This window comes from Anastrepha obliqua, chromosome 5 (assembly GCF_027943255.1).
Source record: "Anastrepha obliqua isolate idAnaObli1 chromosome 5, idAnaObli1_1.0, whole genome shotgun sequence".
In the NCBI taxonomy this organism is placed as follows: Eukaryota; Metazoa; Arthropoda; class Insecta; order Diptera; family Tephritidae; genus Anastrepha; species Anastrepha obliqua.
This window is the reverse complement of record NC_072896.1, coordinates 75,926,788-76,155,896: the sequence shown is the minus strand read 5'-3', so window position 1 is coordinate 76,155,896 and position 229,109 is coordinate 75,926,788. Positions and strand designations below refer to the sequence as shown.

At 34.3% G+C, this 229,109-nt stretch overlaps 4 protein-coding genes, 1 long non-coding RNA gene and 1 other non-coding gene across 8 annotated transcripts; 2 read left to right on the top strand and 4 right to left on the bottom strand.

The window, feature by feature from the left end:
• Positions 1 to 1,071: 1,071 nt before the first annotated feature.
• On the top strand, positions 1,072 to 1,143 carry Trnap-ugg (transfer RNA proline (anticodon UGG)). Its single transcript has one exon. It is a non-coding gene; the product is annotated as a tRNA-Pro (tRNA).
• Positions 1,144 to 3,982: 2,839 nt separating this feature from the next.
• LOC129248234 (uncharacterized) lies at positions 3,983 to 5,889 on the bottom strand. The gene is made up of 2 exons (XR_008582608.1): positions 5,834 to 5,889; positions 3,983 to 5,590 (listed from the first exon to the last, which is right to left on the bottom strand). It is a non-coding gene; the product is annotated as an uncharacterized LOC129248234 (long non-coding RNA).
• Positions 5,890 to 6,403: 514 nt separating this feature from the next.
• On the bottom strand, positions 6,404 to 35,616 carry LOC129249115 (solute carrier organic anion transporter family member 74D). Its single transcript, XM_054888766.1, has 9 exons — positions 35,438 to 35,616; positions 16,365 to 16,617; positions 15,437 to 15,687; positions 14,909 to 15,167; positions 11,149 to 11,472; positions 10,730 to 11,081; positions 10,533 to 10,671; positions 7,640 to 8,225; positions 6,404 to 7,528 (listed from the first exon to the last, which is right to left on the bottom strand). Exons 2-9 carry the CDS (start codon positions 16,573 to 16,575, stop codon positions 7,380 to 7,382), a joined length of 2,271 nt encoding a protein of 756 aa, XP_054744741.1. The 5' UTR covers positions 16,576 to 16,617; positions 35,438 to 35,616; the 3' UTR covers positions 6,404 to 7,379.
• A 5,860-nt stretch (positions 35,617 to 41,476) lies between these two features.
• On the bottom strand, positions 41,477 to 47,882 carry LOC129248293 (V-type proton ATPase subunit S1-like). Its single transcript, XM_054887784.1, has 4 exons — positions 47,739 to 47,882; positions 47,568 to 47,670; positions 44,757 to 44,997; positions 41,477 to 42,256 (listed from the first exon to the last, which is right to left on the bottom strand). Exons 1-4 carry the CDS (start codon positions 47,825 to 47,827, stop codon positions 41,604 to 41,606), a joined length of 1,086 nt encoding a protein of 361 aa, XP_054743759.1. The 5' UTR covers positions 47,828 to 47,882; the 3' UTR covers positions 41,477 to 41,603.
• An 8,032-nt stretch (positions 47,883 to 55,914) lies between these two features.
• Positions 55,915 to 67,267, top strand: LOC129247735 (solute carrier organic anion transporter family member 1A5). Its single transcript, XM_054887012.1, has 7 exons — positions 55,915 to 56,190; positions 57,648 to 57,836; positions 62,952 to 63,108; positions 63,166 to 63,915; positions 64,004 to 64,262; positions 65,946 to 66,234; positions 66,297 to 67,267. The coding sequence occupies exons 1-7, from the start codon at positions 56,052 to 56,054 to the stop codon at positions 67,142 to 67,144; spliced, it is 2,631 nt and encodes an 876-aa protein (XP_054742987.1). The 5' UTR covers positions 55,915 to 56,051; the 3' UTR covers positions 67,145 to 67,267.
• Positions 67,268 to 75,674: 8,407 nt separating this feature from the next.
• On the bottom strand, positions 75,675 to 228,796 carry LOC129248014 (protein bunched, class 1/class 3/D/E isoforms-like). 3 transcript variants are annotated; one of them, XM_054887415.1, is made up of 3 exons: positions 228,417 to 228,796; positions 158,829 to 158,880; positions 75,675 to 79,341 (listed from the first exon to the last, which is right to left on the bottom strand). In XM_054887415.1, exons 1-3 carry the CDS (start codon positions 228,575 to 228,577, stop codon positions 78,862 to 78,864), a joined length of 693 nt encoding a protein of 230 aa, XP_054743390.1. In that variant the 5' UTR covers positions 228,578 to 228,796; the 3' UTR covers positions 75,675 to 78,861. The 3 variants fall into 3 exon arrangements, with proteins under 3 accessions (XP_054743390.1, XP_054743391.1, XP_054743392.1); XM_054887416.1 differs by lacking the exon at positions 228,417 to 228,796 and adding an exon at positions 187,075 to 189,263; XM_054887417.1 differs by lacking the exons at positions 158,829 to 158,880; positions 228,417 to 228,796 and adding an exon at positions 88,982 to 90,174.
• Between the last annotated feature and the right edge of the window lie 313 nt (positions 228,797 to 229,109).

Here is a 229,109-nt window from a genome sequence, read left to right as displayed (position 1 = left end):
GTGACTAGGGTCTCGAGATAGAGACCAAAACGTGGAGCCTAGAATGTGTTTGTATAATATGGATATCAGATGGAAGCTGTTGGTGAATGCTTTAGTACAGAGTATTTTTCATGCCGCTCCGTGACTAGGGTCTCGAGATAGAGACCAACACGTGGAGCCTAGAATGTGTTTGTACAATATGGATATCAAATGGAAGCTGTGGGTGAATGCTTTAGTACAGAGTATTTTTCATGCCGCTCCGTGACTAGGGTCTCGAGATAGAGACCAACACGTGGACCCTAGAATGTGTTTGTACAATATGGATATCAAATTGAAGCTGTTGGTGAATAATGTTATCGAAGCAACTATTTTAATTGGCAAATTCAAGAATGAAGGCGTTCTAATACCGAGAATTCCAATGATTCCACCTGAATTGCCATTTGAATTCAAGCGTTTGCAACTGCCCATTCGTTTAGCATTTGCAATAACTATCAATAAATCACAAGGGCAAACTTTAGAAATATGCGGGATGAATTTAGAAGAACCAGTATTCACCCATGGTCAACTATACGTTGGCTGTTCACGTGTTGGGAAGCCAACAGCATTATATATTTACTCAAAAACAAATAGAAAAACAAAAAATATTGTTTATGCCAAAGCGCTTGAATAAAGAATAAAGAAATAAATAATATGAAAACCATATCTTTTCTGTTCTAAACCATATCTATTCTATTTTAGTGTGCCCAGCGAAGCGGGCGGGGTTTGCTAGTTTCATATAAATAAATAAACAAATAGTTTTACTTATTTTTTTTCGCTAGGTTCAATACTTAAGATCGTTTTCTATTTAGTTTCTAATATTAATTGTTTAACATTTTATTTAATTTTTTGATATGTAAACATTTCGCTCGCTTATTTATCGATGTATTATTAAATAGACAAAATTTCAATAAAGACGAATATAAAAAAGAACAAAAAGAAAAAAAAAATTGAAAGAAACTTCATATTCATATACAAAACTCGCTCTGGGAAGAAACTCTCTGCTTGGCCGCTACTACAAATACAAAATAATGTGGAAATTAGTTTAAACTAAGCGGCTCAATGGTCTAGGGGTATGATTCTCGCTTTGGGTGCGAGAGGTCCCGGGTTCAAATCCCGGTTGAGCCCGAACTGATATTTTTAGTTAGAATAATACTAGCTTTAACCCGCGGCCCCGCTCGCGTAGGAGTAGTTTTGAGGGATTTAGGATATTTATTATTTTTTATTAATAACAATAATACTACAATACCCGGCATCCGTTGATATGCCTCGTTGAATAAAATGAAACCAACCAATCAGAAAAATATCAAGCAAAATTATTTTTATTAATTTGCTATCTCAAACCGTTTTTGAACTTTGCATTTGGGTCATAGTTGAACAACTTATGTGGATTATGAAGTCTAGAGTGTGCTATAAAAGTGGAAATAGGAAAAGCTAAGATTTTTTAGATTAAATTTAAGCAAATATTCGATTATTAGTGATGAATGAGAGTGGTGGCGTGGCCTGGGTGCTGTGGGAAGGGAGTTCCATCATAAAAACATGCCTATAACCTTCATTGGGTGAAAATATGAATGTATACAAATTTTTACGTCATTTGGTGTTGTCGTTTCTATAGTATAGAAGATAGAAGCTTAAAATTTAATAAAAAAAAAAATTAAAAAAGGGGGAAACATTTTAAAAATATACAAAAAAAAAAAACAAATGGTAAAAATCCGGTCTAATCCGAGAGTTTTCTTCAAAGGCGAATCCATATCATGTGAAGTAACTAGAGCAAAAAATAAAAAAGAAAAACAACATTTACATATTTACATGTATTTTGGTTTAGCAATTTGTTGATTTGAATGCCAAAATTTCAAAGGGAACATAAAGATACAAATAGCAATAACAAAAAGCCAGATACTTTGGCATTCAATCAAGAAACAAAAAAAAAAAAAATGCGGCTTTAGTAACTTCACATTTTACAGCGCGATTTGGGAGTTTAGAAAGGAAAAGCGTGAAGAAGCGAGAGCTTGAAATAGAAAACGAGGAGCTTGAGATGCTTGCCTGGAGCTAAAATGCTCGAAAACTGTACCAGAAAGTTTGAGGGACTACAACAACTTTCAAGACCGGGGCGCTTTTCTGTAAGCACAAAGACGGTGTCTTAGTGACTGACGTTCTGAGCCTACTTAAGTCGCGGAGGGAACACTTTTCAAACCTTCTGAATGGTGATAGAAGACTCTTCAATCGTTCACGACGGGACTATTGTTTCCTCAGCACGAGAAATAGTTGCGTATATGACGCGATGCTTAAATTTAGCATCACCTCCAAACCAAAACGACTGTGCAAAATGCCGGTGAACAGTACCAGCAGTTCTGTCGGTATTGGTAAAGACCTCTCCGAGCCGCTTGGTATCAAACAGGGTTTCAGACAGCACGATTCTCTGTCATATAATTGCGTGTGCATGCCGATGACAGTTATAACAATCGCGCCGTTAGTTTTGCCTTTTCCAAGTTGGATAAAGAAAACTGTTGTTATTCGCCAATCAGTCGGCGCACTCGGGTATTGCCACCCATGTCATTGTTGGAAATCATAATTTTGAAGTAGTAAAAAGCTTCATTTATTTAGGAATCAACATAAACTTCGATAATAATGTCAGCCCTGAAACTCAACGGAGAATCTTTCTTGAGTAGTAGAATTTTCTTTCGATGAGCAAAAATCATTCTTTGTAAGTCTCTCATCATGTTCGTCCTATTTTATAAGGCAGAAATCTAGGCGATTGCTCGCGAGAAGATTTTTGGACTTTTGCACGTTGGCGATGGCGAATATCGCCAACGATGGAACAATGAGGATAAGCTTTGCGGTAACATAAGCACAGTGTTGCAAATAAAGATTCAGCAGTTTGTTTTTCAAAATATGCTCCTTAGAAGTCAATACTATTAGAATTATATTTTTAATAGAACCATCTGTTTATTAGAACCAAGAATTATATATACAAAAACCGAAGTGAAAATAATATTACAAGCATTAAGTTGCATTTACATAAAGGTTGTTCAATGTTTAATCACAACAAATACACTTCTGCACTCGCTTAAACAAATTTTCAAAGCACTTTTGCCTCTCAGAAAACCTCCAGAACTAACTGTTTAAAGGCTTCAACAGCTTCTTCTTGCGTTGAAAAATGTTGACCTCGCACTTTATTTTTGGTGTTCGGGAACAAAAAGAAATCATTATGAGCTATATTAGACGGATGACCTATTAATTCGATCTTTTGAGTGCTCAAAAACTCTCGTGAGAGCTCGCAATGTTTTGGTAAAGGATGGTTCGTCTTGGGCGGTTGGTTTTCCTAAATTATCCGAAAATTTCTGACAACTTTTATTGCATTAAGCTTGTCTTGGAACACCCACACTGTCGATTATTCTTTTGTTTCTGGTTCATATGCATAGATCCAAGATTCGTCACCTGCCACACTGTCATAGATGTGCTTTAGGCCGCCGCGGCTGAATTTCTTCAACATATCTTTACATCAATCGACATGAGTCTTTTTTTGGGCATAAGTCAAAGTAAGTTGTTCAATGCACTTCTGTTTCAATAGTCCACGTCGAAAATCATAATATTTCATCGCACGCAAATTTTCACCAAGTTAATTCCATATTTTGGGCGAGATGAATTTTTCAACTCACTGAAAAAAGAACAAATCAAGCAAATCAATACCAAACTTTTCGATAAAAATATCAAATTACAGCTCATCACACATAGTGTTGCAAAGGCGCAAAATATAAAAGGCAAACCTCGTACAAGCGCTCCTGCTCTGAAGTGGACACGGACTTGACTTCCCTTGGTGAGTTCGATTGAGGTCGGTTAGCACGATGAAGAAACGACTGGCGCGCTTTGTTAAACTCGCTTTAGCTGTTAACGCACTAATCAAGAAGCGTACACGGCGAGCTTCGTAAGATCTACGGGCTATGGTTCCAATATGAAAACGCTAATCTTCAATTTTATCCTAAAATATTTTATTTTTGATTTAGTAAAAAATATCCAGGCTTCGGCAAAGTCACTCATGTACATGCGTGTGTTGTTTATGTGCTTATGTCTTCCATAAAAATGATAATTACAATTTTTTTCGTATAATACATATATACAAAGATATAAAATACTTTAATTACATTTTACAATTTACCCTTTTTAATATTGAAGCAAATTGTTCGAAATATTATTGTATAATATTGTATAATATAATATGATAAAGTAAAATTACATGGTAAATTACTGTGATTTGTAACTGCAAAGATAATAAAAAATATCGGTTACATATATGTATACATCTACCCACTTATGTATATATGTATATGTACGAGTGCACATAGGAAGTAGGCAAAATGTTAATGATACACTTAATAAATTCATGAATTACATATTTCCTCGTACTGTAGTTAAGGCACAGCACATCCACATATTCACTGATCTGGGTGATGTTTACTTTATTTAAGGCAATTTTTTGGAGCATACTCCTATGGCATAACTTCAGTTTAGTATCCACATCGTTAACGAAAGGTTCGATCCAACTTTTTTGACATTTTACAAGAGCAGCAAAATATATGTAAAACTCGAACAGAACAGCACTTTTAATATTAGTATTTGAAGTGGAGGCTAAAAAGGTTTTGAAGCACTTACCTCATTTTTAGGAAATAAAGGTTAATCTGCAGGGGCTAAATCTAGACTATAGGGAGGACGGTTGAGTGTTTTAGGGCCACATTTTTGTGGGCGAACTACTGTAATTGAATTCTTGTAAGTGGGCGCGTTGTCTAGAGAAAGAAACACATCTTGGGTCAATATCTGCTTCGTTTTTATGTAATTCCCTGCAACATTTAAATCTTTTTTATGATTAACTAATAGTGTTTTAGTTTCTACGGAAAAATGTTGCCTTTCTACGGTATAAAAATTGTGCAATGTTGCACTCAATGCTGTAAAAGGGCACGTTACATACACGAGTATGTATCTATCTTTGTTTTGCACACGCATTTCTTAATATTAATGTTTCCAGTAGTCAGTCGATTTTCAGAGCAACTGACACCCATGACAAAACTTTACTGAATGTAGACTGTTGTTTATTTATCTGTAAGACATTCAAGTATTTCAATTTAAATTTAACTGTAAGTGGAGCGCAACGTAACTAAAATTAAAATAAACTTTGAGAAAAATATAGGAGTAGTCAGAAACATGCAGCGAATTAATAGCAGAAATTAGAGGGACAGATAAATGGTTAAAGTTTAATTGTAATATTCATTAAATAAACTTAATGTAATCGTGTGGGTCTCCTTTACCCCATTGTAGTTACTCCTACCGATCACAGCCTTGACAGATTCGGGAATTGAATTCCAGAGCCTCACAGCATTAATAAAGCGCAGCCTTGATGAGGACAAGTAGGAATATTTGGATACAATCAGAGTTTGATGTTAATCTTAATTTTTCGAATGATTTTCTGCCATGAAAAAGCTCCTCATAAAATATCTGCCGTTCGGAGTCGGCTTAAAACTTTAGGTCCCTTCATGTGTGGAACAACATCAAGATATCAATATCGTGGGCGATGCTATGACTACTTTTCTGCGCCTGCTGATATAGTAGGTGTTGATAACAAAAATCTGATGAACTACATCAGCAGCATAATGAGGTTAACACAACCGCGGACTAGTCACCGTTCGTAGTCTACAAACACTCACCACTCCCCATCCCTTCCCTTCCTCCCCCCTCTTTGTCCTCCAATGGTATCACAAAGGACGAACCAAACTATCTCGTCCAAGTGGGCCCTACCCTCTGGGCAACCATTACAACCTAACCTAACCTAACATGCCGGGCAACTGCGATTATTTCTGTGATTTTATCGACAGTTTCTTTAAGGGGTAACACCACTGTACACGCGTAAAATAAATACGATTTTTAAAGATTTTTTTTGTATAGCAGGAAAGGGGAAACAATCACTCTGATTTGGGAAGTTGTTACTTATATACTAAAATACAAAACTACAAAGTTTGATCGAAAAATTTTACAAAATGGCGGCATTGGAGACATTTTTGTAATGTGGTTTCTCTTGAAGGAGCTCCGCGGCACGCAGCATAGAGGGTGCAAATTTTAATCTGGAACAAAGAAACATTTTTTTTTCTTAATCTAGATAAGAATAGCTAGAGAAACACGTAGGGGATTTAAAAAATATTTATTTTTGTGGAATTAGCAAGCATTTGAAGGAAAAAACTCTATTTTGGACTAAAAAAACGGCACTTAAATAATTCTAACAATCGTTTAAATTAATCTATCGAAAATCCCCTACGCTCTTCTCTTAAGAAGGTTATTATACAGACGTAGTGAAAAACCTGATTAAAAATATTTAAAATTGTTTGAGTTATGCTCCGTGCCAATTTCAGAAAACGTGTTTTGAGAAAAACGCGTTTAAAGTTTGGAAATTTGGAGAAGTCGTTAGGTAGCAGTCACTAACGCTTGGTTAAAAGCTTAAAATATTTATGAAATAGACTTCGGTAACGTATACAACTTTTTGTTCTGTATTTTAAAAGGTTCAAAGAATTTTTTAAGCTTATAAAAAAAAAATCAATTTTTTGAAATTTCTACAGTGGTGTTACCCCTTAAGATTAAAAATGCCTGAATGGAATCGACGAAACTAAAATTGCACGTAATTAGCTGTTACAGACTCGGCACCATAAACACCATTCACAATTTCAGCGGCCTGACTTGCATTTTCGCCTTTATCAATGAAAAATTGTAAAATGCACCGAATTTTCTCTTTGTTAACTTCCATTGTTAACACCCTGTAACTCACAACTGAATGGAGCAAACAAAAAAACAGCAAAAGAGTTTTTAGTGTGAAATGTCACCTTGACAACGAGCTTAAACTTTAAATTATTTGATTGATACTTGACGAGGTATCGATCACTACAGCCATCTATCGAAGAAATAATGGATTGTTCTTTTTCCCCGAGTAGTGATTTTTTTCTTTTTCCCCATGTAGTGCTAATCACAAACACCCACCTCCTCCCTCCTTTCCCCACATTTACTAATATATGTAAACTCATTATATTTGGCTTACATACTATATTACTGTTTTTTTAGAGCTTTAATTTAGTCTAAGCTACTAGAAATTGTGAAAAAATTTGATTTGAAAAAATTGCCGGTTAAAAACCATTTGTGAATTTTGGTAACGAAATGTATGCAATACATATGACAAACTGTACATGTCTTGCATACTAAATTCAGTAAGTTTAAGAGTTCCGTTATTTCTCTTTGAATTCCTCAATTTAAAACATAGTACTTTAACTTAAAATATGTCAATGGACTTAAAAATGTACAAAAGGTGAGACGTCAATTGCTGCACATACAGATTATGACTTATGTGCCAATAGTGGAGTAAGTGGTTTGTCTTTTCGACGCATTTCTTCAAGATGCTGGGTCTCCTTTTCACCATATAAATCGAGATGTCTGCCATGGTACCAGACCAAAATGTCAAAGACTATACCGATTGATGTAAGCGCTGGAATGGAAAAATTCAAAACAGTTACACATATAAAAGTAATACATACATATGTACATACATAAGTACTTGTTTTGTTTACATAAGCAAATGAAATTCAAGTGGACTTACACAAAGCCAATATATTCACGTAGTAGCGGAATTTTGTCTGTTCATATAGCTGACAATTTCCCCTGCCATTACAAGTTTCCGTCCAAACTAAGCACGTCGAATCAATTATACGCCCAAAAATAATCGGACCAGGTATAAGTGCTAACAAGCTGATCATCATTAAAGAGAGCCCCTGAGCGAAGGATTTATCTTGGGTCGATACAGAGCGATAATTAACCAATAAATTGCCAATCCGTCCAGATGAGCCGAACCAATTCACGATCATCGAGGCAATTGTGAAACTGTAAAAGGCCACAGAACAACCTTTTAAGCATACTCCAGGTGTGAGTATTTCGGAGAGCGTGTCTATGGAGCGTCGTGTGCGTGAAACGCTGCTATTGGTGGTTGTTGATGATGTAATCGGATTGCTAAAATAGGGTATGTTTGTGGGAAGTGGTGGCGCTCCTGTTGTAGATTCTGACTGCATTTGTTTTAGTAGTCGTTCTGGAGTGCTTAGGCTGGTAAGAAAACTAGGTGTAGTAGCCGTGTGTGAGGGCGTAATGGTAAAATCATCGATTGCTTCAACGCAGGAACAATTTGAAAAAATCTGCAGAGAAAATTTTTAATAGGAAAAAAAATGTATGTGTATTATTGGGGGCTCGAATTACAGTATTTTTTTTCTCGCATTATTGCTATCCTTCGCAGTAATGTAATTATTTTTAAAAACGTCGAAGAAGTATAAACAACTATGCTCGAGAAATTTCTGTGATGGTAAGTAAAGAGGAATGCAATGAAAGTAAATATTTGTAATATTGCAAAAGAGCTCTGATCGAAGTTTAATGAAGCCAATAAAAAAGCAAAAAACGATCAGTGTTTTGTAACTTGGATACTCGCAAAAGTTGGACAGAGTGTATTGAATTACCAGTGGCCAACTTATACAGACGTTACTAAAGGGTGATTAATTTGGAGATATCGGAATTTAAATTAAAATAAAACAACGAAAATTCAAATTGATTAGGCAATCTTTATTATTTTTGTGTAGAACCATTCATGGGATTTATTTTTTGAAGATAATTCCCTTCAAATGTTGGTCGCAAATGTGCCGTAATTCGGCCATCCGTAAACACCAATTGTTTAATGACTCGCTGGAGGACTTCGGTCGGTGTCACGGGAATAACTTTAGTAATGTTGGCTTCCAGTGCCTACATCGAGACTGGTATATCCACAAAGTATTTAGAATTTACATACCCCCACAAATAAAAGGTCAAAGACTATTTCGTGTTTTTTTTATTTATTTTTAAGTAAAATTGTTGCATTGGATTTAATTTTACATATTTCCAAGTTAATTATTTATTTTTATTGGTCACTGATTATTCATCACATTTTTTATCATCAGTTCATAGCATAAATCTGATGCACTAACTGCAAAATTGCGCCATATTGAATCCGCCATATTGGATCCGCCATTTTGAATTTCAAGAAGTGCCACTTTGCTTTCGAAAGTAAACATAATTACCTACATTTTAAGCCCTCATAGACCTCTTTTCGTCAAAATCTATTCTGGGGGCAGGGGGTCTCACGTTCAGAAAGAATGCCCCATATATATATATTAATTTTGAGAAGAAAAGAAGAAAGCCGTAAAAAATCGAATTTCTATTCTGAACAAACAATGCTATACTCGTATATCTGGTGGCATATACAATTTGTCAAAGCAGTTTGAAAGCAGCTGAAAACATCTCTGGCGATACCTATCGATGGAAATCACAATGTACAGAATTGAAAGGTGTGGCCCATATCAATCCGTTAATCCGCTCTCAGCAAATTTGAAGAATCAGTTGACTCGCTGTCTTAATAACGAATATGAACGCGGTTTGTATACAACAGAGGTCGGCAACAACTGAGATTGTGTTGGTGATATACGAAGGAATCAACACAACCAACATGCAAGTTACTTCTTACCGTCTGATTGGAAGAGCGTAGAAACGCATGTGAAATGAGCGGACACAATTAGTCTGCGAAGTCTCCTATGACGTGCTACTCCCACAATTTTGCTTGGTATGGTCAACTCTTGTATCCTATCATTCTTGGGTGACAACTAATGAAGTTTGTAGTAGGGAGGGTAAGGCCTCATTTTACATGCTTCGTACAACTTCCCATAAATTTTAAGCTGTCTGTAAACGAAAATTTGTAAATATTTTAAAGAATTATTCGTTATTGCGTCAGCAAATTATTAACAAATATTATTTTGTGTACTTATTTACCATCTTTAATGTGCAGGTGTTATTGATGCTACGAAATACTATTGATATGAGGATGCTTTCTTTTGAGAAGAAGTAGAAAGTGTAATATTGCCTTTGCGCGAGGGAAACAAATCTATATGTAACCTTTCGCACCCTATCAATAGCAAATCGTTCACGAAAAAAATTATCAGCAAGAGTTGCCAATAAGAGTCGATGTGGATAATAATAATGACAGTCCACTCTTCAGATGCAAGTGTGAGCCATAGAAACAAGAACGCCCCCATCAGAGAGCGCTAGATGTCACATCGGTGTAGTTGCATGAAAGAGATGTGAAAATGCCAACAGTATCCCAGAAGAAGAATAAATTACGTAAACAACTCATGAATAAATTGAGCAAGTCCGACGTCATACACGCATCAGTTCTGTGAAGTTCGCTGAGAGCAAAGTAGCGGTACCACCACCAAATTAGCAAGAGCCGTGGGTTCTACTGGATAATTACTTACCGAATAAATTTTTAGGTGTGTAAATGTCATATGAATGTACTTATATAACAATGTGAGATCTGTTTTTTAACCAAAGAAACCTTTGATTTTTAATTCAAAGAACTTTTAACCTCTCGGATATCCTGCTTCAATATTGCCCTCCTATAGGAAAAAAAAAATTCTTGAACTCACCCTTATTTTTGGATCCCATGATTTACACCCCGCATGGCATGCGGAGAAAAATGTTGTATCACTAGCCTCATGGCAGACTGGTGAATATGGCACAGAATTACAGGAACAATTGTTATTACACTGAGTGGTGAAGTTATAGCTGGAAAATAAAATGTTAATTTAGTGAATCATTGCGCACAAATTTTTGTTTAACCTACTTTCCACCGCCCTCCAAGGAAATTGAATCGCCACAATACATGAAAATATATGATGTTTGTCCTAAAATGTACACAAAGCCCACTATGACATTCCACATGAGCACCTTACTCGGTGATGGCCGTTTTTTTGATATAATAAGACCAGATCCAATTAGACCAATCACCATCCCAATGATCGATATTGGACCAACAATTACCGTGGCGGTTTGTGCGGTTTTATGAAACTGGACTTCCATATATTTAGACAAGAATGTCATGTAGCCAGCAGCGCCCAGAATGTAGAACACACCCGATATTATATTGTATATCAGCAATTTATTGCGCAAGAGACGCATCAAAGCCTTAGGAAAGTCTTAACGTTGAGTGAATAGAGAGTTTATTATCATAGATATCATTGTAGAATCATTATCAAGTCGCACCTTTGAGTTGTGGAAAATCAGCATCGACTGGTGCAGCGGCATTTGCATCCAAAGCAGCGTTTAGAGAGAGTGTACTGCCCAACGGTATGCCCTCTTCTTTTTTGAGCTCCTCTAAACGCATCATACGCGGCAAGTGTGAGTTGTAATGCTCGGACTTCATTTTAGGTAACTGTTTGGGGAAGAGTCCAATTAAACCGGAGAATAGAACCATCAGTGTGCCTAAAATCATCCAGCCAAACCACCAGGCGCCCAACCAGCGTGGATCCTTGTTATCAATGATAGGCGTTTTGGATGGATCGATGTACATATTCAACGATATGTAGCCTGGAATTAAGAAATAATCGATAAATGGAGAAACGTAAAGCCACAAGAGGTTGCCCTCAAGGTGGCGTACTCTCTCCTCTTCTGTGGACTCTAGTCATAGATGAACTTCTCCACAAACTGAATAACCTAGGATTTCACACTCAGGGTTACGCTGATGACCTAGTAGTTTATGTATTAGGCTGGCATGAGGAAACCATTTCGGATCGCATGCAGTAAGCCCTTACAATAATAAACAAATGGTGCACGGAAAAAGGGCTCTCCATCAACCCATCCAAAACAACACTTGTACCGTTTACTAGGAGAAGGAACATAAATCTCAAATGTCCGACCCTTAATAGAACAACACTTGAACTCTCGACAGAAGCGAACTATCTTGGCGTTAGTCTTGACAAAACGCTTACGTGGAACTCCCATATTGAGAGAGTTACTTAAAAAGCCACAAGGGCATTCTTTGCCTGTACAAGGCTTTTTGGTAAGACATGGGGACTAAGCCCTAGAATGACCTTCTGGACATTCAACACAGTTGTAAAACCCATAGTCACTTATGCATCCTTAGCATGGTGGCCCAAGGTCAAGCAAAGAAAGGCGGCAAACGAATTAAGCAAACTGCATCGCCTGGTATGTGTTGGTATTACAGGGGCTATGAAAACGTGTCCCTCGGATGCATTGGGTGTGCTCCTGAACATACCACCGCTTCCAATTCTAATCGAAAGGGAAGTTCGCTCGAGTGCCTTAAGATTAAAAGGTATACCTGAACTTAAAAGTGGGGATATGAAAGGACATTTAAAGATCTTAGAAGACTTCCTACATAGTCCCATTCTTCATAGGGATGATATACTATAACCCAAACCAATACTCTTCAGGAACTTCCAAGTTATAATCAATGAACAAACAGACTGGAGAACTAACTCTATCACTTTCAAACCTGGCTCCCAGCTATGGTTTACTGATGGGTCCAAATTGGAAAATGGTAGAACAGGGGCAGGAATCAATGGGCCCAAATTCAAAAAATCGATTCCGATGGGATCCTACCCAACAATATTCCAGGCAGAAATACATGCCATTGAAATATGTGTGAGAGAAGGAAAATGAGAGGTACTCACATCTACATACTTTCAGATAGCCAAGCGGCTTTAAAAGCCCTTCTATCAACAACCATCACCTCTAAATTGGTAAACGATTGCCTAAACCTTCTAAACACGTTAGGAAACCTCAACACAGTAACACTATGTTGGATTCCGGGACATGAAGGACATGAGGGAAATGAAATGGCTGACGACCTTGCAAAACAAGGAGCAAATATGCAACTTACTGGTCCTGAGCCTTTCTGTGGACTGACAAAAGGCCACATTAATGGATTCCTTAGGAAATGAGAGGAAAGAAAACTTGCCGCACACTGGCTAAACTGTGCCAGTCAGCGTCAAGCCAAACTATTCCTAAGTCCCAACAAAGGAATATCTGACAAACTTCCCTCACTAAACAGAGTAGATCTGCATCTTTTAACCGGGTACCTTACAGGTCACTGCAGCCTGAGGTACCATCTAAACAATATTGGTCTATCCGAGACCAATGTCTGCCGCCTTTGCGAAATGGACATAGAAAGCTCAGAACATGTGCTTTGTGAATGTCCTGCGTTGGGCAGACAAAGACTTCACCACCTTGGTGGTATCGTAGTATCTCCATGCAATCTTTGGAACAACAAACCCAAAACTGTGCTAAAATTTCTAAAAAGCCTAAAACTCTAGGGTTACAAAATAGGCCTTTCACAATAGATCAGCTCTGGTCGCAGTGCGTAATGGCCTTCTAATAATAATAATGGAGAAACGTAAACTTGGTCCATGACAATTAATTTTTAAAGCAGAAATAAATTTGAAAATTGGCTTTTGCCCAACAAAACGATATCGGTTTCAGAATTTTTCTTTTGCCAAATAAATGTCCTATATTTATATACGTATGTCCGAAGTTGCTTAATTAATTAAACTGCCTGAATTGGCATGCGGCATTATAGCATTTAAATTTTTGTTTAACACAAAATTCTTAGAGCTGTTTAATTTTGGCATTACTATCGGTCTGACTAAAAATTTCACTTCATGTAGAACTTGCCCCAGTGCTGTCCTGAATGTCGTTTTGCACTTACTTCCTATTGATTTTTACGTTATTTCCATCGCTGCTGAAAGTGCAATCAGGCTAAAGGAGGTTGGCCTCTGGAGGCAATTTCTCAAGGGAAATGGTAGCATTTTTGGGCAGTTAATAAACTGAAGTTTGAGGGGAATTTTTCCAAGTAGGAAGGATTGGAACCAGGGGAAAATCTCTAGCGAAGCTGGTACCTCTGTCTTCACTGCCGGTTCCAAGATGAAATTGGGAGTCGGAGCAGGAGTTTCTCTAAATCATCCAATTTATGAATTTCCCTAAAATTGCCGAATACTGCTAGTGTTTTTGAAGCAAAAGTCTTTGCGATCCTGTAGACATGCAAAATGCTTAGGGAATGTACGAGCGGGGGAGATATTAACATTTTTCCCTATAGCCAAGGCCCCAACGCGATCAAGGCCCCAACTGGGGGAGTGTCAGTGTAATTCTTCAACCATTTCATCTACCTACCTACTTAAAATATTTTTTAATGAATTTTATTAAATCAAATATGTTCCACTTCAATAGCTGATCCTTTGACATTATCTAAATAGAGTCTATAGGTGCTGGTTCTTGCTTTGCTTCGAAAGCTATTATTTTTTGCCGTTTATTCTGACGATGTACGAAGTCATCAATTGGCCATAGACGCTTTCAAAGTAGAGCGAGCAAAGCCAATAAAGCAGTTTTGCACTGGGCCAACACCTTATCCCCATAATTTCTAGGAAATAAGAATCTATAGGTTTTCTAAGCGAAGAATTCGTTTAAATGCATTTCGCTGACCTCTATTGAAGACAATTTTACTCCATTAAATTTTTATTATTTTAATTGAGTAGTTTGCTTAAGTCTTATTAATTGTTGATCGTAGAGTAGATCAGAGTCAATTATTTGGCTTGCCCCGATAGACTATCGGCGGCCGCCGTAGCCGAATGGGTTGGTGTGTGATTACCATTCGGAATTCCTAGAGAGAACGTCGGTTCGAATCCCTGTGAGTCCCCAAAATTAAGAAAAACATTTTTGTAATAGCGGTCGCCCCTCGGCAGGCAATGGCAAACCTCCGAGTGTATTTCTGCCATGAAAAAGCTTCTCATAAAAATATCTGCCGTTCGTAGTCGGCTTGAAACAGTAGGTCCCTCCATTTGTGGAACAACATCAAGACACAACACACCATAAATAGGAGGAGGAGCTCGGCCAAACACCCAAAAAGGGTGTACGCGCCAATTATATATATATGCACAAATGCATTTTGAAATGAGGTATTCGCGCAAAATGTATGTAATTTTTATTGTAATGTATCATAATTGCAACTTACCCAAAAAGAAGCCAACAACTGGTCCAATCATTCTCAGCGACATGGCCATAGCCAACATAAGTGGCGTATTAGACTTTTTCGTATTATCATCAAGATAGGTTTGACCCAGCGAATAGTACAGAGTGTTGCCAATACCGAGCACAAATTGCGACAGGAAAATCAAGATCAACGGCACAATGGACAAAAGTGACTCACATTCTTGAGATGATTTCGTTAGACCGCACAATTCTTGAGAATTGTGAATAGAGGTAGACGAGTTCTACAATAGAAATTGTTTATGAATTAGCAAACAATGGTGTGTCGGTAAATAAAGTTGTGTGCAAATATTACATATAGGTAAAAATTTGATGTGTAGAAAAATGTAACAATGTGTGTTTAGTGCACTACTATCATTTGGGCAATTTAAATTGAACTCAATTATTGCGTATTACATACACACCTACGTAAGAACACGCTCATATGATGACGCAAATATATGCAACTAGTCAGATTAGTATGAAATGAAATGTACTAAATTTGTTCACCTACAACCAATGAGAATGCACTTGTCACATTTTCCACTAGGGTCGACGAGTGCTCTTGTAAATATTCAACGGTTAGATGTAGCGCATCGTCACCGGCACCATAAATGAAATGTGGCAACGCTAAAATATAACAGGATAGACCGCAAAATACAATGCCCCAAGCAATCCAACGTGGGCGATTTCGTTGACCTCCAATGTAGCTGAGAATGAGTGACAGTAGGATTTGTGATATTTCATTGCCGCTCAAAATAATGCCTATTGAAAGGAGGTAGAAGAGTAGAGAAAAAGTAAACAGAAACGGTTTGCAAATAAAATAATAAAATATGGATGTGTAGAATGTGTTATATAAAGAGATGATAAAATGAGATTTTAATTGCCTTTGTGTTTTTTTTTTGTATTCTTAAAATAGTAGCGGCAATTAAAGTTAGTCTACAATTTTATGCAATCACGTTACGTTACTCGGGGGCAGTTGGACTTTCAACTTAAGGCAGCTTGATGTTTTGTATTATATTTACATTTAAAAGTAACTTACCTTTCGTTAATAATTAAAAACACACGAATATGAGCATTTCCGCAGAAAGTTACTCCGCGACTAAAAACTCAAATGTGAAAAAATAAACAATTTTTTCTAACATTATTTAAAAAAATTCAAAATTTTTATAATACAATTTAAATAAGTCAAACGTACAGAACAGTGGAAACTGTACATACATATGTATTAAAATTTTCTATGCAATTAATCTCATTACACGTGGGCGAACTTAATAAAGTTACTCATACGTCCCGTACAACCGTATTGATTTGGTTCATTGAACCACAAATCATTAATAGAAAAGTATTATTTTCCGCTGCGCCATTAAATATAAAGTATACGTACAAAAATTTAAATTTAATTTTTTTAAATTCCCGTCTTAATATTTCTCTTCACTTACCTGTTGTCTGACTTGGAATTTTAAAACGTTTTTCGATTGTGGTTAACGTAACGACAAAATACATGTAGGACATGGCTTGAATCGTGCCCAATAATCCATAGACGCCCATAAATGATTTTGTTGTTGCAAAACGTTGCATCCAAGCCGGATGCCATTTGGCTAAGCCACACAAGTGGTCACCAGGTCGTTGACGCATACGCACTTCCGGCATTATTGACGCTCACCGTAAGCGAGTAATGCTAATGAAATGAAACTGTAAAGCGAATAGCGATTAACGAAAATATTTACACGGTAATATTTATATATTACTGTACTATGTTATATGTACTCGTATGTATTATATGAGCTGCATATAGCACCATATTAAAATACGATTTTAAAAATTTTTTTTGAATGGGAATATAATATAATATTTGTATATACATATGTACAATAGATATTAAGATATATTAGCTATCTGCGTTCTCATTTATTTTTAATAAATGTTTATATAAACACATATGATTTCCTTATACAAAACGTATACATATAAAGTAAATATAAAAATACATTTTTTTGATCGTAATTTCTAGAAAAATTCTCGATATACAGTTTTATATAGCCCATTAAATGTTGTTATAATAAAGTGAGAAATTCAAGTGCCGCAAAAATCATGTTGACTTTTGACAATTTTTTTTTTATTAAAACTAAATGAGAAAAAAGTAAATTGTTAAAACTTGTCAGCAGAGTAGTTGCTTTTATTTACCCTTAATTAAAATTATTTGCTTACTATTTACTGTATATATAGTAGTTATTGCATAGTATATAAGAAAGTTGTGTAAAATACAGGGGTCGAATCATCACATCACCGAACGACCTACTCGTACCTGAAAAATTCTTATTTCGTACCATGACATATGTGAACGAGTGCTGAACATACTCGTTTGATCGAACTGTCATTCGAACACCGACAGCCGTCCGTAAACAATAAAATTCAACCAAAGATGTAAGTAAATTGTAAATATATTTTATTAAATATGGTTTTTGTAATAAATTTATGATAGGACGAATTTTAATAAACTCAACTCTACCTAAAAATATGTCATAGTGGAGTATATGACCAACAAAGACTGCGATTAGAAGCGACAACCTTAGTTCTAAGTATCTATTAAGTGGTGAATTTTTGATTTTATAAGTTGTTTTGGATTTTGTTTCACTTACTTTTGCATTCTTTACTAAATATTTAAGCATTTATGACTGAGGAAACATTTTTATGTGATAAATGCAAGTGGCCATTAATGAAGTATGTGATAAAAATAAATAAAAAATGAATTTGCATGAGTATTATATTTTTATTTCACCTTAAGTATGATGCAAAGGCTTTGAATTTCACTTATATAATTAAAATATTTTAAAAACTATTTACAAGAAAGGAAAATTCATTAAGGAATATCTTGTTAGGTCTCTTATTGTTAGGCCGTTTCAGAGATTTGTAAGGGAAACTTTGTAATGAATAACTAACCATGTACATATTAACGCTGTGTTCGGGAGTGCCAAACGATTGCTTTTTTCTTTTAACTGCCTCCGCACTATTTTTCCACCTCCATCACTTTCACTAGAATTCATATATGAAAACAAGGTCGGATCCATGGATATATTTTAATTGTATTTACTAAATTGGACAATAGTTTTAGCAGTTGCAAGTCATGGTGACCTAAAAATACGATCCAAAGCATTGTGGACTCAAGACTAACCTTCTGGGCCTAAATAAAGCACGCAGCAAAGAAAGCCGCTAATATGGCATCCCTACTCAGTAGACTGATGGCAAGCATAGGGGGTTCAACCCAAGCGAAACGGGAAATAATGATGGCTACCACGTTCTCCGTTCTCTTGTACGGAGCGGAACTGTGGGCAAATGGGCACCGATGCAAGCTCTTAACATTGGTACAACGAACGGCAGCCCTGAGAGTTGTGCCCCCCTACTGCACAATATCAGGGCTTGCTGTTCAAGTAATAAGCGGTTCAATACTGATAGACTTATTAGCTTTTGAGAGGAACAAGTTGTGGGCTTTAAAGAAGCAGCGCGCGAACTAAGGAATGAAACGCTAAGGCTATGGCAAGACCGCTGGATTAATGAAGCACGCGGCAAATGAACGGCTAGACTTATAAAAGAAATACCTGTTCAAAATAGGGAAAAGCGAACACCCAACATATATATACGGGGATGCCGCCGAAGATCACGCTGAGCACACATTCTTCCAATGCAGGTGTTGGGAACAAAAACGCGGAACGCTGGAGAATGCAGTCGGTCACATTTCGTTTTTGCTTGTTTACTCCACTCGAGAGCATAGGGCCTCGACAAGGGAGATCATCAGTGGTTTCGCGGAAAGAATTATCCGTATAAAAAAGCGGGACCTGGACACAGGCACATGATGATGTAATGAGTAAGATGGAACGTCACTCTGAAGTAATACGAAAGTGGTTCCACATTCACTTTTACCTGCATCCTAAAATAATATTAATTTAGATTTAGATTTAATCTTATTCTTAATTGTTTTCTTAGGTTGGGGAATATCAATATTAAAGCATACGAGGTGTGTTCAAAAAGTATCGAGAATTTTGTGTATTTTCAAAAATCATTTGTTTATTCATTAATATCTATTTTGTCGCCTTGAAAGTAATCCCCATGAGATATTATGCACATGTGCCAACGTTTTTTCCAATCTTCGAAGCACTTCAAAAACATTTTTTTTGTCTTGTTCAGCGCCTCCTTCGATGCCGTCTTTATCTCGTCAATCGTAGCATAGCGTCATCCTTTCTTGGGCCTCTTCAGTTTCGGGAGCAAGAAAAAGTCACAGGGGGCCAGATCTAGGGAATGCGGTGGCTGTGGCATCATTAATGTGTTGTTTTTGTCCAAAAAGTCGCGCACAAGCAACGATGTGTGAGCAGGGGCGTTATCGTGATGCAAGAGCCAATTTTTGTTCTTCCACAAATCCGGGCGTTTGTGGCGGAAATTTATGCAAATTACGCATAACTTGCAGGTGATATTCCTTATTGACCGTTTTATCCGGTGGCAAGAACTTCTGATGCACAACGCCCCTGCAATCGAAGAAAACGGTAAGCAAAACTTTTACAATCGATATGTCTACATCCTCATCAACTTCTCTAACGGTGATTCGATGATTGGCCAATACCATTTTCTTCACTTCATTAATTTTTTGGTCTGTTGTTGAAGTGCTCGGGCGTCCGGCACGCTTTTCGTCGTTCACATCTTCTCGGCCTTCTGAGAACATTTTGTACCACCGATAAACATTGTTTTGGCCCAAAGAAGCTTCTCCGTATAACACAGTCAACATTCGGAATGCATCTGCGCACTTAAATTCGTTTTTCACACAACATTTAAAATTTTTTTACTGCTGTTTTGAATTAATTTTTGCGCTTAAACTAGATTTGAATTCGATAACTTTTCTCCCTTCAGCATCAAAATACCTTTCGAATTATATATAATGCTTTGTATCTCAAAATTGTACAGGTAGTTTAGCCGTAAAAGGGATATAAACAACACTTATTTGCCATTTATATATGAGCTATGAGAGGCGCCTCGTCCGCTTTTCTAATATCTAATGTTCTTTGCCGTAAGTACGCCAAAGGTACACTCAAAAAAGGGGTCTTAATATTCTAGTGCGGCGTATTTATAGGTATAATAATATACAGTCAGCGTCAAAAGAAAGTGTACACCACATATTGACAAGTTCTGACTATTTATTTGTTAATTCTTTAATTTCAATTATATTTCTATAAAAATATAGTTTATAATTCAACAAAAACCATATAACGCAAAGTTTCAAACTTTCAAACTTTTTAATCAAAATTTCCGGAATAATTGCAAGTATGCAGTTTTGTAGTCCATTAAATTTTGGGAAAAGTGCAAGTGGATAAAAATGTACGCTGATTTTTTACAATTTTTTCTACTGAGGGCTTGGGTGTTTTCCTTCATATAAAGAATGCTTGAATGCTTTTTCCTGATGTAACGTTTTTCTTTTATGTAGGCGCAGATACGCATGCGCGTAAAATACCTGCATTGCTATTACTAAGACAATCCAGCGTCCTAAGAAAATACATATGTACATATTTACATACCTACTGACTATACAAATTGATTCGCTATGCACATTTTTCTCAAACATTTTTCCTGATAAAGATTTATTATATTTTAATGTAAGGGTCGGATCATTGAAATCTATTTGTATTTGAATATTTCATTCAAGCGATTTTAGCAAGGACATCTCGAATATTAGAAACATACAGACGCCGGCATTTCACGAAAGATTTTATTGATTACATAGTTTGGCGACGTCGCCAATATTTCGTAGGCGCCACCAGTCGTCTTGCCTGTGACGTCTGTCTATGTTTTAACTATAAATTGTTATTCTTCTTAAGTATTTCTAAACCGGTTTTCGGTCTGAGCCGTGACTAGAAAAACTTGTTCTCCCTTAAGCTGGCCATAAACAGCGCGCGATTCCCAGCGATTTGTGCCTAGTCTGTAGCACACACACACCATCATTTCGTTGCAATCATCGTCCTGTTGACATGCGAACCAAAGAAGCGGATAACGCAGTTTCTATTGCAGTTATTTAAATTAGCATTAAGAAAAAAAACAAAAAAAAAAGGAAAACTTATTTTGAATAATTGACTTTTTATTTGCCATAACGATGACTCATTTTTGAAACACTCTTAAATGCTTCTCAAGTTTTTTTTATTAACGCTTGCCATTTTTTCGCTTACTCTTATCTTGACGACGGTCAGTAAAAAAATGAGAAAATCCACAAACTGCGCCACAAAAAAGCAACAAACCCCAGGTAAATGAAAATCTCCAATTACTTTGTATTTGTACCCGCACTTCATTATACACAAGGGATTTTCCTCCAACTGCAACAAATCGCTGGGAATTTTACACTGTTTGTGGCCAGCTTTAACCCTATCCTTATAATTCATAATTCCATCTTCTTCGGTACCTTAGGGTGCATTTATGTAGGAGTTGCGATAATAGCGAACATAGCGAGCCGCTGTTATCGGAGCGCATAACACCATAGATCTTGCCAATGATAGTCCTCTCGAATGCTAATATTACCTTATTGTTGTTATTTTACATCGTGAGAGATTGTTGTGAGACATACGGCATTGTAAGCATAATTTATGCTGTTTCTGTATGCAGGCTTATACCTGTATGTGTAATTTTTAAGAGTAATGGATTTGTGTGTTGTTCGGAGGTACTTTGTTTTTTCACCGCTGGCGGTTCTGACGGTGAGATAAATGATGCATCGCGTACGCTGTGCGGCAACGTACTTTCGCGATAGAGAGCAGGTATTGCACTTTCTAACGTCAGTTTGAAGTATTCGTATGAAAATTAAACGCTCATCCTAATTTGATTTCAAATCGCTTGAAGTGGATCTTTTCAATTTTGACAAAGTTACTCCCTTCAGCGTTCTAGCTTAGCAGCTGATCTATCAAATTCATCGCCAGCGAAACAGTTATCGCTGAGATATTCTTTACGCGAACATTTCATCCCATAAGATTTCAATTGAAAACAGTCTTTTGAATAAAGTACTTCTGCGCTCTCTTAAGTTAAAAGTGGTATTAAATAAATAAATAATTATAATTTTCTGTATCACAAAAAATAGTTCACACAACATCACACAGTGGGCGGATGTTGATAAAAAATAGTTTTTCGTTGGAACTTCTCACTTTTTATTAATTCGATCTAAAGAAAAATCTCTGGATTTATAGAATTTAAAAGGTCTTTCAGTTTAATTCGTAGTTTCATACTTTTTAAGGCTTCTAAACTATAACATTTATATAAAGTTAAAAGATACTAAAAAGGCCTCATCCAAATATTTATTTAAATTTTTTGGGGCAGGAAGTTTTCTGTCAAATCTAACTATAAAAAGTTAAGAAAAATTAAAAAAGGACAACTTTATCTAAATATACAAGGTGCAAGAATGGAAGTTGACTTGCGTTAGTTTTGAGAAAATATCTTTTTGTGGTTCGCCGTTATGTGAATAGTTAAGGAAACATTTTTTTTCATCATCTTAGAAAATTCCCTTAAATTCTTCTCAGAATATTAACTTAAATTTAAATCGTTGTATTTTTTGATGTATTTGTAGCAACATTATAAAAAAAGGTTATCTTTAGCTTTATGTTATCCATTTTTTTTAACTAATGAAACAAATTAATAATCTCGAGCTCAGGACCCGAATTTTGTTCAGCAATGAGACCCATTTTTTGACTTAATGGCTACGTCAATGGGCAAAATTGCCGTATTCGGGCCGAAGAGCAACCCGAAGCCATTCAAGAACAGCAAGTACATCCACAGGAGGAATCATCGGCCCATATTTCTTAAAAGACAAAGCTGACGCCATTGTAAGAGCGCTATTTGTCATACAGCCATACAGCCCGTGAAACAATGGATTTACTGCATCGTCGTTTCGGTGATCAATTTATCTCTCGCCTCGGACCAGTGGATTGGCCACCAAGATCGAGTGATATCAAACCTTTGGATTTTCATTTATGTAAAGTAAAAAAGCTTTGTGGATAAACCAGCTTCGATTGAGCCATTGGAGGCCAACATTACTAAAGTTATTTACGAGATACCGACCGAAGCCTTCCAGCCAGTCATTTAAAATTGATGTTTACGGATGACCGAATTACAGCGCAATTACGGCCAACATTTGAAAGGGTTTATCTTTAAAAAATAAATGTCATGAGTGGTTCTACACAAAAAAATAAAGATTGCCCAATCAATTTGAATTTTCATTGTTTTTTTTGTTTTAATTTAAAATCCGATACCTCTAAATTGATCATCCTTTGTATACAGGCTTACCGAGAAAGTCGTCCTAGATACTTGGTTTAGTTATATAACAAAAAAAATTAACCGTTTTCGAGATATTTGATTTTAAGCATTTTTTTTAAAACAATCTTTATTTACTTGTAAGTCCAGTATTTTTAAATGTTAGTGTTCACTAACCTGCTACCTTTTGCCTATTCTTAGAGATGAGCGGCCTCCACAAGTGAGTTCTCACTGTAGATGAATTGCAGCAGCTGAGTAATCGCTAACGTCTTATGGTCGTGCTCAACGTCAGTTACAAATTCAAATATGTCAACGAAATGAAGAGTTAATGAAGGCTCTTTCGAACGAGGATATCAACCAGCCAGTCATGCCCATTTTCCCTTTTGATAAACCAAAGAAAGCTCTTAAATGTTTTGCTCCATTTACTTACTCTATTCATATTTATTTATCCTTATGTGAAATGTTTAAAAACACGCAGGTTTCTCGCAGGTGTTAAGCACCTTAAGCATGAGTTGGAATTAATATTTTTTGCAAATTTATGGCATTCAGCTATCGTATGAGATTAGGCAACCAATGTGGATTACTTCTATCAAGCTTTTAATAAGATTGCCGAATTATTTTTAGACAAATATAGTCTGGTTCGAAAGATATTTACTCTTAGATTAGATAAAGTTTGCTCAGTGCTGCTAAAAATTTACGAAAGATTTTATATACCAATACTCTTATACACAAGAGTGGAAACCAAAACAATATTTTAAATTATAGAACAATGTCGAATTTGAATTAGCTATAAAGGATAAATTAGAATATATTTTGCAGTCATAAGTGTAATTAGCTCTTTTCAACATGGATTCTTTGCACGTCGGTCTACTGTTACCAATTTTTTCCTTATTGTTTTTGTTTTTTTTTTTGGTAAGGAGGTTTAAATCAAAATGTCAGAAACATTACCAAAGTAGTATGTGGGGCGTGTTTCCAATACCAGTATAACATTCCTCCTTGGCTGATTTCCACCCTGCAACCGCGTTAGTATTTCTTCAAAGTGGAGACGCATTTATGTCTATTGACACAACAAACTCCTTCGTCCAGGTTCCACTCCTGTGAGTGTATGGGTACTTTCCGCCATCGATAGTATCCTCTCCTCCCACTTCGTTCATAAGCGACTGTGGAGGAAATGAAACATCGGAAAATAAGCAAAAGTCCGGCACTATATATCTTCTGTTTGATACTATAGTGAGTGTTTGACTCAAGCATCTGTATCTGCCGTCAGTCAGTTCATCTCGAATACCAAGCTGTTTGTTCTACTGTTGTTATTGTTGCTATTGTTTCAGGACTTTTCTCTCCCCGTCAATGGACGAGCATATATCCAAAACAAATCTTTTGGGAGACGGCGGATGCTCTAATGCTTTTAGGTGATAAGCGATATCGTCATGCTTCCTATTCATCTTCCTTTGGTATAAGTTTGTACGTCCACCGGCCTTTGGTTGACTCTTCCCATCTTCTTTGCCATTCGGCCATCGTTCGCGCTTTTTCTGCGACTTTTTCCACTATTGTTAGTTTTACTATATGCACTCCATATAGACGATACAGCTCCATGGATGTCAACTGGTATCTTTCTGGCAGGAGCCCCCTTGCCCAATACAGTTTCTTAAGCGCATGAAGTGTATAGTGCGCTGCGTCTATGGGTACGAATCACCTCACGCATATGGCAATGATTGGTCTTAGCTAATTCTAATGACAAGCTTCGCTTACAGGAAGATATTGATAACATTTTGCAGTTGCAGTGCAACAAAAACCGGTTATTCTCTAATGGTAAGAAATACCCAAAACTCGTCGGGAAGCTTCCCTGACGCATGGAAGCTCACGTCCATTACACCTTTCTTTAAGAGTGCTAATAATGAATAGCGTTGGAAATTATAGGTCTGTTTCCAAGCCATCGACTATTTGCAACATTTTTGAGCACGCGGCCAATGTAGATTGAGCTTTGCGGTTAAATCTTTAATTTGCCCGAATCAGCATGGGTTTGTTGAAAGGAAGTCTACAGTATCTAAACTGGGGTTTTTAGTGAATACTGCTTTGATTCTTTCTCGGCTGATTTCCAGGTCGACGGTATTTACACTGACTTTTTGAAGGCCTTCGACAAAGTCTTTCATAGTGTCTTAATTAAAAAATTAGCTTGTTTTGTCTTTCATTCTGCTTTTCTGCAATAAATAAACTCATATTTGTGTAAAGACGTTGCATTGTAACAATTAAATGTTATTTCATCTACCCCCTTTGTTGCCACCTCTGATGTTTCGCTTTTATTTGTGCTATTTATTCATGATATCAAAATGTGTTTTTCATCAGTTAAATTTTTACTTTGTGCTGATGGCCTTAAGATCTTCTCAGTGATCAAGACTCAATGCTATTAATTGATAGACTTTACTTGTGGGGCCAGAAATCGCAACTTTCACTGCACTTATCGAAGTGCTTACAACTGTCCTACTCGAAAAGATTTAACATTGTGCGTATTAAATACAGTATCTCGGCTTGTGTCCTTTAGTGTCCTAATCAACTCAAAATCATATAGTAGAACTGTAATAATCAGATATATTCAATCTATAAAATTACATCTACTGCTAAATTACACTGGTTTACAGCCAAAATGCACCAGAGACGCCGTTATGAAATTCCTATGTAAAATCACCGTCTGATTCCGAAAATCAAGGTTATTTTTTATTCTATGGTAACGTTTTTGAGATATTTACGAATTACCGTTATTTCAAAAAAAAAAAAATTCGGCTCACTTAATCATATATATCTCGAAAACGAATTGAGCGATTCCAAAACCGTTGAAAGCTTTTAAAAGGTAATAAAATTTGCTATAAACTGTGTGTAAAACACTTTTTGCTAGGCCCTGCAGATTTAAAGATAACGAGCTATCATAACGGATTTTTTTAATTTTTTTTGTAAAAATATAAAAAAATTTGTACTTTGAGAGAAAGGATCTCGAAAACTTTTTACTTTTTCGTATATTTTTTGTTTTCACTCTAAGCTCCGTTTTATTACAAAAAAAATAAACTTTGATTAAACAAAATCGATGAACTAATACAAAAGTTACAAGCATTCAAGTAAATATATCCATTTAATACTTAAGTACCCTACAAATAATATCATATGTACATATGATTCTGTCTTAACTCTATGATCTTATTTTATAATTGAAAAAGTTATGTGTCTTGTTTTGACGCTTATTTATAGAAGGATCGGTTTCTCTTATGAGAAACCAACAGTAATCACCCATCATAGCGACATCCCAGAATCCTTGATACCTACTTTCAATCATTTGCATTTGCTGGTGAAACCTTTCGCCATGCTCATCACTTTCGTCGCCAAGATTTTGCGGGAAAAAATTTAAATGGGAGTGCAGAAAATGAATTTTTAAAGACATATTTACTCCTGAAAGAAAATTAAAAAGGGAATTAGATAAATACATAAGTGACACATTAGCATATAATTTTCTTAGGCTGGATTAATCTTCCAATTCAGAACAAATTTTGGTGGTTCTTGTTTGTTCGGAGCAGGGCAATAAATTCAGATTAAGGGCTATATGTTCTCATGTAAATTTAAAAATTTGCTTTCAAACTTTTTGTTTAGTTTTAAAGTTAACTGAGAAAATGGTCTTATATGTGTTTTTTATTTACCCATTTCCGCATAGTTTTTGATTAAATCGTTTACTATCAGCTCGAAGTTAGGACTTTTGTGTTTGCCTAAAAAAGAAGTAACGACCTTTTCAAAAGAGTCCCACGCCGCTGCCTCCACTGGTGACAATAATTCTTTGAAATGGGTATTGGCCATTATTTTCCTTATTTGCGGCCCCACAAAAATCCCTTCCTTTATTTTTGCTTCTGAAATCTGTGGAAAGATTGTTTTCAAATAATGAAAAGCTTCGCCTTCTTTGTCCAAAGCCTTGACAAAGTTTTTGATAAGGCCGAGCTTGATGTGGAGCGGAGGAAGAATTATTTTTTCCTTCTTTATAAGTGGTGAGTATTTTATGTTATCCACCCCAACTTGAAACTCGATTCGTTCTGGCCAATCCTTTATGATGTAGTGGTCTTGACGTGCCCGGCTATCCCATTTGCATAGAAAGCAACAGTATTTTGTGTATCCAGATTGTAGACCACATAGCATTCCAACGACTTTTAGATCGGCACATATTTTCCAATCATGTTCTTCGTATTTATAGTAATTAATTTAAGCAATTTTTGCATTGTCTCATATGTTTCCTTCGTATTTACTGCATGCGCGATCGGGATAGATGGCTTTTGGTTGCCAATATGCAATAATACGGCCTTTAAACTTAATTTATTGGCGTCTATGAACAATCGCCACTCTTTTGAATCATATGGTTCACCAAACTGTTTAAATAGACCAGCAATGTTTTTGCAATAACAAATACTGTCCTTCTTCGTATAGTACTGGGAGAATTGTTCGTGACGAGTCCTATAATATGTTACCTTAACATCGGATGAAACAAATTTAAATTGTTGCATACGAGAGGCGTGTAGTTCGGCCTTTTCTTTTGACAATTCCAAATCCCTTATCCAATCATTGAGTTGTGCTTGTGACAAAGGGTTTCTTTCGTTTTCCGTTTGCAATTCAGTACAACATGATGCCGCGTAATCAGATACTGCTGTTGACAATGAAACTGGAGCCGGAACTAAAGTTAAATTTGATGCTGGCAATCTAGCTTCCGTTGAATTTAGTTCTGGTAATGACACTGTAGATACGCTCGCATAGGTTACTTTTCTTGACTTTCCAACCCCAAATACTTTTGTAGTACAAATATAGCAGTCCGTTGAATGGCAAGTTGGTTCCCTCCACTTCATTGGTGTAATAAATTTCATATGTCGTCTAAATAGATAGTTTAAGAAACTTGTCAGATATGCATTAAAAGAGAGCAAACTCCTAATTTTTATGATGTACCTTTTGGTTCCGGTTTCCGAAAATATCAATTCGACTCGACATGTGGTGCACACAGTATTCGGTGTCCATGGTTTTTCATTGTTTCTAGGCTCAATTCCATAACACTTATGGTATGCAAATTTCAAAGGATTTGAAAACACACGTCGCATCCTTTTAACGATAAACTCCCCGCAGATGAAACAGAACATATCTGGATCATTTTTACACTCAAATTCTCGCGCCCTTTTATTCATATTATATTTTTAAGCAAATGACGGATTATAAACTGCAATTAAAAAATGAACAGTATCCGGCGATCCTTGCAGAAATTATGAAGGAACGAGGCACATGTACTATTATTTATACTTACATAGATCACCTACCTATACAAAAAGGTTCCCTAGTTATACATAGAAAACACTACCTGCCTTAAACATATGATCTTGCTTGAAATGTGTCTGTGCTTGAGATAACGACACTAACAATTTTTTGTATCTAATAACCCTTCCAAAATCTACCTGAAACTAACTGATCTGCGAATACTAACACATATTACCAGTAGGGTACTTAACACGTTCCCTGTCCGCTGAGCCCCATATGGTTCAGGAAACGTGCGCCTGATAAGCACTGATACGTTCCTGAGCCATATGTGTGTCAGCATAGAAAAAATTCCCTGAACCACATGTGTTTCATGAACATGCAGAAGCAAAAATGGACCATATGTGTTTCAGGTAGAAATACCCTACATCCGTTTTTTTTTTTAGTTATTATTATTACTAAAGCTATCCTATGACTACAGAAAAAACCTTGTTGGACTTGACGGTCAATTTTGCATTTTTGTATTGGGACAGGGAACGTGTTAAGTATTAAATGGATATATTTACTTGAATGCTTGTAACTTTTGTATTAGTTCATCGATTTTGTTTAATCAAAGTTTATTTTTTTTGTAATAAAACGGAGCTTAGAGTGAAAACAAAAAATATACGAAAAAGTAAAAAGTTTTCGAGATCCTTTCTCTCAAAGTACAAATTTTTTTATATTTTTACAAAAAAAATTAAAAAAATCCGTTATGATAGCTCGTTATCTTTAAATCTGCAGGGCCTAGCAAAAAGTGTTTTACACACAGTTTATAGCAAATTTTATTACTTTTTAAAAGCTTTCAACGGTTTTGGAATCGCTCAATTCGTTTTCGAGATATATATGATTAAGTGAGCCGAATTTTTTTTTTTTTTGAAATAACGGTAATTCGTAAATATCTCAAAAACGTTACCATAGAATAAAAAATAACCTTGATTTTCGGAATCAGACGGTGATTTTACATAGGAATTTCATAACGGCGTCTCTGGTGCAGAAAAAAAGCTGAAATTTGTGATCCAGTGTTATTGAAGTACAATTTTAGTGTTACTTAAATTCTCGTAATTTAAGCATATAATTGTCAATAGTCTGCAAGTTGTTACATAAGACTTAAGGGGTAACACCACTGTAGAAATTTCAAAAAATTGATTTTTTTTTTATAAGCTTTAAAAATTCTTTGAACCTTTTAAAATACAGAACAAAAAGTTTTATACGTTACCGAAGTTTATTTCATAAATATTTTAAGCATTTAACCAAGCGTTAGTGACTGCTACCTAACGACTTCTCCAAATTTCCAAACTTTAAACGCGTTTTTCTCAAAACACGTTTTCTGAAATTGGCACGCAGCATAACTCAAACAATTTTAAATATTTTTAATCAGGTTTTTCACTACGTCTGTATAATAACCTTCTTAAGAGAAGAGCGTAGGGGATTTTCGATAGATTAATTTAAACGATTGTTATAATTATTTAAGTGCCGTTTTTTTAGTCCAAAATAGAGTTTTTTCCTTCAAATGCTTGCTAATTCCACAAAAATAAATTTTTTTTAAATCCCTTACGTGTTTCTCTAGCTATTCTTATCTAGATTAAGAAAAAAAATGTTTCTTTGTTCCAGAATAAAATTTGCACCCTCTGTGCTGCGTGCCGCGGAGCTCCTTCAAGAGATGCCGCCATTTTGTAAAATTTTTCGATCAAACTTTGTAGTTTTGTATTTTAGTATATAAGTAATAACTTCCCAAATCAGAGTGATTGTTTCCCCTTTCCTTCTATACAAAAAAATTCTTTAAAAATCGTGTTTATTTTACGCGTGTACAGTGGTGTTACCCCTTAAGTAAATAAATAAATAAATAAACATCATTAGCATATTTCTTTTAATGCTTCTCTTAAATACTTTCAGCATAATAATTTGTATTACAATATATAAATTTATATCGCAGAAATTATGCCTTAAATGAATCACTAAAGCGCTTTTAGAATTTAATAACCTTTTAATAAAATATAATTTCTTGGATATTTCATTGCATGGAGATTTTTTCAAACGAGAGTCATATAAAACCATTGGACATTTTATTTAAAATTACCTATTTTTATTATTAATTTTAGGCATATTCTATCTGAATTGTAATCTTAGTCGGTAAGGGTGTAATACTCCATATATTTGAAATAAATAAATAAATAAAACTATTCTACATTCTTCGTTTTAAAACTAAATCATAAATTTTTAATAAATAGATACAAGTACCTATAAGTAATCTATTCCCTTGATCACTGCTAAGCTTTTTTATTATTTTGAAATTTAAAAAAATTTAATAATCATATTTGTGTAGTAATACTGAACGATATTCTCAATCTAGGTCGATGTTTTACGATGTCAGTAGGTGAGTTGCAGAAATAGCAATGGAAGTTAGCAATAATTATTTTCTTCTTATCGATTCATAACTTTTTTCTTAGCTGGTCTCAAACGCTAACTGCTTTTTGCTGTATCATGGAAAATACTTATTTATAGGCAGCAATCCTTAAACTTCTTCTAACACTTTTATAAGGGTGTACATATGTATGTATGAGCAGGTAACTGTTGATAAGGTATGTATTTATCTAACTACTGTATACATATCTGAGTACCTGAGTAAAACTGGTTCAGCTCGAATAAATAATCTTAAGATTACATGGTTATGCTACTTTTGATTGACATGATATGTATTTTATACTGGTTGACGTTTAGTTTCGTTCTTCCTATAGTTTATTTGAGTTAATATTTTCGCATACTAAAGAATTCCATATGTTTCTGGTATCTTCATTCGGAGACCGGTGGTACTCAATACGCTTAAGTGTTTTGTAGTAAAACATATTGAAGTGGAGAGCCAAACAAATTTACATACTTATTATAAATAAAACGATTTTTTCAAGAATGAGGAAGTTTTTCAGGAATACATTGAAACAGCATTGATATATTTAATTTTGATTGCATTTGAATTTAATTTTTGTTCCTAGTAAGCTCCCTTTAGAATCTAGAGGAAAGAACAACAGTAAAACGCCTAGAAAGTATTCAAACGGGTGCTTGTCTCTGCATAAGCGGGGCACTAACGACTACGCCCACGGCAGCGATGAATGTCATGCTGCACTTATTACCGATTGAGACCTACAGTAAACAGCTGTCGGTGAAATCGGCACTTAGGTTAAGAGAATCTTCTAACTCAGCCAATAACAGAAGAGGTCACGCAAGAATACTAGACGAATACCGCATCCTAAATCAAACGACAGACTTTTGTAGCTCAGTGGAGTTGCATTAAAACACATCCTTTACCACAACTTTCCCAAAGAGAGAAGATTGGGACAATGGGGTAATGGACAATAGAAGCGGAATCAACATCTATACTGATGGTTCCAAGCTAAATGATCAAGTAGGCGGAGGCCTTCATTCTGAAGGAATGAATGCCAACATCTCATTTTGGTTACCGGATCACTGCAGTGTATAATATTTCAAGCTGAAATATTGGCTATCAGGCAAGGCCTGCTAGCCCTAAATAAAAGTGTCCTTACAACAAGAGATATAAACATATATTCAGATACCCAATCGGCCCTGAAAGCTTTAAAATCGCCTAATATTAACTCGAAAACAGTAAAAGAATGTATCGACGTTTTGACAGAACTATCACAGTACTTTGTAATGAACCTGCTCTGGGTGGCGGGTCATAGAGACATAGAAGGCAACTGCAAAGTAGATGAACTAGCGAGATTGGGTACCACATTGCCGATCCAACCAGACAAAGCGAACATACCTATACCTTTAGCAACTTGAAAGATGCTTATAGATAAACACCCTATTAGTGCTGCCAACAGGCTATGGTCTCAGTCCCTGACCGGTGAAATTAGTAGAATGACGTGGTCGGAATGGAACATGGGCCGCGCAAATCGACTGTTGAAACTAAACAGGAAAAACATGAGAAATTTTCTTGGGGTCCTAACAGAGCATTGTCTGATTGGCAGGCATGCCAGTAGACTGGGAGCGCCTTATAACGACTATTGCTAAAGCTGTAACGACATCGAAGAAGAAGAGACTATAGAACACTTGCTATGCGGGTGCATGGCTCTGGATAGAAGAAGGTTAAATATTTTAGGAAAAAAAATCCCTGAATAACTTGGCAGAAGTAGCCAATATAAAAATAACAAGTCTTGTTAGATATATTGAAGCCACAGGTTGGTTCAATGAGGACAATGTAGAGTGAGGAGAGGGAACAGAACTGATGGTATCACAATGGGCCTACAGCAGGCCTAGGTGTGTCAACCGACAACCACTATACCTACCTACCTAAGCTCCCTCTTCGGGCAACTATTCAACCTGACTTAATAAGAAATATTCATTGATGCCATCATAATTTCTAAACTTTGCCTTATATGGATCTTGTTAAAGTATGAACTAGAATTTTATAAAAAAAAAATATTGAAATTACAAAACAAATATATAAATAGTCAAAATTTATCTACAGGTATATGTGGTGTACAATATCTTTTGACGCTGACAGTACATGTACACTCGTCCATATATATATAAATATATACATACATATATGCGGCCGCCGTAGCCGAAAGGGTTGCTACGTGACTACCATTCGCAATTCACAGAGAGAACGTAGGTTCGAATCTCGGTGAAACACCAAAATTAAGAAAAACATTTTTCTAATAGCGGTTGCCCCTCGGCAGGCAATGGCAAACCTCCGATTGTATTTCTGCCATGAAAAAGCTCCTCATAAAAATATCTACCGTTCGGAGTCGGCATAAAACTGTAGGTCCCTCCATTTGTGGAACAACATCAAGACGCACACCACAAATAGGAGGAGGAGCTCGGCCAAACACCCAAAAAAAGGTGTACGCGCCAATTATATATATATATATACTACATACGTAAGTGTTTATCTCAAAACTGTCGTAAAATAAATATAGTGTCGAAATTTCGCAGAACGTTATAATAATTTTTTTTTTAATTCTACCACATGCATACAGGGAATCAAAAAGCGTTTTGGCACATTGATTTTTGTACAATATTCGCAGTGTTTTTCATGCTATATTTTTTCGTTTTCTTTTTGGGAAAAAAATATGGTTTTTAGTATAATAAACGCCGTATTAACTGAAGCCTCAAAATCTGATCAAAATTAAAAAAAGTTATGACATTTGCAGAAGAATTTTGGTAATTATACAGTTTATGGAGCACATGGAAATATTTACCAAAAAAGTCAAGTCAAGTACCAATCGATGCGTATTGGTGACACAATTAAAAATCTACAGAAGTAAACTGATTTGATTTCTCTGTTCAAAAGTGGTTACCAAAAAAAAGCTTTTATAATGTTGCTATTTTCAATCACTAAATACACGAAAGTGAAAACATTTGGGCGTTAAACTGAACTTTTTTGATCAATTTTTCCATGTGTGCCATAAACTGTATAATTACCAAAATACTTTTTTGGTATGCAATTTTGTAGCTCATCTGCTTCTGGTATAACAAAGTGCTAGTTTGAAATTACCGAAAGTTCCCGTTGATTTTTAATAATTTTTCTTCTGGCGGTCTCCGCATTTTCTGCTAGTGTTGTATACAAGAATCTGTACAAGAGTGAATATTTATTAAATATCAAGAAAACTTCAAGTTCAAATGAGCTATAACACTGCATAGCAAAAAAAAATTAAAAATTCTGAGTGTTCATGAATTTGTTGAAAATTTTTTAATTTTTTTTCTATGTTTCACACAGTTCAAAACTTTAAAATATGTTGTCTTTGTTGTGCTATGAACTAAATTTTTATATACTCATAAATATATTTGTAAGCATTTATTTTCTATTACCTATGCAATAAGAAGAAACACTAGTTTTTAATAAATAAATAAATATTTATATACAAAAGTAACGAAAAACTTGGCATGAAGACCAATGCGAATATGGCAAAAAAAGCACCGTGCTAATTTTTTTTGACTCACTGTATGTGTGCATCATATCCCTTATATACACCAACTGCTTGACTGGCTTTGCCTTCTGTAACGGGAATTCGATTGTGTGCAGCAATTATCCCAAAATATGTAAATATTAATTTGTGAATTTTAATTTTTGTTTTTTGTTTATAACTGATAACTGTTTCTCTTGTATTTAATTGTAATTTAAGGCAATGACTGACTTCTTTCTATCATTTGTGACCCACGTACATACATACATATATGCATAAATGTAATTGCACGAACATGCACTTGTTCACATATCACACAGAACTGCGCGGTTTTTGACTTTGTTGCTATCGAGCGTTGAAATACTCGCACATTGGTTCCGTTTTTTTATTTAATCTGCGTTCAGTCTTTTCCATTATTTATTTTTTTCTTATTTTAATACGATTTTATTGTAACTAATTGTGATTTAAATTTACTCAATCAAACATATTTTACTTCATCCATTTCCTATTAGGTTACTAATTTAAGTAAGGCATACTAAACTGTTGGATTTTTTTCCTTTCAATGTGGTCAGTTTTCAGTAGCTTCAATTCTTATATAAATTTATACTGCGTTATATCTTAATATCACTGCTTTCATTTCAATTTTATAAATAACTTATAATTTAAGTCAAGTACTATTTGTCGCACCTTATGCCCTTATGCGTGTCACTATCTCGTGATTGAGTAAATTTTTTTCGCGAAATTGAGAAACGTTTTACACCGTCCACATTCACTCATTAACTAAAATTTTAACGTAGAATTTTTAATTGAAAGTGCAGAATAGCACAATAAGTTGTAAAATTCCTACTCAATACATAATTTGTGCTTATTATCAAATATTTATTGTTTTTTATCGGCTGCTTTTAATCTTATCATCAAATTAGGCTTTTACTCGTATTATAGAGAGTTCAATTGAAATTTATAAGTAAGCATGAGCACTTTTACGTGAACATATGTATATGTACATGTGGATGTACATTACTTACAGCAAATATTTAGTTAATGTTTTAAAATACTTAAAGAATTTTCGCCATGTAATTTTTTGTAATTCCAATTACATATGTACACATATTGCTTAAATATAATATACAAGTATTATAGTTTTGTCTTTATTAAAATTTCTCTTCCCAAAGTTAACTAGCAGACAGTTCAGATAGTTAATGTCTGTTTGGCGCGCCAAACCACACTGATTTCTACAACTGGACATCATTCAAATTGGCGGCTTGGTTCGCGCTCAATTTACAAGTGTAATGATCGAGTTAAAAATGAAAATAATCAAGCTTGTTCCCATTATTATGATTACAATAATGAAATAAGTTATGAGCATTATAATGATCTGAGTGTGTACTTGTGTATGTGTGTGCCGGCGGCATTGCCAAGAACGATTGTGTTGTCCTATCATTCGTTCAAATTCATATCGTCGCTTTGTTGTTTTTTTTATATCAGTTTTCTCTGCTAGCAGCTACGTCACAATTTTCTGCACATGCAGCCAGAACGGAAGAGAAAGCAAAAGTAGTTTTGATTACACACACCGATTTACTTATTAGCGTGATCGTAGGCGGAACACAAATACATTTGTATATACAGAAGCACTATGTTAAGTGATATGAGAGCGGAACTGTTCTTCAATGTCGAGAGAACTGTTATATCTGTGAGCATTCACATGCACGTTCTACTGTTATAAATCTGGTTCTCAGTTATAAGTGTAGGTTTTTGTTTTAATTGATACAAATTAAAATACATTTTAATTCTCAACTATTAGTACATACGTCGATTAATGTGGATTAGTTGCTTTCCTTCTTCCTTGAAGCGTTGCTGCGAATAAAATTAAATATTTCTGTGCAGTTAAATCTAATTTCTTAACTATTTTCTATTTGTTAAAAAATAGTTTCTCATACAAACTGCCCGCGACAAATGAGAGCAGACCAAAATATGGGCCAGCTAGTACTAGTTCTCTTTTTTCTTAAGTTAATTATTCTTATTTTTTACAAATGTGTAAAAAATTTATATAAAGGCAAGTTTGGAACTTTATGCAAGAGTTACAAAAATTTCGCAAACTTTTTGTTCCAAATCCACAGTTTTTAATTCGAGATTTTAGAAATATCCTGATATGAATTTTTATGCATTATAAATTTACTGCATTGCAAATAGCAGTGATCAGCGGAATTTTACTGATGATGAAATTTAATTTGAATTACCAGTAAAATTTTATTGATTACTGAAAAAATTGCAGTAAAAATAATTTTTTACTGATCACTGAAAAAAATTGCATTACCAGTAAACTTTTACTGATTACTGAAAAAATTGCAGTCTGATTTTCATAGCTTATAAAATTTTATTATAATAAGGTGTAAGTTTGAAGTTGCTTTTATTTAAGCTTTTTTCCTCGTTAACGTTGTTGCGCTTTTTCTTCCCATAACAAATGCATGACTGCCCCCCCAATCTGAAAAGGTCAGCTTGAACAGTAAAATATTTACTAATAACGGAGCAGATTTGTAAATCATTGGCAAACATTAGCTGTAAAAAACAGGATCCAATGTCATTTATGAATAATATGAAGCAAAAAGGGTGCAATGTACTACCTTGTGGAGCGGAATATGGTGTAATAATATGAATTGTGCCAGCCAGTTTGATGCATTAGGTTCTGAAATAAGTTCGTAGCGTATTCACCGAAGACTTTTATTTAAAAAAAAAGACAATAACTATATCAACAAGTTAATCAATTATATATTCGCCGTTGCTTTTTACAACCTCTTCCCAACTCCCGACCAATTTGTTCATCCCGTTCCGCCAAAAATCGCCTTGTTGAGCCAGTTTTTAAGGACCTCCTAGTTATCGTAGGTAACGCCCTTCATATGGCTTGACAGGGAGCGGAAAAGATGGTAATCAGTGGGTGCAAGGTCTGGGGAATACGGCGGGTGCAGAAGGACTTCCTATTCGAGCTCTTGGAGTACGGCTTTGAACAACTTTGAACTTTGAACGGCTTTGACTTTTGCAACATGGGACCTGGCGTTGTCGTGAAGGAGTATGGTTTGACCATGCCGATCAGGTCTTTTCAGTCCAATAGCCTCATTCACGCACTGTAGCTGGGCAGTGTAGAACTCCTTCCCAGTGCACCATGCCCTCCTAGTCCCATCAAACACATATCATGATTTTCTTTGGATGAAGATCCGGCTTGACTATCGGCTTCGATGTACCTTCTGGAGCCACCCACTCCTTTCTTTGCTTCATATTGATGTATAGACATCATTTCGCATCTCCCGTGACGATTTGGCACAAAAAGTGCTGTTGTTTTATGGTGGGCGAGATGCTGAGAAGCAATTTAAAGGCGATTTTTTCCCCGAAAATATTATTATTGATGTATTTGTATTCATTTTTTCCGAAACTCGCTTTGGTTAAAGGTTTTGTTCAAATATGATTTACTGAGCGGATTACATAGTTTTTGAAGAATGAGGCACAATGAAAAAAATGTTTTGTAACTGCCAAGACTGCGTACTGAAAAAGAATGCCATTGTTACTCAGAAAACTTTATATCATAACACTACAGCCACCATCTGCGAGTATATTCTCTACAACGTGGGAGCTCAGAGTTAAAATATTATATAGCAGTTTTTTAAGAGCTTGAGAAATTAAAATGATGATACAAAATTAAATAGTGTTGGAATGAACTTTTTTTTGTTATATCTGTAGATAATTTTATTATTTATTTTTTGAATATGATATCCGGCTAATATCCGCCGCGGCTACGAGTTACATTTTTCATGAAAACTTGCCAAGCTTTAGAGAACAGAAATGTCAACACAGTTTGCCGTTCTCAGCTGTCAAACCATAGTTAGCGATATCGATAGTTTTCCGTTAGTTATAAAAACATAGGTAGCTAAAAAACACCCTATACAAGTAAATTTGAAATTTACTTTACTAAGTCCTGCCACAAGTTCTGTTACAAGTTAAGTCCGTTATGGATATGAAATTATAATATTGTACTTTTTTTAATGAAGTTGGTTTTATTTAATCACGTAAATATTAAAGAAAAAATTATAAATGTTCATTTGAAATGTTCACCATTTGCCTTTACATAAATCTTCAAACAATTAGGCCATTCAGCTATTGCAGCACGCACGGTTGCCATGAATATTGACGTCGCTGCTCACTGTTGCCATGAATATTGACGTCGCTGCATACTGTAGTTCAATGGATTCAAATCTGGACTTCCAGACGGCCAATCTTTTGCGGCCACCACTACTGGGTGGTTTCTGCTGGAAGATCCAATGCTCTCCATTGAAGAGAGTACTATCAAACTGCTTCACCATGCCTTCCAAAAGATCCTTTTGGTACACTTTTGTCCCGGTCTTCAACTCTTTTTTGCAGAAATGTAGAGATGTAACACATTTACAAGTCTCTTCCACCTAACCATTACGGAGGTTGGATGGTGGCCACGCTGAACCATTGGAACAACGATTTGTTTGGTGTTTGGCAAAGGGTAAGTATTCATTCGATAGAACTCTTTCTGCTCTACAAAACTATGTTAATTGTATTTTTGAGTTATTTAATTTTTTATTAATTTTGAAGCTTAGATATGGAATACTCAGGAGACAAAAATTAACATTTTCCACTCTTCGATTTATGCTCTTCTCTGCGTGCTCTTTTCATTGAGGTCAAAAAACTGTCCACGCAGCCCGGGACCTTTGCGATGTGTATGGAGAAGGTGTCTTAGGCGAGCCTACAGCACGGAAATAGTTTGCAAAGTTCAAAAATGGGGACTTCGACCTCGATGACACGTCCTGCAGCGGAAGGTCTTCTGAATTCGACGAAGAACGTCTCAAATCACTTTTGAAGGAGAACGGTCACCAACCCAGTCATGAATCGGCGGAAAAAATGAGCTGCGATTCTAGAACGATTCTCAATCACCTTTTGTACCGAATAGTCACGGGAGATGGGAAATGATGTCTATTGTCTATATCTTCTTTGACAGCAGGCCAAGCGATTTTTGGCGGAACGGCATGAACTGATTGATGGAGAGGTGGGAAGAGGTTGTAAACAGCAACGGCGAATATATAATTGATTAACTTATTGATATCAATTATTATAATTGATATATGTTTAAATAAAAGTTTTCGGTAAAACGCTACGAACTTATTCTCTTCCCTATTACGAAGAAGGTATGTTTCTAGTTCTTTCAATCTATATACCTATATAAAAGAAAGTCATGTTAGTTACACTTTTTATAACTCGAGAACGACTGCACCGATTTGGCTGAAAATTGGTGGAAAAGTAGCTTAGAACCAGGAGACGGACATAGGATACTTTTTATCCCATTCGAACGCGTTTCCGTGAAGTCACTATAAAGTGTGGTATAACAAAAACGTATCTGATATGGAATAGCAAAACGCAAATGACAGCTAAACGTAATTTTGTCTATGGTTAAGTAGAAAATTTGATAATATAAATTTTGTCAGAAATATATAATCACAGTAATTTGTATTCTCTTTGAATCATCATTATCAATGCCGCGACCAAGACGATCGAATCTTTTCCGACAAAGCCGTAATGCAAGAAGGATTCGAAACATTGCGAATGAAACGACTGAAGAAGCACAAGGAATTGAACGTAAAGAGCGCCGCGTTAGTATGGCTCGACTTCGTGCTTCTCAATCACAAGCCCGTGAAACGGCTCGGTTGGCAATGCGAAATCGTCGAGCGAATAACAGAGATCAACAAGTAGATAATTTTCGATGCACAAGAAGAGAACTATCAAGTGCTGATTTGAATCGAGCAGCGTTTCGATATGATTGCAACACTGATTACTGCTTGCATCCTAGCGTTTGCATTGGGCCAATGAACGTTGTTTGCGAGTATTGTGGCGTATTGAAGTTTTCCGGAGAAACGCCCGGATTGTGCTGCCTTAGTGGAAGAGTGAAATTGCCATTATTAACTTTTTTGGAGACGCAATGATTTTACTGTCTGGTGACTTCTGCCAAACACTGCCAGTAATTCCAAGCTCAACGGCTGCTGACGAAATAAACGCTTGCCTCAAATCATCGAATCTATGGCGCTATGTAAAGAAACTTCAGCTGACAACAAACATGAGAGTTGCATTACTTAATGATACATCTAATGAAGATTTCTCTGAGCATTTATTGACTATCGGTAATGGTCGAGTACCTGTCGACGAATCGAGCGGATTGATTTCATTTCCTCAGAATTCCTGTAACTTTGTTTCATCGAAAGACGAACTTATCAATAAAGTATTCCCAAACATCATTAATAACTACAAAAATAATGAATGGTTGAGTGAGCGAGCAATTTTAGCGGCTAAGAATAAAGATGTAACTACATAATTCAAAATGATATCATTGGAACAATGCGTTCATTCAAGTCCATTAACTGTACTCGTATAACAAATAAAGATGAAGCCACCAACTATCCAATTGAATTTTTAAACTCCTTGGATGTGCCTGGCTTACCACCGCACAATATACGCCTAAAAGTTGGCTCCGTAGTAATCATGCTTCGAAACATAAGCCCAATAAAACTTTGCAACGGTACGCGTTTGGTGGTAAATAAATTGATGAACAATGTGATTTACGCGACGATACTCAAAGGAAAATTCGAAGGTGAAGAAGTTCTCTTTCCGAGGATCCCGATGATCCCAATCGATCTTCCGTTTGAGTTTAAAATACTTCAATTTCCGATCCGTCTTACATTCGCCATGACCATTAACAAATCACAAGGCCAATCCTTGAAAGTTTGTGGTCTGAATCTAGAAAATCAATGTTTCTCACATGGTTATATGTGGCATGTTCACGGGTCGGAAAACCATCTGCGTTGTTTGTTCTTGCACCTGATAATAAAACAAAAAATGTCGTGTATCACAAGGTGCTTAACTGAAGAGTGCAATCTATTAAAGCTTCATTGAAATACTTGGTTAATAAAAAATTTACTTAATAAAATCAAAAATCTTATTTTTTATTGCCTCTAGGGCGGAACAAAATTCGCCGGGTCAGCTAGTATTTAAATAAGTAAAAGTTGATTTTTTGTGATTTTAAATTGTATTTTACATAAATTATTAACAATTCATTCAAATTATGTTTTTAAATTATTCAAGTTAACTATTCACACACACGTACATAGACGTACAGTTTTTAAGTTCTTTTCACTCGTTTGCTACATTGATTTGTAAAGTAGGTCCTCCTTCGGTTTCAAATGCGGTTGGTGACTGCACGCTCAGCAACATACTAATACCCACTGACAAAATAGCCAAGAGTATTGCAGTAACAAAAAGTCCTGATATTATTGCAGGCGAGACGAATCCTTCACAAGTCCAGGCGTCTTTAAACTTAAAGTCCCCAGTACGCTCAGAATGATGTTCACTATCATATTGAATTTGTACTCTGGTAAGTATAAGCTTTTTCTTCTCATTTTCTAGTGTTATTTTTCCACATGAAAATGAATGAGTTTGTGGGGCATAAAGATCAGAAACGTAATAAATAGTATCTTTAAATTTGAATGAGTGTATCTCGAAATATCCATTGCTAAGGAATAAATTGAATCCCAATGCTAATCTTGAATCATTTGTTTGAAGTTCAACTCTTAGCCGAGGGTCTTCGCCTGTTACTTTCATATTCTGTATTTCAATTTCATGTAAGCCATCTGTGTCTCGAAGTGCGAGTTGAGTGAAGTAAAACGAAATCATTTTGGCTTGGAAGAGGGTGCCGCTTAGTTCACTTGATTGTTCATGGGTTCCTAAGAAAGCATAGGCAATCTCATCACATTCTATTGAAGCTGTTACCGATCTAATTGCCTTATCTGTAAAACAAGAACTCATATGTAAATAATGTTAGTAAATAGTGTCCATAAAAATACCAAGCACAATGGAATTGGTAAAAAAGTAAATCTCGCTTCATGTAATATGACATATTCTAGAAAAACTGTATGTTTCTTAAAGTTAGTTCGTTCGAAATAAGTTAAAAATTTATTATTTTAGATTTTTTTAAGAGGGCTGTGTAGTATATTGTGCGTCCAATAATGAAAAAAGTAAAATAATAATGAAAATGGCTTTAGTTTTTTTCAAAATAGTCTCCTTAGAAGTCAATACACTCCTGTAATCGCTTGAACCAATTTTTAAAGCACTTTAACCACTTAGATGCCTCCAAAACAAGCTGTTGTTTTTGATGTTCGGGAACAAAACGTAATCATTAGTTGCCAAATCAGGGCTGTAAGGTGGATGACTCTTCAATGCAATTTTTTTAGAGCCAACAACTCCCTTGTGTGAGCCGATACGTGAGAAATCGCATTGGCTTGGTAAAGAATGATTCGTCTTCGGCGGTTTCTTTTCTTTAAAGTGTAAAGAGTAGTTTTGGCTTTTAAAGTGTAACTTGATTTCGTTTTTTGGTCTAGCACATGTATCCCCACATACTCTTCATGCCCGTGGTATGTTAAGGAAGTCTGCTCAGCAAAAGGAAAGAGGAGAGGAAATAAGACTGACTTCTATTGCTGCCAATCTGAAATAGCCAACAACGAAGTTACTGATATCATTAGAAAGGCGAATTGTTTGCATTTATACTTTAATTCTAAATAAAACCCTTTGCCTCCATCCAAATATTTATGGGGCAACATGAAAAATCTTAGCATACAATGAAAAGTGAAATCAAATTGTATTATTGATCCTGTGATACTAAACGAGTTCTTCGTTGGTGTCTGTAAAACTGTTAAGCTCTCACCGTTACCTAATGCCACTCTGATGTATTCTGGCCCGGAAAAAGAATTTCACTTGGAAGGAGTAAGTGTAATTAAGAATAATAAAGAAGATTGCATGTCTTTGAAATTTATAAAATTTATCTAATCATAGGGTGTGTGCGAACCTCCGAGTGTTTTCTGTCATGAAAAAGTTAGTCATAAAAACCATTTGCCATTCGGAGTCGGCTTAAAACTGTAGGTTTCTCCATTTGTGGAACAACATCAAGACGTACACCACAAATAGGAAGAGGAGCTTTGGAAAACACCTAACAGAAGTGTAAAAGCAAATTATTTATTTTATTTATTTATTATCATTTTAAGTTCTCAAGCTCTTAAAAAACACCCTATATATCTTGCATTTGAAAATTTCAATATCTATTGTTCAACCAAATAACTTTAAATAAAATATTAATTCTCGTATATACCAGGAGTGTTCAAAAAACAAAGCGAACTGTCAAATTTCGCGGGCTACGTATATTCGACTTTCGATGATTATTTCTTTTTATATTAGTACACGCGTCTCGAAGATATGTTCACGGTGTTAGCAACATAGCTTGTTTGTTGGTAAGAGGCATAAATAAGATAAGTGTTTTGCGCGTTCGGCGATTTTCTGCTATCGAAAAAAATTGATCAAAGAAGCTGCATTAAAATTTGTGTAAAAAATGTCCCCAGCATATCAACAACCGATACAAATGTTGAGAAAGAGAAGAAAATTGTTATGGAGAATCGTCGAATCACAATTAGAGAAGTTGTACCGAGATATCGGTTGGCTCATGCCATGCAATCTTTTCGGAAATTTTGGACTCGAAACGTGTGGCAGCGAAGTTCGTTCCAAAATTGTTGAATTTTGACCAAAAACAATGTCGCATGAACATCGCTCAGGAATTGTTGAATGATGTCAACGATGATCCAGAGAAGCTTAAAAGGGTCATAACTGGTGACGAATCATGGGTACATGGTTATGACATTGAAACCAAAGCCCAATCGTCCCAATGCAATAGTCTAGGAGAGACAATACCAAAAATACGAAAAAAACACACGGCATTGTGGAAAAAAATGCATGACTTTTACATCATGATAATGCACCTGCTCACTGAACTTTGCTTACCAAAAAGTGCATACCAGAACTGCTTCGAGGATTGGAAAAAAAATGCTGGCATAAGTGTATTATATCCGAGGAGACTACTTTGAAGGAGATGAAATAGAAATTCATGAATAAATAAATATTTTTTGAGAAAAATGAAAATTCACCTTATTTTTTGAACACACCTCGTACATAGATTTTTTATTTTATATAAGAAGAAATTTTGTGTTGAAATAAATAGTAAACTTATTTTGTAAGTTTCAATATTTATGCATAGCGCGTTTACATATTTCTTAAGTGAGCATAAACAATTTTCTCCTCAAAATTAAGTGAACAATTCTCGTTTGGTATTTGCTGATTTTGGACTTTCTGAAGCAATTGACGTTTTTTTTGTGCGATTCATTATATGCCAAACAAAAAAAGGTTTGGTTTTAATTGTTTCTGTTTATTTCTTTGGAGAATAATAAAATTCAAATCACAACTTACCGCAACTTCGCATTGGAGAAGCCTCTCCTCTAAATGAATCTAACGAAATCATATACAATTTGCCAGCTTCACACACTATTGGAGCCACGAGCCTCCCATCGGGTGGCATGCTATACTCGCCTACAGGATCTAATGAATGAAGAGCTTCGTCGGCTCTCTCCACATTGGCGTAGAAAAACGCAGGCGATTGCTGGCTCAGATACGTGAAACAATTCTCGCAACGGAAATGTTTTAGCGATAACTTTAAAAGAGATTCCAAATGAAAAACAAATAAGTAATGCTAGATGGACCTTTTATATGTTGCTGGTAAAAATATTATTTTCTTTCGCTGACTCCAAACTTAGATTTCCATGCAAATTAGATGCACATAAGTCTATTATCATAGAAAAATCTACAAGCTAGTAAATATGTTAGATACTTGTAGAACTTCGCATATGAGGCACATTATAAGTATTATTGGTTTGGGGAATAACTTCATAGCGTTTTTATATATTCTTTTTCTCTTATTTCTTTTATTTAATAACGATTGGTGTGCTGTTTGACAAAGGGAAAGTATTCATTCGATAGAATTCTTTCTCCACAAAACTATATTATGTTAATTGTATTTTTGAGTTTTTTAATTTTTTATTAATTTTGAAGTTTAGAAATGGAATACTCAGGCGGCAAAAATGAAAAATTAGGAGCCTGGGTGTCTCACGAGCTCAAGGAAGAAAATAAAGAAAGTCGTCCCCAAATTGCTTGTCAGTATTTCGCCCGCCAACGAGCAACACGCTGTCATAAACACCACTTTTTGTACCGAATCGTCGCCGGAGATGAGAAATGAAATAAAAGGAGTAGGTGACTCCACGAGATACACTAAAGTCGAGAGTCAAGCCAGATTTGTATCTAAAAAAGATCATGATATGTCTTCGATGGGACTGGGAGGGCATGGTACATTGGGAAATGCTCGAAAGGAATACTAGGGTGAGCAAGGAGCTTTACATTGCCCAGCTACACCGCGTGAATGAGGCTATTCGACTGGAAAAACCTGATTGATATGGTCAAATTATACTCCTTCATGACAACGCCAGGCCCATGTTGAACAAGTCGTCACATTCGCACTCCAAAAGCTCGAATAGGAGGTCCTTCAGCATCCGCCGTATTCTCCAGACCTTGCAACGACCGATTACCATCTTTTCTGCTCCCTCCCGATAATTAGGAGGACTTTAAAAACTGGCTCAACAACTTCTTGGACACCAGACCAGGCGATTTTTGGCGGAACGGCGTGAACAAATTGGTCGAGAGTTGGGAAGAGGTTGTAAACAGCAATGGCGAATATATAATTGATTTACTTATTGATATAATTATTATTGTTTGTTTAAATAAAAGTGTTTGGTACAAACGCTACGAGCTTATTCTCCAACACAGAACCAGAAACTGTTACAAAGTAAAAGTATTTGATCACAAGCAAATCTAAGGATTTATTTTTGAGTGATTCCACGAGGCTATTTCTTTGGTATTCTAGTTTTACTTTTTCCAATCATTAATTAATCCATGGCCGTCATAATTTCTGAATCAAATTTATAATAGTATTGATTCACAATATATTGTATAAGTTTCCAGTTGTTTCATAAGCTTTTATATCATGATACATATACCTGTATATAATATCATGACACATATTGTAGCATGATGTACATGGTTTGATTGAAAAGTAATGAGCCTTATTTTTTTAAGCAGTTTTATTAAACCTTTTGGCTTACACAACTAATATTCTTCAAAATAGGACCCTTCAGCGTCAATACACCGCTGGTAGCGGTCCTTCCACTGCAGGAAACATTTTTTAAACTCATCCGCCGGAATCGCGTTCAATTCGGCTGTCACAGTTTTTTGGATCGCCTCAATGGAGTCGAAACGCCCCCCCGCCCCCCCCTTCAGTTTTCTTTTCAGGCGCGGTAACAAGAAGAAGTCCTGAGGGGGCAGGTCTGGGCTGTAGGGAGGGTGGAGAAGCACCGGTACCCCCATCTTGGCCAATGCAGGGGTGCAGAGGAAGGCGGTCTGTTTGCGTCGTCGAAGGCCTTCCAGATCGTTGTTCGTCTTCGACGTCCTCCCGGCGTTCCTTGACCACTTGTGCCACCGTTTTGCCTGAGCACTTGACAGAGATTAGTCCCGGTAAGCCTCCTTGAGTAGCCCAATGGTTTCGGTACTCGTTTTGTTTAGCTTTACGCAAAATTTGATCGAGTAACGTTGCTCCAACGATCGCTGCATTTTCGCCACTGCAAAATCCTAACACACTTTTAAAACAGCTTTCACTCGCAGAGCACCGCTGTTGCCAGCGAACTGGGACCGGTTTCTAGTGGAAGGCGAAGGTCCAACGATCATTTTCTCCCGCCAGCCGATAAGCTTGATCGCTTGGCAGACGCTCCGCGCGGGAAGGCTGATTACTTTTCAATCAAACCCTGTATCATAATACAGGTAAAATAGTGTGATTAATTTTACCTGCGCCTATTCACTTATGTATGTATCTATTTTAATACATTGTGCAAACCGTCTCCACATATGTTATCCATTGGTATATGTTTCAACTTTTTTCTCTGACTATAAATACTAAAAAAAGGTACGACAAACAAATTTTGATAAAAAAATACAAAGCTAGCCAACATTTCTTTGGTGCATATTAGTATATTGTAAGTCAAGTAACTATATTATTGGAACCCCAATCGGATGTTCATACGCGAAGGAATCAGTAACTTTTGAGAGCATAAATAATATTCACATGCTTTTCTATGAAACATTTTTATCTTATCTAAAACAGCCATGTTAAGAGTTTACCTTATAGTATGTGAAGGCAACGAGCATTTTATCTTCAAGTATTTTTTTTATTTCTTCAAGGAATTCCGGGTGCTTTATTCTAGGAAACACTGATCTGGGAGTGCTACGAGTATACAGGGAAAATAAAATTCAAATAATATTCATTGGCTAACTTTTATTTAAGAAACTTACACCTCAGTATGCCAAAACAGCACTGGCGTACAATGCCCCAGAGATAATATCATAGAGAATAGAAGGGTTATCGTAAAACTGCGCGACATTTGGAAGAATATGCTCAGATTAATGAATATTCAATTGCGTTTTAGAGAATGTATAAATAGGTATGAGAAAACATTTGAAAATAAAAACAGAGGAAATGTTGTCAAAAACTTCAATTCAGCAAAATGAACAAGTCTAGTGGGTGAAAAAATCGTTTCGAATGAAATCGATTTTTAATTAAACTAAAAAGAAATCTATTGAACATATTGTATTTGTAGACCTCGCAGTCATTTGTACTTCTATTCAATTTTTAAAATTTGCGTACTATAAAGTTTCATTTACTGCAACGGCCATCACTCAGGCCGCAAGTACGAGGTGTGTTCAAAAAGTATCGCGAATTTTGTGTTTTCTCAAAAATTATTTATTTATTCATTAATATCTATTTTGTCCCCCTCAAAGTAGTCCCCATGAGATATATGCACTTGTGCCAACGTTTTTTCCAATCTTCGAAGCACTTCAAAAAATCATTTTTTTATCTTGTTCAGCTCCTTCTTCGATGCCGTCTTTATCTCCTCAATCTCCCTTTCATGGGCCTCTTCAGTTTCGGGAATAAGAAAAAGTCACAGGGGACCAGATCTGGGAAATACGGTGGCTGTGGCATCATTAGTGTGTTGTTTTTGGCCAAAAAGTCTGCAAAAGCAACGATGTGTGAGCAGGGGCGTTATCGTGATGCAAGAGCCAATTTTTGTTCTTCCAGAAATCCGGTCGTTTCTGGCGGATTGCTTTGCGCAAATTGCGTATAACTTGCAGGTAATATTCCTTATTGAGCAAAAAATCATTTTGTTTTATCTTGTTCAGCTCCTCCTTCGATGCCGTCTTTATCTCCTCAATCGCCCTTTTATGAGCCTCTTTCGGGAATAAGAAAAAGTCACAGGGGACCAGATCTGGGGAATACGGTGGTGTGGCATCATCTGATGTACAACTCCCATGCAATCGAAGAAAACGGTAAGCAAAACTTTTACATTCGACTGAACTTGGCGCACTTTTTCCGGTCTTGGTTCGTCCGGCAGCTTCAATTGGGATGATTGAGCTTTGGTTTCCACGTCATAACCATAAGACCACGATTCGTCACCAGTTATGACCCTCTGGAGCATATTTGGGTCGTCGCGGACAGAGTCCAACATCTCATTAGTTGCGATGCTGCTTTTGGTCGAAATTGAGCAGTTTTAAGTACGAATTTTGCGGCGACCCGTCTCATGCCCAAATCAATGAAAAAAATAGAATGGCACGAGCCAATCGATATGTCTAGGTCCTAAGCAACTTCTCTAACTGTGATTCGACGATTGGCCAATAGCATGTTCTTCCTTCATCAATTTTTTCTGTTGGTCTGTTGATGAAGTGCTTGGGCGTCCAGCACGCTTTTCGTCGTTCACATCTTCTCGGCCTTCTGAGAACATTTTGTACCACCGATAAACGTTGCTTTGGTCCAAAGTAGCTTCTCCGTATGACACAGTCAACATTCGGAATGCATCCGGGCTCTTAATTTCGTTTTTCACACAACATTTGATACAGGTTCTTTGATTCATCTTTTTGAATAGGTAAAAATCGAGGACGAGTCGGAACACGTCCAAGCAAAGCAGCTGTCAACAATTAACTGAACATTAAAAATGGCCGAACTCGTCGGCATAAGTGAGAGATATGTTTTAAAATAACGAAATTCGAATATTCGTAACCTGCGAAAATTCAAAATTCGCGATACTTTCTGAACACACCTCGTGTGTACACATTTAGCGAATAACTGTTCTCTCTATACTACTCATGTAAGGGTATACATATGAAAGTCATTTTGGCTTGTCCCGCTTACCTGCTCAAAATCAATCTCTTTTGTCTTTAGTTTTAAGAATACGAGGGCTACTATTTATACAAGGTGGTGCAAAATTAATAATTTAACCAGTCCCATTTCCAATGCATTTTTTAAATTGTGAGGGTACATTTATATTTTTACCATATTTCCCAAGGATGCCTCAATTCACGGTATGCGACATGACGATCTTGCTTAGTCATTTCATTTGATATTTGCTGGCACAACAACTGATTTGTTCCAGGAATTCATTGTGAAGAGAAAATTCATTGCGCCATTTTCCAATTTAAATATCAGATGGCGCCTGATAGCACTAGACCTGACAACCAAGACCAGAAATATAAAGAAACGCAAAATTAAAGACTCTGTCGGAAGATTTATAATTTTTGCAAATGGTGTCAGTCGCCCATCACATTTGGCACTTGTGAAGTAGAAAGCTGCAGTATAAAGGGTGTTTTTTTTAGAGGTTAGGTTTTCAAGTTGGCACTACTTTTTTCGTAGATGGTCTTTTTGACAGTCAAGTGACAGCTGCACTTGATTTATGCTCAGCTTGGTTTGCCATTTCATAATGAATAGACTTACACCTGAACAACGTTTGCAAATCGTGCAAATTTATTACGAAAATAATGGTTCGGTTCGCGCGGTTCGAAAATAATGGTTTTTGTTCAGCGATGAAGCTCACTTTTGGTTGAATGGGTATGTCAATAAGCAAAATTGTCGCATTTGGAGTGAACATAATCCACAAGCCATTGCTGAGACGCCGTTACATCCTCAAAAAGTCACTGTTTGGTGTGCTCTATGGGCAGAGGGAATCATTGGTCCATATTTCTTTAAAAATGAAGCCGGCCATAATGTTACAGTCAATGGAGAGCGCTATAGAGCCATGATTAATGACTTTTTCGTGTCTGAATTGGACGATGTTGATGTGGACGACCTTTGGTTCCAACAAGACGGCGCTACATGCCATACAGCCAACGCAACAATCGATTTATTGAAGGAAAGTTTTGGTGAGCGCATTATCTCGCGCCGTGGACCTGTGGCGTGGCCTCCAAGATCGTGCGATATAACACCGGTGGACTATTTCTTGTGGGGCTATGTGAAGTCGCTTGTCTACGCAGATAAGCCCGAGACGATTGACGTCTTGGAAGAGAATATTCGGCGCGTTATTGCTGACATAAGGCCCCAATTGCTGCAAAAAGTGGTCGAAAAGTGGGCCTCTCGGCTGGAATTTATTCGAGCCTGCCGCGGCGGCCACTTGCCCGAAATCATTTGGCAAACCCTTATCTTTATAATAAAGATAAATTCTTGGCCATAACATTAAATTATATACGTTTTATTTCATCTTGAAAACCTAACCTCTAAAAAAAACACCCTTTACAAACAGATAAGCAATGGAGCGCGTAAAGTTCAACATTTCCACCACTCAAATCATTCTTTATTTCTGATTTAGTAAACAAATTTTTGAAAGACAAAATCAGATGTTTCAAACCATTGGGTAAAACGAATGCGAAAGTGTATTGATTATCATGGAGAAAATGTTGAAAAACAATAAAATCCTTTTCACCACCAATGTTCATTTTTCCATTGTTAGGCAAAAATGTAAATAGAAATCCTCGTAAAGAATGGAAATGAGTCTGGTAGCACTAACAGTTTTGCATTTGAATAAAAGTAATACATACGTAGATGAGCTATGCGGATACATAGGGTATTTTTAAGGGCGAGGAAAATAGACAGGCCACATGGAACTTTCAAGAAATAAAGGGGTGATCTAGAATAAGTGAATTTAATGAGTTTTAGTATATTTAAATGCGAAAATAATGAACAATTATTATAATAAAAGTTGAAGTCTTCTCTCCCTATTAGTATTTTATTTATTGAAGTTGAACATGAATTTCAACCATTTCTTTCAACTTCTCCGATATTTTATGTTCTCACCGCAGGATTCCATATTCTGTTCTAGGTCACTGTTGGAAAAGCGAACTATTTTTGCTACGAGAATTTAAGCAGTTTAATAAAACCTCAAATAGGTTAGATATTAAATTGTCTGCGCCAAGATTTCCCTGTAAGTCCGGGATTGATTATTTTTTCTTAGATGAAGGTCTTAAATATTCACTTTTTAATCTTACAAATGAATCATACATTCCTTATCGAAGAATGTTATAATTTTTGCAAATAGCATCGAACAACAATCATATTTGTAAACTCGTCACAATTATTTCGCAAGAGCGTGAGTTTTTTTGACCTATTATCAGTCGGTGGTGTTGGCGCAGCGTCGATTTCCTAATCGTGTCGCGCCAACTGGGCAAATTTCCGGCACTTTACTGTTGGACTCGTAGAGACTGAAACTACACGACACCTTGCAGGGCGTGGTCGCTACTGCACTGGTCACTCGGCCGAGAATATCGCGGTTGTAGCTTGCACATGTTCCCGTACACAGCGCAAACAGTTAATGCCTGCTAGCTGTCGCGTGGGGTGTATATTACTGTCAATCTCAATCTCATCAATGGGTCGAAAATTGTCATGAGCCACTAAAGAGATTACGTCAATAAGCAAAATCTTAGTTTTTGAGCCACTGAAAATCCGCGTGTGATGCACGAAGAGCCTTTACATCCATTCAAAGCCAATGGCTGGTGCGCTGTTTCCCCGCGAGGAGTGGTTGGGTCGGATTTGTTTCGAGAACGTCATACGACAATATGGTCAGTGTTACCGGCGAACGCTACCGGGCTATGATAAACGACTTCTTACTGCCACAATAAGATGAGCGGGATGTGGTTTCAACAAGACGGTACAATCGCACACACAGCACGACACCAATGGAAAATGTAAAAGAGGGGTTTCCTGGTTGCCTAATTTTGGAGCAACTTGAAGTCGCGGGTTTATGCCAATAACCCTCGGCCAATCGCGCCCTTAACCAGAATATTTTTATAGGAATGTGAAAAGTTATCACTTGACGGATATCATTTTTCCACTTAACAGAAAAAAAGTAAAGGTCCAAATAAAGATTTCAATCGCTCAAAAACATGTTTCTTTATTTACAATAGTAAAACAAAAGCGAAATCCCCACCTTGAAAAATATTCCAAACATAGAATTCCCAAACTTAAAATCTCCAAACTCAAAATACCCAAATTTAAATCATCAAGGTTTATGTATAAGTATGTAAGTATGTAAAAAGATAATAAGTGTCTTCACACCGAGTTGGCACTCAGTCGGTCGGTGTTCGGTAATTTTTCCGTATATTTCTTTGTGTACAGTTATTTTATTTTCGGCTTACCGATTACTAACCTACATTGGTGGCAAGCTTGATAATTTTTTTAGTAGTTGGTAAACTGCAATTAACATAAAATGTGCCATTATCTATATTACTGCTTTCTTTTACTTGTCATTGCTTATTTGTAAAAATATTCAAAAAATCAAATGCAAAGAAGTCATTGAAAAGTCTGAATTGTGAAAATAATTTTTTGTGCAATGAAAAATAAAATTCGTTTAAATTTTCCTTTGTTTCAAATTTTCTTAACTTGACTTATTCGCTTAAGGTCTCATGTCTCCGTAAATTTTTCTCTGATTTACTTGAAATTTCGACACAGCTTTAGGAAGTCTTATGCTTTTGGATAAAGTGAAATACAAAAATGTCATATTTAAGAAATAAATCCACAAACTCCGTTTAAAGTTTTCTTTGCTTCGAGTTTCTCTAACTAGACTATTTGGGTTAAAGCCTCATAGCTCGGTGAGTTTTTCTATGAGTTCCTATTTATTTACCAGCTGTGTTCTCTAGTTATACCTATTCTCCCGGTCGGCTTTTTCTGTTGGAAAGTTTGGTAATATCATATGAAAGATAAATTGAAGATGACAAAGACGACATTTGGTTCAAAATGGTACGGTGCTACGGTGCTACGAACCAGACAGCTAACCATGTATTCGATATTTTGCGTACTGTCCTCGAAAATCGCATTACATGGTGTCGAAAATGTACCGAAAAGTTGAGTCATGTTAATGGTTTATTGCAAAGCTAGTCGCTATGATTATTTCAGAAAAAAATTTAATTTTCCAATTGTCCCATATTTTTCTATATTCCGTTAATGGGTACGTGAATTAATAAAAATTATCAATAAAATTTTAATTATGGCTGGGTTTTAAAATGACAGCGTGATACAGTTTTTAATTCACGACTTTTTACTAAGAGTCTTCCACTTTAAACCATTAAAACAAGATTCTTTTATGGAAACTATTTTAAAAACTAGATGTCTTTGTAGCCTTTTAATCGAATACCTCAAAAGCGGTCTTGATAAAAATAAATTATAAATAATTGGCGCCTACACTTCAGTTAGGTGATTGACCAAGCTCCTCCTCCTATTTGTGGTGTGCGTCTTGGTGTTATTCCACAGTTTTAAGCCGACTCCGAACGGCAAATGGTTTTTATGAGGAGCTTTTTCATGACAGAAAACACTCGGAGGTTTGCCATTGCCTGCCGAGGGGCGACCGTTATTAGAAAAAAAACATTTCTATAATTTTGCTGTTTCATGCACGAAGATACGATCCTCCGTACTCCCGAACGGTGGTCACGCACCAACCCAAAATATTATTTTTTTCGAAAACTTGTAAATTCACATCGAAAGTAATATCATAAAAAATATGTGTGCAAAATATCAGGGAGATCGGTCAACAACTTTTCGTGTACGTGTATCGTGTACGCCAATTCGAAAAAAATAGTTTTGAGAAAAACGCGTCTTAAGTATGAATACATAACTACAGGTATACCTCTCCCAGCGCTCGAACGCAAAGAATAGAGTCGTCACGGTTGACGATCTATAATATAAGAAATACTTGAATTTACGTTCTAAAATTTTTTTGACATATTCTTAAAGGATTATAGTAACATTGTTTTTTCGAAATTTTGCTGGTATCTGTCCCCTTAAGGGGATACATACGTTCAGCAGCGCCAAAAATGCACTAAAAGAAAACTGTTTAGAAGGGATAACAATAGAAATTAATATAGAAAAATTTTATACATTGCTTATTAGTACTTAAACTTTATGAAAAAATTATCTTAAGTTCTCTTTACAAAAATCAGTATATACGATGGATCTGTAAAAAGTAAAAAACATCTTGTAAAATAAAGTTGTAATTATAGTTTGTCGAGCCGAATTTTTGAATTTACGGCACTTAAAAAAAGTAAACTTTCAAGGACAGCTACCTGTGTGCATCAAACTCTCGTCGGGCAGTTACATTTTCTACTATAACTTTTTATCTATGTCAAATTTTTACAATCGACTTCCACAGATATACGCTTAAAACTATAAAGAATAATAATGTGTAAAAAATTGACTTGTTGAAAAGTCTGAACGTACATATGTAGCCCCTTAAAACGTTTTATTAGGCTATAAATAGTACTCGTAAAACGGCTCCGATTCACCGTTTGACTGATTTCTGCACAGGACTTGCCCTCATTGTGCATATGAAAAATTATTTTTCTATCAGCTTCTGTTGTGTCTACTTGTTTCCGACCCATGATGTATTAATAACGCGAAAGCAAGGCTCGAAATGACCAAACAAGTTGAGTTTCGAATGATCATATTCATAACGGGAATTATTCGAAAGCATAGTTTGCTTTGTTAGAAAAATTAAATCAGTTAAAATTTTAAATTCATGCTTTGCGTGAAAAATTTTGTGCCTTGAAAATATGATGAATCGTACAATTTTCGTTAAAATCTTATTTATGGACTAAAGTTTTATTAAGTTTATATTAACAATAAATTTGTGTATTTTTCTTAGAATACCATTTTTAATTACATTAATTTTTTCTCAAGATACAGCTTATCGAATGAAAGATTAGTTGTTGTGGGAATAATTTTGTCCGTGTGTGTATATCCTTTAAATCAAGTTTTGTGTGCTGGAAATTCATTGCGACTGTTGATCAGTGTAATGTTTGGTGTCCATTCCTCCTTCGCTGTTTAGCACAACTCAGATACTTTCCAACACTGTTGCGCTGCTTGAAAAAGTCTCATACACAACCTGTTGCATTGCTATACATTACATATCTACAAATGAGTTTCGCAATAAAGTGTTGTATGTAGATATGGAATAGAAGTGTAAAAGAGGTATCGCTTATCAAATGCTGATAAAACTATACGGCTGAATACTTATCTGAAAATTACTTTGCGGCGATAAAGAATGAAGAATGTAGAGTAATGGCAAGGTGATTCCACTTGCACGAAAACGGGCGCATTAGTCATTGATCGGCTTCGAATAACGACGAAAGTTTTAAAACAAATATACAGCGCCTCATTGGTTTAATATAATTTTTTGTATTAAATATCAGTAGTTATGAGCTGCAGTGTCGATCGAAATTAAATATATATGTATCTATATGCATCAGTATTGTCTAAAATGCGAATACCGAATATATAAAATAAAAGAAACAGTGTAAATGAAAAGATTAGAAAAAGAATATTTAGCTCATGCATTATTTTATATTCGACCAATTGTAGATGCTTTCAAAATGACGGCGGGCACTCGTAGTTCAGACTTATCGCAAATAGCCGTGAATGCCAACAACATACCAAATGGTTAGTAATTTTAGTAGACCAATAATTAATGAAACATGCGAAATGGAGTTGTGAAATGTGAAATTTACGCGCTTAACACGCATAAGTTACTCGTAGAAACGGTCAATTCGACTCCACATTAAAAAATCAAGTTTAAGCAGGAAAGTAAGAGAAGCCTGTGCATTTAAAGAAAACAAATCAAAATATGATGAAAATATGAAAACAAAATCAAAAAATATGCATTTTTCACAAATGAAGCGATGCTGTTATCAAATTGTCACAAAGGACTGCTGCGTGTTAAAAAAAATTGTTTTAAGTTGTTTGTAAAGTATAGTACATATGTATGTACATCGGGTGTTTTTTAAGAGCTTGAGAACTTAAAATGATAATAAATAAATGAAACAAATAATTGGCGCTTACACTTGTGTTAGGTGTTTGGCCGAGCTCCTCCTCCTATTTGTGGCGTGCGGCTTGATGTTGTTCCAATTTTAAGCAGACTCCGAACGGCAAATAGTTTTTATGAGGAGCTTTTTCATGACAGAAATACACTTGTCATTGGCGGCCGTGGGGCGACCGCAATTAGAAAGAACTTTTTCTATCAGTTTGCTGTTTCATGCACGTAGTTGATAAAACAAAAATATAACAAAACATAAATATTGTTAGTTCGAATTTTTTATTATTATAATCTGTTAGATAATTTCATGGCATTTATGTTTTGAATATGTTCTCCGGCATATGTAGACGCGGCACGAGTTGCAAGGTCCATTCGATCAGTCCAATTTTTGACTACTTTTTCTAATACGGGGGTATGGGCGTATAGCGTCAATGGTGGCTTGAAAATTGGGTTCCAATTCTTCAAAAGGTTCTAGTTTGTCAGCATAAGCCAATGACTTAACATAGCCCCATAAAAAAGTAAACCAGAGGCGTTAAGTCGCACAAACGAGGGTGGGCAGTGAACAGCACCACTTCTCGAAATAAAGTTGCCACTAAATTGATTTTGCAATAAATCGATTGTTAAGCGCGTTACATGGCAAGTTGCTCCGTCTTGTTGGAAACAAATGTTGTGGATGTTTAGTTGATTAATTTTGCGAAACAAAAACTCAATCAGCTCGATAGCGCTCGCCATTCATCGTAACGGTAGGTCCTTCCTCTTTTCGAAAGAAATAAGGACCGATGATGCCACCAGTGTTCTATGAACGTCGCGAACGAATTTATTTTTTTCAAAGTAAATTTCCACAACTTCCAAGCTTTGTACTGACATTAAACTATTTTTGATGACTTGCAAAACATTACTGATTAAATCTTAACACAGTTTGCCATTTTCAGCTGCCAGACCATAGATATCGTTCCTGATAGTTCTCATGTAGCTCAAAAGACACCCGATACAGATAGTGTATATGTGTTCATATGTACATATATACCGTATACAGTTGTATCTAGTACAAGGTGGTATAAAAAGTATTTTCCTCTCATTACAGATAGTGTTGACTGCGGTGTAAAACTATTTGGTTGCTGTAATGGCCCAAAGTGCCTCAAATTGGCCCGATTACGCACCTTTGTTATTGTATTGGCCTGCGCAGGTGTGGTGCAGGGAGTATGCGAAACTTACTTCCGCATATCGGCAAAGGAAGCAGCACTGGAGTACGAATATAATCCTATACTGGTTGGTAAGTGTTTTTGAGCGGAAAGTGTCAAGTGCTCGTCACTCTTCTTAACCTTCATTATTGGTGGTTATTCGCCTGTTTGAAAGAACAATTGTACACAATTTCATCCTCAATTCTTTGGAAATAGTTGTTGTAGTGTGCCTTAATAGCACCACTCGAAGTCTCTATGCTAAATTTATTTCCACAGTATTCATCCTCTTCTATGGGTTTTACTTGCATTTTACATATAACCCTCAAAAATATGTATGTACATTAGGGCAGGTCGATTTAAAAATCGCTCATAGCTCTGTGAAAATCGTATTCTAGGGATCAAAATAAGAAACTTTGCCGAAGGAACCATACCTCTAAAACGAATTCTGATGTCCCCCATTTCAAAATATAACCATTTTTGGCCTTTACATGAAAAAATCAGCTAAATGGTTATGTTTTTTCTTTATTTTTATTTATTTATAATAATATTTATTATTTATTTATAATAATATCTATTTTTTCTCTTAAGAAATTTATTTAGTCAGAACATATGTAAATGAAAAAATTAATTTAAGTGAGTTATAGAAAATAAACTAAAAAGTTCGACCCAAATTGGGGGACATCAGAATTCGTTTTAGAGGTATGGTTCCTTCGGCAAAGTTTATTATTTTGATCCCTAGAATATGATTTTCACAGAGCAATGGGCGATTTTTTTGCCTCCCCACAAATCGACCCGGCCTACATTGTACATACATACATATGTATGTATAATAGGAATTTACAGTTTTTAAAATAGCAATTTGGAGCGCGTTCGATGCCATACATACAAACACATTTATTTAGTGTCGTTGTTATCAAATTATAAACAAAAGTCGTAATAATAAAGCGAATATATCGTATCTATTCAGGGCTTTCGTTATCAATGAACAGCATACAGTCATCGATTTGTTTTATGATCGCAATGTAAAAAACTTATTCATGTGCAAATATATGCAGACGAGTATAGGCGATGCGTAATCGTAATTAAGTGGTCAAGTGCTAATATTTCCTTCCGCCACACCTAGTGAAATTCGTTTAGTAGCCATTTTCTTTAAATTTATTAAGTTTTGCATCAGAAATAGTAAACGGGCCTGGTACTTATAATAGAGAAATAATTTATGCCTTAAAAATATCGAGATCCGAAAGTAATTCGTGTTAGATAGTTAGAACTTTTTTCATGGCAGAAATGCACTCAGGACATTTTTAGGTGCTCTAGAGGGTCGGCCGATGTTAAAAAAACTTTATCTATTTATTAGTATATGTTTTATATCTCCGTTGTAACTACTTTGGGATAGAATGTATTTCGATAAACCTTAGAATGTGTATACATACGTACATATTTATGTGTGCAACTCGTAAATAAATATTGACAAGAAATACGACCATAGAGACTTAGATTTAATTTATATCTAGATTTATTTTATGTAACTTATTTTAATTATATGTATACATATACGTATATCAGGTCAGTCCATAAGTTCGTGCTTATTTTACCCATAATTTCACTTTTGTACGGTTACGCATACAAAAAATTATTAGCGGAATATAACGGAACTATTTATATTTTCTTTGATATATTGTGCATTCAACAAGTGATTTTAGTCGCGTATAGAAGCACGTGTTGCTAAAAATTAAAATGGAATCTTCGAACGCGTATAAGAGGCATATTTTGTGTTTTTTTTTATAAAAGTGGTAAAAATGCAACAACTGCTGCTGCAGAAATAATCACTGTGCACGGAGAGGATACCGTGAGTGTAAGGACTGCGCAAAAGTAGTTTTCAAAATTCCGAGTGGTAACTGCGACGTGGTTTATGCCCCGCGCGCTGGTCGTCCTGAAGTCTTTAACTCCGACGCGTTGCTCGAACTCGTGGAAGCTGAGCCAAATTTGACAGTCGATATGATAGCCCAGAAGTTAAATTCATCGCATCGAACAGTTCACAGGCACCTGGATCAGTTGGGAAAGGTTTCAAAGCTGGGAAAATGGGTTACGCATAGACTTTCCGTCGCCAACCTTCAGCAGAGAGTGAATGTGTGTTCTCAGCTGCTGCAACGGCTTGAAAATGAAAGTTTTTTGAACCGTATCGTCACTGGTGATGAAAAATGGTTCTTTTATAATAATCCTGTTTGCAAACGCCACTGGTTAGATAAAGATGAAACACCAGAACCGACCCCTAGAGATAGCCTTCACCCCAAGAATATTCTCCTGTCTATTTGGTTGGATGTCGCCGGTATTGTTTATTATGAACTTCTGGAACCAAACCAGACGATAACTGCTGATTACCATATTCCCAAAAAAATCGACCGTCTTTACTGAATAGTTTTGTTTCACCACGACAACGCAAGACCTCATACCGCAAGGCAAACATTAGGCAAGCTGAACGAGCTCGGTTGGGAGCGAATGCCGCATCTACCAAACTCTCCGGATATTGCACCTTGTGATTATCACCTTTTCCGTGGACTTCAATCTCATATGACTAACAAGAACTACTCCTCAAAAGAAGCTATAAAAAGGGATATTGAAGCGTATTTTGGCTCCAAGGACAAACAAATTTTTGAGCAGGGAATTAAAAATTTGCCTAAACGTTGGGAAGACATTATAAATAATGAAGGAAAATATATTAATGATAAATAAATACTTTAAACATCTTTTTTATTAATTTTAAAACCACCTTTAAAAAACGCACGAACTTATGGACTGACCTGATATAAAGGGTGGTTAAGTTTCAAGGGCCTGTGTTGATTTTGAATAAAATACAATTTTTTTAGGAAATTATTGTCATTTTTCTTTATTATGATAATATTGGTATGGCTCAATTACGTATAGAACAAAATATTGGCCAAATGACCGCCGCGGGCTCGGCGGTACACCTTCATCCGATGATCTAAATTTTCGATGACGCTGAGGCATAATTGAGGTTCTATGCCGTTAATGTGCCCAATTACCTCATCCTTTAGCTCTTGAATTGTTGCTGGCTTATCAACGTACACCTTTTCTTTCAAATAACCCTAAAGGAAGAAGTCCAACGGTGTCAAATCACATGTTCTTGGCGGCCAATCGACATCGCCGCGACGTGAGATTATTCGGCCATCAAATTTTTCGCGCAAAAGAGCACCGTCCTGTTGAAACTACATATCGTCCACATCCATATCTTCCAATTCGGGCCATAAAAAGTTCGTTATCATCACACCATAGCGAACACTATTCACAGTAACTGCCTGACCGGCCTCATTTTGGAAAAAATTTTGTTATTTTGTACCCTCCTCATATGAACGTGTGTGAAGTTTCATTTCAATCTGTCAATTCTTTCTTTGTTTACAAGCCATTTAGTATCGACGTGTCACATTTTCTACAACGAGAAAAATCAAATATCGTGCAGTAACTGAACTTTAATTTTTGGAAGGTTTAAAAGCAAAGGAAATTTATGAACGAATGTTTAAAGCGTATAAGAAGTTTTCGCCATCAATTAGTAGTGTTAGAGTGTTCAGCCTTATTGCCGCACTGCGCGCGATATATCTTGTCTGCAGTTTTACCTGAAGTAAGTTTAATATAATGCTTTCGGTGGTGTGGATCACATCGCACCAGTTATAAGAACAGATGCTAGACTTTGAACCGTGTTAATTCTTTGGATATTCGTACCCTTCTCAAGGACATTGTATCATTCTTGGTTCCAACTGCCATTTCTTCCCAATTAGCCTTCCGCAGGAGTACAACGGCGTCATAGCTTGGCGTCATAGCTTTGTGTACTAGTAAAAGTTCAAGATATTTTGCCCTTCCTGTTACTTTAAGTGGTTTTCCCATCAGGAATATTTGTTTAAGGGCAGGTGTTTTATGTTTTCCTTCATATAACCCTCGATGTCGTGAAAGGCAGCGAGGGTGTATTCCTAATAGTGAAGTGATTTCTCAACTGTGCCAACTAGCACATAGAGCGACTGATTTACCTTTGCTGTATGCATGTTGGGAAGGTGATAGCTTTTCCCCGAAAGACTTCCGTATGTTTTAAAACTTCTCCTGAAAATGCTTGCAACAATTTTGAAAATACTCAATTTAAAAACTATATATGTAAAGGGTCCGCCATATAACTTTACGGAATTAAAAATGCTATAAAAAAGAAACTACTCATTATTTTTCCAAACTGTTTTTTTTTTATTTTGAAGTACAATCCTTCCGGTTAATGATGGAACACAACTTCATTCATATGGCTGCCTCGGCTAGCCATGCACCATCCCATACGATCGGTCCAATTTTTCAACACATTTTCGATTGTATGCGGCTGTATTTCAGCTATGACATCGCATATGTTGGTCTTCAGTGCATCAATTGTTGCTGGTGGTGCTCTAGGCCACAGCAGCAATATTTTCGGGTATACGCACGGTTTTTGGTCGGTCACGCGTTGGTTTGTCAAAAAGCAACCCAGTTTCTCTTACTTTTTTCGCAAAGTAACGCACATACGCTTCATTCGGTGCTTTTCTTCTTCCCATTGCCGTACGTAATTTTCGTACACATTCTGCAACATTACCATGATTTTCAAAGTAATGTCGCAATATTTCCCAGCGTTCTTTGAGCGTATACACAACCATTTTCGTTCAGCGGAAGAATAAAACTAGTTTTCTGTCAAATCAGATGACAGCTAAGTGTTACCATTCTTCAAATAATACCTAGTTCAAATCCGTAACGGTAGATGGCGGGCCCTGTATATATGAAAGATAGACAATTTAATTCCTTTTATTTGATATATCAGCGGTTTTCATTGGTTATCGCATTCTTCGAGTATTCGAAATTTTTCTTATCAACGTTTTTTTTTTTTACCTGCAATAGTTATTCTGCAATATTTCGAAAACTATATGGCATGTGGCCTTTCGGACTCAGCGACCGATTTTAAAAAGGAATTTGATGATTTGATTTTAGGGTAAAACAGTCTTTAATTATTTGTAAACCGGTGCTATTACTCTGTTCGTCCGAAAAACGTCGGGTATTTCACTTTGCGTGAACTATAGATTTATAGTGATGTTCTCTTTTAGAATATTTTTTTTTTATTTTTTTAATTTTCGCATTTATTTTAATTTGTTTCATAGACATTAAATTGGCGACAATTAATTTTATACTTCCAGAATGGCTTATCGTTAGCAGCGGCATTATACAAGCTTTGTTTGCTTTGGGCTTCGCACACTTCGCCTTTAAAATGCATCCCATAAGGTGGTTATCAGGCACGATCATCGCACAATCGATCGTCTGTGTCATAGCTGCCATACCAGCTATAATAAGCTTGTGAGTAATATCTATTTCTATTTTTTCTATCCTGTTTCATTTCCCCTTAAATTTTAGCTCCGATAGTGCAGCAACAACTACCAGCAGCACTAGCTTAACTCTTTGCACCATTGCACCATATCAGCAGACGATCCTTACTGTGCAACAGGCCCAGCTTAGTACACTTATACTGCTTTTCGTTCTTCAATTCGCTCTGGGCTTTGGCAGTTTGGCTTTCTACACAATCGGTGTCACATATTTAGATGATAACTCGCAGTCGATTGACAGTCCCGCCGTGATAGCGACAGCATTGGCCGGACGCATCTTCGGCTTACAAGTTGGTTCATTTCTTGTGATGGGCGTTGGTTTAACAACGCTTGGTTGGTGGTTGGGTTGGATTATTGTGGCACCATTAGTACTAATAAGTGGCATATTGGTGGGCCTCTTTCCGAAACGACTACCTAAAACGGTGATACACCAAGCGGCTCAACGCATTATCGAAGAGACGCATACACGCACATTTGGAAGTCAATTTTCCACCTTCATTGATGATGTGGGCTTTTGGCCTTCTATGAAACGCTTAGTCACCAACAAATTATTGATGTGCAATCTATTGGGCATAATGTTCATTATGTCGGCATATGTTAACTTTGAATTGCAAGAGGAGTCATATTTGCAATCGAGGTTCTTTTTGCCCTACAGCGAGGACGATGGACTATTACAGGAATGGGAGGCTCGATTTGTGGCGTACTTCTTGCGGCCACCAGTTGCAGCAGTGGGGATGGTGGTGCTGGGACTAATTATTGCGAAACTTAAGCTGTCAGGCAGGTAGGGAAATTTTTAATTAATTTCATTTGTTCAAACGAGCTAATAACTTAAGCAATAAAATGTATTAATTTTTTTTGGATTCTTATAGGGCCATAAGTGGAGTTAATGTAATGTTGGGTATACATTTATTAGCTATATTCATTGGGAATATTTTCATTAAATGTGATGTTGGTGGTATCGCTGGTGTTAGTCAAGGCAAAGTGCTTCAGCCTTTTTGTTCCAGGCAGTGTACCGGCATCTGTCAGGCGACTACTTTCCAACCCATTTGTCCTGAAAACTCCACAGTCACGTACTTTTCAGCCTGCTATGCTGGATGCTCACTTACTACGACCATCAATAATGTGCAGGTGAGAATAATACCTCTACTTGGCGGAATCATAAAATCGAATGTAAAGGCAGAATTTTGTCTTAGTCGAGTGAAACGAAAGCAATTCAAAAATAAATAATTAGCGAGTACACTTCTGTTAGGTGTTTGGCCGAGCTCCTCCTCCTATTTGGGGTGTGCGTCTTGATGTTGTTCCACAAACGGAGGGACCTACAGTTTCAAGTCGATTCCAAACGGCAGATATTTTTATGAGGAGCTTTTTCATGGAAGAAGTACACTCGGAGGTTTGCCAATGCCTGCTGAGGAGCAACCGCTATTAGAAAAATGTTAGAGTTATCATAATAGATCCATTTTTCATCCCCAGTCACGATGCAATGCAGAAAACCGATTCTTTTTTGTCGTTCCCTCTCCTTCAATTGATGTGGCACCCTGTTACCCGCTTTCTGGACCATTCCCATCGCGTGCAAACGTTTACCGACGGTTGATCTGTCAACATCCAACTCTTTAGACATATCATCAAGGGTTCGGTATGCGTCTTCCTTCAATATTTGTTGTAGTTGAGTATCTTCGAATTTTTTGGTGTCATTTCGCGACCTTCATCACTAACGCCGAAATTGCCACTTTGCAAGCGTCGAAACCACTCTTTACAAGTTCTATTTGATGGGGCGTAATTACAGTAAATATTGATCAATCTACGGTACGTTTCAGCTGACTTTTCTTTAAAAGATAATACTGCAGCAAGAGTTCCCGCAAATGCTGTTTTCCCGGGACGAACGTAGACATTTTCGACGCCAGATAAAAAAGATCTTTACGCTTCAAACAAATGTCAACTACTGCGATATAGACATCACATATACCTACACCTTCAAATCACCAGTATATTATCAGTATCAGAAGCGACACTTATTTTATGTGGGCGGAAACTTATTCCCACACCCAATATTTTCATGGCCGTCGACCGCGTGCCACCGAAGAAGCTGTTTGCATCTATTAAGTAAAATTTTTTTCAAGCATGTTGTCAAAAGATGGGCCACGGAAGGCTTTCATGTGCAGATCATCTCTAAGTAGTGTTGACATGGATTTGGTCAATACATTCATTTCCATGGACATGATTTTCTGCTTTATAAGGGGCTTTCTGCGAATTCTTTATCACACGGATTTTATGCTGCACTGGTTCGAACCACGCGAGAACGGATACCTCTTTTTTCTGTTTGTTACATCAGACATTTGGGAAAAACGATTGAACGTGCGGTAAACAAACATTCTCGAAATATTAAGTTTTTTTAGCAATTCGTAAATCTCACTTGCACTTTTACCACACTTTTGTAATGCAATCACTGCAATGCGATTTTCCTTAGCTCCCAGCTCTATTTTTAACAAGCGCACTTTGCCACGAATGTAATTTATGGGTATATGATTTAGTTTAAGTTTGCACTTCTGGCGGCGTTTTCTAATAACTGTCCACAAATTTTTAAACTCTTTTAATACTCCCACATCAGTAAAAGGTCACATGAAACTAAGACGTCTTTGCCAAGTTAAGCCTTCAATGAATTATTCCAAGCTATTTATTTGTTTTTTTTTTTTAATATGTGCGATTTTTGCCATACCAAAGAACCGCATTATTGCTTCTGTCAATTTTTCATAGTTCCTAATGCGTGAATTGTACTAATTTTTATAATTCCTGTCCCTTTTTATCCTTTTACAGATCTATGAAGGTTGCACCTGCTCATCGAACTCCAACGCGGAGCCGCAGGGAAATCTGCGTGCAACAGAGGGTGCTTGTAGTTTGGCGAACTGTCAACGCATGTTGATCGGCTTTCAGGTACTAAGCTTGTGTGCCGCCGCTGTTTTGGGCGCCAGCATCATTGGAAAAGTAATCATAACTTTGCGCAGCGTGTTGCCGCAAGACAAAGCTTTAGCTTTGGCAACACAAATTACGCTCTTCGGCTTATTCGCCTATATACCAGTGCACGTCGCTTATGATATGGTCACAAGTGAGAGACATGCAGTCCTCGAATATAAAAAAATATATTCTAATAAATTATTTCCTTTTCAGGATCCACCTGCCTATACTGGACATCCGAGTACAAAATTTGCTTGTTGCGCGAAACGCCAAAACATGGCAACATCTTAAATATCATCACAGCTTGTCTAATTTTACTTGGCATTATATTCGACATACTTGTATACCTTTTCGCAAAAGATCTTAATGTATATAACTGTAAAGCAATCGATCCGAATTATTCACCTTCACTTTACTCCCCCGTTCCACGTGAGGATCCTCACACTGCTGGTGTTCAGTATGCTGTTGGTGGAAGTCCTTCCACTACAGTCACAAGTGATTCGCCAATGCGACGCCATGACTCAGAACAAACACGTCCAGCACCTAAATCTGAAGGCATCTCCGTCTTCCGCAACCCCAGTTCACTGACCAATTCTTCAGCGGGCGAAAATAGTGTACAAGAGAATAATAATAATAACACGGGAATTACTTATGCGCAAGTTGTCTTTCCCCCAGACAAACATAAAGCTGATGATGGCACCACCAGTCCCAAACGTATGGCTGTAAGAGCTGATGTACCGCTACATCATTTGTCAGCGCAGGATGTTCGTGCGCAACTTGGAAATCTGAAATCATTTAACAGCGAAATTTTGGTGGATAGTAATGAAGCTGATAACCAGAAGAAGGGGCAAAGTGCTGAAGAGAAAACACCGTTGGTAGTAAATATTCCTGCGGCAAATGAGGTTGTCGCGAAGGAACCGGTGACGCCGGTAGCAGGCGTTAAAGTTCTTCCGCCAGTGGCTCCAAAGCCGAAGAAAATGGCAACAACGCCTATAGAAACAGATTTGAACAAAATTGAAGAGGTGCCAGCTAGACCTTTGAGTCCGGAGACGGATTTATAGATAAACTTACATACTTACAAATGCACTTACCATTCACACATTAATTAGTATTTACTGCAGGAAAAATATCTTCAAAACAGTTTCACGATTAGTGCTAAGTTTACATTAATTTTTTGTAAGAAAATCGACAAATAAAATTAAGATTTAAGAGTTAAAAGCAACAGAGTGTCAATTTTTTTAATTTGCAGAATTGTTTTATATAAAATTTTCAGTCTAGGTTGCTGTTCTCACTATCGGGCAATTCTTCTTCTTCTTGATTGGCCGCTTAAACGATTTTGGCCGAGTTGAACAAAGCGCGCCAATCGTTTCTTTCTCGTGCTAACCAGCGCCAGTTAGACGCAGCAAGTGAAGCTAAGTCCTTCTCCACCTGATCTTTTCATGCATGCCAAAACATGTTTCAGAAATCAATTCCGCAACATGTTGCTTGATAATTGTTGACTCATGTCGGTGTATGTTTAGCGTACATATACATGTTGACTGCGAACGTACGTGTGCAGAGATAATAAATTGCCTAGAAGTAGATAACAAAAAGTCGCGTCTACGGGACAGTGGGTTTATTCTTTTTGATGTATTGCGGAAAATAGCGATAACTGTGCCAAATCTAACCATATTTTAAAAGTAAGAGTATCAAACTAAAATGAATAAAAGGGGCCAAGTGCTGAATAGCTTTATAAGCTATTGGTTGAGCAAGTGGGTTTAGTATTTCGGTAAAAAGTGTATGTTTAATAAACCAATAAAGCAAAAACCAAACTTGCCGCCACAGTTTTAGGCAATTTAAGCCTGCACGTGGCCTACTTACCTGTTTTAAATTAATTTCCTTTTAGGGTCAAATTTAAATTTGATTGAAGAAAAAGAAAAAGTAATTTAATTCAATATCTGAGTTTCATTACTAAATGTAAATAAAAAAATATTAAATAATAAAAAAATGCAATGTATTTACGTTTATTTCTATATTTATTTCTTTAAGTAGTATAAATTCTGAACATAAACTTTTGGTAACGTTTCGAATATAAAGCTTTGCGGAAGGAGCTATAGAAGTTACTATACTTATTTGGTCTCACGTCGTAGGGGCATTTGCTGCATCTCGTTTCTTCGGCAGTGGGGGTTCATCCACTTTGAGGCGACGTTTAAGACTAGTTAAATCCATTTCATTCTTCAACTCGTGTATGAATGCTATCGCGTTTTCGCAGTGTAGAAGTTCGTGACAGTGTAGAAGTTTCGTGTATTTCAATGTGGGCCACTTGACCGTTGAAAAGAAAAGATCAAATGCGGAAAGCTCATTCGAAACACGAGAGGAAAAGAAAATGGTAGGTCCTAAAATAAAACGAAGCAAAGTAACGGGACAGCAAACAAAATAGTCGGAACACAAAATACCATAAATATTTGATGCGTTGCAAAGCCTACGGCTCGCGCTTGTTTCTGGGTCTAATTCGAATGCGATCGGCCTATCCCGGGACCATGATATTACATTTTCTTGAAATTCAATTTCAATTCTTCTTTCTGTCTAACTCAAATCCCAAACGCTGATTTGATCTTCAGGTAAGTTACCTTCTGCTTCGACGTTAGCGATTTCCTCTGCAGTCGCTTCATATAAAACGACGTCGGATTCAACACCTTTTCTGAGGATAATATCACCATATTCATACGTTTTCTCAAACAATTTCGGAATATGCATGTCTTGAGGGCGCGACATTTTCTCAATACAAATACCACGTGAACGTTCTCCATACGGCTAATGCACGAGCATCAGCTGTCTGTTAGTTGGCTAAATGATAGTCCAGAGTACGTATTGTTTATAAGCGCGCGGAAGCATTTTGCCTCGAGTAAACGGCCAGTAATGGATTTCAAACGTAATAGTGTGATTGCATTATATTTGGCTAGAAAATCACAACCAGCGATTGTTCGTGGGCTCGAGCACCTTAAAGTAAATAAAGTTTTTGTAATTGCATTGCAATGATACTGGTAACATCACGAAACACCATGAAGGTGGTCATCAAAAAACTACAAAGTCACGTGAAGTGGTTCAAAAAGTGAAGAAGCGACTTGAGCGAAATCCTCGACAAAGTGCCAATCAAATGGCGAAAGAACTGAAAATAACTGACCTTAGCATCCACCGCATTTTGAAAAATGATCTCAAAGTCAAGCATTACAAGATCCAAAAGGCGCATGATCTCACACCAAATCTCCAACAAGTCAGACTTGAGAGAGCGAAGGAGTTGCTCCGCTTGGCCGAAAGCGGTCAATTTCTGAACATTGTGTTTTCTGACGAGAAAATTTTTCAAATTGAGCAACTCGTAAACTTCCAAAACGAAAGGGTTTATTTGAACGATCGTTCATACGAGAATTTGGGTCATCGAATGGCCACCAGGAGGCAGCACCCACCACAGGTAATGGTTTGGGCCGCTGTAACCGCAGATGGGCGCTCTCCAATCTTTTTCATGGAGCCTGGCGTCAAGGTAAATACGAAATATTATCGGGAAAGTATTCTGGAGGTTGCTTTGAAGCCGTGGGCAGACAAACATTTCGGTGGCAGACCATGGAAGTTTCAACAGGACTCGGCACCGTCTCACAAAGCTCGGGTTGAACCAAGAATGGCTAAAAAACAACGTTCCGAACTTCATAACGTACACACAATGGCTCTCAAATTCACCAGACGCGAATCCGATGGATTATTCTTTGTGGGCCATTTTGGAGAGCAAGTTCCGAACTAAAAGATTCACCAGTCTCGAGGCGCTGAAAGAAGCCATTCTCCGCGAATGGACCAAAATACCTACAAGTCACATTCGGGCAGCTTTGGATTCGTTTCTGGACCGTCTCAAGGCGATAGTCAAGGCAAAAGGTGGTCATATCGAGCAAAAGTAAACTGATTCTTAGTTTTGTATTATTTTCACACGTTTTTTACTTTGAATTGAATAAAAGTAAATTTCCCAACTAAATTTATGGCCTGTTTAATTGGTTACAATTCGAGCGCCGGACCCTGTATTTAAAATAAACAAATATAATTCTTGGGATTAGTTTATAATTTGGATTTTCATTGATTATAACTTCTTGAAGCCATCGAGGCATCGATTTGATGAGGTTTTTTATAATATTTTGATCATCCGACAATAATCACATTTCTAAGGGTTTCATCGCTATAAAACTGTGCTCCATTTTTGAAAATTGATTCAGAAAGTATTGCCCATACATTGTCGATGGGGCTGAGATTAGGGTTACGAGTATTATCTAAAAAAGTACACTATATTTTTTATGGATATAAAATACTATATATAGACGTTTTGCCTTTTTTACTAATGACTGCCCAAATCATGACAGAACATCCTCCAATATTTCCTCCTTTTTCTATCGTTTATCACGCCGAAAAGGTTGGTGCGTGACTACCATTGGGATGTGAGTTGGATCGAGTCTCCGTACATCAAATACCAAAATAATAGAACAACTTTTTCTAATAGCGGTCGCCCCTCGGCAGTCAATAGCAAACTTCCGAGTGTATTTCTGCCATGAAAAAGCTACTCATAAAAAATATCTGCCGTTCGGAGTCGGCTTGAAACTGTAGGTCCCTCCATTTGTGGACAACATCAAGACGCACGTCACAAATACGACGAGGATCTCGGTCAAACTCCTAATAGAAGTGTACGCGCCAATTATTTTTTTTAACGCAGTTTGGTAGTTTTTAGCATAAAATTACATATAACTCTATTTGTTCTTTTCTCAAAGATTTGAAAAATTTATCGCGTAAATGATGGTATTAACTTGCGATGAATTATTCTTGATTTGCCACCTTTTGTTCCCGAACATGAAAAATAAAATGCGAAGTCAATGTTTTTCAACGCCTAAAGAAGCTATTGAAACCTTTAAACAGCTGTTTTTGCAGGTATCCACTTCTGAGTGGCAAGAGTGTTTTTAAAATTGGTTCAAGCAAATCCAAAAATGTATTGACTTCCACAAAGAATATTTTCAAAAACAATAAAGTCCATTTTTATTATTATTTCAATGTGTTTTCATCATTGGACGCAAAATGTGAAAGGCAACCTTCGATTCTTGTAGTGGGTCGTGCAACGCTTTGCTTGTAAATCGTTTATTCTCATTTGAACTCGCTTTTATAAACAAATGAGGAAAAACTAGTTGTTCTGTTTTACTATTCTATTCCCTTGTATTTGAATAAATAATTACACAAAGACATTTACGGTTTTAAAGAAGCATATTTTCATACTTTATTTTTATTTAATTTTTGTTCTCTCCTCTTTTACACTATCATTATCATCATTATAATCATCATCACTATTATATCTCGATTTACAGCAACAAATTGCTGTGTACGCTACTTTCACATATATGTATATATTTTACAACTAATTATTTTCATTAATAAACAATTAAAAATATCATTTAAGCATTACAAGTCACATTTTAATAGATTAATCAGTTTTCAAGTTGTTTCATTACATTTTATTAAATATTAACATAGATCCAAGGTATTCATCATGCCATTCATACAATATTTGCTTTCTAATAATATATAAAATATAAATATATACTTTTCATTCATAGTGATAATACAAATATGTAAAATTTATATAAAACTATCAAACAAAAAAAAAAAAAATTACAATTAACTTTTGGACTTTATTTTTAAAATGACACAAAAATCATATTATTTTGTTTAGAAATTTTTTTCATAAACGAATACACTCATTTATATGACATCGATTAGGAAAAAGAAAACATTCAAAAACTAAACAAAAAAGTAACAAAGAGACTAGTTAAGAGTTTGTTTGCATTTTTTTATTAAAATTCGTTCATACTTTTAAACACCGCCTGCTGCTACAAACGCTGGCTCCGCTTGGTTGTCTGGCTGAGTGGGTGGTGGGAGGCGCTTATTGGCTCCCACATACTACTTCACTAGTAAATATTTAACTTATGCCACGCTATTAACGTGCGTTGCTGTAGCTTTCGTATTTTTATTTTTTAATTTAGCTTAGTTTTTGAATTCACAATAGTTGTTGGGCCTTTTCTTTTTTGGTTAATCATACAAGGATTTCTATTTACAATGAGGCATTTTGCTTGCATTTTCTTTTTATGCAACTAAAATAACTAATTGTTCATGGGTTGAACAAGTGCTGGAACATTTTTCTTTAAACATTAATATTTATTCATTCTTTTACAATCATTCTTCTGCAATCTTCTGCTTAGCATATATGGATGTATGTATGTATGTACGTATGTATAGTTTATGTGCTAGCTATAGATTTTTATTTGAAATTTTAATTACTATTTTTTTTTTTATTCACATTTTTGCTTATTTCATAGTCGTCTGTTAGAAGTATTTCATAGTATATTGTAGTTGTTGCAAATTGTCTTTCATCTTTCTTGCTTTATTTGATTATTCGTAAAATATGTACAAAAAATATTTGTATTGTAGGTATTTAGATAAAAAAAATAGAGTTTGGGTTCTATTTGACTGCTACTGGCGTTTCTGGCATTTTTAGCATTTTTATTAAAAAGTTAGCATTTATTTAGCGTATAAGCATTTGATGAGTGGCAAAGATTCCGGTGATCAAAATTTATATAATTATCTCAAATTTTTGCGAATAAAATGCTGTGGTCTGTTTTAGAAAAAATTGGTAGATAAAAAAGGTGAATGGACAAATTTGGTGAATAAAAACAAAAGAAAATTATGAATGGAAAAAGTTGATAAATGGAAAAAATTGATAAATGCAAGAAAATTGATAAATGGAAAAATATTGGAAAAATATTAAAAATCAATAAATAGAAAAAATAAAGAAAATTCAAAGCAGCAAAGAAAAAAGATTACAACAAAACAAACATAATTTCAGGGCATAACTGACTTGTTTACTCTTATAGGTGGTTGGCTAAAATGAAATGAAAATTTAAAGCTCTTATTTAAAAAAAAAATTAACTTAAAATGCTTTATGAATAAAATTTAAATATTTACTATAAATTTGATTTTCACATTTAATTAATTACAGCCAACCAAACGCTTTATTGGATAGCTCAAATTGTTGTACATAAGCAGTAAATGAAACAATTTTACTCATTAAGGATATTATTTCGAATAATGATATAATTTGAAAAAAAAAATTAAATATTAAAAAAAAATAAAATAATTAAAAAAAAAGTTTTAGCCAAAAAAATATTAAATTAAAAGAAAAATTTTTAATTAAAACAAATATTAAATGAAGAAAAAAAGTTTGTAAAAAGATATTAAATGAAAAAATATATATTATATTCAACTAAAAACAAAATGAAAAAAAATTAAAGAAAAAAATGTGTTAAAAAAAAGTTAACAAAAAAAATAGAATAAAGTAAATTAATAAAATTACTAAGAAAATAGTAAAAAAAAATTGAAAAAATATTTTGTTCTTTTAATATAAAAAATATTTAAATTAAAAAAAATATTAGATTAAAAAAAAATACAGTAAATTAAAAAAATATGTTAGAGAAAATATTATAAGAAAACAAATAATAAATTTGAAAAAATATTAAATTAAAAAAATTGAAGTAAAAAAGTAAAAGAAAATTTTAATTAAAAAAAAAGTTATATAAAAAAAATTTTACTAAAAAAAAATAAAATTAAGAAAATATTAATTAAAAAAAAAAAACAAAAAATAAATAAAAATATTCATTTAAAAAAATATTAAATTAAACAATATTTAAATAAAGAAAATTAATTCAAAACAGTTATTAAATTAAAAAAAAAAAAATTTTAATTAAAAAAATTGTTAGATTAATGAAAAAAAAATTAAATTAAAAAGAAAAAAACCATGAACCCTTTGGACTCGATATGTGATTCATGATTTGCTCCTCATATGATTTTTAATGCCGCAACTCGAGAGATGGCTCTCGCTCACCACTTAACTTTGTTTGGTGAGGAAATTCGTTGCGTAAACTATTTATATTCACACAACTATCATACAAAGAAAAATGACAAAAGCCTAATGTTTTAGAAATTTGCTTCGTAAAAATACATTAGATATTAAAGTATACAAGTTTTATGTGCTACTTTTTATGGTTACACACATTCATTTAAAGTTAGAGGTAAGAAATTTACCAAAAGTGCTTCAATTTGCTGGTTAGTCCGCGCGGAAACAGCAACGAGGACAAAGGGTTACCAAAAAACATATTAAGTTAAAAAAATATTACAATTAAAAAAAATATATTAAATTTAAAATAATATAATACTAAATTTAAAAAAATAATTAATTAAAAATATTAAATTAAAAAAAGAATTACATTAAAAAAACTTTAAATAAAAAATAAAAAAATTAAAAAAATATTAAATTTAACAAGAAATAACGTTTGTTTGAAAAACTGCTTCAACTCAAAATGGCATTAAAATTCTAAAAACCCGCCGCAGCCGCCGCCACAACTGCCGCGATTTTTAATGCCACTTCAAATTTCCATACATTCTTTACACGCTTGCAATTGAAAAGTGCAAACTCAACTTCTCTCTCTATCAATCTCGCCCGCTTCAGGTTTAAAAAATTAAAAAAAGAAGAACATGCGCCTTTTTCTGTTGTCATTTAATAACTTTCAGTGCCATTTATTTGCGTATATTACATATTGTTTCATTTGATTTGTTCTTAATATTTTTTATACGTACTAACTATAGAATAAATTAATATTTAAACTTATAAATTACAAATAAAGCAAAAATACTAAATTACAACAATCTTCTATGAAGTATCTGTTATTTTGTAGAAGGTATATGCAGTAGAGAGTTTGCACTCTGTGTACGTATGTGTGCATATCTACTGCTTTCTCACACCTTCAATCACAAACTTATTCAATGGAAATTAAAAAGAAGGTGCATAGGCGTTTAGCTACGGTTTATAAGCTTTTTGGACTTAACATTTTTTTGTTTACTCAATTGTAGGAAATTAGCAAAATCAGCGCTTTAGCGTTTGCATATATTATATATATATGTATATGTATTTATGTATCAATGGACAATTGATTTTGCTTCAGTCATGTGTGTGTATGTGTAATACACACAAATGCAGGCGAATCCTTAGACAATTAGAGTCTCCGCAGGATTCTGGGCGTTATCTAGCAGCCGTTTTTGCATTTTCTTACACATTCTCATCGTTATATATAACATGTATGTATACCTATTTTATGATTTAAAAGTCAACTTATAAACTGTAGCTGAACATAACTTGAGGTTATAAAGAGATAATAGTTGGATTGTGTGCATAGGCGGTGTAAGTGGTGTAAGCGCGATTGAGTACCTAAGATACATGCGTATGTGTGTGTGTGTGTGATAAATACATACAAAAATCTTACAACAGATTTGTATACAACATTATTTACTAGTATTAAGCATTTTAGGTTATGTACGCATGAATCGAAAGACAATAGAATTTTTATGACACACAAAAGTCTAAATAAAAATTGTGAAATTAAATTAAAACAGACCACAAGCAATTGTCAAATTTACATGGTTCTGGAAAAGTTGTGAAAATTTCAATGAAGTATGCAAAAGTTTATAATAAATATACAATTAAAATTAGTTGCCGCCAGCAACAGATAGACAGGCTTTTAGTTTATATGTGTATTTGTATATGTTTGTTGCATAAAAAAAGATTTACAGTATTTGCTTTGCATTAAGTTAAAAAATTGCCAACATTGAAAAGCAAGAAAGAAATGCAAACACTATACAATTATTGATATGTGCTAAAGTAAATGTCGGCACAGTGCCTTCAGCGCAATGTGGAGTTAATATTAATATTACAATCACGGCGTTTTGCTGGCATTACAGTTAGTACAATTTTATATGGATATTTATTTATATTTTGTTACATTTTTCAATGCGTTTTGTATTTGTTTTGTTTTTTAAGGGTGATTATTTGAAATATTTTACATGCTTTTGTTGTTGGCTCTTTTACCCTTTCACTTTGACAATTTCGATATATATTTACAATAACAATTTGCTTTTGCATATAGCGCAATTTTTGATTTTTTGGACAAAATAATGATAAAGTTGGCTTAGCGCAATATTTTAGTTTGGTTTAAAAAAATATGTATTTTTATATTGAATGTTTTTACAGTTTTTATCTTTTCTTTTGCAATTTAAGTGAATAATGTAAATTAGGGAAAATTTTGATCCAAAGTAACAAGTTGAGAAACATTTGCATACCAAAAATTACAGCAATACGCACACACAAAAATTTAAGAAATTTGTTTGAAGGCAAAATATGAAAAGGCATTGATATGAAAAGAGTGAAGTATGTAGTTGTAGTTAGAGTTTAAGTTTAAGTTCAATTTTAGTTGAGCTGATTTATGTTTTTTTTTTTCAAAAAATCTCTTGCTAGTTTCAAAGCTCTTCTTGCATTGATTATTAATGTAAAGTAAAATAAATTAAGTTAAAAATGTGAGGCACTTAAACACTGTGCTGCGCCTGCAAACCCCTCAGCTACGTATTTACAAGCAATACCAAAAATTTCCATTTTAAGTGGTTTCAGCTCAAACTAAAGTATGTTTTTTTTTGTATCAAACAAATTTTGCTACACGGCTTCATTTGTGTGTGCATATGCTTCTTTTTAGTATTTTTTGTTTTGCAAATTCATCATATTATTTATCTGCGGCTTTGCCCACTGCTGGTTTTGCGTTTTTCCTTACTCTCCCCATGCTAATATTTAATTCTTTTGTCTTTTGTTTTTTAACTTGAAATTCTTTTTATTTCAACTTCAAGTTTACGCTCTTCATGGTGTACATTTTCTATTTTTGCATTTTGGAGAGCAAACATTTTTGCAAATTTTGTATTTCTTATGCGGAAATTCTACTCGCTCACTTGCAAGTATGTTTTGCATGCAATTTGTATTTTTCTATGTGTATTTTTTGCAATGTTTTACAATCGTTCATTTTCCTGATGCATTTTCTTTACATAACATTTCGCTTAGCACTTATAGTTTATTTCAATCCTTCTTTTCAAAAACCATATTCTAATTTCTATTTTCTCAAATACATATGTTACATGCAATAGCTTTGTTGTTGTTGTTATTGTTATTAATAATATAATACAATATTTTGCTTTTGAGTTTCGATGAGTCACATCATTTTCTCATTCGCTCTGATTTGTAATCATTATTTGGCAAATTACAATTTTTATATAATTTTGCGCTATTCAAGTGTCAGTGAAAAGTTAAAACCTAAGGACAGAGAAATCTTTAAGACAGAAAAAAATGTATATATTTAACATTATGGCAAAGCGAAAACAAAAACGCTACAAATGATTTGAATATTGTTTCCTTCGCACAAGCACAGTTAGGTGTGCAACAATGCAACGCTTCAGTTCGGCTGATATTCAGCTTTCGATGCGTGCAGCCCTACAACATTTCTGGTTTATGTTTTGTTAGTACTTCCGTTTGCTTGTTGCCGTTCTTCTACTTGGTCTACTTCTTCTAAATTATCTCTTTTGCAAATGTCCAATTTTTGCATTTTCTCTATTTGTCCCCGCTGGTTGCACTCTTGCTGTACTTGTGGGTTTTTGTTTTAAAATTTATTTATTTTCTTCTTTCAATTTTATAATATAATACCTCTTTGTTGTGTTTGAAATGATAAAAAAAAATTGAGTTATATCACATTTTATATGATTATTCATCAGCTTTATCCTTGCAGTTTGTACGCATTGGGTCAACACGCTGCAGAGTGTTGAGTGCATGCGAATTTTACACGTATTTATACTCTGGGTGTAAGCCGCTAACGTAATGACCCTTGGTACATGCATGCGGCGGTGTACATCAAACAGCGTGTAAACTTGTGTGTCAACATTGATGTTGCGCCGTAATAACACAACATGTTGCCAGCAACATACAGTGCCGATGGGCGCAGCAACATAGCCACAAATTTAACGAACTGTTTGAAGCCGTTCAGGGTATGTGTGTTTTTTCACTTATTTATTTATTTATTTTTTGAAGTTGTTGAGTTGTTGATTTTTCGTGTGTGCGTGTACGTGTTGTTGTTTGCAGCGCGAACGTTTGAAAATAAATGTTTTTTCGGTTTTAGGTGAACGAGTATCTGCATTGTCTTTTCTGGTATAGTTTATAAAACTATAAAGCGCCAGTTGCGCGGCTTGTAATGTTTGCAGTTTTGAGAAAATCTTCATTTACATATAATCGAAAAATTCTTGTAACTTTCTTGTAAAAAAATATATATATGTGTATAAAATAATGCAACTTTAACAAAGCTGCTCTAAACCATAACAACGCTGGCGCTATTCCTCATTTCTCAAAAGCCGCAAACATTTTTAAAGCAAGTGCCTTTTGCATACATTTTTTTAATTTGTTTCATAGTAATGAAAATCTATTTTTTTTCTGTTCAACAAAAAATTCAAATTTGTGAATTTCTCTGTTGCACTATTTAACATTTACTTCAAACCCTCCTTCATTCTTAAAAAAAAAAAAAGATTCTCATTCGCGATACCTTTTTTGTTTTTATTTTTAATACTCGCCCCTTCGCGTTTCTTTAACGCTTAAACAACACAATCGCTTCCAACATTTCATACATTCGCGCGCACAGTTCCCAACCGCCTCGCACAGCAACTGCACAACACATTAATGCCATCAACATCCACCAACATCATTTTATATAACTCCAACTAGCCAAACTGGTGCTTCGAAAGTTTTTTGTTTTGCTTTTAACGCTACGCCTCGCTTTAACTAAGCTGCATCAACAAACGCTTCAGCATGTGGCGTTTAAGAGGAAGGCAATGGACCATTTGTGGTGGCCGCCGCATTTTCGGTGCCATTGCTGGCCGCTGCTGTTGCTGCTGCTGCCGTTGCTGTTGTCTCGGCCGCTGGACTGGCATCGTTGCTCTCGTTAGCTGCAGCAGTGGTTGGTGTGCCAGCCTGCTGTGGTTGCTGTTGCTGTTGCGGCTGCTGCTGTGGCGCTGCGGCAATCATATTGTTGGGCGTCGCTGTGGCATTTGCATTGCCTGCTGTGATCGCTGCTGTTGCTCCAGTACTGCCATTGCTATTGCTGGTGGTGTTGCTACCAGCGATCTGAAGTTGAGTCTGCATTTGCAGTTGTTGCAATGTCTCCTGCGACATATTCGCCTTCAGTATCGTATTCTCAACTTCAAGTTGATTGATCTTATCCATTAGCTCGGAAATTTTCTCCTTGAGTACTTCAACTTCCTCGCGAACAGCTATCATAAGATGGGATTTGACCAGATCCTGTGGAAAAGTGAGAGAAAAAGGAATGTATAGAATAAATTAGTGAGTGTCGAATTGCGTTAATATACTCCTACATACATTTTTATATATGAAACTATATATATATATAAATATTACTATACTATGTAAATATTATATATATAAATAAATAAATACGCGAGTCAATTCTTGAACAAATATTTAATTTTTCTATCATTTTATATGCTTACATATTAAATATGTCTGTAAGTATAACCTCAATAAATAACCAAAAGTTTGCCTACAAATTTCTCATAATTTTTTGACTTTAGTATTTTTGCCTTCTTCTCCCAAATCACACGTGCTTCATAATTTAAAAAATCAATATTTCCCAAATGAGGCGCGTGTAAACACAGCGACAACACAACAAACATTTCCACGAGGTAAATAAAAAATATTTGCCACAATATTTATGTGCTCATATATGTATGTATGTACCACTATTGATGTAGTGGTAGAATTTTGCAAGCCTCGCACAACTCTATCGTAAATATTTGCCTACAAATGTTAAATTTTGTTTTCCCAAGAAGCCACGAACGGAATTTGCTTTTCAGCTAATGTTTTCTCAGCGATAAGGAATGATAAGATAAGTACTAATTTTGGATAACATTAAAGTAGAAAAACAGTTGTGCTCAACCGGCAAAATGTTGAGCAATTTTGGCTATTTTTCTTTCGTTTTGTTGCTTTTTTCTTAAAAAAGTTAGCTCGTTATACATATAAGATATTCAAATTTTAAACTTTGCACAAACATTGTAAAAGTTCAAATATTTTCACCAAAATTTTCTTTTTTATTCAGAATTCATAGACAAAATTTGGAAACGCAGTTTTATAAAACCAATAAATGTTCGTGATTTTTAATGGGCGTGATGGGCTACAACCCTGCATACTCTAAATTTTGTTAAAAATTCTGATAAAAAAGTTTGAAATTTTAATTTTTTAAATTTTTTCCAAAGCAAAAGGCTGGATTTAAGTGGTTTTTGTAGGAAAATGAACTATATTTTTATAAAAAGTAAAGTTTTTTCCTTATTTGCAAAAAGTGTAAAACTTGGGTTTAATTGGTTCTTGTAGGAAAATAAACTATATTTTTATAAGAAAAAAAAATATATATAAATTATTAAAAAAATATAGTAAAACTGGTGCAAATGTTGCTGCCTGAATTACTTGAGCACAAAGATAGATGTACATATGTATATATGCATATTCTTCAAAAATATAAAAAAAAATTCCTAAAAAAAATGTTAAATTACGGACTAGCAATTTTTCAGTTAATTTTTTAACGCAAAGGATTTTAATCTCATACAATATTAAAATTATCCTGCCACGTTTGCAAAAACTTATTTATAGCTTTTTCTTTACATAATTTCTCAGTCTTTTCAGTATGCATGCACATGCATATATATGTATGTATGTATGCTAAATGAACTTTTTCATCACAATCCAGCTGCGCTGAGTATGAAAAACAAAAGAATCTCATAAATGCATAGAAGAAGATGCAGACAAGAATCACTTTCAAAACTATATTTATCTGATGTTGCTGCATGTATGTGCATATGCTTGTATGACGAGGGTGAACATTATTATTATTAGTTGCTAGAGCGCTGGCTTTGGGCGCATGGTGTTGCACGAGGGTGAATACAGAAGAATTTAATCGAAAATATAAATAAAAACTCGCGAAAAAAATCAATGAAAAAATAAGATAAAATAAAGTGGAACATAAAATATAAAAAATGTAAACAAAATTTAATCAAAATAAATCAGATAGTGGAAATAATTATAATTAAATAAAAGGTAAAAAAAATTAGAAAATAAAATAAAATGGAACATTAAATAAAAATAAAATTAAACAAAATTTAATTAAACAAAATTCGGTACCAAAAATAATTATACTTAAATAAGAGATAAATAAAAAATTAAAAAATAAAATAAAATGGAACATAAAATAAAATAAAAAATAAACAAAATTAAATTCGGCAGCAAAAACAATTATAAACAAATAAAAAATAATAAAATAAAAATAAATATAATTAAGTATAAAATAATTCATCATTTTAGCGACCTACATAACCACTACTTTTCCACATCTTTTCAGAAAATAGCATTTCTTCGTTTATTAGTGAACAATGCACATTTTTCTGTGCTAGAAAAATAGTAGGAAGTGGAAGTACAATATGAGCAGTAGCAAAATTCTTATTTAAAAATATTGAGAATGAAATGTTTTCTAAGCTATAAGCAACCAAAAAACAAGCGTTCAACAGCAATATATGAGGTTATCGTAGAAAAAAAAATATTGTGACGAGTTTTACAGAGAAGAAGAAAAAAATCAAAAAGGGGTTTCCAGTTATATTTCATATAGCGGCAACCAAGGTCGAATATATTTTAATGATTTTCCAAGAAAAATCAAATAAATTGCGGAAAAACCAGATGTAATAAAAATTATGTCGGCCTGCGCATATGGTCACTTTCCTGTGAGTAACAGCAGAGAGTTCAAACGTACAACGGCATATTACATTAAATACGGGAGCAAAAAAATAAATGAAAAATACTAACAAAAAATGAACGTCACGCCACCCAAAAAGTGATTCATTTGTGCTGGGATCGTAATGCTTAAACATCAGCGCTGTTCATTCACTGTCAGGCAACCAAAGACAACACCTTAGCATATATGTACATACATATGCAATCACGCAATAGTAGCGAACTACCGACAACAAGAACAGACAACGTTCTGTTAACAGGCCAACATTCAGCACTGCAACGTCAATAATATATTTGTATGTGTGCATGTAATTTCCTTGGAATACGTAAATATGTTGGCAAAAGTTATTGAAACACGTGGCACGTATCATTTAAACTCAGCTCCATGCCAAATAAACTAGAACACGAACGAAAAGTTCATAGTGTCTTTTACTGAAATTGTATTTTTGCTACACAGCAATCTGTTATTTTTTTGTATTTACGGTATGGACGGGTAGTGTGAGTACTCAAAATCGGACCAGTGGGACACTTAAAGCAATATGACAATCACTAAAGTGAGCTACAAGAAATGCGTGTAAGTTAGGGGAGTGAAAGCTGTGTGGGTGTTGTTCAAGAGAGACATGCATATATGCATGTATGCATATGTGCTCCTGCACATATAATAGTTGCGCTGCTACTTGATTACAGCACATAGTATTTGCACATGTGCCGATAATTATGAGAAAATTGTGCCGTAAACGAGGGTGGCATATTTGAAATCCACACGTAATAGACGTTAGTGTAGCACAGAGCAAAAAAAGTAGTGAAGGTGGGCAGAAACAAAAAATCAATTTGGTAGTGGTACTTTATGACTATGGGGAGGAAAAACAAAAGCTTAGCCCTAATTAAGACAATTACTTGTCTTCTAACAAGACAAACAGATAAAAAAGAAAGAGCACTAAAAATATGTGTCAATGGTCTTGTTGTTTTTTGTTTGTTTTTAAGTGGGTCAATATTAGCAGAAAAGAAAATATTATTGCTTGGATATTAAGTGCATGGTGGCCTTTCATGTTTCTAGAGAAAGAAAACAAATGAAAAATTATGAAATTTTAGCACACACAGCAGCTGGTTATGTCTGTAGCTAAAAAATAAACCAAAAAGTTGTAGATAATATAATTAGCTCCATTTTGTAAGAAGGCTGATAACACGGTGTGACCAAAAATTAACTTTTTTTAGTATTTAGGGAAAATTTTACTTGTTTTTAATTTATGAGAAAAATAAAATAAAAATAATTGCTGAGTAAATCGAAAACTATTTTTCCTCTATAAGGAAGAACGTCATAACCTTAAAAAATTGCTCAGATAGCACAAAAAAAAAAGTCTACAAAAAGCGAAAGTTTGATAGTTAACGGTATACCATATATTACTTTGCTGATAATACAGGTATTTTTCATATTATATTAATTCTCTTTTCTCTTACACATATGTACTTTACATACAATAACAAAAAGCTGCACTGGCTGCGTTTGCCTCGAATAGAACGCTGCTAAAAGTCAATGTGCGCTTAATGCGGTACATTCTCTTCTGCCATGATTTGTGCGAACAATTTTGGCATGACCGCATTTTATTTGCATAAATGTGTGGTATTTGCGAAAACAAAAAAATGAATAATAAACAAAATACTTGCACTCTTAACAGACAGTCCATTTTTTATTTCCCAAGGTCTGAGAATGTTTGTTGAAAGACATGTATGTATGTACGAGTACATAAAGCCAAATAAACACGTGCCGAACTTTATGAAATAGAAACTTAATTTTGTGGAATGTTGAGATATATGTATGTACATGTATGTGTGCATGTATTATTTAAATAAAAATAAATTTAGGCTGCATTCATAAAATTTGGGTATTTATTGATATGAGGTATACACCTCGAGTGTGGCAGATAATATCGAAAAACAGCATAATAATTTTGGCATTCAGTTTGTAAAGATGTAAGAGGCGTTAAAACATACTAAAAATGTTTTCCTAACAGCGCTTGATGCTTCGTAGGTGATGGCAAATAAAAACAAAACTTTACATAAAAAACCTGTATTTGCGAGATAACATCAAGTTGTACAATTTAAAAGAATTTATATTCTTTACACTTAATTCAAAGATAATAATTTCATGCTTCGATGGCGAACCTTAAACATTTTGGCTCACACCCAAAACTATTAATACCTGAGATAGTAGGGAACTATGTCTTCCATTATTGTGTCTGTCGAGAGATGAGAGACTAAATTTTTTATTTCAAAATCAAAATTTTGCATCACAAGAAAAAAATCAGCAACAGCTGAATTCGTGATTATTACCCGGTCAGGCAACATAGCACCAACAAATTTGACTAATTTTGTTTTGAAAACATCAAATAATTTTCTTAGCGAAAATGTTGGCGTTTGAGAGTTGACAATAATGCGAGTTGAAAATTTTTATAAAAACGCAATAGTCCGCCATAAATATAAAAATAAGCCTTTGGAATGATATACGTAATATTTGCGAAAGTCCACACAATTTTGAATGTATCGTAATCTGTTTGTTGTTAATTTTTATTTTAATTTGATATCTCAAACTCGCCAAATTCAAATGTTGTGCGCAGAACAACAAAATGATAATAAAAAGTTTTAAAGAAATTGATAAAAACAACACAAGTGACAAGTGAGAATGACGTGGCAAGGCCGTGGGATAGGTGCGTACTTAAATGGACTTTGTAAGATAAAATCGAGATGATTACTGCTGATAACAGCAGACAGTAAAAAATCTAGCATAAAAATGTTAATCAACAGCATTTATGCAGGCGGCTGAGTAAGTAATTGCCTATTTACTACAGAAAGGAGATCAAAGCACATCTGCATACATATGTATATACGTGTGCATTGCACGCAAATCTGAAAAAGTGTAGTTTGCATTTTAGATTTGCAAAGGAAAACTTTTAAAATGTAAACAAATACGTAAGACACTACAACACAAATTGCATTCTGCTATTTATTTTTTTTTCGCTCGAAAATCTACCAAATTTATGGTATTTTGCTACAAGGCGCCAGTGAGCCGAAGAAATCGCGTCTATAAAAAAATTTAGCACGCGCCAAAAAATGTACTTATACAAAAACAGGTTTTGCAAGATATGCCACAAATTACTATAGAAAGAGGAATTCGAAGTACAAGTGCTGCGCTTTTATCGTTTTTCTTTCAACTGGCAATCGCCAAAACAAAATAAAGTTATTTAAATATAATTGATAAGCTGCAGTCGTACAAAATAAAATCGTGCCAACTCAAAGGAAAATAAATAAACCAAAAAACCTGTTTACAAATATAAAACAGAATTAATAGTATACGATGACATATGTATACATACGCACATACATGTGAGTAATTGATGATAGTAGGCGCAAAAACCCTACAGAAAATAAGAAAAAATTGAGGTATAAAAAAATATGTGAGACAGAAAAAAAAACATTCAAATAAATGAAAAAATGAAGTCCAGATAAAAGGAGCAAAGCAAAAAATGTTAAAATGCGCGAGAAGTCGAACATATTTTGAATACAATATCAGTAAAAAGAGTGAAGAAAAAAAAAATAAATAAAAAAAAAAGTTGGAAATATGCTCATAACAATACTCAACTTGTTAATCAGGTAGTTAAAAGCGAGTAAAAAGCGAATTGGCGAATAAAAATGTTGAAATGGATATACATGGCTATACTTTTATGTACGTGTATATACAAGAGCAGCATAAGAAGTGCCAAAAATAGGTATGTAAGCAACTAATAAAGTTAAGAGCTAAACAAGTGTTGAGTTTATGGTAAGTATAGCTATTTGGCTTCTTACTTTAAATTTGCTGCATATTTTTTATTATTTTTTTTATAATACCTTTGCTTTGTTTTTTTATTTCAGATTCTTTGAAAGTAAATCTAGAAATACGACAACACAATTGAGTAGTGCTGGAATTTGATCAATATATGTAAGTGTACTGATATTATTAGAAAATGTATTATTGCTTCAAATACAATTTAAGTGCATATATTCGAGAGACAAAAATTTTTTACGAACAGTTAAAAAACTTTTTTGGAAGTACTAGTAATTTATCCGCTCAATGATATGTGCAGAGATATATTTTTTTTAAGTAGTTTTTCTTAAAAATGTCATCTACAAGTATATATTATCAAAGAAACAAATTTGCACTTTGTTATTTAATTTAGTGAATGAAAATTTATGCCCCATACAAAACTAATGCGGAAACTAAAAAAAAACACAACTGCCATTTTATTTGCCAAAAATTAAAGAATAAATCGCTACCTTTTTCAATTTGACTAATTATATTGGATAATAAAAAAAATTATTTTACTTGAAACTGTTAACTGTGCCTATTATTTTGACAACTGCGTGCTTGTGTAAGTAATTTTATGTCTTTTCGCTATTCAGGGAAAATATATATTAATTTTTAATTTGCTTTGCTTTCTAATGGCTTTTTGTTCTTTTTCTGACACATAAAATATTTGAGTACAACTCAAGTAAGTTAATATAAAGCACAGTAATACGAGTATTACAGCCGCCTAACAACAACTCAGCAATCACTTTCACAAGTCCTTAAAGTCAACTATGCACTTTTCTATTCTACACAGCGATCAACAATTAACTGGATTAATGTTTTTGTGTGGCATGAAAAATGAGTACAGTCTAGACAACATAGTGACGAAAAGATCAAACAAATTACAACAAATACAACGAGAATGGAGTCAATGCTAATGCCTAATAGACTTGGAGACAGTTAGGTGCAAAAGCTTTAAACTATTCATTTGTAGGCGTACTTGCGCGCAATAATTGCTGCTACACACCTATTTACTATCTACATACTCGTCTATTCAAGTAATAAAATGTACACAGCTGCTAAGGTGACAAGTGGATCTAAAGGCAATTCTAGATACAGCTGACTTAATAAGCCTAATGGCATAGGCTATACACACAGGCTATACTATTCCCCCACTAACATTGCTATAATTCACTTTGACCTTCGCGCACACACTTATTGCAAGCGAATCTGTCGCGCCGCGTCTTAACGCGCAAGCTCTTGGCGTGCGTGCGGGTGCATTTTTATTTTTATTTTTAATTTCTGTGGCATTGCCATCATTCTCGCCGACGACGCCGCCAGCGCTTGAGATTATCGACATCGGAGGCGATAGCGCGCAAATTGAGGACAGAGCCATGGTGATATTTTTGTGTTTGCCATTCACCCAGCGCGAACTGGTTGATTACATGCATGTATTTCCGATCTTTGGTATACATCAGCTTCGCCATTGCCCAGTCCCATATACGGTTGGGGCGCGATCAGTGTTTGGTTATCTGTCGAATGCATTTATATGCGTTACGCGCTTGTATAGCGAGAATTCTTGCACGCCGACGGCGACTACAATGACGTGGGAGTGGTTGGTTTTTGGCTCTCAGATAAATAACCCAGAAGAAGATGTCGCCTTTTAGCAGATAAATTTAACAAAGGAAATATGGCGAGTATTTCAGCTGTGTGCGTATTTATGTACGAGTATGCATGAATGCATTGGGCTTTGTGCGAAAGCGTGGGGCTGCAAGAGTTTTGGCCTAAGCGCTGGCCCAGATTTGTACTATACACGAAATTGTTTGCTGCCATTATTAGACGCTTGTTCTTTTATTTGGTGGCTGTAAGCAAAATTTACATTCAAATCTGTATAAAAATATTTTTATAAATTGTAAAACAGTCGAACATTCAATTTTGAAGTGAAATTAAAAAGTATTAATAATCAATCTTTTTCCACAAAAAATTGTCCCCTCTTTATCGAGTTTGTCAACTTTTGCGCAACATTGCTGCAGTGGCGTTTGTTTGTGTCAAAGCTGAATGCTTTTAAATCCCTGCATGCAATCAGTCATTTGGGTGACTCAGCTATCGATTGAAAATACGGCAATTGAAGCGATATACGACACGGGAAATGATAAAAAATTTTGTATTTGTGTCAAATTTGGAAAAAGAAAAAGTTGGTTGAAGCTCAGCAATTCATTTGTGAGAAAGCAATTTGAACAAATATTCGTTTAAAGCAAAGTGTTTTTTATAATCTGATTATTAAAAATCTACTAAAAAATGTGTAAATAATTCCATTTCAGAAATTTTAATGCAGTGCCAATTATCATTAAGATGAATGAAAAAATAATTATCAAGTAAAATATAATATTTTCAAAAGAAATTTTTTTTTAAGAGAAAATATTTTTCTGTATCGAGTTTTAGATATTTCAGAGAAGCAAAACTGCTGGAGTCAACGGTGCAACTGAATTTTTTTAAAGAAATATTACTCTCAAACTAATAATTTTCAGATCATGTAATTTTTTTTTATAAACATTTTTGTTGTTTAATAGGCTTTTTACACCCAAACTAATGATTTCAGGATATTGTAAAACTATTTTTTCTAATTTTTTTTAAGGTTTCTTGTTTAATAGGTATTTGCTGCTGAAATTCTACGTTTCACTGCATCTACTCTCATTTTAACCGAAATAAATCGATCTTCTTTATATGCATACATACATACATACATACATACAAATGTAACCATACTATGCTAGTGGCAAGTTAATTCCTTTCAGCTGAATCAATTCATATTGCAAGCGCTTCAAAAATTTTGTCATGAACTTTTTCTAGTGCGTATAAATATAAATATTTATTGTATATTTTCATGCAGAAATTTAGGTGGCTTTACAGTGAAAATATCTCGTATGAATTTCGGATTATGCATGAATACGATACTTTTCTGCGCTATTCTGATTATTTTCAATGCTCTATTTAAAAAAAAAAAATTATGCTCTATTTAAAAAGAAAATTATTGTATATTTTTATGCTCTATTCCGCAAAACATAAAAGTTAATTTTTATGCCCTCCAATATTGAAAAAATATGTATTTTTTTATTCTCTATCATGAAAATTAAAACATGAATTTCTAATATCCACTTTTTTATCGCCCAAAAAAATTAGTTTCTTCCAGAAAATTCGTTTTATAACTTTTTACTAAATACTCTGAGATATTTCTGCAATTTTTATCTCTTGCTACACAAAATCAAAATTTTTTCACTTTTTCTGCATACATACTTATTTCTTTCTATTCATAAAGCAGAAACTTACTTTTGCATTGGGTACCATTACATAGCAAGGGCTGTCTTGTCCCTTTTGCCAAATTTCGTATAGCCAGTTTTCAGGTTGACGCATCGACATGGTGCCCATCATTTTTTCTGAGTTGCGCGTGTTGCTTGTTTTACTTTTTACTTGACAAGTTTTTCCTTGTTATATGTATGCTTCTTTTTTGTCTTAGTAGCGGTACTCTCCGCCTAAAACTTTTTCATATGATTTAATTTGGGTGTGTGTGATATGTGTTTGAGTGTCGTCTCTTATCGCTTTTTTATGAGCGCTAGTTTCAGTTTCGAAATTATATAACAATTTCACAGCTTTAAAATTTTTTTCCTTAGTGAACTCTAAGAAATTACACGATTTTCTTGACGTAAAAAAGAGCTTTTTTTATTTATCACGTTTAGCAAATAATTTTGCTGCAAGTTATGCTCTGTTAATTTTCTTTATGTTTAATATAATCTCAGCAGATTTTTGGTGCTTAATTTCCTTTTACTTTTGTTTTTTAGAAAAGGCACAGTCTTTTATAATTAGCTTCTTTAAATTTATTTTTTATAAATTGATTTTCTTGCTTTGCTTCCTTTGTTATAAATTTTTTTATATTTTATTAGTTACTTTATCAGCAGATCTTTTAAGGGTGTTGTTGGTTTTACAAAAGTTCAGCAATAACTGAATTTCATTTCAATGTTCAATAAGTTGTATCTCTCTTTAGCCACTCGGCTATCTGGGCAGGCAACCTTTTTCAATGTACGCGATGTGTCGTCGGCGCCCGTAACGATAACGAGTTGTACTTGAACGAGTTGAAAAACGCACGATTGACAGAGCTTTTGCGTCACTTTTGTGTGTATTGGTGCGCGAATGTAAGCTTTTTGGTTTTGAGTATAAAATTTGTTCACTTTGAGTCTTTCTAATGAATTTGCTCTTGGAAGTTGGCTTTCATGCGCAAAATGTACAAAAGGTAGCTTAAAACTGTACTTAGAAATTTTGGAAAATACTTTTGGTATTTAATGTTGTGATTTTTCAGAATTAATATAATTCTTAAATTCAGTCTTTTGACTTAAACAATATTTTACTTTAAAAAAGTTGTATTATTTGATTCAAATTGCTGTAATTGCTTTCTTTTTAATTTCACTTTTTGTTGTTGCAGTAGAAGCGTACTTTTGTTTAGCTTCGTGTAAGTTGTTTTTGGTAGCAAGTTTATATGGCGACTGAACGTCTGCCGGTTAATGTCGACACCTTTATATTGTATGGCAAACACCCGATTATCGACTCAAATGCCACACTCAATCACTCATTTGGTTGGTTGGTGGTTGGTGCGCATGTTTGTCAGAGTAATTTGAGTTTCTGATATATGGTATGTAGCTCGTATTTCTATCGCTACCGCAACATGTGAACAACGAATGTCACAGCACACAGCCCGGTGCGACCAGGCCAAGCAGACCGACAAGTAGATACTTTCTGTGTATCTACAGATGAGAATGTGTGCATGCAGATAATGCAGGCATTTTTGTATCTGCAATCGATTTTTGTGCTTGTATTTGTGAGAGTATGCGCACATTTCGCACTCAAATTAGTAACTTGCGTACGCCTGAGTATGCATGGAGAACAAAAAATTGAGTGAGTTGCATAGAAAGCGGGTACTCAGACGAGCAGAAATGGGGTGAATACATACAGATTGGAATAAATGAAAAAGTATCTGCAAATATTTGATGTGCGTCTAAATAGTTGACTAAGTTTATGTTGTTTGCTACTTTTTGATAATAATTTATTGTGACTTTTTATGCACACAAACACGCACAGAGATGTTTTTCATTTGATAATAAGAATTGTGAGCAAAAAAGCGTGATAAAAATGAAAAAAAAAGTTTAGCAGTAATGAAATATAAGAAAAATAAGGAAATAAAATCGGCTACGATTGCTATCTAAGTCAAATAAATGCAAAGCTTCTATAGAGTCTTCCAATAAGAACGGATCGAAAATATTATTATCTCTTATTTGAAAGGCTCATTTTTGTATGCTATTATGTGCGACATCGTTTGTGGCTTTGCAGGGTGGGACGATTGGGCACCAGTGATTGATTCTTCCCTGATCGATGTCTATATGAATTGTTTTTCTGAATGTTCGTAATTTGTTTTCTATATAAGTATAGCTCATTGATTTTCTTCTATATAAAAAAATTGTTTTTACATACACAAAACTACAACACAAACAACAAAAAAAAATTATAAAAAATCAGTGGGACCTTTTAGCAACTTCAAACTTGCACTTTATTCACTAAAAATTAATGAACTGAAAAATTGCATACCAATTTTTTTCCAAAAATACTAATTTCTCTGCTCATATTATCGCTCCTAGAGCAAAATGGCAGATATTCTAATTTAAATTTACAAAATTTGGAATTATTTGGTGTTTGTTTAACAATTACCTAAACTTTTATAAAATATATATATATATATATATATATATGGAGATGATTTTTTATAGTTAAATCAAATAACGAGTTGAACACAAAAAATCTGGGCTTAATTCTAAAATCTTGAGTTTTAAAAAAATATTATGAATTTTAATAAATTTTTAGAATAAAAACAAAAAATTAGGATATATGGTCCACAACCAAATAAAAGCTTCTTAATATTGTGATTAGTTTTGCCTATATACTATATACATACATACGTATATAATCAACATTTCAAAAACAAGAAAATCAATGTAACAATTTTCAAAACTAATCACAATATTGAGGTGCTTGCATTTGGCGAATTTATTTAGATTCATAATATTTTTTAAAACTCACATTTTTTGTGTTTAACTTGTTATTTGGTTTAAGAGTAAAAATCATCTCCATGGCTAAACACTTTGCATCTTTTTCCACTTGATTCTATAATTGGCGCATACACCCTATATTTTCCCTTCAATTTGTTTCCCTTTCTTGATATTGACGCAAAGCTTTGTGGGCCTTAGGCACTCAGATATGAGTAAAGCGTTTGTTTGCCATTCATTCCCTGCAGAGAGGTGGCCGCTAAAGGTAAAACCGTTTTCCTGTCGAATCCGAGACCAACACAGAACTGACTTGACTACTTAACACAATAACGATATACGTCATTGTTTTGCAAAAGAACAATAAAAAAAAACAATGCAAAAGCGCAAAAAGAAACCAGTTAAAATACATAAAATAACAATAAAAGTGGAGCTATCATAAATCACGCTAAAGACAGATAAATGTATGTCTATATGTAAATGTAATGCGAGTTTGTATGTGTATACGTATTTATGTAGCTCTGCCAAGCAAAGCAAAGCGTCGTATATTACCTGAATAAATACTAACAACGACTGGCTCTTAAGGAACCCCTTTGCGAAATAATTATGGCGTCATAAGTGATGAAGTTGAAGTGATGACGGACATATTGAAAAATGTCGAAACAAATTTCAATTCAGCACCGATGATGCAATCTTTTAACTGCTAAACTCAAACCAGTATGTGAGGTAAACTCAAACAAGTATAGAAGAGCGATAAAAATTATATTGAATTTTGAAATAATAATGAAAATTAGTTCATAGTTCAGGCTTGAGCATAATTAGAAGTAAATTGGAAAAGTTTCGCAAAAATATTAATAATTTTTAGGTAAATTCAGGTAACAATAGTGTGGTTTTGCTAAAAAATTTTATAAAAAAGTTTTGTAAAAAAATGTTTCTTTTTCATTTGAAAAAAAAACCAACTTTATTTTATTCATTTATTATTTTTCATATTCGAAAAGTTATTGAAGTCCCACTATGATTACTGAGTATAGCTTAACCTATAGTATAAATGCAAAAGATAAGAAAAAATCTGGTTTTTTCAAAACAAAAAAAAAAAACTTTTTCAAAAATATGTTTTATCCAAAAAAATAAGTTTCAAATTTTATCTAAATAATAAGAAGAACCGAAAACATTTCACTTTAAAAAAATATATAAAAATTTTCAACATTGAATAAATCTCAAAGTTATTAAATTATTCCGGTTAACTTCTTATTATTCTCAATCCTACGAATGAACAAATCTTCAGAAAAATTTGCGAAAGATGTGAAAAATGTGAAAGTCAAAATGTTGACAAAGATATTTCACTTTAAAAAATTAGCAAAATTTTAAACCTTGATAAAATGGCAAATTTATTATTTTTTTTTTTTCAAAATATTTATTATTTTATATTTTATTATAGTCAAGCCGACAAATGAATATTCAGAAAAAATTATGACAACGCCCAAAAAGATTGAATAACTTCATATGGAATCGCTCTAATACATTTTTAATGCATATTTTTAGGGATGTAAGTAGTCTTGTTAGAAGAATTTCTTAGTATACTATATATGTACATATGTACATAGATATAAACCATTCCAAGCCTAAGTCTAGATATAAATCATTCTATTAAACAGAAGCGCTTTATAATCCTACAGTATTTTTTTATTCCATCAAGTTTTATTTTTTGTCTTTATTTTATTATCAACGATATAAACCCACAAATCCTGCAAAAGAGCTTTTAACAAAAACCACATACCAAAATGTGTATCTTCAAAGGTAACGAACTGTTCTTTACGACGCAAAAGGTTTACACGCGTAACAAACAAACTTGTTTAAATTTTTTGATTTTATCTTTTCGGAGTGGGGGGTGCCACGTTAACATTTTTTGCGCACTTGTTTGATGGCGGTAATTAGTTATATTAAGTAGCTCCATGCAACATGCCACATGCGTTACTACGCATTTAGACTTTGAGAGTTCAAAGGTTCACTTAAAATGAAAGAAAATTCAAAGTAAAGGGAAAAATGCGTTCATAGTTATAACTGAAACAGTTAAGTATTGAATCGAGAATAGTAAACTGAAGTCATCATTGTAATGAGTCATAAAAAATTACACATTTCTTTATTCTTTCGGAGCATGTGCGCGTGAATATGTAGCAATTATTGCGTTCCCATGAAAATATGTAACAATTTTGTCTATTATAGCAAAATGTACGGTAAAGTAAACGAAGTATTTGGACACCTTTATATCAATAAAAAGACGAACAAAAAATAATACAATCATTGCTATCTTCCTCTTGTCTTTAAAATGCAGATAATATAAATTGAACTATAAAGTAGGGCGAAAGAAAAACGCTGGATTCGTCATAAAAATAAATGCGAGTTGTATATGTAGATCATTTTTTGCAAGTTATTTACACAACCAAGTAAAAACATAGAACATCGCTGTGAGTTTTAGATAAATCATATTTTTATAAAGTAAGTGACACAACAAAGTGATAAGTTTTGATTATATTTTTCTTGTAAATTGATATTAATTATATTTCGTTTATAAAAAGAGGCTTCATTCTGCAAGGTGGCACAAAATTAATCACCCTATCGGAAGATTCATAATTTTTGAAATTGGCGTCATATTTGAAACTTGTGAACTAGAAAACTGCAGCATACAAACAGAGCAGCAATGGAGCACGTAAAGATGAAAATATATTTTTTTATTTAGTAATACATTTTTTTTATTTCAAAATATTTTTTTTTTACTTCGTAATATTTTTTTTTATTTCAAAATATTTTTGTTTTTATTTAGTACAATAATAAATTTTTTTTTTTTTATTTCATTAAAATGTTTTTGTATATAGTATTTGTATATAATATTTAAATTATTCATTTTTATTCAAAAATAAATTTTTTTTATTTCAGAATATTTTTTTTTTATTTCGTAAAAAAGTTATTCATAAATTTAAGCTTAAAACTTTATGCAAAATTTTGGAAAATTCGTCCAATTTCCTTTAAATTTTCACACTTTTTATTCAGAATTTTTATAAAAGTTTAGGGAATGCAGTTTTTATAGCCTATTTAATTCTAGTATAATAAACTGCAAGTTTGAAGTGGCTTAAAAAATGAAAAAAAATTATGCATTCGATATACGAAGTAAATGCGCAACAACATCACTACCAAAAATTAACTAGAATGTTTTTTTAATTCTGATTAAAAAGTATGCAATTTTAATGAGAATGTGTCCAATTTTTATAAATATTGTACAAAGTTTGAAACTAATTTATTTATTTTTTTTGTAAATTTGAAACTAATTTATTTATTAAATTTTTTTTTTGTAAACATAAATTTTTACTTTTATAAACAAATTTATTTAAATTAGAAACTAAATAAATAAATAACCAAAATTTGGCAATATGCAGTGTTATTATCATTTTCTTTATCCTAATACGTAAATACATACATATACAAGTACATATTCTACCGTTTGATGAACACATTTTTCGAATTTCTCTTTTGAAATATTATTGATTTCGCATGTACATACATGCATACATGTCGCTTATTTACTACATAGTGTCATAATCCAATGTGGGATGCCTAGTAAAATGAAAGCCTAAAAGCTCGACCTTTGGTTTTTTGAGTTACGGCACTATTGATCGATCACTTACAATATGCAGGCAAGGCGAATCAATACAAGGTGAGAGGTGATATTAATGGAGCAGCTGATTTGTTTTCGTTTCTTTAGCCTTTAATATTAGGATGTCAGCACAAAATTAACGAAAAGTGCTTCTCAAGTTTTAGATTCTTTCTTGTTTCACTATTTTTATTCAACATACGACTCTTAGCAATTAAATGGTATGTGGAAAATGACATCCTTTGAATGTTCACCATGAGCCACGTCTACAAGTAAAATCTGCCAAGCGGTCGATTCATGAATGCCTAATTTTTGACAACGTCGAGATATCAATGTTAAAAGTTGTTTAGCAATACTTTGCGCTACAGCAGCAACATTCTCAATAGAACGTCCAGTTCTTGGACTGTCAGTCCTTTTTCTTTCTTCGATAGAACCAGTTTCTTGACATTTTTTGACCAACCTTTGAATTGCCGACTCATTCTGTCGATTATTTCTATAAAACCAAGCTTAAAGATGGACTATTTTCGTAAAAAGCTTCATAAACAATTTTAACGCGTTGTTCTATCGTGTAAAATTGCGCATTTGTTTACTTGACAAATGTCAAAGATGACTTGAAAAAGGTACTGTGTAGACATTATTCATTACTGACATCTAGGCGTCACTTTTGAAAGACTCTTTATGTTTATCACTACTCTACTTTCTTTTGCTGTGACATTATGATGCATAAGTTGTTGTTTTAGTCTAGTGCTACCAATTCCATAAATTTAATTTCATTTGATAAAGAACAGAAAATCTGATTTTTATGACTAATAAAAATAGAATTGAAACAAACTTAAATCAAGTCAAATTAATTAAAAATTAAAAAAAAAGCTATAAAAATATTCAGCGCGACATAAATGTAAAACTAAGCTGCAAAATACTCTTTTTTCTTCCGTTCAATAGCAACAAGTCTTCTGGCTTGAAAGAAAGTAATTGACTAGGCAGACTGTGGCCGATTAACGACTTAATTCGGAATTAAGTGCAACTAATGCGGATTGACAACTAGACCTAATTCTCATAATTTAAGCGGATTAGAGGAATTTTGTATGGCAACATTGCCGAAAAATGACAGTTACAGTACATTGTGATTATAAAATAATGAAACTTTTTAAGAGAAGAACAAGAAAGACTCGATGCAATGCTAATGCATTAACACGTTCGAAATTACATTAATTGTTTCGATATTTCGGAGCAGTTTGAGAAATTACAATTTAATATTTTTTAAAATAAATAGTAATTTCTTAGTATCAGGGCAGCTAATGCTTGTATTTCTTGCCTGCAGTCCATCTAATATATTACTGACAAAACTATCCAATAAGCAAATCAGCTGTTCACTAATCTGTGTAACAACCGTCTGTCACACTACATTTTTAATCAGAGTTAACTGTGCCGGTAATCCCGATTAACGACACCGCCTGTCTAGGCAATAACATAAAACCGCGGCTCTGTGCTATGTAAACTGGTTCTTATCTTCTTAACCTTCCAACTGATTTCATTGAGCAAAGGAAGTAACAGTCTATACCTCGTTATCTGTGGCATTGTCTTTTAATGACACATAATTTTTCACACTTCAAAGAGAAGAAAATAAACATTTTCTACCGCTCGCCTTGCAATGCAATTAAGCGGGTGCATAATATTGGCAACAAGGAAGAAGAACTCAGCACACACATCTACAATCTTTACCTATAAACAAGCAAGCGCCCTGAAAATCAGTATGCATTATGTGTAAATAAAAAAACTAATGGGCATAATTACTATGAAAAATATGACACAATGAAGGAAGAAAAACATCCGCATTTACACATCCAACCAAGCAAGCATATAATATGAACTTAGAGCAAACAAACAGGCGCATAGCCACACGCCAACAGGGACCGACAAACCGATACAGCCAGCCAGACCAATCAATCATTAATGAGCACACTAAAAAGTATGTACACTTAAGTGATGAATACAAAACTAAATGCGCCACAGAAACATATGAATATTAAATTTTAAGTGACCACTGAAATTTATCTGTCTATACATATTCATTCCTGCACATACATACTCGTACATATGTCTGCATGTGTGTAAACGTATAATATAATAAATTACCTACATATAAAAAGTGCAGCTTGCATGCAATATGCATTTTGATTATTAAATGTGATTGTAAATATTTGAAAAAATTGTCGTTGATTTAGAGTACTTAACAAAGATAGGGCATAGCGGTGAGCGAGCGAGCGGGAAGAGCGAAACTGCAGCGGCGATGATAATGACAAGGAAAAATCGCACTTTATTGTTTTGAAAAACAAGTCAAGCGAAATGGTGTTTGAACTTTGTGCAACTAAGTAAGTATTTGCAAAAAAAAAAGGCATTATAGGAATGAATTAACTACATTCAAACTGCAATTAAATGACTTGCATGTATCGACGTTAATCGTAGTGTAGTCCCATTGCGCTGAAGAAATCATTACGACTATTTATTGCAGCATAGGCAGTAGGTGTACCAGTACATTAGGGCTGGAAAACCAACGGCTACTAATACTAACTACAAACTAACCTCATTTTTGCAAACGAAGCTCGTGAAAGTTTCTCTACAAAGACTAGTAGATAAAATAGTTAAAATTTCTTGTAAAGAAGAAAGCCTGCTTTTTATTTGAGACTGGAGCTGCTATGAGTAGTGCTAGAATGAAGGTATATTGGAAAACTAAATTTTTTAGCAATTTTATGCAGTCTCTTATTTGATACTGATGCTATGAGTGGTGATGGCGAATGAGGGAATTTCGGGGGGAAAAAATTAAATAGAATAAAAAAAATTAAATATAGATAATAATTTTTAAAATTAAAAATTAAATATTATAATTTTTTTGCTTAACCAAAGCGCTAACAGTTTTCTGAATAAAACTAAAATCCACGCATCATCAAATGATTAACATAATCGTGCGGAAGTAAGTGCAACCTAAATAATTTCACTTAGGACATTTATTTCCTCCAGCACTAGAAGAAGAGTCAGGATATATCAATAATTCTTTAATATTTTACATAATATTTAATTCTTTATTTCGTTTATACTTCGATTCAATTTTTAAAAGAAGGATGAGCACCACTAGGTGCAATCAAGAATATAAAATACCTCCGAATCGCGGATAGTCAACATTGACAAAGATGAAACAACGAGATGCCTGGAGACTCACAGTAATCAGAACGGGCTTTTGGCCTGTCCGGGAACAAGCAGCCAAGTAAAAAAGAGACTACCCAAGATATTTTATTCAAATGGTAAAATATAAGAAATTACAGTACTCTACACCTCCAACTTAAAAAATACAAAATATCTGTTTCATAAACATTCACTTTTAGGAAAGTATTTGCAGTAAAAGCGGCAATTATTATTGTGTTGAAAATTTTCCGCAACTGGATATGAATGTAATTATGAAATAACCATATTATTGGCACGTCAGGCAACAATTTGATAAGCAATTTGACAGACAACCAGTTAGCTAATGTGGCATGCCAAGAAACATTTACATATACACATGGCAGGCACATGCATCTGCGGCTGTTATGTATGCTAACTATGCACATACATATGTATGTGTATGAATATGGTTGGAGCATTCACGAAATGACACATGGCAGCTGACAGGCGAATAAAATTTGTGATTAAAATGCGAAACCAGGCACATTAGTTGTAGGCGAACAAACAAATGCATGTATTGCAAAATGCAAAATAGCAAACAGATCAAAATATAATACATTTGTAACTAAACAAAACAAAATAAAAAATACACTACAAAAAATGTGTTTACAAAGGCATAGCATCGGAAATATGGAAAATAATAAATTTGCACATACAAAATTTATATGTAGTAAATAAATAAACTACAGCAAATAAAAGCGATTATTTTGAGGGGGCCAGTAATAATTTTATTATTGTGCGCTTTTCGTTGCTTCATTACCAGTGTCAACAGTCACAACCCCCCTAAGACCAAAAAGCAAAATCATACAACATTGGCGAGTCCAAAGGCACTTTTTCTCTAACGATTTTATTACTTCAAATATTTTCAATTATAGAAAGATGTGCAAATGAGGAATAAGTTATCAGTATCAAAACAAAACAATAAAGGGGATAAAGGAAAAAACAAACCAAAAATAAAAACAGAAACAATAACGGGTGGCGCACACCGCAAGAAAAGTGAGGGAACTCGAAAATGAAATTGCAAAGCAATAGGGCGCACAGACGAAGGAATGGAAAATTACAGCGCATTTTCAAGCGCCAGCAGCGGCGATACGACAGAGTAGTTTAAATAAGTAGTACTTGGATGGAGTGGAGAGTACACAGGGAACACAGGGTGAACGTAGTGGCGAGTTGAGTGGCGCAAGCAAAGTGGTTTTTGAGCGAAGCAACGTCAGGCATGGTGTGAAATGTATAGAAATTTTCACGCACACGCCACATGTTCTGTGCAATATACGCGGAAACCGGCAAACACATATGCTTGCAAATGCTCACACACATACAATTTAGATACAGGCAAATACGGCATGTACTTACATACACATATACAAATTTTGTTAAAATCTCGCATTTGTATTGCTATTTAGAAGCGAGAAGGCGGCCGGCTGGCTCAAAGGCTCGTCGGCATTTAGCTTCCGCCACTTTATCAGACTGGAGAAGCGTCACTAAGATTGCTCACTGTGAATATATGTATGTATAGTAGATATGTATGTACATATATGTAGATTTGTATAGATGTGTATGGGTAGGCATGAGTCGTACTATGTCGGCCTCCCACAGCAAATGCGCAATGCGAAGTAAATACAGATACTTATGTATACGAAAAATAATAAATGAGTATAAGCAGATAAGTATAAGTATGTACATATGTACGTTTAAGTAGATATGTGAGTATGTAATATATGTAAATACATACATATATATGGCGAATTACTATGCACAGAAACAGAGAAAAAAATGCCAATATTGTTTGTAAACAAAGTCTTAAAAGGGCTTATGTGCGGAGTCGATTGAATATGAACAAGAAAAAAGCAAGAAAACTGCGAAAAAAAAAAAACAAATAGAAACCGCCAAAAACCATTACAAGCACAAGCTTTTCCGTGGCACTAATGCTAATATTGATTTGTTTACTAAAAGGAAACTGCCTGTTGAATAAGAATGAAAAAAATTGTGGATGCGCCGAAATGTGAAAATCATAACCAACTGTCGGCGGCGTTGGTCCTTCGCAAGGATGATAAATTACAAGGTTTGGCGAACCGAAGCGAAATTGTGAGAGTATGAGCAACTTCGGTTACCACGTTATCGGGTACTTGGCAGCAGAATTGTGCTCGCTCATTTCACACTCGTCCAATCAGTCATTCTTCAGACAGCAATGAAGTAACAGGGGCAGTGGCTGTGTTGATTATTTCTTATATCTCTCGCACAATCTCAGGTTTGTCGTGAACAAATAGTCGTCATGACCCCTGTTACGTCAGCCAATCAGCTGATTCCTTCAAATTCGCTAAGATCTGCTTAACGGTCTGACATCGGTTACTGCGCGAGTACAGAGGAAGAGATTTGTTTACATTAAAACAAATCGAAATATAGAAAAATTAAAAAAAGCGGGGTTCAAAAGATTGAATAAAATGCGATAATAAATTTATGAAAATATTGTAACCAATGAAGAATATCCGGTTAATGACGTAGTTCAAGCTTTACTGCAGGAGCTGCCAAAAGAAAACACAGAAGACGCAGATTTAGAACAGCTCGAAGCCACACTAAAAATCGAAGACGGAATGAATTATTTTAAGAAATTGAATAAAAAGCAATGTCTCAATCACAAGCGATTATAAATACACAAAAATATAATGAAATACACACATGATTGGCCTTATAAACCCTTCTAAACGGCAGACACATTTGAAGTTGTTTATTAGAAGCTTTTTCAAGGCAGAAATACGCTAGCAGGTTTGCCATTGACTGTGGAGTAGCAATCACTGGTAGAAAAAACGTATTCTTTCACTTGATGGTTCATTCAGTGAGCATCGAACTCGGCACCAACCGAATGGTAGTCATGTGCCAAGCACGCTCGCCTCAATAGTCGTTGTGCTAAGCAGACTAGGCCAATTGAGTGCTCTAGTAGGCCGTCTCAGCTGTTGATTGAGAGAAAAAATGTGTATCCCGTTGTCTCAATGCCAACCAAGAAAGCAGTGGAAAATTACAAGTGGTAGCACACCGGCAGTGGTGTTCGTGGTTACACTAATAGAGTGGCGTCGGCGATGTGGCGATGAATGCGCATTTTGTTGACTAACTTGACGGACTGACTTTGCTAGCAAGCAAATAAACAAATACTTTTATTGTTAGGACGATTTATTTGTTTGTTAAGTGTAAGCAATAAAAATGTTCTTACATACATACGTACATATATACACATATTAATATGTACATTTGTATGTAGACTGACGCCGAACTTAATTATTCAAGCAGTTGAAGGGTTTGCCTCAAGACGACTGAAAAATAAATCGCCTTGGATCCCGTGCCATTGGGATATTAGGCGAAACTGTATGACAGATGAGATTGCAAACCACTCAAGTTTCAGCTTTAGATTTCACTACAAAAAATATCTGTTTTTATATTTATTAAAAAGAAATATTATGGTTTTTGGACCCTGCGAATCTTGCAGACGGGATTGTATGAGTTCCATGAGTTCTTATTGTAAAATAAGTTCAGATTAGGAAATGCCAAGTGAAGTTCGTTTTGATTAGTTCAGCCTGTTGCTCTTAGGTCTAAACGTACCTCAACGTCAAACAATCCATCCCAACCATAGTTTAAAGTATAGATCTGAGAGCTCTGATAGGAGCAACTACAAGATGGCACAAAATTAATCCCCCTAACGGAGGATTTATAATCTTTGCAGTATATTACCAGTATAGTATAGTATAGCGGACGCCATAGACGAATGGTTTGGTGCGTGACTACCATTCGGAATTCACAGAGAGAACGTAGATAGGTTCCAATCTCGGTGAAATTCCAAAATGAAGGAAAACATTTTTCTAATAGCGGTCGCCCCTCGGCAGACAATGGCAAACCTCCGAGTGTATTTCTGCCATGAAAAAGCTCCTCATAAAAATATCTGCCGTTCGGAGTCGGCTTGAAATTGTAGATCCCTCCATTTGTGGAACAACATCAAGACGCACATCACAAATAGGAGGAGGAGCTCGGACAAACACCCTAAAAGGGTGCACGCGCCAAATATTTGTATATATATATATATTATATATATATAGTATATTAGCAAGCAATGGAGCGCATAAAGGTCACAAAAAGATTTTCATTACTCAAAATAATGTTTTTATTTGACAAAAAGTTATTCAAAAACCAAATTGGATGATAAATTTTGCGCCAGCTTGTGCAAGTAGGTACTAAAGCCTTCTAACAAAGATCTAATAAATAAATCGTTGCGAAAGTTTCGAAATGAAAATAAAAATAAAGAAAGCACACATCTTTGACTAGCCAGTTCTACTTACATGGCCACTGCTGTGCATTTGCATTTATTTTGCAATGCTTTGAACAACGTTGAAAATTTTCCACTGCATCATCACAAACACATACATACATGTATGTATGCATATATTGTGACATAAAGCTTTCTTCAATAAGATCAAAATTAGTTGCTTTAATGCGTTTCTTTTGTCATTTTAGATTAAATTTATGGGTTTGCTTTCGTTGAGTGCTAAAATAGAAATCGAATTATGCTTTGCCAAATTTGCTCGAATTTACCTATCTCACATGTAAGTATTTATTTCTGCAGTATAACTTGATTGAATTGCGAAAATATGTGGGCTTTAATGTAAATAAACAAAATGAAATAAATTCTAATTGGCCATTCTAGAAAATATTTCCGATAGTAGTAGAAATATTTATACTAGGCATATACGAGTATATCTAGGAAGCCATTGGTCTCATCCGGGTAGCTCAACTTAAAATAGTGACTAATAAAAGTGGATAGTAAACTTGGAGAGGGAAATTCAATTGTGAAACAAAGATTCTCTTCTATGTAATTGGCTGCCGATCGTAAATACTATAATTATCCAAATTTAAGTAAATCATACGTTTTAAATGAGAATTTATTCATATTCTTAATTAAGAATTTTGGATAGACGAGAACCTACATATGTATGTTTGTATGTATAATATGAATAGTGCATCTACCGTTTTTCAGTAGACTTTTAAGTAGTCGTTTGATTTATTTGATTTCCAAAAAAGTGCAAGTCAGACTCAGGAAACACGCTTAAAAGTAACCAGAAAAGCCAGAAAGTCCAAAAAAAATAATCTGTGTTTTTTATATATTTTAGAGTACCCGGGTACCTATTGTCGTAGGAAATTATTATTATATTTATTTTGGCGGCCGCCGTAGCCGAATGGGTTGGTGCGTGATTACTATTCGGAATTCGCAGAGAGAATGTTGGTTCGAATTTCGGTGAAACCAAAATTAATAAAAAACATTTTTCTAATAGCGGTCGCCCCTCGGCAGGCAATGGCAAACCTCCGAGTGTATTTCTGCCATGAAAAAGCTCCTCATAAAAATATCTGCCGTTCGGAGTCGGCTTGAAACTGTAGGTCCCTCCATTTGTGGAACAACATCAAGACGCACACCACAATTAGGAGGAGGAGCTCGGCCAAACACCCAAAAAGGGTGTACGCGCCAATTATATATATATATTTATAATATGAAGATATTTCTATATACATAAATAAATGCACTTATGGGCGAGTTTTATCAAGTCGTTATCGATATACATATATGGCCGACGTAGCTGAAGTGGTTGATGCCAAGGTTCGAAAGCTCCGGTATGATGATAGAAAATGATAGAAAACGTTTCTGTAATAGCCCTTCGACAGGCAATGGAAAACCTTCGAGTGTATTTCTACTATGAAATACCTTCTCATCAAAAAGGATTTGGCGTTCGGAGGGTCCTGCAGGTCCTTTCATTTTGTGGAACAACATCAGAGATGCACACCACAAATAGGAGGAGAAGCTCGGCCAAACACACAATAAAAGGTGTAGAAGTCGACCATATATGTATTTATAGACTTGCACGCATTTACGCAAAAGTGCGCGTGGCTCAACCCGTTTTTCAAGTTTTTACTTGTGCTATATTGATTCTTTTTTTTTTGGTTCACCCTTTGTGTCCAATGAAGCACAATTGCACGCTTCATTTATGTATAAGAGAGATATCAAATTTTTTTATTTTTAGTTATACATATTACAAATTTAAAATTTGAATTTTTTTTTTTCAAATTTCGAAATTTTTAATTTACAATTTTTTTTTTGTTACAAATATGTTGTTACATACAACCGTTATGTGATCGATGAAAAAAAATCGAACTTTTTTTTCAAATTTCGAAATTTTTAATCGCTATGTGCATAAAATTATAATACCCCTGGACTAATGTAAGTGCGCATGAGTGCAAAATATGTAAAGCTTCATAGATTATGGTAAAAAGATGGAAGAGACATCATAGATTATGGTAAAGAAGGAAAGAAAATTCTTTACAATTCTGATTTTATACTCGTATATGCTCGAACAATTGGACATACGTGTAGAATTTACTCTAAATAGAAATTTCAAACTAAAGATCTGCATACATACATATTTGTTATAACTGCCACACAGTTCATTGAACACATAAAAAAAGATAATATTTATTTTTATTTGGCATTAGCGCCACCACCGAAAAATAAAAAAATCAAAATACAAAGAAAAGAATGGCGCCATCGTGGACACCGAAGCAATCTTGCAGAGCTAATCTTTGGTAGATACAGAAGGCAATAATATCACGCCTTGTAGGTGTGATAAATAAATGAAATAAGCGATGAAAACTCAAATAAACTACCAGTCTCTTTAACCGTAGACGGCAAACCATAGACGACAAACAAACCGTAAAAGTATTGAGATATGATTAATTTACGACGAAGCGTGGCACGTTTTGGCATACATTTTTGAAGGCAAAATATTGCCAGCGTTTTATTTTTATTGAACTAAGTTTTTTCGAAATAGACAAGACGGGTACTATTTTTATTTACTTCGAAAGGCACGCGTTAATGAAATGATAAATCTTGAGATGCAATAAAAACCTTATTTTGTGGCTAGAAAGTCGTGTGTTTGCGGTTAATTATTGTACTCGTCTATTTTTTTTTAATTGCTCTGAACAGAGGCATGCATTTATCTATATAAGTACATATGTAAGTATGTATTTAGACCCACATGTGGGCATAGATCGGCTTAATCAAAACCAATTGACTGGGTGTGCATGAAGATAAATGATCGTGAGCTATCTTCTCCTGCATGTATACCTATGTTTGACATATTATATTTACACATATGTATGTATGTACTTCTTAAAAAAATTACTGATTAATATGAAAATTGCTGAAAGAAAAAATCGCAAAGAAAGCACATTGCAGCGGTTATTTATAAAGCTAATTATCGAGTGTTTACATTTAAATTGCAAAAATCAAGTATGGCAATTCGAATTGTTCGAAACGGGTCTAGCAATTGAGAATTTGAATTCAGCGGCTATAGGCAATAAACTGGTCGGGTGTATCAGCTTAAAAACTTTATTGCTTCGATTTCGAAGAAATTTGGTGAAGTAGATGAACTTTTATTACGCTCAATGTACAGTTGTTATCAAATGCTAATTTAATTTAATGCAATTCTGAACTTTTTATGTTGAAGTGTACGTTGATCTATTGCAAGATAAGAATTAAAAAAAGAGACAATTTTTTTTTTTTAACAAAATAAATGTTTCTTATAGGACCCCTTTCGTAGGTAGGTAGGTGAAATGGTTGAATTGCCGGTCTGGCACTTCTCAAGTAGCTCTAAACCGCCGTTTTGATACTATTATGGGGCCTACAACAGGAAGATATCTACTGCCAGCCAGAGCTTAGTCGTCTAGCTGCCAAGCCCGGACATTTACAGAGAAAGTGCTCTAAAGTCTCCTTCTCTGAAAGGTCCCAACAGCTTCTGTAATGGGGTTAAATGGTATCCTAAGCTTTTCCGCGTGTATGCGGAAGGACTTTCTGAGTCCTTCGTACCCTTTTCGTACTTTCTGATGAATTTCTGTTTTTTAAATTCGACAATTTGTTTTTGTGTTTTAATTTCGAAATTATCCAAAAAAGTTATGTTTTACAAATTTTTTGTGTTGATGGGCATCTACGTTGTTGATTGTTTGCAAGATCTAAATTCAGAAAATTTAAAAAATCTAAAGAAAAAGTTTGTAAAAAAAAAACGAGTGCAGACTTACGGTAGTAGGTGAGCAAGCAGCTAAAATGGGTATCCCTTACGATTCATACTGCCATAGTATGATAGTAATCAATCGGAAAAAAAGGAAACTATCTTCCTCTGTGAATGCCCTTCCCTATAGAAGGCGACCGCTTTTTTAGAACCCCGAAGAGCTGACTGGTACAGACATAAACAACCTTATAAGGTTCTCAATCATAGACTGGATATAGTCGTGTAGGAGTAACTCGTGTAACTTGTTGATAGCGACGATGTGGCAAGAAAATGGTGCGGAAAGGCTAATTGGAATCTTACTGAATCACCACTTAAACCAACCAACGTTCAACGTACAGTTGTTAGAAAATATAGAGCTATGTGTTGTAAATTTAAGTTGATCGATTGCAGGATAAAAATTCAATCATGAAATTTTGTGTCTCCACAAACAATTAGGTATTATTTGAAATGAAAAAAAAAAATAAATAAAAAAACAAAAAAAAAAAAAAAAAAACATAATTTTTTTTAATACTCCCCAAAATGCAAGCGTGTACTTTTTCATTTCAAATGATACCTAATTTTTTGAGGAAAAAAAATTTTTTTTATTTAACAAAAAAAATTTTTATTGAACTTTGTAACAGTTTAATCGCAAAGGTTAGGTTAGGTTAGCCTGGTTGGCAATAAGCCACGCATAGACCTTTTGGTCCCTAGCGATACCAGATGGAGACCGACCTCTATGAATCCCTAAAGTAGACATCATGTAGGATGTCAGCGCTTTTGGCGAATCTAAGTAGGTCTGGGAGATCCGCTTTTGAGGCGTCTTCCAGACCCTCAAACAGTGGGGCTCCCAGGCATCTTAGTCGCGTTTTTGATAATGCCGGACAAACGCACAGAAGGTGTTCTAAAGTCTCCTCAACATCCTCTGCATTTTCTGCATTTGTCCGTGTTAGCAATCCCTATCTTGTACGCATGTGCAGCCAATAGATTGTGACCTGTTGGCATACCTATGATAGTTCTGCATTCCTTTCGCGAGAGCGTAAGTACGAATTGAGTGAGTTTTTTGTCGTTAGTTCTACACATAACTTTTGCTGTTTTGCATGTGGTCAGGTTAGTCCACCTAGCTTTCACTTGCCTTTTCATGTGGTCGTCCATTTCATTGTATGTTGTGTTTAGCGGTCTCGGTATGTCGTTCTCTTGTTCAAATGGTAGTCTCACAGCACTTTCTGCTATCTCATCTACTATTTCGTTCCCTATAATGCCTTTGTGACCAGGTACCCAGTAGATATGCAGCCTACTGTTTTCGGCTAGCCTTTCTATGGCCTCCCTGCTCCTTCGAACATTTTTGGACTTAATACAATATGAGCTTATTGCTCTTATTGCTGCTTGACTATCCACGTATATATTAATTGTTGAGTTCTTTCTTATTCTAGTGTAGGCTAGCTCCGCGGCCTTCCCCACAGCAAAAACTTCCGCTTGGAAAATACTGCTGTGGTCTGGCAGCTTGATAGACTGCCTTATTCCTAGTTTAGAGCAGTAGATACCCGCTCCCACTCCGTCTGGAGTTTTCGAGCCGTCTGTATAGATGTGAAAGGTTCTATGGCCAGGCTTCATGCCTTTGTGCCATCCCTCCTCTTCAATTGTAGTGCGGAACCTTCTCTCCCAATTAAAGTACGGAGTCATGTAGTCTGTGCCACCTGAGCTCCACTTTCCTATTGAGCTGTGACCGAAGGTTCTGCAGATGAATACCCCCGCAGCCATTAGCCTCCTCGCGGATTTCGCTGCCAGGTTTTCCGCCATGAGGTCAATAGGTGGCATGCTGAGTATCATTTCCAGCGCCGCCGTTGGAGTGGTCTTCATCGCTCCTGTTATGCACAGAGCAGCGAGTCGTTGAATCCTTTCCAGCGGCATTAAGTATGTCAGTTTTTTTGTCGCAGTCCACCATACTAAGGCTCCGTACAGCAATATCGGTCTGACTATTGCTGTGTAGCACCAATGCATCAGGGAGGGTGATAGACCCCAAGTAACGCCCAGCATTCTTTTACATGCGTACAACGCATTACTGGCCTTTTTCACCCTCTCCTCAACGTTGTGCTTCCACAGCAATTTGCTGTCCAATATTACTCCGAGGTACCTTGCATAATCTTTGAGAAGTAATTCGTTGTTGCCTAGCTTCGGGAGGTTCCACGCCGGAACTTTGTACTTCCTGGTAAAAAGTACCATGTCCGTTTTTCCCGCGTTTATCCCTAGCCCTGCGTGAGATGCCCATTGGTGTATCGTTTTGAGAGTGTTGTTCATCACATTACTGATGGTGTCCAGGTACTTTCCTGTAACTACTATAGCTATGTCATCGGCATATGCCACTAGTTTAGGTGCCCCTCTGTCAAGTTTCTTAAGAATTTCATTTGCTACTAGTAGCCATAATAGCGGCGATAGTACCCCACCTTGCGGAGTACCTCTGCATGCATATTTGGTGACGGTCGCATCGTTCCACTCCGCTCTTATCTTTCTGCTAAAATCGCAAAACTCGGAATAAAACTCTATAGAATTATTTATTATTTTTCTTAGATCGACAATTATTTGACTTATAATGCAAAGCAAAAATATTTGCACATAAATGCAAATAAAAAAAAAACAACTAAATTTTAAACTCTTATAATTTAGCAACCCACTCATTATTTTCTAATTGCGAATTTGTGAAGAAATTATTAACTTTACAAGACCGTACAAGAACCAAAAGAAGTGAATCCAAAATTTTATTAAAAAGTCAATATTGCTGAGCTTTTACAGAAAATGTAAAAAAGTAGTTGCGGACAGAAGGTGTTAGCTTTGTTGTGACCCCCTATTCTTGAACAAAGTCTACGTAATATTAACTAGAAATCGCTAGCTAAATAAAAAACACCAATTGGTCAGAAAGGGTCAATTTAAGCATATGAAATGCAAAGGTTAATTAATTGCAAGTTTCCATGTAACTACAAGTACAATAACTACTTGAGTGCTCGGAAGGTTTGAATGCTAATGTAACACTTCGATTACAAATTACTTTCCGTTTATTGTATAGCAATACATGAATTTAGCATACTTATGGCGATAAGAATACACTGTAAAGATATGCAAGACTTAAACTTTATACAGTAAAACAAGGTGCTGCAAAAACATTTACACCTTGAAGCAACACGTGCAAAAATACCACAAAGTCGACAATTTGTTTGATTTGTTGTTCAACCCATTTTCTCCTCGCCCAAACAGCGAAAATTGAATTAGTCTAGCTAGCTAGAGCAATAATTTTCAATGAATCCTACAAGAGTTGCTAATACACGTGAAAGGAAAACATCTTACTGCCAATTGCAGCCATGCAACATTCGTCATTCACTTTCGTCAGCTCTCACTGGCAGCCAAGAAGCTGAAAATGGCAGGCAATATGCATAAGTAAACCAAACATAATGACTTTTGTGAAAATAACAAAAAAAAAACAATTTTTTTTTGATAAAAAACCGAGTAAAAGGTTCACTAAAACACAACATGTGAGAAATTTTTTAAAACTGTCAAAATACCTGACAGCATGACGGATTGTACCGGATTTTTCGGCACGTAAATAAATATTTGAGTTATATGTTTTCAGATTTTCGAAGTACTATTTTAAAACTATGACGTGATATGATGTTATTCAATCAATTTACGAATTATCAGCGGGTCAATAGTTTGTTTCCAATGGAAACGAACGAAGGTGCTGTGCGTCGTTAGGTGGGATACACGCCCACTAGCCTTCAAATGCGTAATTGCAAATGTGCGTTGACAGATATGTATGGATGTGTGTATGTGAGTGAGTTTTGCTGCAAACATTTGGTAACCTTAACCTAAAAAATTGCGCATAAAATATGTATAGCAAATTTGTCAGCAACATTCATGGTTGAATGAAAATCTTGATTTCACTTAAAACAAAATTCGTTGACGAATTAATAATATAGCACTAAGAATATTATCTAAGATTTAGCGGTGATTATGTGTTACAAGGTTATATAAGAAAGAGAAAAAGCGAAAGTAAAAACGTCTATGAGATATTTGCAAAATTGAAAAAAAAGACAAAAACAAGAAAATATAAAAGCAATAAAGCAGGTGGCTGCCAAATCAATGGAAAACTCTTTAGCACTGGCGAATTCAAAGCGAAAGTTAGTGCAAATTAAAACAAATATGTAAAAAAATAAATATTCTAAGAGAAAACCATTTTAAATATTATTTGTAATTATGTGTAATTATGCTGAAGAAGGGGGAAATCAAATTTTTTTTTATTTTTGAATAATTGTGCAAAATCAATTTTCAGGTAAAATTTTCATGAGATGATAAAATCCGCATTGTAGCGAAATAAGAAAAACCCATTTGAGATTTTGTTTTTTCACGTCAAAACTGAGTCAACATTCGATTAGTTCGATAATGTGTGCTATGTAATTTTCCCAGTAATTTTTAATTTTGCAAGCAGGAATTTATTAAGCTAAATACTGTTTTTTAGAAGAGTTTTGTTGGGCAGAAAAATTTGAACAAGTCAGCCATTTGACTAAGACATTTTGAGGAAATTTTTAAGGAGGAAACAAAAAATTTAAATAACTAAAAAAATTAAAAACACAAACAAAAAAATTAAAAAAAAACAGAAAAAAAATTATAAAATAAACAAAAAGAAATTTGAAAATCAAAAGAAAAAAGTCAAAAGCCAAACGACAAATACATTCATTTTCAAAATAATCTAAAAATACATAAAGTGCTGGACAAAGGTTTTCGGCATCGCATCATATAATAACTCAAAAGCATCGAATACCGGAATATTATTCAAAAATATATTTGCTTTAAAGTTCAATGAAAAACCATATTTTACGGAACAAATCAATGTATCTTATTAGATAAAAGTATTTAAATTAAATTTGAAATAATTAAAAATATTAAGGCACTACCGTTTTGGCTTTATAAAAATATTCGATAATTTGAAATACATGGGATAGATTGAGAGATTTCGGAGAAATCCGTTGAAAGAAACTAAATGTAACCCTCCTTAATTTCGTGTGACTTATAACAAAAAAAAAAAAAAATAGAAAAACGCATCGTTTAAATATATCGAGTGTAAAATGTCGCCAGATGGTAAAGACACGACTCCAGAATAAAGGAAAATTATTGAAAATTTATTTGGAAATATGGAAAAAACGTTAGTGGGATACCTAATAGTGTTTTGAAGCCAGAAAACATTCGTTCAAGACAAAATAAAGAGGTAAAAAGATGCCGCACATTTTTAAAATGCGCCAAAAAGCGGAAGGTCATCAAAGCTTTCACGCATCCATAAGCGCAGAATTATTAGTTCTGTAATAAAGATAAAAAATCCCCTTTCTCACACATTGCTGTAAATTTTTGGGAAATAGCCTTGAGGCTAGCTCATGAACCATACGGAGGATCCCGAGTGAGGCCTGTTGCAATGCTATAATATGCCGATTGAATTATTTAATAAGTTAAGTAAATAAAGAAACCCGCAGTTTTGGGATTGTGTACTATTTTTTGTAATGAAATTAAAGTCAACATTTAAAATTCTGGTTCTAAGGGACATTCATTGGGAGTCTCTTATCACCTTCCTAAACTACTGAGCAGTGGACGACGTGATCGGAGTCCACATGTCATCCATCGCAGACGAAGAGCTTCTGTTGCCTCGTGAGAGCGGCGTAACACCGCTGGTCGCTTAAAACGACATTCCTCGAGAGTCTGTTACCACCTCCTACACATCCAATCCCCGAATACCGTCATCGGAGTCCAACCACCACCTATCGCAGACGAAGAACTTCAGCTGTCTCGTAAGATCCGCATAACTTTGGCTCAATTATGTTCTGGGTATTGCAGTAAGTTAAACTCCTACTTATTCTTATTGAATCCGACATACTCAATATACATATATCCGGCATATGAAGGTACACCGTACGATACTATTCATATGCGCTCTTAAACCCACTCACCTAATACCACTCTCGTTCTGGATTCCGTGGAAACTGAATGTTTCCTGGGAAGAGCTGAAGAGAAGGATAAGAAAACTACTATAACTTCCAATAATCAATTAAAAGCTGTTGTCCTAGAAGAATGGCGAAAAATACTGAAAACTTAGTGCAATCTGCGGAAAATAGGCTCAAAGAGGTTATATAGTGCGACGGTGAAGTTGCAAACATTTGTGTCAGACGATCTCTTAGAACCAACCTCCGTATCTGGTGGACCTGGACAACTGGCTTTCAATGAACAACTCTTTGACCGAAGCAGATAAAAACTAATAAACATTGAAATACGACAGCGAATATGGAAGTGAATTGGCCATACACTGGGCAAGCGAGGGAAGGACATAGAGTAGAAAGGCAATGGAAAGGAGCTCACAAGCAGCAGGCCACAAGGGGCACCCTAAAGGCTCTTAATGACGGACTCTTGTGTACTCAAATTAACTCGAAAGCGAGAGACAATATTGGCAAATATTGGTTTCGGCAGCGCTCAAAGCCGGCGTGATACCTTCTAATAATAATAATTTTTATAGATGTCCATACGCATGCATAGGTGTTAATTGCCGAATAATTTTGTCCAGCCAGAAACTGAAGTACCCTGATATCTATCTTGTTTCAAATTTAAATTAAATATTAAAATAAATGAATAAAATATATAAACTTACGCCTTAATATATGGTCTTTAATTACCTTTTACAGTAATTAATGTTTATGGCAATTTATTCTTTTATTTTATACTTTTATATTAATATGATGTGATTTAGAAAACTTTTGACCATCACTGTACGAGTACGCATATTTAGTGTTAATATTTTTAATTTCTGAAATTATCACAATTTGCAGTATGTGCTCTGCGGTATGTGCAAATATGGAAAGGTGGCTGGCTGTCTTTTCGAAATCTTGAAAACGACATACTCGTATGCTATAAAGATATTAGCATATTAAAAATAGTCCAACCACCAATGTGTAGGTACCGTCATCCACCAACGCAAAAATATTCTGCGCTCAAAATAGACAGCCGTCCAAAAAGAAAAGATAACAAAATGGTACACGCCGCAATACAATAAATGGAAAAGAGCAGAACATAAAATGCAAATGAATTCCTCGTGGCTCAACGAAGTATTTTGTATGGCGCAATAGTATAAATGTATGATACGTCAAATGAACTTTAGAATTTTATAATAATAATCGCAGAGATTAAGTATCTAAGTTCATAAAAATTTTAGAAATTTTGTCGTGAGAGCTGTAGTATATGAAAATATGTATGTTTGGCGGGGAGTTTCTTTCTTTCTTTAAAATATAACAAAAGGAGATCAATGTGACTTGCAGCTGATGATAGACAGACAGTTCATCTTCCTGTAATTTACTTTATTGCCTTAGCGTCGGCACACACGCGGCATTTAGTCTTTAATTAGCAAGCGGTTGAAATTACAACAAAGAGCAATAAATTACTATACAAACGCTTTCCACAGCATTCGGCTTGACGCAATCGAGCAAAGTTTCTTCGGTTTCTTCGCATAAAGCAATCATCACCACGAATGTATGCATTTATTTGAATTACAAAGAACGCTGTGAAATGATCTAATGGCGAGCCATAATGTTGCTCTATGTATATATGTATGTATGTATGTTTTATATAGGATATTAATGTGTGTGATTTGAAAATACTTAAACTGTGTTAAGTCTTATAGTAATTCCCCACTTTTTGATTCTCTCTAGCAATTTTTGTAAATATCTACACTAATATTAACTAAACGTGAAGCAAACAACTGAATCTTGACTTGACAATTAACTTTGCACGCATAACTTTTTTAGTGTAAAAATAGATTACGTTGTAAAAATAGTAACGCGCGCTTTGTTGTTGGGTAAATTAATTTTAACGAAAATTGGCATGATTAAATAAGTGATAGGGTCACACATCATTAGCTGAAGTTTTAGTTGCTTAAAGCTTAAAATTCCACATTCGAACATGGCTTAAAAACTTATTCACCATGGGAGTAATTTAATTTACAAAAAACAATTTTGTGGCGATTAGAAATTAACTTTGAGCGCAGAAGCTTGGACGATGATAGTATCCGATGACGCGTTCTTTGGAGTGTAAAGAAAAAGATTCTGCAGAAGATTTTTGTACCTTTGCCCATTGGCTACGGCGAGTATCGTAGGCTGGACGGTGGAGCAGTAAGCTGTATGAGCTTTACGACGACATATGTAGATGTAGCGGGTTTTGTCGTTCGAAAGGATATAAACGCTCCGCCTCTGAACGTATTCAATGCGATATCAGCTGCTGGTAGCAAAGAAAAAGGAAGGCCTCCTATGCGTTGGAAAGTTCAGGTGGCTGGCGCCAGCTAGCACGAGAAAGAAACGACTGGCACGCTTTGTTAAACTCGGCCAAAATCGCGTAAGCTTGTTGAGTTTTTGAGATGAAAGCTAAATGGAGTTGGTTGAAACTAATAGGCGGCTAATTTTTCTACTTGGATCGCTGGAAGAAAATATGCTACTACATTTTAAATTTCGGAAATAAAGCAGTTTATTGAAAATTATAACGGTTTATTGAAAATCAACAAAAAGTTTTGATAAAGTTATATAAAATTATTAGTAAAAATCTGAATTGTGCAGTGAAGTTTCATTTCATGTTTTCCGGTTAAGTTTCTAATCCATTAAATTTTGGTATAATAAAGTGAAAGTGCCACATATTAATGCATTAGTTTTTATTTGAAATATTTATTTAATATATAGTAAATAAGATAGTGCGAAGAACAACGTGCATGGATAAATGTTTCACTATTTTTTTACAACTTTTTTTTAAATTTTTTTAATATTTTTTTTTATAAAAATATAGTTCATACTACAACAAAATTCATATAACGCAAAGTTTTAAACTTTTTGCAAAATTTATAAAAACTCAGCAAATTTGTAGTCAGAATTCTTAGAAAAATTCTTGGTACGCCGTTTTATAGCCCATTCAATTTTATATCAAAAATAATTTTGTATAAAAAGTTCAATTTGTAAGTGGTTCAATTTTCGCGTCGATTTTTGATATTTTTCTCGCTGAGTTGTTGCGCATTTCCTTCATATAACGAATGCACGCCATTTTTTGTGCAATTGGCAGCAAATGTGTAAAAAATTATGAAAAATCTATCAGGATATCCTATTAAGTATGGAGTACGACACCTTTCCGCGACTCCGCACGTTACCAAGAGTCCGAGAAAACCAATGTTCAATTATTGAGCAATGCTTACACTACAAAAGTGTAGCGATGCCAAATCGCACGATGCTGATGGCCTTCGCGAGAGACAAGTTTTGCCTTGGAGATTTGGTATTATTGGCCAAATAAGAAAAAACCGATTTGACAGGCGTCAACCAACATCAATCCATCCCTATTAGAAAGCCCAGAAAAGAAATGCATAAAAAATACTTATAACATTTAGGGGGCTTCTTTAAAGCTTTTGAAAGTTGTAGGCCACATTCGAGGCACTGATAAATGCGTACATATGTACATACATGTTTTTGGTAATTGGTATTTTATTAACCGATCTCCGACACTATAAAGTTACATTCTGTACTCTGTAACTAATGGGACTAAAAAAGTGAGCTCCAGCTTCAGCCCTCTACGAATGATGTGCACAATGTTACCTAAGGTTCTGACGACAGTAATAAAACACCCTTTAAAAAACGCATTCAATAAAATTGTATCTCGATTACTTCTTAGGCTTTGAGGCGTATATTATTGAGGCTTCTGCACTCGTCTTCGAAACATTTTTTGTAAAGTATTAACGGCTTTCAACATATGTACCTTGTTTACAATCAATGTGGTAAAAGAGAGCCACACGAGCGGGTATGACTGTATTAAGGAGAAAGACATTGCTTTGCTGAGAGAAACACGAGCGCTTCCGAAGACTTGAGCGAGATTTGCCAAAAAGTGCGATCAACAATACTGTATGGATAAAGTCTGTGTTGAAACTGTAATTTAGGCGCATACATATATACATACATACATATATACATACATACATATGTAAATACTATACATTCCTAATTTGTTTATTTATTTATTTATTTTTCGATGATACAATTTACTTGATGGAGGAAATCATTTTTTGATTGAAGTTTAAAGAATTCTGAAGTACTTCAGTCATACATTTAAATAAATAATGAATTGATTGAAAAGCATAAGCATAGCAAAATATTTATAGAGGCAGCAGACCACACGCCCGTGGCTGAGTCAGAGTGTATGGAGATGTTGTGAATTTTATCAGGGCATTTGCCCCCCATAAAGTAAGAAAATAAAGTATGAAATAAAAAAGTAGGAGCCAGAGTATAGAAAAATAAAATTATAATAAAACACTGATAACAACATGAAAGAAACATTTGATTGCGACCAAGCTGCAAAAACAAAAGCAACAAAAACAAATTTCAAGGGCAAAAAATAAAATTTAAACGATTTAATCAGTTGAATAGTCAGCAAGAACGCATTTATGCATATATATATGTAAGTATATGTATGTATGCACTTATATACATATGTAAACAATTTTTTTTCTATATATGACTCAAAAGTACTATATCAATACGTGGGAAGTATTTTATATACACAGTTGTTGTGTAGTTAATATTTTTAATGCATTTTAGTTGGCTGACACGCATTTTATGTGAATAAAATTTCTTTATTTTGTATGCAAAAGGTTCTTAACATCAAGACTTGGAAAATTACAAATAAAAAAAATGCTTTTAATTCACTTAGTTGGAATTTGCACACATTTTTCATATGAAGGAAAAGTTCAACACTGTAAATTATCTAAAATCAACGCGATTAGGTGCTTCATACTTTCACTTTGTTATACTAAAATTGAATGAGCTATCAAACTGTGTACTCAAAAGTTTTTTAAAAGTTCTGATTAAAAATGTGCAATTGATATGAAAATGTAATGAATTTTTCCGAATTTCGTAAACAGTTTGTAACTTTGATTTATATGGTTTTTGTTAAGGCATGACCTTTATTTTCATAGAAAATTTGTTAAAATTAAATTAAAAAAATTAAATACCAAAATTAATAATCACTAAGGACTCGCTGCTAGGTTTCTTGTCTTGGGTGTATGTAAGCATGATTCAACTGGTATTCTACCGGAGCTTTATTGCAATGAATGAATAGACTTACGGACAAATAGAAACACACACACACAATTTTCTGTGGTCTTTATCAATTCATTGATTTCATTCATTCATCAAATGCGCTGGCTAATGTTCGACGGAGGAATAGTTATAATATAGATCTGATGTTGCCTGTGAAATACTTGTGTTGTGCATTTGCATTCTTCTCGATATTCTTTGATATTTCACTTGATTCTTCACTTTATACTGATATCTTTGATGGGGCTAAATTCTCATATTTCTTAATTTCTCAATTTATTTTAATAACTTTTATTGATTTTTTATTTGCTTTATTATGCGTTCATACATCAGTAGCAAAAGTGCAGCGTAAGCTGGTCAAAACAAAATAGAAAGAGTTAAAACTCGTACAGCTGTGTGGCGAAGCAGAATTTGTAAATGGAAATGTTGAAACTTTGACTTACATAGCATTTGGTGACATAGCGAGGAAAATAGAAAAATTGTGCTTACCTAAAAATAAAAGAGAAAATATTTTAGTATAAAATTGAAGTGCTCACATTTAATACCTTACGTATAACTTAGATGGACTATACAATTTTTTTAGTGTCTTCTCAAGAACCAATTATAAAAAAAGTAAATAAATTGCAGATCGAGTGCAATCGAACTTTATACGAATAAATTTACCAATTAGTGAAACAATACTTAACCTAAAAGAGGGTTTTATATAAAGTAATCGACTCGAAAAAAACCAAAAACAATGGTATTAGGCGCCATACTATTAGGCGCAAGACTTGGTTCACGAAAAATTTGCATGTGAAAGCAACAATAAAATGATTGACAAGCGAGTATGGTTACACCTCATAATACTGGTAAAACTCACTATTTTGCAATTTTTGCTGCCAAATCTCTCCCCTGCTATTAGGCAAGTTTTATTACACCGCGTTCACACAGAACAAATTTTGTTGCTTCAACTTTTCGAATTCTGGTTTTGATGTTCTTGCCGTATTCATACTACTTGCAATTTTTAGTTTTTAGCATACAGTCAACAACAACATTGAGAAGAACGAGAGCACAAAGTGTGTTGGCAGCACACGAGCATCACAAGCAACAAGTTGAAACAACAAAAGTTGGCCTGTGAGAACACGGTCCTACTAATACTCAGTAAGTGCTTCAAACAAATGTAATTTTTGGTAACTCCTTTCCAGTGCTGCCAACATAAGTTTACTTATAGCAGTTGCTTCATCTATTAGTTACTTGCTATCGCTTGGCGAATCGAAGACGTCTATTGGATATAAAAAGAAATGGATACCGTATGCCGACAAAATTATAAGGTTTTTTATTTTATTATCTTCGTCAATATATAATATTCAGTAAAAATATTAAGATTTATGTGAACTGCAACAATTCCAAAGCACCTTCAAAGATCGAGTATTTTATAAAAAAAACTAGTTTTTAAAAATGTTTTTGCGAACAAATCACCCCAGACTTTAAGCTTAATAGTAGATATAAAAATGTTTAAAAATTTTGTCAACTGAATCACCTGAAATATAATACCTCTCCTGCTATCAATTTCGGAAGCTCTAACCCACCTTCTTCTTGAATACGATGCCATAGTAGGAAGAAGGAGTGGACATATCGGCCTAGAATGGCCAAAAGAAAGTGGCACATACACTCAGACCTTAAGTTTACTTAGGGAACTGAGTTTGGATGAAATTTTGTAATGAGTAGAGCGCACAAGAGATCTTCAGATCAAAGTGGGTACCTGCTTTTATTATATTGCTTTCTAAATACCTTCCCAATGAAGACGTAGAAGTCTTAATTTGTCAATATTTAGGTGAGTTATTGAAGTTTAAGCCCATTAAAAAAAAAAGGGAAAAATAACAGCGTTGATAAAATATTGGCGCTGAGATGCTGGGGTTAACAAATGAATACTGCTTTCAACAAGACAACGTCGCCAATCATACTCGTGCGGCTTCTCTATAATATCCCCAAGTTATTGCCAACACCTACACAGTCGACAGATTTAAATCCTATGGGCGCTTTGGGAAAGAAATATAAAGAAACAAAAAATTACAAGCAAAGAGGTCCTGTTATGTGGGAGGAGTGGAAGAGGATTACTGAGAGATACTGAGAGACTGGTAAACTCTATGCCCAATAGACTTAGGGAAGTGTTGAAATGACCTGTGTGCCCAAGAAACTACATAAAACGTGCATATTGTTTCAGAGTTTTTGAATATTTCAAAGGCAAACACAAAGCAGTTCGCCAGAATATTAGCAAAAAATAAATGAAAAAAAGTAAAATAATCAGTGTTATAATAAACTGTGGGCGCCATATAAAAGAATAACTTCTTCGGGTATGTAGTAAAATAATAATTATCATATAGAATCCGTGTCGCACTTTTCCGATCAGTGTTATAGAAAATCGAGTGAAGCTGACGCTGAAGTGATATGAGATATCTACCAGTAAAGCGTCTAAAAACTCATTAAAATGAGGCTACTGCTTGGTTGTGCTCTTCATTTTCATCATAATCTTTATCTTCATCTTTGTCGTGTAAGAACTCAGTGATCTTTTTCGGTTGACCTAAGTAGTTATTTTAGATCAACAAATCTTATGAGGATGATCTGGAATTGAGACCATTTTAGACCTTAAGCTTTATCTTGCTCTTAAATCATATTTTGGTATTTAGCTTAATTTTTGTTGTAGTATCGACTATGATCTCTACAATATACAAAATTGATTAATTTTCAACCCACTGGTTGTTTTCAATTGCAAGCATGTGAAATTATTTATAGCGTGTAAAATTCTCACTTCTGGGCTAAGTAGTCAGGTAAACGACAGCTTCTAAATAAACATCATACAACTATTGCGTTTTAGTTATGGAAGAATTTTGTGATTACTTTTCTTCACCTTGACTGAATCAAAACAAATTTTATGCCCGACCAATTTACGCACATCGCAACTCGCTGAAATCTATCATCCACAAAATGTCGAATTATTTGCCATTTCCACGGCTATTTAATCTGCTGGACGCGATATATGTATGTACAGACATAAATCGTGCGAAAATATATGGGCACTATGAATTTCCCAAGTGTATTATATATACAGACATTATACAAATATATGTATATAGGTTGAGGTAATAATAGCATAAAATGCTGTGTTTATATGCGCGAAAATTTCCTTTGTTTATATTGTATGGTGTGTGGAAAATTTCGATATTCAGTGAGTGCCAGAGCTTTACAAATTTAAAGGATAAACAAAGGCACGACGACTGCTATGCATGCGCATGTAAATGTGAGTGGATTTGTTTATTAATTCAGTATATATTCACAGACGATTTTCGCGCATTTTGCTGTTGGTATTTATAAAACTCACCACTTAGAGTATGATAAAAATAGCAGTTTGCGATTTACAAAGAAAATTAATTTAATATTGTCAATGAAGAAAAAAAAAATTAAAAAGGGGATGTTTGTTCTCATGCACTTAAAGGCAAAAGGTAAACAAAAAGCACCACTTTTCTTGAGTGACCCATTTCCTGTGCATTAGCGGCAAACAAAACGGTGACATCAAAAATGTATCTAATAAAATGTCTAAAAATATCAACATAATAATGAATAGCCACACATGCGATGGCTGGTGGTGGCTTCCGCATATCTGCAGTATAATCTGAAACACTGACTAAGCAGAAAGCAATTTTGGGGCAATTTCTCACATGCCGTTGTCTTTTCATCACTTTTGCGCACAGCAAGCTACATGGCGTATGAGCAACGCGAAAATTTTAAAAAGATTTTGAAACAGCGCATATGACATTTTTCGGTTGCAGACAAAAAACTTGCAAAAAATAAAATATTTTCATATTTTTAGGTCGCATGTTGCGAACTCAATTAATCATGAATTTTGTTTTATGCAAAAAAATAAGAGATATTGAAGACAGTGACAAGTTATTTATTTGCCATTTACGCCATGTGTGCAGGGAACTTTTCAATTGTTTTAGCCTCTTTTCAGTTTTTATTTAAAGTTTATTTCGGTTTTCACCTTGGCCAAATGATAGATGTTCGCACACGCGTATTTGCATACAAATGGGCTTTTTTTTGATACAGTTGTGCGTGGAGGTTTGCTGTCAGCCCACAGGCCTAGCCAATTTGTTGGCAAACGAACATGAATTTAACGAGCTGCAAAAGCAACAAAAAATAATAATGTAAATAACAAACAATAATATCAGGTATGGCAGGCATATTTTTATGTCTTATTAGCAGAAATCGTGAATGATAAATGATGGCATATCTGCGTACATATGTTTGTGTGCATGTATGAGTTTGTATGAAGGAAAAGGTATACAAAGCAAAATTATCGCAAATTGCGGAAATTGTGTTCGAAGTACTACTTACACTCTTAAAATGGAATAAAATACGCGCATAGGTACAACTAGAGCAATTGCTTACGTAATGGATTTAAGTTCTTGAAGGTCTAAATTAAAGCATCGCTGTTATCACTAGACTGAGAGTCAGCATTAACAGCTACTTGTGCCCAAGAGTAACTCATATTTACTACTTGTCTAGGTACACATGTTTTCGTGCCCTTACTTATTTATTCATCTAATTGGGTTTGTCTTCAATGCAATTACACGCGGTACTAGTGCGGCTGTCAACGCTTACATTTGCTAACGGTTTGGTTGTTTTAAAAAGTGGGTCACCAATTGGTTTTGCATTAACGATTTTTTCAGACATTTTCGTAAAAAATTTTCTGTAAATATTTCTAACATATCTATGCTCTCTACCGATTTGGATAATTAGCGCGTTGCTGTGAGGCAAAATTTGCGGCCGACGCATTATTTTTCGTTTGCGAATTATTTTTCAGTTGAGACATTTGGGATTTGCCAGAGAAATTTGACAATTGATTGACGTATAGTTTTGTGCTTTGAAGTGTGCGAGTTGGCGTAACGAAATTTTTCAATTAATGCCAATGTATGACTGTGCACTGGCCTCATGTTTTATGCAGAAAATAAGTACTTATGAATATTTGAAATCTGTATGCCTAGTTATAGTTGAAATTCAAGAAGTGTGTGAGGGTAAAAAGCAAGGGTCAATGGGTTTTATGACTTTGAAATCATAATGAAGTGTAGATGCAACTAAATTAGGACAAGGTTGATGATCGTGCCAAAATTGCAATTAGATTCATCAAACATTACTTTACTTTAAACATTTAAAATTTACGCAGGTAGACTTAGCGTTTTTCTGGTAATATTTGGAAGTTTTATATTCACGTTAAAACTCGCAGACACGCCCTCAGGGCAGCCTATTGGTAGTCATTTGAATTAAAAATTAAAAAAAATTACAGCAAATAAAAAAAAAACAATAAATAAAAAAAATTTGATTGAAAAGAAAACATAAACAACTGCAAACCAGACCCAGACAAAACAAAAACCACACTGAAGTCCACACTTACACAATCACGCTAATAAATATGTATGTATGTATATGGCCTGAAAGGGGCACAACACTCGCTTCAAAATAAACAAATGAATAATTTAAATTAAAAATTCATAAAATTCAAAGTTTTAAACAGAATAACGAATAATTAATTTCTAACCAAAGGCGCCATAATACTCGTTTTGTAGTCTTCGGTTATCTCTTGACTGCGAAATCGTATTAAAATTCAGAATATTAAAAGTTAACTAGGTCTTCATACAAGGTGGCGTAAAATTAATCATCCCAATGTGCTTTTGAGTAACGTTTTTGCTAAAGACAAAGAAAAAAACACCGAATGATGGACATATTTATTTTGACCTTAACAGGATGCATTGCTTTTCTGATTTTACACTTCAGCGAACTAGACAGCTGACAAGTGACAAAAATGTGTGCTTGACGTACGAATCCATTATAATGTAAAATAATTCTTAAAACAAGCTAAATTACTAAATGAAAATGGCTTATTAGCATCTTTTATATGTATATACTAGGTGCAATGTCTAAGAATCGTAAATAAACAAAAAAACACATAAATAAATAAAAAATAGTTAAAAGAATAATAAAAAATAATAAATGAAAAAAAAAATAATTTAAAAAAATAAATAAATAAAAAATAGCAAAAGAATAAGTAAAAAAAAAAATTTTTAAATTAAAAAAAAAAATAAGTAATACATAATAAAAAAACAATATTTAAAAAAAATAAACAAAAATTAATAAAAAATTCAAATATGGTCATTAATTTTGCGCCACCTTGTAGTTACTGAATATTTTTTTTCTCAAGCTTTTGTTTTTTCTTCTATTTATAATAAGCAATAATTCATCCCGGATTATACTTACTTTTATACTTGTTTAAATCACAATAAAAAAACAGCAAAATACACATTCATAATTTGTGTTCTCATATTGATTTAGTGGTTCGTAAATAAGATTGAACATCTTCGACATACATATATCAGATCTATATTTGTATTTACATTAGCGAGCATAAACGAGTGTATGTTTCTGTTGATGTTTTTCTAATATTGTTCACTCTTTAGCCAAAACCATATAAATCAAATCAAATTTAGAAAGAATTAACAAATTTTCAGTAAATTTTTTAACTTGTTAAGCTGAATGAAAAAAATAATTAAATTTAATTTTTAATTTAAAGTTTCATTTTGATATAACAAAGTGCAGGTTTAAGCGGTTGAAGTAGTGCTTTGATTTAAAAATAAAAAATTTTCGGTGACGGCTCGTGCAGTTTTGTTTCATACAGCAATTTATGAAAACAGGAATTTATTTAATTTTTTTTTTTAAATAAGTTTTTACAAAATGTTTGTATTATTTTTTATATTTAAAAAGCAAATAAATTACAAATTGAAAATTTTAATATTCAGCACTAGCAGCTGAAGGCCCTTGGCCTTTGGGAACAGTTTGCACATTGTCTTCCAAAAAAAAACTCACTTTTCTATAGAATAAAGTTCAAAAGCTATCAGAAAAAAGTTGTTAAAAATACAAGTGATTTTTGAGCCCCTTAAAATGTGCATTTATTCTACTAAAATTGCACGGGCCCTGTTACTCCATACCTGAACATTTTCTAAAAATGCGGATATAAAAAAATTTTATAAAAAAAATTTATTACAAAAAAGCATAATTAAAACTTCGTAACTCGTTGCTCTCCTATTATATTGAACGCAAGTGATTTTGTTGGGCCATGCACCATCTTCGAGTTAATTCACGTGAATAGTCGAGATGGATTTTTCAAGACAGATTTCAAGACAAGAGTGTGGCTATGCTAAAAAATGTCGAATCTTCAAGTAGAGACATCAGATGAAGCCTGGCAACAACTAGTGTTGTCTAGGCGCATAATATATATTAAGGAAAAGCCCTCGTATTATAGTACTTCGAGTAAAGCTCATTCTCGTGTCATTCGATTTTGTTTGTCGCAGAGTTTTGCTGACTACGAGGTTATTTATGTATTGCAATTCGATAAACCATAATGATGGATCTTGATAGCTCAGCGCCCCTATAAACTCACGCCTACCATTCGATGGTGAATAAAATATTTACTTTCTTTCTTTTGTTTTCTTGCTATTTACACTACAATCTTATTGACGTCATTGAACACACAATATGCAAAATGTTTAATTTTTGCCTAGGCACGAATTAGATTTATTGACTATTTTTATTATTATTCCAGCACTAACGTGATCACGAAGGTGGCAAATTATTGTGCCAGACACCATTAGAATTTGTTAAGCATTAAACTGGTTTTGTATTTATTTAATCCATTGTGCATAAATTAATTAAAAATTGCAAATGTACGTTATAATTAAAAACATATGGAAAATTGATTGTGTGTGTTGCGGCTTTTGAAAATGACAAAATGGGGTTGTATGTTAAATTGAATACATGATGTAGGAGATGTTGAAAATGAAAGAGAGAACAAACTAAAATATAAAAAAGTAAGCGCAATGAATTTAAAGATACTCAGAAAAGTTTGTAGGCCTGAAAGCGAATTGTATTATCTAATGAATATGCGCGTAAGCACAGCATTCAACAGATTTTTAATATTTCGAAAACATGAACAGTTCAATGGCCAGACGACTTCTTATGAATCGTGACCTCTTTGGAGATTTTCCCGAACATACAGAAATAGAGAACTGTGAAAACATTTTTTAATATTTGATTTATAAGTTATTCGCATAAGATGAAAAATCCTTGAACTAGCATATAAAACCATTCTGGATCCAATAAACTGCTAGCAGACCATTGAACTTTTATAAGTGCGTTAAAACAGGCAGCAAACAAAATCACTATATTTTTTAAAACAAATTCTACAAACATAGAAGCTTGGCATATTATTATGTTTTTTATGCTCAGCACGTACAATCTAAAACATGTTAACGAACTCAAGAAACTTTTTAGGTTGTCTATTTGAAATATTGTATGAAGAAAAACACTGATTTGTATGTACAGCCGGGTTCAAAATAGTAGAAGCGCGACGGCTGATCAAGTTTTAACTATTTTTGCAAATTTGTTTTATATTTAATGCTTAATTTTTGGATTCAATTTTTTTTGTATTATTTTTTGTGTTTAACACGTTCGCGGACACAAAAATTTCAGGGAGATGCTAAAATAGACAGGCAATTATTTTTGAAACTAGTTGTAATATCCAAAATCTGATTATACATATATTATAAGAGTAGTCAGGCCGCCGTAGCCGAATGGGTTGGTGCGCGACTAACATTAGGAATTCACAGAGAGAACGTAGGTTCGAATCTCGGTGAAACACCAAAATTAAGAAAAGAGGTTTTCTAATAGCGGTCTCCCCTGGGCAGGCAATGGTAAACCTCCGAGTGTATTCTGCCATGAAAAAGCTCCTCATAAAAATATCTGCCGTTCGGAATCGGCTTAAAACTGTAGGTGCCTCTATTTGTGGAACAACATCAAGACGCACACCACAAATAGGAGGAGTAGCACGGTCAAACACCCAAAAAGGGTGTACGCGCCAATTATATATATATATATTATATATATACAGTTTAATAGTATAAGTTTTTTTAAATATGCTAAATTTTTGTGAATTTTGTACAAAGTTTGGAGATTTCAGCTACATGATTTTTGTTGTAGCATGCATTATATAATTTTCTATAAAAAAAACGTCAAACTTGTATACAAAAAAAAAAACAAAAAACATTAAAACAAATTAAAAAAATAACATTAAATACAAAAAAGTATACAAAACAAAACATAAACTAAAAAAAGGAGCAAAAAAACGGAAATAAAACACAACAAAAAATAAAAAGCATAGAAGAAAAATTAAATACAAAAAAAAAAACTAAAAAGAAAGAACTTAAATATAAAATAGAACTAAGTAAAAAAATTATATATGAAATATAAAATAAAAAACCAAATTAAATACAAAAAAGAACTTAAATACAAAGTAGAATTAAAAGAAAAAATTGAATATCCAAAAAAAATAAACAAGGAAAAAAAAAACAAAAAATAAATACAAAAAAAGAAAATTAGAGAAAAACATATTAAATACGTAAAACGTGGTAATTCATCGCTCCTATTATTTTGAACGCAGGTGTATTTTATTTTGTTATCAATTCAGTTCAAAAGCTAATTTAGCAGCTACTACAAGAAGATAGAAAACACTAAGATTCAAAAACACAAAAAAAAAACATAAGCACAATAGGAATTTAAGGCTGCACATTTTCGTCAAAGAAGAATGAAAAAAGCAAAAATAGTTCCGCATAGATTTTAGTTAATTTGATTTTCGTTGTATTTGTTGCAATTTTTCGGTGGTTTATTTTTAATTGAAAAAATTGCTCAAGGAAGTGGCGCGCTAACTACACGCGAAAAGCGAGAATTTTAATTCAATTGGCATACCGACGCTGTCGACAACGACGTTGGACGATGAGAGTTCAATGATTTCTGTGAAATCAGCCCAAAATAACACTCAGAAAGAATGTAAAAGTCGGAAAACTAAACAAACTGAACTCAGTAAGCTTTTAAGTTTAAAAACAGAAAGTAAGCTGTTTAAATAAAATTATGCAACTACACTAATTAAATATTGCGCGAATATATCCCAAAATACGCTTAATCAACACCAGCTTTTTTCGTCTTAAAAACTTCGTAAGCCATCAAATATGAAAAGTACATACTTTCAAAATATATTCTTCATGGCTGCTGAAACACCAAAAAAGCACAAAGTAAGTCTAAACCAGCAAACATGGATGAGTCTTAAATACCTACATACACACATTTTATAGTAAATCTGCTTACGGCGAAAAGCGCCATGCATGTTGCATGCCATGAAAATTTCGCCTACATACATACTTTTTCAAGACGTCACCAACTAATAAGTAACAACATCTTTAACTACACATACACACACGCTACCAAATACGAAACAGTTAAATTTGCCTATTTTACATAATCTCCCACCACTAACGGCAGCGAATGCATGCGACTGACATAAGTATTACAAATATCGGTTACGCGGTCGTTGGTCGATGGACAGTCAGGAAAAAAGAAAATCGGGCACGATTTGTGTGTGGCACGCAATGTATAGTATGTACATGAAATGAACATAGTAGCGATTGCATACAATGAAATCGTCGGTGCTGTGTGCTAGAGAGTTGCCAGATGCACAAATCTAACATTTTGGTAGATTCTCGATGGATTTGAATTCATGGTAATGACAGTAACAGTAGGCGATCTGAAGAAATTAGCATGCGAGGAAACAAGCATAAAAAAAGACAAAAAGCATAATAATTCTGGTTGCTAAGTGATCGCAATTCGTCTCGAAGGTCAAATTACTTGGGCTTTCCCTTACAAAATTGACGACTGAATATCATTGAGCACGTTGAAGTCTATAAATGCGTTTGAAATGTACAAAAGCATTTAAGCGAAGCTAAATCAGAGTACGCGTATGGCTCGACAGATCCATTTGCCAACGGCAAAATACATAGCAAGTAAAGTTCCTACGGATTTATATCTGCCCAAAAGACTGTCATTCCAGCAGCATTCTCCGTAATTGTATTGGGAATGTTTATGCTGTTACAACAATACCAACATAGCGATTTGTTACTGGATTGCAATGATGCCTTCGAATCAGCTATAATAAAGTCTTAATTATCTTGCAAAAGCGAAAAAATTGTCCTTAAGTCAAAATAAAGCTATGCATCACTCAAAACTATTTTTTTTAGTACAAAAAAGTTCCCTCAAAAATGAAATTGGATGATTCATTTTGCGCTTGTATCAGAATTGAATGGACTATAAATCTGTATACTTTGATGTTATACTTTGAAAATTCTGATTAAAAAGTTCAAAATTTTGATGATAATTTTTTAAAATTAAATATATAATAACAAATATTAATATTATAAATATTGTAAAAAGAAGAAGTGACAATTCTGGGAGCATAGTTTTACTGCTCTTTATGAATCTTTTATCATATAAAAATTATTGAGCGGTATCTATAAAAATTATTATTAAGAATCACATTCCGATTTTTAATTCATCGCTTAGATATGAAAGTAATTTTTCGAGATTTATTTTCCGATTATTTTGCGAGTTTTATTTTCGCTCCCAAGAAGTGTAAGTTTTTCTCAAATTTTTTCTTATTTTCGAGAGTTATATTACGAGTTTTATTTTTTTAAGCGAAAATAAAACTAATTTATTGGGCGGTAGTTTTTTTCTCAGAAATAAAAATAGATTATTGATTTTCGTTTTTTGTTTTTTTTGCCACATCGATAAACTCAAAGTGTATCAATAAAGTGTGTCAGATACTGATAGGTTACTTAACCTAATTGTAACAAATAAAAATAAAAAATTGTATTTAAGATATTTGTTTACGCTTCTATTTCAAATTAACCCAATCGTTCCTATATTCGGAACACGCACATTTAAGTATACATTGAAAAAAAAAAAAAAAAAAAAAAGAACAACACAACTAGATATCGTTTTTTGTAATTGTTTTGAAAATTTTGAATTTTTTAGTGGTTTAAATTTCAAAGAGCGTTGGCCAAAAATTCAGTTTGTTTTTGGTTTTTTCTATCAGAAGCGAAGGAGAGCGTCATGCGAATCTGGCCCACTTTATTAATATACTTCTGAAAAACTTAAAACGGCACACCTCACCTAGCCCCAGCTCAACTCAACTACAAAAAAACAAAAAAAAAAATAATAATAATAATAAATAAAAAAGCAATGAATATTATTTCTTAAGCTCACTGAGGATAGCGGGAATTGAATTTATGAATAGAACAACTGTTCTATATAATTTTTTGACAATCTTTCAATAGAGCCGAGCTATATATTGAATTTACAAAGTCTGAACAGCCAATCTCAAAATGGGTTTACAATTAAAGTGCAAAAACAAAAATACTAAGACCTTCCATTTTTTGGGAGAGTGAATTTGTTTCGCATTAACCACAAAACTAAATTGTAAAAAGTTGAAATTGTTAAACGAAAAACATCTGGCAGCATCTTTTTAGCAGTCGCATGGCTTGCCTTGTGGCGGTATTGTATCACTTGGGCACATAGCATTTTTTCTTGCTAAAAACAAAGTTGTTTTCAGTGCTCCGTCATTGCCATTTTTACAACCCAAACTAACAAATGAGTGTACGACCAAACGAGCGCGTGCAGCAGACGAGGGAACAGTGCAAGGACGCAGCAAACATAAATAATAAATGATACACAATAAAACCAAAAGCATAAATGTATATGCTTATGTACGTAGGCAACAACCTGCATACATAAGTATGAATGTACAGGATGATTCAAATATAAATATCTCTTTTTTCATTAGAATGAAAAAAAAAAACGTTTACATTACTTGAGGAACACTTTTTGTAAAAATAAGTGCCACGTTCTTGCTAATTACATTTTTAATAGTGCTTAGCTCCATGTCCCGAACGGTTTGGAGATATTCGCTCTATTAAGGGTACGAACCATTTCTGGATTACACGTATAGCCCCACGCTTTATCGATAGCTTGCAAAACAGTTTAACCGTGTCAAATCCTAGTTCTAGGCGGCCACCAAGTGGGCGAAAGATTAAATTTGTGATGTGATCACCAGAGTGACCTCATGCGACATCCTGCTGAAACCTAAGAATATGCGAGCTTATATCTCATTTCCACTCGCACAACTTCCAACTACGTTTTTGTAGAAATTGACTACTTCATTTGTTCTCAACTTCCGAGTCAGTGGAGCCATGTAAGCGGATAATGCGAGATATTTGTGCAAAATTTCCACTTCGTCAATTTGTTAACAATTAAGCAATTTCTGTGGCACAAAAAGCTAAATATACCCTTCAAGCTATAATAGCAGCATCTTTTCTAAAGAGGATTCGCAGATTACAACATTGTTTTTGTTTTTAAATAAGACACATAAGAACTTAAAATATTAGTTTTATTATCTTTCTTCAGCTATCCCTTTTTATTCTAAATCGGTCAATTCTGCCCAATATGTGAGCATCCCTTCGCGCTCAAGCAAGCTCTGGATCAGGTCGGTCAACATCGTAAGGCAACACGGGACAGGTTTGGCCCAGAAGGAATGAGCACAAAACTGGGTCTCTTTTCAATCTAGACAATCTACACCAGTGCGGTGGTTGGTATCAACACCGGGCACTGTCTAATGGGCACAAATGGGACACGTATGGGGTTTCCCCTCAAATGAGTTCTGTCGCAGTTGCAGGAACGAGGAGGAGGTGTGAGCGTTAAACATTTCTGCTGCTAGTGCAGCGCTCTTATCGCTATCGCTATTTTAACTCTTTCTCGGATGTCTAGTGGCATCACAATGGCTCTCACAATGGCATCACAATGGCTCTCCAGGAATAAGTGGCCCACTCTATACTTCTGTGGAGAGTGGCAACCACCATAACCTAACTTAACCTAACCTTTATGTTCCATTTCTATATCCCTAAACGTGGGATAATTTTTCACCTCAGGGTGTTACTTGAACAACCAAAACTAAGGAGGTTACTCAAGAGTTAAGATTAATTGCGAGTCGGTGTTTCTGTATTAAGAAGGCACACTCTCAACCTCAACAGTCATAGTCCCATCGATACGCACCATTAGGCCAGTCTAGTGAGCTACTTGTGCAAGCCTGCTGAATGTTGATTTATTTCCATTTTCTCATAAGCGGATTTTAATTGGAGAATAAACTGTTAGTGTTAAAATGACACAGGATTAGTAAAAGATACCTGTATTTGCATCACCCGGTATCGGCAGCCATCATAAATTACTGCACTATTAAACAAGTTGCGTAAATGTTCGCACAAGCAATTAAAATACGGCCTATAATACGTTTGCAAATGTGATTTTTTAAAACTTGTACGCTTTTTAGTAAATTGAGCTATCGCATAAACTGCAGAACGACTTATGTGTGTGTATCTTTATGAACTAAATTAAATTTTAAGCACCACTATGCCTACAATGAGAACAAGTTTAATTGCAATAGTGGGCCATAATTCATGCGCTTGGCAACAAGCGAAATGAAAACTTGACTTTAAAATGTCGTTACGCGAAGCAAAGTGACAAAGCAATATTGTGCGCAAATGGTACGTGAGTTTATACTCACAAACGCATATATGTATGTGTAGGTACATCTATACGTATTAACAGTATTCCCAACAATGTGGGTCACCCGCTAATTTCATGACCAATGTAGGTGATCTGTGGTGACAAAATCAGCAAAGAAGCAAAAAACAAAAAACGTGTGGGGGTAATAATAATTGCAGAATTTTGTTAATAGTGGCGGAATTTTTCAGCTTTTCTACTTCCACCGAGCTTTTACCTTAGAATAATAGTTGGAAACAAAATCTCTGGCCATGTCCGTAGAATTTCATTTCATTAGATGCATTTTCGTAAAATTATTAAAATTTTAATCCTTATCTCTCGATAGTTGTTATTGATTTCAGTAAAGATATAACATAAAACTACATTTTTTCTAATCTTACTCTAAACCTTAACATCCGCTACAGTAGTCCAGAAGTGTCTGTTAGAACGAACTAGAAGAAGATTGAATACAATTTTAAGAAACTGACTAAGAAAAGATGCGCAAATATAAAGACATAACACATGGACTGAAAATGAAAAGTTCCGCGACTAACACGAAGATGGCACTGGTTTTATTGCATTCACCTCTTTTTCAGTTACTAATATACTAACCATAAAAAGATAGCTGTTAAAATTTTATGATATTCTGGTCATTAGTTCGCGCTAAGAGTGACCATACTGTTGTTATTTTCAAAACAGTGGATCAAGAGAATTTCGTGTTTTAATTTTACACTGCTTTTGATGGGCAAAAATATCCTTCAAGCGAAGCAATGGCTTGAAAAGTGTTATGGGGACTCCACTCCACCAAAAACAGCAATAAAACGATGGTTTGCTGACCTTAAAAGTGGTCGTAGAGACGATGATGCACAACGCAGTGGACGTACAAATGAGACAGTAACACCAGAAAATATTAAAAAAATCCACAAAATCGTTTTGAATGAGCAAAAAGTGAAGTTGCGTGAGTTAGCTGACATCGAAAAGATATCAAAAGAATGTGTTGACTTTATAGTGCATGAGCTTTTGACTATGAAAAAGCTCTGTTCAAAGTGGGTGCCGCGTTTGCTCACTGTTGACCAAAAGACACCAAGTCAATCAAAACAATGGCAAAACTACATGAATTGAACTTCGAATTACTCCCATATCCATCGTATTCGCCAGATTTAGCTCCCAGCGACTGCCGACAGTTCGCAGACCTAAAAAAATGCTCACCGGTAAGTACAATAATTTCGCTCGAATGAAGAGGTTATCGCGGAAACTGAGGCCTATGAGGTAAAAGATAAATCGTTCTACAAAAGTGGTATTGTAATGTTACAGCATCGTTGTTCTTGGTGGAAATAATGTTGATGAATAAAGCTAATTTTTAAGAAAAACACACGTGTTTTCCTTGTTACACTCGGGACTTTTCAGCTCATGTGTTATGCATAAATAATTAGTTAAAAGATCTTCCCCTTAATTGTGGCCGATCGAGAACAATAATCAATAACACAGGTCGGGAATCTTTTTAATTTCGCTGATTTACTGTTTTAATGCACAAATTCTGATGCAAGGCATCGAACAGCAGCAACTTATCTACCCGAATATTCACTTTTTCTACTTGACTTTTTGTTATTTAAAACTTGTATAACGAATTTTGAATTTAAAGGCCTCCGATTGTCAGCAAAAAGTTTTCCGATTCCAATTTATACTAGAAAAATTCTGAAAAAATTGAGGAATTTTTCTTAAAAATTTTAAAAATTCTTGTGGCTTCTTTTACAAAGGTAAACTTTAATCTAATAATGTATTTGTTGACCCGATTGGTAACGTAAAAGAAACCAAAATTTGACATCCTGAAGCTAAACCCAAAAAATTCGGGTTGTTGTTGCAACATTATAAGCATTCCTGATAAATGTTAGGGGAATGCTGCTGGAGTGGCAGTCGTTGGATGGATATGAAATCGGGGTAATTTCTATAACATAGAACCGACTCTCATGGGAATGGCTGTGTTAACCAATGTAATAGATGTGCCAATTACTAACGATTACTAACAAAATTTACGAGAAGTATAATTACTACTTTTTGTCAAACCATCTAAAAAATAGAGTTTAGGTACAAAGACAGAAACAATTGAAGCTTTCGAAGATAATATTTGGAGCGAAATTGCCGAAGTATGTCTGAATGTCATAAAAAAAAAATTTCCAAAAGAATCGAAATTTTGAAATTGTTGGTTATTTTTAATTTTTTTCTGGTAATGTTGTTCATTCTCTAACCAAAACTATATAAATTAAACATTAAAAAAAAACTTGGAAAAATTTAACCAATCTTATATATAAAAATGGAGACGTTTTTTTGTGTTCGTTAGTCGCCGATTCACGCCTAAACGCATTCACCGATTTCAATCAAACTTTCACAGATCATTGATATTGGTCCATAGATGGTTTATGTGAAGTTTTAAAGAAATCGGTAAAAGTATGCGTGCGTTGTGTAAGTGTGAAAAATGCAATATTTGCGTGTTTCCCTTATATGGACATTAGGTATACGGAATGAGAATACACGCGAATGAATAGAATATACACAGACATGAATAACATTGCTTCGATGTCGAGTGACGTATGGGACTGTATTATTCGTAACGCAATAGTTGTCCTCTCTTTTGTTTCCCTTTTATGCATGCGTGACACGGCATCAAAGCACATTGCTTTTTTTTAAACTGGAAAAATATTTTGAGCTTCATTTGAACGTTTTATGATTTAGATAAAATAAAAATTCGTTAAATATATTTGATTCCATTAATAACCATAAAAGACTGTATTTTTCGAAGTTCAAAGCCGACGAGCAAAATGTAAAAAATAAATCCTCCTGTATGTATATATACCCGAAAAAGTTATGCTAACACTTTTTTCATGCATTTAGGTAGTCAATTTTATATGGGCAAACGTACGTTTACGAGATAAAGGTATAGCGCTGAAGACAAATGCTCAAGATATAGTACAAAAATGCATATTTCACATAGTAATATTATCATTGTTAAAAGAGAACAAGTTTGTATTAGGTAATAATTAAATAATGCAACCGTATGTTCTGCTTTGACGAGTGGAAAAACCAAAATAAATAATTATATTTGTATGTGTGTTTAAAAGAGTTGGATTATTTTGTGAGTGTAAGCGGTTTCAAAGCCAAAGAATAGTTGCAACATTAAAAAATTGCTGAAACACATTTTCATTTAACAACTAAAATAACAAATATGAGCAAAATATGTACTTTCTTCAATTTTCTTCTGTTGCCAACTTTCTGAAAAACGTGAATTCACCGCGATGCGATACAGAAACAAAAAGACAGCGACAGCGCGCAGAGGGTTTTGAGCAATAATATAAATTTGTATCAAACAACGCATTAAATAGTCATTTTAGTATACTTTTGGTGTTTACTTATTCAAGTAAATGCATGTATTAGTTTTTCTTTAAGAAATTAATCTAAAATTTGCAACTTTTTTTTTATGATTTCTAAAGATTACTTTATTTTTGCCCAAGAGCAACCTTGCGTACAGAAAATTGTGTTGTACCTAAAACTTCACCACTATAACTTGGTCCTTATAAAGGACTTTCACCACAGTTTGTTTACTGGATATACTGAGGTCAAAATAATCAGCTGTATCAAAACCATTTGATGAGTGGTCAATAATTTTAAAGTGCGTTTTTCATTGTTGTTTGTTTTTTTTTTTGGGAAAAAATGTATAAAAATAAAATATAATATAATATAAAAATAAAATATATTGTGCGTAAAATTTTAATAATCAGTGAAAATAAAAAAAACGGTGGTTTCGTTGTTGTTGTTAGCGATTGTAATGCACATTGTGAGTTTTTCATGTTTTTTTTATTAAATTCAAATGCGAATAAATGATATCGGTCGTCGGTCGCGTAGAACGCAAAATAGATCAAATGAAAGGCAAAATCAATCACAAGAAGAGCGAGAAATTCAAAACCAAAATCAAAGGGAACGTATAGCCAGATCACGTTCAGGCCATTCACCTGAAGAACGTATACAACGTAATGAGCAAGATAGATTAAAACAAACACAATAAACAAAGCACAAGGACAATCGCTAGAATTATGCGGAATTGACTTAGAACATCCATGCTTCTCCCACGGACAATTATATGTATCATGTTCACGTGTAGGAAAACCATCAGTTCTGTTTATTTATACCACAACTCAGGGCAAAACAAAAAATGTAGTTTACGAAAAGGCTTTGCGTTAGTTTAAGTTTAAAATTAACATTAATTTTATATTCTAAAAAAAGAATAAATACACATAGAGTGAATTTAAATCGAGTGTTCATTATTCATTCTTAATTTTGATATGCCTAGCGAAGCAGGCAGAGGGTCCGCTAGTTTTGATATAAATTTAAACTTTTAAAGCATTTCTGTATTTTTAAAAAATTTTCTAGGACGCTCTAACATGGCTCATGAAAATTTAGTAAAGTATGGTAAGTGCGAATTTCAAGCGGTTAAAAAATCACTTGAACTTTTAACATTGTTTTTTTCTGACGGCTTTTTGTATTTTATTCCACATAAGAACGAATTTGTTGTGGAAGAAAATTGTGCACTTTGCAACAAAAATTAAAAATTATCAATTCGAGTTTAGAAAGAGCACTTTTTATAAAAAGTTGCACAAAATTAACCATTCGATTTTATTTTTGATTAGCTTTTTACTAAATACAAAACAATAAATTGATTTTAAGTGGTGGATAATGTAAACTGCAGCAGTCTAGTTCACAAGTGTCAATACCTCTTATTAAATAGATTTCAAGTTTTAATTTAAGCCAACAACTCTTCAGTCTAAGTTTTTCTTGCAAAAAAAATTGCGTTTTTTGTGGGCTTTTTCCATACATACGAATCTTTTTGAATGAAACACCTTTATACCTCATTTCTAATTTATGAGCTGCGACCCATACTAATCATACCTTTTCGAAGATTCGTACCATATAAAACGTATTATATTTCCGCATAAAAAAAGCTAATTAATTTATTGCAATTGTAAAATTAGCACAACATTTGCAATCTAAGTATTAGAACTTAAAACTGAAGTGTAGCAGAGAGGGGAGTTTTGTGATTTACGTCAGTCAATAACTTGAGCTGGTACTGTAAAACTAAATCAGCGTGCAAAGTTATATATATATTTTTTTGCATGAGCCACACAAGAAGGTGTGGAGTCAGTCAGAACGTAGCCACAATAGCTATTTTTCTAAAAACTAACTGACGAAGTTGTTCGGAAGACATTTCTATGATATGTATAATACATACATTCAGCCTTTTTAAATATGGAAAAAAATCAAGATTTGTTTATTAATTTCTAAAACTTTTATGTAATAACAAGACTATTGGATTACATCATACGTATATATATTTTTTGTATCCCCACTTATTAAATATTGTCTGTCATATACATATGTACACATGTGTGTAAATGGCTGACTCAGTTGGTAGTACCGTAAAAAAGTTGCGTATACGTCACGGCAAGACATGCGAGCATAGTCATAACAAGAGCTGGTGAGTGTTCTCTGTGCGGTAAGTAAATATTACCTACGACAGCATTAAATAATAGTGTTTACAACCAAGTTAGAACTACGCGAGCATAGCATGCTACCTATTTCGTAGAAACTAAGCTCGAAATGTGGGCGTGCTTTGGCAGTCAGTGACTGCCCTCTGCCTGCAATTGTGCAATAACGAAATGCGCGCTACCCTTACCAATCACCTTTTGCTTACATCATTTGTGTTTTCCTTTTTTGCGCTTATGCAAATTTTTATAGTGCTATGTAGAATAGTTGTTGTTTTCTAATTTTTTTCTAGCACGCCTAACTTTTAATTTTAATTGCCCCCTTACTCAGGTTGTAAAAGTGATTTTCTATTGCAGTTCGCCAAAAATGCAAAAAGACAATGCAAAGAATCGAAGAGAATGATTTTATTGTCGTGTAAGGCGAATTTTCATTTTCACTTCAAGGTTGTTGATTTCGACGAATTTCTTTGTTTGCATTTACTTAATATGTTGCATTTCCCACTCAGTCTGCCAACATTTGCAGTTATTTGTGTGTGGGCGCGTTTTATGACAAACATTTCGCCACTTTGATGGGTAATTTTAGTGGTTCGGAAGAAAAGTAAAATTTACGAGTTATCCACTTTGTTTGATGTGTCAATTTTCGCTTGAAGTGGCGGCCTTCAACCAGTAGCATGCTTACTACATACATATATATTAGGGCGGGTCGATTTAAAAATCGCTCATTGCTCTGTGAAAATCGTATTCTAGGGATCAAAATAAGAAACTTTGCCGAAGGAATCATACCTCTAAAACGAATTCTGATGTTCCCCAATTTTGGGTCGAACGAAAAATCCCACTTTGACCCATTTAGAGTGCTCCAATCGAGTCCAAATATATAACCGACCCCCACTAACTTTGGACGGCCGATCTACCAAAGCCAGTGGCACACCCCCTGGAACTCCCCTGGGGGGTTCCCCATACAATCATTTCAAAATATCACCATGTTTGACCTTTACATGAGAAAAGAAACTAAAAAGTTCGACCCAAATTGGGGGACATCAGAATTCGTTTTAGAGGTATGGTTCCTTCGGCAAAGTTTCTTATTTTGATCCCTAGAATATGATTTTCACAGAGCAATGGGCGATTTTTTTGCCTCCCCACAAATCGACCCGGCCTAATATATATATACATACATGCATCTACTTTTGTACGTAATGTGGCAATGTGAAATAGCTGCTTGTAGAAATGTCCACAATAGGAATACAAAATTTGGGATTCTTTATAAATGATGCATAAGATCGAATTAATTCTGATCTTGCCTCATTTCAGGGTAATACAGCATGAGAAAAAAACTGTAGTATCTCAATGTTTTGACTATTTTTTGAGCCATTTGTTTTGAGATTTTTTTTTATGTATATTTCTTTTCTTTAAAAGTAAAGCTTCATTGGCCAACAAAAACTGCGTAAATCCAAATTTTAAAATTTCGGAAAAATTCCGTGAACTATTCATCGCAAATGAAAGGTTTTTAAATAAAATTTGTAGAAAATTTTAGTACAATAAGGTGCCGGTGCAAGTTTGAAGTTGCTAGAAAAATCTCATTGAGTTTTTATAATTTATGTATATTTATGCTCTGCCTTATACTTCGACTGGGAGTGATAGTACCGACAGCTGAGCAGGCCAACTTGTAAAATAAAATACAAAGTAAAACTACTTTATGCCGATTGAATTTTTTTTACATAATTTTGGACACATATAATAATGATGGTCAGCCGCGTTTATAGCGGTGGGACGACCGTCAGCCGAAGCAAGAATGTATCATTGCGTTCATACATCTCGGCGGCGCGCGGAATTTTCAATGCTTCGGCTGACGTTCTTCCCACCGTCTTCCCACCTTATTTTTTCAAGTGTAGAACGAATTATAATAAATAAAAAAGTTAAAATTTAAAAGTTTCTTGTTTTAGTCACATAATTTTAAAAAAATTTCTGTCGTCTGAAATATTACTCTGTACTAGTTTAACCGCAATCCATCTACGGGTTACTTCTTTATTTAACCTTCGGAGGAAGGGTTGCTGGGTTGCTGGGTTGTAGTTTGTCTATTTTAAACCTCTGCAAATATACCTTTAGCTGTATTTTAGCAACGCCGATTTTACTCTTCGAATCAATGCATTAAGTTCTGAGTAGTTGGTGGGCACCGAATTTATGCAGATCTATAAAAGTGAAATTTACCCTACATTTTTGGCATATACTGTCAGCGTCAGCGAAAAGTGTACACCACTTATTGATAAGTTTAGACTATTTATCTATTTTATTTTTAATTTTAATTAATTTTCTACAAAAATATAGTTCAAAGTACTGCAAAAAACATATGATGCAACTAACTAATTAACAAAGAATTCACTAACTAATTTTTATAATTTTTTAATAATTTTTTCGCATTTTTACTACTTTATTTTTTGTTTATATAGTTTTCTGAAGTCTAAGGTAACTTTCCGCTAAATATGTTTTCTTTAGAGCGCAAAGCCTAATTCTGATAAAAATTCTTTTTATGTGATTAAAATCCAAGTATGTTATAATATTACCTGATATCTTTGAATAAATTAAATTAAGCAATTCATTCTAAATTTATTTTATTTAAATACTTACAAAAAAATTCCATCACTCAAAATCATGGTTTTATTTTTAGTAAAAATGTTATTCAAAAACAAAAATTGAATTATTAATTTTGCGCCACCTTGTATTATTATTTTTTATATACATATGTATATGTATAATTTGTTTAAATGAGTTGTGTTTCTGGGCCACTCTACAAATAGCAGTAAAACTTTTTCGAAATTAAGTTGTACAAATAAAGTGTTAAAAAAATAGCAAGTACTTATAATTACTTTCTTGGAATTCAATGTTGGTAGACTAATTAATAAACGAAAACAGCGGCATAAAAACCGATATTTGTACAGATTGGCTGCGGTATTTTTTTTTTTTCAATTATTGACTAAGTCCTAAACCTGCTTTTTAAAAAAACGCAATATAACAAACAAACCAAGTAAAATTGCCGTACATATGTAGGTAAGTATGCATGTATGCATATATCACTCATAAATGCGATTTCAAGTGATTTGACAGCCTACCAAAAAGCGTGCTCAGGCTCGGGCTCTTTGTGACGCCCTTTGAACACAGCGGGCTGTCGGTGACACTAAAAGCTTTAGACAAGTGCCCATAAATATGTATGTATGCAAGTTTGTATGTAAATAATCTTACATGCAGCGCATGACAATTGATATTTGGTGACTTTGACTTTGCCATTAGCCACGCAGCCAAGTAGGAAATTGTATTGACGTCAATGTTGACGACAAATGACAAGTGCCTAGCTGTCAAATGACCCGCCTCCGCCAATTCGCAGACATGTGTTTTTTTTTTTAATTATCGACATGCTCGTCGCGGTCTTTTTACTGCTTAATTCAAATAAAAAAGGGCATGGACGAATTGGTGGCTGTCATTTATATATATTATATTCGTGTGCCCTCCACACGAAGAACGCGATTAGTCGTGCTGTAAAAACGTCGTTGCCAAGCAACAATAAAACAAGGCGGCTGCTTAGACCTGAGTGGCATTGAGAAAAGTCATCAAACAAAGCGGAAGGGCAAATATAATATTAATCAGCGGAAAACGAACCAATGGTTACTTTAGAAACAAGAAACTGTTTTTGCTTTTTACTTAATTTTTATTTTATTCACAAATACATTGCCAAATGACGTCGGTGCTAATAATAGAATAAATAACGAGAAAATGTTAAACACTAGTTCCGTTTTAAAGTAGGTATTTCATTAAAAATGGTATGGCATGCTTTTCCTCTTTGAATCGTTGCACAAAATCTCGTCCAACATTTTTAGTAGGTACGCCATAAAAATGAATTTAGAAATGGTTTTTTATTTTTGTATTTTTTTTTTTTTTTATTTCCTTGCATTGTAAATTTGGCAAACGGCAATTGATTATTAGCAGGATTTAATTAAAAAAGAAAAAAACCAGAAAATAACCCCCTGTTGGCGAATAAATAAAGTACTCGTATAAATTTTGCTTCGTTTGCATTTGCCGCATATAGCCTTGATAAGTTTATGTTGAGCTTTCTCTTCGAATCTGTAGTTTGAGTTTTCATTTTTCCTATAAACCGTAAAACGTTCCCACGAAGGTTTTTATGAGAAGTTTTTCTTGGCATGATTGCGCTGAAAGGTTTTCCACTTGTCTGCAAGAGTTGGCCGTAATTAGAAACCACTCTTGTGTCTTATTTTGATGTTTCACAGCTGAAAAGTTAGAACCGGTTCGACAATTGTCAGAGTTATAAAAAAAGATAGCCGCCATAACAGGTGTTGATCTTCTACATCTTATGGAATAAAATCTCAAAATATGTAAGTATGTTCGCTAACTATGTACAGATTGCACCAGTTTGCATGAACTCTTTTGTATAACGAAGCTAATCTCCCTCCTGCGAAGTTGTTTTCGACATTAATTAGATCAAAATATAAAGGCGACATTTCTATAAACCAAAATGTGTTGGAAAATCACAAAAATTATTTTCAAACTGCAACAAATCAACAATGACTCGATCAATTTCAGTACTGTGTTTTGCTATACAGCTTTGAAATGCTTAGTGTCATTCTGCATTAATAAACTTTTTTTTTCTATTTTGTTATTTTCTGCTACGATTAAAATTATTGAAAACAAAAGAAACATTTTTCTTTTTTCAAAAAATTCACGTAAGCAGGTGAAGCAGTCGTAAAAAATTTATGCTCTGTAATTTGTACCGTATTTGCTGATTTGTTATTGTGTTGTTCATTATATAGACGATGTGGCCAGCATCAGACCGTTAACCGACTCTCAGCGAATTTGTAAGAATCAGCAGGTTGGCTGACCTAACAGGGGTTATTACAGTGGCTTATTTATGAAAAAAATGAGATCGTATTGGTGATATACGAACAACGACTAATGGACGAGTGTGAGAATACGTATTAAATGAGCGGGCAGAATTCTGATGCCGAATCCCCTATTTCGTGGCAGCCGAAGTTACTCGTTCAGTGATAATCTGTCATCCCTGGAATCCCCTATGATATGGCAACTGAAGTTACTCTGATGGTAAACCTGATAATCTATCATTCTTGGCAGAGTCCCATGTGATGCACCAGCCAAAGTTGCTCGCACATTTTTGTTTTTCACTATTATTCGTCAAACTTGCTAAATCTATCACCTTTGGAATCCCCTATGACCTAGCAACCGCAGTTACTCTCATAACTTTGCTTGGAATAGACAAACCTTGCATTTTATTATCCTTGGGGACCCGCAGTTTTCTGCCACCTTCGAATGACAGAAGAGCTTTACGCTTAACTTTAAATTGCGGAAATGCATTCGCGGAGGTCTGCCATTGCGTGGCGAGAGAAAATATTTCATGTTTAAGATGTGCACCGAACCCGAAACCAACCAAATGTTAATCAATGCAGCCACTGTGCAGAAAGTAAGCACATTTCCAATGCATTTTTATGTGCATATTTATGATAATATAATTGAACTCTGGCATTTAACACCTGCTTGCCTCTCAACATTTTCTCTTTAAAGCTTACGCTTAGACTTAATTATAATATTAATTATGGGTTTTACTCGGTTGAAAACAATTATTATTTATTGTTATTAAATAAATATTACAATTTTATTCATTATTAAAATTTCCAAAGGCATAGAGGCCATAAAGTGCATGGCTCAGCTACTAAAAAGCGTAAACAACAACAGGTATGGAAATCACGTTTTTATGTTCATGCCGTGAATTGCTTTTTAAAACTATATATAGTTGATATATTCATTAGTGGGTGTAAAAACTGGAATTTTAAATCAATGGTATTTCCTAACTATTGACTTTTATTATTATTAACACTCTACTACGCAAGAGCTTTTCAGTAAAAACTGAGGTCTGGTGAAATCGATATTTTGGGAGGGCTCGTTCACCTTTAAAATTTTCGTCCATAATTACGAAATTTGAAGAGAAGGAAAAACAATTAAAAATGTATGCTGATTATGGACCTAACGCAGTATTTCAATTCTCTGAAATTCATTGAAGTTAGACCAATCGCCAAAAATTTTGATAAAATGAAAATCGTCAAATCGGAGCGGCGTGTGTGCGCCTATTCCATTGTCCAGGAATTGAAGAGAAGTTGAAAATCGGGTTTTGTTTTTTAATTAAGTAAAGAAACAAAATTTTACAATTTATGTCACCTGCAAAACCCAGCCAGAAAAGGTCAAAAAAAAAAACAAGCATAAGACAATAATTACTGTGAGCCATTATCGCGATAACACAGGGAAAGGGGAACCAAACATTGTAAAATATCTATTGGCAAAGCAATAAACATTTTATTTGCGTTCAACTAATTTAAATACATGATGGAATTACCCAAGTGGTGCAATAAACAGCTGTGAGCCATTTTTCTCAACACCTCTCTGCCTAACTCTAAATTCCTTACCAGCTTTGTTTTTCAAAAACCAGAAAAAAACAAAAACTGCAAAATCACTTGAACAAATAGAAGACAATGAGAACCGTATTTACATATCTTATCACCGAGACGGCCGCATGAGTATTCGAGACATGTTTTTTTAGTAGAAAAAATTTGTTGTTTTGACTCAAAAATGCTGTATATATGAATAAATTTACCGTTATTTCACAGATATTTGCCTTATAGTATAGGAGGCCGGTAACAAAACACCTTGTATATACACCACAAAAATGTATCACAACAAAAAGATACTTTAAACAAATTCAAGAAAAATGCCTATTTGAAATTTTTGAAAGGTTGTAGCTTTTCTTAATTTTTTGTTTGGATAAGAACTTTTCGAAAGCCTCTAGTGTTGCTTACATTCCTATTTTAAGTAAAAAAAAAAATTGCCAAAGGCGTCATCAAATGTATTAAAAAAATTCACGGAAATCTTAAAAAAAATAGCGGATGAAGGGACAGATGGGTGGAGGGAGAATGGTGGGTCGAAGTGCTTGTAAGAAATCACTTTTTCTCAGATATTGAAATGTTAGGTCCAGTAAGATTTTACACATACGTTATAAAGCCTTTTATGATATTCTTAAATTTTGATTGCAAATAACGAAATTCAGACCGCTGGACTATAACTTTGTTCAGCAAAAATTGTCAAGCGGAACATCGTTCTTACAGAAATATACAAGGTTACTCTGATGATTTTTTTTTTCATATACAAATTTTTATTTTTCGTTTTCAAATTTGAAAAATATTATTTATTTTATTTTCTTTCATAAAAGCTTAAATAACAAAAAATTTAAAAATAAATATACCACCTTTTAATGACATAAAAAATTTTGAAAATTCTAGTTAATTTATTATTTTCAGAATTTACATAGTTTTTTTCATTTGATTGTATAGGAATAAATAAAGATGGGCAAAGCATTGTTGAAAACGAAAGCCACACTTAAAATAATTTATTCGCTTACATTTCTTTAAACGAACCTTGCAGTCAATCAAGCAAAGGGTCATTTTATAAAAGAAATTTATTAAATTATTTAAAACTGGAAGTTTTTCATTGCTTTTACGACTCAAACAGTCATACACTTTGCCACTTAACAGCTGACAGCTTAAATTCGATAAGAGCTGCATTAGCTAATTGGAGCTCACTGTGGCTGCAATTTTGATGCCTCTTTTTATTGTTAGCTAGTCAAGCAGTCTGCTGATTTACGAACAAGCTGACAACAAACAAACGAAATATAACAAATATTTGCGGAAGTAAAACAAAAAGAATTACAATTTAATCAAATATTCATTAGAGGCGCAGATTAGCGATGTCAAAGGGGTACACAGACGGAATATTTTGCAGATAAGACAAGAGATGAAAAAAATGATTATATACTTTATGCCGAAGCTTTGAGATTTAGCACTACAATTTTAGTGTAAATAAAAGTGACATTTGAAAAACCGTTGTATCATTTACCCAATTAGGGAATGATGTACACATGAGTTATATATTGAGGGAACCATACGTAAGACGAAGGTTGTTCAATAAGTTCTTAGGAAAAGCTAGAAAATATATATTTTAGGTAGGTTTTTATAATTTTTTCTTATTGCTGATAACACTGCAGCTTAAAATATGACCCTGGCCTCAAGTGTTTCGCGCACTTTAGTTCGTCGATTATTCAAAAAATTTTAGTGCATTTAGTCACTCATTTCGGAAGTAATTACTTGACTTGGGCGTCCGGAACGATGTACATCTATTGTGAGAATGTATGGGCACGCTTAAATTCATTTACAAAATTTTAACGAGTCGCAAATATGGGAGCAGATGTGCCATGAGCTTAAACGTATTAATGGAAATAATTCGGGGATGGTGGAACTGTGGACCTGGACCATGTTTGGCCAAAAAAGAACAATTTCAGTTCAGTTCCAATTCAACTTCGGTTCAACACAAAAAGCGAGCCTGGCCGAAGATTTTAATTTAAAACAGCCTTAGGAATATAGCCATATGATTTGCAGTACGAAAGAAAATATTGAAAGCAATACAAATAATAATATTGAAAACAGAAGAAATTGAAAAAAAATAAACAATATTGAAAAAAATAATATTATTAAAAAAAATATTAAAAAAATACTATTGAAACAAATAATAATGTTGAAAAAATAATAATAATATTAAAAAAAAAATAATTTTCATTAAATATTAAATTGGACACTTATCTCAATCAATATCTATAGTACTATCAAGAAATTGTAATATTTTTGAATACTGGCATCAAAACACAGATGTTTTGCTGAAAAAAATGTCTTTAAAATATTTATTTGATCCTCCAATGAGTGGTGTAGATCAGATTTGACACCACTTCTAAGTGAAAATGCCGATAGGCCCTTAGCTTTTTTATTATTGAAAACACTGAACTTTTACTTGATTTTAAATATGTTAGGCGCGGTTCAGTTCAGCCTTCAAAATCTATGTTCGGTTGTTCTCTAGATCTAACCACGATGCACAGAATGCAATATATACGAGTACTTCTCGCAAATGACTGAAATTTTCACAGCTTTCTAGCGACTAATTATACTTACGAAAAACTGACAATTGCAAGAGACCATCCAGAAAGCGACAGCTCTTGGAATTTCTTAGGACTTATTGAATTACCTTCATAATTAGCTAGTTTGAATTTAAAAATACAACAATACATATCTATGTAAGTGTTCTTATAAATGGAATATTTATAAAACAAAGCAAGACATGCTTATATTTTCAAGAATCTATCATGCATATAAATTTGTTCCGGTGCACGCCACGGCTTATCACAATTCTATCTTCGCAATCCGTATTCTTGACATGTAAAAGATACATTGCTTTTCCAACAGCCAATCAACAAAATCTCTACAACGAAAAAGTCCTATATAAAATCATCTTTCAAAGTCGGCGATAAGCAGAAAATTTCACAATATCTGTATGGGGAATGCCAAAGACGAATATGGTATAAACCGCAGATTCGAGTATGGAGCTCAGCCTAAAGCTGTTAAGATAATAAGTGAGCCATAATAAGATTATTATTAAATATTTCATGCATGTGTAAATATATGTATGTACTCGTACTTATACTAGTGTTTTCCATGCGGCACTCAACGGTTACAGCAAAGTGTGTAACGAGCACAAAAGTGGGTGTGTAAAAATAGTAGCACTTATAAGTACTTATATGTATGTAAATACACAAATTATTAAAATGAAAATAACGAAAATAATAAAAATAATATCAACAATGTGTATATAAAAAGTCCAGAAAGCACACATACGACTATATGATACTTTGTAGTTATGGTCGTGCCTCCTTATTTGGCTTATTTATCGGTGTCGTTGTTGGTGATTTTTACGCATTTGCGTGTCGTTGATAATTTCTTGACGATAACAGTTGAACAAATTGTAAGGCAAGACAAGCAATATAAATTTTGTAAAAGAACATTGCCTTGATAAAAAAAAAACGAAAAAAGGCAAGAAAAACTTGATTGACAGTTGTAGGCCGAATATTTGGAGACTTTGATATTTTTTTTTGAAAATTTGGAAAAATAAGAAGAAATAATAAAAAAATTATAAGATGTTATTTTAATATTTTTTGTAGAAATACAAAGTATTTCACAGGTGGTTAAAATTAAATATTCTTACGCCGATCTTTCTAGATGAAGTGATTAGCATGGATTGAAATAAAAACCAACTCCTTATAGTTAAAATGCTTCATACAAGTTCAGTAATCTCCTGTAATACGAGTGTTGCTATTTATATTTCTGCTTTTGGGCACATCTAGTGTTGCCAGGCGCCATTTGATGTTTGATGGAAAGTTTGACATACATATTTTACCATAAACGCAAATTCATCGCGGCAAAAAAAATGGACTTAAAATGTAAACATTTTCATGGGATTATTTCTCACAATTTTCGACGTGAATTAATAAGACAAAAATGCATCCAAAAACTAAAATCATTATTCGGCGAGCACAGTAATAAACTAGCGCAATGGATTATCTCGTCTTCCCTGTTCGCTCACCGACGAATTACGGCAAGGCCATCCATAATCAGTTGCTATGCGAGAAAGTATCGATGCTCTGCGCAAAGTGCTCCCATCCAGTTTATTAATGCTCAACAAGAATCTCGTATGGATTAATGTATGAAAATTCTCAAAAAACGCAATGGTATCAAAAGCTGAATATAACGTCAGGTGACGAATCTTGGATTACTCATACGTGCACGCATACGAGCTAAATCACCATCAACTGTTTTGGTATTCTCGAGATGAGCCAAATCCAACATAAAATTATTTGCACGCAAAGCACGTGAAAACAAATGGTCGGCTTTTTCGCGGTATTAATGGCCATGTAACTACGATGGCATTAGAACAACGTAAAGCGGTCAATTCGGAAAGGTATACAATCACTTTTTTGCCACAAGTATTTGGCGAGATTCGCAAAAAGAACAAAAAGACTTCTGAAGCATTCTTCACCCCAGACAACACGAGTTCTCATAAGTCGACGTTGATAAAAGAATTTTTAATCAACGAAATCCTCAAATTGATAGACCATTCGCCGCACAGTACTGATTTGGCACTCAATGATTTCTGTTTGTGCTCTCACGTAAAAAGTAGACCACAAAGATTCTCGTCTCCAAAAGAACCAAAATGCATGTCTTAGTTTTATTGCAATCGAACTGGACAAAGTGCCTAGAAAATTGATTGAAACGAATGTTAAAGCGCATTGATCATCATGGAAAATAATTTGAAAAACAATGAAACTATTTTCAATCACAAATAATAATTTTTCCATTATTAGGCAACCCTCGTACCCCCATTTTTTTTTGAGAATGCTTCAAACACTTTATAAACTCATAGCGCTTATTTGTATTCATTTGGCCTTAATTGAGAAGATTAGAGCACAAACAAAAAAAAAAAAACAACAAGTGTTCTAATCAAATTGATTACTACGAGTACATATACTAATTTTATATACAAATTTATTTACAACAAATAAAGCTGTAAAATAATAAATTTCATTTCAATACCAGCCAAAAGCAAAACAATAGAATTTATTGTTGAGCTCAATCAGTCATTTGATTGGCTGCTAAGGTTTTCGTTGCTGATAAAGGCCAGTAAATACTCAATGTGAAGAGCCGATAAGAGCTGAGTTTATTGATGCGATTTTATAATGGGATCATCAAATTTGATAGCACGAAAATGAAAAATAAAATTTAAGTGTCAACTCTTACTGAGCAAACACAAGTAGTCACAAGTCTGAGCCATATGGCAATAAATGCAGCTTCAACTAATTGACAACATTTAAAGCTCTCTGTTATTATAAGGTAAAGGTTTACTAATAATGCAACCCAATTTCTAGAGAACGACCGAAGGAACTTCGACTTCGACCATATTCGGCAACAAGAGTTTAGTTCGGTTTTGGTTCAGATGGCAAAAAAAAAACGAGCTTTGGCTCAAAATTTCTTACAATTTAAAAAAAAAAAAATTTGTAAAATTTTCTCTTGTTTAGTTTTCCAATTTTTTGAATATTGTTTTGAAAGCCATCATTTGCGTTGCGTGTAGTGAGTAATTGTTCAGTGCTGCAGATTAGCTCTATACCTTTAGAAATCTCCATCCAGCTAGCAAGGCGAAAATGCTGATAAGCAATTTGACTCTTGAAAATGTTCGTTTCGACTTTAAAAGACGATGTGCGGTCATTATCTATACATTTCAAAGGAATCTATTTATGTATAGTATTTATTAGTTTAAGCACCAAAATATTTATTTATATTATATTTCTGTAGCCACCCAAGCTGAATTGGTTTGTGTGTGCTTACTTCATATGCAAAAGAGTTTTTTTTCTAATAATTGTTACTTATTCGATTGTTTGTCGGCCATAAAAAGTTCTTATAAACCCAATCTGACGATCGGATGCGGCAGAAAACCATCATCATAACCTCGCTTCCTTTATATCTCATTGGAGCATAAGGCCTCTAAAAACATAGGAACAAAAAAAACATAGTTGCCTCCATTTGCTGCAAAACCCAAATTCGAGAAAGAGCTTGACCAGCAATATTATGGCATTTATTCCTTCCCAATCGGACATTTATTTGTGCAGTTTCTGGTAACTGGTTAATTACACAGCGATACAAAAAAGAATTAACTAGAAATATCTAGGAAGTGATGTTATTTTTCTCATGGGCCTTGTTGAGTAAAACAAGAGTCTAAATATTATATGATATATGTAAAACTTGAACTCCGAATTCACATTACCCATATGACTGACTATTTATTTATTTATTTTTTTTTTCTACTTTTTTATAAAAAAACTGTTTATAATACAAGAGAGAGTTTCAAATTTTGTACAAAAATAAAATTAAATAATAATGAGAAGAAAAATTATGAAATGAAATCATGGTCGCCATGGTCAATTTTATTTAATGGTAGACCCAAGAGAAATGTTGTTTCCACAGGGAGAGTCCAGAGGGAAAAGAATGTTAGATTAGGAATGTTCTCGAGTGATGCCTTGTTGTTGCTTTTTTTTTTTGGAATCAGCTCCATTTCGTATAGCAACAAACTTCTTATCTCTATGCCTGAGATTTCATTAATTTGCTGTAAGAGAGGCTTACCGAAAGAGCAGAGTCTTGCTCTAGCTAGACCTGGATATAGTTGAAAAGACTTGCATGATCCCCTACTTTTCAGTGACCTGTAAAGGTTGCAGTGATATGTGAGATACTTAGGCGAGAGCATCTAACAGGTAATTCGTTCTCTGTATGTTGTACGAAGGCCATGTTATTCTTGTTGTAGACATCCACTTAATTTCTTCCAGCTTCTTTCGGCTAAAGCATCGTAGTGTGAAACAATGGATGTTTTTATTGTGTTGAATGGGATAGGAACTACTACCGCCTCTGTTATGTCTAGGCCGAACCTGTTCCTGCTAACTCGTCTACTATTTCATTACCCTCTATATTCCTATGACCGAGAACACATATCAGAGTAATTTTAAGCCAATGGCCAAGCAATTCTAGTTCCTCTCTACACTGTAAAACTAGTTTGGATAAAAAGCAATTGGAATTAAAGGCTTTGATAGCTGCTTGACTGTCTGAAAAGATAGCCACTCTTGCTCTAATTTCTTTGTAGTGCTTTAGAGATTTGCATGCTTCTTTGATAGCAAAAAGTTCTGCCTGGAACACGCTAGCATAGTCAGGAAGTCGGATTGATTCGGATAAGTAAAGCGGCTCCGAATAGAGGTCAACTCGGACACCACAGTTCATCTTAGAACCGTCAGTATAGATTTCGACATCAAGTCTACCAATCACCTCCCTTTTCCTCCATTCGACTCTTGGTAGAAAACCCACCGTAAAATCTTTCTTGAAGTTAGGGTCGGGGATTGTGAAGTAGATAAGAATTATATGGTACAATTTTACGCAAGAGGAATCTGTTTTAAGAATGGAGTTGCAAAAAATTCGCTGAGTTCTCAACTGATAGCTTCAGTTAAAACGCAAATAAACAGACTTACGTCGGAAAAAAAATCATACGTTTGTTGCCATACGCTCAACGACAGCGTAGGACACAAAATATACCCTTCCTATGGTGCAGCCGACGATGTACGACTGCAAAATTGAGCTCTTTAATGCTATTTCAATGTGCCGAATTGATGATCGTAGGGATCAGCACGAATGCATTTCTATATAGGCAAAGAGCAGCATACAAAATATTTGCTCTAGAAGAATAAAACAAAACACATTATTTTTTTCACTAAAAGTTGTTACTTCCGCGACTGCGAGGCTAAGGTAGTCCTTATTGAAATGTTGGGAAAATGGATAAAGCCAAAATATGCGATTAATATCCAATAGAAATCTAGAGTTATTCGTAAATGAAGTCCCTATACTCTTAAGCTGCCAATAAGTTGGCCAGAGCCGTGTACTTAAGTATATGGAATGTAAGAAAAATAGCAACTTGTAGATGTGAAAGTAACAACTCGCGCGCATCCTGTTAGAAAGACAAATGAAAATAAACGCAAAATACATTCACTAAGAAAAAAATTATATTTGATGCACAACTGATTCGCGAAGACGTTTATATGTCACATAAATATGCATGCAACTGAAAATTGTGAAAAAGGAATGCTGGCATCAAGTTTGCTTCAACTTAATAAGGTAAAACAGCATTGCTGGGTGCATCAAAATTCTGCGGCTAACTTTCGAAAAGCAAAAGCTGTGCGACAAGAAGTGAAAACTAAACAAAGCATGTAAGAAAGAATCAAACAAAAATTTATTGTTTCTTGTTCAAAGCATTACAAGGCATTACAAGAAGAGCAGCAGCAATACATATATGCAGCATCAACAGGTTTAGACTGAGCTTTTCCCGTGATAACTAAATGGGCATACCTACAATTTTAGGCCGCATATGAAATGCAAAAGGCAAAAATGCGAAAAATTCACTATTTACTATGAAAATGTATGTAGAAATTAAAAAAATTTTAATTCATCATGTATGCACGTGGTACTTGAAAAAGCCCTAAAATATTTTGGATGAACACCGGCAACTTTAAAGCTATAAATAATGTTTGTCTTTTAAGTGTGCAACCAAATGAATTAAAAAAAATATTTTTCCTCAAGGCTTTTAGAGGCTTTTAATTCGCAATTTTGTTCGATGCCACTTTATAGTTTGCAATTATTCCAATGATTTGAAACCATAGGTTAAAAATTGGGCACACCAGCTACTGCATGAATAACAAAATGTTAGAACGTGTTTTCTAATAGCGGTCGTCCCTCGGCAGGCAATGGCAAACCTCCGAATGAATGTGTACTATGCGAAAACTCCTGAAAAATCTAACTGTAGGTTCCTCCATTTTTTGTACAACATCAAGACGCAGACCACAAATTGCAGAAGGAGCTCGGCCAAATATCCAATAAGGAGAGTAAGCGTCGAATATATAAATATATACATATATGAAATTACACTAGACAACAAATATATTTTTTTTTAATTCGATTTGGCACTAATTTTCTGCTTATGTGCACTCGTCGAAAAAAAACTCAGGCACTCTGTGTGATTAAAAATTTATATAATTTTGTTTTTTTTCTAATTTATTATCCTTTTTTGGAAAAAGAATAGACAAACAAAAAGAATAGACAAAAACAGACAATCTGTGATTAAGAATTTCTTTTTTTTCATTTCCTGTCTATTTTTTAGAAAAATAACAGCCCCAGGCACTCTCTTGACTGTTTTTACATATTTTTCTTATAAATTAACCTCAAAGGCATTTCACAAGTTTTTGGACTCCTTACGCTGCTAACGTTGTGCGTTTTAATCATCTTCGAGAAAGATTCTGCCAAATGAAGCTGAATGCTGCATATTTGACATGATTTTTTCACTGTTTTTGAGCTATGGCAAATTGCTGCGTTACTTCAGACAAGATTACGATAATTTTTACATTTAATTTATGTGATTTAATTTTAATTAATTTTTGATCAAAATATAGTGCGTTCTTTAGCAAAAGCCAAACGCATCAATATTCCACCTTTCTTTAGTATAAAATTCAGAAAAAATTATTAAATTTTCATTCAAATTTCCAAATTTTTACGAAGTGCTTACGAAGTGGAACTTTTTCTCCATACAAAAAATGCGTAATACCATCAACAAAAAAAAAAATTGCTAAAAATCAATAAACAACTTTCGAGGCAATTTTCCTGTTATTTTACTAAAATGTAAAGGAAACTGATAACAAAAAATTTCTAAGGATTATAACTAAAATTGGTTGGAAATTTCGATGATATATAAACAAACTTTAGAATTTTGATTCATATGGGTTTAGTTAAAGTCGGAGATATATTTTGATTGAAAAGCCGTTAAAATTAAATTTAAAAAATTAAATGTCCAAATTCGTAATCTCATGGAGTGCATGAGCTTTTTTCCGACGGGTGCATTTCGAACTACAAACCACAAAAGCAATGAACGAAATGCTGAATTATTATTTTTACTTATTAAGATTTTTTAAAATAATAATTCGATTTTTAGGAAACTAAAAAAATAATAATAAAATAGACAAAAAAAATACCTTGCATTTTTTTCCTGCAACACCTTTCGTCTTGGTTAACATTTTCAACATTCACCATTTCTCTTATTATTTTGTGACACTCATGTCCGCTTACAACAAGTTTGAGAAGCGACGCAAATAATTGAAGAAATTAAAATCAAAGTATAGTAGCACTCGTATAGAAACAAAATAAAATGAATAAAAACCTTACGCCCATATAAAAACATATCCCATATAAAACGTATGCCATATAAAAACTACAAATGTTTGAAACCTAAGCTACCGAAGCGGCGCACTGAATAGTCCCAGATGAAATACATACGAACATGACTAGAATCATTTATTTTCGCAGCAGCAAATATAAATACACGTATGAAATTGCGCATATGTGCATGTATGCATATTTATATGTGCATGTGTCTTAAAGTATGTACTCGTAGAAATGCGCGCAAATTGAGAAAGTTCTGTCGCACAATTCGATTTTTCTCTTCGTTTTAGACTTTTTGGTGCTTTTGTTTTCTAAATAACGAATAAACATGGGTGGTGCTTGGCTGTCATTCATTTAATTGCGGAAAACTGAATGGTAGCTAACAGATGATTTAGAGCAAACTAGGCGGCATGTCACGATGAAGACAGTCAGCCAGCTAGCCAGCCAGCCAGCCAACTAGCCAGCAGCAAGCAGCTGCTTGTTCGCATCAACTAATAAACATGAAATCATAAATTTAAAAGTAAGATTTACAGAACAAGTTGGATGAAAATGAAAGACAGAATGCGATACATCAGCAAAAAAAGATAGGCGATATGAATGAGTCGAATGCGCCATGACGTGGAGATCACCAGCGCCGTCAATGGCCTGCTGGCCGCCCAACCAACTAAGCAGCAATCCTATCTGCCAACAATCAATCGACCAACCGATGGATGGATGGATGGACGACGGTTGAATGTTCCATGAGTCGACAATGTTGGCGAATTGCAATCGGTGTTGATGTTGGCGACACAGATACTCAACTTAAGCCAATGAACTAAATTAAATTGCGATTGCGAATTCATTGCAGCTATTTTTAGCGGCAACGCTTTCAACACCGCAAGCGCACCACAACAAACACACCAATATAACAACTTCTGCGGCTGTGGCCACAGCAATGAATAGTGCCGCGCGAGCCATCAACAGCAGTTGTGCGGAGGAATTGAGTCAACGCCGCCGGCTGCAATCCAAAAGTGCAGCCAACAAAAAAGAAAGGAAAACCTCGATTGACAATGCAACGTATCACGGACTTTAGGTGCTTGTGGTCAGCACATACGAGTATGCACGATGTACATACATACAAATGTAGCTATAGTTGTGGGCTTTCAGTTCATAAAAGACACTGAACGTATTCGTATTCGTATGTACGTAAGTATGATATAAGTATGCATTAGTATGTGTTTATAATTGATTTGTATGCGAAATACTGAAGTGATAAATTAAATGGCACGTATTAATTGATGAAAAAGTGGCGGAAAGCAGCAGTTATGGACGGTTCAGAAGCTCTCAGGCTCAGTTGTTCTAGAAGCTTCATATAGAGAGTGTTAGAGGAAGGAAAAAGGTGTACTTAAGTTTGTTAGGGTAGGTTAGGTTAATTTGTTATAGTATATACATAGATTACTAACTGGTCCGTAGTAATGCCACGATAATGGAAGAAATGTAGGCGTAGCATTTAGATTTTAATCACTTTTCTTTTAGGTTTTAACAAAATACTGATCCTTAATATCCAAGAAAGACGTGAAGAAGAAATCGAAATCAGTTTTAGGTTCGTTAATCATCACTTTCTGTACCGATTTCTGATTTAATCTCATTCTTGATCAAAAATTGGCTCTAGTGGGTAATTATTTAAGACGCCGACCAAGCTACTTAGTTGACTGGGTTGTTGTTGTTATTAAGACATCATAAACACTCCCCAAAGATGCTTGACGAACGCTGCTGAAGTGGTCGCATATAAATTCGGCTCCTTCGGGTAACGTAGAACAGATTGCCGTGGGTGCAAACTTTTGACTCCAGCTTTAAAGCCTATTCTAAAGTAGGAACAGATTAGGGATATAGTTCACCAATTGCTGCCGTTTTTGCGACCAATCCGCGGAAACTCCCAAACACCTTCTTCCCGAATACGATCCCGTAGCGGAAAGAAGAAGTAGACTCCCGCTTTGGGGCGATCAGAAGAAAGGCACATACAGCTCTATTTCAGGTTAGTTCAAGAAACTGGGTTTGGATGAGACATTCCGATGTGTAGAGGGCCCCAAAAATGTGTAGATCGAAGTGCAAACCTCCAATTATTTGAATCTTCGAGGAGTATTTCGTAAACATTTGGGGTTTGCGGAATATTTCTTCCCACATATATATACCAGAATTGTATCGCTTCGTAAAGTCACAGGGATTTTATGATGGTCTTAAGTTGGCACGCCGATAGCATAATTTTAATGCCAGTACTTTATTTGTGCGTAGCAATCATCAACCCCAGCTGTACAGAGGATTTAACCAGTCGATCGATTTAACAAGTGAAAACCAAATAAATCAAATACGAGGGTTGATATTTATATAATATTTCTGGCTTTGGGCACTTCTAGTGTTGTCAAGTGCCATCTGTCAGCGCTCATTGGAAAGTTTGACACATTTTGCCATAAACGTACTCAGAACATTTTGATGTGTTAGCCATATTAGTGTTGTTTTACAGTGGCTTTGAAAAATTAAACTCAGCAAAAAAACCGTGTTTAAACGGTAAAAATGTTAATTTTCATCATGTTCGACGTGGATTAAGAAGACATTTTCATCAATGAATTAAAATCATTATATAGCATCTTTAGCAACGTAATTTTTTTTTGTGGTCCACGAATTCCATGAAGGTTGCCCAATATCGGTATTTGTGCTCGAAAATATCGATGCTGTGCACGAAATGCTTGAACAAGAGCAGAGTTTAAGGCATCCTTGGACATTAGTATGACGAGCATCAATAGGATTGCGCATGATTACCTTTACAAAATATGAAAATATCCGTGTTCGCGGTGGATCCTACACAATTTAGAAAACGCCCTGGAAATGCGACTGGATAAAGTGCTTCGAATATTGGTTCAAACGAATGAAAAAGCCCATAGATCATCTTGGAGAATATTTTGAAAAAAAAAAAAAACAATAAAATCGGATTCAATCGGCAATTTTCACTTTTTCTTTTTTAGGCCAGAACAGTAAATATCAACCCTCGTACCAACATTTTATTTATTTATTTATTTTTTTCAATTACAACTCTCAGTGAATCTCAAATAAATTCAATAAATTAACTCATTTGCAAATCGTTTTGCAACGTGACAAATCCCTAAAGCCACTATGAAATTGAACCTGCACAAGCATCGCCACATACAAAGGTATCCGTGAATGGATGTGTATTAATTATTCCCGGCTGCACTTTTAATGCACATATTTACGATACCTGTTGTTGCTGCTATTGTTATTGTCACTTATTATGACAATCGAACGATCAAAATGTCGCATTGTCAACATTTTACATTGCACAGAAGGTGTGATTGTCAGCAGGCGGCTCATCAGTTGGGAGTCGGGTGAGTCTACGTACAAGTGTATTGTTTTGACTCAAATTAATATATGTTGCGTTACACAATAGATCACACATACTGCGGGCACGTGTGCTTATGTGTTCGTGTGTATTTGTTTTTATAATTTATGCTAGGTAGGCCACCAGCCACAGCCACAGCCCAGCCCACCTTTGTTCGAGTATTATTCATTCTTATTTACCGTTTGCTTAATGTGTACATATTATATATACACATGTGGATATGTGAAATAGTAAGGCACATAATGTCAAATTCGAATACGCAAACTCTTTACGGCCACTCATTCCTTTCAAGTTGTATACAATAAATTTTTAATAGGAAGACATATTTCTTTGGCACTTCTTTTATTTGCCTTTTGTGGTTGCTTCAGTGGAAATTTCTTTGTAAAAAAACTAATGTGGCTGAAGAATGAAAATGAAAATAGAGCAACATGCGAAAGAAAACAAAAACATGTTTTGGCGCTTTAGGTGTAAAATTAAAAGTATTTGCATACTAAATTATGAGGAAATTCTAAAAAGAAATAAAAATTAAAAAAAAAAATTATAATAAGAACAAAATTACTAAATTGCTATAAGTAGCTAATCAAAAAAATGTGGCTAACTGAAAAACAATTCTGTAGTGAGCAAAACAGATGGGACTTAAGAAGAAGCGGAAGTATGGGGATTTAAACAAAAATTTTGTTTTCAAAGTATCGCCTCATTTGTAAACAAAAGCGTAGTCAAAATTAAACCTTTTCAAAATTAGACAACTATTTTTCGGCCGCTACACTCAAAACATTATTTTATATATATTATATATTTTGAAAAAATCGTAATCGAATTGTACTGATTTTTTATTTAGGAAAGCTTGCTTTCCACTTACCATAGCTTGTTCGATCTTGTTATCGATCGCAACTGCACTTGTTCCAGATGCACTGTAAATAGAAAATGATCAAAAAATTTTATTAGCTGAGGTTGAAATATAATATTTAAAAAATGATATTTAAAATCCAAAAAGCGGCTATAATAGATTGCTTAACATATTAACAAGTTTTGCTCATGTACTTACTTATTTTCTTTTTTACTTTTAATTTTTTTTTATTATTTCTTTTTTTTTATTCTTAAATATTTTATATACTACAAAAAACCAGCCAGAGCAAAGTTTCAATATAAAAATGTGGCATATTTTTACTAAGAAATACAAATTTTTTCCGAATTTAAAAAAAAATGTTGTACGCAGTTTTATAGCTTATTCAATTCTAGTATAACAAAGTGCAAATTTCTAATGGTCCAAATTTAGCGTTGATTTTTGACACTTTTTTTCGTTGTGCATTTTTATGTAACCCCACATCTCCACATTACTAGATCATGTTCAAACTGAAATGTCAGGCGGAGGCCGCAAGTTCCTGTTAAGGGGTTAGGGGTAGTCAGAATTTTCAAAATATGGGATTTTGTTTAGTGTTAATTTTGAAAAAAAGCTTCGATCAGGCACAAGATTTTCTATTAAACAGCGATAACTTTTACAATTATAATTTTTTTTTTAATTTTGCTAAAGTCAAGTCCAGTCAAGTTTTTGTAAAATAAAGCAATTGACTAGCAAAAAAAACCATCTGCTGTCATTTTGTATTTTAACAACTCAATTTCCATTTCAATGCGCCATATGATTGAACGAATACAGCGATCCAATTCGCTTGATGTCATTAGGTGCCTACATGAGAAAATAGGACAAAGTCAAAAGAAAAATTTCACGGATGTTATGGCGCATTTAGTAGAAGGTGTAGATATGGGGTAAAGAAAAAAGATCGAAACTGTGAGAGTATACAGAAATTTAAATATATTTCACTGCTAAGATTATAATTTTTTTTTATAAAAATTGCTTCGGAGCAACTTTCTATTTTATTAATTATATTAATTTATAAGGAAAACATTTAAAAACAGTTTTTTTGCCAACAGGTTTAGAAACGGGTGCGAAAGGGTTACACTGAGATAGGGTGTGTGAATACAAGAATGAGGTAGTTGAGGTGAATGAACATCGATCACACGATCACATATGAATATAAATGCCGAAAATATGGCGAAGTATCTAAAAAAATTAAAAAATAAATAGGCAACGCCTACTTCCAGCCACATAAAATAATTAAATAAAATTGCATTTGAATGGAAATACTTCTTTAAAGATGAACGTCTTTTAGCGAACTTTAATTTATTGATGTTAAAATGGTACGCCAGGCCGGTGAGAATTGAGATCTGGTTGAGAGTTAGTACTAAAGTGGGGTACTATAGGCCAATGAACTTGGGAACAGAAAAAATTTTCTCCTCGAGACAAAAAAATCTAAATATCACACTTCAAGGTCCGACTATAAATACCGAAGACATGACGAAATATCTAAAAAATAAACATAAATAAATACAAAGACGATCTTTGGTTCGGCCAAAATAAAAAAAATCAAATGAAATTGCATTCGAATCGAAAACACCCACAGCAAAAAATGTAATGATTTTTCGCAAGTTTTAATCTACTGACATTAGGATGGTACGTTAGGGTGGTAGGAATTGACATCTGATGGGTAAGTGCAAAACCGGTTTATAGTACTTGGGGCCAATGAACTTTGGAACTAAAAAAAACAGTTCTCCTCGAGACAAAAAAAAAACGAAATCGATATGTCACAGATCCGACAACTGAATACCAAAGATTTGGCGAAATATCCAAAAACAAAAAAAATCGTGTTTCACGATGCCTTGCAAATATACTTTAGATTAATGGGTGCATGCGAACTTTTTTTTCGGTACGGTCTACTGTATATATACTTATATAAATAATTTCCCTTTATAAAAATTTACTGACAGCGGTCGATGTTTGGAATGACGTAAATAATGGCATTGCTTAACTGGTTAGTTGCTTTTTTATAGGATAGTCGTTTTTTGACCCAACGGAAATTTACATTCATTAAACATTTTAATGCTGACATTATATATAGTTTCCCAAATCCTCTTCTCCACATATGTTCGCCAATATTTCCTCAAGCATGTTTTGCTTGTTGCCAATTCAAAAATGTTTACACCTTGCCACTAGTCACTAACTAATAAATTCATCATTGAAATACAACAAAAAAATATATTGTATATATACAGATATATTATAATTAACCAAAATAAATAATGATAAATCCAGCATTAAGGTCAACTAAATTTGTTTCCTAGCACACAACTAACAAATTTCGCAGCACATTTCAATCGCTTTAATTGCCGACCATTAAATCCAATCATGCGATTTCGTGTTTGTATGGCAATGAGAAACAATCGCATCCCATCACTCATTCGTAGTGGCGTAAAATTTTTGGCAAAATGTTCAATTTGTCAAAAACAAGTAATTCACAAGCGTTTCTTAGTGATTTGTTGCGAAAATTTCTTGTGATTTTATAATTATGAAAATTATAGCTTTTGAAATTAAGATACAAATATAAATTGGCAGCTGAAGCGTGAGATGTGGCATTGAGAGCGCAAATTGGATAAAAAAAATATATAAATTTATAAAAGAAGGGAAAAATACAAGTAAAAATGGCACACCGTTTCAATTTCACATTAACTAACGGTGCATTATTAGGTTCAAGGGAATGAGAGGCAAAGTGTGCGAAGGTTTGCCAAATTATCTTAAATTAATTTGATATCATTCTTTGTTCCTTTTGTTTGGTGCTGGAATCGAAAAGGTAATTAGAATTACTAAGTGCACAGAAGCTCCCGCGCGCGCATTGCGTGTTGCCAAGGAAAAGGGGAGCTAACAATTTTTTTGACAACACCAGAAAATCTGTTAGTTAACTGAAATGAACTTTTCAGAAGCTTTTATGTGGAAACCCCCTTCAAAAACTGCTCTAAAATAAAAAAGGGAGCACTCGGAAATACTCTTCTGAGCTCACCAATTGACCCGTGGTAGTAACTGTGAGTCTGAAGACGTGTTTTCGAATAATTACAGGGATGGAGCACTGCAGCAAATCTGCGAAAAAATTATTAAACAAGTGGAGGAGCACAGCAACGATTTCGAGTTAAGTAAGTAAGCTAAGAAAAGGGCAAATATGACTTGAATTGGCTTTGAACCTTTCTGTGGACTTACAAAGGTCACATTAACGAATTTCTCAGAAAGTGGGAGGAGAAGAAATTCGTTGAACACTGGCGAAATTCTATGGATCAGCGACAAGCGAAACCATTCCTAATGACGGACAAAGAATTTCTGACAAGTTACTTTCACTCACAAGAGTAGACTTAAGATTTTTAGACTTGAAACTCGATATAACCAAGTTGTGTGTTGCAAATTTATTTATTTGTTCAAGTATCTTCACGCATTCTCGCAATAACGAGCGCAGTCAAGATCAAATTTTACCTCTTCATAAGCATTTAAGTATCGACATTTCTAAATTTCAAGTTCAATCATAGGAAGAAAGAATACCAAACTTTTATTTGGGTTTTAGTTAAAAGAAATTAAAAATGTCAAAACTTTAAATATTAAAAAAAAAAAAATTATCAAAAAGTTTGGCAAAATTTTTTTTTTTTAATTTTTTATGAAAAAATACTTTTATTTTGCTTTCTCTTAAACCGAGAATTATTTCACTTACATTTTGAAATTAAAATTCACTAAATTACACTCAAATCGAAGGAATGATAGGTGGATATACTTGACGTGTTTTGCCCCTTGGTAGGTTTAATGCTCCTTATTCGCATTCATTTATTGTATGTAGTTTTATTGAAAAAATTGCTGTATGTACATAAAAAACTGTTTAGTCTTTCAAAATACATCAACTCTTGAAAGTTACAACATTCAAAATCAATAATTTTTTATATATTTTATGAAATATTTTATAGCAAAAGTTTCGTATTGGAATCGTAAATAAAACTTAAAATTTGATAACTTTTAAACTTGACCGGTGAACACAAAGCATTACCTATTTACAGCCTATGTAGAATGAGAATGTAGAAAATTGAAAGAATTTAAAATCTAAAAATTCTTAATGCAGGTAAATATGTACAATCGTTGTACAAAGACTGCTAACTCATGACTTTTCTTTGCATGCCGAGCAGCGGCAACTCAATAACTCAAATATGCTAATTTATGTACATTTTACTAAGTGTAGCTAAATCATTTACATGCATACATACATACGAAACTACATTCATTCGTATTGCTACAATCAAAAAGTAAGCGTTGGCCATTCTTAAAGCGAGTACCCACACTTATAATTTTATTAGAAGCTCAGCTATGAAACCATTTTAATGGCAGCATAATGTGCTGAGATAACAAAAATAAGAAAATACTTAAAAATCGCTAGCTGTACGAGTACTAGAAGCAAATCAATTTGAATTCTAAAAAGTCGGTCTGTTGTACAGACAACCTTGACTGAGCGACCGTTTAATGCCACAAAAAATATGAAAAAGCTATTTAAATGTATGAGAATTTTATGTCTGCATTAGCATTCACTTTTTCGTAGAACTGACAACATTCTCAAATTTGGCTTTTAAATGGAAGGTAGACATACAATATTCAAGCCTCAATATAAAGAAACCAGTGAAATATAAACAGGATTTCGTTGATTGCCCGGCATTTTAAAATCTTCAAAAATTATCGTGATAAAAATATATTTACATAAAAATAAAGAGTATCTTCCTTCCAATCACGAAAATTTATTATATAAGTATATGAAAAAAATAAAAAAGCAACAACATAAGCATAGAAAAGAAGAACAATAGTCAAAACTACAAATAGTGATGCCTTATCAAATGAAACCAAAAAAAAAAACAAAAAAGCGACAAAACACATCGCTTAACAAATTTCAAGGCTTTTTACAGCGTGTATAGTAGAATTAAGTCATGACACACATTTTAAAAAGCACCAAAGATTGTTCATGAAAATTTTACATGATAATGGAGCGATGACAACATACATACATACGAGTATATGTATGTAAAATCAGTCACTCGAAGTCTAAAGTTGAAAATGTTAAATTAATTTCGAGTTTGACTGAGTCCATTGTTCAAGAGCGTATCTCTCGCATAATCACATACCCATTTTGAGCTGCGGTTTGCAACGTTCAATACCCAAACTTCTCTTAAATATAAGTGAAAATTCTTAGCTCAGAGACGGAAAAAACGAATTAATTTTAAGGATAGACTATAGTGAATAAGAATAAGAAAAATTTTGGCATAAACTCAAGGATAATAGATTACAAAGTTTGGCCATCCGAAGTAAAATTGTGAGAGTAACTCCGGCTGTTAAGTCATGGGGGAATTTGTAGAGAGAGATAAAGAGAGAGAGCTGATCAACACCAAAACAAAAATTTTAAAAAATTTCATCAACATTTTAAACTTTTTGATCCGTACTTTTAGAAACTTTTACGGTATGTAGTTTTGTAGTTCATTTAATTTCAGTAGAATAGGGTGCATGTTTGAAGTGAAGTTTGAGTTCATTTTTGATATTTTTTGTTTTTTGGTGATGGTCTTTCGCATTTTCGATCATAAAACAACGGTTTTTATATGAAAATGCGGAAAAAATTACCAAAAATCAATGCGACTTTCGAGTGACTTCATTTTTGCACTTTATTGTACTGAAATTGAATGAGCTACAAAATTGCGTACCCGAAAAATTTCTAATTAGAAAGTTTACAATTGTGATAAACATTTTTGAATTTTTTTGAATATTTTAGAATTTTTAAACTTCGTTTTATATAGTTAATGTCATTGAATGAACTATCTTTTTATAAAAAAATAATGAGAAATACTATATTTAATATCAATTTAATATTAAACAAATTCTTTTGCTACTTTTTGCTTATCTCATTCAGTTGTGAGTTACAGGGTGTGAACAATGGAATTCAACATAGAGAAAATTCGTTACATTTTACTGTTTTTCTTTGATAGAGACGAAAATGCAAGCCACAGAAATTGTGAATGGTGTTTATTGTGGCGAGACCGTAACAGCTAATTACGTCCAATTTAGGTTTCATCGATTCCGTTCAGGAATTTTTGATGTTAAACAATATGTCGACAAAAACATAGAAATAATCGCAGTTGACCGGGTAGTCGTAGATCGACCATAATTAAAACAGTTTTAAGCCATTTGCGCAAAAATTTTACGCAAAAATAATTGATTTCTTTTACCCCAAAAAAATATGGATTTCTTTACCCCAGGACTGCAGATTTTTTTACAATTTTGGGGTCACAAAATTGACTTAAGAGGTAAGAGGAATCTTAATCTTCTAGGAACGATGTCGCAAGCAAAAAAAAATATATATATATATACATTTATTGTATAATTAAGATTTCAAACATAAACGATGTACATATTTCTTCGATTATTCGAATTATTCGTTAGATTAAACAAATTTTCGCCCCAAAAATCCACCAATGATATGGTAAAAATATTCTTAATTTAAAAGGTAAACAAATATTTACTTCAGGTGTGAACTAAATTTGACAAAAACTACCTTCCTTCAAAGGGGTGTGTTCATAAATAAGCTGGCAACATGCATGCAGATACACAATGGCAGATGCTCCACCTCACCAGAGGTTTATAAACATTTATTATGCGTTGGTGCATTTTAAAACGTAATTTTCAGTTTAATATACAACTTCCGCCACAAAACAGAAAAACCAGCAAATGACGAGTAAGCAATTAAATTTAAGTAAACTCAGAACTCATAAATGCAATGATAAAAGTGAAAATAAGCATACATTTTTTAAATGCGCTCACATAAAAGTCTACACCAGCAAATATTGTTTACATGCGTGTGTGTATGAGTGAACATTTTTAATATTTCAATTTTGCGTTCTTGGTGTTAAAAACGAACTTTTGCTTAATGCTAGAGAAACTTTTCGCTGAAGGACAGCGCATTTTCACTTGCGACTGAGTAATCAAGCGGGATGACGACGGCTGCTGTCGTATGTCATATGCTTGCAGCTTAGTGATAATTTATGTTTCATATACCGCAAAAAGATGGGAAAATTGTAAAATTTTGCTATAAGATAAAAAAATAAAATAAAATGAAATAAAAAATACTATCCAATTCAATTAACGGAAAGTGACAGTGAATGTCAGAAAACAGCTGTTCGCTCGCTTATAAATCTCGAAAGCTGTACACGAAAAAAAAAATAATAATAAAAATATTACATGCAAATTAAACCATATAAACAATATCTGTTGTGGGCTTTCGATGCATTTCTCTTTACGATGACGAGCGCGTTCTTCATATTAATACACAATCAGCTATGCATACATATTTCCACATGCATACTTCATGCACGTTCGTATGATGGCTGGCATCGGTTACTGACCCGATCTGCTGCATCAACGCGTTTGGGACCGGGTGGCCATCGGCATTGTCAAGTCAAGGCAGGTTTCAGCAGCTGTAAAACTAAACTCAGCCGTCTGCCTCTTCCCTTAACCTCGTTTCTTAGTTGTTTTGTTTTTTTGGTGCGGTCAAAAATCGTCAATCAACAGCTGACCACAAAAACCCACCCAAGACACTTTCGCTTTATCATAAAGTAACGAAAGGAAATTATTGGCGTCATCGCCGGTTTTGTTTGTTATTTAAATACCTTAACTCTTCATGTATTATTGCATTATTTACATGAAAGAATTGATATCTTGCATTAATGCAACGAAGAGGAGCTTTTCCGTTAGAGATAAAAATAAATATGAATTTAAAATAAATCGGAATTTAAAAAAAGATTTATATTTATGTATGTAGATATATTGAGTTGATTTTCATGTGAAAAATTTTTGGCACAGATGTTGTTGTTATTGTAGCAGTTTATTATTTTTTACAATATTTAAAATGTTTATCATGCTACATTTTTTTTAATTTTGTATGAGAATACAGTTTTTGGTAGAATAAAGGTCATATAAATTGAAACACTACATATAAAGCATTGTCTAGAATCTAAAAACAAAAAGAAAAAGCAAAAAATTTTCATCAGAATTTCAAATCTTTTTCGAAGACTTTTAAAACTTTTTCCTGACAATCAATTTGGGAGCTCATTCATTTCTAGTTGAACAAAGTGGAATTTCGAAATTACCGAAAATTCTCGTTGACTTTTGATAATTTGTCTGCTGACGCTCTTGCACTTTCTTCTCTTTAAACGTACAAGCAAAAACAAAAATATATATATATATTAGAAATCAAGAGGAATTTCCTGCAACTTAAAACATCCATTTTGTTACACTCAAGTCAAATGGGAAATAAAATTAGCAAAATTGAAAATTCGAAGTAAAAAGTTCGAAATTGTGTTCAATTTCATTAATGTTGCATAAAGTTTGAAACCTTAAAATATGTTGCTTTTGTTGTAATAAAAACTATATTTGCATACAAAAATACAAAAAAATAACAAACATAAGAAAACATTGCGAATATTGTAGAGAAAATTACTGTCACAACTTTTTTGACTCACTGTTTGTGAGGGGGAACACCACTGTGAACGCGTGAAAATTAAGTGATTTTCATGAAATTTTTTTATAAGTAGGGATGATTATTTGAGGACCGGACAAATTATAATTTATTTGATATATATTCAGCTATACTCACACAAATATTTATTAAAAAATATTAAAAATTACAATTGTTATTAATATTAATGCAATGACGTCAAAAAAACTGATGCATCTTGGTGGCCTCGATACAGCGGTGAAAAATATCTGAAAGCTAAAAACCAAGAAATTCTTAATCTATACATCAACGGCTATCGTCGTACGTGGCACTTTTTCTTATTTTTTTTTTTTTTTTTTTGAGAGAATGGTGCAGGTTTGAAAAATGAGTTTGTGTTTTTACCCCTTTTTTGTTTTCGAAAGGATTAAAAAAATATTAAAAAACGGCTATGTACGACTGTAGCCACTACAAGTACAAAAATTAAAAAAAAAAAACAATTAAAATCGGTTCATAAGTCTTCGAGAAATCGAGGCCAGCGTGTTTAGAAAAGTCGTTTTGAGAAAAACGCGTTTCAAGTTTTCATTGGCCGTTGTAACTCACTATCTGCACTTATTGTATTGGGTATAACTTCGTCAATTTTCAAGATTTTAAGTTAAACTTTTTTTTTACAATTTTTTTTACATATTTTTGAATATATCTACTTTAAGAAAAGGTAAAAAAAATAGATTTTTTTGAAAAATCAGAGTGGTGTTCCCCCTTAAAAACATTTGAATATAAAAGTTTTATACGATTTTAAATAAAATACAATAATTAGGAAAAAGGTTTTTCAAATGCAAAATTGGATGATTACTTTTGAGCCACCTTGTAGTTTCGCGCACATAGCAATTTTCTCATGTGTAAGAAAAAAAAAACAAGTTGCAATTTGTCCCACTGTGCCATGTAAGGTTCTGACGAGTTTGTTGTTCAAAAACACAGTCTACCTGGAACTAAAAGGAACTCATTAATATATCTTTTCCATTATCATCACCATTCCATCATCAAATTCATTCATTCCATTCACCAAATCACTTTATCGGCTACCTGTATATAGCGGAAAATTATTCATTTTTGCTTAAAAAATCTTTTTAGAAATTAAAAAATAAATTACATTTCGTTTGTGCTTAAACAACGCTGAGTGATACACTTTGCATATTGAAAAGCTTAGCTTAGCAATTTATTTCTTTTTGAACTTCTCCACTTATTATGAATTCCAAGTTACATATATTTGTTTTCATATTCTGTGTGCGGTTGTTTTGGCTCATTTAAATAATTTTGATTTTATTTTCGTTCTACTCGCCATTTTTATTTGTTTATTTGTTTTTTTATTTACTATTTGTTTTTTTTTCATAGTTGCTTTAGATTATATTTTTGTTTGTGTTCGTATTTTTCCAAGTTTCGTTTTTCAGTATTTTTAAAGCACGGTTCTTGGAATTCCTAATTTTTATGGTTTGTTTGCGTCGAAACTTTTTGGCACCTTATAAACGTTGCGACAGTTTTGATTATAAAAAAAACGAACAAAATACTTTATGCCAATAAAGAATAAATTTAATTGGCACAAATTCTTTAATTTATAGTAAAAATATACATGCATGCATGTGTATGTATGTATGTATATATGTAAACATAGTATTATATATGTATGCAAATATGATACTATTTGTATATATTTCTTCCTTTTATCTTTTCTACAGGAAATCACTTCAAAGCACTTAATATATGGATGGTTTATTGAAGTGAAGGCGTAAAGTAATCAAGTGTGTAATAAACAAACTACGTCGAAATTGGAAGTGGAAGTCGTAAAAGTAGCAAATAACTTAAGCAAATAGATAGACCACAGGCCAGCAAAAATGGTCAACAAATTTTGCGATGCTTTCGTTTTTACTAAAATCGCAGTGAAGTAATCAACAGCAGAAAACAGTACAAAAAAGAGAATAAAAAAAACGAATAACAATTTGTTTTTAGTAAACAGTACACAAAAGAAAGCCAAAACAAAAACAAATACAATTTTTTTTTTTTCAGTAAAAAACAAAGGCATAACAATTTTTTTTGATTAAACAAAAAAGCAAACCAAAACAAAAGGAAATAATTTTTTTCCATTAAAAAAAAACAAAAACAAATTTTTTAATTAATTTTTTTGCTTTTCTTTTACATTTTTGGTTTACTGCTGTTGATTTCTTTACTGCGATTTCGGCAGAAACCAAAACATCGCAAAATTTGTTGACCAGTTTGGCTGGCCTATGGTCCGTCCATTTGCTTAACTTAAATGTGTCGAAGTTTTTCTTCAGTACAACAACAAATAAAAATCAGTAGTGAGTAAAACAAACACAAATTAAAAAAACAGTAGTAAACAAAAAAAAAAGCAAAAAAACAAATAAAAATTAAAAAAAATTGTTGTTTGGTTTTATATTTTATGTTAACTACTATTTTTTTATTTTTTATTTTTTTTACTGAAAAAATAAAAATTGTTTAACCACGGAGGGTCTGGCCAGACTTTTCTGACTTTGGACGTGAATTTGACATACTTCTATTATAGCTAACGACTTGAGCTTCCAGCTCCCTAAAAGTTTATTTTCTACCGATTTATGGATATAAGCTTTTGAAAACGATCCTCGAACAGGATGAAAAACGGCCAGACCCGGGTGCCTAACCGAGGGTTTTAAAAAAGATGAAAGAGTTAAATTTTAGTAAACAAGAAAAAAATGTTTTAATTTAGTATGAAACAAAAAAAGAAAATGAAAAAACATTTTTTTGTTTGCTTTCGATTGTTGGCTACTTTACTAAACTGTGCTCTAAATTTTTTTTGGTTCATTCTTTTTTTTGTTATTTATTTGATACATTTCAAAATTCCTAATAAATAATGTGGTTTCGCAAGGCACCTAAAAAATATAATAAAAAAGTATATAAAATCCAAATTCGTTGCAAAAGATGTTGCAATCAATTGGAAGATGCCAAAATAAACTCGTAAATAAGTATTTTGTAGCATAAAATATTAAATAAAATTAATCTCAGCGAAATTCACGTAGGAGTGTCTACGACCTTAATTTAAGATGCCGATTCTAGGCTAATCTAATTTCCGATTACCTTATCTCAAACACTCATTCATTTCTTATCTACATACACTTATTAACTCTTGTATATATAATATGATTTAGTTGTCTTCCCTCTTTAGGTTTCACGTCAAAATAAAGAAAACGTCTATCAGTAAGCACAAAACAAAAAAGAACGAAACCAAACATTAATAGTCCTTTTTTAACAAATTATAGTTCGTAAACAAAAAACCAAAAATACAATAAAATTTCGAGTGGCGTTAATTATTACTCTAATGTTTGTTTACGACTATGACAGCTGTACTTTCGAACCATATTTGGCTATACTCGTATGATTGTATGAAAACTCAAATTACTGTCGCGTTAATTGACTGACGTTGCTGATTATTATTATCGTTATTAAGCGATATGTATGTGTGCCCGTTTGCTTGTTTGTATGTATATTAGCAAAAGCACGAAGCGAGCGAATGCTGCTCAGTTTACTAAAGTTCAACGAAATCCGGCAAAATTAGCAATGATGTCAGACAGTCAGAGCCCAGCCAAGCAGCCAAGCAGCCGAGCAGCTAAAACCTAAACGAAGACAACATAGCACGGCGCGAAACGCTTGTTTTGGTTTGGGAATTGTGTGTTTCATTTCTCTTTAATGTTACGCTTTGTTTACTTTAGATTTTATTTTATTTTTTGAAAGTTAAAGGTGAAAATCATTATATGTGCGCGTATAAACTGATAATTATATAAGTTCTGCATAATTTAGACCACAAATAGGTTTGGCACTTCCTTAAAACAATATTCTAGCGCTCGAAATGTTTTTTTGTTGCTACTTTTCAATGCGCTTCGAGGTGTTTACTTTGTGTAGTCTGTATATTTTTAAAACAGGTTTTCTATTCCCTTATCAGAATCAACTTTCAGGGAGTTGAGCCATTTCTCTACACCATCTGAATTCATAACACTGGATGATCACGTGAGCGCAAAAGATAAGGCAAAATATTATGTTTACAAAATAAATCAAAAATTCATAAATCTGCTTTCTGGCGTAGCATTGCATAAACAAGTTGATTTTTAAATTGATGGTGAAAAAATTGTACATTTTTAGACTGGCTTAGAAATTTTTGTCAACAACCTGAGACTGGTGATGTGAAGTAGGAAGCTCGCCTATTAAAAAAAAAAAAATCTCGCTTATATGTATGAGTTTGTTTATGTTTTTATCACCTTTACATTAATTCACACCTTTTATGGAATTTCGTTTTGCGGTAAATATTTACCAATGCTAGGCACATTGACAGGAATGTTTTGGAGGCTAGGGTTCATGACATCTGCTTTTTTTCTCGTAAATGAGTATGGAATGCAAACCTCAATGAGCCGCACAGCCACCAAATGGGTAAGCACGCACTTTATAAAATACTCGTATTAGTAAAAAACACGAAGATAATGTTTTGCTGGCAAACTGAAGTGAAAAAAAATCTGATTTGAATTGAAGTTTTACAATTTTAATTAAAATTTGTCGAATTTTTATGAATCCTGTATAAAGTTTGAAACTTGGATTATTATAGTACTTTTTATATTTGTATAAAGAGATGTTAAAAAAAGTAAATAGTCAAAGCTTGTCAATGTACATATACATATGTATGTGTATACAGTAGGTTTTCCAATAAGTTTTCCTGCTCGATAAGCGAGGACGTTGCTCCTAACCTAAATTTTTAAGTTACATTTCAATCCGTGAATTCATTTTTTGTTTTCTACGTACAATGTAAAAAATCAAGTTTCGTTCAGTGATTGAATTTAAATTTTTGGAAGGTTTAAAAGCAAAGGAAATTAATGAACGAATGTTGAAAGTTTACAAGGAATTTTCGTCTTCAATAGTACAGTAGAAAGATGGGTTACTGAATTTAAATGACAATTCATGTCAAGGACGTCCAAAAACAGCAACAACACCGGAAATCGTAGAAGAAATACAGGATATCGAAGCCTTTGGCATCTCATTGGGCAGTGTAAACAATGGTTTGACTGAAGTATTAGGTTTCAGAAGCTGTGTGCACAGTGCGTACCGCATTCGGTAACAATGGAACAAAAACATATTCGAATGCGACTTTCTTAGTAATATTTAGTGTATTTTCGTGGATTTCGTGGACGTACAAGTCGATTCATCTCTACGGATGAGACTTGGGTCTATCACCATGACCCTAAATCAAAACAAGAGACTAAAGAGTGGTGTGAACCTGATTCTTCGGCTCCGAAATTGAGTTCATGCCCAGAAATTGGCCAAGCAAATTTTAGCATCAGTTTTTTGGGATGCGAAGGGAATTTTGTTTGTAAATTACTTGCAAACTAGTAAAACAATAAAATCTGAATATTATTGTAACCTTTTAGACCAGCTGAAGAAAAAAAAACGTGAAAAAATACCCAGTTTGCAAAGAGAAAAAAATTATTTTTCATCAGGAACAATGGCTAAACTCTATGAGTTAAAGCTCCAATTGTTGGAGCATCCATTGTATTCTCCAGATTTGGCTTCTAACGACTTCCATCTGTTTTCACACCTACAAAAATTTATGCGTGAAAAGTGTTTTTCATCAAATGATGAGATCATAAAACAAAAAATTAAATTAAAAAATAAATAAATGAAAAAAACTGAACAAGAAATTTGAAAACCAACCACCAAACTCCCACAACGACAGGTGTTTCTTTAACTTTCAAATTTCGTTATAAAAAGCAATAGCACATGTGATACCTACTTTACATGACTAACTTTTCTGATCCTTCTAAAATCCTTTTTATGCTCGAAAAAATATTTTGCCTAGTGCATTTCTTAAATAGCAACCATTTGTCATTGAGGGTGGCATAACACCCCAACATATACCGGTTAATAGGACAGTTCCAGGCCGTTTATCACATATTGCAGTATAAGTTCCAATGGGCGGGAAAATATTATTAAAATATTTTTATATCTTAATACAAACAAAGAGTACTAACGGCTAGTGCTTACGACTATATTTAAGACTATCAAGTTATTGTTTGAACTAATTATTTTTTGAAAAGTACACACTGGTTTTAGGAGAAATAAGGGCAAGTTCCCCACGCGGCATTACAATGGTCCATGAGCCTGAGTGTGTCCCGACAGTGGACAACCGTTTCAACCTAACCTAACCTTGAACTTATTATACCGCTCCCTTTCGGAGAAATAATTTAAGTTAAAGACTATATTCATTTTCCTTTCATCCTTTCCGCAAAATCAACCTTTCTTCTAGGTAATAGACCAAATCAATATTTTCAAGAAATTTAGTCATAAGCAAAAAGGTTTATTTCCAATTTTCGAAGTTAGCTTCCGAAATTGAGATATGGGTTTTCGAAGATGAAAATTGGGGCTTTAGTAAAAAATTATTTAAAATTAATGTACGTAAATAAGTAAAATCTATGGCAAGGCCTATTCTGACGTGAGCTGAAAATGCCAAAACAAAACAAATCCTAAGCACTACAGAAATGCAAATTTTACTATCCATCGTCCAAATTTTACTAAACTCGTCTAGATTGCGTAGGAAATGAAGCAATAAGAGAGGAAACGAAAATTTCTGACATTGTTATGATTGAAAGGATTAGAAGACGAACCTGAAATGACCTTGTAACAAGGGCACCGTGATCGAGTAGTAAATAAGAATTGCTAGAGATTCTAAACCGAACGGAAGACGTGCAACGGGAAAGGCTTCCAAAACGATGGAAGGAGAGCTGGATATCTACGTCAATTGAGGACACATAAAATTCTTTTTATTATATTTTAGTTTTATTTTATAATACTGGATTTGTGATTTTAATGGATTTTATGTTTACTCGTGTAATGAAATGTAATTTGTATTCCATGAAGAAAAACAGGCAGACGCGTATAATAAAAGAAAAAGAGAAGAAAGAAATTAAATAACTAAAAAAACCAAAATATGGTCGTGACCTGCTTGTTCCATATATTTAAATAGTTTATAACATTTTTTGGGAAAAATTATATTACAGATCCGATCTAAAAAAATTAAAAATCTTATAAATATTCCTTCAAAAGTGACGCGTAGAGGTCAGTGGTGAATAATTCCTAGACGATAACTTGTATCTATATTATCTTTGACGTTTGTCAAGCAGACAGATGTACAATTTTATCCGATAGAACAAAGCGTTAAAAATATTGACTCTTATTATGAAAATAGTCGATATTCAAGAACAACACATCGCAAGATTTGTTTGATTTTTTTGGTGGAAATAATTGACAGTTCAGAGGTTTGAGAAAAAAAAGTGCGTGTAGCGGAGCTACACATAACAGAAGTGAAACTTTCAAGGCAGACAAAGAAAGAGGGAGAGATCCGAGAGAGAATGAGAGAGAGAGAGAAAGAATATATATCTAAATAAATTCACAAAATTTGCAGAGAATACAAATAGACAATATTTACAAACTACAATACGAGTAACGTCGTACGACTTAGACTAGAGCCTTAGCCTAGGAGTGGGAGAAAAGACGAAGGACCGCACAAAAGGGAGACGTGAATAGCCTAATGTGTATCTAAGCTATATATAAGGTATATCTCTCCCTCTCCTGGTATAGCTCACTCTCTCCTCCGTTGCCTGGCCTTGAAATTTTATTCTCCATTCTCGCTCGTCCATCGACGCCTAAGAAGTTTCACTTCAAAAATTTCAAGAAACTGGTTCTGTCGAGGATAGGTAAAAGACTGGCAGACCAAAAACAGGACGTTCTGCTGTAGCGCAAAATGTTGCTGAACAACCTTCAACATCGAAATTCGATATCTCGACGTTCTCGGCAATTAGGCATTCATGAATCGACTTTTTGGCGGATATTACTTTTAGACGTGGCTCATGGTGGACATTTAAATGATGCCATTTTTCATGTACCATTTAATTGTTAAGAGCCGTATTTTGAATAAAAATAGTGAAACCTGAAAGAATCTTAATTGGTATATTTTTTTATTTTAAAATAACATCCAGGCGCGTCTTTTGGAAGACCCTTTATATTAAACAAATTGTTGGCTGATTTTTAAAAGTTTGGCATTGTTGTAAAGGTTATTACCAAGCAGTAGTTGCAATTTGACCCCCATGGACGTAGATTTTTTAAGACAGTATTCGGCCGCCGTAGCCGAATGGGTTGGTGCGTGATTACCATACGGAATTCACAGAGAGAACGTTGGTTCGAATCTCGGTGAAACACAGAAATTAAGAAAAACATTTTTCTAATAGCGGTCGCCCCTCGGCAGGCAATGGCAAACCTCCGAGTGTATTTCTGCCATGCTCCTCATAAAAAATATCTGCCGTTCGGAGTCGGCTTGAAACTGTAGGTCCCTCCATTTGTGGAACAACATCAAGACGCACACCACAAATAGGAGGAAGAGCTCGACCAAACACCCAAAAAGGGTGTACGCACCAATTATATATGTATATATAAGCACCTCTTCCGCTGCATTGACAATTAAACAAGCCCGCCTTTCAATGGAATTGCACTTTAAACAAAACCAATTTAAAGTCAACAAGCACCAAACTATGCCCATTTCTAATATTAAAAAATAAATGAATCGCCACTGCCGCTACTTCAAAGCATTTACAAATTAAATTCAATTGCTAATTCTCATCCCAGCTGTCAATAAATTTAGGTCATCCTTTCACAATCCATCATTTCGTTAATAATAGCACAAATTTGAACTCATCAAACAGACACGAAACTATCAATAAACCGGTAGTAGTTCCGATAAATTGACACTGGTGCCTATTTTCAACTATGCACTGGCGACTACCAGCTGATCCCCTTGGCACGCAAACGCCAGCGATTCGAAATTGCGAATGAAAACAAACAAATCACACGACGACGTTGTCGGTCAGGTAGTTTTAAACTGACAAATAAGTGACAAGCAACGGCCGTAAAATTTTAGCAATAACAGTGCGTGTTTGTGTGAAGAAAGCAAATGAAAAATATAAAAAAAACTTATTAAACAAACAAGAGAGGAAAATACAATTGCAACCATGACGGGCAGCAATAAAAGAGGCAATCTGAAAATGCAGCCTTAAAACCAACTGAACCAAAAAAACGAGAGCAGCACAACGTACCGTTGAAAGTCAGACAGTGTTTAGTATGTCCATTTACAAGAAAAACAATAACCACAAAACCAGCAAACAACATAACATACGGATACGATTTGTTGTGGCGCCTGGTGTTTGCCACCAGAGTGAATTATAAGCCTTCGATTGACAATTGACATGTGTGCTAATTACGCATTGAGAGTCGTCAAATACGTAAATGTGGAAAACCGAGTAAAATGTGGGTCTCCATGGTTGTTGGTTGGTCGATTGGACAATAAAAATCGGTTAAAAGCTGGGCAATTGGGTGAGCACTGGAAAAGAACATCAATCGTCAAAATGCCTGTAACTTTTAAATTAGAAATTTTGAACTTACAAGCGAGTTACTGCATTTGAGGAGCTTATGTACGTATGTATGTATGTATATACCCGCACATCAATTGAACCTTTTAATTGAAGTCTAATAAAAGCATAGCCGCATAAAATGAAGTAAGCTAAAAATAGCCGACAATTGTTAGCTATGCATGCATACATACATACAAAAATTTAAAATTTGATAGCGTGCATGCTTGCAATTATATCAATTTCAAAAGTTGTTGGAAACATTTAAAATCGACCCAAGTGTTTGGGGACACTAATATTAATTTTGTCAATTGTTGTTTCATGTAAAGCCAAAAAATGGGAATGTATTAAAGAAATGCATTAAATACAAGAGCTGCTGCATATTTTTTCTGGAGTGTAAAAACGCATTTTATGTTGTCTTCCATAGAAAGTTCTGACCTATGTATTTAAATACTTATGCACCCAGCAAACCCTTTATTTGATACCAACGTGAGATGCATTTGATATCAAACAGCTTTACCAACCGATTGTAGTGTAGCCGCCCGTACGACCTAAGTTGGAGTATGTCGCCTTTATTTAGAAGGCTTATCATCAATGCCACATCAACCGACTTGATGGAAGGTGTGCGTTACCAAATTTAAAATCGTTACAAAGTAGAAGAAGTATAATTTCACTCTGCTTTGTTTTTGTATTACGAATGGGACAGTTAACTCGCCTTTACTCTTATTAAAGCGCATTCATTTTCATTTCTTCAGAGTAATGATTTATTCTTTCTAGAGCGAGTCAAAACGGTTTATGCCCCGGAAACACCTTTGCTTAAAACATTGAATGATTTTAACCAGATTTCAAGTTCTTTGGCTTTTGATTTATCGATATTTAAAAATAGTTTCAAATTACCACTCAATGAATTTTTCAAATATTTGCGGAATATGTGTAGTACCTATAAATGTTGATTGAATTTAAATGATTCAGGTGCTTTTCGGCTAACCACGCCCTCTGGTCTATTGCGTATTCCAGTTCAAGACCATTCTTGTAAAGCAGTGTGGTGGGTTCCTCATAAATTATGTGAAATAGGGATAACATATAGGCCGCCAGCCTATTCTTATGGGTGTTTTAGATTCAAGAAGTTATTCAGTAGCATACTACACTTCTCAGTTTAAACTGATTCGCTGAGAAAAAAAAAAATAAAGAGAAAAATTTACAAAATTTACTTGAAGAAATAAATCTAGAATTATGTTAGCTGACTGCCTAAAAGGATAAGCGCTCATTTTCACGTGACTCTAATTCGTACATTAATCAATTGATAAATCTTTTTGGAATATCAAAATAAAAATAATTTTTTAAGTTTACATGCTGCAAAGTAGCCCCAGTGTGGAGATTTTTTATTTCAACAATTCCCCACTCGAGACCTGACGAGTGTTTACAATATATTTTCTTACGAACTACGGCAGACGAGCAGAGCAATATTCTGCGAAACGCATCTAAAAAACAAAAAAAAAAATTCGCCGCCTGTTCGCCGCACTATAATCACCTCATTATTCACTTAAACAATGTCTGAAGAAATTCTTCCGATTAATCATTTCTGCTTCAATTGTTAAGCGGTAATTTAAGCTACCAACGTCGAACTGAACGCTTCCGGTGCGGAAAGTATTAATCAGCGAATACCAGAAAGACAAAGTAGACAAAAAAAAAATAAACAGTGCGCAAGAAAATAAACAAAGACTTTGTGGATCTGCAACAGCCGCAGAAATATTGCAACATTGCGACATAATATGAAAAAGCAAGCAGTAATAATTTTTAAGCTGACTTCATTACGCAATGGGGCAGAGAAAAACAAAACAAAAATGTTAAAAAAAAAAAATTAAAACTTGAAAAAAAAAAAAAAAATAAATAAAAATAAAATTTAAAACACATAAATGAAAACTTACAAAACACAAAACAAAAAAAAAAAATAAATAAAACACTTGAAAAAAAATTTTTTAAAAAGTCGAATATAAAGAATTTCGCAATGGCAAGCAATAAAGTGGCGGTTACGTGAAATGATGAAAAGCCACTGCAGTAGAGCTAATAGGAACGGTTTGACGCTTAGGTGGCATTCGAGTACACACAACAACTGCAAACTCAGCAAAAAAAAAATTATAATAATAAAGAATGGTGGAACTTCACTGTTATAGCGACATGTAGAATAACTAAGAATTTGCAGGACTTTAAGCGCAGAATGGCAAGAAGTGGGACTTAAGCGAAATGTAAGCCGAATTAAATTTATTGCAAGTGCAGCTAGGAGAAAAAACGAAATAACCGAGGAAGGCGTTATACTCTTCCAAAAAATACATTATTGGCACACATGCACATGCAAATATTTATACATGCATAAAACCATGCATCCAAGTACGTAAGGCAACATTAAATGCATACATACATACATACATTCTTGCTTTGCATTGCAACTGTTGCTATGCATTCACGTTTTTGCAATTAACTTCTTTACGTGGGTGAGAATAATTTTTCACATCACTTGGTTTCCGAAAAAAAAACAGACACAGCTGCAAGACAAGACGGCCAGAACTGAAAGTAAGTGTGGATCAGCTCATTTTAATGCTTACACGATTGTAAACAAGGAAATATACAATACACTCGCATACATACATATGCATATATATTTGTATATGGATGTAAGTGTGTGTGAGTATGTATTTCAAGAATGTAGGCAACAACAGCCTTTCAAAGAGGAGTTACACTTGCAGCTCACTTTTATAATTAAAATATTTATGCGCATTTCTCTTACAACAACAACGTCGACATTCTACTTAGCAGCAGCAGCCTCCATAAATTTTACATTCAATTAAAAAGGTGAAACAAAGAAGAAAGTATCGCCTCGTAAAACATCAGTTTTAACTACAAATTGAATGCACCTACATACCTGTGCATGTGTGTATGTATGTATGTATGGATGGATGTGCACGAGTGTACAAACAATCTCAGAGAAAATAAATACAAGGCTGTTAAATATGTATGTATGCATGCCTGCAGTATATTGCAAGCTTTTACTGCATAGCGACTATCGGCTGGCACTGTTGCTGTTGCTGTCGGTTGTCGGTTATCGCTTGTCGGCTGCCTAGTTTGCGCGCACAACTGCAGCAATAAAACACAGTAAAAGCTTGTTCAACTACACAACATAAACTTGTTTTGTTTAAGGCACTGCTGTTCATGACCTGGTTTTCCTCTACAAACTGCAACTGTTTTACTAACCAAATAGATACTTGCAACAGACACAAGTATTTAGCGGCCAAATAAAAAAAAAAAATAGAAAAAACACAAATAGCGGCGCACTGCACTGGTGATATTTAATTTGGAATTAGAACTGATTCCAGACGAACATATACACATACATACATACTTACGTATTATAGTCGTATACAAGTACAAGAGTCAAAACCTGAGCAATCAGCTGAATTGTTGAACTCTTTGGGTTGACTTTTAGAGAGATCATAGGCAAGAAGAGCATAGAATTCTCATGTCACCCAATTATTTTGGGTGTTTGGCCGAATTCCTTCTCCTATTTGTGGTGTGCGTCTTCATGTTTTTCCACAAATGAAGGGACCTACAGTTTTACGCAAGCTACGTACGGCACTTGATCTTTTATGAGAAGTTTTTTCATGGTTTTTTTGCCATTGTCTGTCGAGGAGCGACCGTTATTAGAAAACACTTTTTGTTTCAATTGGATTTTTATCCTTGGGTTTTCGAACCAGTGCTCTTCCCAATGTTAGTCACGCACCAATGGCTAGAGCGGCGACCTAAACAAGTACTTCTAAAAAAATAAAACGATTGGCGCGCGCGTTTTGTTAAACTCGGCCAAAATCGCGCCAATCAAGAAGAACAGAAATAATAAATCATGTAAAAATCCTTAAAAATATCATTAATATTATTAAATTTCAACTTTATAATACCTTTAGTCTTCGAACTTTATCCTAAGCAATTTACCCAAAGTTTCCTGAATGAGACCTGTACATGTACATATTTATATACATAAATACATTGAAACTGGGGATGACAATCCCGACGCTTTTTTAATTTCAAAAATTCAATTCAAATCCACAGACCACGAGTTGAGCATAGTGTTTTTACATCAGACGAGTTTAGTAAAATTTTCTTTACGAAAATACCCATTTTTGAGGAAAGAAAAGCTTCATTTGCAACTTTGGTTGAGCTTTAAGCAGTAAGAGGTTATAGTAGAGTTTATATTATTTGGAAGTGTTTATGTTTTTGGAAGAATTGTGTTTTTAGAGTGCAAAAAAATAGCACCTAAAATTATCGACACATAATAGTTCACCTGAGGAATATATTGGGTTAATAGAAAGTCGTATATGGCAGTAGTTTTGAATAAGAAAATTGATATTTCCTCTAATAGTGGCGATAGAGGCAGAAAGCATATCAATTTGCTTGATAGTTTTGACTATTTATTTTTTTTTTCATTTTGTAATGAAAATATTATTCATGCTACAACAAAAACCATGTAACTCTAAGTTTCACTCTTTGTACAAAATTTAAAAAATCCAATAAATTTTCATCAAAATTTTCAAATTTTGTAGTCAGAATTTTCAAAAAATTTCCTTGTATGCAGTTTTTTAGTTCATTAAATTTTGGTGTAATGATGTGCTAGTTTAAAACGTCTCAAAACTCAAGTTGATTTTTAATAATTTTTTTTTTTGTACGGTATGCTAAAAATTTTTGTATAAGGCTCTAGTGGTCTTATCCATCATAAAAAAAGATCGAGGAAGGCAATGAAAGAAAAACCCAACACGATTTTGACTCACTTTGAACTTGTACTTAACAAAATTCACACTAATTTTGAATGTGCTATGAAACTGCTTACCCGAAATTTTTGCAAAAATTCTAATTAGAATGTTCGAAAAACTTTAAACTATATGATTTTCGTTGTAGTATTGTTTTAATAAGAAAAAATTAATTAAATGAATAAATAAATAAAAAAATAAAAAAATAAATGAATAAAAAACAAAAATACGAAAATAAAAAAAAAATAAAATTGAAAAAAAAAAAAAAATTTTTTTTAAATTAAAAAAAAAAACAGTAAATAAATCAATAAAAAAAGTAAATAATTAATAATTTCGCGCCGCTATTCTTCACATCAAAAACCTCTTCATTTCATTTTTCAAATTAAATATTAATCAGAGAAGGAACTAAAGGCTCGTTAGTGGGTTTATTGTGACCTCATAGTACGCCAACAAATAAATTGGGTTTAAAATCTTCAGATGGAAGCCATACTAAAATAAATCGAGTCATTGGATTTACTGTAAGTTGCTTGGTAAGCGTTAGAAATTAGCCCCTGCGTTCAACGCCGAATAATAGTCATTTATGCATTGTTAAGAAACTGGCAGCTTCTTCTCATATACATATAAATATATAAAATAATATAATGAATGTAGGAACACTTAGAGCTTTTGAGATTATATTTTTCGGAAAGACCAGCTTAAGCACCACCTAAAAGTACGCACAATCCCAAAAAAGCAGTATTTAGCATGAAAAGTTTTTAATATAATAATTATATAATATACATATGTGACCTGGTCTATGAAAAGGCACCTTATGTGTCAAAAAATCATTTTTAACTTTTTTGTTGATTCGCATAGTGTGTGAAAGGCTCTTTAAAATAGTGAAAACCAGAAAGTCATAATTTGTTTAAAAGTTTGTTAAAAGTAAAAAAAAGAAAAGTACAAATACGAAAAATACTGATTTTTTTTTTTAACTGAACTAATCACTGCTTCTGTGACTTTATTGATACTGTGATCTATGCTGAAGAAAATAAGCCAAACCGGATTGAAAAATATTAATATTTAAAAAAGTTACAAGGGTTTTTAGAAGTTTAAACTTTAACTGCTGTTTTCTCGAAAACTTGTTTTCGCACGTAAGGTACCTTTTCCGTAGACCAGGTCACATATATTAAAATATATGCAAAAGACATTGCAAAAAGTATGTACTTTTATTATTATTTGTAAACGCCACTATACATATTTTAATGATCGCTTTTGTCAATTTACGACTTTTTTCAGCTTGCAGCATTTCCTTTGTAGCTTTCTTTATTTCTATCTCATTGCCATCTGCTGAGCCTTTTGTGAATTAAACAAAGCGTTTTTTTTGCTCACCTTGTTGACACAAAGAATTACAACAACAACAACAACAACAACAACAACAACAACAATGATAAAGACACTTCGGTTGAGTGAGTGAGTAACTGAAGGAAAAACGCTAAGGAATGTTGAGTGGTGAAAATATTTATTTTACTTGAAGTGAAGTGGCAACAAGCAAACGAAACAAAGTAAATAGCTACTTTGTTCTCATATGCCAAGTGAAATATATATATAATATATGTATTATATATGTATATTTTTTTTTGCTCAGTTATTAGTACTTTCAATTTAAAGCACTTCCCATATCGTTGAAGTGCTTATAAAGTACAAATATTATATATACGATTCGGCGATTTGGAGGAGTTAATTTTTTAACGGAAAATATTTGGAGTTTTAGTTTTCAAAAAAATTTCAATTTCCAATTTCTGTTGCAAGAAGCCTATAAGCAAAGAAAACAAAAGCTCACTTTAGTGCTGTTTACACTTTCAATCGCATAATATCGCCTCATCGACATTTGATCTTTGCGTTGCATTGCAGCGCCACAAAAACACTTTTCATTTTATGCGTTTTGTATTTTGTTTTATTGATTTCGCAGTCCGCAAAATGATCGAGAAAGTGTCAGTCAACAAGTTGATTTGTTGGCTGTTGTGTGGCCCATTTTGCTTGCATGACGGTCGCTTATCACATTACAAGGGAATGGAATCTATATTTAGAACTTGGTAATTGCGCCAATTGGTGGCAAATATTTAGTACGTAAGTACATGTGTGTGTGTGTATTGCACAAAGCAAGCAACAGGCGCATATCGCAATAGCTCCTTTCCAGCGAATTTATACAAATTAGATAAATAGATAAAGTATCTAATTGTGCAAATAAAATGCGAGCTTATGAGACGACTGCAAGCAGACTACTAAGCAAAGGGAGCTGTGCGATTAGAGATGAGATTCTCAAGTCGGTGTAAAAGTAGAAATGAAGAACAAAAGAAGTCGCAAATATATTACAAATACTGATAAGTGACGCGTTTAATTTATTGTCGAAGCGAATCATAATTTCAGTAATCCCTATTCACGCGCCTGGCTTAAAAAGGGGGTGCCTATGGCACTTCGAGCTAAAAAATAATTTTTTTATATACCAAAACAAAATTTGCAAGCGTTCTTCCCCCGCAATACACTCAGCTACTAGAACAGGCGCGATCTAGACGTAATTAGGCAAAAAATGCAGCAATATTTTTAAGTCGTGCACACCCCGCGCGAGTAACCAGCCTCGGGCTACAAGAACTTTTCGTGAATAGAGAAAATTAAAGATCAAAACGTCAACTTTGTCTACTTACTCATGGACGGCTGACTTACCTTAGTACCCATAATGAGATATATACATATGTGAATAGCCATCTGGGTATTATGAAACTATAATCAACTTGATCAAGTCGTTCTATGTGCGCGTTGAAGTGAGCGTTTATGTGTACTGTAGATGTCAAGGGGACTAACTTTGATATTTCGATATCAGCCCCTAGCTGGTTGGTTTACAAGCCAACTAATCACTGTTTTTTCAAATCAAGTGTAGGTATTAAAAAATAAATAAAAAACTCGAGCATAAGGAATTATGTAGAAGAAAATGCGTAACATCGTCAACAAAACAACAAAAATATCAAGAATCAATACGAATTTTGACTCCTTAAGGGGGAAGTCTACTGTGACAAGGGAAAAAACAGACTTATTTTCCGAATTTTATTTCTAACAAAATATTGCTCGTACATAAAATCTATTTAAACTCTTATCTTTATTATATATTTAAGTTTTTGAAAAAAAAAAATTTTAAGTCAAAATATTCAAAATGGCCGCTGTGGCACTTCTGCAAGCGCAGGTCCGCTTTTCTATACGGTGTACACGATATCTCGAGTTCTGATAAATGAATCAGCTTAAAAATTTAATTATATATTCTCTGTAATAGTGTCTCTCGTCTGACATAAGATTTTTTTGATATCGTTATTTGTTAAATTGTTATAAACAATAGTAACATCAATTTTAGGCAAAAAAAAAGAAAAAAATTTCAAGAATTTTTTTTTCAACGCCAAAATTTTTTATCGACATATTCCTACGTCAGACGAGAGTCAATACTATGTATATGATAACAATATTTTGTTTTTTTGTTTTAGATCACCGAAACGTAAGATTTCATGTACACCGTTTAGGCACCTAAGAAAAGCGGACCTGCGCTTGCAGAAGTGCCACAGCGGCCATTTTGAATATTTTGACTTAAAATTTTTTTTTCAAAAACTTAAATATATAATAAAGATAAGAGTTTAAATAGATTTTATGTACGAGCAATATTTTGTTAGAAATAAAATCCGGAAAATAAGCCTGTTTTTTCCCTTGTCACAGTAGACTTCCCCCTTAAGTAGTACTTTATTGTACCAAAATTGAATGGTCAACAAAACTGCGTACCCGGAATTCTGACTAAAACGTTAAAAGTTTGCATTTTTTAAGTCTTGAATATTTTATTTTTTTATGTGGCAGAAAATGCTCAACCTCGTATGAAATTGAATGAATTTTTGAGAAACTTTAAACTCTCTTTGTTATACCAAAGAACTGAAGCCCAGAAGTTTTCTAAAAATTCTGACTAAATAGTTAGAAGTTTTGATGAAAATTTTTTTAAAATTTTTTTCACTTTTTTACAAAATTTTAAATTTTAAGTCATATGATTTTTGTTTCGTTGTTACTTATACTTATAAAAAAGTAAAAAAAAAAAAAAATTAACAGAAAATAAATAAATAGTCAAAACTTTGCAATCTGTCGCTCTGCTATTTTTGTGAACACAGAACGACAACAAAATTGCATACTCGGAATATTTATAAATATGCTGCCTAAAAAATTAGAAGTTCTGATGAAAATTGGTTGAAATTTTGAAGTATTTTATATGGCAGAAAATGCTGGTCATCGCATGCAAAAAAAAAAAACTTATCAAAAATCATGGTTACTAATTTTTTTTCATTCGCTAATTTAATGGTTTATAAAACTGCAGGCCCAGAAGTTTTCTGAAAATAAAAATTTGGAAATTTCGATAACGTTTTGAAATTTGCTAAATTTTCATGAATTTTGTACAAAGTTTCGAAGTGTGATTGATGAGGGTTTTGTTATACAATGAATTATGATTATAGGTATAAAAAAAGAACGAGAAAAATGTAGCAGGAAAAATAGTGGAAATTATGCGACCAAAAGTGTAGATTAATATTTTTCCTAACTTAATCATTTTTTATGCAATTCCTAAGCTGCTAGGAGAACTTTTAAGACAAAAAACTTATTTTTGTAAATTTCAAGCTTAAGTGAAAAAAAAGAAAAAGAACGAGAAAAATGTAGCAGGAAAAATAGTGGAAATTATGCGACCAAAAGTGTAGATAAATATTTTTCCTAACTTAATCATTTTTTATGCAATTCCTAAGGTGCTAGGAGAACTTTTAAGACAAAAAACTTATTTTTGTAAATTTCAAGCTTAAGTGAAAAAAGAAAGAAATCTATATATGAAAAATAAAAAACAAATAATTGGAGCTTACATACTCTTTGGATGTTTGGCCGAGCTTCTCCTCCTATTTGTGGTGTACAAAGCAAAACACAAACAAAAAAATCGATTTATATAAACATATAAATATATATAGGCATAGAGCACCGCTATATGAAAGCTTCTTAAGGCTCTCCCCTTTTATTCAAATTTCGTTTTTTAATATTATAATATTGAGCTTGCTTTGGCACAAATTTTAATCCTTCAAGAATAATTAGCCCAAGATTCAAGTCTTCACCTGGATAATAAGATTTCAAAACAAGTAACATGTTTTTGATTTCACTCTTGTCTTTAACTCCTTTGAAAAAAACCGAGTGTAGTAAACAACTAATCTACGCTAAACCGGCTGACCTTACTTGGATGTGCATGGAATGGGGAAGCAATTTAGATTAACCCTGGATGACACTACCATGAATCGACAACGCAAATTTGTATGTTTAAGTTAACCGGACAATTGTTTTTTCTATTTCTTAATGCTCGATTTTTCGAATTTCACGATTCCTCACTCACCCCTCATAATCACATTCATAATTTCACTACTTACTCTGGCAAGAAATAGTCAATATATTTCATCACCACTTCACGCACGGGATCCTGTTTCCCCGAAATACTTGGATACATTTCGAACGCCATTTTTTTGCTGGTTGTTGACTCGGATTTCATCGCTTTTAATGGAGCGTAAAAAATTATTTAATTGTTTCCCTCTTTTGTTTTTTATACTTTATTTTTTGCTTGTTCACTTCAATTTCTATGCGACTCTTGTTTTTACGTTTCCTGCATGCGCAAAAAACTCAGCATAAATTTGTGTGTATGTATAACTCTTGGTCGTAGCTAACGTCTGGTGGGGTTATACAGGGAGTATGTGTATTGAGGGAGGTCGTGTTGCAGACAAGGAAATGTGCCGAACTGTGTGACACTGCTGTTTGTTCAAGTGACGGAAGGGGGCATTTGTCTTTTGCCTTGTTAATGTTACTTTGGGGTGGCGAAATTTGTGGGGTAGGTAGATGGTAGCCGCAGACGAAGCTAGCAGTTGGTGGCTTCAGTAGGAGATGTTGGTATTGCTTTTCGGAATGTTGATTTCGTGTGTGTGAAACAGCGCCAAAGTTAACGGTGCTCAAGATGCGCCCACGCTCCGCACCACTTTACCTTGTGCGAGCGCCAAAGTTCTCACCTCTTCTTCTTCGTTAATGGGTGGTATTTGGTATTTGTCTGTTGTCTGTGTTGGCTTTCGGATACACACTTGATTTTTTCGTGCTTTTTGCCTTATTTACTTCCGGATTTTTTGAGTTTTTTGTTTTTGGTATTGTTTTAAAGCGGGCGTTATTTGCGTATAAAAATGTTTGGTAAGTGCGCTCGACTTCGTTGTTAGGCTTTATATTTGAACAGTTTCTTTCATTTGTTTAGAATTGCAAGGGATGCAAAAATGTGCTGTAGCCTTTTTATTTCTATTAAATAGTTGATATGTGAGACTGTGAAGCTTTCTTCAAGTTTATTTGAGCAAAATTTGTAACTCTAACTATTTACATAAATTTTGATTTTTTCGTTTGTTTGTAGAATTGCTATTTTATTTATAACAAATTTATTTGCAAAGATTTCACAATTAATTCGTAACTTTTTCTCTTTTTTCTCAAATTTGCCACGCAACGTTCTCGCTTTTTCCACGCATACTTCTCACTGTGTCTGCTCGTTGGTGAGCTTATTTTTACGTTTTCTGATAAAATAACTTAGCACTTTACACTTTTTTATGCAGTTCTACTTTTTCTTGATTTTTATGAAATTTTTAATGCAACATAAATATTTTTTCTTAGATAATATTTGCCAGTAAAAAAATTTAGCTATATAAACTCCGCTGGTTGGTTGGGTGCTGCCTTTCTGTTGCTATTGCTAGTGCTTCCTCTTCTTTTTCGTCTGTATCGCACAAAACGCGTTTCAGTTTTCTTATTTTCAATTCCCTCTCTTGATATGCTCGCTCTTGCCTCTTAATGCACACCGTAAATTTGCACTTTGACGTTTTTCTAGTATGTATTGGTTATGACAATATAACTGTGTGCTGTATATGTGCTTTTCAGTGAATTTAGTTGTACTCAAAATATGTTGAGCGCTTACGATTCAGCCACACCAAGCAGCGCTGAATACAGTGCCAGCGATGAGAGCGCGCGCATGCCCACTAATTTAAGTTGATCAAGAACGTTTATTTGCGTTTGCATGTGTGTGCTGAGAGCGTTTAACTACCACTCCACTAGTGGCAAATTAAGCAGCTACTAAAATGAACGGTTAAAGCGTTGATTTCGAAATATACATGTGGACGTAGATATTAATTTTTTGTAGAAGCTGTGATACATATTTTTTAACACTGTTGCTATTGACAAAATTATTACCCAAAATATTATCCACTTTCACATATAAATCTTTTTTTTATATTAGTGGTTCTTCAAGCAAATTCACTTTTTAATTTTTTAAATGCGCGCTTGTTCCACGTTCAACGTAGTCTTAATTTTGTTTTTTTTTTTTTCAAAATATATGCCAAATTTTAATTTCAGCACTTCAAACTTATACACTTTTTGCAACAAACACAAACCTTAAATACTTAGAAAATTCGGATTTTTTCTCCCTTCTTTTGTTCAGCGAAACCTCACAAATGTTCACAAAACAACAACAACAAAACACTAGAAGCCACAAAGTAAAACCTTTTATGCATACAACCAACCAACCGACTCTGTGTTTGAAGCCCAAGAGCACTTCACCATAACTGAATTTTTTCGCTGCTTATGCATGACATTTGGTGTGCTGTTAAAAAATTTTAAAACTCATTTCCCAATCGTCTCATACAACCAACAATGCACAGCATAGCTACAACAATAAAAAACACATCGCATGTAAGAAGCAACAGCTAGTAATAGGAGAGCTGAGGGGGATACATTATGTACTGCATATGTATGAACATATACATTTAAACATATTGACCAGCTACCATGAAGACATAGTTGTTGTGGGTATATACTGTTGCAACCACAACTAAAGCACTGCGATTTCAACTCCATCTCGGGTGAAAAAATTAACTTATAGAAACAATTAAAATAAAAAAAAAAATAAAAAAAATTAGAAATTAATTTTTTTAATAAAACAAAAAAACACTAGCACAAATAATTACACAATCCTCCATACATAAAGGCATAAGTACATTACACCCAGCTGAAAGCAGATTAGGTACGATTTATGAAGCCTAAACAGCATTAAAATATTCATATTCGAGATTTGATGTTCCAAACCTTTGCTATATAAGAATTACAAGTGGTTGTACTTTACTCATCACCTATTCCTTCATCGCGAGTACTAGTTTAGCTTAACTCACCTTTTTAGAATGACGTATGTATGTATGAATGTAACGGACTATGATTGCTTTAAACAAAAATTCCATATAATACGTTTGTATGTGCATACATACATATGCATGTACGAAAAAACTGCAACTATGCTTAATAACATTTTATATCCAACAAACGCTATTTACCATAGCTGAAATTTAGCTGCGATAATTTTTACTATGACCACTCGCCATATTGGCTTAGTATTCTTGTTATTTAAAAACTTGTCACTTGCTGTGGCTTACTGGAAGCTTGATTGGCATTACTTGCGACATCAATGACAATTTCATATGTATGTATGTAAATAGCCCACTTACAGTTGGTTGAGCAGCGAAGAGAGCGAAGGAATGAAGCTCAAGTCAAGGCAAGTTGGGAACTAGTATGTAGGTAAAAAGGGGGGAAATATAATCGGCCCAATAGCCTTTGTTGCTCGTTAGTTTAATTCTGCGATATAATTATTTATTATTTCTAATTATATTTCATGCAACTAAATAAATAAAATCCTTCGCTTATGAGAGTCAACTGTTAAAAACACTCTCTATATTCATTGGCGTCCTGAAAAAAAAGTGTATTAATCAGGAAAAGGAAGAAGACACTTGCCTCTTATTTGGATTATAGAAAATTTTTCTTTGTGCAGCAATCGTTCGATTGGAAAGCAAAGTAATAGCAACACTATCTTCAGATAATAATAGCCAAAGTTTCTGACAGAGAACTCTCCAATCCTCGTCTATGAGGCAGTAAAGATTGTTGTTAAAATTATGGGGATTTTGTGTAACTCTTTGAAGTTGAATAAACAAATATGAACCTATTTATGTATTTTCCACAGCTGAACAAGTGTTCGTTATATTAGTGCCGATAGATTTCAGTAAGATACATGTGCATATGTATTTATTTAATCATTTAATCTATGCTGGTATATACCACTTTGATCAAAAAGTTCCCGGAAAAACCGCCAAGTGACACTCTAAGTTAATTGATTTGAGTTCTATTTTTTGTTAGGATCCCATATCTGTGGTTAAAACGCGCCCGCCAAATTAGTGTCCAGACATCATGGACAAAGACAAAAAAAGCTGGATCTAACGCTGGCATAAGTGCGTTGCAGTTGATTGCGAGTACTTTGAAGCCGACAATAACACTTTTGAGGATGTTGTTCTTCGAATTTTCTAAATATATTCCGGGAACTTTTTTCTCAAGGTGGTATTAATTGACCGGATATCAGATTTTTTACTATAAGAGCGCTTCAGAAATATTTGATCGTTAAAAGGCCATCAGGTTTACAATACATACACATGCGTATGTATGTGCACTCGTGTGGGGTAGTGTTTACAGCTACAAATACTTGAATTAGTCACTTTGAAAGATAAATGCAAATACATCGCTACTTTAAATTTAAATCTTTTAGAAGTAAATTACATTTATATAAATATACATAAATGTATTATATTTCCAATTCTTACATACATACATACATTTGTCCCGTTTTATTACTTTATGCTGCCTGAAAATTTCAAAGAGATATGAGCAACTGATTAGAAAAAACGTGTATTTATTTTCACTCAAAGGCGATAGAAAATCGAAATCTTTAAAAGGGATACTTTGATATTTTGGAATAAGAAGTGCCTCCAGTAAACGCGCGTTATGTATGTACACATGTATATAAATATGTACACATCCATACATACATACGTATATGTATATCTTCGTAGAAATAACGTTGTATAAAAGGTGTAACAACTGGTCGACATTGGCATTTTTTGAAATTAATCAAAGGCATATTTAGAATAAATAAACAAGTTTACAAATTTAAATTCATGCGCGGAATACATTTTGCTTATTATGATAATCTGAACATAGCAATCAAAGTCGCATACATATGTACATATATGCATAGACTCTTAGAAGGAGAATCGTCATATTAGCCCAACATTTACTAGATTCATAGAAAAAAGCTAACAAATATGAAAGCATTAAATTTTCAACGTACAGAGAGATGAAAAGTTTAACAATTAACGAACTTCAGTCAGTTCTGCGGAAGAGCTGACTTGAAAATGGGATTATTGATTGTAAATGTTAAAATGTAAATAAGCGCATAAAATTTAAAATCAAGGCAAGGCGAAACGCATTCGCTATGCTTGTGTACTTGAAGAAAGGGAAATCATCGCCGTTTAACTGTAAACAACGAATAAACATGCGAGACGGTTCGAGTCAACAACACACGTTCCAATGGGTTGACATAGCAGCCAAAGGTAATTTTCGTCTTTCACGGGAGGTAAAGTTAAATGAAATTTCACTCAAAACAATATGGCCGATATGAAAACGATGTCAGCAATTCAGCGTCCATTCAATGTGCTGAAGAGCGCGCACGCACAAACACATACAAACTTCCATAAAAGTGAGGCTGTAAACACAATATGCTAAAGACACCCTAGAAATCACTTTTGAGCAGCATGTGTGCTGGCAAGTGACGGAAGTATGTACACATAAGGCTAAGAAATGCGAAATCTGCTGTAACATAGATGAGAGTGACTGCAATGCAATATTGTGCAAGATGATGGCCATGTTGCTGGTTGGTGGTCAAGTGAGCGCTGTTAAGTGAGAGCGAGAGTATGCGTTATGTTTGAAACGGAGTAAGGGAATTATTAAAATTGTTGTTGTTACGGATTGTTGGTTGTGCTATCGCAAAAGTGTCGGCGACAAAGCCTTGTCGTTAATGGCGGTACACTTTCAGCAGCATACTTATGGATGTATGTTGTGGTAGATGGAGTTAAACAGGTGAGCACCATATATCCTGCCGATAGCAGATACCTAAACTTCACTTGTAAACTGCTATGCGTTGCTATCCAGGAATTATCGAAAACGAACTGGCTTTGTAACAGCTGACTGACAATTCAACTACGCTACGCAACGTGGGGAAATAGTTTGGCAGTTGTTGAACTCGATTACTAACATAACAAAAGCATTATTAGTAATAAAATAAGCAAAATATTAAATGAAAGTAAACAGTGTTTGAAGAAGCACTCAAACACATTTAATGAAATGAATAAAAACAAAAAAACAAAATAAATAAAAAAAAAATAAATAAATAAATAAAAATTAAATAAATAAATAAATAAAAAAAAAAAAATTAATAAATAAATAAAAAAAAAATTAATAAAAAAATTAAAGCAAAATAAAAATTGATATAAAAACAAGATAATATAACAAACAAATAAAAAAAATTGAAATACTGAAAAGAGTGGATGGAAGAAAATACTTACAATTTTTAGTTGTTAGAATTCAACAAGATATGTATATGCTAATATATAATTTCTATGCTTCGTCTCTGTTAGCAGGCGTATGAACTGCTGATGAATTAATTGCCTGCTACACTGCAAAACGCATAACAAATCTATCTTGCAAATATACATACATATCAGATGTTTACATTATTATTTTCATAATATCTGCGGCAACTAGCAACTTTCTCGGCTAAGTCAATCATCATCAAATGGAATAGATTACTTCAGAAAGAGTTCTTACATTATAGTTACTTTCTTACACTTACTGACGGAAATACGAACAAATCCATGGTCTTAGTGGCCCTTTCAAATAATGCTATTTCTAATTCGATTTTATTTGCTACTTCTAGAAAGCGTGAAATTTGTAGTTGCTGCAAGACTAAGTCCGATATAAAATTCTCGACTGACGGCAAATTGATTTGCAATACTAACCGAAAAAAAAGCTGAAAAATTATGTATCACCGTTCAAAAGCTACAATGGAAACGTGGGAATAATTGGAACAAATCAGGCTTATTGGCTGGCAAATTGGCTTAATCAGGCAGGTTAAAAAAACGAGTTCAAAAGAGTTAGATAACTGGAATAAGAACTTTTTGCTATGGAAGCCAATCCAATAGCCGAGTAAGCGAATTAGTGAGTGAACAGACTAAAATTTTGCGTCCAAATTCTGAGAGAGCAACAAATATAAACGGCACGGAATTAAGGAAGTGCAGGGCGTTTAATCGAAGGAGACGTTTCAAACGCTAAAACCGAAGTTCTGTTTGTTCTAAATTAAAATTTATTTTTTAGTATTCAAGAAAATGTATTCTTAACCTCGAATAGAGCTTACAACCCATACGTGTTTGTATATCTGTACAGACAACGTCAAAAGAAAGTGTGCACCCCATACTGATAAGTTTTTATTTATTTTGCAACTTCAATTATTATTTCATAAAAATATAGTTTTTACAACAATAATAACCATATAAAGTTGCGAACTTTGTAAAAGTTCGGAAAATTTTCAAACTTTTTACTCAGAATTTGTTTTTTTTTTAATTTTTGAGTCTCTGCATACACCATTTAAAGAAATTTAACAAACGTAAAAAAACGTGAGTAACACTTTTATTATTTCAATTTTAATACGCTCTTCAAATGTAAGCGAAAATATGCTACGAGGGTTGCCTTTTATATTTAGCATCGTTGCACAACTACTTGTGATGAGCTGTAAGTTGATATTTTTTATCGAAAAGTTTGGTATTTTTTAGCATAATAGCATAAGCTCACATGTAAAGTTTTCATTTGCCCGCATTGTTTGTTCTTTTTCCAGAAAGTTGAAAAATTCATCTCGCCCAAAAGATTGAATTGATTCGTGACAATTTTCACGCGATGATTTATCACGATTTTCGACATGGATTATCGAGATAGCAGTGCTTTGATCAACTTACTTCGATTTTTGACGTTGAAGCACCAAACTTAGCTACTGCAAAACCCTACGTTGGTACACGGTGGAAGTCGCACGATGAATTTCGTGAAGGCCGAAAAGGTCCCAACTCGGCTGTTGTGCCAGAGAGAATCGATGCTGTACGTCTACTAATAACGCAAGATCGTAATGTGACGCATCGCAAGACAGAGGCATCCTCACGCATTAGTGCGCCAAGCATACATTCAATATTGCATGAACATTTAGTTCTCAAGAAGATTTCTGATACCGTATTATTTGACAATTGCCCAAAAAAGGACTCGTGCCGGTTGGTGTAAAGAAATGTTGGGTAATTTCAGCCGCGGTGGTTTGAAGCACGAAAATTGGATCTATATGCATTTGAACCGGAAGAAAATCAGCAATCGACTGTATGAGTATTCCAAGAAGAGCTTAGTCCAACAAAAGTTGCGCGTGGCAGAAGCGCCTCAAAGCAAATGGCAAAGTCTTTTTTCGGAAAATCTAGTCATGTCGCAACTGCGCCACTTAAAACAGTCAATTCTGAATGATAAACATTCATTTGTTTGCCATAAGCTTATCCAACTGCCGAAGACGAATCATCTTTCACCAAGCCAATACGAGCTCGTACATACCGGCTTACAAAAGAGAGTTTTGAGCACTCAAAAGATCGAATTAAAGGGTCATTAATTCCTTCATCAAGACAATGTGAGCTGTCACATGAGCATTCAAAATATTAAATTAATAGATCATCCGTCTTACAGCCCTGATTTGGGACCTAATGATTCCATCACATGATTCCTCCCGTATCGGCTCACACAAGAGAGCACTTAAAATATAAAATAAAATCATCCGCCTTGCCGCCTTAATTTGGTAACTAATAATTTCTTTTTGATTCCGAACATCAAGAATAAAATTCGAGGTCAACGAGAAGAAGCTGTTGAAGCCTTTAAACAGCTAGTTTTGGAGGTTTTCTGAGTGGCAAAAGTGCTTTGAACATTAGTTCAAGTAAATGTAGAACTGTTTTGATTTTCAAGGAAAATATTTTGAAAAAAAAACTATAAAATCCATTTTCATTATTGGACGCAAAATATAAAAGGCAGCCCTGGTAAATGTAAAAAATATGATGTAAAAAATTGCGATTTGAAGATTTACAAGGCAGCTTTGCGCGGCCTGTTTGCTGAATGGCTAAGCAAAATTTGTTTCAATAAATTTAATTGAATTGTAGGCAAACAATAAAATTGAAGCAAATTGTTATGCATTGTCATCCACATTAATGGATATTTTTAGCACACGCATACACATGCACATGCTCACATAAAATACTTGCTTGCACGCGCAATACACACACACGCGTTTGCGATTATTTTTAGTAACTTTTCGCAATTGTTGATACAACTTTTTATTAGCGAATTAAAGTGAAATTGAGATACTGGTTTGATGTTGTCTTGTTGTATCTGCGTATGAGCAACATTAAACTTTACGCGTGCTTTATTAATTTAATGATTTAGCGGTGAAGTTGAGTATAAATATAACCAATAGGAGGTTTTTTCTACTGAGGACTATAAAAAGAACAACACTATTTTGACATATTTTTGAGTGTTTAATCAATCAATAATTTCTTAAAAGTGCAACGAGCAAAGAAAATATTAAAAATTATTAAAAATGTTGTACCATAAACTCGCGGTGATTATACGCGGACAGGAAGGAAGCCCGAGGAAGTAAAATTGAAAAAAAAAAAATAGATTCGCATAGCTTAGTACTGCACGCCAAAAATTTACTATTTTCTATGCTTTGTGTAAGCTTGTATGATACTTGTTTGGGTTCCAGCGCACCGCGGTGTTTAACGAAAAGAAATTGCAGATGGATTGGCCCACTGAGGATGAGCGGTTATCCCACAGGAACCTGAGCCAATAATCGGAATCAGTTCAACAGGCATTATGAATTGAATCAGTGATTTGCAGAACTGTCTTTTGTGACAAGCCAGAACAGAAAACTGCTGAACTTTCTTCTAAAACTTGGTAGAAAAGGCGTTCGGTTGATGGTCGGTATTATTACAAGGCACACCTAATGGGGTCAGCATAGGACCACCACTGGAATCATTCAGGACCCGATTTGCTTGTCTTGATTAGAGGAGCCGGATAGCACTAAGCATTTTTTCTGTGCGTGTCCTACCTTTGCTAGAGCAAGACTACGAATTTTGGGTTCCGATGTCATGAGAATAAGTAAAATTCGTTCTCTCAAACTGGAGGATATTTTCAGATTTGCCAAAGAATATGGAGAATTCTCGTAGGACTAGCTATATCTGTCTCTATCTCTATTCTACCTCTGGCACTTCCCTCCTCTCCTCCTTGACTATCATACCCCTTTACTTTCCATAGCTTCGAATACAATGGGTTTCAGGAATCACCAATCTCTCGGTGCTTCTTGGCTCGCCTTTTTCAAAGTTCATTTCATGCTTTGTGGTTAAGTGAGTTCGTTTCGTAAAAGATCAAAAAGTTTGTGCTTACATAATGAAGTAAACCTATTTGAAAACCGTAAATTGGTTATTTGCACTTATATTTTTAGCTTTAATTAATTATCTTTAGCGATTGTATGACACACGCAGGCAATTTTTTTAATTATTAATCCATGGAAAAGAGCAGGAGGAAAGGCAGATCATACGGGATTAACTCCAAAATTTGCAAATAACAGAACATTCGAGCTTTTTTAGAGGAAATGTTAATAGCGTAATCGCATATTTTAATAAAAATGGTGCATTTCAGAATTTACCGCGAAGTAAGCCCAGCAAGCCGTTCTATTCGGATGATGACGGAAAATTGGTCAGGTTGAATAAGGCAGACAATTTTTCTATCTCGACTGAAATCAGAGCACAAATCAAAGCAAATTAGGGTGTAAATATGGCCCAACTTGTTCGAAGGCAACTTTAGGAAATTTTTTTTTATGGTTAGTTAATAGTTTGATGCAAATCAAATGTACGAAAAAGAAAGGCAAAATGGTTGTTGTCTAGTAACATTTGAATAAAATTTCTAAGCTTTGAAAATCAATGAAAAGATTTGGAACCCTATTTCCATTAATTTCGCGACGCCAACTGCTGAGGTTTGAGCTAGGCGGTGTGTTGTCGTGATGGAAAAGGAAAATCACTCGACTTCCTGGATTAAAACGAATGCCAAACATATGAAAAAACCGACCTGGCTGAAACTTGGTGTGCGTTCTTACCAATCACTAGTGTCACCTCTCTGGCTTTGCACGGACTTTTCAATGGATCCTCGCATAAATTCAAAACAATATTACTGCAATTATGTATACGGAAATCTTGAAACAACATAACACTAAATTATAAATAAGATAATATCCCCGCTTGCTTTGGTTCTCCAGCAAGATAGGGATTTCAAACATAGTTTTCGGTTTAAAGTTTTAAACCCAAAAACTTTCTTTCAGTGAGGATGTGAATTTTCAAAGTGAGTTTTGAGTCCATATGAATGCCTGAATACTTAGTTTCCTTTGATTGCCATTGAGCTATACTGAAGGGCAGTGCTTACGTCGGATTGTAAATGTTACTTAAACCGATTTAGTCTCATTCGCTTTAATTCCTCAATTTTATAGCCATTGGAAGACATTTTTGCAGTTTTAGAGATGCTTTGTTCGCGACTTTTCTACAACCAGAGCAGCTGTATCAGCAGCAACTCGTCCGATTAGGGCACCTGATGAGGCAGGCAGATCAAGCGTGAATAATAGGTATAATATGGGAGGGATGGAGCCTTGAGGCACCTTAGCATTTATTGTGTGGATATTGGTTACTTCATCGGTTCATTGGTTGATGTTTGGGAATCAACAAACTTTTGTCACTTAAGAGGGATAATTTTTTAAGAAATAAGATATCGATTCGTATGGTATCCATTCTGGCGGTATGATTTGGGATTCTGAGCATCTGATATGGTTAGGTTAGATTAGCTTGAAATGGTTGCCCATAGTGAGAGACATTATTCTCTAAAACAGATGAGAAGGCTAAGAAAGTAGGGAGAAGGAGGGAGGATGTTTATTTGTTGAAGACAACCGAACGATGACTGATTTACGGTGGTGTTAGCCGCTTCGTACTAGTGATGAAATACATCAGGTTTTTAATATCAATGCCTGCTATATCAACAGGTTTGGCAAGGAGATGAGAGCCAATATGCTTAAATCTTAAAAGAAAGTACTGAGATTATTCCATCTCATCCGGCATGCAACTGACGCAAAAAGGACTCGAAGTAGTGCCGAGCCTCACAGCATGAATACCACACGGCCAATGTCCTGTAAGAGCATCCACGAAATTCGAGAGCTGAGATTTTGTTACCTCAAGAGATCCCTCGAGCGGCTACAATCCACTGTGTACTTGCCCAGCGCGCTAAGTTACCGCCAAGCCCACCTCTCCAGGACCAAACCGCAGGTAGCCAATGGGATTCCAATCCTCTCGTTTCGAGTGGTAACTACCTCACAGGTCCCCTGCCTAGCCAACTTATCTGCCCCGCAGTTTCTTGCGATGCCGCTATGACCAGGTACCCAAATGAATTCGGATGCAATCGAAAGTGAAGTCAGGCATTCCCAACCAATTTCGAGTGCCCCATCATCAAGGCAAGAGCTCTGATTGCCGTTTGACTTTCGGAGTAGATATTAATCTTCATGATTGAGATCAAGCTTGTAGCCTGAGTCTCTAAGTCTGATTGTGGCATGTGTAGCTGCAGCTTTGCCTGCAATGTCTAGAGACACCACAGGTAATCTGATATGGAGAATCTGCATACATACTAGGGTGGTCCAAAAAACTCAAGTTTTTTTTAGACACCTAGGGACCCTCTCATTTTGTTACATCTAATAAAATAATAATCTATGCAAAATCTTAGCACCCTAGAACATATAGAAGGCAGTGCTCAACAACGTTTAGTTTTCATAAATTTCTATAAAAAACTCATACTTTCGGGTAATTAACGCCTTTTTTTGTTTCAGGTTTGAACTATATTTCAATCAAAATGACTGCTCTTAAGACGCGTCAGGCGGACAGTGTTTACTTAATTGGTGTTAAGGACTTAGAACCTTTAACAAAGAAGAACCAACTTCCTACAACAAACAGCGTTGAGCACTGCCTTCCAAGTGACTTATGACCTTGAAAATTTAGCTCTTTACTTCTTATATCAAATAGAAAAGAATTGGGGGGTCCCTTGGCTTTTACATCCAACTTGAGTTTTTACCATAGGATCTTGGACCACCCTAATACATACCTATACATATTTCTGGGTATTTCGCAAAACGGCTGGTCAAAATTTAACGGCCCTCTTTAAATGTTTAACTATTTTTATATTAAATTATTGTTTAAAAACATCAGCAATCCTGATTGATAGTATTGTCTCATATATTTTTAAAAACATGTACATACTCACATATCCAACCTCAATTAAGTGGTATAAAAAAATCACAAAGTTTTAAATTTCACGTAAGAAATAATTTGTGCACTTTTCGAGAGGAAATATTGTGAAACGTTGCAGAAAAGTGATTTGAATTTACGAAATTTATTTTTCAAGCGTTAAAATAATAATTGCTTTTATTTGAAAAATGAAAAGAAGTTGAAAAACTAAATTTCACTTGGTTCAAAGAGGTTACATGTATTGTCAGCCATTTGACTTTTGTTTTTAGTCCACCTATTGGCAGTAACATATGTTAGTGCATAAAAGAAAAAAAAAACAGCTATAAAAATAATTCATTGCAATTATATGCGCACGTTTACACAATCGCCGAGCGCGGCTTGATGCAAAGCGTCGTACTGAGTGTTTGAAATTTACAATTAATGGCAATTCCAATAGCAAGCAGCAGCACCTGATATCTGCAATAAAAATAATTGCAACAGCAACAGAAAATAATGTTGTAGATAAGTAATCGCGACAACCATTTGTTGAGAGATAAACGCGCTGACGGAATTAACAAGCCTGCTGCTGCACACACTACTCAGTTGCCATATTGTTGCCGCTAACAAACTGGCAACAGCTGCTAATGGTAAGAAATAAAAAATATGCACATTCATTTGCCAGCCACTTACATATTTTGTGGTAATAGGAAACAAATCGGCGAACAATGCTTGTGAACAAAGACAATACCAGTGCCAGTGCGGCGTCGTAAGACAATCGAAATTGCGACGGTACTCCCTCCTGGAAATAGCTGTCAAAGCGCAGCAAGCGCGGGGGAAATGAACAAAAAATTATAAGAAAATAGAGAATTACACTTTGTTAGGCAGGCAAAGTAGGTTGCATTTGCCTCAGGTTGCGCTGGACAATTTTCAATTCCGCAGCAAACAAATTCGACTATTTATGAGCGAACTTCTGTATACACATGGCACCTGTGGTTGAATTAATTTTTACCACAATAAAACTGAAAAAACCAAAAATTCAAAATTGTTATGAAAATAGCAACCCGCAGATGCATAAATGCCAAAAGCGAGCTGTTTGTCGTTTTATCTCTACGACTATTCAAAAGTATTACACAATCAGCCGCCACTAACTGCCCGAGCCAAATTCGAGACTGGCTGATGTTGCTGCTGCTGTGCCTTTTCTAGTAAGCGCATTTGGTATGTAAGCGCGTGGAACGAAACCGGTGACGTCGTTTGTTGTCAAGTTGTTGGCCATAAACATTAGTGCAATTAATAGAGAATATAAAAAATAATGGAAACTAATAAAAAAAAGAATGGGGAAATTAGAGACAATAAAATCAAAAGGCGCTCACATTTGTATTTGGGATTTGGGTTAAGGAAACAACCATAAAACTTCATCGAGAGTGGGTTTACTTTCTATTGCAATTTAATAGTCGTGTCATGGATGGAGTGTAGGTAGGTAGGTAGGTGAAATGGTTGAAGTACACGTAGTAGCACTAAAGCGCCGTTTTGATCCCATTATGAGACCTCCAACAGACAGATATCTACAGCCAATCAGAGCTGTTGATATAATGGAGAAGATTTAGGTTGGATTTAGGTTGGCGCACTGCCCCAGGCTGTCGAAGAAAGGAGCTCCCAGTGACCTTAGTCTTCTAGCTCCCAAACCCGGACATTTTTAGTGGAGTGTAACTAACGGTTTTAAATTTTAATTAATTAATTTAATTTTAAATGGTACAAGTAAAAATTGCACGAGAGCACTAAAGACTTTGTTTATTTATTTAAATTATTTTATTTTATTACTAAAAATGAGGCTGTATCTGATAGACTTTTTCAATACAGCAAATGGTTGAAAGTTGCAAAATTCAAAATCAAATATTATTATACAAGGCAAATCTAAAACTAACTACTGCTGTGACCATGAAAATAGGAGTACCCTTAACAAATTATTTGGAAGTCATTTATTTTTTCCCTATAAATCATACTAAAGAAAATTTCAATACCAAATATCTACGAAGGATAGAGGAATTTCAGATGTGTGCAGTTTATCTTGAAATAGCAGTGACTTCGGTTTTTTAAAGTTTTACAAGGAATATTGATAAAATTTTGCACATATTTAAACGAAATTACGTTTTTCTAATTTTTAATTTTTTCTTTTTCAAATTTTGTTGAGTGTTATGCATATATTTCTTATATTTTTACTATGGTGGGTGGAGCGAAACACTGCAGCACAAAAAAACGAAAGCAGATTCTAAAATGGAGAGCAGATGGAAGATCCTACACAGAAATACAAAATATTCTTTCATGCTCAGCAAAAATGATTTCAAATACAATGAAATTTATGGAAAAGCTGGAAAAAAGAGGAGGAAAAACTTCCCAGCGAGACGATTGCAGAATTGTGAGTTGCTCCAATAATCCCAAGAAAGCAGCCATAGAAATTAAAAAAGAGGAGACCTTAAATGTTTATGACATGACTGCACGCAGAAGAGTAAGGGAAGCTGGACATACAGCTCGCAGTCCACGACAAAAGCCATTCCTGACACCAAAACATAAGGCAAGACATTTGGAATTTGCAAGAAAACATGCAATGAACATGTGGCGTAATTTTATGGGCCGACGAGTTCAAAATATATTTGTAAGGCGGCACCGGTTCACGACCATATGTTAGACGTCCACCGGGCACTGAAAATCAGCCACAATACACTCTAAAAACCATTAAACTTGGTGGCTGAAAAATAATGGTGCGGTGATGTTTCTCATATTATGGCGCGCAGGCCCCATACACAAAATTAATGACATAATGGACACCAATATTTATGTGGAAATAATCCAGAATGTTATTTTGCTGTATCGCACAGAGGAAATACTAATAAAATGGGTCTACTAGCAAGATAATGATCCTAGACATACGAGTCGGAAGGCCAAGGATTAGTTTCGCGCAAATAAAATTGAGGTTATAGAAGGGTCAGCCCTGACCTCATTCCTATAGAAAATCTATTGGGGGACCAAAAGAGAGCTGTGCACAATGCCAAACCGAGTAACAATCAACAACTTTGGGAAATTGTGAGCAAATGGTGGACTCAATGGGCTGCCGTAGGACAAAAATTGGGAAATTCAACTAAATATTAGTTACAACTTTTTATTTGCAAAGTTTGTCAATGCAGTTTTTCTTTTAATTTTTTTTATAAACTTGGTTAGAATGCGTTGGAACTGCCAATTTAATGTTAACCCTGAATTTCTATTTTTTGTTACAAAAATGCTTGTTTTTCGTTTCAGTGCCACCAATCATCATCCATAACGCCAATGTTAAAATTTTATTGTGCCCTAATATTTTATGCACATGGCAGTTACGAACAACTGTGGGGAATGAATTTCAATTGGGTCTTGCTCAACCCACAGTTTCAATTATTTTAAAGGAGAAAAGCGAAATTTGTAGTACTTATCAAGAGAAATGACCGAAGAATACGAGCAACAAATAAGTAGCAGACATTTATCCAGTATATTTATGTATATTCTTTACATAAGATTAAAATGCACTTACGCCCTTTCCATTTATTCAATGCGAACAGAATAAACAGTAGCCAAATTTTGCCGGTATTGGCGAAGTGAATGTAATTTTTTCGCCAATGGCAATACGGAAAATTCATTTTCGATGGACATTGACATACTAATACACAGAGAATATATCATTCCTAAAAACACTAAACAAAAGTGGACCAGGGACAGAAACTTGGAGTCAACAAAACAAGCCGTGGAGGAGCCAGTCTGCTAGAGTAGAGAGAGAGAGAGAGAGGAAAGTAATTTTGAGTGATGGAAATCCTTTTGTGAAGCTTTACAATTTTTCTATTAAGTGGAAAAAATGATATCCATCAAGTCGCTGTCTCGCCAGTGTTGATACACATTTGTGCCCGTTTTATCGCATTTTCAACGACTTTCTGCAAGATTTGCGCTGATAACTGTTCAAATTCCTGTCGAATATTTCCCTGAAGGACTACAATTCTCTGAGGCTTTGTGGCATAAGGCCCCGATTTCAAGTAGCTCCAAAGAAAGTAATCTCGATGGTTATGATTAGTTTTCTTTTTTTAATTTCCATTTTTATATTATAAAAGAATAGCCTGTTGAATTTTTGTATAAAAAAAGAGCTTTAGATTTGCTCTTTGCGTGATTTTGTAGGTAAAAAATGGCGTGAATATTAACATTTTTTTTTTTGGTGTCAATAGTTTTTTGTTTTTTTTTTTTTTCATATAACAGGTGTAATTTACATAAACTAGAGTTGAATCTTTCTAGTTTTTTTAGCGATGTTGTGCCATTTCTTCTACAAAAAAATTATTTTAATATGGAATGAAGTATAAAAAAACCGTCAGAAAAAAAAATATTAAAAATCCAAGTGATTTGTGAGCCGCTGAAAACTTGCGCGTTTTCTACCAAAATTGCATGGGCCATGTGACTGCGTCCTCGATTGAGTGCAAAATTTAGATGAAAGTATATTGAATTTTCTAAACTTTGTATAAAGGTTGAAAGCCTGGTTTATATGGGTATGGCTAAATATTGAACAATATTTAGAAAACAGATTCCAGCTCAATAAACATAGCAAAGCGAGCTTTTCAGAAATTTCTCTGTCTGCCTCGTTATAAATAGAGTCTATGTACATTTTTTTATTAATTTAAGCATTTAGAATGTAGACTGCATATTAAAACGGGTATTCATTTCAGATCCCTCTAAAGGTACTAAAATAATAATAATCTATTCAAGTGTTTTGATGCGCTCAAAAAACAAAACAAAAGCGCAAAAGCAGCATACGAAATTTCTTGTTAAAAATCTTCTTCAGGCTCTTATGTTTTGAATTCAAAATTTGAAAATTAACACCCACTAGAAATTCACGGTAAGTGCAATTTTGCATTGTGGGTTTCCTTCTGTGGACGTGACATATGCCGGATTTTGTATATTTGTATAGTCACGTACAAGGAAAGCAGAAAAAACAAAGAATTCTGCCAAGAGCAGTGCTGTTTAATGGCAAGGAATTTATAGCAATGGTTTTTGCAAAAAAAAAAAGAAATGAAATATGAAAATATTGGCTTGTAATTGATACGGAGTTCGGTTGGTGGTGAGTATTTGCTGATAAGAGGAACTTTGGCGCCATGCAAACAAAGAACAACAACGAGTCACTGCGTTGAAACGAACCATAACTACGACAATAGCAATTCCAATTATAATTGGAATTAAATAAGCGAGTCTTATCGCAAACGTTCTACAATAATAGAAAATCATAATGCAAATGTATGATGCAAAGCGGATTGAGAACGTGTAAACAAATACAGTATAGGTAGAGGAGTAAAACATATGAAGAAAATTACCAATGCAATTGAGAAAGCGCAAATGTCAACCCTTTTAAAGAGGAAACTAATAACGATTTTAAATTCTTATAGTTACTATATTTCTTGACTCTTTAGTTATTATACTTCTAAGTTGTTTAATGAGCCACTGAATGCAATAGCTAAATTATTTTACGAAGCTGAAATGTGTTGTGCAAGCAGTGGGATACTCAGGACTGCCATGCTAAGAAAGAAGAAGAATAAAGGTGTTGCGACAGACGAAGGATAGCAAATGAGCTGGAAAGTCGCAATTTTGTTTTTTTTTTGGACTCAGCCTGAAGGATTTGAGGAGCTCCTTTAAATAATAAAATATTGTTGTTGTTGTGACAGCATAAATATTCCACAAATTGCTCCCCGAAGTTTGACAGACTCCTTGCAGCTTATTGTTGCGCGCAATTTTGAGCATTTCTGAATTACCTCTAAAAACATGTACAGGTTTATATGGCCTAGTCACTTTATGGAGGCGGATATTCTTTTAAGATAATGTTAGTGAATTCCAGGCTAACGATCAGGGAAGCCTGCAAAGCCATCAGCGGCACCATGCAAGTTGGAGCCTAGAGAGCTGTCTTCACGGTTAGTCAGGCTGCTATAGAGGCGGTAAGCTCCAACAATATATTATCAAAAGTTCTAATGCAGTGTATAGAAGAACTCAGTTCGCGCTGTCAATGGGTCGATATCACTCTACAATGGGAATCAGGCTACAGGAACATTGAAGGTAACTAGAAGGCGGATAAGTTTACTAAACTATGATCCTCTTTAGTATTACCCGAAGGGGAACCACCAGAAGCTGCCTTCAGCCAGACTAGGGTTGAAGTGGAGACTCTCTAGACGATGGCATGGAGTACCTATCTGTATCATGTCTAGTCTAGCAAGACCTTGTAAGACAAAAAACGTATCACAGAGCACAAAAATGGTTGGGTAAGAACGACCCAACAGCTTATGACTAACCGCAGCTCTCACAGGCCAGTGAAATATAGGGAAGCACGCGGCGTTGTTAAGCATAGCACACACCAATTTATGTTCCGGTTATAGAGATGCAGAGGAGAAGTAAGCTCCTGTTCACTCTCTTTGCAAATTGTCCGGGTTTATCAAGTGCGAGATTAGGAGCTTTTGGGACATTATTCCTCAGCAACATGGACGAAATCTCAAGCTTCAAATTAAGGTGTCTTCTTTTCTTCCTAGACACAACGAAGTGGTCACAGGAAATAGGTACCTTGAAAACTCAACCACTAAAACAACGGCATTAGACGCTAATTACGTGCCTCCCAATAACAACAAGAACGTGGAGACAGATGAGAGGAAGAACGCAGAAACCACATTGCTAAGTCAAGACTGACAAAGTGTCACGGGGCAGAGCACAGGATTGCCTTACTTGGATGATGTGTCGGTTGGTGTTAAAAGGAAGATTGTCATTTTCCCATGCCAGATTACCATAATACTAGAAAGCTCATAAAAGTGTCAAGGAAATCTGACTATAGATTTTGTGTAACGCGAGATTTCAATAGCTTTTTCATTAAACATCTAATTAAAAATTACAAAAAACAATAACAAAAACAATGAGAGGCGCATAACTACGTCTATATATCTGTTTTACGTATTCTGTCATTACACATCTGAATGCTGTGTTCGAGTTTGAAAAATTTCGGTTGACTAATTGAAACGGCTTCATTTCTCATGAAAGCTTCTGACATTGTATTCCTTCAGACGAGTACTTATGGAAAACTTTCAATAAAATTGATAACCTCCTTTTATGGGCAAAAAAACAAAAACATGCTATAAATTTTACAATAAATAAGCAACAACGCGCCATTGCAAGCCACACAACTGAAGGACAATGCGTACAAATACTCATACACTTGCTTGAGCTTATACTCATAGATACAGACACACATTCATATGTGTTGGTCAAGTAGACACGTGATAGACGGCTGACAAGCAGTGAACTGGATTTTCAATCGGCCGACTATTCAAAGGGGTAGACTGAGAAGCATTTACAGTGCAGCCAGAGCAAGACTATCGGGCAGAGGAGATTGAGTGTAGAGCTGTACGAGATAAATATTACTAAGTTTATTAAGCATATTGCAAACAATTACAACTGACCAGTTGCTAAGTAGATTATAATAAAATATATGTATTTGCGCATATATAGTTATATACATATATAAGGAGGAGCGCCGCGCTATATAGTAGGCCACCTTGGCGCTACCAGATGCTCGCATTATTTTGTTGTTTACAGTAGCCGCCAATCAACAAAAAAGCTCGTATTTTTCTCCCTTTACTGTTGCAAGCCATATAGGCGTTTATTTTATGTATTTGCACAATCGTCAATTTTAATTGCTGCCATGATATTGAGGGCCGGCAGTAGGACCAGTAGGCAAGGAAATACCGCGAACAAAAGGAGCAGCAGAAAATCGTTGGAAAACGTGGAAAGTGATCAGGTGTGCCCTTGGAAAATTATTACCTCTAAAAGTCATTTATTTTGCTTTTTTTTACTAACCTCCTTCGGGCCAGCGCCTGTCAACATCAATCGCCTTGACAGTCAATAACTTTTACTGCCCTATAAAATGTATTACGAGTATCTGCAGTCATAATTTAAGTAGTTCAAAGTATAGCTAATTTAATAAATGAAGCCAGGCACGGGCACATTATGTTACATTGGCAGTCAAGAAAGCAAATTTTCACTTCCGCTTGTAAATTAGATTAGGTGTGTGCGAATGAGTAAAGGCAGACACAAGCAAGTGACTGAACTCCGACAACGTCACTAATGCCATCGCAAGCAGTCCGGCAGCATTTACTTCAGTGCCTTTTTTCTTCTTACTTCAGTGTCGTCAGATTTCAACATTAACTCTGGTGATGATGTAAAGTTAAATATTTCCGAAACATATTTTTGTACCGATACATACCGATGTATGTATAAGTAGATATCCAGATAAACCTTAAATAAATGTTTGTGGAATACACAAATCATTTGCATTGAGTCATAAAGCAAATTAAAGGTCTTGTCGGCAATGTTTCAGTAATGAGTACTGTTAGCAACGGGGTGTTGATTGTGGCAACAAAAAAAAAAACAAAGTGGAAAGTGCGTCATTATTTACACATTAAACTGGTTTTGAATTAAAACGATTATGATGGGCTATGTAGAGGATAACGTCATACATTTTCCAGACTTGCACTTCATTGGAGTGGACGAGATTTGTGTCCGTATAACAAAGTGCTGTTATTACCCGTTTTCAGAGGTGCGCGTTGAAGATCCTCTCGAGATTGGAAGGTGGTAATTTGCTAATTTTGTGTAAAAGCTTTTCAAGCCAATCATTGTAACTGCTTGGTCAAATACAGATTGCCGAGCCGTACACTTTTTGTTAAAATGTATTTCTTATCTCATTGGTAAAGCGATGAACCTTTATGACAGTTCCGGGTTTCTCACGAAATCCAACTGATATGTTGGTATGACGTCATAACTATTGAGGAAGTTTAGATAGAAGTAGTTTTTCAAAAAGTTTCGAAGGGCAAAACAGTAAGCTGACTGGTCTGAATGACGACGGTTTTCCATACTTTGCGAAAATATACAAATTTTAGTACAGTTTTGTGGTAAGAAAAATAGTGAAATTGGGTTATTTAAACAGTAAAGAGTATTTTGGTAGTGATGCCTAGATGTTAGGAAATCGGTACATTTAAACTTATTGACACTTATTGTGAAAACGGTCAATTTTTAAAAGCAACAAGTCCTAAAATTCGTTATTTTTGTTTGGGGGAAATAAACGCCCGAATGAGTCGACAATTGAAAGGTTGGTGAAAAAATTTCCAGGAACTGGTTCTTCCGGGGACAGAAAAGGGTCTGGAAGACCAAAAACTGGATGTTCTGTTAAGCATATTGCTGATGTAGCATCGCAAAGTGTTGTTAACAACCTTCAACTTCGATATCTCGACGTTCCCAATAATTAGGCATTTATGAATTGACTGTTTGGCGAATTCTACCTGAAGTTGTACTCATGGTAGACATTAAAATTATGTAATTCTTCTCATATAATTTTTTTAATTCAAGCATTGCGACAGGAGATCTGAAGGTTTGCCATTATCTCTGAAATGTTGAAAGAATCAGCTGATTGGCTGATGTAATCGGGATCATGACAACGGTTTGTTCATAAAAACCTGAAATTGTGCTGATGAAAAAAAATCAACAGTCAGCCCTCATGTTGCTTAGTTGCTCTCTGAACAACGACTGATTGGACGAGTGTGTGAATACGTGTCAAATGAGCGGGGAAAGTTCTGCTGGCGAATCCCCAGTGACGTAGCAGCCGGAGTTACTCGCTCAATTTTTGACGCTCACAATTTCGCTTTCGATTGCAGTGGTGAGTGATCTGATAACAGATCGGCATACGCTTCAGCGGTGATGAAATTTCTATTAGTGTAAAACCATTATCGTAAAATCAATCAAATCTGGAATTTTTTAAGCTCAGACAGCCAATAAGTTGACAGATTTATCTATCGATTATAGTATTGTCAGATTGTCGATCTTTTGGATTTATGAGGCATGGATGTACTTATACATACGTTTTACATTAAAAACACCACCTGCTAAAAATTGTTGCACAAAAAAAAGTACTCAAAATTTCTTTAAATTGTTTATGTGTAATAGAAAAGTGAGGAGCGCATTCTATTGCTGAAATGATTAAGCCCATCCCACGTGTTTGTAGGCATATTGAAGTGGCTTGCATATCATTGGTACCGTGAGGTTTTGATGGTTATAAATATTTTTTTCTTAGCTCAATTGAACTGTGAACGCCTTATGTCAACTAACTTCTATAGATTTATTCACAATTAAAATATTATATTACATAACCCCCACCGTCTTATAGGCAGAAACTCCCCGTGGCTAGCCTAGTAGTGACACGATTTCTTCAGAAGTTGTCTAGATGAGGAAGAGTAAGGGTCGACCACCTAACGTAGAAAATCCTTTAACAAGTTAGAAGATATCAGCGATGTAGAGAGAGATCACTAAGCAGAGATATCAGAGATCTTTTAAAGTTTTTGAAAAGTTCACATTAGTTTTAGAGGCATCGAGTCAAGTTCCTATGCGGGATCATAAAGGACTATGAGTCTGAGTGCTCGCTAAAAACTAACTTAGCCTAACCTTATTTACTTTTTGTCACTTGATTTCTTTTTTTTGTCAGTCTCTTTACTCGAATTCAATACTGTAAATACAATAGACGATATCTCAAAGAGACATACACATTTTTTTTTACATTTTAAATTAAGTTTAGAAGGTGTCGGTTTGTGCTTTGAGATATTGCTAGCATATTAAAAACATCTCATGATGTCACTTAGTACTATTTATATATCCAAACATTTTAATTTCTGGACTTAAATCGAAAAACTGACATGCTGTGGCTTTTGTGAGTTTAGATTCGGAGAAGTGGATTCTGCTCGCACATATAAAATAGGCTTTCAGCTTAAACTGCCCCATCACGCGTTCTAAACGTTGTGGCTATTCAGCCAAGTGACAGTTTGGTGTAGAGTTTCAGATTTAGAAAGTAAAGCAAAAATCTTCAATTTAACCACATTTCGGCATCTTCTTTGTGCTCATCAGTATTTGAGAAGTGTTCCAGTGAGGTAGGGCGGTAGAAAACAGTTGAACAGTTTTCGATCCAACGCGATTTCGGTTTGCAAAGATGCTACTCGAACGATTGTATGCAAATTTCGGGCTTAAATTGTTGAACAAGGAGAGAAAATTACGAATAGAAAAACAAAACGCACGCATAACACCGTGGGCAGAGGAGACAAGTTTCAATGAAATTTATGCATAATTTACGTGTGCACACATACTCGAAGGAAGCTGAATGAAATAATGAAGATGAATAAATCATTTTTATTTGTCATTTCGCGCAAAAGCGAGAAGCCAAATTGGCAGAGAGATGCACCTTAGATGTAGAGCCATTTGTAATGTAGCAAAGAAATTAATTAACAGTCAATAATTCGAACGATGAAGAGGGATGTGGGAGCTAAATTGCATCATGACTTGAAGGCGGAGTTTAAAATTGATGAAAACAGGTTTGAGAAACAACAATAATCAAGTCGACTTTAATAAATTATCAGAAACTCTGAGCAACGACAATGCATATAAATAATTTGCTGTCACAGCCAAAGAAGCGCAATCAAAATCTTACAATGAATAGAAAGAGCTACAAATTTAGCAGCTTAAAATAGTAGGTATGTAAAATAGGAAAGAAATAGAAAATGATCTTTGCTGCGCATTTAAGTGTGTATTTTAAATTCCGAAAAATGCCAGAAATTTCTATTCTGCAATATATTTTCTAAATTTTCACGCTACGTGATTGATGAATTAAAGAAACTGCTTCCTCACAGCTAACACTGCTTGAATCTGCAATAAATTTAATTACCAACAATAGCGAAAGCAATTAAATCAATTAGAAAAATGATCAGAGCAAACGCGAACGGGTCCCCTGGGAAAAAAAATTTGCAAAAATAGCAAAATAAAAATGTAATATTGTATAATTTGACGGCAAAAAGTAGCATAGCACGCGTGACTGGCTGTCGAAAAGAGGAGAAAAATTAACCTATACATTCACATATATAAAATTGCAGTGTTTTAAACAAAGGCTTTTTAGGGTTTATACGCTTACTGGAATGAAACCAAAGCAAATTTTAGTTTTTGCTTGTCCGCCTGTTTCTCTGTTTATCTGGTGTAATCACCGAAACGGTTGAACCGATTTTGGCCGAACTTGCATTGCTAGGTAGAGGGTCTTTTAGAGCCTATATGCCGCATTTTTTTATCTATTTTTTTTTTTTGTAGAAGACCAATGAGTGCTATTATAAATTTTGCAAACGAAGTTGTACGTCAATCATACCATATTTGTCACTTGCAAACTAGACAGCTGCAGCAACAAAAATACAAGTAAGGGAGCGCGTAAAGCTCAAACTAAAGATTTCCATCACTCAAAACAATTTTATTTGTATTTAGTAAAACAAAGTTGGATTATTAATTTGCGCCACCTTGTATATGGAACATGACAGCGTTAAGTAAAAAATTTGGCGCAGTTTTCATTCAATCTAATTCTATTAGTTATCCTGTGAAAAAAGGTAATTGATGTCGATGTATGTCACAGAATGAGATGTCCAATCGGAATCTCTTACCTGAAGTGATCTTTGAAAAGTGATCTTGATAGACCGTCATTTTTTATTGTTAAGAAATGTAGTTCATCACCTGCTAAGCCTTTATGTTGCATCATCAATCTATCCCTCTCCTCGGGAATCCCGATTGATAGTGGGAAGTTGGGTTCATTTACTCCGATTTTTAAATATGGTAAGAAAAATGACGTTCAAAATGGCTGTCCTATATCTAAATCAACTACGTTTTCAATATTTTTCAAATCGTTTATAATAAAGCTTTATCACTTGCAAGTGCTGCTCATTCGTGCAACTTGACGTGGTGACATTTGACAACCGTGTGACTACCCAATAATAAACAACGATACGATCGCCACAGCCTCTTTCAGAATTTCTGTATCGGGTATGCATTCAATATTAGTGCAACAAAGTGCATATTTAAAGTAGCTCACAGTTCGCGTTGATTTTTGGTTTATAAAAAAAATAACAAAATTAAATAAAAAATAACAAATTATTAAAACATGGACAATTGTCGCACTACTATTTATTTGAATCCAGGTGTACGTACGTACCAAATAATTGGTATGAAAAGGTATACTTTGGCAGCACGACGCTGGAATTGAAATATTTCGAAAGACTACGAGAAAACTTTATAAAATTACCTCTAATGCCACTGATTTGTTTTCACATTTGACGTTGAGATTAAAATGTACGAAGAAGGAATAATGAGACAACGATGGAATCCCTAATTATATATGTACGTACATCTACTGCATGGGGATAACATAAACGAGATTTTGAAGTTTTGAACTATGGTTTTTATTTGCACGCCAACTTGAATGAAACTTTCTGAAAATCACTTAAAAATCACTTTTATCACTTTAAAATGGCAATATTGTCTTCTTTGTACACGCCTACTTAATGTTTGTTTTCGCCCTAATCTTAATGAATTTTCACACGCTTGACTTCTAACAGTATTTATCCACTCGCACAAGGAAAAACTAACTCAATCGTTTTCTTATGAGGCTTCGCAAAGCTCGCCGAGTATTAACTGGTATTCAATAAAATCAGGCATTTCACTGCAATGAGTATAGGTATACGAGGAGGTGTGGCTGCGGATCGCTGCAAAACTCATTAAATCTAACCGACCTTGACACAGCTTGCGGACTTTGTGTGGCGCTAACACTATAGACACACACTTGTGCATACTTATGTTTAATACAATCGCCTCATCATCATTCCCCACCAGAACCTGACATTTAATAAGAGTGGTGGCATAGATAAAATCAGAAACATTTAATGTTGCATTTTGTTTTGCTAGTTTTTCTGGCTGAAATAAATGATATTTTTTTGCTATTATTTGCATATGTTAAAATTGAGAAATAATTATTACGGCATAGTATTCCAGTAGCAACAGTAACTAAATGTTTTTATTTCTGCATGACTACTAACTGATAATTAAAAATACTAAAATAGAATAAATCAAAACACGTCGGGCATGATTTTGCAAGCAAATGCTATAACGAATGAGAAAATTTCTAAATTTAGACTGAGCGCTCGGTTGGCGGATGAAAAATAAGATTTTTATTCAGAAAACAAAAAAACGCGGGTAACTCCAACTGAGTTACCTGTTGGTAATTAACGAAGCTATATAGGCATTTGTTGAATATGAGTTCGGAGGTTTTGGGCTACTGTAGCTCAATTGGATCAATAGGATGATCTCAACTATACGGATAATAAATTATCATTTGAGTTTTGTATAACTTTACCGAACCCTACTCAGCCGCGAAGCTTTAAATAATTAACAGGTCTCATTTCATAAGTTTTGTAAGAGTCTAGGCCTGGCCCTTTACTCATAACACATTAACATGTGAATTAAGGGTCCGAATCTCGGCGTGGCATCGGGAACATTTAATAGTGAATATATTGAATCCAATTGTATACTAGAACACATAAAGCTTGTCTGGTGTGATAAGTATTATACTGATGCACATAGCGCGCTTCGGTCGATTTGCAAATGGATGTAATATACGAGGCTGCTAGCGCTTCGTTAGAGCCGCATTTTGCACGGATTTTTCACTGGTTCACTGTAGGTACGTATTTGAATCATACTCGAAAAGTTATGCAAATCCGACTAATAAGCTTTCAGAGACTGCTAGCATAAACTCAGCTAATAATGGGAAAAATCTATTGCTTTTCAAAAATGAAAAAATAAAAAATTTACTCGCCAAAATTTTTTTGTAAAAGAATAAACATTTTTTTCAAAACAAAAAAAGACGATATAAAAAACAAATTTACGAAAAAAATTAAATTTTACAAAAAAAAAAAAAATTTTACAAAAAAATAAGTTTTCAAAAAAAAAAAATTAATTTTCAAAAACGAAATTCAAATTTTAATTTTTTTCCAAAAACAAAAACTTTGTAAAAAATTAAATTTTCCAAAAAAACAATATAAAAAGTGTTTGTAAAAAGTAGTTTTCATACCAAAAAACTTAAAGAAATTAATATTCAAATAAAAATAAACAAGATTTTCCAATTTTTTTCCAAAAAAAAAAAAACAAATTTATCAAAAAAATTTTATTTTCCAAAAGAAATTTTTTTAAGTATTTTTCATATATAAAAAAATAAAATTAAAAAAAAAACATATTCTCCAATTTAAAAAATACCAATACCAAACTTTTCAACACTCCATAAATATGAAAATTTAATTTTTTTTTTTCAAAATTTTTTCAGTGAACTCAGCTATACTCTAGCATATAAACCAATAAATTTTCAACAACTGGGATCACTCGACATGGAATCGTTCATGCGTTTTAAGAGTTTACTCACGATATTTGGCACTCTTTTATGATAAAATGCACTTTAAAGTATTTCCACGACTTACCTGAAATGATAAAAAGAAAGAAAACACGTCAAGAAAGAAATATATCATTAGTATTTAATTATTAATTAAAAATGGGGTTTAAATTAGATTCGTAATTGTATACTATATACATACATATGTCACAATATTGCCTCGGAATGAAACTATATAATTATTTGCGTAATTGGCAAATCAATGAAAACCATCAATTATTTGTATTATAAACATTTGTTATTACTGCATCTATAAGTAATTAAGAACACTACCATGGTTGTTAAGTTATAAAGAAATATGGCTTAATAACACTTATAATGGCCAGATCTTTACTGTTCAAACACAAATTAGCTTGATAAAAAAGTTCCCGCAATATATACAGAAAATTCAAATTACAATTTCATTGTTTGAAAGTGATATTATCGGCTTCAAACTACTCGCCATCAATTGCAATGCAATTATTCCATCTCATAATGACCAATAAATAAGCCTTATTAACTGTCTGATTTTCTGACAAAAATTCAAGGGTGTGCAATAAATTAAAAAAAAATCGTGGTGACACTTGGCTCTTGTTCCGGGAACTTTTTGATCAAAGGCGTATTATACATGGGATTGCAAGACCACTTCTATGCAGCTTACTTTACGAGTGTGTTTATTTTTTCAAGTGAAAATCGGGGAAATATGTATACCTGTATAATCACTTAGTGCCTAAGTTCCCTACACATTTTATATGAAAAAAGGTAATAGCTATTGCGGAACCCCACAGGAAAGGTATATGTAGCCAATTTTTAAGCAAGGTGTTTCAATGCGGTAATACTACGTTTAAAAAAGCACAACATGATTAGTCGTTTTTCCAGCCGTTCACTTTAATGTAGATATTATACAGGCTTGCGCAAAATTATTCATCCAATTTTGGTATTGGATAACTTTTTTACTACATAAAAAAAGAGTTTGAATGATGGAAACTGTTATTTTGCTACATTGCTTGTCTGTTGCTATATTGCATCTGTCTAGTTTAAAAGTTTCTAATAAAACTGCCATTTGCGAAAATTATAAATCTTCCGACAGGGTGATAATTTTACGCCACCTCGTGAGAGCATAAACATATATGTACATAGGGTGCCTCATCAAAACACGTTGCATTTTTTTTCACAGAATTATAAAATTTGGTGTACATATTTCAAAAATTTCGCCAAAATATTTCGCGAAAATATTAAGAACTAGAATGAATTGAAAATACTCACCAAATCGAAGTTGTTTTTTTAATAAAATTTGTTTCTAAAACTATTTTTTCCAAAAACATAGCTTCCGATCCAAAGGCGCACTAAAATGTTCAAAAATTGTATCAAACAAGTCAAAATATTTCAATTTTTTATGGTAGTTTTGACTGTTTTTGGCAGACAAATTTAAAAGAAACTTAAATAGCTCGACCTCAGCACTTACTTTCCTCAAGTTTTTGGAAAATTAACCCATTAGCGTCCCGATTTTTTTCCAAAAAAAATAGCATTATATAGATTCCGTGGAGAAAATGTTTAAACATTTTTAAGCTGACCTTTCGTGCTTAAAAATATGTTGAAAAATAATTTTATTTATAAAGCAAACTCGATTCCTGGAGGACCTTTCAAATCGATCCAGCTCATAAAAATTTTAATATTTTGCAGAAATATTTTATAGTTCCTGCACCCTAATGCACATACATATTTAATACATATCGCACGTATTTGCTCAAGCTGAACTTGTTTACATACAAGTATTATAAGTGTTCTGTATTTTAACCTTCCACATTTCCTTGTGGTAACACAAATAGGTTAGATTGTTTTAATTTTCTCAATAATATTTATCTATATATATCCCAGAATAATTGCTTTAATTGTGCGCTACTTTTGCATATATTTCAAAATTAATTTGAACTGGTTTCCAATTACACTGGTAGGCTGAGGCTGAGCATGCAGTTTATATCAATAAACTATTTGAGCGAGTATTAGCATGTGAAAGCTTGATTTTTCCAGCTTCAATAAGACAAAGCAATACGTGAACTCTATGCATTTTAATATTATATTTGTTTCTTTTTTTTGCTTTACCAGCTGGTTATTAGCGACACGTGTTGGCGTTGTGCTTTTCAAATGTTTGCCATGTTTTCGTGGGAGTCAAAAATTCAGCACAAAAAACGCCAAAAAACAAAAAAAAAAACAGTAGAAACATATACATATATTATATATGTACGTGTATTGTAACACAAATCACCTAACAAAATTGGGGAAATCATGTAAATAGCCATTTGTGATTAATGAACTCATTCATTATCAAGTCTTGCCATGGTATTCCAAAAGATAAACAAATAAAAAACACTAATAAAAACAGTAAACAATTATTTTCGGCAGCTTATTTGCCTTTGTCGACTCGTGCGTTTTATGTCAATATTTAAAATGCATTGTTTCGTTCGCTCATCCCGCCCTAAAAGCTCTCGCATGCGAAATAAGCTGGAAATTTGCAACTGGCGAAACGGTAATCGATTTCGTATGCGAATACAAATCAAGTTGACCGTGAAAGACGTGTTGTGCAAACACTAAAACAAGTACCGCGGCGTTTGCTTAATTGTTTTATGTCAAATATTTACACATTTTTTTGGCAGCGTCTAGCACTTTTTTGTTTAACGATTTGCAAATATTCTTCACGTTACCAGGCACTCATTTTGTGTAGATGGCATACATTTCGAATTTCCAAAATAACTGGGGACTTATTCTGTAACTCGATTCGAAAATTAGTTTACGCGAATGCCGAATTTTTGTACTTGGTAAATCTATTTTCGCATTTCGAATAGTTTATTCGAAAAACGAAAATTGGCAACTATGCTACTCGAATTTTTATGTAGAAGTTCTTCGATCTTCACAATAAGTATTCGTTAGCTTTTAGCAATAGAACGGGAAAACAATTTGAAAAATGCAGGTAATTTAACCATTTTTTATTAAATATGACAAGTTGAAACATGAAGACAATTTGGAATTATGGTGTAATTTATCGAATCGTATCCAAATTTGGTGGGAGTGGGAGTGATTAACTGAAGAGTTAAATGGAGAACCCTCGCGTGATGTACATAACCTAATGAGAAAGGGTAACCTTTGGTGCGATCATGCCAGCGCTGCAAACCGGTCTTGCCCTATTTTATGTTGATAGCCTCCAAAGGAATTTTAGAGTAGCAGTAAGTTTTACTGCGGTTGGAGTTACTGCCGTAAATCTTGGAGATAAGGATAGCTCATGCTTTTCAATACGTAATTAAAGGCTTCCTCGGAAAGCCGAAAATTTTATATGAAGCTATAACTTCGAATGCATAAACAATAACAAGTTTATACCCAGTCATATACATGGATTTTGGATCTATCATCTCTGCGGACGCAACATCCAAACAAGAAGTGAATGCGACACTCCAAGTAGGGAACGTGGTCTTCTTTTCGGTATACAAAGCACTAGATTCCTCGTTTCTTTCTAAGCGAACGAAGCTGAAACTCTATAAACTATAATTAGGCTTTGCGTTGTTCGTATTTCTGAAACCTGGGAGATACGTAAGGCAGATGAAAAACAGCTTAACAAACTTGAGCGAAAAATCCTACTTCTCATCTTTTGAACGGTGGATAGATCACGTCAACTACCGCCTATGTTATAGCGAAGAATGCCTAGCTAAGCTAATGACTTCCAAATTGCCGACTACATTAAGCTTCAGCATCTTAAGTGTGCTGGACATCTTTGGATGAACGCAAACGAAAGCGGTCGCCAAAGAAAAACTTAGATTGCCACATTTAATGACGACGCCAAGTTCTTTGGACTGAAAAACTCGAAGATGTCTGCAAAGGGTCTAGATTCTTGGTCGAATTTATTGAGGAAGGCTGAAAAACTGGAGGATGTCTGCAAAGGATCGAGCTTTTTGGTCGAATTAATGACTAAGGCGAAGGTTCAATCCGGAACGTCACGCCAACAATGATGATGACATGTTTAAGATAATATGGTACATGTTTCATTTTAAGGGATCCTTAATGGCCCTCCTCGCATATCTTTCTTTCTTCATAAATTTCTTCGCCATTCCACAATACAACAGAATCCGTTCCTTTGCTTTTGTAAATTACATTTTTGTCTCGTTTTAGTTTTAGTTTAGAATTGAAGAAAAAATTTATGTATTTTGACGTTTAACATTCCAAAACTCTTACAACAAGATGGTACAACGTTCGCAAAGCTAATAACTCGATTCGAACCTTTCACCAATGCATAGACAAATTCGAGTTTAATAATAAATTCGAATAGAGTTACAGACGGATCTGCATACATATATACGAGGCTTTCTAAAAAAAATGAACTAACGAACGGAACTATATTTATATGCGTTGGTATGTTCTACACTCCCTGAAATTATTACAAACGCAACACATATTGGCAAGTACAGACTATTTACTTAGTTATTTTTAAATTTTAGTAATTTTTTTCTTCAACTAACACCATAATAGTCTTTGTTTCAGACTTTGTGCAAGATGTATAAAAATTTAACGAACTTCTATAAAAATTTCAACATTTTTAATCAGAATTAAAAAAGGAATTAGCCACATAAAATTCTAATTTGTACTTGTTAGAAGTAAAGTTGAAGTAGCTTAAAATACCTGTATATTTTTATATTTTGCCCTCGGAATGTGTTGCGCATTTTCTTCACATAACGAAAAGACATTGTTTTCTTATATGGATTTGAAATTTTTGGAGGTACTTTCATATTAATCAGGTCTCAGTCATCATATTCAGCCCCTTGATAATTTATTCCTGTTCTCAAAACTCAAAATACCCACAAAAGAATGGAGTTTTAGCACGAGTGAGAAGATAAAGTGTGTACTGCTGAAGGATCCGTATTCCTCAAAGTCATAGCAAAAAGCGCAGATCTGAAGTGATTCGATGGTTAGAACAAGCGCTGGCGTAAGTGTTTTTTATCTGAAGCAGATCACTTTGAAAAGGACAAACATTGTAGTGCGGGAGTCAGGGGTCGATTTTGGACTGCGTTTTTATACCTTTAAATGCTTGACTATACTTGTGAGTTAGCTTTCATGAATAACGAAAGTGAACGTCAGCTGGCGCATCCGCGGTGGGTGTCATTGTGGGAGGGTACGAAACGTGTCGAAAAAAAATTTCTACCAACTCTTTTTATACCGGCTGAAATTTTTTTCATGTATTGTTGATATTTAGTAGAATAAAAAAAAAAATAGTCAGCTGCGCGGTAGAGGGGGGAAAACACGTCAGCTGAACAGGTGAACTTGTAAAAAATGTGCATCCATACAAATATATGTATGATGCATATTAGTCCGGGAGCCAGGGGTCATTTTGACCTCATCATTTCACGCCGACTGATTTTAATACTGAAGCAGACGCCATGCAATGGATGACGAAAACAACCGTAAGCTGGTCCAGTAGCGGTGGGTACGTGCGTGGGATGCTGCGAAACGTGTCGAAAAAAAATTTTTAACAACTCATTTAATACCGGCTGAAATTTTTTTTTGTGTATTGTTGACATTTAGTAGAATAAAAAAAAATCAGCCCCTGGCTCCCGGAATATTGGTATTTATGAATAAATATATATTTTTCGAGAAAAACGTCACCTTTCTATTGGTTTGGACAAACATTATAAAACTGCTTATTTCCCTTCAAATCGATTAAAGCGCGATTAGCCACTCATATCGAATTACTTTCGAAAGAAAGTCTAATGAAATGACAAAGAAAATATACGTCAACGCAGGCAAGGCAATTAATCAATAGATATGTATTTGTGTGGATGTGTGTAATGTGTGCTTTGTGGCATTGACCCTGCAAAAAAACTTTAACCAGTGAAAAAATATCTTGATCATTGGCTGGATGTATTGGCTCTTCAAAGAGAACTGAAAATTTGATGAGGACTTAGGAGTTCAATATTATTGTGCCACTTTTATTAAATTGCTATTAGAAAATTTCCGAGTAAGTTAGAATTATATATTTCCATTCCTTTTTAGGAAACTAGAATCAGTCCTAGTTGACTCTGGTTCAGAACATCGAAACAGATAATTATATATATATATATAATTATAATTGGCGCGTACACCCTTTTTGAGTGTTTGGCCCAGCTCCTCCTCCTATTTACGGCGTGCGTCTTGATGTTGTTCCACAAATGGAGGGACTTACAGTTTTAAGCCGACTCCGAACAGCAGATATTTTTTATGAAGACTTTTCTCATGGCAGAAATACACTCGGAGGTTTGCCATTGCTTGCCGAGGGGCGACCGCTATTAGAAACAAACTTATTCTTCATTGTTTTTTTGGTGTTTCACCGAGATTCGAGACCAGATTCAGATACATTTCATTTGATGAATTTAAAACTAATTTCGAAAAATATCGAGCAAAGTATGTAGTGCGAGACAATTTATACTTTCTAGGAGGTAAAGCACAGTGTAACGAAAGTAGTAGCTAGGAATATTTTGTTACGCACCGATGATAAATACTCTAATTAAATGGGAAGCTCTTTCACAACTTCTTCCCTTCAATATAAAAAGATTAGTTATTGTGTAAGCTGCCTTTAGAAATTTTTTTTATATATGAAGCAGACCTTTTAAACCTCAACTCTGCTCAAATGATTTTTTAGAAAAAAAAAAAACGTTTAAAAACGAAAAAAAAAGAATATTTTTAAAAACTAATTTTTAATTATGAAAATTCGATTTTTGGAAATGCATAAATATTAAGATTTTTCCGAAATATTTTGGAGGAAGTTTTAAAATATAATAAATTTTATAATTCCATTGGGAAAACCGCCCCAATTGTTTTTGTATGAATGTAGTGTAAAATGTACATACAAGGTGGCGCCAAATGTATCAACCCATCGGAAGGCGTAAATTGCGTTGTACGAATCATATTTGAAACTTGCAAAGTAAATAGCAAATAAAGATTTGCATTGATTTTGAGCCACCTTGTATACGCATGTATTTGCTGAAACTGTTTTTTACTTTTTATGTAATTAACTCTGCATATACTTAGTCTTCCATCAGTTGCTCTCCCATGTTTCATAATTCTTCTTTCTCAAGTGAGACTAGATCATAAACAAAATTTCTGAAAACCGCAGCATATTTACTATTTACTGTCACACTTTGCGACGTGCAAAACTCGAGAGTTGTTTATAGAGAGAAAGATGCAACGTAAACTAACCAAGGGTCTAAATTTAATACAATACATACCAATATAATACATACACACCAGCCGATTTTCCTGCAGGGTATGTTAAAAATTATCTGCACTCAAATACCTAAACGCATGTAAATACAATATTTTCTTGCATTTCTCTACAATTTTTCTGCATTTCGCTTGCTTTTTACTTACATTGTATTTTAGTTTACTTAAGGTCAAAGTATTATTGTTTAGTGCATTAACCTGCGTTAATGCGGTTTTTCTGCGTAAAAAGAAGGAAAAAGGGCGGTAGAGAGGAGCGATTGAACAAGCGGCGAGGAAGCCTTTCAATTTGACATTACTCAAATGCACGCTAACAAAAATAACAACAATTATAAATACAAGTTTGTGACATTTTTTTCAAAGTGTTATGCAAGAAAGCCAGTAAAAAGAACGAAAATAATAGTTTCAGAAAAAAGTGTTAGATTAAAAGACAAATAAGCCCAACAAAAGAGGGAATAAAACACACAATGTTCAGAACGCTCATATTTCAAACTCGCAAGCCGCCGCTCAATTTGCGATAACTGTTTCACTCGAGCCTTAGTGGGCAGTTCAAGTCACTTCTTCCTTTTATTTTCTGTTTCTCTTAGCTGCGCTTTTGTTGCAAATTAGAGTTGTCATTAGAGTTTTATGGTAATTTTCAATTATAGTGGAACAGGTTTGTCTAAGTCAAGCGCTTATCGGAGTTGTTTGGCATTGAGATTACACATTTAAGTTTTTTTCTTGTAATTTTTGAAGTGATTCACTAGAAATGTAAACAAAATGTTGTAAAGGAATAACACAACTGTGTGCAAGGTACAAACGAAACTTCATTTATTTGGGAGACCGTTTGTGGTATTGGTATTTTAGAAGTAGCTTCTTATATACTCGTATATCTATAATTGGCGCCTACACCCTTTTTGGGCGTTTGGCCGAGCTGTGGTGTGCGTCTTGATGTTGTTTCACAAATGGAGGGACCTACACTTTTAAGTTGACTCCGACCGGCAAATGCTTTTTTATGAGGAGCTTTTTCATGGCAGATTTACACGCGCAGATTTGCCATTGCCTGCCGAGGCGCGACCACTTTTAGAAAAAAAATTTTCTTCACTCTGATGTTTCACGGAGATTCGAACCTAGCATCTCTTAGAATTCCGAATGGTAGTCACGTACAAACCCATTCGGATACGGCGGCCGAACTTTTTTACTAAATAAAAAAAAAATTTTTGAGTGATGAAAATCTATATTTGGAACTTTATGCGCTCCATTGCTTGTCCAGCTTTGTATGAATAAAAGGTTCTTTACTAAAATAGTAAATCTTTCGATAGGGTCACTAATTTTGCGCCATCTTGTGTAAGAATAATGCCATATTGTTCAACTCTTTGTGCAACAGGGATCTGAAAGGTCTAATTTATTCATTTGATAATCTAAAAATACAGTATTTCATAAAGACAATGAAAAACATATTAATGCTGAACAACACAATAAAAAAAAAACTAAATTTATAATTTAAGAAAATATATGAAAATGTAACATTTCTTATAGTTTCGAAAGAAAGAATATTAGAGAATACTTAGAATCTAGTTAACCAATTCATTTAGTAACATTTTGATGCAGTACTTTGTGGAAGAGGGATCTAGGCCGATTTCCAATAATTCTATCACAAAGATCCAGCTCAGATTGGGGAAAAGCAGGCGCTATGTTGACTTTGAAGGTGTCTGCCCAAAGATACTTATGGGCATACGCTTGTGACTTATGCAAACCCCATAAAAGACGAGTGTATTGAGGTCGAGACGCATGATCTTGGAGGCCGGGCATCACCTGCCTGTTAGTTGGCTAAAAGACAGTCCAGACCATTTTTTACAAGCGCGCGGAAGCATTTTGCCGAGAGTAAACGCGAAAAAAGAAAATCAGTAAGGGATTTCGAACGTAATAGTGTGATTGCATTATGTTTGGCTGGAAAATCACAACTAGCGATTGTTCGTGAACTCGAGCACCTTAAAGTAAATAAAGTTTTCATTTATCGCACCATTACTCCTTACAATAATACAGGTAGCATCGCGAAACGTCATGGAGGTGGTCATCAAAAGACTGCAATGTCACGTGAAAAGGTTCAAAACCTGAAGCTGACTTGAAGTCCCGACGAAGTGCCTATCAAATGGCAAAAGAACTGAAAAGATCTGACCGTAGCATCCGCCGCATACTGCAAAATGATCTCAAAGTCAAGCCTTACTAGATCAAAAAAGCGCATGATCTCACATGAAAGCAGCAACAAGTCAGACTTGACAGACCGAAGGAGTTGCTTCGCTTGGCCGAAAGCGGTCAATTTCCGAACATTGTGTTTTCTGACGAGAAAATTTTTCAAATTGAGCAACTCGTAAACTCCCAAAACGATAGAGTTTATTTGACCAACCGTTCATACGAGATTTTGAGTAATCGATTGGCCACCAGGCGGCAGCACCCGTCACAGGTAATGATTTGGGACGCTGTAACCACAGATGGGCGCTCTCCAATCGTTTTCATCAAGCCCGGCGTCAAGGTAAGTCAAACATTTCGGTGGCAGACAATGGACGTTTCAACAAGACTCAGCACTGTCTCAAAAAGCTCGAGTGAACCAGGAATGGCTAAAAAACAACGTTTCGAACTTCATAGCGTCTACACAATGGCTCTGAAATTCACGAGACGCGAATCCAATGTATTATCCTCTTTGGGCCATTGTGGAGAGCAAGGTCCGAACTAAAAGATTCACCAGCCCCGATGCGCTGAAAAAAGTTATTGTCTGCGAGTGGGCCAAAATACCTACAAGTCACATTCGGGCAGCTCGCGATTAGTTTCTGGACCGTCTCAAGCCCAGAGTCAAGGCAAAAATTGGTGATATCGAGCAAATGGAAATTGATTCTTAATTTTGTATTATTTTCACACATTTTTTACTTTAAATTGAATAAAAGTAATTTTCCAAACTAAATTTATGGCCTTTTTAGTGGGTTACACTTCGAGTGCCGGACCCTGTATATAGCTAGTTAACCGACTAAAATTCATCCATCAAATTTTTAATTGCTTAATTTCCGGAGAAGGATTAAGTTGACTGAAAATATTACAAATTTTATAATAAGTAACTTTTATCGCTTCGTCATTTTATTTTAATAGTGAATTTTTATTATTTTAATGCGATTTTCGAGCGAAATTGAATTCATTTTGACAATTGCCAAAGCTTCTGCTAGACATAGCTTCTACTATGATAAAACCATTCAATTATTTATTGCATCAACAGAGCAAATAAACAAATTAATTAGCAAATAAATGCAAATTTTTGATTTGATGATAATAAATTTAAATATAAATATCTAAATATACTTAAAACGAAATACAAAAAAATAAGAAAAAAATATATAAGAGATAAGCGAAAAGAATAAAAATAGAATATTAAGAATTAATAAGAATAAGAATAATTTTAATATACCCTGCACATTTTAGTTAATTCTGGAATCAGTCATAGACAATGATAGTTAAAGGTTGTAACGGTAGATGGACGACGGAAATTTAGACTTAACATATAAAAAGTGAGCGTATTTTTATACGAGCTCCATAACATTTATGTCGGACCTAAATGGGGTGGAGTAGCAGCGTATGCTTATGAGATAGGAGTCTGGGGCAGCGCGGAATGCCGGAAATTTAGGGAGCTCAGGGGAAACTGTAGAGCATATACTTTGCGTATGTTCTGCGTTATTCAAAACACTATTAAAATATCAGAGGGTACCACAGTTTAATGGATTAGAAGATATCTCAGTAGTGGGTTGGAAATGTCTCCTTAAATTCGCAATAGAAATAGGCGTCATAAGGGTGGACTACTTTAAAACGCATAACTTGAAACTTCATCAGAACAACATGAACTCCATCTGGTATCGCTATGGGCCGAACCGCTCTATACATGACTGTAAGTCAACCAGTTGGATCAAACCTAAATGAGGAAGGAAGTAATACATGCAACAAGTTTGGTTGGGTTTTCTTAAGTCGTTATCCAAATGCCCACTTTTATGCTATATACCCATGCCACTTAATTCGCTCTCCAAGAAATTCGCTTAGTATTTCGCGAATTCCTGATTCCGCGGCTCATTCGTAATTCAAAGAAAGTTCATCTGCGAGCGCAGATTTGCAAATTATCTCACAGTAAGACTGAGTTCGATTCTAAAATATATATTATATAAATTTATATAAACTTTTCTTGCAGGTTAAGCTTTCAGATTTTAATGATCACTTCACAGTTCCTGGAAGATGCAGTTGCTTCAAAGCTGCAACTACTTCTTATGGAGGTGGAACAGTTCCTCAGAAGACAATTGTTACTTCCACAAGACCTGAGGTGTTCAGCAACCTTCTCGACACAATAATTTTTCCGCGATGTATTTTTTTGCTTCCATTATTAAAATCTAACCTTTTCGGTTTCAAAATAAATTTTAGCAAATAATCCCGATAAAAATTATTCGGTGGGGTGATTCGCTCTCAAAATTTGGTATTGCGAATCACGTAATTCGAAGAGTAATTGGGAAGTGATTTACAAATGAAAGAATTACACGCAGAGGGAGCATACCCTTACCTAAAAGTGGGCGTGGCATTGCAAATTTTTCCAAAATTTTAGCTGTGTCCTTTTTCTTTTCTTGGGTTCATCATATATATCAAAATTTGAACAATTTGTCATCATTTAAAACCGAGATATAACTTTTTTGATTTCAATTACCGTTATATTAGAGATGGGCGTGGTTATTGGGCGATTTCACCAAATTACAACACCTTTGGGCATAGGCGCGCGCGTGGGTATAAAAAGAAACTCTTTACTTTAGCAATATAATACATACCCATATATCGGGTGTTTTTTAAGAGCTTGCGAATTTAAATTATAATACAAAACAGAAATATTGTTGGAATAATTTTTTTTTATAATCGGTTAGCTAATTTCATGACATTTATTTTTTGAAAATGATATTCGGCTTATGTCCGTCGCGGCTACGAGTTACATTCGATCAGTACAATTTTTGACTACTTTTTTTTAATAAATTTGGCCGCTTAACGTCAATAGTGTCTTGAATAGTAGAAAAGGCAATAGATCGATCGTTAAGAGCGCTGTATGGCAAGTTGTGTCGTCTTGTTGGAACCAAATGTCGCTGATGTTTTACTCATTGAGGCCCTTGCTTCATTTGAAATGGTGCCTTCGGGGGTTTCTTTAAAAGCGTGTAAAACGGAAACGAAAAACGATATTTCACTTTTGTCTTCAGAATTTTATTTTCTGATTCATTGTTAAAAAATAAATTATTTATTTTTGGTCGTACGAGGTTCGTTTACAAAGTTGTCAGCCTTCAAAAAATTGTCTTCACATGGACAATGGACACAGATATAGACCCTTCTACTGTTTACACGCTACCGTTTTACACGCTTATAAAGAAACACCTAAAACACATCATTTCAAATGAGGCGAGGGCTTTAATTTTTAGAAACAAAAACTCAATCGGCTCGATAGTGCTCTCCATTCCCCGTAACGACATTTACCTTTATTATTTCGAAGGAAATAAGGACCGATGATACCACCATTTTTTTTATTAAATTTCCACAATTTGGAAGCGTTGTTCTGGCGTTGTACGATTCGCGATGACTCGCCAAACTCTACTGAATAGAAATGTCAACACAGCTTGTCTTTCTTAGTTGTTAAACCATAGTTATCGATATCGATAGTTCTCACGCAGCTAAAAAAAACACCCTATACATATATATGTCGTTATACCTACCGACACCTACTTTTAGTACTACCAATGTTTTATGCACATAACTAGTTATCAAGTGCTATTGATAATAGTTCAACAAAATGCTGCAAAAAGTATCATAAAATTATTTGCTAAAAAGAAACACTCACTCTTCAGTGCTGAACATGCGCACCATGTGGCGTTGCAATACCTCTGGTGTACTGTTTGCCGGCGAATGTGGAGGCGTTTGATATGCCAAATTCATCATAGGCTCATCATCCTCGAAAAAACCCGACGAAGTGGTTGAAGTGGTGCGCGGATATTTCATCATGCTGACAGATTGCGGGAGAGATGGTAGGTGAGTAGGGATGGAGGCGAAGCCAGTTGAATAGAGGGGCACAACAACAGGTGAAGAAAGCTCGTACGAAGTGAAAAAGTAATGCAATAATAGAAATATAATGAATAGTTAGCAGCCGCTGATTCAACTGCCTGCAGGGCTTTTGAAATGACGATATCCCTTTCCACTTTCTCCTTGCTCAGCTGCCACCTAACTTGATGGTCTGATGTTTTATTATGAACGTCTTGCTGGCTACATATATTTTTGTAAGTGCACACTTGTTGCTAACTATTTTTCGCCGTTCGTAGGCAATTGTAGTTATTTTCAATCGTTGTATTTTTTTTTTGCACTCCGGCAGGTGTAGTATTGCTGAAAATGGCATCCGATATAAGCGCGCAATGCCAACTAAATAAAAATCGACTTTGTGTGGTTCAAGTGCAGTTATTTTTAGATTGGCACTTTAGTTTGCTGGCAATTTTTTTCAGATACAATATATGAGATTTTTTTTCAATTTTTCTGTTTTTAG

What these genes read in the sequence shown, in the direction of transcription:
- LOC129249115 (XM_054888766.1), bottom strand. Translation starts at nt 16,575, where the DNA reads ATGCCGGAAGTGCGTATGCGTCAACGACCTGGTGACCACTTGTGTGGC. An exon ending in CAAGTGCATTCTCATTGGTT is followed by an intron (nt 15,168 to 15,436) that starts GTAGGTGAACAA and finishes TTTCTATTGTAG; the next exon opens with AACTCGTCTACCTCTATTCA. An exon ending in CATGGGATCCAAAAATAAGG is followed by an intron (nt 8,226 to 10,532) that starts GTGAGTTCAAGA and finishes TTTTCTCTGCAG; the next exon opens with ATTTTTTCAAATTGTTCCTG.
- LOC129248014 (XM_054887415.1), bottom strand. Translation starts at nt 228,577, where the DNA reads ATGATGAAATATCCGCGCACCACTTCAACCACTTCGTCGGGTTTTTTC. An exon ending in CGCATGTTCAGCACTGAAGA is followed by an intron (nt 158,881 to 228,416) that starts GTGAGTGTTTCT and finishes TTCTATTTACAG; the next exon opens with TGCATCTGGAACAAGTGCAG. An exon ending in ACAAGATCGAACAAGCTATG is followed by an intron (nt 79,342 to 158,828) that starts GTAAGTGGAAAG and finishes ACTTTTCCACAG; the next exon opens with GATCTGGTCAAATCCCATCT.
- LOC129247735 (XM_054887012.1), top strand. Translation starts at nt 56,052, where the DNA reads ATGAAAAGATTAGAAAAAGAATATTTAGCTCATGCATTATTTTATATT. An exon ending in TGCCAACAACATACCAAATG is followed by an intron (nt 56,191 to 57,647) that starts GTTAGTAATTTT and finishes CTCTCATTACAG; the next exon opens with ATAGTGTTGACTGCGGTGTA. An exon ending in ATACCAGCTATAATAAGCTT is followed by an intron (nt 63,109 to 63,165) that starts GTGAGTAATATC and finishes CTTAAATTTTAG; the next exon opens with CTCCGATAGTGCAGCAACAA.
- LOC129248293 (XM_054887784.1), bottom strand. Translation starts at nt 47,827, where the DNA reads ATGTCGCGCAGTTTTACGATAACCCTTCTATTCTCTATGATATTATCT. An exon ending in CTGTTTTGGCATACTGAGGT is followed by an intron (nt 47,671 to 47,738) that starts GTAAGTTTCTTA and finishes GTATACTCGTAG; the next exon opens with CACTCCCAGATCAGTGTTTC. An exon ending in TTCTCCAATGCGAAGTTGCG is followed by an intron (nt 42,257 to 44,756) that starts GTAAGTTGTGAT and finishes CTTGTTTTACAG; the next exon opens with ATAAGGCAATTAGATCGGTA.